This window comes from Aquila chrysaetos, chromosome 11 (assembly GCF_900496995.4).
Source record: "Aquila chrysaetos chrysaetos chromosome 11, bAquChr1.4, whole genome shotgun sequence".
Classification (NCBI taxonomy): Eukaryota; Metazoa; Chordata; class Aves; order Accipitriformes; family Accipitridae; genus Aquila; species Aquila chrysaetos.
This window is the reverse complement of record NC_044014.1, coordinates 28,167,293-28,390,133: the sequence shown is the minus strand read 5'-3', so window position 1 is coordinate 28,390,133 and position 222,841 is coordinate 28,167,293. Positions and strand designations below refer to the sequence as shown.

The 222,841-nt window shown below is 40.9% G+C and overlaps 4 protein-coding genes and 1 long non-coding RNA gene across 7 annotated transcripts; 4 read left to right on the top strand and 1 right to left on the bottom strand.

The window, feature by feature from the left end:
* The first annotated feature begins 817 nt into the window (after nucleotides 1-817).
* Nucleotides 818-1,644, top strand: LOC115347927. Its single transcript, XM_030029651.1, has 2 exons — nucleotides 818-1,051; nucleotides 1,164-1,644. Exons 1-2 carry the CDS (start codon nucleotides 930-932, stop codon nucleotides 1,642-1,644), a joined length of 603 nt encoding a protein of 200 aa, XP_029885511.1. The 5' UTR covers nucleotides 818-929.
* Nucleotides 1,645-7,744: 6,100 nt separating this feature from the next.
* PLAC9 (placenta associated 9) lies at nucleotides 7,745-21,872 on the top strand. The gene is made up of 4 exons (XM_030030298.2): nucleotides 7,745-8,108; nucleotides 19,038-19,138; nucleotides 20,071-20,191; nucleotides 21,687-21,872. The coding sequence occupies exons 1-4, from the start codon at nucleotides 8,051-8,053 to the stop codon at nucleotides 21,695-21,697; spliced, it is 291 nt and encodes a 96-aa protein (XP_029886158.1). The 5' UTR covers nucleotides 7,745-8,050; the 3' UTR covers nucleotides 21,698-21,872.
* A 979-nt stretch (nucleotides 21,873-22,851) lies between these two features.
* Nucleotides 22,852-50,462, bottom strand: ANXA11 (annexin A11). Of its 3 annotated transcripts, none has more exons than XM_041127324.1 (15): nucleotides 50,292-50,462; nucleotides 38,462-38,522; nucleotides 37,164-37,276; nucleotides 35,436-35,813; nucleotides 34,823-34,910; nucleotides 34,347-34,441; nucleotides 33,798-33,911; nucleotides 32,561-32,651; nucleotides 32,359-32,438; nucleotides 32,162-32,218; nucleotides 31,161-31,254; nucleotides 30,288-30,383; nucleotides 27,593-27,651; nucleotides 26,847-26,969; nucleotides 22,852-23,608 (listed from the first exon to the last, which is right to left on the bottom strand). In XM_041127324.1, exons 2-15 carry the CDS (start codon nucleotides 38,511-38,513, stop codon nucleotides 23,549-23,551), a joined length of 1,500 nt encoding a protein of 499 aa, XP_040983258.1. In that variant the 5' UTR covers nucleotides 38,514-38,522; nucleotides 50,292-50,462; the 3' UTR covers nucleotides 22,852-23,548. The 3 variants fall into 3 exon arrangements, with proteins under 3 accessions (XP_040983258.1, XP_040983257.1, XP_040983259.1); XM_041127323.1 differs by lacking the exon at nucleotides 50,292-50,462 and adding an exon at nucleotides 49,469-49,565; XM_041127325.1 differs by lacking the exons at nucleotides 35,436-35,813; nucleotides 50,292-50,462 and adding an exon at nucleotides 49,469-49,568.
* Nucleotides 50,463-90,012: 39,550 nt separating this feature from the next.
* On the top strand, nucleotides 90,013-211,754 carry ZCCHC24 (zinc finger CCHC-type containing 24). Its single transcript, XM_030030119.2, has 4 exons — nucleotides 90,013-90,585; nucleotides 107,862-108,062; nucleotides 194,480-194,644; nucleotides 205,049-211,754. Exons 1-4 carry the CDS (start codon nucleotides 90,346-90,348, stop codon nucleotides 205,160-205,162), a joined length of 720 nt encoding a protein of 239 aa, XP_029885979.1. The 5' UTR covers nucleotides 90,013-90,345; the 3' UTR covers nucleotides 205,163-211,754.
* On the top strand, nucleotides 158,271-163,875 carry LOC115348090. Its single transcript, XR_003925736.2, has 2 exons — nucleotides 158,271-162,682; nucleotides 163,613-163,875. It is a non-coding gene; the product is annotated as an uncharacterized LOC115348090 (long non-coding RNA).
* Nucleotides 211,755-222,841: the final 11,087 nt, after the last annotated feature.

Here is a 222,841-nt window from a genome sequence, read left to right as displayed (position 1 = left end):
CTCAAGACAAAGAGCAAAACTTTACAGGTCCAAAAATTGTCTCCCAAAAATTGTATTTATATCCATCAGAGGTCTAATTCTAAGATGCTGAACCAATACATTTCAACAGCTGAGCAAAAACTGGGAACTCCAGCACAAAGCTTGTGCTTTGCCGTTACAAAAAAATGCACGCTCTCTACTATTGAGACTAAATAACCGATAAGAACCAGCAAAACATTTTGCATTGCTATTTGGGATATTTAGGTCGGTTGGACTAGATGACCTCTAAAGGCCCCTTCCAACCCAAACTATTCTATGATTCTACATCGTACTTTTCTCAAATTGAAGTTGTAGGATAGCACTTTTAATACATGCAGAGGCAGTAAATTAGCATTGCAGATGCATGAAAGTATCCAATAATCTATTCAAATATGCTTAACGAAATGACATTAATTAGCAAAGGCTGTATCTAGATATCTTTGGGTAACAGGAAACACCTTATGTTACCACTGACTCCAGGCTTTTTGTCCTTCTGGGTCTAAAGCATTGGTCACGCGGCTGTGTTCACATTAAAGGAAAGGTGCGCTGGCTGAAGCCCATACAGCGAATCCCCGAAGAGACGTTTAGTTTGTCTGCACAGAGCACAGCGACTGTGATCAACAGCTTCACCTTCCACTGTTTCAGACGGCGTTAGGACATCAGAGCGGCACCATATAATTTCAAAGTATTGCTATAATCATTACCTTTATTTTCACTAACAAAAATCACTAAGCATTCAAACGAGAAGCGGCTGTGAGCCAAAACACAGATAGCTTTTTACAGACTTACTCAAAGCGATTCTGATTTGCCGCAGTCTGTGGATTAACTACATGACGCTTTCAGAGGCTCAAAAAGCCTTTGAAGGTGTTTGCGATGTCACTGCTTAGATATCCAACAGCAGTGAAGAACAGATGATGGTTTCTGCCGAAATAAACAAACGCTTTGCCGGGGTGCCGCACACCAGCCCCTCTCGGCATCAGTACTTACGTGAACTCCTCCGCTTCCCCGCCAGCCTAAGCGAGCTCAAGGTCAAGTACGTAACAGTTCAGGGCCTGTTCCTTTGGCCTAGACTCTCATTGATCCAAATCCTCTTCCCTCCCCCCCCCCCGCTGTGTCTAATTAAAACACTGAACTCTCGGTTGCAGTTCACGCTGTGCCGGAGATCAGCTCACCCGGACTGTACCCAGCCTGGCCCTCAGCTTTACCGAGCGCCATTGTGGGAAGGGCAAAACCAAGGAGCCGCCTGAGCCGAAGAGAGGGTGGGAGACGGAGCGGCTCTGGGGTAACCTGGCGGCCATGCAGACAGAAATCGGGCCACCCGTGAGGCAGCTCCCCGGCTGCCGGGTGAGGTTTACCCGCGCTAGCCGGCCGGCTGCCTGCGCCCCTGCCCCTGCCCCTCCGCTGGGCCGCTCCCGACCACCTCGCCTGCTCTCTGCCCGGGCCTACGCTCTCCTTCCCCCGACTCCATCGAGGCTGCGCAGCCGAGTCCCTGCCGGTGGCTGTTTCCTGGTCTCAGTACCTAACGCCAGCAGAACGCCTTCCGCGCCCTGGACTGGTGCAATTTCTTCTTCTGAGTTCAAACCAGAGGCTCCTGTCCTATCAGCTTCTCCTAATTCACTTTCCTAACGATAGTTTAAAGAAAAGAGATTACCTCAGAATTATTTATAGCAGCCTGATGATTCACGTGACTTCTCTATCCTCGCTTCTGATGCTTCTTATTCCTTGAACACATGCAATGACCCTTCCGTTCCCTTTCCACGGTTTTTTTATCCTCTAATCTTCCATTTCCTCTTTTCTCAATGTTAATTAGAAGAGACCTTAGATAGTCACCGCTGTGAAACAAAATCATCCCTTTGTTATTGTCTAGATGACAAGAAGTAGTATCCAAGAAGGAAAAAACAGCAAGCACTCACAGAAATAAAAATACAAAAATGACATAGATGAATATCTGAATTAAGAAATAATATTTCTGTAATTCTTACAATGAGTTCCAGTGGTGGGTCTGAATCAAAGAACAGTTAGGACAGATAACTTAAAGCGTTTTACTACATCTGGACAGAGTATTGTAACAGATATTTTAATATTCTTAGAGCCAACTGGTGTCTTAAAGCAAGGTAGTATGTCCTAAAATCTGGCATTAGAAACAGTATCCATGCTATCCAGATTTCCTGCAACAACTTTGTTTCGGGTGATAATTCTTGCTCTTAATAGTTTCATCCTTAACACTAACTAGAATATCCATGCAGATGCAGCAAACTAATAGCAGGTGTAACCACCATCAGCCTCCCCCCATAACACATATGGAACTGATCACACTTCAAGGATCTCATTAGAAAAAAATTCAAAATAAGGGGTGGAGGACAAGAATCCAGAGTCCACATCTGTTTTCTAACAATCTGAATTAATGCCCTGCCTCCAGAGCTTGTGGTGCATGCTAATCTTGTTAATCTATTCATTTGTTCATACTCTCAAAAGGTTTTTCATGCCTTGGATCAACTTTTAATAGAAATTTTTTCACGGGCACTTCTCTTCCCATTCATGATTACACAATTTCCCTATGGCAACTACCACAAATTCTCCTATTAAATAGTGGCATTATGAAAGTATTTAAGTTATCTTTTAATGCAGTTTTGCAGCTGGAATTAAGGAGGTGAGAAGCCAGTACCATACAGTAATAGCTAGCTGTACTGTTGGGGAATCTTGTTGGACAGGATCCACCGTGTGATTAACTACGCAGACAGCACGATGAAAAAATTCATACACATGCTTGTTCAGTTTCTGCCTAGAAGCATGTGTTGGAAGCATGCTTGAAGAAAAATTGTAGCTAAAGATGTGAGGGATCTATAATAACAGGAAATACTACCATCCTGCTACAGTATTATATTTCCTCCAGCACACATATTTTAAAAGGAGTCTTAACCTGGGATTTTTACTACACTGGCTGTAAAATAATACACATACTGTAAATTTTCAGAGAAATGGCAGTGCAGTGATTAGCTTGGCTTCCCTCTCTGGCAGGTCATTCTTTCCCTTGCATCTGTTCGTGACCTTGTGGTAATTAAGAGGAAAGGAGAATAGGCTGACTAGTAATCGAAAATGGGATTTATTTCCAGCTGTTTCTCTGTTTCATTAGGTATCTCCACAAGTCCCTCATATGGTAAATATTATCTATATTCAAAGGCTTCATATACATGGCTGATGCATTGCCTAATGGAGAAAGGTACACAGATGTTAAGTAACACAGACCTCTGCTTTACTGCTGTTTGTCATGACTTGTGTTCAGCAAGGTGCTATTCAACAGATGAAGATCTTCTTGGATATTAGCTGCTCCTTCACAGAATGAAAATGTTGGTCCAGTTTCAAGTAATTATCTCATTTAATTGGTGTGGTTTGCAATATTGATCTGCTAAAGACACTAGCTGAGTAATTCTAATTTGGGAATAATCAAGTACTTCCCCATGAGTATTATTTTCTAGACTATTATCTGCCATGGACTCACAGATCTTTTTCACATTTTTATGTGACTCAAATGGGAGGACGTAAAGTTACAACAGCAAAGGGACACAGCCTTCTGTAACAGAAAATATAGCACATATTATCAGATCACCATGTGTGCAATACAAGACTGGGAGTCAAGAGTCTATTCCTGAGTCACTAATTTAGCTGGGAATATAGTTAATCCACCTTTGTTAGGACAACGTTTTTCCTTTCTCTAAAATGGGCAGACACACCACATACCATATTTCATAGGGCTTTCTGAGGCATGGCCAGGCTTCATAAAATGCATGAAATCTGTCAAATGAAAGGATCTAACAACTGGTTAAAAATACAAAACAAACTACATCATTCACTAATATTCCGTGTGACCCACCTTTTCCTTCAGCTTTCTGATTCAGTTTCCTCACAGATGATTGCTCAGGAATCTGAAGCCACAGATGCAAAACAGCCTGAAGCCATCGGACGCTTACCTAATGCTGGCAAACAGAATCCAGCCTAGTGTGTTGGCCCCAAGATGACACAAGAGAGTCAATTCCTGTAGCTGACTCACTGTTGGCTTTAGGCGTAGTACAAAATGTATTGTTTTGAAGAAGGCTGGATCAGAGTTGTCTGCTCCATGACACACACATTTCTTAACTTCTCCAGGGAGGGTACAATTAGAGACAGAGCTGATCTTGACAGTACCTCAATACCATCAACCATGTGATCTATTTTTTTTTAACAGTGTCAAAGATTATGCCTTTATGACAATAGCAGAACTTCACACTTTTTGATGTCCCCTGCAAATCAAGGTAATAAAACACTAGTACAAGTTGATATATAACAGACTGGAGAGGGGATTGCACTGGCACAGAACCTGAAGGTATTCACACATTGAAGGCTGCAGCCCACAAGACCTGTAACACCAACTGAGGCTGCCCCATAAACAACAGAGATGTGGAGGCTCAGTGGAGGCTGTCAGGGATGTGGTGCTAGGAGTCACTAATATCAAAAGCTTTAAATGTCAATGCCTACTTCATTCTGGTGAAATCACCACTGCAAGAGGCCTTTCATCTGTTCACTGAACAGATATGCTGGTTGCAGAGCAAGCTTGTGCTTCCCTTAGAAGCAGTCCACAAGCTGCATATTTGCTCTGTGGAAGTCAACCTCTCCAGGTAACAAAATTCTGCTTCCACATCTACCCAACTACTGTTTCAATCCAGCAGCCAGGAACTGAGTAAATTGAGTGAAAATAATTGACCTCTTCTAAAAGGATCATGAACCAAGCCTCATTTTACATAAGGTGTTCAACAGCCTTCAGGCAGCAAGAACTTCTGCTCATGAGCAGCTATAGCAGCTGTTAAGCTTGTGACGAGAGCCCAAGGAATCTCCACGGTCCCTAATGGACACAAATCCTCTCCCAGGGGCAGGCAGGCATGACACACAAACCTTGCACTGATTTCATCATCCACCAGTGTTAAATCCAGGATAGAGGTTACTCTCTTTCATTACCTTCTCTTCGGTGTAAGGTGCTTTCCTCTCCCTACAAGGATGGGTTTTCTACCATATTTTTGTTCCCTGAAGTAATCTCCACTTAATTTTCTCTCTGTCTCACTTAAAGTCCCAAGGGACTGCAGTACAGTGCACTCCAGTTTCTGCCAAGTGTATGCTCAGCTATATCCTCTGTCAACCCATACTGCAGGATTTCAAGCCCAATAACAATATGATCTTTTTCACATGGCACATAGTCCTAACACACACCCTTTGTTTATTCTGTTCCTTCTCCCTACGCGCCCAGTGGGATCACTGTGCACTTATTTATTACTTTTGCCAAGCATTTGACTAGTCAAAGAAAGAGATACAGAAAGACTGTACAAAAAAACCCCACTCCCCAAATAGACTTAATCCTTATGTTTGCTCTCCCTTTCACCAGACGCCTGCTGGCAAAAATTCACATCCCCATTCACTGGTATGCTTTTTTTGGCTGCTGGTATCTTGGGAACATCTCAACAGCTGGATTTTGTGCAAACCTATATTCATATGATCTCATGATATTCTCATATATGGACATTTCCAAGCTGAATGCACTGAAGAATGCTTTCTCTGATGGTAATCAGTTACTTTTCAGAAGACAAACAGGTTTGTAACATATTCTTTCTCTTGCTCTCAAATGTTCCGTCTTGCACTGAAAAATCTACTTTGCAATTTGATGATTTCTGTCACACACCCTGGATTTTTTTGTACTTCATGTTGCTAGTTAAGTTGTCTTAATCTGTAGTTTCATTCTGAGTATTTGTAAGTAACAAAAGTCATCTTGGTTAATTACCTAAGACCATCAAAACTCTCAGGACAGCTAGTCCTACTGAAAACCAGAATACTACTTGGCAGAAGTATTCTTTCTGGCTGCATTTCCCTGCAGTGGAAAGAGCTTCTCTCTCATTATAGAAACAATCCCTGGAGTATGATACTAGAGAAAACCCTCACTATTTTGTTTAGCTCTCCATCAGACCAGCACCTCACCATGGTCAAACATAACACAAAACGTAAAAATAAGAAGCAAGCGCCTTGGAGGGACTGAACTGTTCCAGGAGCCTAAGAACAATTCAAGAGGAACCTCATGGAAGTGTGCTGTAAAGGGGCTGAGTGACCTCGGCAGAGGTGGTCTGGAATCGAAATTGTGTTATTTTTTACAGTGTGTTGAAGGGAAAACTGATTCAATGAATGGTCATTGTTTTTTAATAGTATGGTACAGAGGTTGGCAGAGAGCATGCAGAAAAGCATCCATGAACAGGCTCCCTTTGCAATACAGAGAATGCATCGGGTGATTTTGCTTAAGAAAGGACAAGGGTAAAGGACAAACACATTCAGAAAACAGCAGCCAACTATTCATAAATATTCTTCTGCCCCTCAGCCTCCTCTCTCCAAACCGCAGACAACACGTAGATAATCTCTCACTTCAAAAATCATAGCCTACCACGTCAGCATCTCATATTCAAACACAGAATAAAACAGAGAGTGGACTCAATGTTACCTGTCGCAGTTCCTCTCTAAAGACCCGTTTATAAAAAAATTAAAATTCATATAATTTTTCACAGCAGGAATGATCAGATTTATCCTCAAAACAAGAATTTGTAAAAATTGCAGTACTGCTACATAGTGATTTAAGCCAAAACACCCAGAAAAACACCACCACTCTAATTCTCATAGCCAATTTAATTTTTATTTCACAAAAATTTTAGCTTACTAGCAACAGCCCTGAAGGCTCAATACACACTGAGGTTGTTCTGTTTTGCTCAGTGCCTCAACGAAGTTACCAGCTAAATTTCAATCACAGAATCTTTATTACTGAGGCTATTTTGCCTTGTAATTGAGCTTACAATCTAACTTGATTTGGAAGTCACTGAGGATGATTATACTTTGAACTCTACAATAGCATCCCTACAGGGTCACCTTCAGATATTGAAATATAATATAGTAATAATATAATAATATAGTTTCAAATAACTTGATTTTCTGACTGCTAGAGAGGTAGTAAAGACTAAGAAAATCTGTTCTAGTTTGCAGGTTTTTATTTTCAATAGTTAGAACACTGTTTATCCTGGACAACTGCCTTTAGGATTAAGTAGGACACCTTAATGGCCTTTCACCTTTTACTTGCAATAGTTTGAAAAAAGGGAACTCAACTTAAATGAATATGAGGAACAATACCAGGAAGGAGATACCTTAAGTCTTTGAACACCAGCCTAGTGGGGTCAAAGACTGACACTTACCCAGTCAGCACCCATGAACCCTCAAGACAAACACTTAATATTTAACTAAGATCCTGCTAAAAATCACACACATTGTCAGAATACCATTAGCAGCACTATTTTTTGCATGTGATGTTACCAAGTCTAACCTATTTCAAAAACCTGCCAAACTGAAAAGAGCTCAGATGGCTCCTCAGGAACTCCTATGGTGCTGTCTAAACAGAAAGCACCACAGACCGTTGCCACCTCCCACAACACTGCCATACTTCATACTGCCCAGAAAAGATGTTTCAGCAGTCTTCAAAATGAACAAATAATGGAAAAAGCCCTGTAAGCTCACAAAATCTAAAGATAGTGTGTTTTCTAGTGTTTCTGCTTTCCCCGCCCTAAATGAAAACCTACAGGGAAAGAAACATCAAGCACCCCTTCCTCCTCTTTTCTCCCTTCCTTTTCTTGCCCCATTTGCTGTATTTATAGGATCGAAAGCTCTTCAGCACATTCCAGTTGTAGTCCATGTAAATAAATACAAGGGTAAAAAAAAAAAAAAAAACAACCTTTGGGGAGCTTGGACCACTGCCAGCCTGCCTGGGTAACTGGACTTTGCGTGGAGCTGGAAGGGTGTTTTTTAAAAGGAGGGAAGCAGAAGAGAACAGCTCAAGAATCTTGGCTCAGCCTGGGCATATTTCCTCCTAACTCTGGCTAAACCTCAGCACGAACGGCTGGACGGAGGAGTCGATGCGAAGCTGGGGAGGGAGGCTGCAGGGCTCTCCACCAGGACTACGGCAGAGCTTGGAGAGGCTGAAACCATGCTTTTCCTTTGGGCACTGGCATTTATTTTAGTCCTGAAGGAGCAAGATCTTTTAGGTAAGTGACTCTGAGGTTGCAAAGCAGAAACTATAGCTTAAACGTAGCATGGTCAAAGCCTTTGCATGGGGCGGGAGGAGGAGGTAAAGTATTGCTGACTCTATGGGTTTTATATGAAGATGACACAGGTATGTGTCAAAATTCTGTGGGAATATTGTTTTTAACAGGAAAAACTTCATTTTTGTGCTATTAAAGTCCATCCTGGAAGCATATGGCTTTGATAGAGATTTTTCACTTCTCACAGGAGATACTATCACTGTATTTTCAGAAATTTAGAACTGCATTCAGGTGCTGCAGCCAGTAACCTGTGTTTTCGTAATTACTCTGCTGGCAGCCTTATTAAAATACACAGTAATCTACTCAGAAATGAGATTGAAGTTCAAGGTGAATAGAGAAAGATTTTCATTTATTCAAACTGTTCTTTTCAGATTTGCTGGTTACAGCACTGCATTTTTTTCTCTTCTGCTTTGGATTACTTATTCCTGAGATTTTGAGGCACATAACACTTCCTTCAAATGCCTTAGGAGTATGAAGTATAAACACAGAACATCTGATAAGCTTGCATCTGAATTTTACTTTCATTAACAACAGATTAGTGCTGGAATAACCTCTAATCACATTGTAGCTGACAGCGTGACTGAAGGCTATTCAGTCTGGCTAGATCAAGGGTTTATAGTTCCCGTGTAACCACAGACCTGGCTTCCCAGCCTGTTTGTATTACATGTTTTCTGCTAGCTGACGCTTAGCTTTATTTTCCCTCTGCACTTACTTCTTGACAACACACAATGTTTGTATTTCATGGCAGGGTAGTAAGTTTCCATTACAATCAAAACATTTCCTGAAAAACTGTTAGTCCCTTCTGCCCCCAAGTCCTAGTTACTCTTCCTTGCCCTGACTCCCTCCCACCCAACTGGCTTTGTAATGTTTGCCAGTGATGAACTGAAATATCAATACCCCAGCAAGGGCACTCTAACTTGTTTTCATTCCACAAGTACTCACTATCGCCTTGTGAGTTTTGCAAGCTTCACAAAAAAACTGTGAAATTAAAGAAGAAAAAAAAAAAAAGGTGGAAAAATGTTTTTGTTTATTCCCCCAAAGTATGGTTTTAAGCTGAAATCATTAGCAAACTCAGATAAAATCCAGCTAAATAGAATACTACTTGAATAATAACTGCAGTGGAGACTAGGACCCAATATCATGCCAGCTGGTAGCTACTCAGTCAGGGAATCATTTTCACGGTCTCAATGGTATACTTCATATAGAATGGGAAATTTTGTGTCTATCATGGCCAGGGGAGTACCCTGGCTGGCTGACAGGCTTAAAAAAGTCATCCTTACTTTCCCTTTGCTACCTTTGAGTCGGGGAATCTAACTTTTGATTTCCTTGCAGATCCTCCCTCCCAATCCGCATGGATTCCTCTTAAAAACAGTCCAGAGTTGGCCACAGTAGAGTTTATGTTTTAATTCAGCCATTAATATGACTAATCTCATATTCATAGAGCTCAGCCTTCAAATAGCTCAAGAGACGAGGCTGGCATGGGAGCCCTTTTGGATGCAACCATGTGCTCCTGCCTAATGGCTGCAGTTTCTAGTTCCTTGCTGTTGTTGCTGGGTTAGTTTGTGGGATGCTGCTCAAATGTAGCATACAATGTAGCCTGGGGCACGGGAGCATTCAATACCTGCCCCATTTAAACATGTTTCCATTCTTACAAAAACCTCCAGGCAAATCGCTCTGAGGGGTGCAGCACCCCAACAGCAAAGTCTTTGCTGCATGTTTATGCATGTCAGAGAGGTGACCTGGAGTCCTCAGGTAAACACGTAGCTGGCAAGCAGGCTGGCTCCACTGACATGCTCCATTTAGCTGAGCAAACCAAATACTGAGCATGCTGCTAGGGAAACAGCAACAGCAGAGCGCCAGTAGAGGCATTGCTGCTCAGTACTCCACACTGTGGCGTGATTTTTTTTTAAACAGCAGAAGTTTCCTTTGGTTTTAACTACAAGTTAAGGTAAACCAAGTGTAAGAATATTTTTCTTCATTCAGCTAACATATTATGACTTCTCAGAATACTTTGGATCCTCTGATATCCACATGCCATATCAAAGCTGAGAAGATCTATAAGCTAGACCATTGCCTAGAAACTGGAGAGAAACAAATCCTTTCAGATCAGCCACTTTTGCCCAAAACTGACCACTTGCATTCTCACAGAACAGCGTTTTGCCTCCAGGAGATTAAAGTACTGCATTGTAGAATTAAATCCACAATAAAAATTTATGAGAGATGTCCTATCTTAAACCAGACTTGGACTCATATTTCTCTATTAATAAACTAGTAGTGGTTTAACCTATTCCCCATGTTATAGGTATTTTCTGTCCTTATAGAAACCTACTGGCATTACCGTCTCCAGTGCAAGGATTACAGTCTTTGCAAACATTCATCTCTGAGCTCCAACAAGGAAGGAGAAAGAAAGTTTGTCACAACAAAGTGTACCCAGATGTAGGTGTGTTTTTAAGAGCATAAGGCATCTGAAGATAGGGGTTCTGTGCAAAAGTTAGCCTTTTTACAGATTCTCTATATCTGTAAAACCGTATGTTTTGTTATATATAGTTAAAAGGAATTTATTAAGTTCTGTGGACTTTGTAACCTCCATGTGTAAAGCAAATGTTAATATCAAACTCCAAAAAAGTCAGGGGTTTAGAAATACTGGACTCCTGCTGTTCATCTGCGGTATGCAACTGTATTTACAAATGCAGCCAGTCTGCTCTGGTTGAAACAGCTGTGAATCTTGGCCATGCATGCCAAGATCTAGTATGTATGTATGTATGTATGTATGTGTATCTCTCTCTCACTATTCTACTTCCTGAGTTGTTGCAGAACACATGAACTGTCTGCCAGAGGAAAATATATCTTCAAGCAAGTTCTTAGACTTGTTCAAGTATTAGAAAAAAACTACAAGGATATTCTTTCATTGTACTATCACATTTCTTTCTACTACCCTAACTTAGTCATATACAAACTACCCAACCACAGAGCTGACTAATAAGTCACAGACTTGCCTCACCCCACTCCCCATGATCGTAGCTCCTATTACTAAAAACAGACCAAAAGCCATGTCCTCATAAAATTGAAGAACTCTTTATCCCCAGATACCAGTGGTCATCCTCAAATTGATGGTGGCATCAAATACTCACGCATCTCACCACCTCCATTGCCAAATCAGCCTTAAGCTCACTCATTCTACACAACTTAAATTCATTACATACACTACAACACGGCTCCTCTTCTTCCTAAAACAGCTCATCCCCTTCTCCACTCACAAGTAGGTCCTATACAGCTACTAGCTATAGTCCTCCTAACACTTTGCCTTAGTTTCCAAAACAAATACATAGTCACACAGAAATAAATACATAATAAAGGGAAACTTTTGTTTGCAGCCCAAAGCTTCAGGGTATCCCATCGTAAGTTACAGCATGAACTAGAGTAACCTACCTGCACATTATGTAGCTCATATCTCTTATCAGTCCAATTCCCTGTAGTCATTTTCCATTGCAGCAACAAGCACAAGAGGATATTCCCTGGCTGCTTGTTCAGAAGACCAGCATGCTGGAAACATATTCCAAGCCAACAGCTCCTTCACAGGAACATTTTATTGTTATCTTCCTTCCTTTGAGTGAAAATATACAAAACTTAAGTGCTTCTTACAATTGCAAATATGGTAGCACAGCAGAAGAAAAGTGTTTTTCAAGTAGTAATTTTGCTTCTGGCAGACAGCCAAGGCAGGGGCCCCGTATTTTGCTGTGCCTGAAAAAGAGTGCCCACTGGCAGCACAAACTGTCCCTGCCCTTGTACATCCCCTCCCTCAGTCTCCACTAGCTGAGTAAGCAAAATCTGAAGCTCCCTTGTGAAATGAGAATGACATGGATCATGATAGCAAAAACTTCCTCCAGACGAAATAGTTTTACACAGAAATACATGGCAGCCATCTCCTAGTCAGGAACAATTTCTATCAAGTCCCATTTCTGATTTTGCATATTTCACAAGCACAAGTGAGGCACGGTAGGACCACAACACATCACAACATGGCATCTCACATGTAGGTTGATGGGACAGGCAAGTTCAAGAAGTAAGAACTGGTAGGCTGATACCCTGACCCACCTTCACTAATGCAATACATCCCACAATGCATGAGATTTCCTTTTTGGTCCTTCTCTTTCAGGGGAAAAAAGAATTAAAATAAGTTCAATCTTAACTGACCTAGGATCTGAAATAATATTCATAGTAGCATATTCTACGTCTTGATAAACAGAGTATGAACCAGGTCTGCAGGTTTGGAACTTGACTTTCTGATATGGTTATTTAGCTTCTAAAATTAGTATTAAAAATAATTAATTTCATGGAAGAAACTTACTTCAGGATGTTTCCATTATTATCAGAGGCTCATGAATCTTGGACAGCAGAGGAATCCCTTGGATTTTCTTCCATGTTTGAAGTCTTTCCAAGACTTGGCATTCAGGCAGCAGTTGAAGCATACAGTGAATGTATAGATTACAGATTAAACTCTAATCAGGCATTAAAAACTTTCAATGTACCTTCTTGAAATGATTTTTTAAAAAAACCCAAACCAAACCAATCCTCCTCTGCCCCCCAAATTCCAGAAGAGCTTTCTACTGTCAATTGTCTGTCTAATATACAATGCTTACCTTTCATCTCCCACTTTGGATATTCCACATTTGGCCTGTATGGAATTTGCAATGTTGTTTTGCCATAAAAGCTAGAGCCTAATAAAGGTGTGTGTACATATATGTTTACGTGTGTGTGTGTGTGTGTGTGTATGTATATTTGCATGTATATATAAGCAAACCCCTGCAGTTTTCTGCAGTGTAAGCATAGTAACCTATGACAGTATATAAGAAGCTAAGAAATTTTACATATTTATTACAATTCCTGCAGTCTTTCTTGCAATCACTGAAGGCAAGAATTCCCTTATCTTTAAGCAACTAGAAACTCTAAAATCTAGAATGAGGTTCAGAGGTGCCTAAATCACAGCTAAGTATTAGGCAGTGTTTTATGGATTACAGCCTGGAAGATGCTCTATGTCCAGTTAAAGATCAGCTCCTGAGCATGTAAGAATTTGAAGACAATCTGCGCATTAAAAAGCATTTCCAATACAACACATTCTATCCAAATCAATTATTTTTGGTGTCCTAATAATAAAATTTGATACAGATTAAGTTATGTACAATACAGCTTAAAATGAATTTGGGCACACTGGTGATAATGAAACTGGTAATGGTACAGAAAATTAACCCAGTACTTCCATATCTAAGGATGCCAATGTAATTAAGGGTTGACATAACCGGAAACTATGTTTGATGCCATTAAGAACAGTCCCCAAAATTGAATATGACTAACACTCTTGGCTTGACATGGTCTTAGGTCTGAAAGCACTAATACTGATAGTATCAGTTCAGGTTCAAAGCAATGGAACCTTTGCTGTATGCAGCTGCAAGTTAACTTCACCAACCACTTTTGTAAACCATGTATTTTCTTGTGCTAACACTTCAAAGTTATATATACATGTTAAAGTGGAGTCCAACACTTATATTTAGACAAGGAATAATGTAAGCAAGGATCAGCAAATCCCTTCAGAGGTCTGTTGCATTCTTCCCAAACTGGTTAGGCGTTCACCATTTGAACTTGATACTCAAGTTCATGACCTTTTTCCTATTGGAACATAAATCCATTACTACCCCCTTCATTTTCTCATTAAAAGCTATCTGGCCACCTTATGCTATACACTCCCAGGAATAAAATGATACTGCTAAACCTAATGCAGTGCAAACAAGAACACACAGCATAGTATGTTTTCTTGAAGAGTTACACATGTTCTCCTTTACTCCCTTTGGTCCATCACATGATTTCAGGCTTCCTTATTTGCCATCTGGTTCCTGTTTCCATCTCACTTGTCTTTCATTTGGCTTGTGGCCTGCTTTGTTCTACCCCTCCCTCCCTACTAAGCACAACATGAACTCTCAGTTAACTTTCAAAACCACACTAATCATAGAATGATACAAGAGGAATTTTATAGACTTTAAGGCCAATAGGGAACATTATGGTCACTCAGCTTGACCTTCTCCATAACACAGACCAAAGAACCTAACCCAGTAATTTCTGTATCAAGCCTATAACTTCAGTTTGACCAGCAATGCATCTTTAGGAAGAATACTTATAAAGACCTACCAGATCTGTGTGATCATGTACTTCAGTTCTGTCAGTCTTAGTACCAGCAGCAAATGACAGTGAAGAGGCACTTACTCAGGTTTATTCCTATGTTTAGTATTAGCAACTACTTAGATAATCAAAATGAACCATTTAACAGCATCTGGATAGACAGAATCCTGATGATCCTAGAAGGGAACTTCTTCAGGGATTGTGTAGAAGCAACACCTTGGGGAGTTGGGGGAATATATCAAATGTACAGGAGGCAGAGGAGCTTTACTGAGAGGTGTTCTAAAACTAAGGCCTTTGCTCCTAACCTGTTTGCTAAGGTTGTTTTAATTCTTACTTCATTGCTCCTTCTACAAAATTAAATTTTGTACAGTCAGGCTGACCATGATACATAGATCTTTACTCTTCATCTACTACTTCTTTCTAACATTGAGCATATTCTTCTATTAAACATATCCTTATTAGCAACCAACTCAGAAATTCTCCATTTTCCTGCTCCATCTGCTGGTGTCTGACTGTATGACAGCACAGGGCAGTTAGAACCACCTAGCCTTTATGGGGCAGCATCAGCGTAGCACAGAGGGCTTAATCAGAGGTAAAAAGGCACGGGTCGTTTTCTTATCTTGAACAAGAGAGTTCTGATTCTTGATGGAAAATAACCACCTGGGTATCAAATAGAATGGACTTCAAGAATTTAAGCATCTCACTTGCAGGAAGCATGAGGTGGGAATTTGCAGATGGGAAGTTAACTGAAAGGTAATGTACTCTCTGCCATATTGAAACATTACAACAAATACCCGCCTGAAGTAATCCATTAAGTTTCAAATGAGATATTTGAGACATTGAAATATGCCTCCTACACACTTGCTTAAGCTGTCAGAAGTTGCAAATACCCACACATTTTAAATATGTAATTTATACAGCATACAAAGAACAGTTTACTTGTAAAAGCTGTTAGCTTTAAAATTTACTATCAAAGTTTTCTGCATTTATGCATCTGCTTTGACACATAGGCAAGTAAAAATTCTAATTTACATTTTAAAAATGTTTCTTCAGCAACAAGAGAGCAAGTACATAGAAGTATCCTAAAAGGCCATTAGTCTTTTGCTTTTATGGCTCGCAGCCTTCCATTCTTCGCTCCCTTTACAAGGTGACTGCTATTATTACATGAGGTAGAGATGCTACTGGAGGTCAGTGCCAAAGGCAGACTGTGTCATTTTCTTTCACCAACTGCAACACAGAGAAGGGCAGCACTCATAAGCAACATGTGATTCCCTTTGAGCACGTGGAAATTACTGCTTCAGCCGAATTGTCTGACCATAGTGACCCAGATACGTGCCATATTTACAAGGGACCGGATGTGTCCTGTGAACAGCCCATCCCGGAGATAAAGGCTGTGGGTTAAGAGCCAAAGCCAGACAACAAAATAACAACCAGGGTTTTCAGCAGCCAAAGCCTCCAGCCAAGGCTCAGAAAACAGAAGAAAACTACGCTGACCAGCACTGGCTGCCCAGCCGGCAGCAGCAACCGCCCACCTCAAGTACCCTGTTCTGGCATGGTGGTGAAGGGGCAATCACAAGCACAAGAGCAAAAGTCGCTAACCAGACACAGACACGCAGGCCCTGGCTGAGGGGGGTTCTGCTGGGTCAGCCCTCAGCCAACTCCATACTGCGAACTCTGGGAACTAGACATGCTTTGGTTTCTACTAACTCTTATCACTTGCTAACAACAGCTCTCAGGTGCTTCCTGAGACACTTAGGCTTCGACCGTTTGTCAAATTTTTTAGGCAGCGCACTAGCCCTGTGGTTCCGAGTAACATCTTACAGTCCTATCAAACTAGGACAAGACACTTCCTCCTCCTTCAGTAAGCCCAATACAGTTTATAAAGCAGCAATGAGCTCTGAGTGCTGGAAAGCTGGCTGTCTCTGTGCCAGAAGAGAGGAAGCAACCACTCCAAGGAACAAAGCACCACCGAGTCCTGCATTTCACAGCAACCCCTTTACCTAGTTCTCTAGACGTGAATGTGCACACAAAGCTGTGCAGTGTTTTGCTAACCTCACGCTGAGATGCAACAACCTTACCTTGGCTATATATACCTATCATAGCACACCCTGCTTTGAACAAATGACAGAGTCATCCGTCATATGTAACCTCCCCATCTACGTACACTGCCTAGAGTAGCAGTCAGCACAATGCTGAGGTTTGTGCTGAACAGAATCCTCTTTCACAAGGAAGGGCTAAGCTATAGGAATGATTCAAGAGGCATTTTGGGTAAGAACTTATATAATTTCTGCTTCAAAAAGTCACTTTGTGGATTTAAGGTCCTGTATCAGGAAAAAGGTGAAAGGAGCCCCTGCACAGTGCCAACGGGCATGCCCACCATGCCGTTAGGCAGTTTGGAAAGGCCAGAGAGTCTCTGGGTCAGAGTCCGATTCGGGCAGGACAGACTTCTGCTTCTGCTTCTCCTACAGGAAGAAGGAGCTTTCTCTGGGCTTTCTTTAATGGACCAGCATGATATAAGATGCATGATCAGAGAAAGAGAAGTGGCCAACACTAACTTGAGCTAGCCAACATTAACCCCCTTGCATTTCCATTCCTAGGGAATGGATAAAACCAAACAAGCCTGGCATGTAACTTATGGCTGGCCAAAAGCTCCTTTAACAACCGCATACAACTGGTGCTGGCCTTCACCCAGACTTTCCATCCAACCTTGTAATCCAGCCATCTACAGCTAGGTTAATACAGTGAAAAAATAACCTCCTGGGGGTTTCTTAAATTGTTCCATTTGCTCTTAGTCCACCTAATGATTTCTGCTGCCTCTTTTCACAGTTCATTTGTAGTTAGATCTGGGAATGTTCCCAGCAGTTAACAACTGATCCACAGTTACATCATCACAATGCCTTCTGCTTGCCCTTGGTCCTCTCTCCAACACGGTGGGTGGCAGTTCAGCGTACAGCTGAATCCGGTCATCAGGGCTGAGAGCTAGAGCTAGGAATATTGCAAAGATGGAAATTTTATTGATCTCTGACAGTAAAATGGAGCTTACCTTGCTATTATCCTATTATTAGGAAAGCCAAGGTTTGTCGACAAAGACTGGTCACTGCTTTGTAACCTCAATTTTTGACACAGAGTTTCAGTATCTCCATATTGTTCCAGCCACGATGGAACAATAATAAGCAAGAATTTTGAGAAATACCATGGTTCACTTGACTACTAAGTTACAAGGTAACAACACTCCCAAAACACCAACAGCAGCAACAAAGGGAAAAAAAGGGCAACTACAAAGCAGCTAGTGTTTAAGTACCTGCCGTATTTCAGCAGTCTTCTGTGAACAGGTAGATGAATTCTTTGGGATTCTGTCCCAACAGCACCACCTCCTGGTGCGTGCACCAAAAAACCCAAATCAAAATCTTGTTACAAATAAACCACCAAAAATTCTCTTAGCTCTGCCAAACCCATTTCTAAATGACATCAGATCACAATTTAATCCTCCTCTCCTCCCCACCCTCCAATTTCAAGGATACCATTCCAACTCAGAGTACATCTCTCATCCCATCAAACTGCAATGGCTACAATCCTTACTGACATGTGTTTGCCATCATCTGATACATACACTCCCAAAATCTTGGCACAGACTTGTGATGAGGCACTGCAGCAGTTCCAAACCACTGCTCTTGCCCAACAGTACTGAAGACAGAACTAGTTGCTCTTCCTGTGTTTCTTACTGTTCATTATAACACAAACTCACAGTTCCCTTTTTGTCTGTGTTACAATCAAATGACGACAGAATGAGTTACTGCTGCTTTCTCATTATTATAGCTTCTTCAGGCCTCAAACAAGAAAAAGACCTAACTTTACATGGAGCAAGATATGTTATCACTTTAGTGACGTTTAAAATACTCCACTACAGTTCTATGCGTACATATTAAAATCTAAACATTACTGAATTGTTGCACAGAAGTTATGAAAAGCAAATTGGCTCCATTAAAGCATGGACACCAGCAGGTACTGACCTTTCATGGAGTAGAGCCAGTAGAATGAGATGTTCGAAGAGCAAGAGCTCATGAGTACTGAGGTAAATACAGATAACTGACAGAGAGGAGTGACTTTGTATATAGCACCATTTACAAGTGACTTGGTCAGCAAATCGCATCAGCTGTACACACTTTTAGTGTTTCCTTTTCCATTGCAAAATCAGACTGTTAGGGACAAGTTTCTGGCTCAGGGCAATCACCAGCTTGTATCCATTTGGGACGTAAGTGGACCAACTTAGCTACTCTTCAACGCTTTACCATACCAGCTGCTTCTGAAGAAAGTCTAAGAGGAGCTGATGTGTAAGGTAGATCTTCCCAATGCTTAAGTTTTATGCTTGTAGAGACAGAGTTACAGTCTATAAACTTACCCTGCACCGGAAAAAACAGACTGTGTAAAACAAATGCACACACAAAACAAAACAAAAAATACCCCTGGCAAGAGAAAACACCTTGTTCCAACCAACCATGACAACAGGTACAGGCAAGGAGACATTCACAGTACTAGGGTATAGCTGTAGTTACTGGGAGAGAGGTTCAATTTCTACTTGGGACTCCTACATTTGGCCTCATAAAAAATGCAGTTTAGCATGCAAAATACCACTTCAGAAGTCAGAAAGGTAAGGGCTGCTATTAAAAAGCTCCTGATAATTAACTGTGGCTGTTTTTACAGCTGCTGCAGACCCTGTCAGTATGTTACCTGGAAGTCTGGGAAGAGGGAGCTGGTGTAATGAACATGATACGATCCACAAACGCTTAGATATTATTGAAGAGGTAAGAGCTATTGCGCTGGTTCCTGGTCCTTACCAGACCTCTGCGCCATCCTGTTGACCACAGAAAAGAAAGAAGAATGATGATTCTAGACATTGTCCCTTCTTGATTTTATTCAAGATGTATTTTTTTCAGATGTCATTATTTGTAACTATCCATAAAGCTATTATGACCAGAAACATATAATCTTGATGAATTCCAAACAACTGATTAACCAATCACTGACTGTTAGATATCAGCCTTTTCTAAAATGTCCATAAATGTGCCTTTAATATAACAATCTCAGAACCAATACTTGCAAAGTTTCACATCTGGTCTTGGCTAGATGTAAACTCTGCAGGTGACAGTGACAGAGGAGTTTCTGCTCGCGCCTGCAGACACTCAAGAGCTAAATGAACTCTGTGACTGCAATTCTAGGAAAGCTGCAAAGCTTTAGGTTTTTTTCCTGATGTCTTAAGCACTCACAAGATACATGGCCAGTGCTAACTATTCCCAGCTGGCTAGCTGCCAAACTGCATGCTGTTGGTTCTCAAATGGCAACGTTACCTCTCTCCTGCTCTAGTCCCAGCCCTCCTCTTTCCACCCCATCAGCTCCTCTCATCTTCCATATAGATTCTTTTCTTGGATATGATGGTGGCTCAGAAATGAGAGAGAATTAAAAACAAATTAATGCAAAGCTCCCTCCAAGAAGTCAAATTATGGGTGATTCTTTATAGAGAGATGCTGTAATTTTGCAAAAGTTTTAATACTTTCTGCCACTAGAGGCCAGAATAACACAAGAAATATTTAAATCTGCAATGCGCAATATAAATTACATTAGCTGTTGGCATTATGGGACATTAGATTTGCACTTTCACTAACACATTCAGTACAATGCATTCCAATTGACCCTTTGACTACACCGTTTCTCCATTTGTCTCCCTTGTTTTCATTAGAAGGTAATAAAAACAGTGGAGCATCTAGAATCAGAAGTCAAATCGCTCCTCAACATCATCAGTGAGACAACATCAAATATCCCCATTGCTCCAGGAACCCCACTTATAGACATTTTTGATGGTAAGTATCTAGTGGGATATAACCTAAACTGAAAACAGCTTTGCATATGTTATTACCAAATACATCCTCTTTTCTCCCCCCGAGATATGAAGTAATTCCTTCATTCAATTCAGTGCAGCTAAAGCCTCAGCTGAAATACTGGGTCCAGTTTTGAACACCAGGTTTCAACAACCACTGGGGGGGGGGAATAAAAGAATAAAAAAATAATTTAAAAAAAAAAAAAACAAAACAAGAAGCCAGCCAAAGCGCTAGATACATGAGCTGCACGGAAAGGTTGTTAAATTGGGGATGTTTAGTCTAAAGAATATCAACGTAGCCCACCAGAACAAGTAAGGCTGCCATGAAGATGAAAGCTGTGTTTTCTTCCCCATTGCAAAAGTGAATAAAACAAGAAATAATGCGGCAAGAAAGACTCAAGCAAAACACAATGCAAAGCTTTCTTACAAGGACAGTGATCCACTGAAATTACATGACTGTAGTTTCCTCAGCACTGGAAATGTTAAACAAGCATCACACCTTAGAACTGCAGGATGGACTAAGCAATCTCAAGGTCTCTTTCAGTTTTAAGATCCTGTGATTCTTTAGTTTCACGTGCGTCAAATGAAACAAAGGAAGGTAACAAAATACCAAAGAAGTTATTGGAAGTATTAGCATTTTGATATCTTAAATCCAATTTTGACACGCAAGCCCCTCACACAAAACATGCTCCTGGATAAACGTTTTTGAAATACATTAAACCACAACAGAAATTATTTGGATGAGACCACCTATTCTACACAGCTTCTTACAATGCTCTGCTCTCTTCATTCTCTGCCCAAATACCAATAGTGAATTTAACAAGGTGAGAGACACTCCTGGTGGAAAATAAACCTCTTGTGGAAAGGTATGAGCATCCAGAGACATGTTTATGAAGTCAGTTTTGTCACTGTTGGGTTTTTTTGTTTGTTGGTTTAAGATAGCTGTACATGGGTACATACACACCTGCATACCATAGTGCACTTACATGACAGAAGGTGGGCTTCAAGTAGACAGCAGTAGAGTTTATGTTGGTTTTTATTTCTTGCAGTTGGCTGTACAGATCTGGTCACCATGACTGATACATCCTCACCAACTTTGTTATTTGTTAAAATTTCCAGTTTTCTGTAAGGGGCAGTTAATAGGTAACAATTCAGTTACTCCCCTGCAATAATAATTTGTTTAAAAAAGAAAAGGATTCCAGTAAAGTATTACAATGAATTTAAAATGGAAATCCTAAGTCAACCTTGGCATATTTGCAGCACATCTATAGTAAGTACTACTCAGATGGAGCTTGCAACAACTGCCAAATGGCTCAAGAATTGCAGATAGGATCTTCCTTCTGTGATTTGGTGAATCAAAGTGACAATTTCCCACTTTAAAGGAGCAGGCAGGATTCATGTTTTAAATTATGTTTATCCACAAAGATTGATCCTGATTGTATAACCAAAAATAATTACATCGACTCTTCTCTATACAGATACCAGCTGAGCACTGTGAAGACAGAAGACAGCTGAATGTTAACAGTATGGTTGTAATAAACAGTAGGCACTTCTGTTCATTTAGCAAGCTTGTGTTTCCAGAATTTGAGCAGGGATGAACGATCCTCAGCTGTAGTTTGCCTTCTGTGTTTCTGTGCTTTATAATAAACAGGTATTTGCTTTCAGACACTATTTCAAAGCTTTTTATTTTAAATCTTTCAGCAGCCCTACTTTATCAAAACTGCATTTCAAATACAGCATTCTCAGTAAGAAAACAAGATCAGGTGGGGTCTGGGACTGAAGCACAGCTAACAAACTTCACTTAATTCAAAAGTTTACTCCTTCCCTTGCAAAGAAATGAACTCTTGCTATTGGTGTAAATCAATGAGGATACACTTTCAGCTGCAATTTCCTCTCAAGATATGCTTAGATTGTCTAACAAAAATGAGTGTATGGAGTGGTCTGGCTTTGGACGTAGTCACATTGCTGCCACTGACTGAAACAGGAGTCTTATCTGCGCGTCCTAGTCAGAATTTGTCATTTGGACACGCAACCACCTTATTCCGTAATCTTTACGCTCTTCTCCACTGCTGTAGTGACATGCAATCCAGATTTAACTCCAGCATCCACGCCCATGACACCCCCAGTTTATTCCATAACAAACAGCCACACAACTTCTTCTAGGAAAAAGGACCTACCTGACCTTTACAGAATGGAGAGAGAGCGTGTGTGTGTGCGTGAAATAAGAGAAGGAGTTTGCACATTCTTGATTAACAAGCAGTCTATTTTCACCGACCTAGCTCCAAACCTCTTCCCAGCTTCTACTTTTTTTTTTTCTTTACATGTTTCTATTTTGAGAATGACAAGCTGAAGAGATGTCATCCATGCTAGCAGAGAATAAAAATTCAGAGTTCCAAGAGTCAGCGAAGAGAAATTACAATATGCAAAATGAAAATACTGAACAATAACTACAGATTACATATATCAGGTACGGACAATTGCTCATCAACAGCACACAAGTCCCAGGCTCTTGTCAACACAACAATTTCTGAATAATTCTGTGGATTCAGCAGAGAACTTCTATGGAAAAACTAAGTTACATAAACTGAGTGATCACTCACACGTAAATCAACATGAACACCAAAAAGCATAGTCTGCAAAGAGTTAGAAGATAGACAGCTTTATTTTCATAATCTCTTCCTACGTACATATATTTAAGGCACAATCCAAAACCTTAAAACATTAACCATAGAATCTTTACTACTGTCAACGTTACTACTACCTTGTGACAGTTGCCCTAGTGAGAATGAAATGTGGAACACATCTTCCTTAAAAACAATCAAGAAAAGAAAACAGAACTTGACAAAACTTCTTCAAAACAGTCTTAACTAGACACAAAAACTCAAGGCTGTTCTCTCCACATATCAGGGAGTAGGCTAGCATGAACCAACTCTGCATACAATATATATAAAACTTGCATTAAAATGGCACATAATGTTTATACAAAATAAAACCTTAAATCACACAACTGTGACTTTTGTTCCATAAAACAAACATATTACTCCAGCATAATATAAGCAGAAAAGAAATAATGACCTGTCATTAATGGATTGCTGAGGGTATTATACAGAATCCTGAGCAGATGGCACGTAAGCTTGATATTTATACTTTTTTGGCATTTATTACCTGCTATTTTTGAATTGAGGATATATGCAATATTATTTTAAAAAGCAAAATTATTTTAAAAAGCAATTGCTTTAGGAGAAACAGGTCATTACATATTTACTTATGGAGAAAAAAAGATGCTTTAAAGTAAAAACATGATCATAGCAGCTTTTTTAAGAAAAGCTCAATGCTCCATTTAGTCATTTCCACCACACAACTTGAGTAGGATTTTCCGGTAGTCTCCTGAAGTATCACCCTGGAAAGAAACCCAGAAAAAGAAAAGTTGAAGACTTGTGCTTTGAAATAGAGGAAAAAGAAGTGTAAGCATCCTAAACGCAACATTAACAAACAAAAGAGATGAAACCAGGGCTGAAAGAAAGCAGGTGTTAAACTCTTAAAAAAGGGGAAAAAAAAAAAATTAAAGAGCCTGCTAATTAGAAATCCCTCTAACACAAGTACACAGTAAAATCTGCTCCTTCCATGACTGGAACCAAAAGTGTCCATAGAGAATAAATTTCTTTAGCAAACTGAATGTGGTATACAGGTTCAACTAGTTACCTGGGAATGGTTCAATAAAAAAAAAAAAAAAAAACCTCACTGAAAAGCTATCTTCCAGCAAAAGGTATGGAAAAATTAATACAGAAGTCCTTTTCCTTGCAGTCAATGCGGATATTTTTCCAGGGGCAGCGAGTGAAAGTTTACTCTTTGTTACGTTCAAACATTAAAACCAATGCCCTGATATCAAAAGATCTAAGGGTTTTTTTCCCACAATTAGAGAACATCTCTTTCATGTTGTGGGCAGTGAAAGTTAGTATGGATGCACACACAAACATGCAATTAATCACAAAAGGCCCCGCTAGCCAAGTTTTGCCTGCTGCTCTTAAGAGTAAAAAGCGTTCCCTGGGAGCTGCTCATAAACTAGTTTTGGTTGATGAGGCTTGCCAATCCTTTTCACAGAACAGTTTCAGTTAGTGCATTTATCTCATCCTTCATCTTCAGGTATGACTGAAAACTGTTTTGTCCAGATAAAAATTATTACAATTGTAAGAAAGAGACACTTCAAAGATCAGGATAAATCCTGTGCATGCATAAAGCACAACCCACAAAATATAAAACTGTATTGGGTTTGCATGGCAAGGTTTTGGTAGCAGGAGGAGTACAGGGGTGGCTTCTGTGAGAAGATGCTAGAAGCTTCCCCAACATCCAATAGAGCCAATGCCAGCCAGCTTCAAGATGGACCCGCCGCTGGCCAAGGCCAAGTCCATCAGCAATGGTGGCAGTGCCTCTGGGATAACAGATTTAAGAAGGGAAAAAAGTTGCTGGGGCACAGAAACTGCAGCCAAAGAGAAAAGTGAGAAGATGCCAGAGAAACAACCCTGCAGACCCCAAGGTCAGTGAAGAAGGAGGGGGAGGAGATGCTCCAGGCGCCAGAGCAGAGATTCCCCTGCAGCCCGTGGTGAAGACCATGGTGAGGCAGGCTGTGCCCCTGCAGCCCAGGGAGGTCCACGGTGGAGCAGATATCCACCTGCAGCCCGGGGAGGACCCCACGCCGGAGCAGCTGGGTGCCCGAAGGAAGCTGTGACCCCATGGGAAGCCCGCGCTGGAGCAGGCTCCTGGCAGGACCTGTGGCCCCATGGATTGAAGAGCCCACGCTGGAGCAGGTTTGCTGGCAGGACTTGTGAACCCACGGGGGACCCACGCTGGAGCAGTCTGTGCCTGAAGGACTGCAGCCTGTGGAAGGGACCCACACTGGAGTAGTTTGTGAAGAACTACAGCCCATGGGAAGGACTCGCATTGGAGAGGTTCGTGGAGGACTGCCTCCCGTGGGAGGGACCCCATACTGCAGCAGAGGAAGAGCGTGAGGAGTCCTACGACTGAAGAGGATGGAGTGGCAGAGACTGTCCAACTGACCGCAACCCCCATTCCCTGTCCCCCTGCACCGCTGGGGGGGGGCGGGGGGTGGTAGACAATTTGGGAGTGAAGCTGTGCCCAAGAAGAAGGGAGGGGTGGGGGAAGGTGTTTCAAGATTTGGTTTTATTTCTCATTACCCTACTCTGGTTTGATTGGCAATAAATTAAGTTAATTTTCCCTGAGTTGAGTCTGTTTTGCCCGTGACAGTAATTGGTTCAGTGATCTCTCCCTGTCTTTATCTCGACTCATGAGCCCTTTGTTACATTTTCTATCCCCTGTCCAGTTGAGGAGGGGGAGTGATAGAGCAGCTTTGGTGGGCATATGACATCCAGCCAGGGTCAACCCACCACAAAAACATTCCTGTTTATGTATGCACAGAAAGGAAAGAACTGCTGTCCACTTGAAAAAAAAAAAAAAAAAAAAGAAAAAAAAAAGAGAGAGAGAAGAATTAAGAACTTTCTTTCCAAGGATATTTCCAGTTCTACTTTTACAGAAATAAGAAGTAGAGTTTGTATACACGTAACTGTGTACATGCATGCCCCATATTTACTGAAACCAAGTGTTGAATAAGTTCAGCCCATTAAATGGGTATGGCCCATTGCTGTTTCTGAACGGTAAGATTATTTTAATGCCAGATCAAAAGAGAAGGGGGGAAGGGGGGGGGAAGAGACACATACAGCTTTTCCACCAATGTCCCACTCTTCACTCACACATTGGTGGTTACAGGGCATGTAACTACTGCAGTAGAAGCACATCTTCACTCCAGAGCTACACACTGGGAAAAAGCTTCTGCTAGGTGAAGCTCTGTGGTGCACAGGCAGAAAGACTATATAGCTGCTGCCAGAAGACTCACATCAAGACTTTTTGGTGCACATTATCCTTCACTATCTTTGCAGGATTCCTTCCAGACACCACCAAGTTGCAGCCCTTCAGCGTCAACAGCAGAAGTAGTAAGTAGGGGCTTAACAGATTTGGCACCTTCATTACAAGGTAAATGAAAGGGGCACCACTTGCTCTCCTCCAGCTCTTATTACCCTCCCCATTGGCCAGGCATCCTCTTGACTGTTGCTACAGCTGTTAATATCAGTAGTAGGGTGGATCAACTGCTACAACTGCTAAAGAATCTGAAGTTTAGTCTATTTCCAAAATCTAAATCCAAACTTTCAAGAGAAAAAGGAGGCAATCTTTTAAAAGTGTATTAGGAGCTTTACACTCTTTCAACACGCACATGACGTAGAGCACCATCGTTACTCAGTTGGAGGACCAAATGGTTTCTACAAGATCACATACAGAGATTGGGACAGAGACCAGATTTAAGACCAGGTCTCTGAAACCCCTCTGGACCAGTTTCCCTTTCTTTCCTTGTCTGTTGGCTTCCTGCCCATCTCTAGCTCATCTAGCCCCCACACAAAAGCAAGTGCTCTCTGTTCTCTGGCACTTCAGCCTCCATTCTCCTGACAAATGCAGCAAGCCAAACACAGCCAGCTACACTCAGTGCAGCTAACAGGTATTCAGCCTAAGGATCCATGTTCTACTAGCAGAAAGGATGTCACAGTAGGGAACATAAAGTCTCCAAGTCTTACAGTGATATCTGCATAGAGCGATCTGCCATACATCCGCTTGTATTCTGCACGTATGTCCAGCAGGTCAACCTCGCTGCGTGATACCATGATTCGAATCAGAGTTCTGTCTTTTGTTCCCGCTCCCTGAAACAAAAAAACCAACAATATAATGTATTAATAATGTGTGGAAATGCTGGATGATACAGCACTAGTAAAAAAAATAAAATAAATCATCACCCCACAAACAGCCGTTTACTAGCATAACGCATTGACTTCAATAAGCTTGAACAGAATTTGGCCTATCATCCTTTAATAAATTAAATTTACTGGTAGGACACTAACAGTCATTTCTCTGCACAAGAACAGTTAGGAGAAAAAAAAGGGGGGGGTGTCAGAGGGACAGGGAGTCAGGAAAGTTTGGTGAGTTTAATTGCCTATTTATTTACTTCAGCTAGACATCCCTACTTAAAAACATACCAATTTCAATGAGTCTTAAGCATATTTGTGTTTTACCAAATGAAGACTTTTGTTGTTTCAGGTATGGCTGTATGCATCTCTTTGTTAAGTGGATCAAATTAACTAGATTTTTCCAGCCTTTCATAATAATGACTGCATTTTGTTAGTCATCTGCCCACTCAAAAACGTAATACCTTCAGCCGAACAATTCATCCCAACGAGCTGTACAAGCATTTTAAAAAAAAAAACCCAAAACCAAAAAAACACTAAACCCACACTATAAGTTTATGTATCTTGTTACAAGCACCTACCTTCATAGCCTTCTGTAATCTCTCTGCAAAAAAAGCCGGTGTGTTCTTGAGGCACTTAACTGCAAAAAGAAACAGTATCACAGAAATCAGGTATTCCTCCTCAATCAGAACTCACAGTCATTTTTTGAGCTTACCCTAGATAGTCACATGCTTAATTTTTAAATAAACATACACTTGATACAATGCAGCTTCCACTCCTTCAGTTAGTCACTGAAATAATTTTTAATCCAAACAGTAGCTGCAATAAAGTTAAAGAACCTACTACACTTCATGGCTCAAAGCAAACTTTTCTGTCACTAGAAACCATCTAGCATGAGGCAGCCATAACAAATCTTTAAAATTTAATGACCAGATTCTTGCTTATGAAGGGAAAAGAAGGCATAGGCAGGAGGCAGAAGGCTTGAAGGAACACATAGCTAGTGGTGTTCCTGGCTTTTTCCTAATTTAAGAACTTTTAGGCCATGCATCTGCAAGGTATGAAAAATTCAAGTGCTACCCTAACACAAGTTGGGAAGCCACCTATGACAGAAACCTCACCCTTATTTTGAAGTTAGTTACACTTTTTTTTTTAGCCACAAAGTTCACCAGAACTCCTGAAAAATTCTTGACATGCTTATGTAGTAATGACTGGATTTTATATTTGATTAGCACAGTTTATTAGAAATCTGAAAGAGCAAAACCTAAACCAAATTACTGTCATGTTAATCAGGATAATGAAAGAATTCTCCATCACTCATCAGAATTAAAATCTATATATTGATCCTATGTTGGTTACAAGTGAACAATCATGCAAACTGTGGCAAACTACACAGAAAACAAACCACACCTGACTTATATTTTATAGCACAAAAAGGTATCAAAAGCAATCATATAAAATCAATACAGAACAAAAGGGGTAAACCTAAACACGTATTTCACAGCAACACACATACTATATAGGAAAAAGTACTTTTCTGAATAGGAAAATGTAGATGAGAGATAGCAGTTCACCACGCACAACTATCAATGATATACAATTCAAAAACAAATGACAAATGAAATGCATGTTTATTCATCACTGTATTTAGCTAAACAACACACTTGCACTTTTAAGAAGTTTGAAGATGTTATTGTAAGTTACCAGCTGTACAATCCAGAAAGCTTTAAAGAAAGCGAAATTAAATATTTGCAATTAGAAAACTGTTTTTTCCTGAAAATAAGTTTTACAGAACAAATGATGCTAACATCGACAGACATAGATATATATGTGTGTATATACACACATATATACACATATAAATAAAAAAAAAAACCCAAACAAAATCTATTGAAGGAGTTATTCAGTGAATATTAATGACAATTCTTGCTCAAAAGGCTATTGACTTGTTTGCAAGCTACAGTCCCAATTCTGAATCTGTATCTACATGGAGACCTGTCAAGTGACTGCAAAGCACCATGAAGTCAAAGGACTTCCAAACTCTGACAGTACAGTTTCTTCACCGAGGCAATCTTTTTCTACAACCACTGGGAAATACTTCTTTTCCCCAAGTTTGGTTTTCTAACAATACTTTTTGAGGTGACAGATTCTGAATCCTGGAAAAGGTCTGCAAATGTATCACATCAACAGAGCTGGACCCAGTTTGGGTCATGAAAAGACCACGATAGTGACAGCTTGGCCAAGCAGAGCAAGAACAATAGTTACATAGTTCATACATGCACAAGACTGGAGTGACAAAAAGAGGCTTTTAAAATTGATTCCCATTTTGCAGGATTTTGTTAGAAACTATCATGAAAAAAATCTGCTGTGATTGAGCCAAATGTCCTCTCCCATCTTGTTTCCACATGATGCAAAGTACATTTTTCCTATTTATTTTGGTAGGATCTTTTTTGGATTTGCCCTTTTTTTTTTTTTTTGTTACATCACTTTTCTAGCTACTACCACATTCATAACCAAAGAACAACACTTTTAAAGCAGCAGCTCTAGGCATCACAGTAAATTCACAGTAATAAACAGAAAAAGAAATGGAGATGTAAAGAAGCAGTCTTGTCTAAGGGACAAGAGACAAAAGACGAGAGAGAGAGAAAGAGGTCCACAATTTTATGTAGAATAAAACATTCCAAATAAAACTACTGCACAACAACTTGAGGCCTTGTCCCAACCTCATGAAAACTAATGACTACCTCCCAAAGGACAATAGTAGACCTGAGGTAAGTCTTTACTCTTCAGAAGTACTTAAAAAAGAAAGATTTAACAAAGCTGTAACCACAGGAAATGTGGAAAAATAACCTCTGCAATCAAATTTAAGTTTTCTTTCTACTAAAAAGAGATAGAGGTAACTAATTGGAGGGTTAATGCCTATATTTTGCTTGATTTCCAAAGCTGTCCCAAATACTCCATTCTCACTGACTCAGCGGTTGGTACAAGTTCTCATCACTTCTTAAAACAATGCCAAGTACAGTTAATAATTCTCTCCCCACTTTAACATGTGACATTTAAATTCTGCAGCTGCCTGAAGCAAAAGCTTCATCTGTCAGTTTAAGGTAAATTAAGTGCCCTGCTTTAGTAACCACAAGTGACTTCAGAGAAAGCTCAATGTAAAAAGCAGAAAACTGGAATTATTACTAAGAACATCATCCTTAGCTGGAGTCACAGACGCCACCATCTCAGGCAGTTGTAGTGGAATACCAGGAATGAACTTGCTAAGATGACACATACCTACTGCCAGCATGCCCTTTTCCAGGTCTCCAGACATTTCACGACATATGCTTTTTTCAATGTCCCGATTACACATCCTCTGGTACTCGCTGAAGACTGTTGATGGAAGAGAAAGATTTCAGGAGTCGGCCTCACAAAAAGAGGTGGTACTGGTGCATGCTGGATGGCTTCATTTCAATCGCACTTCTGAACTTGATACTACAGTATACTTACAGAACTTTTAACATCTCAAAGACTAATACTATGTTATCAACCACATTGTTCCACTGACATGTCATCATGCTCCTTCTAGCTTGTCTAGTTCTATCCATATTTTTAAAGGGCTAGACAAAGAAACCAGTGTAAGGGAAACAGTGAAAATTCTTCTAGGAAAGCTTTGTGTCAATAAAATTAAGACGAAAACATTAAGGTTCTCACATACACCCCCATCTCTTTTCTCTCCATTAAGTGCCTCAATATGTAGCACATTTCAAAAGTTCTATGTAGTTACTAAAACATTTCCACCACTGGTAGAACACCTAATCACCAGCATGTAAAAGGGGAAGGGAAGGATTTCAAGTGTCTTGTGCACACACAAGCATGCAAAATTGAAACAATTCCAGTTTTTTGATTCTTTTATCAGAGAAACATTTGAACAAGTATGTCCACTACCTGCTCTGATATTTAAGATGGTCATAATGTGCAGTTCTTGTGTACCCTTTCCCTCAGCAGAATTCACCCTGCTTTTCATTGAGGTATCATCACATTCATTTTACAGATGGGGGAAATTCAGGTACAGAGCAGTGTTGTTTGTTTTTATCATTACATATATTATCATTTTTATCATTACACACAACAGAATGAAGTTACTGTCTATGTAGAGGACACCATTACCTGCTCTGAGGTGGGCCCTGCTTCTTGCACACAGAATGGCATTGAATTTGGATTCATCAGTTCCTAGACGGTTCTCTCCAGCTGCATATAGCTCCTAAACACAGAAGGGAATTCACACTTCATTACTCAGAAAAGCAGTCAGGCTGAAAAGCTGAGTTACAAAACTGCTTCCTTACAGCCTCCCCTCCTTTTATACTTAGCCTGTGTACTGCTGGGAAACAGAAGCAAGCAATAAATAGCAACTAGTTCTAACCTTCCTACAATATGCTATGCTTGCAGTCTTCCTAGCTTATTGAGGCATAAGTGCTCAAACACAAGAGCTCCAGATTACTAAAGAGGAAAAAACTGTTTAAAAAGTACCTGAAAATTGTTCTTCGTAACAGGGCTTACATCTAGCTTATAGTCTACACCTCTAGGTATGTTCTGTGATGTTCTTGTCTTTTGGCTAAGGCATACTATGTAGAAAGCTACTTACATTACTATTTATATGACAGTAGTGCGCTGAAACGATCCAGGGTTTTCTCTTTGCTACGTGGTGAAGTGGAACGCACAAAAAAAAAGTAACGGGGCAAGAGTTACTAGGTCCAACTACCTTATTTGCTGTAAAAATCCAGAGTTCCTTAAATAACAGGCAAAGGCTAATGCAAGTGTTGAATAGATTAAAATTTAATCCACACACGCATCACCACAAATCTCCTTGGACCATTCCCTCCATAACCAGCACAATGGAGTCACCCAGCACCCGGAAAAGCCAGAGAGCTGACAGAATGAGAAATAAAAAACCCCTATGGACTCTATTCCCAAGAGCTTCATCTCTGTAATGGAGCTACATGGCTCCAGTGCTCTGTCAGGGCTTTTCATATCACTTCCAAACACTGAAACATAAGCACTACATCAGAAGTCACAAGGTGTCCAAAACTAAGAGTAAGCAGAAACCACACAGTCAAATTTCAGTGTATTGAGTTGACTAGACTTAGAAATTATGAAGAATTTTTACTGACCTGCACATCTTTTTGGACAAGAGACATGTCAACACTTGTACTTTCATCTCTGTTTCCCTGAAAGAAGTTGAAGATACAAAAGTGTTACTGGTGGGGCTTTTTTTTTTTTTTTTTTTTTTAAAAAAAAAACCAAAACAAAACAAAACCTACAAACACACACAAAAACCCCAAAATCTAAAACCCTGGCATGCAAGTACCTGAGAAAGTGAAATTAAAAGCCTCTGAAAGTGTCCAGATGTGTCACTTTTTATTGCTTCCTCCAGAGTTTTCTTAAATTCTGGAAGAGACACACAGTCGTGAAACATCACACACCCCTGTTCATTTCCTAAATTCATATTGTCAGTCAGTGATTAAGGAAGAAAAGGAAGAAAATTTTGATGGAACTGTAACAAATCTAACCTGCTTTATAGACTCTGTTGAGTTCCTGAATATGCTCATTACTGCGAGAAGCTAAGATTTCAATGAGACAATTTTCATCTGTGCCAACACCCTAAAACAAAGCATAAGAGAAAACACACTCTTCAGATTCTCATCTTACTTCTACAACCTAGTATAAAGAAATGTAATAAAATTATACAACAAAATACAATTCAGAATATAATCTTATAGAAGTCAAAGCAAGTAGTTTAAATGCTACTTATAACATGTTTCCAAGACACAGATATGTATTAAAGATACAAACTGAACAGATAATTAAAATAATTATGAAAACAAAATTTCATTTTAAAAGTCATAATTCACACCAGATTTTAGGCATTTTAAGAATCAATTTTTTCTACCATTAAAGATGAATTTGTTAATTCTAATGGGTAACTTTCACTAACTTATAGATAGCAGTTGCAATTACAATACAGCTAATATTATTTCATCCTCCTAGGTACTTTAAAATTGTGGCCAAAGAACATGTAAATATACGTACTGATTCAGTAATGGAAATATTTTATTTCACTGTCATTTAAACATTGTCTTGACATACAAATGTTTGACCTGTTTTTATTTTAAAAACCTAAATGTTTATAAAATATTCTGATTGCTTTAAGGAGAAAGTACTTAATACTTCCATAATATTTTAGAAAAGGTTCAGCAAGGGCTAGGAAAATAGGCTTTTGAGGTGGGGGAAAAGATAAATAGAAGGCACACCCTGCTCAAAATCTTTATGAACCTAGTTTTCGGAACTATTCTTGAGCACTCACTGTAAAGTCACTTGAAACTCTAAGTTGAGCTGTATTATCATCAGTTCCATCACAGCTCAAAGCAAAAACCCAGAAACAAAGGCACGCCATGCAGTAGCTGGCTTAGAAGAGAGCCGCTTCAGTGGCTTGCTCCAGGCTATGTAATAAATGAACTGCAGAGACTGTTAGAACGCAGTTTCTGCCTTTTTTTGTGTATTTATTTATAAATACATTTTTGTTACAACACAAACCTATTAAATAGTCTTTATCTTTAACCTATGGGTATAACATTTCACAATTATACTATCATATACCTCCACGAAACAGTACAGATCAGTCAAACAGTGGGTTGAATATCTGGATGGAGAGGAGGCAATGTAAGTTCAAGCTTTTAAATTACTACCAAAGATTTTATCAGCTCAAATACTTCCTCTATCTTATAAATTTGTATCTCCTACACAAACCTTTATAGCTTCCTTGATTTCATAAGCATCAAACATGACAGGTGTCTTCATCATTGCTAAGATTGTCCTCTCAAAGTTACCTGATAGCTCAGACTTGAGATCCTTGATCAAATCCTAAGGAGAAGTAAAAACAAGGAGAAAAATCATAAAGACCTAAACTGACAAATGTAAGCCCCAAAATTGTGGAGTTTAATTAGAATTCTTTATGCATAAGCATCAATAATATATCTTCAAAGTAAAGCTCTGAAGTTCCACTTAACAACACTAAATCCAGCGTAATTGTAACATGTACATCTAGGTAGTTAAGGTCCAATTAAATAGACTGCACAGACCAGTCAAAGTAATCATCTAGCAGAGAAACTGCTTTATATGTTTCATCTGAAACACTGTATGAAAAAGTCAAGAGTGGGTAAAAGCAGAACCTTAAACAGGTTATGACTTGTGAACCATCTTCCCCTTAAGCAACTTCCAATCTTTTTTTCCAAACACTGCCTTCTGACTTCCAGTGAAGTCACTTTCTTCTTCCTTCTGTTCTCATGACGTATTTACCTTTCCATAAGCAGTTTTGAAGGACAGGATGATCTGCTGGCGTTGCTTGTTTGAACGACTTCCAAGACAATCGATAATAGCCTGCTCATCAGTTCCTGTACATGCACACAGACACCACAGAATGAGCATGAGTGTCATGTGAGGACTCAGCTTTCTGTTTCGATTTGATCCTATCTCTCCTAAGCCCAACCGAAGGACACGTATGCCTTTAATTCATCTGCAGTATCTCCTCTTGTGTACAACCACAGAACTTCAAGCTCTACCTCCCAATCATAAAAAACACCAACCCCCAAACCAAATACTAAACTCAGGATGTTGTTTGTGCCTACATGAACTCCAATAATTCTTCTGATAACCAAGGACAACCACATGTGAAGTAGCCCACTCAGTACACATGTAACAATGGAGAAAGATCAGTGCTGAATCAAAGCTGCAATTCTACTTTTAACTGAAATGTAAATCCACAGACTGCTCACCAAGTCCCTTCATGGCCTTCCTTAAGACTTCTGCATCCCTCAGAGGGTCAAATCCTGGTGCATCGGTGACTGTGCCTCGGCTTCCATGCTAAAATCAGACCAAGTTGAGTTGCATATTATGTTAATCACTAAAAGACTCTGTTTTACTACTTAGGAAAGATGACCACCGATGCCAATTTTCTTTTTGTTAGAAAAGTAACAGAGAAAACTCAAAGAAAACTCCACCTTAAACAATTTGTTCATTTCTATACCCAAATTATGAGAAAATGCAAGGTCAAGAAGGTTCACTGATATTAAAACTGCTGTCCAATTAATTACAGTTTGATGAGACTATATATACAACTGGCAGTACTTTGTTAAGTTAAGAAAGGCAAATTTCATTAAATTTGAATTCACGTCAACTCTTGAATAATGTGGTAAAACAGCATTTGTTTCAAGCCATATGAGCCTATATTGCTTGCATTTGGAAAGCATCCATCTATCTCTTCAGCCAAACTTCTTTTCATGACTTTTTTTTCAATTTTAGGGTTGGTTTACACTTACATACACAACAAAAATGTAGAGAAACATATACATGGTCACATCTCAAAACAAAAGCACTGAATGGTCTTACTGTTACAGGAGAGACTGTAGGCCCTGCAGCTCCTGGGTAAGAGGGCATAGAAGGATTCACGGCTGGGCCTGGTGGATAATTTGGCATGGGCTGCTGCCCTGGGTAAGTTGCTGGTGGTTGTCCTGGATAGCCCACAGACTGCTGACCAGGTGGTGGTGTGGGCTGGCCTGGCACAGTGCCACCTGGGTATCCTGGGTAAGGTGGCATTCCTGATGGCGGATTTCCTCCAGGTGGAGGATACCCTCCGTAAGAGGGCTGTTGTCCTGATGGAGGTTGCCCAAAGCCACCTGGAGGGACTGGGGGATAACCCCCAGGTGTTGAAGGATATATGCCTTGTGGTACGTTTGTCCCTCCAAAGGTCCCTGCCAGGTTAGATGCCTGCAATGACAGCCAATAAAGCAAGAGATGGGAAGGTGTACAAACGGTTGAGTTTCATTGATGTGCTTAATACAATGCAACCTTCCTCCCCACCAACACAGATAGGTAGTTCTGCATTCGCAAAAGACCTTTACAATAATCATGTCTTACTAGCGAGCAAGATGGAAGAAAACCTGTATTCAGTTGACTCTTGCTCTACTGTAATCAACTGCCATACATCAAGAAGCAGAACCAACAGACACATACCTGCCACTGCATCCAGCATTACACACCACTCATATGGAAGAGTGCCAATAGCCACACACCTCTTATTCTAAAAACTTATGCCAATTAATCCCAGCAACATAAACAGACTTCTCTGTCCATGGCTGCCTTACATGACCACAGCATTATTTGAGTACAGGGATTTACTATGAGCAACCTCTGGCTGTTCTACAATGCACTAGATGCACTAGTAGTTTACAACTAGCAAGAGTTCCTGGACTACATTTGGAAAGACATCTGCAGAAACTGCCACAAAGATACTCCACTCCACATGCAGTATCATCTTCCCACATGAGACACTTGGACCCTCTTCTACAGAGGAACCAGAAGAGCTGACATTTGATGATTGCAGTGTTCTCAGAAGCTAGTTGCTGTGGATATTGGTACGTGCACCCTAGATAGTTCGTTGCTCATTTTGACTGCTGGCTGCCAAATCACTTCATTTAATCATTGCCTCAGAAAGGCATCTGTAATGCAAATGTCTTCCTACAAACTGTGCATTCGTTATGCAGCATAACAGATTTCTGAAGACTACGTTGTCAGAAGTGTCACTCACTTCTACTCTATGCAAAAAAAAAAAAAAAAAAGTCACACTGGAAACATCTGCCATCTGTTAAACATCAGTTAAACATCAAGAGACAGCTGATCCCATATTCTTTTCAGGAATGAGTCATTGATTCCTCAAATTGCACAGCCTTGTTCCTTATTCAGACTGGCCATAATCCAGGTAATAGGCAAAATCTGGACTGTGTTTGCCAATGTGAATATATTAACAGTGGACACTCGGTGTTAATAGTCTGCTCCCCTATTCCTCCGCACAGCAGAAGCCAAGTTATATTAATTTTATGTCCATGACTTTCGAAGTTAGGCTCTTAAATCAACATTTAACTAGTGGTCTGCTTTCCTAAAGTAAGGAATAGCTTGCAGTAACCATTTTCTTCAATAGATATTGAATGTTCAACACCTAAACAGACTAGACATAAAGGCACAGAACTCAAGCGATGAATTTCTCAGTGGCAATGCCAGAAACACATCTTTGCACTTAAGGAAGTCACAGTAAAACACATTAAATGAAAGCAAACTCACCATTCCAGCCATGTAGTTGGGATTGAACTGATTGGCGTAGCCAGCCACGTTTTCTAGACCAATTGGAGGTGGATTTGAAGGTGGATAGGCAGCACCACCCCAAGGACTGCTACCTGAAATCAAACACAGCTGTGCTGAAACAAGGCACTACACCTTTTTAAACTTACTACTTATGTTTCTAATGTAATGTCTGTTCAACACTAGCAGTTTGGGAGAAGGAAAATCAACGGAAGAGGTGCAGAGTAGCAGTGCAATTATGATATAAAGAGAACCCTCACTGGATATTTCTAATCACGTTTGTTATCATTGAATCTATAAGTTCTCATTTAAAACAACTCTAAACATATTTGAAGGTTAACACTCAAGAGTTAATATTGTAAACACTGTATTTTGCCTACAGAGTAGTTTCTCTTAAACTACAAAGTTGTCTGGGTATTCCAGTAGGAAGATATTATTAATTCCTTTTAGGCTGCTAATTTGAGAGATGTCTACAGAGCATGACACAGTACATTCACAGCTACCCAAGTCACAAAACTTGGCTGCGCACAGCAGTACAGTCTTGTCTGCATAGCAGTCTAAGCAAGCCAGAATATTGTGCTGAGAAATAGGATTTATCCTCCCAGGCTAGTTTGGCTTCTCACTGTACACTGCTTCCACTTCCCGAGTTAGCTTGCCTAACTCCACATTTCACCATACCCCTGTGACTCCAGTTCTTTCTTTCTACCAACAATACTAACAAATGTAAAGTTCATTACTAACAACTATAAAGTTCAGCCTGATACCAAACAGTAGTTACATATTTCATCAGCATTGTATTATTATAATTTATATCCTTTTTAACAGCCGTCTCCCTTCTATATACAACCATCTGCCTAAAAACAGTGAATTAGGGATAATGTCATAATTAAAGCCCTAATTTTTTGTGGGATATGGTTTTAAATTGTGTGACTGATTTCTCCCCGTACTCATTTTTCTCACCAGCTGCGTTCAAGACTCAGTACTGACAGGACACTGTTCCTTGACATTTATTAATTTAGGTCAAATTATGACCATCTCCTAGTGCTGTGTGCTTCATTTGAGGTGAATGAAAACGGACCTTATATGAGCACATGGTAGAGTACCCATATTATATAAATCAGAATCCCCAGCCAAGATAAAATAGGACTTAACAAGAGAGCACAGGAAGCTTCAGTGAGTCACGAAAACGCTGCGCAGTCTTGTTCTTCCCCCATGCCACCGTTCCACTCCAGATAGGACCACCACTGCCATTTAATGTTTACTTCACCTAAACAACTTACCTGGGGCTGTTGGTGGATATCCACCCGCTGGGGGATAGCCAGGGTAGCTCATCGCAAAGATCTGAAAAGTATGTGTGATACAGTCATTTTCTGTAATGCTTCACTAATTACACCACATAAAATTAACAGGCAACATGTTTGCAGTAGTCAGTTACCAAAATTTAGACATAAACTGCACAAGTCACCCAGGCTTTTCCCTGGGAAACTTCTTACCATTTCCTTTTGCTGGACCAATAAACACGTTCAGACTATCTAAACAGTTGTACAGTCACTCCTCAGTCTATTTTTTCTTACTCATTTCAGTTACTACTTACTGCTCACTTTGTCTATTATGTTAAGGATGTATTACTTGAAAATGCTTACTTTATTGTGCTATTAAAGTCTCCAGAAGTTTGCAACCTATACAGAACAGTCTTATTAATCAAGAGTAGAAAATCTTCTGACAAACAAGCTACATCTTCCAAGTGAGTAATTGTATGAGAAGTGTTAGAAGGCATTTAAACGCCAACGTCTGCAAAAGCGTAAGGTCAGAGTAAGAAGCAGAAGGGATACACTTCATCCCTACAGCATCACCATAAAAAATGAGGGGTTTACTGAGAGGATAAGATCACTAGAACAAACTGGATCTCTCAAAGTTGATAGTGCCTCTGTCAGCACAGAAGTGGACAAAGTCATTAGCTGTCCAAAACAGAAGGGGAGGTCAAAAAGGATGGACAGCTAAATGAAGGACAAAACAACAATCATTTTCCAGAATACAGAAAGCCTTATTTTAAACAGAAAAACTACCAGAAATAATGATAAAAGTAACTCAAGGAGCTTGTTGCAGATGAAGAAAACATCCACAATCAGTGTTAACTTTTTCAAGGTTATTTTTAGTGACAATCCCTAGTCTATTTTTAAACTGCTGTGCAAACAGTATCCCTTGCCTTTCTTTCCCCTAAAGCACTGCCTTTTGCATCTGGCTTGTTTTGCTGTGTTTTGGATTTCAGCTGTGGAGTTTTGGTTTGGGTTTGGTTTGGGTTTGGGGGGTGCTGTTTTTGTGGGATTGTTTTTGTTTTGCATAATCATGTTAACTTCCCTTTCTGGTTTGCATGGCTCTTTTGCATAGCAACAGTGGAATGGAAAAACACTTTTTTTTTTTTTTTTTAAAAAGGAAAATACAATTGGGAAATCTTCAATTTATTTAAAAACTGTTTGGACTTCATGCTGCGTGTACTCATCTAAATATAAAAATAAATAAATAAACTAGCAGAAATTACAACAAACAGAGCAGACTAAAAGTTATAACCCTACCTTACGTTTACTCCAGTGTGTAAAGTTTCCAACAGACTCAACAAGTAAGTGAACACAGTTTCTCAGCATTAGAAAAAGCATGTTTACCAGTAAATCTATATGGGATGCCTTTAACTGGAAAAAAACTATTTCTGTGTATGCAAATTTAACTCCTGCCCTTCCATTTGTGCCGTTTGTTCATTCTCCATCCCCCCCTACAAACAGAAGTATGAAGTGGGATCAGCCAGGAGTATAACCATTACCCCAACATTACACCCTTTTCCTCTTCCAATGGGTGTAACAGAGTTAACAATTCACCGAGCTCCACACATGAGGAAACCAACCAGGACACACAGCTAGGAAACTTGCTGGCATTTTACAGAATCAGGCTTTAAATCAGTAAACTGTCAATCACAAATGGCTAGATTTAAACCTCAAGAAAGGTCTGGGGAAGTCAAAGCCACCTACAACCTTCATGGTCCAATTCTGCATATTCAACTGTAAGAATAGACTATAGATTAGCTAACATGACACCGTTCGTAACCAGATTATATCTGAAGGGTAAAGGCTCACCGAAATTTGTACATCATATGAGATGCTCACAAGATGCTCTCGATAGCATGGTAAATGTATTTCCCACATTCCCTTCAGCCCTGGTTTCCAATGAGATCTTTCACTAGAGTGCTATCTAGGACTTTTGGAATAACTTAAATATCAAGGCTGCTGAAAAGACAACAAGCTTTTGATTATACATGCACTCCTCTACATGACTAAGCTCTATGTAATTTTTCATTGCATATGAAAACACAGTGCGTAAGACCTACAGCACCAAATCCAGCATACAATTACTGTGCAATATACACAAGGGGGCACAACCTCCACACACAGCAGTCATCAGGGAGATCAAGTTTATTTTTCCAGTTGTGTCCAATGGCATACCTTACATTTAGATTTGGTTCCTATCTGTGTCCCTTTTTAATGCTAGAAGCTAAATCTTGGAAATAGGTCTCTCATGGTCATCCCTGTAGTTCTGCAAAATAATGGATTTTTACTTTTGAATATTCACTGATGCTAAATAAAGAGCATAAAGATATGGCAGCAGCTGCATGGGGTCTTTTTCAAAGCTCTAGAGAGACAGTGTTCCAGCCTGAACACCTTCAAAATGCCACCACATTTCACTGCAACTTTACGGAACTCAATAAAGCCGAAGACTTTAATAAAGTAGATGCAAATATGGTTATAAAACCCATCCAAAGAACACTTGGAAGATATTGCTGTCCCAAGGGAATCACAACTGCTGGAGGCAATGCCTGCTGTTATGCATACAAGGACTGTTAAACACCCCAAAGCTCATGAGGCCAAAAAGCAAAAATTCAACATTTCTGATTAGAGCTGAAAGCAAAACACATATTCTCCTCCTCTGCTAGAAAAAGAGCAGGCAGCTTCCTCCCTCCTGGTGCTTCGCCGTGCTCCAATCAGCCTGCACACAGACGCGTTTGATTGCTGGAGGGAGCTGCCAGGCCCCAGCGTACGTGGCAGCAGGGGAGCCGCACAGCCTGCTGCCATCGCTGCCCACGCTGCCAGCTCTGCTCCACTGCTGCCTCCGGGCAGGTACGGGTGCATGGAAGTGGAGACAGAACAGGAAAATAAAATTTAAAAAAAAAAAAAAAAAAATCAAGAGAAGGCAGCCTGGCACTTCAGAGCCTCGATACATCAGTAATTTGCTTTACATAATAAAACATAGCCATGGTACTAAAATAAAAAAGAACAATTATTACTCAAGTCACTCAAAAAACAAACAAAAAAACCAACAACTACAGATTCTTAGCACGCATAATGCTTACTATTACAGCATCGAAATAATTTTTTTTCTTCATGTGTAACCATAATTATTTTTATTTATTTATTTATTAGCTTCACGCATAAATACAATAATGACAGGATACTAAAAAAAAAATTATAAGATACCTTTTCAATAAGGCTTTAGGTACAAATTTAAGGCAAAAAGGCTTGGGTTTTTTTTTTTGTTGTAGAGGGTGGGGATCAATGGGATAGGCATTTTTCTTAGCAGGGTTGTTTTCTTGCTTTTAATCCTATGTAAAACGTTCCTTTCAAATTGAAAAAATATTAAAAGAGCCTTTAGCACTTAAAGCTGAGGTTAAGAAATAATGGGTAACTTCATTAGTAATCTGAAAAAAATGTTTATATATATATATATATATATATATATACATATATATACATATATATATATGTTTCACTTGCTTCTTTTGAACACTGCATTTATCCAGGACTTTTCCAAGGGGAACTTCTCCCACTCTGGTTTGATTCCAGGCAAACTAGATCCACAAACACACCGACTCACATTCAAAAACTTCCCTCATCACCACCTTTTCCATACTTCATCAAGTCTCTGCTGGCCACTTCTCTAACTTAGCAAATATTTAGCCCCCTAAGTTAACTTTCCCAACCATTCCCACAACCTTGTCTCCATTTCATCTTCTAAGCCCATCTTCCCAAATTTCTTCTGCTACATCCACGACATCTTACTAAAACTGTTAGTGATGAGTGGCACTTGCCTGCTGACAATAAAGTGGTGACATAGGCCAGGGTACAGAAGTTGCAGAAGTCCACCCTGCTATACAAATACTGTCTGGGACAACACAGCAACGGCAAGGTCTGTGTTTGCTCAGCCATAAAAGAAGTAGTGCCTAAGAGGAGGAAAAAAATCCAAACACCCAAACCACACACGGAAAGAGGGAGTACCTTGAAGAAAATACAGAACAAATACTGATAAGGTCCTCTCCCTGTTCCCAGTGTTCACCCTGGAGGTCCACCTCAAAACTCTAAGTAAAGATGTGCGGTTTTACTCCCGCAGTGGACATCGCTGTCTCACTTCACATTGCAAGCCACGAACAGCTAGGGCTCTTGAGCATTTTCATGCTGCTTTGGCAAAGCTAAGAGGGAACAGACTTGTTCACAAGAGATTAATCTGTGACATACTTTCAATGGGAATCTTGAACATATGCTCCTCTGAGCCACAGCACAGCAGAAAAGGGCTACAACTGGAGCTATTTGTAACAAAACTACAAATTACGCAATAATGGCAGAAGTAAAGAATAAAATTTTAAGGCTGTCAGAAAACTTCCGTTTCAAGGTGCAATAGAAATGAGCTCAGCAAGCACATTCACACCCATTCCTGGAATTTATTTAGTGGCTGCTGTTCAGGGTCCAGCTATGCCAAGGTCCAATAATTTGAGTGCAAAAAAGGATGAAGAGACCATGACCTATATTTGTTGAAAATAATTTGTTTAATTATGCCTGTGTCCCAGGGAACACTGAGTAAAGTTAAACCCTTGGCCTTTACTCCTCCTCCAGGTTAATTACCAGGATGTAGTACAAGAGGCTGCAGTACAAAAGGCTGCCTAAAGCTATAAATTACAAAACCTGCTTTGAGACCGATCCCTGATTATGAAACCAGCAGAACAGAATTTATCACCTTACAGCATGCTGTAGATTTTCATCAGTAGTGAACTGAGGCATCCACCACTGTGCTTCTGCAAGACAAGGACAAGCCACAGTCAGCACCAGACTAGCTAACTGCTATTTTACCAGCCTAAGCAAGATTTATCTTTGACTTACGCACTGCAGCATAGAAGTTGTTCTCTCCTGTATGAGGTGTAACGTTCTTCATCCCAACAGATAAAAAGCCCTGCAATTTGGTTTTCCATTAAGCCTTCTGTGTATGTGACTCCCTGTCTAGTGTTCCTTTCACTAGGAAAAAACTAATTTAGTAGAATGGGTTCCGCTTCCAACAGGGCTTAATGTAGCTGAGTTCACGCCAGCCAAAACTCAGGAAACCTCTCTTACACAGAACTTATCATTCATAGTTTGCCTTTAGGAACCTTCACTGGTCTTCATTCAAAAATGTATATTTGAAGAGTACCAACACATCATCCATTTCCTATAAAAAGATGTTTCTTTAAAAAAGAAAAAAACAACCCACGGCTCTGAATAGATGGTAAAACAGAAATTCAAATAAGGGGTCTTTTTCAAAATATCCATTTGAACTGCTTGCTAGTATTACGAGTGAGGAGCACTGCCAGTTTTGATGATCCTTCTAATTCAATATCATCATCATCATTATCACAGAAATACTTTATTGGAAGATAATCTAGCATTTTTTGACCTGCTGGGGTAAGTGGGGGGCAGGGGGAAGCATCAGAAAGGTAGCACTGACAAGCCTTAGTCCAAGTAAGGTAGAGCAGAAGAGAGATGCTATGTCCAACAAAGAATAGCTGAATGGGAAGATGGACCCATAAGCCACAACCGTAAAAATGTTAAATAAGAACATTCATTTAACTGATAATTTCCACTGACAGAAGCATAAACTGTGATGCTACAGACATACCACTGCAGGAGATGCTAACACGAGGCGATTGTGTCACGGATTCTAGACAAAAGTGGGAATATTCACACTTCAATTCTCAAACCTCTAGCAACAAGAAGTTAAATTTAAAACTACATATAGATTATCCCACTTCAAACATTTTATACTGTTAAAACACTACTTGAAGAGTAATTTGAACAGCGTTAGAAACACTCCACACAACAGAGAAATGCATGAGAATATATGACCAAAATAAGATTCTCCAAGATAGTGAAACAACTTCTTTGATGGTACCTGCACCAGTACAAACTTTGTATTTCACAGAATAACTTCTAACCTAAGTTACTTCTGAGATCATCTATTCCACAAGGAATTTCCCAGATGACTCACTCTGACCTACAACTAGTACCTTTCATTGCCTGCTTTTACTGGCTAGTGAGAAAACAAAACAAAACAAAAATGACACCACATTCACTAAGACCTCAGAAGCCTGGAAAGGATAATTCTGATCTAACAGGCAACTCAGCCACTTCATGACAAAGTTCTTTAAACTCCTAGTAACAATAACCAGCATCTGCCACACCACAGCAGCAAACAGGGACCAAAAGCTCCCATAACCAGCCCCCTTGCCTCCTTCATGAGACAGGCTCATCCCAGCTTGAGCGTACTCTCCTCTCACTGGTACATCTCCTTGATCACTCAAGACCCACACCCTTCACAGAGGGTCAAAATTTGAAAGGACAAGTAGGCCAACCTCATATTCTAGCTGCCAGCAGAACCAGGTCTGCCAGAGATGGCAATGTAACACCATTCACCAGCACTGAACCAGAGATGACAAGAGGCTGAACAGAAAGACACATACTTTTGTGCTTGGTTTTATGGACTTTTGTCTTAAGGGTCCAAACAGCAGAGAACAGGGGAGAGGGGAAAAAGGTAGTATAAAGTTATGACTCAGTGGCAGCATTTCATCATTGTGAAGATCCTGCCCCCAGCATATGGTTTCAGTCAGTATCTGTTACTTTTCTGGGAATATCACAGACCTCTTTGGGTTTACGTATCAGTCCCTACATATATACTCAAGGCAACAAAACCCAAAGAACTTCACTGAGCTGCATGGACTCTCAAGATCCATGTGCAGCAAAGATGTGAGTTAAATTCCTGGAGCTTCACTTTGGCTACCTACTCTGCCCTGATCCAAGTGCTTCCTTTTGTAGCACACTCTTGCAATGTTCTCTTTGGAGTATTTACAATACAGACAGTCAAAACATATATGAAAACACAAAGACACTTTCCTAACAACACAACAAGCAAGAAATAATACCAAAATATGTTTATGAGATGTTTGAAGAAATAATAGAACGAGGTTGTTCTACTTCAAACTCATAACTTGTCGTATAAAATAATTTGTTGCAAAAAACAGTCATGCTATAAATAGTCTGAATTATGTTCTCAACTGACTAATGCCTCAAGGATTTATACTCATCTATTTTAAGTTCTACCATCCAAGAACCCATTTTTACATCATCAGCGCAAGTCAGACTAGGTAAATACCAATTACTCCATTGCACAAAGTACACTCTGTGTGGGAAATCCTACAGAACTAAAGCAATAGTGTAACATTCAGTACCCTAAAACGGTTACTAGAAAAACACCTAATTGTTCATTTTACACCACCGATTTTTAATTAGCTGCTGTGCCCGGGCCTGAAGTGCAGAGCCAGGGAGTGGTCCCGCTGCAAAAGCAGAGGGCTCCAGCCCTCCCCAGCCCTGCGAGGCACCAGAAACAAAAGGACAACGAAAGCTTTCCATTAGGGCCACTGTCAGTACTTCTTACATTTACATTGTTCGGGCTGCAGAAGCAGCCAAATAACACCAAGCTGTTCAAGTGACAACTCCACAAAGGCACACTTACAGGACCTGCATGGGACCTTAGTTAAAAGCTGTATGGACGTACCCTACGCTGCACACAAAACCTCTGTGCTCTGCACCTGGCTGACAGCCTTGGGACTCCCCAGCTAAAAGACAGGTAAATATGAGTGTGCAAATACATGAACTTTTTCTTAAAGGGGACAGCTTTCATGCTTTCTAGACAGTGAAGGGCTTACACACACAGCAATGCTAGGAAGATTATTACTTGTCAGTGAGCAAATGGATGTGCTTCGTTCATTCCTGACTATAAAGAATTACTGATTTTCAGCTGATTGATTAATTCATTCCAGGAATTGACTTATTCAAGAAAAAAACAATTTTGCATAGCAAACTAGAAAGCCAGGTATTTCACAACAACCATAAACAAGGGAAGTTAAAAGAAAGCAAGACTACGGCCTTCAAATCTAGTCTGTGCACGGGATCAGCAAACTTTAACCCTTAAAGCTTATTACTGAAAAAGAAGTGTTTCTCCCCCTGAAGTGTAACATTTGTAAGATACATTTAGTCTCCTAGCTAATGGAAAACTTGAGTATTTTCAAAACACTGTCAAGTGCAGCCAATAACCAGTTATTTGGACTATAGATAGGCACAATGTTTACAGAATGAGTGCAATTTTCCAAACTTAAAGTTGTTCTCTCTAGCAACAATAAAAGGGATATTCACACCATCTGCTTTAGGCAACTTAAGCACCTAATTTAGAGCAACTTGCTAGGCCAAAGTCAGAAATCTAACATGCTTTTTTACCCAAGCGAGAGGTCTTTGGGAAAGTGAATTAGATGTATAAATTAATCACAGCTAGTATCGCTTTGCATGCATATTCACTGAACGGCTATAGTAAAGTTTAGCACAAACAGAGGCCTTGCGAAGATTTAAAACTAATTTGAATCTTTAATATGGGATTAATTTAGTTGACAGTTCTTAAACCTGCCAGAAAGAAGCTGGGATCCAAAAGCCTGGAATCAGAGGCCCACCTCTCCTAATGATGAAATGAATACTAATTAATGGCTCCAAAGAAGGAAGGAAACTGTTAAGTCTAGTGCTTCCTTAAGACAACAGCTGAGCTAAAGCTAGAACAGAGCGACCTACTGGTGACACTTTCCCAGTGCCCTCAGAAAATAACCGCCCATGCTTTGTAGTAAAAAAAAAACCTTTTAACCTTCCCTATTACCAAGTAAGACAGCATCTTCTCTCTCAAACAGACACCACGTAAGGAAAAAAAGGAAGCAATGTCTGAGAAGGACTTCTTTCCATTTCTTTGTATATCTTAGAAAAGAATGTTGCTACCAATCGGACAGCACAGTGACGCTCTGCACTGCACAGGCAACAGCCAGGTAGCAGGACTGTGTGGGGCTGTGTTTGTTTTTTTAAAAAAAACCATGAAGTCTACTCAGTCTAAGTCCTTACAATCTAATGGTTAGTACTGGTCCACACTCAGCATCTGTGACAGCTGAATAGTATGAATACAATTTCACACATACATACAAAAAATGAGCTGCTAAGCATAGGCAGGATTGGCTGCCTGCTCATCACAAGCACGTAGTAAAATTGTCTCTTAGAAGGACACCAGCAAGTCCCACTCTGACCCGTAACTGACTTGAAGCTTGTCCCAGCCAGGATCTAACCTCCTATCAAGATTTTGTAGTGAGCTCTGATAAAATCTGGAACAAACATGAAGCAACAATAGAAGTAATAAACTGTAAATACCTGCTGCTGCCCTTTTGCTTACTTATCTACCACTTGCAGTACTGCACCACATTCTCCCCAGCTTGGGGAACTGCCTGAAGGAAGTTCAGCATTTACATCAAACACACCTGTTTTCAAGTAAACTGGCAACAGCAAAACCAAAGGGACCACCTCAGCCTCGGTGCATGACAACAACTCAGTTTTCAAATGTGTGAAAGTGTTGCTCACAGGAGCATAAACGTGCAGCCTTTTCTTTTTCTTTTTTTTTTAAAAAAGGCTTTTGCTACTTTCTTTGAAAGCAAACCAAAACAAAAGTCACTACATACAGCTGACAAGTCTCCACCCTTATTTCCAATAGTTTCTATAATACAATTTTATAATATATCCAGTAAGGAACATGTTTCAAGGTAGCAGACATAAAAGCATGAAATAAAAGAAATTACGTTGGTGCTGTTACTCAGTTGTATACTTAATTCAAGGGCAGCCTCTAACTGCAATTTGAAGCTGACAGAGAAGTTTCTATGGACGATTACACAGAGCCTTGGCTAAATATAAATTAAACTTTCAAGTTCTTAAAAAGCCCTACTATTTCTGTAGCTGCCATTAAACCATCTGCTCTTTTTAATTACATCTCTGCTTTAACTATAGCTTCCTTTTTTTATCCCTAGATCGCTACCACAGAACTAAGATAGGCTCTATCTTAGCTCTGATTAACGTAACATTATTGAACAGACCCTCTAGACACTCCATCTTCTGAAACTTGCTAGACATCTAGGAAACAGCATCTCCTGTGGCCTTCAAACCAGAAAGACCGCTTGGCTTGACTTTCTGTAGTAGATTGGATTATGTGTTTTAAGTTGTTATCTAACACTACAGTCTTTACAATATTTTTTTTCTTTAATATACTGACTACATAAATACCTCCATAAAATAGCTCCATCACACTATGGTCTTCCTATATCTTTTAGTTACTTTTGACATTTCACAGAATTTCCAGTCTGGCAATTCAAAACTTCTGGGGACTATAGAGAACAAGCTAAAGAAGTGACATAGTGTAGCAATGAGTGTGATGACTACTCCAGAAATTTTAAGTCCAGATTCACAGAGACGTTTTGGCTCTTAACCTCATACTGAGGTCAGGCAACAGAAAGGCACATAAATACTGTTGTTGACATAGACATAAAATCATCGGGCCCTTCAAACTCTTCCTGAATCTGTATTATATATGGTATACCGTATTATATACGATGCTTTGGGGGCGCGGTGGGTGGAAAGAAGTCACAAGAGTAGCTACAGAGGCACTTTCAGGAAGAAGAAATTCAGCAGAAATGCAGCGGGGACTGGGCCACAGGCAAAACTGGAAGCAATGCCCAGTGCAAGTTATCTGCTTCATCAGTGGGAGGAGAGTGGTCCACATGACTCTTACAGCAGCTCTAAAACCAGGAAGTTAGAGAAATAGCCAAGCATTTGGGGAAAGCATTCACGCACTCAAGCTTTATAGCAGCCATACACTAGCACTGGTTTTGTACCGTTTCTGATGTTACTGTGCACCAGTAGAGCACTGACTCACTCAACAGAAAATACCGTGTGCTGGGGCAGGGGGGTGTCAGGGAATGAACCCCCTCACCTCCTACAGCAGCCAGGTTTTTAGATGCAGAAAAACCTACTAATTAGCTCCTTCATCAAAACACATTGCACCACCACTTTTCCCTCTTGTAACTCTTCTCTCCACACCTCCACCTCAGTCCTTCTGCTCCAATGCATCTGTCCCCATTTCTGGCTGAGCTGCTCTCCATGCTTCTGCCGCTCCCTTCAGAAGATCTCTCCCTCAACCCTTCCTCCTTACCAGGAGGAGGCTTCCAGGAACTACCATTAATTTGATAAACGAGCTAAAAACATCCCAAGAAGATACTCCCCGCTGCCCAGCCTCCCTTCTCCAGAAACAGGATGGGAACAGGGAAGAAAACTGCTTTTCTGAATATTGAGATGTTTATGCTGTTTTCTGTCTTACGTATAGTTAGACACGTTTTCTGTCTTACACAAGGTATAGCAAAAGTTTAAGAGTTTCTGTTTTAAGACACTTTTAAGTACGTGCAGCGTAAGAAAAAGTAAAGCACATTACAAGCACTTTGTAGAACGGGATGTTTGGTAAAAAAAAAGCATTGTGTAACGGCTCTGACAAGACTACCATCTTAGGCTTCTTCCTCTTATTAACCATACGCATCAAAATCACAAGCTCAAGATAAGCAAGCAAAACACCGAACTGCAACTGCGAGAGCAAAACACTCATTTTCCTGTGAAACCACCTCATTTGCCTACGGAGCAAGAGCAGCTTTCTACGAACCGCGGAGCTGCCGCGGGCCCCGACCTCCCCGGACGCCAGCCCCCGGGGCCGCTCTCTGTCACCCCGAGTGCGCCACGGCTGCTGCCGCCCCTCCGGGCGGACGCCGGCTCCCCCGTCACCCCGGGGACACCGGCCCGGCCCGCAGCCCCGCGCCACTGGGTGCCACTCGCCCCTCTTCCCCCGGCCCGGCCCCGGCCCGTCGGTCGCTCCTACCGCGGGTCCTCGGCAGCCGCCGGGCCTCCTGACGGCTCGGTAGCGCTGCGAGGCGGTGGCGGCGGGAGCGCAGGAGGAGGAGGGAGGAGGAGGAACCGCTGCGGCCGCGGCTTCTTCCGCCCGCCCCGCCGCCGGCCGCCGTGCGAGGGAGGGCCGGGGGCGGGGAAACGGCGGCCGAGCCCGGGCGGTGGAAAACGTGACAGGGCTGCGGCGGGGCCCGCTCCCGGCCGCCGCGCCCGCTGCGGCAGCTGTGCTGTCCCGGCCCGGGGGGAAGCGCCGCCGCGGCCCAGGCCCGGCGCCGTGGCCGAGAGGGAGGCGGCGTTCCCCGGCGACCCGCCCTGACGGGGCCTGTGGGGCAGCTGTCAGTCAGCGCCCCGCGCCCCGCGGGGGAGGCCCGCGGCAGGGCAGCCTCGGCGGCTGCGGGCGGGGAACAAGGTGGCGAGCTCCGGAGCACAGGTTTGGCAAAAAGGCGATTGCTAGTGACAGGTCCGTTTCGTAAGGCACAAAACGGGGAAAGAAGGAACTCCACCCATCACATGGGCAGCCTGGGCTTTCCCCTGCGATACGTCGTCTCCTGAGGGAGCGGGGGACACGGCTGCCGCCAGACCGAATCGAGGAAGCTACGGCCCAAGTCAAGGTCCTAAGCGTTCAGCGTAACGCCGGATTTAGACCCAGAAACTGACTGCTTTCACCAGGAATTCATAAAACATGCAGAAGGCGTGTTTTCCAGGCAAGGTGGGACAGAACCCCCGTTATCTGCCATATAATACACATTTCCTTCGGTAAAAGTCTACAAAAATTTTAGAGGAAGGCACTTCTCACATTGACCTTTTCTAGTACAAGCAGTACTAGCTAAATGCTTCAATAAACATCTTTTTTCCTACATGCATTCTTTAAAGATGAGTGAAGTTGCTCACATGGAAGCATTTAGAGAGACAAAACAAAATAATAAAAATGAAAAATAAAAAGGCCTAGCATTTTCCAGTTAGATTTCTTTTGCCAAGACACTCATCAAAATAACATAGCGGACTGAATCACAGCATTATACAACTTGGACAGGGAATAAACTCTTCTTTGCAGCTGGGTTTTTTGCGAACAGGGTCTCAGAACCTCCTTTCCAATGCTCACTTCCCTCATACGTATGCTTTGTAACAGGCGATTTCATTTAGAACTAAACTAATTTTGATGGATGTGTTCATGCTTTTTAAAGCATATGTCCTGTTCACCCACCAACTCCCTTCAGTGCAGGGGCTGGTTTTTCTTCTCCTCCGTACCGCTTCAACATACCATCACGGCCAATCATTGAAATACAACAGCTGCGATGGAACTAATCCCTTCTATTTTTTTTTCCTCATCAGAATTTTAACTGCCACCACAGAGGCCAAGGCCACACCCATGGGAGAAAGCTAAACTTAGAGTAGTCCAAAGCAGGTGAACACGTATATTTCAATTTAAGAATGGCTTATCGTGGTTTAGGATAAATTATAAGTTTATTCCCATCTGATCTTAGGCCTCACTGATAAAGACATTTCTAATTAATAGGCAAAGCTAAACATCAACACAGGTTTTGATGCAGAGTCTAGTCTGATGTTCACTGTGCAGGTGGATGGAAGAATTAAGATGTGCCCACAGAGTAGCTCATGGAATCCTAGAATTGTTTAGGTTGGAAAAGACCTTTAAGATCGTCGAGTCCAACCATCAACCCAACACCACTATGCCCACTAAACCATGTCCTGAAAATATGCATATGCAAAGAAGGCCAGGGATCATTGTGCTCTCAGTATGCTGGTAGAGCTCCTCTTGGGAGTTAACTTATCTGACCTCTGCCAGCCGAAAAGGCCACATTAGCTTTAACAGGACAGTTTTGTTAATCAGAGTAATTTTGACTGAAACAGGTTAGGAGCCGTTCAGAAGAGCTGCTACTCCCATCCCATGAGCACGTAGTGATCTCTACAAAGGGTTACTTCTTCCAGCAAGATTTGGAAAATAACATATTTCTGCAACTTGAGTACTGTTATTTTCTCATGTAGAAAAGCCCTTTGAGTATCATGCCTAGGCTGGAAGGGATATATGAGGAAGCTTGTACTGCTGCAACCGGCCCAGTATTTATTCCATACCCAGTTGTGCTCGGTTTGAAGTCAATTGCAATGTTCCATGGATTTAACTAAGGTCCAGGTTTGGCTCACTTCTATGAATCCCTGTATTTATCCAGCCTCAGTGGCTGGAAGTCCCACACCTTTGACACTGCATTCATAAACAGAAAGCTGGGCTAGCTATGTCAGCATATGGAATATTTTTCTGACAAGGAAACCATTGTATGGAAACCTCACTAGCTGCCATTTTCAGACAGTCAGGGAGTGAGGCATTTGCTTAACATACTTCATTTCTGGAAATTTTTCCACAGGAATGATAACCTCCGAGCCCATGCTCTTTGGGAGCTTTGGCTGGAGCAAATCCCTCATCCTGCAAAAGGTGTTATGGGTAGCAAATGTTCTTGTCAGCAAAAGAAAAAGATATCATGTTGCAGTAGCTTTGGCAGCGTGTTTTATCAGTAAAAATTCATCAAAATTATGAGAACCTGTGAAAAGTGATCCAAGTGTAAGCAATATAGTACAGTCTGCTTGGAAACATAGGCAACCCAAAACAATAGCTTTAACTTCCATAGACATCTTGATGGAGACTGAATTCCCAAACTGCCTCTGAGGCAAAAAATAAGCACTGGGGGAAATTTTGTTAGCAATATGAATGTTGTGACTAAGGCTTCACTATTCATTCAACACCACATTCTCTGGCTGTTGGGGTTCTTACCTGCTCTGTTTCTTTCACACCTCCACAGGGCAAAGGGATTCCTGATGCCCTTGGAGAGAGGACACCCATGTGTCATGTCACCCCAAACAGTTACATAAAATATGGAAAGCATTTTCAGAAGGAGGATATGTGAATTTCAGTGTCACAGAGCTAGATGTAACTTGCACATTAGATTATTACATCCCTTCAAGTTTATTAAAATAAAAAGAGATGTTAACAGAAACTCCACGTGCAGCCCACTTCTGTTCACCTTCAGCAGCATTACATCTGGTACTCCCACAGAGACGTTCACAGTGTAGTTGCTGCCAAAAAGGGACAAGGCCACTCTCTCCTTTCAATCCTTCACTTCCAGCCAGGCTTTATTTGATCCTTGTTAGATGAGCTTAGCTGTATCATGGATTCCTACCAGCAGGATAGATCTAAGAGCCTTAAGATTTCCGACTAGGACTTTCCTCTATGTCTTTGTAACACATTTAATCTCAAAAGTACATTAGAACAGTTTACTGGTGAAGTAAATATTATGTCATAATTTGATTTACTACTTCTCTAGAGCAGAATGTAACTGCAGCCATTTTCCTTAAAAGTTTACAAGAGGAAAAGTATGCAGAAACATGTAGTATAGTGTACTATATGACATATATATGTATGTTATATTATATACCTACCTTTTAAGACTGCTTTTCAATCAGCTCAGTTTAGGAAACCTAAGCCCAGCCTGGAAGTGGAACCACTCCAACACGCAGTTCCTAAGGTAACCACAGAAGCCATGCTGTGCAGCTGATAGAGGGGGGAAAACAAGGGTATTTTCTCCAGTTAAAATTACAGGAAGCCTACCAGCAAGTTTTAATATCTAATTTTTTTTCAGTCTTTAGAGTTTTAATATTTAAACTGGTATTTAGCCAGGATAGAACCCCTAAACCTCATGTGTTATGCACTTTGAATAGAGGTTTACTTTTACTCATATTAACAACTGTATTGGGATTTCAAACCAAATGCATATGGACAGTGATGCCACAGCCAGGATAAGACAGCAGCAAATGAGGCCTAGAATCCTTGGTGTCGGGATAGGCGAGAGTTTGCATATCATCTGAAGCATGGTCATACTGCTTTCTGACATTGTGCCGGTATTGACTCAGTACCAATTCAGAGAAATCTTTGTGGGAGAACCCACAAAATCACAGCAGCATTTCCTGCAAGCACTGCATTTTCCTAGTGCATCTTCCAAACTTCAGTTCCAAACTCATAGTTTTCCAAGGGGATTTGAGCCAAAACAGCACACAAACCAGGACCGAGTGACAGAAACTAGTATGCTAATTCAATACAACATCCACACCCCTGATTTGACAGGTACTGTCTTCTTCCTTTTTCCATAATCATTTTTCAGTATTTTATTTCCATCACTAAAATATTCTGTTGCTGAAAACTCAAAATAACTAAGAGTTTACACGCTAAAAGCAAGCAGAAACTACAACAAAAGATTTCTGCAAGTATTATAACGCTATCTCTCAGGCAGCCTAGGAAAGTAGATTATAAGCCAGCCTGTGGTACATATTTGGGAGTGCTAGCCTGGAATCTGAGCAGTCCAGGTTACCCCACAGGCTTCCTGCATGAACTTGATCAGGTTCAGATCTTCTGAAGATACACGTACGTACAGCCTATGTTGATTTGAGTCCTGAAGAGCTAATATGCATCATCTTCCAACTCTCCCTTATGACAAAAGAAGTTCTCTCACAGCCATTCTGGGTTATAGTTCACTTCTTTACAGTCCTGTTAGTTGATGGAGATTTTGGAAGGATAGTCTCCCAAATACTTTCATTCTATTTTAGCCAACAGAAGGCATTCATTTTCCTTCCTCAGTTTTGTTACTACTCCTCAGCATTCCTTAGGTTTTAGACTTACTTTTTTGCAGGTGTTTTCCAAATCATGTGGTTTGCAACTCTTCTATGCACCTGTTTCCTTCTTCATAACCGGGCCATCAGTTAAACCAGAGCTCTGCAAGACAATATCACGTACTTGTATTCCTCTGCCCTGCAGGTTCTTTGTACCCCCTAGCATCTCAGGCTTAATGATATTTAAGAGGCAGCATTACCCTCAATCTGTGTTACACTCCTGAGAAAATTTTACTGCTTAAAATCCATTGCTTGGAGGCAAGTTTACCTGAACTGATTTCTGCAGTCCAGCTTCGTTTTTCCAGTGCATTCATATTGCAATGAGAGACAGCAATGTTTAATGGCTCTGCATTGCCCCTAGTCTGGAATATAGGTGATACAGCCAATGGCTTGACTTGATGTATGCTGAGGAGTGCAACAATACAGCCATTTCATAAACTGAACCAGAATTTGTGATGGACTGTACAGACTGTGTTATCAAAGGGCATCTACCTTAGACCTGTGTAGGTCTTCGGTACACAGGATTTTTGCTGAAAGTTTTCTTGCACATATTTTGCATTTTTCCCAGAACAATCATGCTGTGAGCTTTGATTGTGGAGCTATCTATCTGGACACCCTCCCCTGTTACTGAATTCATTCAAATTAAGATAAGAGCTAATTCTACACTCCAGGCTATACAAGCTACGGAGTGTTGAGTGTGCATTTGTATGTAAACCATTACCCTTCACATGCAGCAGAATATAGTCTTGAAATAAACAGTTTCATCAAGGAGTAACAGATGGAAGTGCTTTAGTTTCCATTTTGTATTAACACAAACTTGTCCTTAAAGTGTTACAATTGGATAGCTCTGTGTTTTACTGCTTGGTGGACATAACCTGGCTTACTTTGGTGGGCTGATACCTTGCAACGCACACTTACAGAAGTCACTAGTTCAGCCTATTGCAGGTCAGATTTTCTACAGTTTGTTTAGATCTTCTGCTTTGAGTTGTATCTTGTACAAAATTGAATTCTGAACTCCAATTAAAATCTAATTCCAAGTAAGAGAGTTAGATAACAGGAAAAGGAGCTCACAGAAACAGACTGAACCGGCCCTGGCATGCACACCCCACCTACGCCTGCAGAGTTTAAGCTCCCAATATGGGAAAATAGATAAATATTTGCTAATATTTTTAAGTACTTCTGAATGCAATTCAATTGGGTGACTGGGAAACCCATCTGAATGGGTTCTAGATCATCCATTTATCCCTATGTGTCAACTGTGGCAGCTTGCAATACCATTTTGAACTCTGCTTCCTCATGGTAGATGACTTTCCAGCCCCACAAAGTTTCTGGGTGGAACTTAATATGACATAAACACAGATACCTACCTTTTTTTTTTTTTTTTTTTCCCCTGTCTCCAGGAAATGGAGAGTGAAGCAACTTGGGCAATCCGACACTCAGCAGTATCACAGAGAGCTTTCAAATCAAGGTCAATAGGTGAGCAGAGACTTCCTCCTCTTGGGCAGAAGAAAAGCAATGTTCTCCGATAAATTCACAGGAAGCTGAAGAGACTTACCCAACCAGTTTCTTTGGGATTTTCCATACTGCAAATGCAGATTAAAACGTTAAAGAAAGCCTTTCATTATAACTTGTATGTAAACTGAGAAAGCATGAGCTGTTAGAAGTACCTACACCTACAGTATCAGAGACTTGACAATCCTTGTGTTTACAGACAACATACTCCATATTTCCAGCTATTTAGAAGAAAAAGGTTATTATCCCACAAATATTAAGAAATTATTTACAAAAGGAAAAGTGCCAATGTTTTGTGAAGTCATGCAAGTAACATTTTGTCCTCTTAACTGACCCCAATTTCCATATGTCGCAGGTGAATTATTAAGAGAAGTCACTGCTGTAGGGTTAACCAAAAGGTTTTATTAAACAATGATGGAATGATGATTAAACAATTATTAAACAATAATTAAACAGCAAACACTCTACTACTTACTACACTTCTAATAATTAAGCTAGCTTGTATACAACATGCTTTAGATCTAATATAAAGTGTCGGTTACCTCGCTGTAGATATCAGTTGCCAGGTAAGGGATCTCTCGACCTCGAGGAGTAGCCCTGAGAGGTGTTCCTGCTCAAGGGGAGATCTCTGCCATGTAGCCCACTGCCATGCAGGAGAGCTCAACAGGCTCCGAGGGCTACAGATATTTGTAGCATAAGTTGATTGGCTCATTGTCAAACTCCCATCTGGTGCATGTACAGGTGTGCAGCCGTAGCAGCTTTAGTTTTGTCTGGTCCCAGCTCAGACTGGTCCTGCTAACTCCTGATAAGACATGACCTAAATTCCCTAGGTTTCTGAGAAGATATGGCTTAGCACAATTTCAAAGCTTGCACAGCAGGGCTGGCTTCAGCTTGGTTCAGGTACCACTGACAAATGGGCCTAAGTACCGTTAACTCAGAGTGGATGCACCCGTCACACTGTACAGTTTGGGAAAAAATTTTGGAAAACAAATATCTCAATTCTTATATCCCTGTGCCTCCTATGTAATTATTCCATACTCTTGTCTTTCAGCAATATTTCTATGATTACCTCCTCCTCACTTTCTCATCACTTTGCACTTCTAATAGAAGAAGAAGATGGGATTTGGAGTCACTCACTCACAAAGGTCTGTTTAGCCTTGATTCTGGCTTTGACACCTTACAGCTCCTCCTGTCAGGCCATGCATCCACAGCTTTTCACCTTTACTGTGCTACTCACTAGACCTAAACCCTCTCCCATATCTTCTGCTCTTCTCTCCTCACCTTTAAATCCTATGTTAGGATACACTATACCGAAATATCCTTCTATTCCCTCATCTACTATATGCCCTTCTTTCTTATTTGTGTGTTAGTTTTGTGGGGAAAGGAGTGCCTATGCTTAGTCATATATTAAGTATGTCAAAACAGTTGTGGAGCTGAAAATATGACTACTCGGCAAACATCAAGATCTGGGTAATTTTAGCTCACTATAGGCCTAGTATGTGACTTTAGCCTGCCCGTGCTTCAGATTTCCTTCCCTAAAATTGGAGATAAATATCATTCCTCTACCCTCAGTGTGAGGATAAAAACCAAGAGGACTACGTAAAGATAAATGTCCTACATATACAATTCTTCTTCATAATTACTTGTCAAAATTAAAAGGCTTAATAAAAAAAATTCCCAAGACTACCAAAACACAGTTCAAACTGTAGTTAAAAGTGTAACTTGTCAGACCTTCTGATCATTGAATCTAATGCCCACAGGGGCCATCTGTTCACGGCAAGCTCTGAGGGGCTCCTTCACCTCAGTAATGACATGGGTCAGCACCTCCTCAAACCGTGCCTCCAGCTGCAGCAGCGTCCTGCTGCGGCAAAACACTTCTTTGGGGCATAACTCTTGGAACATAATAAACTAGGTCTCAAACACAGAAGTAGCATAATCTTCCCATGACTCAGGCCTGACTCACTCGGGAACCTTTCCCACATTCAGGGAAAACCATGTCATTTAAGCCACCTTTAGCACAGATGATCTTTTACCCAAGACTGCTCAAAATATTCTGCAACCATTAAGAAAAGCAAGCGCTGAAAGATTGCCTTTCATAGGTCTCCCAGCCTCCCAGGTAAGCACCCTAACCATGGACTAGGAACAGATCTTGAAAGAACTGGATGACACAGTATTTAACTGAAACTGAATAAAATCCATTTTACGTTCTCAGTATTGACAGCGATGAGACAGCATTCGTATAAAGGGAAGAAGGTAAATTCAGATCTAAATTTAGAGAGTTTTTCCAACAAACATTGCCTACTTAGCTGATACTTTGAATCAGTACACACTTTTTTCCTTGCCTTTAAAACACAGGGAATGAGAGTCTCCTTGTGGCGAGCGAGCAGCACGGCCGTACAGCATTGGATGGCCGTGCCACATCTCACAGGTCCGTTCTGCAGCTTCACCCAGGATCCCAACAGCGTCCTTTCACCGCAGCTCTGCGCCTGGAGCCAGGGGAACATGTGCAGAACACAGGCTCAGGTGTGACGGTAATTCACCTTTGCCAAGGAATTTGTCGTGGTTTCAGCCCAGCCGGTAATAAATGACCGGGCAGCCTCCAGTGGGATGGGGAGGAGAATCAGAAAGGAGAAGAGAAAAAAAACAAAAAAACAACAAAACGGAACCTCCAGGGTTGAGATAAGGACAATTTACTGGGACAACACAAGAAGAGAAGTTACAACAACAACGACGGTACTAATACAAGAATATACAAAGCGAGTGACGCACAGAGCAACTGCTCACCACCCGGAACGCGGCGCTCCGCCACTTCCCCCACGGAAAGCCGAGAGGGCCCCCCCCCGCCCGCCCCCCACTTATATACTGAACGTGATGTCACAGGGTATGGCATAGCTCCTTGGCGAGCCCAGGTCAGCTGTGCCCCCCCGCCCAGGTTCCTGTGAAAATTAACTCTATCCCAGCTGAACCCAGGACGGAATTCTTCTCTCTTTCCTTCTTTCTCCAACTCAGCCAGTCCTAGATGGCTACAGTTGGCCTCAAACACTTTTTTGTTTGGTTGGTTTGTATTGCACCCCTCACCCTTACTTTAAGCCCTGCAAACCTCCTTTGACTGAAGTTGTAAGGGAGGGAGCATCGTTATATCCTGCACTAGACTTGTGGTTTCATATTTAGGAGCAAATATGAAAAAAACATACTTTGTTGATTTTTACAGAGCAGCTGCCATCAGCAAAACCTATTATCTGAGGTGGCTCAGAGCACAAAGGAATTACAGCTCAATGCTAACGTGTAAGATTCACACCTTAAGTCTGTTAAAATACATTACATGGTGAGTCAGAGCCCTCTCCTGGAAACAGGGAAAGGCTTTTTGTCTTGTCTTTAAATAGTTGTGCTATTTCACCTCCACAAATATCTAACACCCACAAATATGAGCCACTGACATTCCTGCTTCCTTCAGTTTTAATTTAATCCTACAGGAATTGAAGGAATGAAAAATGTGTTAAGAAAAAAATATTTTATGTGATGCTCAGATGTAAATAGGCCAGAATTACAGAGGTGTCAAAGTTTACAGTTCAGTTGCAGATTGTGGCTGGTTGGGTTTGTTTGTTTCTTTGTTTAACCTCAACTGCGTTAATCGAATTGCTGAGATTTCACAAAATTCAAGTATCCCAGGAAGATGTACGCACACCATAATTCTTGTTTTATCTTACAGTTACACATAGATTTGCCAATAGAGGGAGTCCTTTTACTGTCTACCAAAACTTTATGGAGGTGAATATTCACAAAGGTTTCAAATAACGACTGTGTCCCTGCTGTGCAACCGTCATTGCACTAATAGCAAGAATGAAAAAGGTTTGCAAAATAAAGTCACCTCAGGGTATTTAGCAGATCAAAACATGGGGCAGTATCAGCCATGCAATCACTAGAAGTGCACTGGAGAATTCAAGCGGCCGTTTGTGTCATTACGGCAATTATATCTATGGGCACAGCTATGAAACATCGATGGGAGTAATTACTTTTAAACACATTGAGAAGAATTATGTCAGATAACTATATAGTTCCCCTCTGTTGGCAAATCAACGTTTAACTGTAAAACTCGTTTGAGTTCTTTCCTGATGTTGTAGTCAGAGTTTGTCAAACAGCAGCTATTCAGTTAACCCCTGCTGCAGTTTGGGAAAAAAAAAATTTAAAAAAAAATCATCCATCTTCTACATTGTAATTTCATTAAATTATCGTGCAATTTTAATCACAACTTAACTAACTTGTATACAGTAAGACCTTTCCAACTTCACTTGCTGTTCTGTCACAACATGAACCAAACTTTCTTTTGAACTATGAAAATGTTAATTTAATATTTTGGAGACATTGTTTGGATTGTCGCTGTTTCTGCTGCTTACCCTCTATGTGAAATGGCCAGTTCCCTTCTGACCTGATGGGAGGATTTCAACAGTTGATCCGATAATGATATGAATCATGTTCCAGATTAGCTTGGATTCAGCATCTTAGTGCATTGAAGGAAGACAAAGAATAAGCAGAAATAACATTTGTACTTACTACACCAAAGTAAACTCTTTACAAGTACAATATATTGCCAGGGCTACCAGAGTTCTGTGGAAATACTAAGTAAGCAAAACAAGAACTGAGGAGCAACCACATTTACTTGCTTAGAGGTATGATGATGACTTACTAGCAGTATCATAAGGACAAAAATACAAGGTTATGGTCACATCTGTGCGACAGTAGCTCCTCCCTTCTCACAGAAATTGCCATATTTATGGCAGTTAAGACGTAAGTGCTCATGAAGCAACTCCTGAATCTCTGGAATTTTTTCAGCTTGACTTACCACAGCGAGCCCTACAAAAATATAAAAATAAAAATAAAAATAGAAAAGCAGTATTACCGCAGCAGTCCCATCCCCTCCGTGGGACCTGGGTTTACACTGAGATTCCAGCAGCAGTCCTAATCCCAACCAATTCTCTTCTGAAATCAGTTCATGAAGGGCAAACCAGTGCCAGGGAAACTCAGAACTGAAAGAAAACTGAACCTAATTGTTGATGGGAACTAAATATGAGATTTTTTTCTTCTTCGCTTTCAAACGAGCAAAACTGTCCATTTTCTACTCCTTGTTAACATTGCAAACAGATCAGCTTTGCAAGTTTTGGATGTCTGGCTATTTTGGATAAACATTTCAACCTTTTAAGTGTTTACAGACTAAACTTCAGAGCTAAAGGTTTATGTTGCACTGAATAACTTCAGCATTGTATTTAACAGAAAGGCTGCTAAAGTAATATTGTTTCAATCAGTAGGTGAAAACACACACTACTGAAACAACTAAAATTTTAAAGGAAGATATTAATACTAGTCTGTCCATAAATATTTAGCACATCTCTATATAGTAGGCTTTATAGTTGGAATATACAAAACTTCCAAAATTTACATGGTTTCTAACTTTAAATCTATTCCCAGACCTTTTGAAAAGAATTAACTATAACTATTAGCTTATATGGAAAGTAGAATGTAGCTTTTTGGGTTTCAAATAGTGTATTCCTCCCCTAATTCTAGTTTAATATGAAATAAAACCTTGGCCTTGTATTTTAAGAAATGTGGCCTGAGATATCGCTAGGAACAGGATTTGGATCTTATTGTTATACATGTGCAGGTCAAGAAACGTCCCTTGGTTTTAAGAATGCCTTGTGTTCATTCTGACAGGTGCAAAATTACATAGAGCGGAGAACTGGTCTGGTCTGGTCCAGAAGAGATCATTTCTGGAGCAAAATATCTGTTCTCAATCAAATGTCTACTCAGTTTTAACTAACTACCTAGCTTTTGCCTGCTCAGGATAATTTGAATCATGTCTCTCCCTCCTTGGTATTTACATTTTGCTTACTCTTTGGGGACAGCAACAATATCTAATAGTGTGTAAATTTGAAAGTATGTCATTCACTCCAAAATACCACTTTGCTTGCAAAATGAAAACAAACGGGGTATGATATTGCTTCTAAGAAGAAGAAAAACAACATGAAGAGAGTTGCATGGTGGCATCAGCTTGCAGGCTGTGTTAGTCGTCACTCAGCTTCTCATGTAAAAAACTTTCCACATTAAAGCAATATAATGCAGACAAGGATATTTCTTAACTTCTGTGGTTAACATGTATGTTTCCATTTCACTGCGAGGTTGGGATGGATGTGTTTTCCACAAGGTCAGGAGAGTTTGCCCTGGACCAGCTCCTCTGGGGTTCATACCATTACACGTTTCCTGTTTTGCACATGACAACACAGTAAGCTTTTTCAAAGACACAAGCTGTATGTATAAGCCTTCTGAGCTGATTTACTACTGTACTATTGCAACACAGTCAGACAGTACAAAGTCGAAGGAAAGCACTCTTGCCTGAAACCTTTGTCATCTTTCTATTGAGTCCTTCAGAACCTGAACTCAGGCCCACAGCTGAAACAAGTTGAATTCAAAGAGCGACCACCTCAGGATTTAAACTGGGTTTTCAAATCCCTAAATGTAAAGTGATCAGACATAGCATTTTATTTTTGTCTTTTGTCTATTGCTTAGTCAAGGCGATTTTCACAGTATCAGAGTAGCTTCTCTAGCACTTGTTGAGTCTGGTAATATGAAGTTACCAGAGACTCAGCACAGACATGTCCTTTCTAACAAACCCAGAGGTATTCAGGCAGCAGTTCCTGAACCAGCCATTAAAAACTGGCATCACTATTCCTTTTCCACAAACTGCTTCACCTATGCTCAAAATGGCAGGTGGCTCCTCACCCCATACAATTTTCTGAAAGTTCTGAGTTATTTAGAGGTCAAACATTCCAGTGATTTACCATAACTCTGTTTCTCTGCTATACTGCAGATAAAGTAGTGTTTTCAAAGGTACTAACATCTTCAAGAGTCTTCTGTTAATATGTTGTATTTTAAAAGGATCTTTTTAAAGCAAGGGCAACACCAAAAGCATGGAAATTACAAAGAGAAGTGTAAAGGAAACAACTAGTGAGAAACACAGTTTTGGGGTTTTTTTTAATCAGCTCAAGTGGAGATGCAATTTAGACATCCATCTGAAAGGCCTGGTGATGATCTATGGAATTGGTGCCGAGGAGATGCCTATAATTTTAAGATGGTTTATATCAGCCAAGTATCACTGAAATTAGACCTGAAGACTTGGCATAGGTCTCACTTTTTCCAAGACTGCTGGAATCACAGTTCAAACCAGGATGATCCATCCCTCATGCACATTTCTATTGCTGTCTGGCCAGAGAGCATCTTTGAAGCATCTTAACTGTAACAAAGAAATTGTCTGAAATTGTCGGGTTGGTCCCGGTGTGGGACATGATCTTGAAATACAGCTGTTCTCTGGATGTGAAACTGAATTATAAAGGAGGACTTTTGACTAATTGATAGAATATGACAGTCCCCCAAACTGGGATCGTTGTGCATAATCAACAAAACTCTTTCCAGTGAGAAAACTCTTGCAGTACGTAGGGTAGAACAGCAGGAGGGGATGAAGGCAGCCTTCATTTGTGGGAGCTGCAGCCCCCGTAGCCAGCGGGGAGTCCCAGCCGCACAGGGGCTGGGGCAAAGGCCTCTCCCTCTCCTCTCCTCTCCTCTCCCTCTCCCTCTCCCTCTCCCTCTCCCTCTCCCTCTCCCTCTCCTTCCTCCCGGTGCTTTTCTGCGTTATCATGGCTCCAGAGGAAGCTCTGCATTGGAGACGCCTGGCTCGCCTGCTCCTGCAGCCGGGAAAAGACGACATCGACAAAGCTGAGCCAGAAACAGTGCATCGTCCTGCACGACGTTGCTCTCTAAACTTAACACTTGGGAAACGGACTCAAAGCAAGAAATTTAAAAAAAACCTTTAATTTAAAAAATGTTTAGAAACATCATCATTTCTTTCTGGCATTTCCAAGGATCCTGGCAACAGAATATTCCATCAGTTAGCCACCAGCCTGTATCCAGCTCCAGAGATGGACCATCTCACTTCACACGCAATGAAAAACAGCTACAGGGAACAACCTGATGCCTGCTTGAATCAATCCCTCAGCGAGCTCTGTGCAGGCAGATCCATAAACAGGGTGCAGGGGCTGCTTGCATGAAATTCAGTACAGGACTGGAGCTGAATTCTCTGTTCTGACAGCTGTTTGGTAGCGTGCAAGACCCTAGCTGGTGAGCTCAGATCAATCCTCAACAGGCGTATGCTCACCTCTTAAAATAGTACATTCTGGCAATAGGTTGTAAAAAGACCACAGATACACATGCTATAAAACCTAATTACCATCGCAGCCTGCATCATGGTCTGCCATTGCCTATGATGCATAGTAAAGGAAGGTTTTACTCTCCAGGACTCTGACACCTCAACATGGTGACTTTCCATCCCTGCAGTACACTGAAGAAATATATCAGAGGAGAGATTTTTATCTATTTTTCTGTAGTGAAGTATTTTTACAGGAGTGACATCATAGATGCTAGAAATGGGGAAGAAATACCATTGATTCATCTAGTTGTATTCCATGCCAGAATGAGACTGATCCCAACTGTATATTTACTCATGCCCCAGCCAAACTACTGTTGTATCTGAAAAAGTGGTTCCACTGCCTCTATCTTCGCAGTCTGAGTTCACCATCAGCAGAGTAGAAAAGTTTCCCTTTCCTGACTACAACCTGTTAGTCTCTATTATACCACCATTCAATTACTCACTTCAGTCACCAATGTTTGTGTACATCAAGTATTTGCTGGCATTTACCTTGAATTCTCTGCAGGGACACTTCTACCCTTTGAGGGTTTGAAAAAAAAATAAATTCCCTATTCATGGCTCTACTGATGTACTTACTGTATGAAGTGCTAACTGGGTGCTTAATTTTTCTTCTGCATATATTTTCTAGTCTGTCCATATTATCCAAATATAGTAACTGGGTACTGAATATCAATTCAATGACCAGTTTTAATCACTACCTTCTACACTTACAACCCCAAGCTTGCGTCATATGTATTTCATTGCCAGAACATTGAATAAACATATCAAAGCTATGACATTATTGCCACCTTCCTGTATTTTTTAGTTTCTAACTATCCTTCCATAAAAGAATCATGGCATATAAGCTGCAACGATCCATGGCAAATCAGATTTGTTAATTTCTTACTCAACCATCTTATTTCCATAGTTATTTCTCAGTCCATTCTAACATTTACAGTTTCCTCTCAATCTGGTATTATCTCAATATTTTACTAATATTCTGCTCCTGTTTTCTTCTACAGTAGGCTCATGACGTACTTTCAGTTCATGTTTTTAAAAAACAGTGGTTCATCTACGTACACAAGTTTAAAAATAGAATAAACATTTGTTCAGTGTTATCTCCCACTATACCTTGCATTTGCAATCTATGGCTTCTAACCCTGAGTTCAACTCTGAATTTATTATACTCCAGGCTTTTAAAATTTGTTTGAAGCTTATCAATTGAAACTCTACAGTCTTAGTAGTGGAAGCTTAAGAAACAGTTTCCTTACCATCTGTGTCAGATTAGACTCTCACTTCTACCTATATGACCAGAAATAGAAGAGTTGAGCAACTTCTTTTCAAAAATGTTTTTTCCAGGGTCTGGTGGTGACAGGGGGAGGCTTTAGTAGTGCAGCCAGGTTATTAGATACAAGTTATTAACAGGAATTACTTACCTTCTTTATTGATATATAAGGAGTAAGACACTATTTATTCTTAAAGCAATCTAGTATTCATATTAGATACTAATGTCTAATAGGTAATAATAGATTAACATGACCAAATCACACAAAACCCAAGCTGAGTTATGTGAGTAAAGGACTTGCTTCAGAATATTCCGCAAAACAATTCCTGATGTTTTTGAAGAAAGTTTACATTCAAAATCCACTTGGATTTCTAGTCAGGAAAGGCCCAGTGAAGCAGGGGAGATCTCTCCACAAGATAACCCTTTAACAGCTCTCCCTTGGAAACTGGATATGCAGAGGGGTAGGAATAGAGTGGCAGAGAATACACGCTTAGAACAAGAGAAAATAGCAGCTGCTACTATAACTGCGATGCATTTCTGCTTTTAAGACAGCTTGAAAGTTTCAAGGGAGTAGTAAGCACTACTAACTTAAAAAAAAAAAAAAAACAAAAAAAAACCACACCACCAAAACCAAACCAAAACAAAAAACACAGCCAAACCCCCCCCCCCCCCCCGCAATACAGTGCCTAATTCCGTATGTGTAATTTTAACATCTGCTAAATGACCAGCTGAACACAACGAAACTAGGACAAGCTAAAGAGAAGTCACAGGAGATTTAGGTGGGATTTTGACCAACGTTCTAACTCCACTCCCAAAGTCAAGTGAGCTCTTACTAATCCTATCCTTAATAAATTATCATTTAAATTGATATGGCTACTGATCCCATTACTGGTTAGGTACAAAAGGCACTTTATATGTGTAATAATTCCACAAGCACTGAGGTTTCCATTCAACAGGCCTTCTAATGTCTGCAGTTCAAGACTGGGGCACAGCACTTTTGGCAGGAGAAAAAAAAACCCAAACCACCCCCCCCCCCCCAAACCAACCCCCAAAAACCACAAACAAAAAACCCCAAACCTCAGTCCTCAGTGTAATTGCAATAAATTGATAATTAACTGCTTAATATGGTGTGTAATGAAAGGTTGAGGGTAAGGTTAAAGAGAAGACTTTCACCTCTGCTTCAGTTTGATAGAAGGAAGACTCCTTTGGATCCTACAGATTTACATAGGCTGTTGGTTGAAAAGAAAACATTGTGTGGATTTCTATGAGGCTTCTGTGAGAGGCAACAAAAGTTGTCCTTTCTGAGAAATGTACCCAGAATGAGAATATCTCCTGCTGGACAGCTTAGACAAAGAAATGGAACAGCCAAGAGCTGAGGAAAACTGCCAAAGGAGAAGGAAGAAAATTAAGCAACAGAAAAGCGCTAACATTTTATCAACAAAATCTTCAGGGTAGGGAAAGGCAAACTCACAAATACGGACAGTCACCATACACAGAACACTCTGAAACAGGAAAGAGCCAGAAACTCCAGCTGGGGAGCATGGTAAAAAACTTAGAACAGGAAATGGGGAGATCACATTACCATCATTCAAAGTGTTGATTTTCAGAGAGGGCCCAGATAGACGATAAAACAAACAGTTACAATCCTATAACCCTTTTTAATACTATGAGTAGTAAAAAATGTAATGTATGAACTGGAGTTAAGATGCTCCACAGTCTAACCTGCAAGCACCCTTATGGATTACCACCTGTAAACTGCAGGAAATAGAGCCTCAGACTTCACTCGGTAAAGTGTGATGCACACGCATCAGACTACAGGCACTTTCAGGTAACATTTTGCTGCCAGTCACCAATATCTGGGCTTTGTTCAATTGTTTCCTAGATTAAAATAAAATTTGTATCTATTGTTGCATGAAAACAACAAGACTGAGCTATTAAAACTCTTACGCAGAACTACAATTATGCAGCCACTCAATAGTTATGACTATGACTTCAAAAGTAAACCAATTTTTTTCCCACCATACCTAAGATGGGTCAAAAAACCTCAGAAAACCAACACCAGCATATTCCAGAAAGTTTCCAGAAAATACAACCCATGACATGGTACTGGTGAAGCAAAAGAATATTTAAGTTCTGTCCTCAAATAAACTGGCATTTTTTCTTCATTCCAAGTAAGCATTCTCCCATATGCTTTTATATGAGTTTGGGAATGAATTTCAAAGAAATATCTTTAGGTTTTTTCTACTCTCATGTAATCAGGCCTGACTTGAACAAGAGGTTACACCTGACTGTGGAAACTGAGCTGCTGCATTACTGCCACAGAGAGATTAGATACTACTAAAATTAAGAACATGGAGCCACATGCCATGCTTTGCAACATAGTTAGTTACTTCTCTCATTACAATCCTCAGCATATGCTTCTTCAGTAGTATGCAATTCGGTGTAGTTACACAGAGTATGTGTCTATGCATTTGTATATGCATATGCATTCTATATTCCAAATAAATGTGGCAGTTATCATACATACGCGCTATTGGAGATTTTATTTTAGCCTTAGCTGCACATGACTAATAGTATCCTGTTTTATTGGTTGTAATATGCATGTAAGAGAATAAGAAAAAAACGGCATCCATTTATATGCATGATTAGTGAAAGCAGTCCTGTTTAAGGATCTCTTGATTACCATTGGCAGTATAAATTATTATAAAAAACATACAGTAGCTGGCACTGAACTCTACGTGGCAGTCATGTACCATCTCAGTCTGTACAGACAAGGCTTAAAATAGGTAGGGGATTACATGATGCAGGTGTAAATTAGGAAGGTATTAGGACTGGATCCCATGAACTTTGAGGAAAAGAAACAAACCCTGAAACAAATGTAAAGAATTTATGATTTACCACAATTTGGGGAAAGCATCCCCCCTCTCTCCTGTGCGACTAGCAAAAACTGCCCTTCATCTTTCTGAGAACATATTCGTGCTTGGTACAGTCTTAAAAATCTACTTATATTTTTGAGGTCATCCTGTCTGGCTTCGCAGGATCTTTTGGAACCGAGCTCTGCAATTTTCCATCCTAAGACATCTGATAGCTACACTAAAAATAGCCCCATGGCAGTTCCTCTGTTGAAGATACACCTACTGGTATGTGTCATGCTGATCATAGTTTACAATCCTCTTGGACCCTCAAACTACTGCTGATGCCCTAGGGGCTGTAATAGAATGAGTCTCAGTGTGCTCTTTAAATGATCATTAATAAGTTATGCCCATAATAATCCACATTAGAAGAGTATCTATTTTCTGCACATCAAGTATATACAACTTACTACATTTTCTGACCGCATGAGGCAGGGGTTGATGCAAATCAATGTGGAAAGAGTATGAAGAACATCTTAGCATTGTTTGCACAGCTGTGGTGTCATTTTTTCCCCTTGCATTACATTTTCCAGTATTCCTGTCCCAACCAGTTAAATACTCAACAAAATTGCCTCTGGTAATTTATTAAGAGCCACTAGTTAGAAGAGCTAGACAAAATCCTGCTTCTGTGAATATCCACTCAGAGAGCTTGGAGAAATTTGAACTAGTCGTCCCCTGGGGTTTTCCCCCCAAACCACCTCACCAGTAGGGCTGCTAGGACATACATGAGTAACTCACACACTAGTACCTTGGGACACACTTCCATAGTTACCCTACAGCACTTAGCAGCAGTGAGTACTGTTGCAGCGGGAATGTTTCCAGGCAGGCTTTGCTTTACATTTTTCTTCATATACATCAAATAGTTGCATTCTGTGTGTAAGTAGAACCAAAGATTATATAAAAAAAGAATAAAAATGGTTGAAAAAGCTTAAGTGCGGCTCGATAACTTACCTTAATTTCTCATTACAGGAAGCTTTATGGTATCTAGTTTGCTGCTCTGACTAAAACATCTCTCTTTTACCAAGATCAAGAGAGTACAATGAAAAAGGCCTAAATTTCAGCACTGCAATATAAGCCAGCAATTTCCATTTTGTTAACTGTTCAGGAAGATTTTTCCTGCTTTTTCAGCTGATAAAATGGAATTTCTGGAGCAAGTAAACTGATTTAAAAAAAAAAAAAATCAGTCTTCATTATTCTGTCACCTTCCATTTATGGTTTTTAGCAGTGTAATTATTGCCTAGATGAACCTTCCAAATGGGAACCTACAGACAACAACACAGTGAGGCTTGGAAAAGTCTAACCTATTTCCTCATTTCAAACGTAAGTTTGCAAGAACTGTCTTATTGGAGAAGCATGGAAGCTGAAGCCACCTCAAAATATGAGCAAGAACCAAGATAATGATATTGATCATAAGCTAAATTGTCATGAAACATAGTATGTACTGAATGTGAAGAGAGGAATGGAGTAGGTAGGGTGAGGAGGAGGCATCTTGGAAAGTGAGAGCATGTTTGATAGCATTTTCCCATAAGGTGTAAAGTATCACTCCTCTACCCTGTGAGCCTTTCATTATCACTTTCCAAATGTAGGCTTCAACCAGGAGTGGAGGAAGGTTACCCATGTATGTGCTAATTTGGTCAATTTATTCTTTAAGAGTTACCTTGATTTAACATAAACATAACAAAGTCAAAGTTAACAACTGCATGTACTAAAGTACATCATTCATCTTCCTATCTTTCCATGCACTTCTTGCAAGTGTGGTATGCAACACATCATATTATTACCTGACTTTAAACTGGTAACATGGAGAAGGTCTGTCCTCAGCTTTGAGACTAAGGGTACAGAGAGACAGGGAAGAGAAGAATATGGAAGTTGTTAAAGGATTTAGACTCTACAGACTTAACTTCAAGTTTTACTTTAAGGTGTTTGTTGAGAAGGCAGATGATAAAAATCCCTGTCTTCCCCAATCCACTTAATTACCTGTAGGAAGAAGAAAAAAAAAAAAAAAGAAAAAATCATTCCTGCAAGTCCCAGAAGGTATACAAAGCTTTGATAACGAAAAGCAAGGAATGCAGTTGGGCTGACAAAAGGACACTATCCTGGAAATCAGTGCCTGTTAAAAGGCATTTGGAACCAGCACGATCCTTCCACGTGCTCCAGGCAATCCAATTTCTTGGCTATACAAACAAGAGTAGACGTGCTGATTTTTAGTGGGAAAGTGGTGTATATCTCTATATATGGTATTGGCAAGGTGAACTGCAATACTGTGTGCAGCTGACATACACGTTTTAATGAGACCAGCTGAAGTTCAGAGGCAGGGTAGCAGAAAGGAAACACTTAAAAATTAAAATAAAAAAGTTTCTGAATTATTTTTTTACTTAGTAATAAAGGTCTCAAACTATTTAATCAAGCAAAATGAAAAGGCAATGTGATTACAGGACAAAAGAACTCACATAGAAAGAAAGTACTGTGTAATTAAAAAAAACTCTTTACCTCAGAGGAGGGAAAGGAAAAAAAAAAGAGGAAAAAAAAAATCAAACTTGTAACTAGTGGCTGAGGCCACTTTTAATGCAGAGGGTGATTAATCACTGGAGTTGATGCCCTACCTGTTGCAGGGCAGATATTTTTAGCCAAAGATATTAGAAAGATTTTACAATTCTTGGAAAAATTCAATAGCTTGCATATTACAGTTGGTCAGAATAAACATTTCTATAGTCTCTGCCAGCTTTAAATTCTGCGAAGAGTTAGACCTTCTTCACAGCATTTTGAGGTGAAGTTTTTGATTCACTTTTCTACATAAAATCCCATTATCCACTAAGGTATCTAGTAACATCAAGTGTATTTTTAATAAGGTTGCTACTTCACAGCAGTAGAAGGGAAGAAATATGAGCACACACAATGAAACAGTTAAACCCAGTGCTAAAATGCAAGCCCGAGGGAACTGAACCATATTCCAGCCATGTCTGCAGGGCTGAGTGGTCAACTAATTAGGTAAGTCTTTTTGTAGACAACTGGCAGAGTCCTATAACAGAGTTGTTGGGTTTTTTTTTTTTCCCTACTCCCTCCCGAGAAAAATACGGAGTACATTGAAAAGGAATAAACCACACATCAATAAAATACACCAGAGAACACTCATGAGAAAACACACTATCAAATCCTTGATCAACAGGTCTTCCGTGCCTGCACAAAGCTACGTACTACTGCTGACACGGGGGCAGGAAGTATTTGAGCTTGGAAATACCCCGGATCCTGTCGTGAAACCTCTTTACATGTTTAAAAATTCTTCTCTAAGCAATTTAAGAGCCAAACGAGTGGCAAGAAAGAGGTATATGGGTAAAGGCAACCTCCTGAACACCTACATTTGACTACCAAGAGGCAAACAGTGTGTATTTTCTGGATACAATACATAGCATTCCCTTTTTCTTTTGATCACCATATTTTTCCAGTTGGTTATTTCTGACCTTGATTCTTCTGTTTGTTTCACAAACCCTGGCGCATTCCAGGTCAGCTGCAAATTTATACTCCATGCTCTTGATAATTTGAAATGGGATGAAGAACTGATCAGTTTAGGGCTTTTCATTTGGTTTTTGTTTTGTTTGGATTTGGTTTTGGGTTTTGTTTGGGTTTTTTTCTTTTTTTTTTCCCAAGGAGCACTTTCTACTTTTTGTGCTCTTCACCATAGACTGTGTTTTTCAAACACCCTGAAAATACTTCAGCAACATTTGTCAAGCCAAGGAGTTAACCTGAAAACATTTAAAAGAGCAATTCATTTTTCCCTCCTATTCCTCTGCACTACAACCAACATAACAGTGAAGGAAAGCTATTACCCTCCTTTTCATGTCACCTTTTTTCCTTATCATGATCCTGCTAGGAAATATCTGCTGTGTTTACTGCAGAGGAGAAGACACCCCCCCCCCCCCCCGCCCCAGCTAAGTCCGCTCTTTTTTAAAAGAAGTATTTGCAATCCACATGGCATAGCTAGAGCTCACTGACAACAACTCTGACCTGAAGGGGAGTACTACAAAGCCGCCCTATTTCACCCCAAACCTGTCCAGTGGGACTGTTACCAGTGTACCCGATAATTCACAGCAGCATTTTGCATATGACTTTTAGGCACAGTAGATATGAAGTTGATTTAAGACTGGAATGTTCTCAGTGGCAGGTTTTATGCTTAGTCTTCCCAAATATCTAATCTTATTTGAACTCCCTCCGTCCAGCCTCAAGGTAGGGTGGAAAATTTAAACTATAAAGGCACTTAACTAATTTACTCTTCATCGTAAAACAAAGTGCAAGAGAATGAAATAGCTACAGGTCGAGGTAAGAAAGAGAATGGTGAAACTTATATATCCTATCAACACCAAACTACATGATATGATAATTTCTGATCTTAGAAACTGACCTATAGGACTACAGTAATAGACACAGTAGGTGGATCTACGTAGATGTGACTGGACTATCCAGCCAAGCCTTGTGCCAAGCTTTGCAAAACAGAGAACAAGGCATGGTCCCTTGGTAAAAAGGCCAGACAATATAACTAAAAAAATGGACAAAGGAACTGAAAAGAAAGAAGCTAAGGGATTGTCCTAAGGCCATAGAGTAGTTCAGTGGCTGAACAAGTAATAGGAATACAGCTCTTCCCAAGACCCATCTATTGCTCTAACCACAAGATGTGCTGCTGCATACCAGCAATTATTCTTCAAGATCAAGATTTTACTGTGTATTGATTCACTATTTAGAAGCTGAAAACAGACAAACAGTTCAGAAGTGTAGCAAGGAATCAATGGATCACTGTTAATTTCCTTCCCAGTATCCATTGTTCGTTATGAGATGCTTCAACACAGCATTTGTGGGAGCTCTTTAAGCAACAATGCAGCCCTTCTTAATCCAAGCAGTAACATACTTTTCAAAGTTTAATTTCCAAGAAGATACTTCAGCAGCTAAAAGGTTTAAAATGTCTTAGTTTATCAAGCTCTTTGGGGGGTAGGGGGTAGAAGAGGGGAGGGGAGGGGGGGAGCAGAGAAAAGATTGGCAGGCGCAGCAGTGGAAACAAATTCCCCAAAGAAGGGGAGAAGTTTGGGCACTGAATAGAAAGTGGAAAAATAGCCAAAACATGAGTTGTGAAAACTCAGACTTCTAGAGAGTGTTCCTACAAGATCTCACATTTGTTTACACAGGGTAACACATCTTGAGTTAAAACAATCTTCTGAGATAGGTAAAGATAGCCCTTCCTCTGCAGATTAGTTATCCAAGATGCAAAGAAGATAACATTCCCAAACCTGATTTTTACTTCAAAACTAACAAAGTCAGGTCAAATATTTTCTGGTGTTGATATGAAACTTATTCAAAATAGCAGGTTTTACTAACACACGCTTTAAACATCCTGCAGAGCAGCAAAGGGATTTTTTTTTTTTAATGCAGCAGTATAGGAACACTGTCAATCATTTACGAGAGGCCCATCGTACATAGTTCTGACACCAAAATTCAGTTCTCCACCTTATATAACTACTGATCTATACTTACCTTGGTTTTGCTTACTAACTTAAGTAATTTGTATTTCTACAGCAAAGTCAAAAGTAAGAAAGAAATTGTAATAGGTAATTACAAGAAGTTTACACTGCAGTAGCAAATATTTTACAGAGTGTGTTTAATAGTTGTATAGACATAGATGCACTATTTTTGCCAAACTATTTAAATGTAGATATTCATTGACTATTTGCTACTGCAGCTAAGGTTAAGAATTGATATTTTAAGAAAAGCAAGTGGTCAAAACTCCAAAACACAAGTACCCATGCATTCATTTGGTACAGTCATATGGTTGTACAGATGCTGTGTACCAAACACTGTTAGAATTACATGGTTTTCTCTTCACACTGGAGAATTGTGGTCCTACAAGAGTAAGACTAAGGTCTGTGGTTTACTGATTGGAAAAAAAACTGCTGTGTTGCTGTCTATATAAGCTGCATTGTGGCCAATGCTAGGCCAAAGGATAAATATATATGGTTTATTATTCTACCAATACATAGCCTCCATTGACACGTACACTCAAGAGGCTAAACTAAACTAACCCCTTTCATCTCAATAGCTATGCAATTTAGCAATGTTTCAAATCTATAGCTAAAATTTCAGGCTTCTGTAGCACTGAGGAGATTTAATGACAGTGGAGCAAGACACTGAAAAAAAAAAATTAGGTCATGCACAGAGTCATCTGAATAATGAATTCCCTTACATATCCCTAGAGATCTCCAAGTTAACAGTAAATGCAAGGGGTTTTGGACAAATTCTGCAAGACAATCTAGCTTGAGCTAAATCTCAAAAAATCTAATATGATGTGTCAGATATTGGACAAGACAGTCAAAGAAGAATAATATGAAAGAGATTTTTCCATAGTAAAATATTTTTTTTTGTTAAAAATTAGAAATTGATTTTTCTTCTGGGCATATTTGTACATCATTTTTCTAATTAATCTGACCTAACCATAAGTTACTGAAAAGATGAAAAAAAACACAGCCCATTACACTTATACCGTATTTTGTGTTGGGTGAAAACTGGGAAGGAATAGCTGAGTTAACTGCTGACAGATCATCAAAAGCCTTCCAGGAAACTAACTTACTGTCCACACAGAGCAAGCAACAGAATCACTGGGTCTTAAGTAACCAGTCATTAAAACAAACAACTGGGAGGGACCATTCCAATAGCCACTTTTTAAGCCTGAAAACAAAGAAATTGGCAATTGCTAAGTATAATAATTGCTGCTGGATAAAGTCTGAGTGATTCTCACTTTATCCTTAAGCCAGATATAGCCTGAAGTAGGAGGCAGCAAATTCAGGTATTTCAAAATACACTGCTTCAAAGCAGAGGAAAATACTTTCTAAGTTTTTAGAGAAAGGAAATAACAATTAAAAAAAAAAAATCTATCCTAACAATGCACATTAAAATTTAGCAGCTGTTTTAAATTTTTCAATTGTAAATTGTTTCATGAAGCATCATGAAATAAATGCTGGCATGCTATACTTCTGGTTTGTTATTTTTAGAATAACCGAGACCAGTTTTTATCTAACAGCAGTTAAAACATTTCTTCACCCCTCCTCCCCGAGTCTTTTTTCTCAGTGTTCCTTCTAAGGCTTTCTTGATTTGTGTTGTTTAAAAAAAAAAAAAAAAAGTCAGATAGATGTAGGAAGATGTATACTTGGAGAAAGCTGTCAGAGTATATAGCTTCAGTCAATTCAAAGATTTATAGTATACAATACTTGAAAAATTCTAGCTAACTGTAGTCTATACTAAATCATTCCTTTATAATAACCATAAACATTTTAGTTGGAAACTAGTGAAAAGTTAAGGACAGCATAGACCAACATTGAGATAAAAAGCATCAACTGCTCAGTTAAAGCAGTGCAGTTTCTTTAAAAAAAAATAATCTGTTCCCTCCCTCAGAAATTTCACTACGCTGATAAGTTAACAGAATAGGCCACAAGAGAGTTTATGTGCTTTTTCACAAGGCATTGTGAAGAGTTGTCTCACAGGTATTAACAAGGAAAATAAATAGCTGTGAGCACACATGCATGTAACCAGAAACATACATGCATATTCCTGCTAGAGGAGAAATAATATAAACCCAAAATCTGTTCTTCCATACATGATGGAAAATTAATACCGGAATAACCAAATCTCTATTTATGAATTATATTATTGATACATTTATTAAAGATTGGAAAGCAGCACAACAGAGTCATGAAATGAAGGTGTTCTGAAGGAAAGGATTTTCAAAGTAAAACTTGTAATTTACTCCAATCTTAATTTTTTTTTTGTTAAGTTTTGTCATAGTTTTTTACAGATGTATTAATTTCTCAAAAATTATTTGCCAAGACCTTCCTACAAATAATTTTTACACTGTAGATCATATGGAAGCAGTATATTAGAAGGATTGGCTCCTCATTATATACAGATGGCTTTGCTGGCAATGTAAATCGCAGGGTGTTTTTCTGAGTACATAGATGTACAGGAGTTCATACAAATATGCAGAGCATTGACAAGAAGTGCATTTCAGTTCCATTCTCTCCCTCCCAAGACTTCTCAGCAGAAACTACATACAAACCATGACTTACATCCAGCTGACAGAAAAATACAGGCATCCTGCATGGCCCACGCAGGCAGACTGCTTCTCGCTGCACGAGTGCCCTCCATGATCAGGCCTCCATCAGCTATTGTGTACGCTACGCAGCCAAAACTCTCCTACAGCAATGAAGATGCCGATAACAACAGAGCAGGCAGCAGTTAAATGAAAAAGAGCAAATATGAAAATTAAACAAAATCAGCGCTTTAGTGAAACAACATATAAGCAATGACTTACTAAATTTTGTGTTTTGTTTTGGTTTGTACCTTTTAAAAAAAACAAAGCAAAACACATCAACATTTAATGGGACCAATGCCTCTGAACTTGTGAGCCTGATTATTGGGTCACATCCAGCCTGCAACTGGTGGTAATGGTATATGATGTTCTCAGAGTTACCTGTTATCTTTCAGAGAAGGAAATTTTGAGACAAAGTGCCTAAAACTATTTCCCACGCTTGGATGTACAGCATTATCAGAAGTCCAATGAGTTTACCAAAAGTAAGGAGGATAAGCAAGATGAGATGGAGAAGAAAGCAGCCTGGTCAGCAGAGACCCTTCAGGACTGCAGCCAGACACTGCTGTAAGTTCTTCAGCCCCACAGAAGTATGCTGGTTGTGGAGGCAATAAATCTAATACCTTTTGTAATTTATACATTCCCATTTTTCAAACTCCTGGTTTGAGACAAAGACTGGCAGTTTTTCTCCGTTATAAAATTATAACAAGCTTTTCAACTACACAGCGCTTTTTGCCTGGGATTTCAAAGTTGTTACTCTTAAAGAAAACCAAACCAACAAAAATTACAAGTACAAATCCGGAAATACTTATACCAAATCTGTCAGGGTAAATAAACACACAAAGCAACTCTCATCTAAAGAGAAGAACAAGGGGATCAAGAGGAAAAGTACATTCTATGTTGTCTTGTATCAAAATACACTATAAATACTTAAAATGCTATTGTATAAAAAGACAGAGCTTAGGGGTATTAAAGAAATTATTGTAAAATATAATTTCTTAATCAAAATGTTAATGGGCATCAAGCATAAAGTCAAAACCAAAGAACTCTGCTTTATATGCCAGTAGGAAATGTTAAGTCTTGAACTCCTATACAGGTATATTTGAGAAAGTAAATCTTTAGTATTTTTAACAACCAAAGCTATGCATTGTGGTTTGCAGAGCAGACACTGGACTTCTTCCAGGAGATGAAAGCACTCCAGGTAGAGCCAGGATGCTAGGAGCAATTATGGCAGACCCAGAGCCTTCCTCTTGTTAGAAGAGAGGGTGGATTATTAGTTCTAGGAATCTGTCACAATAAGCCAGTGGAAAAGAGGGAGCTGCAGATATTCCAGGTAAGATGTACCAAAAATGGTTTGCAAACAAAGCACTCACCGCAAGCTAGGTTTTTTTTGTTGGTTTTTGTTTTGGTTTAATTCTAAACAATATCCTCCAGAAATACCAATATCCCAGTTTAGCCTGTACCTACATTGCTGCATGAGCAGAAGTTGGACAGTAACAGTAGAACTTTAAGTGAAAAAAATGTTTAAAGTGCAAAGCTTGTAATAAATTAGTAGCTTACACTTGAAACTTGAGGGCCTGGGCAGACACTTAAAAGCCACAAACACAGAGGTGGCCAAACAAACCCAGATTGCTGCAGAGATCCAAAGCCACTACTGAAAGTTCGGGTTTTCATTGCCTTTGCTTGGTGATCAGTTTAGCTTGAAGGGATATCAGCATTAGATGACATTGTGCAGTGAGGTGACTGTAACAGACATAGCTGGTCCTGGGAAGAATAGGAAAAGCATTATTTCTGTTTTCCACAAGTATTCCACAGGCAGCAGAGCGGGCTTAAAGTTTTAAGCCTATCCTAGCCCGAATGCCTAGGTGCCAAAAGGCAGCCGGGTTCTTTAAAGTCACTACTTTGCAGTGGGGTTGTTTCTCACTCTTAACAGTGGTACAACTTTACAACGCTGTCTGAGCAGTGTGAGAAGAAAGGAATAAGTGAAATGAAGGCTTTTACAGTTCCCCAGTAGTGTCTGTCACTCAAAACAGAGCCACTCTTAATCCTAGTTCCAATAAATAGTGGAAACCATTCCCCTGAAATTCATGTTGCAAAGCAGGGTAAAGGGAAGAGTTCAGATGACCGCCTTGCTCCTGGGCCCCAGGGGATGCCAGCAGCTTTAGCAGCCAAGTCAGCTCATTAGAAAAAGGCAGAAACTAGCTTAAAGGTAAACAACCCTATGAAATAAAGGAGAAATACTCCTCACATGTCTAGATTTTAGTCAGCCCTTTAAAAAGGATGAAATTCAGTGGGACAAGTAAATTTCAGAAGCAGGCTAGCTGACTAGAATATTTTTTTTTTTAACTGAAAATTGTTCTCATTTCAGAGGAAAAGGCAGGATAGGACTTTGCATCCCAAATGCAGAACATTTTTTCAAGAGAGGGAATGTATTTCCAGAGTACCCACTGTTAAAGCACAGGCATCGAATCCCTGCTATGTGGGTTAGTGGTTGGAGTAAGAAATTGGAGGTCACAGCTTTGGCTGGCTCTGCCTGCCAGGGGTTCACTTTTATCCACAATTGTTTAGTTGGTCCAAGTTTATATACCTAGAGAGTTGGTTTTAATAACACCTATCAAATGGATGCACTCACCCTTATTTAATATTGATAAAATACTTAGTAATTCTAGAGTACCATTCAGCTGAGGGCCATTAGAGAAAAACATTATTTTTAGAGCCTGAAGAGAATGATATAGGGAACATTTTCTTCTTCCCTTGCTGGTTGAAACTTGGCCCACACCACTAATAAAATCCTGATTTGATGGCTGTTTAGTGTCCTGTGTCAAATAATACATAGTTTTGATTCCATTCCAAGCAAAGAAGTGATCATCAGAACTACATTGGGCCACTATTCATGGCATCGATCCTTCTGGAAGCCTCACAAAAAGGATGACTAGACTACATAATGGAAGAAACATAAAAGTATAAGTGAAGACAAACTATTCAGGGTATCACAGCATGAAACCATTTTGTGATTACTGAAATGCCAATATGGCAAGCATTCATATAATATTCTGTGCCCTTCAGAAACACAGGAGGGACATCTTACCATTTTGAAACTCTTGCTAACAGCAATGCTCCATTGAGAGCCTTCTTTCATACCTCCACAGAGGAGAAAGCATAAAAAGCTATGTAACTGGGACACACACACATACACACACAAAAAAACCAACCCCAAACCAAAACACACACAAGAGGGACAACTGCTATAATCCATTCTAAATGGATGGGAGGGGGAAAGACAGGAATTTGCTTTCAGTCCCAGGACCAACACAGAAGAAATAGAAGCATACTTCATCTTCTCTCAAGAGCAAGGAGGAAAGCCAGAGGAACAGTCTAGTTCATGCTCTGCTTTCAGGTAGGCTCACCTAGAGAACATCTATGTTGAAGTTTTAGTCCAGACCAGGAATATGCTCCTGTTATAAATCTTGTGGCTGTTCTCCCTCACCCTGTTTTTATTTACATCTCAGAGCACACACAGCATGCTCTAAACACAAATCTGTCCTAAAATGTGCTCTGACTGGTGAAGGGCACTTGGTCTAGATGGCAAGAGTAGATCTCGCCCTAAGAAGAAAAAACCTGAGATGAGTATAGTGTGGATGCCAGGTCCATTGATCCTTCTTTAAAAAAATTAAAAAAAAAAAAAAAAAAGAGAAAGAAAAAAGAAAAAAATCACTGCTGTCAGGCCACAGTACTCACTAAAGCAGATATAACCCTATATGCTATCCACTACTTGGGTTGGACTGTTACTTCCCCAAACAGACCTTCAAAACAATAAGCACCCAAACTGTTACAGGCCAAGAAAGGGAACAAAGAGTTTACTGATAAGGAAGAATTCAGTAAGGGAAAGTGGATGATTAGAGAAGCAGGTTGAAAAGAACGAGGCCTTTTCCTTAATCTCTGGGAATTACTACAAGCCAAAAATATAAGTTTAAGAAACCCAGGCAGGATATATGACTCTTCCAATTTCTACTGAGTTATAACTGAATAGTTTTCAAGCTTTCAATGGAATACGCAGGTACCACTGAGCCATAATAGTCTGATTAAAAATGCATTATAGATTCCAAGGAGACTAAGCTATATCTCTGGGTAACTCAGTGGAATTTATTAGTCCTTGCAGACTGGCTGCTATTATGATCAAAAGCAATTATTCATGTTAAAAGTGTGACTGTCAGTTTAAAAATGTCCCAATGTAACCCAAGCCTCCTGCTAACATACAGTCTTCAAGCTATCCAGAAAACAGATCTTTAGGGGGTATAGCATGAATTAATTATTTATTGTCCTTCTAGAGCCATTCTTTATGGAAGAATTATAATCACACAGCTACGATGGTGGAGAGAACAAGAGAATCTTTGAAGTGCAGAAACAGTACAAGATAAAGGTATTTTAAAATAGAGAATCAAATCAAATTGGAACCCAGTTCAAACTGCCCAACTACAGCTGAAAAAGAATTATTATTTTGAAAGTACTCCCGCAAATTGCACCTCCAGCTGACGCCACAGTTAACCACAAATCAAAACCGAACCACAATGTTTTACTGGGGATATTAGCTGTCACTGCCAGTTCTTCTCAAAAGATTTTTAAGAGAATCATAATTTTGGCAATATTTGCAGCACAGTCATAATTTCAGTTCAAGGGGAAAAGTTTAAAGGAAGTTAAACAAAGGATATTATTTCTAATATATTGTTATAGTCTTTACTAAATATAGGTAAGTTTAAGCCAAGTGAAACTTTTTGGTAGCACTCAGTTTGCCAAGGGATGGCTGATATTTTTCTGCTGACACACAAAAAACACAATACAGATAAGTGGGTTTTTTTTCTAGCTGCACAAATCCTCTTATCTCATCTCAAGACATTTGGCAAGATAGGAAAACAGATGCAGGATACTGACATCTTCATTCAAGTCACTCATGACCTCGAAAGAATCTGACTGAAAAGCATGATCCCTTCTTGTGCTGCGCCTTAGTGTGGATGTTACCATTTGTCATCCCCACTTTGCTGTATTTTGATATAGATATAGTCAAAATACACGTGCTTACACCAGAGGCAAAATGACGAGCGTATATAACATTACACCAGTGATGAAGCAGAACACGAATTTTTTTCTGCAGAACCTATGGTTGCTCCAGACCCCTCTGGTTCTCACTAACAAGGAAAAACACCCCGCACCCCTACTTTCAGACCAGAAAAAACAGAGTTTGCATCTGTTTCTTTGGAAGTAATCTGTGCTTGACAGTGTCCTAATTCTTAAAACAGTAGATAATAACCCATTTCTAACATTTTAAGCTTTTTTTTTTTTGATTAATTCTCCTCTTCTCTGAACCCAAGAAAGGGGAGATGAACACAGACCATTTAACAGCAGATGAACTCCCACTCACCACCATGTCCTTCACGCAAAATACATTAGTGACTAAGTAAAAACAAGCTGCAGATACAGAGAGAAGGTTCAATAAATTCTTATGTACTAGAAGTGGTAGTAAACAAATTGCATATTCCACACATGTAAAATAAACAAATAAATACTAACTAAAACGTCAACTTTTTTGCTTTTTGGAAAATCTAGCTGGTTTTGGGGACCAAGAGACTCAACATGTTTGATTTTAATTTAGGTTTTTCTGGGCAAATATGGTCAATGAAGACAGATTATTTTGTATGAGAATTTTCACCAGTTCAAAATTAATTTAACAAAAATAGTAAGTTTGCTCAAGCACTGTTGTATTTCTCCCCAGAACTGGATAAATTTTTGCTGAATAAAATTTTGCTGTGGCATTCATTTATTAAAATCTTTGCTCAGGGATGGGAAAAATATTTTTGGTGAACGCAATACATAACTGTGTCATTAGCGAAGCTGGAATTTGGCAATGGCAGGAACATGCAGTGTTTTTGACATCACCAGTATGGCATTTGTGCTGGTGAGCTGAAGCCAATTTCCTGAAACATGTTCCACCTGGAGGCATAAAAGGCAACCAGTGTAGAGGGAAACCATCACAAAAAGATTTAAACTGTGATTTTCTATAATTATCCTTTGCATTTTTCCAGTGCAAAAACATGCAAGACTGTTTGCTATGGTTTGTAAAGTGAGCATTAGGATTATACTGGGCCATACACCCAATTCTCGATGCCCTTATTTACCTAGCAATTCAGTTCTGACATTTAAGGAGTGACTCTGACAGTGTTGATAGTGATGAGTGTTTTTCACTCAGAGGTTTACAGTGACAGGGATATTGTGGCAGAAACAGCAAGGTGGACACATATCAGCTGGAGAACGTGTTTCTGTAGCTACACAGTCACATACACACTGTAGCTGGCCCTGGCCTACAGCTTGGTCTGAGACAAGTGAAAGAAAACAAGGTGCAATCAATATTAAAAGCGGGGAAATAAACTCCACACTTTTTTCACTAGTTCATCAAAAAATATATCATCTCTTCATTGGTTTTTCACATTTCCTAGCAAATATGACATTCCATAAGGCAGAAACACTGGAAAGTTAATTTTGGAGCAATTACACCCTTGCCGGCTTCCTCACCTTCCATTTTTACTTTTCATTCAACAAGTTATTATTGTTAATGATACCCTTGGCTAATCCCATCCTCACAGGACTAGGTACGTGTTAACACCTTCAAATTAACAGCTGTGTTTAAGATAGAGACACTAGTAGGCTTGTTTGGCCCTTTATATGAGAAGAAGCTACTTGCCTCACAAGATGTGAAAGGGTCAGGTCAGTACTTGCAGGCTGGTACCAGTCCTAACTTAGGAGTTTCACTATAAGGGTCTGCAGTAGTGTCTAGACCAACACGGAGAGTAAAAATAAAGTTTCAGGTTAGCAGGCAAGAAAAATTTCCAGAAGAATGGTATGGCTCAAAATATTCCAGTTTTACACCAAAGAGTAGGGTGTATTTTTCCCTAAAGCATGAGTACCTATACCATTCTGGTTCATCTACTTACTGTAATCTCCACTATAACTTCATCTTTCTTATTTAGGATTGTATTGAAAAAACAAAGAAAACATGTCTTGCTAGAAGTTCATGTTTTGTCTTTGCTTGAATTAAACAGGGCTAATGTGAATGTGAATTTGACCAGGGACAAGCAACTCCATACGGAGAACTCTGTTTTTACACAGGCTTTGGAATAGCACTTTTTTTCCCTGTGAATCTTTTCTTTTTCTTAGTGAGTGATTGAACTATAGAGATGGGACTACAGTGCTTTTACTAACAAGACATATATGTGAGAAAGAATGATGTTTGTCAATTGTATTCATTGACAGCCTGGCTTAAAAAGGAAGAGGACAGATTTTAACGTTTTATGTTGGGGTTTTAGTGTTCCATCACCAGTGCTAATTTATGTAATATCACCATGATTTTTACCTATAATTGATAAATGCACATATATGGAAAGGGTTTTTTTTTTTTACTAGAGTAGCTTAGTCCATATTTATGCCTGTACCAATATCATTGTTCTCAAACCATACACCAGAACTGATGTAGTAAAACTGATTCAAAACCTGTACAACCATGTATCTGTTAAAAAAGCTGATGACTTTTAGGCCCTTGATGGGATGGTACTAGGTGACAGCTTCTTCCTGTCCAGAGCTGTAAATGGATCAGTACTTACTGTCACCACACTGCCTGCATCAGACAACTCAAACCCAGGTGATACGCAAGACAAGTTCTAGATGACCCTGGAGAATTTTGTAGGTATGTGAGGTGTGCTGACCAAGGCAAGAATTAAGCCCTCATGTGAGACAGAGGTCCAAGTTTCGGGACATGAAAATAAAAATCTCTTGTCTTCAGACATCTGCAGTTCATTCCTTTCATGTAAAGAACTGCCTAAAACCTCCTTGGAGAGTTTCCAATTCTGATATAAATAATGTGTCAGCTCAAAGTAACTAGGAAACAAACTTTCCTGCAACAGGGTTAGTGCTTAATTAAGAGAAATGCCCACTCTAGAATCAACATGGCCACTCAGAATGGATAAGATGCATATACTCGTGAACAAAGGAAATACTCATGCTGTTATCCAGCCTAATGGAAAGCGGGGGTAAAACAGAAAAAGCAAACCCACAGATAATCCTGGGTATGTAAAGAAGGCATTAAGAAGAAATCAGTGAGTGCAATGTTGAAGCAGGTGGTAGCGTTATGCTCTGTGACAACCATGGTGCAAGCAGATTGCCATATCATGAATAAAATACTGCTTCCATACCTGCGCTCACTTAAGGACAATTGATACTTCCACAAAAAGTAGTCAAATCCCGCATTAATCAAAAGCTAATTTTAGATACAATCCCAGCTTCCAATCCCACTGCAGCCACTCTGTTCACAGGTCCCACCAGTCCCCTCTCATCTTCTTCATCTCCTATTAACCACTATGACCTGTGCCATCCACTAATCATCATTTCATTTATCTTTATCTCCATCATTCTCTTCTGTCTCCTGCAGTTGCTCTAACCATATTTTCTCAAAGCCTTGTTCTACCTCAGTAAGCAAACTCAGAGAGTTTAGAATTATTGGAAGAAAGAATCTGGTGGAGCTCCCAGGGAAGCACAGAGAAGTGGCATCTTTCATGCAGTTACTCAGCAATGCACTGACATCTTAACACAGAGCACATAGGGAGGCCCCAAGACTCAAAGCCATAAACTGGCCAGGTGCAAAACCCGTGTGCTCCAAGATCTGTTACACCAGTTACCCACTTGGTGGTTTGAGAGAGTCCTGCAGGAATTGTGCTTCACACAGTACCCACAGCAAATCATTACTATGTATGGTATATATTTACCAAATGAATGAGCTATAAATTCATATTCCTCTTTTTCCAGAACTTTCTATGTCAAAGCTATAGGAGGAATTGTAGCTTAGAGGAAGAAAACAGGAATTTTGACTGTTGTACTTGAGCACTAGGTTTCAGGTGAGCCTTTAGACAGGTGCAAAAATATGTGGTGTAACATACCCAAGCACACGCATTTTGTAGACTTGCTTTCACAAACTTTGGTTTATGCTATGTTTCATTGCTGGCAGCAGAACTGTTGTACCTACATAGCAAGCACAAGTGGCTGTAACATCCATAAGTCAGAAATGGCACATGCAGATGTACTTTTACCGTTTACAACTCTGCTGAAATGCCTTCTCGTAATTCGAAGAGCGCTTACACTCTGTTTCCACTGCATAGCTAAATTATTTCATAATAAGATAAGAATCTCTGCTGCAGCATATGAAAAACATTCACTTGGAACGTTCCAGCTACACTGCAGCTGAATGGCCTGTTGCATTACGTATATCCTGATTACAGGAACCGGAGAACCCAGCGGTGGGCTCAATTTACCTGGTTTCTCTAGTCTTATTAGCAGGTTGGGGTATTCATTCAGTTTTCCTTTTGGAGCCTCATCTAATCTAGAAGCAGACTGAGGTGACAGCAATTCAGACCATGATCTGTAAAAGCATGAGCATCCAGGATATTGGCTATTAGGCCACATTCATTTTTAAAATACGGAGTACCATTAAAAATAAAATTAAAAAAAAATCACATATGGAGAACAGCGCAGTTTAAAGGCTGACATCATCTAAAGGTACGAACGCTGAAAGCAGGAACATGACTACAATAGGCTAACAAAACCACAAGTCCTGGCCAGAAATGGAAAGTGATGTTCCCTGCTCTTGCAAAGATGTCTTGGGAAGAAAGCAGCCACAAGAAGTCTAGCTCACTAAAGGGAACAGGCTGAGTAAGCAGTTCTAAGGTCATTTTGAATAAATTACACGGTCACCCACTACTTAGGGAATAGGACTGAATGAGCTGGATCCTATCTCTGTGTTTGCCTTTGACCTGTATCAAGACTTCCTTTTTACAAGTCACTTAGGCCATTCAGATCATTTAAAGTTTCATGCTACAGTTCCAGTTGTTTTTTTACTTCATTAGCACCACTCATGGGTAAAATCAGTTTTAACACATGGGTAAAAGTCATGGGTAAATGTTTCACCAGTGTAACATCCATATAGTTGATGTCACTTGTACGTCACCCCAACATAATCAATAGGAACTGTGTGCATGTCCTGAAGACATCTTGCAGCCATTGCACTGTCTCATTGGATAGTTTTGTCTCAAATATTTCAGAGGACTACAGACACAATTGACCTTGACAACTTTTTTTTCCTCTACTGTGATGCATCTGCTAAACGGATCATTAGCACCAATCTACTCCTCACTAATCTATGACTTCTAGAGGTGAAGAAAGAGGGGAGTTACAATGAAAAAAATCACTACCTTGAACATAACTGGACTGTAGCAAATGTGGTAGCAGCATTTTGCTAAACGAAGAGCAGTATTAAGTCCAGAAAGAGAGGAGAACTGCCTAGAAACTGTTTTCCAGAAGAAACTCCAGTAGAAGACCAGGATGACAACTGAATCTTTAAGTGTGAGTGCTCTTTGGTTAAGCTTTTAATAGTGGAGGCATTTGCAGCCTTTCCCTTTCTTGATACGCTAAATAAAGCTTCTATTCAATTCACTTATTCCTGTACATGTTTACTAGAAGCCACCAGGGCTACTATCAAGGGAAAATTACAGCCAAAAAACTTTCAACATTCAAATGCATCTGATAGAACACATGGTGTCCCTAACGTCAGAGGGGGTTGCTGTACCTCTGAATGCAGCTGCTGTAATAAATGCACTCCAACTCTGCCTTCCCTTGCCCCATTGCTGCCTAACTAAAAGCAATCAAACCAACCAACCAACTACATACAATGAGGACTACATTCAGTTTCCAAACAAAGTATCAAAATATACCAAAACCTCTTAATCCAAAACATTGCATCACCTCAGCCACTCTCTATTTTGACCGCTATTACTACAAGGACCCTGTTACGTTATCTTTCCTGCTTGTTCAGAACTCCCATTTGCTTCACACCATGTTACTAAACAGAGTCAACAGTGGAGCTGTCAAATAAAAATACATGTATTTTATTTTAATTTATCAAGTAAAAGAGGGAAGTGATAAGAATAGAAATTGTGTTTAAGGAAGGAATTAGCATGCCTACAAAAAACTCCACAACAACAGAACAAAGAGCTTCAGCCTAGTTCCCCCTCCTAGACTTTCTACCATATACTGACTTTACTATCACCATCTGCCGGAAAGGCAAGCTCCTCAGATGTGATCTGTATTTCTTGTTCTTTTTCCATTTACCAGCAAATCCTGGAAAATCCTCCTCTACTATTTATTAAGTCACTAAACCTCATTGACCCTTTTTGCTTCTTTAAAACACTATGTAATTGTTTGAGTTTGGGATGCAATTTGATTTAATTCTTCTGTTATTATGATCTATGCTATGGACAGTTACAGAGTTACAGAGACCCTTTACAGTGGCATAGTTTGGTCCTCCTCGTGCTGATATGCACGCACATCTTTAGATGTGCTCCAAAGAGCTTGTAAACCAAGATAGCGTATAAATGAGCAAACTGCAATAATGTTGCCAGGACTTTGTAATTAAAAAAAACCCCAAAACCCAACAAAACAAAACACACCAAAAACTATTAGCACCACTAGAGGAGTTTAGTTTGACTCAGCTGTTCCAAACTTCACCTGGCCTTGCAGTTCTGGAAAGTTACAATCTTCACCTTCACTTAAATTCCTGCAGGCAGATAGCTGTGCTGCCTTAACTGCCTGCTCTCAAAAGTAAAACGCATCCATCTTTGGTGTTCGCAGCTGACAATTTAATAGCATTTTCTACTGCGCGTATGCTGACCTGCATGCTGACCATTACCATGGCTTGTAACCATGCCTTTTCAGAACAGCGATTTTTCTTCAGTCTTAGCAGAGACATATGGCTCATTACGGCAAACATAGATGCTAACTTTGATGTTTCAAAGTTCAGATTTTTTTTCCTGTTTTCTAGGTAAGGAAGGCTTTTTTTTTTCCAAGACCATACTGGGAAGACACATTAATTTTTAGCCTCCTGTCACTCAGGAAGGAGCACAAGGAGCTTTGCTCGAGTTTTTAAGTTACCTCCTGGGAGTTCCTTTGGTTTTAAAAAGAAAACTCCTAGTTTGATTGCTACAGTGTTTGTACCAAAGCAAGAAATAGCTGCCCTGCTCCACTCCACTCATCGCACAGAAGGCAGCAGGGAACAGTTTACGAACTGTAATGACCAGCTTACCCACTCAGGCTGCGTCCTAAAAGGAGAATCATTCATCATCCTCTTTTGTGCTACCGACTCCTTAAAAGGCCTACTCAGCTTTAACTCCAGTGTATCCCACCGCAGCCAGGCTCCCCAAGAGCCTGTGCCAGGGCTACCTAGATGGATTTCAAAGGGAACATCGCGCCGCTTGCCTGCCTTATTTGGGAAACCCTAACTCTGCAAGCCTTGGCACAACCTCAGTGACCGAGCAAGCCTTCGTGAACCTGGAGCTCTGACAGAGATTTAATGAGAAGGAACCTCAGATTACGATGAGCTCCTAGCACCAGCAAGAAACAGAAAGGACAGTGGAAAGGGAGGCCGGGCGGCAGAGATACCGAGCGAAACTTGCAAAGTTAAAAACAACCCCGAAACGGCCCGGCGAGGAGCCCTCGGAAGGGCTCTGCGCGTGTTTGGCGTAAAAATCTTCAGGAAGGAGGAAAAGGAAGGCCGGGGAGCGAGCGAGCGAGCGAGCCAGCCGGCCGGCGCAAACCAGGCGGGCAAGTCGCCAGCGGCCGAGGGACACCCCCGGCCAGCGGCCTGGGGACCTCCGCCGGTACACACGTACACACACACACACTTATATATACTCACTCGCACACACACACGCGCGGGCGGGCGGGCGGGGGGCGGAGCGGCGCCGGGACGCCCGAGCATCCAGCAAGCGCCGCCGCCGCCCGCCCCTCGCACCCCCGCGGCGGGCGGGAGGCCTATGGGGGCGCGGCGCCGCTGCCGGAGCGCCGGCAGCCCCTCCCCGCCGCTGCCTGCGGGAGTGGGAATAAAGACAGATAGCGGGGCAGGCAGCGGCCGGGCGGGCGGGGAGGGAGAGCGCAGAAAGTTTCCTGCGGAGCCCGCGGGCGGCGGCACAGCAGCAGCGATGCCCGTGCTGCGCGGAGCGCTGGGGCTGGGCGGGCGCCGCCGGCCTTAGGGGGAGCGAGAGCGGCGCGGGGCCCGGCAGCGAGCCCCCGGCCCGGCCCGTCCTCTCCTCTCCTCCGGGCGGCGAGGAGGAAGCACCCCGGGCGGGGACGGGAAAGCGGCGCCGGCCGGAGCGCGGGGAGAGGGAGCGGCACCGCGGGGACAGCCGCCGCCGGCAGAGCCCGGGGGGAAAGATGAGCTTGTTGTCAGCCATCGACACCAGCGCCGCGTCCGTCTACCAGCCCGCCCAGCTCCTCAACTGGGTCTATCTCTCGCTGCAAGACACGCACCAGGCCAGCGCCTTCGATGCCTTCAGACCCGAGCCCTCCTCGTCCCAGCACCCCGACCTCGGCTACACCAAGAGCACCCCGGAGCTGGGCTCCTCGCTCAGCTCCAGCTATCTCAACAGCTTCTTCCAGCTCCAGCGCAGCGAGGTGAGTCCGCGCTGCCCCCGGCCCGCTGCCCCCGGCCCCCCCCCCCCCCCGCCGGGCCACAGACCGCCATGATGCCTCGGCAGCCTCCCCCCTCCCCGAGCCCGCCGGCGGGACGGGGCAGCCCCGCTACCCGCCCCGCACGGCTGGGGAGGCTCGGCCGGCCGCGCAGGCTCCGACCCCGGCCCCTTCCCGCCCCGAGCCTTCCGCCCCGCCGGAGCGTGCTCCCTGGCTCCCGGCCCCTCGGCGCTGGCGGCGGCGCCCGTCCCGCGAACGGGCCGGCGGCCGGGCCGGGGCGAGGCGCCGCCGCCGGAGCGGCATTGGCGAAGCCGCCCGCCGCCGCCTCCCGCCGCCGCCCGCGAGCGGCGAGGGGCGACCGTGTTGACAGTCTGGTAAATGGTTACACCGATTTCCTTTGCGCAGCCGGGACGGTGCCAGAAGTACGGGGCGGGGGGCGGGGGACGGACACAAAAAGTGTGCTACGTCCCTAATAACATGCAAAAATCCCCCCCCCCCCTTTTTTTTCCTTTTCTTTAAAGTGATAGTTACAAAGCTTGATACAAAAAATATGTATAGCTTAAGAGAGATCAGAGGCCGGCATTATTTGAAAGGCAGAGGTATCAAGAGGAATGTGACAAAAACAGAGTGAAAAAACTTTTGCGCACGTTTCATAACGCAAGAACAAGACTAAATGAAACCCGAGGGAAGGAAGCTAAAAAACTAGGCTATGCAAAGACAATTCACTGTGGAACTCTCTGTCACAGGAAGTTGTTGAGGTCAAGCACTTCTGCATTGGAGGGACTTCACATGCATGGAGATAGTGCAAAGTGGCACCTCGTACACCACAGCTCACCCCCTCTCCGGAAAAGACCCAACAACGGTTTCGCTCCCTACCGTGGGGCTCTTGCCGGAGGTATTGAACGGTGGCTCTGTGTAACGAGGGTTAGATGGACTATGCATCTGACCCGCTCCAGTGCTTCTCACAGAATGACATTTCAGAGTCCTTCCAGCACCATTTACATTAAAGCATAGGTTTAAAAAGTATTCTCTGTCAAAACACACATTTCTCTTCTGTCAGCAAAGGTATGGGGTTGTTAATTAAAACCAAATCAAATTCCCCAACTACTCTGCTGTTATAGCTGTTAGCAGTTAAGAGCTGGAGTTATAGATACACACTCTTTTTTTCCTTAATTAGAAATTCTTTCTTCCTTAAGAATTTCACAAAGCACATCCAGTCTCAAAACAGATGCTATTTTTGAAAGTATATAGTTCAAAATCCATTCAGTCTGATGCACCTAGCCTTATCAAGCAGAACATAACATACCCAGTTTAAAAATACGCAGACTTAACAAGCACACTGATTTTGCTAAAGGACCAACAGGCAGTGGAATTTAAACTTCCAGCTACCTACCTGTTGATTACAGATTGTAGATTTTGCCCCTCTCTGCTTGGCTTACAAGCTTCGTGGTGCCCAAGCAGCGATAAGACTCCAGGGGTTTGGCCTACATGGACTCTCTCCAGACTGGGACTCCATTCAGGTCTGGGTTTGTTCAAGTCAGGATACATTCTGCTCACAGCGGGTCCTTTTTCTTCTTGGGAGAAAAAGGAAAAAACAAGTAAATGGAGGCTGCATCCAGGAAGCCTTTGAAACAGTCTCTGGGAAACCGTTTTCTTTTCCTTAAAGTTTCCCCCGAGTTCATTTTCTGCTTCTACTATACTGTTTGCAAGTAGGGGATAATCCTTTTGTCACACTCTTTCCCTTTCCACTTGGCTCACATTTCTTTCCATGTTTTTTTTTTTTTCCCCCCTAAACTGTTTTCTCCTTTCTTCTGGAGAATCATTTCCCCTGTATGCCAGGCATTCCCCAGGCCCCTGCTGCAGCCCCAGCTCCAAGCAGTCAGCACCTTCAAAGCCTCCCCCTGGCCGCGCTGCTTTTGGTCACCTTAGCTGTGTTTCTGCATGGATTCCTATCATCCATGAGCTGTATTCTGCTCCTTTTAACCTCATTACAGTTTCCTGGGGCACATGAATGACAACAACTGAGAATGCCTGTAGAAAGCTTAGAGCATTCACCGTTCAGGAAATAAGGAGCCATTTCATTCTATACAGATATTGTAATATTTTTAGAAGATCAAGCACGTTAGTTTGTTCCAGTTCATTTTCCAGGCTGTGACAACAATAGCATTCACTGTGTGGCTGATAGAGACTCTTCTATGTTTCCAATTTTTACCTGAACTACATGTCAGTCCAGGGTAACCTGAAAAGAGGGAAGGGGTCACAGCCATCTCATACGGCATGGGAATGCATCTGCCCTGCTGGATATACCTGGAAGAAAGTAGGGAATCCTTTAGTTCCCCAGGCTAATGCTGCCTGCTTATACAGCAGCTTTCATTGAAAGGTTTAGAAGGTGCTAGGGATACTGTTGCTCAAAAAGAGTTCTGTCAATATGTTAGATGGTCCGTTCTTTCCAGAAACTGGAAACTAGGCTGCTTTTTTGGCAGGAGTTACCCGAGAGTTTCCTACAATGTCATGCTCTTAATTCTTGAGATTCTAACATCTGTTTATTTGCAGATGCCATTGGGTATACAGTATGTATTTCAACTGCGTAAAATTATTTTGGGGAGCATTAGTGCTGTATGCAGCTTTCACATCAAGTGGGCTTACGCTATCTTTGGAACAACACATAGCTTTCCACAGTTAAACTGTTGACTGTTTTCTACACAGTGCTTGCTTTGGTTGGCATTTTTTTTTCCTCCCAGTTTTGTCCTGGCTTGGCTTAGCCTGGAGCAGAGCTGTGACAATGATTGACACATAGCTGTACACAATATTTGGAAAGTGACCTAATGAGGGGCCAAAATAGCAACAGATTGAGAAACGATAGGATCATAGGGTGTAAAATAGTCACGCGTCCTGTATGTTGCCTTGCAATTGAAAATTTCTGGAGGAGAATGCTTGGAGTAAGAGACAGCACTTGTGAAAAGTTGCTATTATACAGGGTTTGCAAGTCTGCATGGCAGTGCCTGTGTATGTGACTTGCATGCTGACCAAAGGAACAGGACAGAAAAAAAATAAAAGTGCAAGCACCCACAGAGTAGTCTTGCACTTCACCAAGATTTTTGTCCTCCAGACTTTTTCCACTACAATGGACGCCTTCTAAATAAACATGATGAACACAGCTGTTTGGTGCATAAAAGCCCATTGTACCAGGAAAAAAAAAGCAATAATAAAGGTTTAAACAGTAAAGCGACAATGAATGTTTTGTTCCATATGCAAGACTCATTTTGCAAAACAGACCTGCTTTAAATAAAACTTTACTGCAGCGTTTATTGTCCTAGATATGAAACGAAAGCATGTTAGAACATTAAGATGCATTAAATTGGCTATTGAACTGAGCTCCACCCTCATTATAACACCATCCATCAGAGCCAAGTATTTGAGGTTTTGTTGTGGGGCTGGTTACATGGGATTTAATGTGTTTGAGACACAGCCAGGTAACTGTGGCTTTGTGTCACTGAGTGGTATAATTGAGAAACGTAGAATAAGGGTGTAAAAGAGTCACATGGTATTTTTCTATACTCACAGTAGGCATCCTACCAGATCAATGCTGACTTCGGTCAAGAAGAGTCAGCAACCAGTAACTAGAAATTACCATATTACAATCATCAAACTTGTTTCTTTGAACGTAGAGTGCTAATTCCAGTGCAAGCCAGTATTTACACATGAGAAGGAGCCTGTGTCCTAATGAATTCTTTGCCCATGTGCAAATACTCCGCGTGTCTTTCCAAGAGGGGAATTCCTTCCAGAAACCTCTATGGCAGCCACTTTCCGGACCTAAACCGGATCTTATTTAAGCACAAATAACTGCATGTACTAGCTTAGAAAATAATCACTCTTTCCAAAAAGTAGTTCATGTTTCTGACTCAGGGACTTCCAGATCCAATCCTTATAGGCAAGAGAGGGCCTAATGGGGAATGAGAGAACGTGAGCTAGTTCATTTTGTTACAGTAAGGTGCAGATCACTTACTCGGAAAGGAAAATTTGTGGAATTAAAGAGCAGTTGAGAGAGTGTACTGTGGAAAATAACATTCAAACCCCTTTGAAACAGAAGCAGGTCTGCGGCACTGGGATAGATACTGCTTATCAGGCAGCTTCCCAAAGAAGAAAAGTTAGCATGACGGTGACATTCATATATTAACAACAGCAACAAAATCCCATGAAACACTGTCAAGAACAAAAATGTTTGGAAGGAAGTTGGCATTTCTACAGAAAATACTTTTTATATCAGACAAACTTGTTTTCCATCTGTCTTTCATAGAATTAGAGGAATACTCACTAGCCTGACACTTGATAAGAAAGATCTGTTATTTAGCCTAGATGAATTAATTTGGAGGATGATTATAAGGTTAAAAAATTCACCATTCTCATAGTATCAGAAGAAAACAGGGATTGCCATACAAGATCAGACCATTGACCCACTAAATTAAGTGTCATATCTCTGTGAACAGCCATGATTAAAAGAGAGAACATAACACCTTGTAAGGGGCTGCTCACAACCAGTACAGTCTGAGGGCAAGTACAACAGAGATGCAGATTAGCAGAACTTGCCACGTGCTCCAAAACATTTTCATTTCCCTTAATTTTGTGGAATATTAGTAGTTATTCTAACACAGAGCGTATTTCTGATCCACAGAGTGCTTAATGTGCGCAGCACTGCAGTCAGGACTTCTTGCTTGCAGAATAAACCACCATAGTATTATCTCCTCTTATTTAAGCATAGTTATTGACAGTCAGAGTAGTACAGTGTACAGGTTGCCTGCAGTACATGAAAGTATCCTTTAATAATAGAGATTATTATTTATTTCCTCATCTTCATTTTTCTCACTGTTCTTCATATAAGTACTAACATTTCAGTGCCCTTATCCTTCTACAAATTTTATTGAAAAGGCAATAGCTCAACAATTCTTGTGTTGGAGGAACTTGTGCTCTCTTCCTCAGGATGACTGTATGTTACAGATATTTTGTGGCTACTTAAAGTCCCAGTCAGCTCCTTTCAGACTGCTTTTCAAGAAGTTAAATGTCAATTCTCGCATTGGTCCTCATAAGAGGTTCCAGGGAGCTGAATCTCTGTTACGCAGAAGACAATATGCATTTAGGGATCTTAGCGGCATCAGCCTCCTGGGTCCTCCCACACAGCCAGCTCTAGAGCCCTTTTGATGATATTGCCTCGGCACACGAAGTGCAGCTTTCACAGCCCACTCTCTATCCTGGAGTCAAAGTTTCAGATCCTATTACAGATATTTGAGCTAACCACTCCTCCATTTCCAATTCCAGTTGGATATGTGCTTTAAAATGCAAAAAACCAAGTTTTTAAGTCTAGAAGCATTCTTTTTTGCTCCCTGTTCTTATTTCTGCAGCTGTGACCTCCTGCTTTGCTACTTCTGTCTTTGGAAACACCCTCTTTTGCCAGGGAAATAAAAAAATACCACCTACATGAATGTGCTATAGGAAGTGGAGTGGAGTCTGAAAATAAGATCTATATTTTGTATAAGAAATGGGAAAGTCAAGTTGTCATACAAATTACACTCTTCCATTTGTATCCCCTAGGTATGGCTTTAGACTTCTCTACTCTCCAGGATTTTTTTTTTTTTTTTTTTCCAAATGCACTGTACTGCATATGGTAGATACTCTTCCTATTCTTTACACTGAGGCTGAATTACCCAATAGCAATTTGATTGCAGAAAGGAATACACAAGAGCCAAATTTGGTTCCCTTAAGTAATCTAAATACAACAATTATGTTGCTTTTACTTGAGCTTCCTTACCCAAGTAAGAACAGCAGAAAGGTCCCAGAAGTAAGAAGTGAAGATGCGTTGAAGTTACTCCAACAGCAAGAGCCTCTTGTGTTGCTTCCTTACTCTCCCCACACCTGAAGCAAATGCTGCTGTAGCTCTGCAGCGCACCTGTGCTACCTCTAGCTTTGACTAGTTCAAACATGATTTACAGATGGCCTTTAGAGCATGGCAACAAAAGTATTATCCACCATAGTCTTCTGCAGCTACTTAGTATCACATCAAAGGCTGAAGCACATTTGGAAAGCTGGCAAGAGCTAAAATACTAATTGCTAACCTAAATCAAGTCTTCCAGAAGAGAAATACAGGCTTTCTACTTTACTAATGATTTCTTTTTGATAGGTTAAAAAAAAAAAAAAGCTAGCAATAGAAGATAGACCAATTATATTCTTCCTGATTAGTTGAAAATTATTGCCAACTCTTTTAAAACACTTGGGACTTTGTATTTATGCGAACTTTTTATTGAGAGGAGCACTGACATTCACTTTCTGTCTCTATATCCATGTCTTGAAAAACTTGCCAGGCTGTACATAGAAAAAAACCCAAACAATCCATAATTGGAGGCAAAAGCATGTAGAATTCTTGCTACAATTCTATTTTATACACACAGCTTTCAGTTACAGTTATTTTATGCATTTACAGTGTCTTCCATCTCAAGGCACCCAAACAAAGGGGTGATGTAGCTTGTGTTGGGTAATGATTTTTCATCCCTTCCTCTTTTGCTCTGCAGACACAGACTCAGTTATTCAGAACAGAAAAGGACGATCCTTCTCCAATGAACTGCACAAATGATCAGACGGACAATCAAGTCTGACTTGAACCAATATATTCATTTATGAAGTGTATGGAATGAATGGATAACCAAAAGGTGTACAAAACTACTTTTATCCAAAAGCCAGTCCCCCTCTCTCCCCCCCCCCCCCCCCCCCCCCCCCCCCCCCCCCCCTCTTCCCCTTTTTATTGTTGGTTGTTTGGGAGATTTTGTGGAGTTGTAAAAGAGAGATAGCAAACAACTTTTATCAATGGTCCTGTTACTTTGGTAACAAAAAATTAGAAGAAAAGACCACATTATTGGCAGTCACTAGGTGAGGATTAATGCAAAGAAAAGTTTTCTAGTTCAGAGTTCAAGTGGGCCATAAAAGGACTCTGACACCTGATTTAAGCGATATTTAAATCTAAGACCAGAGGATCTTTTCCATGCTACTTTAAGAAGCATGAAAAACAATGACACAGCGCAGCTGCAGAATGGTGCAGGCACAGATATTGCAAAGCTAAATCATACAATACTGATAATATGTATTCACATAGAAATAAAAGCAAATGTATTCTGTTATCTAAACTAGATGCATACATATAAATGCTGCCTAAAAAGTGATACTGGGTATCACCTTAAAGCTTCTCAATGGTTTCATGAAATATAACAGTTAATATTTATACCTCTCCTCAGTTTCTTTTCCCCAGGAAAATTGCCAGCAGCCTGGTGCCCATTTTGCCACTCTCCTGAATTGCCCTTCTTCCTCTTTCAGAAAGCCACAATGAAATGATTAAATTAAATGGGAAGAATATAAGTCTTTGCTTCATGGCAGTTTACTTAGGTTCTGTCTGGGTTCCAGAGAAGTTATAATGGATCAAAGGAACCAATTAAGTTTTATAAAGAAAGCTGTTCAAATCTTACGGTAATGCTGACATAATTCAGACAGACAGTATTTCATAAGTGTCACAACTTGGATCACTTCTTTTTTCCTGCAGGTTAGTTTTTATTCTCAGAAACGTTACAAACAATGTGTGATCTACTAAAAGTAGAACCTAAAATTATAGACAGATTTACTTGAGGAAAGCAGAATAAATGCAGGGTTATGAGGCTTGGGCTTTGTCCGTGTCCCTCATTGTCTAGCCAGGCCAGCACAGCTGTTGGGAGTTTTGGTGGATTTTAAGTTTTAACATATCACAAGCCTAGCCCATTACCTTGTCATGTGTTTTGGTGTAAGCAAATACTAACAAGTCCAATACTTTGACTAAGAGGAATTTTAAGGAACCTCTTGTAGGCCCTTTTTCTTAGCTCTTTCAACTGCTGCTGGTAGGAGAACTGCTGTGTGATCTTCGAAACCTGTATCTTAGCAAATATATTTTGTGTTTCTACAGATTTAGTTTGAAGATGAGCAAATTCCCTCATGGTCCAGGACTCTTGCTGTCATATCCAAAGCAGAAATATGTTCCTGCTCTATTAAATGACCACCCACACCTACTCCCTGCACATGGCGCGATTTGGTGTTTCTTGAATGAACACAAGTGCAATACCCTAGAAGGATCGCAGGAATCTGGAAATCTATATTTACATCTCATCCAGCTAACTACCAACCAAGCAAACATTTTAAAGGGATCAGCTTGCTCCCGTAGGTTTCTCTTGCCAGCCTAGGTGTTCCAGGTTTCTAAACCTGGTTCTGATTGTAGCAGGGGAGTCAGAGCCTATATTTCCTCACACTAAGCCAGCCTGCTAGGCAACTATTTGTATGTAATCATTAGGGCTGTGGATACCTGCGGTTGCACAGAAAGTAAAGGAACTATTGTACAGTCATTGCATCCTGAAAATGGGGGATTAGTAAGAGCTCTTAAGAGGGTTTGAGCATCAGTGGTCCTTGAAGTACAGAGGTGTTCTTATAACCATCTTTCTCCAACATACATTGCAACTGAAATTAATAGAGTAATAGATTAATTCCTCTAACAGACCCAACCTGGGAAAAAAAAAATCCTTAAGTCTACATGGAAACCAGATTACTGAATTGTTATTTTATAATTTATCTCAAGCAGATTGTGAGGTTTTAGGTTTACTTGCTCAGATCACACTTCAAGCTGTGCTGTATCACAACTGATTAAGAGGGTGGCTTTAAATGTAGATAAAACTATCCAAAAGCTGGAGTCACAAAATGAAATTCCAGCCTGTCATTTAGTATATGGAAATAATTTATTTTCCTCACTATATTGAGCTTAATAAAAGTTTCTGTCTTCCCATAAGTGCAGGAACCGAGGCCCTAAGTGCATTGCAAGGGGCCCGTTCTGGGCAGATGATGTATTGTTTCTACCTCTGACAGCGACCTTAGCTTTGCCTCTTTTAAACTTTGGCAGCCATCGCAGAGGCTTCTGTGCCAAGAAGGCATTACTGAATGTAAATGATATAAACAAAACTGTCTCAGACTTAAAGTTCTATTTAACCCAAAATGGACATTTCTTAGCAAACCTTTCATCACGCAAGAGCTGCACAGGAGGTAAATGCTTTCTTAAGTGCGTCTTGAACAGGCACATATCTATTTCCGGGTGTTATTTTTCTTATGTTTGGAGTGTCAAAAGACCCACCAAATGAGAGGAAACCCGACTCTTGTTTTTCAAACTGCAGGTCAGATTGAGACAAGATTTCCTGCAGGAAACAGAGATGTTAACAGAAGGTGCAGGGGTCAAAACATGTCCATCCGTTTCTCCCCTCGCTTTATGCTATACAACCTTCATAACCTCCTCCTCCTCGTCCGAGAACCTTGTCTCGACAAAATAGGCTTGTTTTTTGACAATGTGAGGAGGCCGTGGGTTTGAAGTCGCTGGCAGAGGCCCTCCCTGTGGCCTTCCCTCAGAAAGGTCAGGGAGGCTGGCAGCCTGCAGCCTGGGGCAGAGTCAGCTGCAGGCAGTCCAGGGACAGGCCGAGGAATGAAAGCTCCTGTGGGGATGTGTTAAAGTAATTTGCAATGTGAATGGTCTCCGTTGTCCCTAATATAGTGCTCATGTGTTAGAGCTTCTCTTTAACATAAGTGGGCAGTTGTTTAGCGTTCAGCAGGCGAAAAGGATCCCTGCAGAGTTTGGTGCGAGATTCAGAAAGTTCCTCCAAGACTGTGCACCTCTGACCAGAGGAAATCTTTATCCTCTCCTTTCCCACCTTTCCACCTCTGCCATTAAAGGCTTTTTGTGAGGTCCCTGCACGTTGTGTAAAACAAGCGTCCTCGCTGACGTCCACAGTAAACCTTTCCCTGAGGCTGAAGCAAGGAGGATCACACCACTGGCAGAGAGCTAAGAGGCCTACCTGAGCTTCAGCAAGCCTGAAGATGGTGACCGAGCAACTTCTTAACTGTCAGTGTTTTGTTACTTCTATACCACTGTTTAGTAGATGGGGAGCAGCATATTTTTAAGATCTAAAGATCTGCGAAACTCATTGAAAGCTTTGGATCAAAATATTAAAGATCAGCAGATTTAAAGCAAGGCAAGATGGTGGCATGCATTGCTCTTCAACCTTGGTGTGAATTGAAGGTATGCCAGTCATACACAGAGGAGCGTGTTGAGGAATTACAAGCTGAGAAGCCACAACCAGCCGAGCTGTCAGATCTGAAATAACTAGATTAGATAGATCTATCCACTGGATTAAAGATTGATCACCCTACCATTGACTCGCTTCACAACTACTGGCACGTCATGCCACATTTGTAGTTTTCTCCTCAAGATACTGTTTCTGCAAAAGGAAAGTCCTAGTGCCATCTATCTGAAAATATTTAAAAGTAGACATTAGTGTTAGCAGTTTAATAAAAGCATGTATGTATCTAAATCCCCCTACAGAAGAAGGATGAATTAAGGTATACTTGGCTAATCTAACTAGCCAGGAATATATTAATTAAGGTTTACTTAATCTACATTTATCTGTGTTTTTAGATGAGGAACCTGAGTACTTCATATTTAAGTAAAGTCAGCCCAAAGACCAGATTTTTTGACAGCTAACTTAAACATTGACTTCAGAAGGAAACAGAAGCCCAAGTCTTCTTTTCTTACTCCAGGCAAACATTTTCTTCACTGAGTGATGAGCTTTGCTTGCAATTGTCCAATGATAAAATGTTACCGAGTAAACTCATAAACTGTTTTTCTGTAAAAGTATCTGTAATTTATCAGAGGAGTTAAAGTAGATATAAGCCATACAGGAGCAGTTTTAGAGGTTTTCCAGTTCAGCCTTGGTAATTAAACTTCTCTATTTCTTCTGGCTCAAATTAATACAACAAAATTTATGACAGTATTTTCATTTAATCCCTCTGTTTCCAGAAGGCTTTGGGGTTGGCCATAAACATTGATTCTGCACTGGATGTTTTCTTTGGGGACAAAACCAGGAAACTGTTTTGACCACTTACAAAGAGCTGAAACACAGAAAAGTGACAGATTTGAAGTGCTCTTTTCCACATGTGATCGTCTTCAGGTGCAACTCTTGTGCTTTCACACATGTTGCATGGCCCCTCAGATAAATCCCATGTCAGAAGCAAGCCTTGGGGCACTAGCAGAGAAGACAAATATAGGTCCCCAACTTAAGTTTTGTATATTAGCACATACAGGCCACTGAATTACTGTTTGGGTAGCTTGAGATTTCCCTCTCCTCCAACATGAAAATAGCAATTGAGTGAAGCAATGATTTGTCTGTCCTGCTGTTTTATCCGTGACACAGCACGAGGATGTACTCGGTTCTTATCTTCACGAAAATCCAAGCTGATAACTTAAGCACCTTCCGACATTTCAGTGCAGGGCTATTAATTAGCATGGCTAGTCTGGTTACCATCATACACGCTTCACAGACTGGAGAATGTTTATAATTTACAGTATATGAAAAACTTACTTTTTCCCCACTGATGATAGGGCAACCCAACTCCTTTTTCCAACAAACTTCAAACAGCTATGGTGCCTGCTGACTTAAACTTAACTCTGGAACCTAAGACTGCTTTATTTTTGTTTGATTTATTAGATTGGCAACATACTAAAGCAAAAACAAGTCATCAAAAATTCTTTGCTCATCGCTTTTCAGTTACAGACTATTTCATGTAGTGGAAGAACTGACGACTAGACTACATTATAGGAATATTGAAATGCTACAGTACCTCACTTCAGTATGTGCAAGTAAAACAAACGTGGAGAGGACCACTAGCACAAGTCATACTAACTTATAGCTTGAGCAGGTTCTTTCACAAGTCCTTTAGAGATACTTTTAAACAACTGTAAATAGGGAAGAATTTTTCAGTATTGGACTGTTGTGAGGTTTTTTCATTTGTTTGGTTTGTGTTTGGTTTTTTGTTTTTTTGTTTTGTTTTGGTTTTTTTTTTTACTTTTTTTTAATGTTAACCCACTGGATTTCAGGTGGAATAGTCACAATAATGTTGCCACATCCAAAGGAAATTATCCTGCTAAGGTGGAGTAGTCGCCTCTACCAACTTCAGTGTTAGATCACTTAACTAGCAGGAGCAAAGAAGGATATCTGTGACAAGGGATACTATGCACAGAATCCAACAGTTTGGGAACATTACATGGCTTCTCCTATCCAGTTTTAGCTATTGCACTAACAGCAGATGACTTCAAAGGGGGCAAGAAGGTGCATTTTCTTCATGCTCATTTGGCTGGTTTAAATATTTCTTTCTCTCTACGATATTGTGTAGGGGTACCAGTGTAGTTTGGTTTTTATTTGGTGTGGGTTTTTGGTTTTTTTTTTTTGGGGGGGGGGGGGGAGCAGTGGTTTTTCAAAGTATAGTTTTTAAATTAAAAAAAAAAAACCAAACAAACAACCCCAAGAGCACAAAACAAATGTACTAGCCAGATGCAGCCTGTCAACCACTTCAACCAGTGCAGGTCATTCTAGCTTCAGGTAACTGGTGGATCTGTACCCCTTTATCATTGCCTTAAGGGTCCAGCAGCCACAAGCCAAACTTAGGGCAGAAACTGAATTTTCCAGATATGCCTCTACATTTCCCATCCCATGCCTAAAAGCTTTGCTTCTTAGCTCCTGTAAGTCCTAATAACAAGATGCCGTTCCCACATAAACAGGTTGCCATCACTTACTCATATCAGCTGTTCTGGAAGATAGGTAATCCTATCACCTTTGGGCAGAATTAAGCGTTGTCATAATCGAGATGCTTTCATGCTATCTGTGCTTTCTGCTCCCTGTTAAAAAATACCTTTACAGTTAAAGCAGTAGCCATACTAGTAGGAAGTTTGGAAAGTAAGACTTGCCACTTATTTGTTCCAATCTTTCATTGCATATTCATAACAGTACCATTGTCTTTATTTTCAACATTATACCACTGCTAAAAAAGAAGCTGAAGAGATAAATTCTGTTTCAGTGTTTCCTTATCCACGTCTTGGCACATCAGTCCCAAAAGTTGTCTCTGAAAGGCAAGGACCAGCCAAGGGAATCAAGAGCATTTGCCAGATCATTCACTTAACTAGGAATTTCTTAGAGGTGAGTTAGATGCTGGAACTCTTGAGTCACTCACATATGTTACCCAACTGGAAATCAGAGTAATGAAGCTATAGAAGACAATAGCTTCCTCTTTCACACAGGACCACACTGCAACCTTACAGATTACGCGTCCTTTAACTAGAAACACTCAGCAAACAAATAACAAAGGAAGCCTTACTTCCCAACACCACCAACAGATACAGTTTAAAGATCTACTGAGCAGAGAGGTTACCTTTGGAAAGTACACCACCAGATTTTTCAGTTTGGTTCACATTCAACTAAGTCAACAAGATTCATAGGAAGAAAAAACAAACAAACTTACATTATCAGCTCAAACTTTCCACCAAGCCAGTTCTTAAGTTTTACCACCAGATTCCCCATCCTCCCAGTACAGCAAGATAAGGACATCCTGAACTCATTGCAGCTGGCCTGATGAGCCTTGTAATTAGGACTCGCAGTGTGGTCTTTTGGCTTCTTGAGAGCACTAACCCTTTCACTGCCAAATCCTTTCTATCCTGTTATAGCTCAAAATGAGACTCTATTTGAAAGGTATTATTTGTTGTCTACTTTTTAAAGAAATAGACTGGCTTTGCTAATGGCACACTCTGAATGCAAAGCAGTCATTGCTTTTGGTGGAATTCATCAGAGGAGCAGGCTCCCTGCCACCTCCCAGATGTGTACCAATACACTCAAGACCAGAATGAGTCAGAATGCATTTCCTTCTTCCTATTTTCCATCCTACTGTCATCTGTGTGAGACCATCAACATTCTCCCTGTCACTCTGATCATCCCCTGGACATTCTCTTTGAGTATGAAGCTAATTCAAAGTTTTTGTTCAAAACCCTTCTTAAAAATCCCTTTTGCGGCAGTGCAAACAGTTGGTAAGGGCTGAATTGCTGATTTGCTCAATTAAGTGCCCCAGACAAAAAAAAACGCAAACCCACCCTGTTTTATGTATCTCAGCAATATTGATTCACCCCTTGTCTTCTACAAAGACAAAATGGACTAAATCACCATTTGCTTTCATCACATTCATTACATGTTCCTGAGCTTTCGCTACTTGATCCAGGGGCCAGGATGAACTTTCCCACCACCCTTATTATATAACGGCTTTTTGGAAAGGCTTTTTTCCTCATCTCCTTCTGAAGAACTGGAGATTTCCACAGCTAGCAACAGGATGTAGCACCGTTTGTGCTGGTGCTCTTTATAGCATCTTTCAAGTGCCAGATTGATGTGTTTTTCACATTGGCTCAGAGTTAAACTGATTTAAGACCATTTTCCAGGTCAGATTGGCAGGAACTGCTGAAGTGTTTTGCCTTACTCTACACCAGAAGGGATGGGCTGCATCTTGGGATCTTCTAGGAATTTTCCTTAACGAATTCATTATTCTTTGAAGCACCAGTGATGTTGGCAATGTCCATCTCCTTTACTGTCATCTTCTGGGATGTTATATTTGTGTCTTTTCCTTTTTTAACACTGGGCCTCAAGATAATTATAGGGAAGTTTGTTTCACGGTGGCGTGCGTAGACTGGATGTTTTGGCATGTCCAACTTTGGCACGTATCACACAAATGCCCTGCCAGCTGAACCAGGTGGCCACTTTCAGAGCCATGTGTCATGCTTCGGCCACAGAGCCGTTGGTGGCTGCTAAGATTATGATTTAGTGTCAGTACAGCCTATAGTGTGATGGGATCCTGGCCTTTAACAAGGCTTCTGGCTGCCGTGGTTGAAACAAACAAAAGTTTGTAAAGGTTTGCTGACCGAGTGGGCAAAACTGTTGTCATTGCAACCCTTATGTTTCTGTATTGACCTACAGTGTGCCAAGAAGGGTTGATGGAGGAGTGAATTACGTAATATCCAGTCGTGGTGCCAGATTGCTCCCTTATAATGGGAGTAATAGCCCAGCGTAAAGGATGCGTAATCGCCATTGTGAGCCATATGTCCAATTCAAAGCCCACTGAAGGCAGCAGATAGATATGTTTTGTTTTGTTTTGTCACTGGGTTGGCCCTGGGGGCAGAAATAGCAGCCTCCTGATGGGCAGGAGTTATACATTCTACATCACCAGGAGACATTCCAGATTTCTGCAATGGGTAAAGAATTTGGGATTTCACACGTTTTGTGTGTCCATACACCCACCCTTCTATAAAAGTCAGATAATAGGGAATTTGCAAAGTTACTGATGGGTGTAATGCATGTGAAGTGCTTTAAGAATCTCTTGGCAAGAGGGGCTCTTAAAAAGAAAGATTTTGTGTTATTCCAAGTGTATGTAAGAGAAAGTGGCTCCTAGGGAGACAAGAACTTCTTGAAGACCCTTAATTAATACTATTTTGGCATCCGTAGCACTTCCCCTTCCTTTTAACAATTTGTTGCCAAGAATTTCTCATTCCAATAGTGTCCAATAAATCCTAGAAGATAAATTCCAGTGACCGTTGGAGGTATCTTTGGTTGCTTGATGGCTAAAGCAGCTAAAACCTTTTCATTAGCTTTTTAAATAGCTTTTTCTTTCAAAATGTATGGATTTAAGCTCTGAAACAAAGTGGCTGATTCTCCACTCAGCAGCCAGAACATCTTGCACCAGCATAGAACTATGCCGTGCTGCAGGTGAAATGATGGGCATTTCAGTGCCAGGACAGGTGTGAAGTCCCCCATGAGATCAGACTCTACTCTGTGGCCCTTTGCATTGATCCTGCTGCCGTGCACCAGCTTCAGCTTTGTAAGAGGGGTCAGCGGAGCTCAGCACGTTGTGTTTGACTGTAGTGAGGGTGGGTGAAGCGGATTATCTGTATGGCAGTGGTCTGCCACTTAGGCTGAATTTTTATTTACAGTATACACCATCTGCTGTGGGATGGGATTCAGTGGTAGTTGGGACTCATCCAGGTAATTGTGCCTAAAGCTTCAATATGATTCTTTCGGTATGTGACTGTCAGCCAGAAAATGAACTTAACTGTGCAGACATCCTGAATGTTTGAGATCTCCGAGATAAGTGTAATTCCATTTCATATTTATTTCACAAACTCTCTAAATCAATTTCAATGCAAGTCTTCACTATGTATATAACATATATAAACATATGGAAACATATATGACATACATAAAGACTCCATTGAAATACTTGGATTTAATAGCAACTGAAAAACAAGGTCTCCACAGAGGCACAGATTGGACCTCTTCTTCGTCACTTTCCCATAAGCCAGCAGTAATTCTTTGATGCCAGGAGAATTACAAGAGCATAGCATTACTGTGAGGTGTATCAGACCTAACATAGAAACACCCTATGAAATGTCCCCCATCAATTCAGGGTGGAGAGGACTGTCAATAGTTGGTCCTGTTTCTACAGTGATTCATTATTATGTTACTTTTTTTTTTCTTAAGTTGTTATTTACTTTTTAAACTCCTACGATGCAGTTTCTTTTGAGCCTTAACACATTAAAGTGAATGAATCCTTGTTATCTCCATTACAGAGATTAACTATTTAGGTGATTATGAGTTTCCTGCTGTTCTAAACTACTGAATGGCAAATTAGGACCTCCTGATTTTGATTTGCGGATTGAGAGAGTGAAGATTGTGTTGAGGTGAAGTACAGAAACTAGGTATTTACTGTTTATCAGGAAATGTTTAAATCACAGCAAGTTTCCCCTTAGAAAATCCAAGACAGATGTAGATCTGAATGTTTCTTGTTATTGTTTGAACACGTGACTCTATGTTGACTGTCTCATTAACTAGATTGGAAATTAAAAATTACTTTACTTTTTTTTTTTTGTGTGTTCTTTTCCTTTCCCTGACTTCAGTATTGTTTATGTAGGTAGTTCTGGACACAAAACCATTCCCTTTTGTGGGTTGTTCTTTCAGCTTTTTGCCTGCATATTCTAACCATGCCATGAATGTGGTATGATCAAACACAAGAAAGCAATCATTGCTTAGTGGAAAGGTTGGAACTAAGTGAACCATGGCAAGCTCAATAGTTTCCTCAGCAGTGGGGTGGCCAGCTCCATTGCACAGCCTTCATGAAACCTCTTTATTAATGGCCTGTACATTACTCTCCTCAAATATGCAGCCATGTTCTCAATGAAATAAAAAAAAAAATTAAAATAACATTTTTTCTGCTATTTTTATGCTTCCCCTACTCAGATCAGTCTCAGAACAATACTTAATAGAGTACTATGTTTCATGTGACTTTTTTCTTTTCTTTTGCAGGCTCTGAACAGCAGTCTATACAAGAGTGCATCGCCTTATGGCTCTCTTAATAACATTGTGGATGGGTTAAGCTCCCTCACTGAGCATTTCTCTGACCTATCCCTTTCTTCAGAAGCCAGAAAACCCAGCAAGAGGCCACCTCCTAACTACCTGTGCCACCTCTGCTTTAACAAGGGACACTACATCAAAGACTGCCCACAGGTAAGGAATATACAATATTCTGGAAAAATCTTCATGCAAATTCTAACCATTCCTTGACTTAGTAACACCAAATTTGACTGAAATAATTCTTTAGACTGAGTAGCACTGAAGAAATATCTTGAGAAAGTGCCAAGCCAGCCATGTGTTCTTTTAATCTATTCTTTATCACAATGTTGATGGAAAAAATATGCTATTTCATTTGCCTAATAAGCATTACAAAAGATATTAATCTAGGCACATGAAGAAGTAGATTTTGGAAACTTTAAAAATGGCTACTATGTAATTTTCTGTCACAGAGAGTGTGTAAAATACGTTTTCAACCAGCATGCTGTATAGTCAGTTTAGTAATGGCACTTAATAAAAATATAACAAGTTACATATGCTAAAGGAGAAGAAATTGTTACACTGGATGAGAACTTTGAATCAGTGTTGCAGTAACACAAGCTCCAAGTATTTCTGGTGCAAAATGTCTTTCATCTCATAGAAGAGGTTTGCTGTACTTGGCAAGATGTGATGGTCTTGGACTCCTAGAACTTTTTTGTAGTGGCAAAGCTAGCAATATTTATTTCCTTAGAAAAGAGGTATAAACCAGTGTGCACTAAAACCACTCACCAATCTGCAAATTTTTTTTCTGAGGCTCCAAGCCACAGTGTGCAAGGTTTCTCCATCCTCTCAAGTTTCAGCTGGATGCAGTCGTGTTGCTGGCTTAAACTTTCACAACTCTAACAATATTCTGTGTAGAGTCCCAAAGAAATTGAAGTGCTGCCAATACTCTGGAAATACAGATGTGGACATTACCAGCACCCACTTCACTACAACTTTAACCTCCTACCCTCTTAATGTGTGACTTTCAGCAGAATTAATCTGCATAAAATTAACTGCAGTTAATTTGCATTTGAGGATGTCAGACATATTTAAGCCAAAACACAGGTGAAAAAGCATCTGCCAGCTGAGCAAGGTCAGCATGAAATCCAGTCTAATGTCAGATGAGCTTTAATTGAGTGTATTCCTCCTGCTGTTATGTGTAGACTAAACTGTTTTCTTCATGGACTTTCGATGTATATCTTTCTTTAATTCTAATGAAAGCTGTGGAATTAAAGTACATCTGCAGTCTTAGGTGTGGCACTTGAAAATATTTTTACTTCATATTATTTCAATATACATTGAGTGACAGTTTTCTTTAGGAAAAAACCTGAAATTTTCTTTGCTAGGAGATCAAAAATACTCTGGTTTGTATACTTCTGTGTTTAATGTACTCAGTTTAGCATGTTACAGCAAAACGTAGAGATAGGACCGTGTAATACCATACATTATTTAACAAGGGAATTAAAACTACAACTACTAAATATACAGCAGAGTAAAAGAGTGCTGCCCTGGGGTAGGTTGATGTCTGTGCCACACTGTGTAAGAAACCAAATGAATGCAACAGGTGTCTCGATGATCAATACGTGCAATCTGCAGCTCACACAGATGGTCCCAAGTGAATGTGTCAGTACTGGAGCAGTAATGCATTGTTTATTTCATAGGTATTTTTACAGTTTGAGGCACTAGGGATTAATAAACAGTTAATGAAAATTGAAGACGTACCCATATAAATCCAGGAGATGCAAACAAATTAAGAGTCCTTTAGGAAGATTAATTCACTTGAAGTGCACATCCTGTGTAATTTTTTTTTAAGATTTCACTGGTAATGTCTTCAGTTTCTCTGTGAACCAGGAAATGAAAAGACTTCCTACAGCACATACTCTGTGGCTGGCCTATGAGCTAGTGAGTGAAGGAACACAGGATCAGGAGGCGTCTGCTTGTTCACTCATGCAGTCTTCTACAGTTACAGGCAGCCATATCATACAGCCCCTTTTGTAAACTGATCAAGTTTTAGTTGGGAAGTATTTCAGTATTTTGCCCTCGCTACTGCTGATGTGGGAAGCTGCTCTGGAACCTTAGTCCTCTCCTAATTAGAAATCTTCCAATTTCCAGACTAAGTGTAACTCATGGCCACTTTATAGTCATTTGTTCTCCTGCCAGCATTGTCCTCCACTGAAATAGCTCTTCTCCCTCCCTGGTGTTTATCTCGGGATGTATTAATAGACTGCAATCATATCCTCTCTCAGCATTCATTCTGTAGGACTAACCGAGCCAGGTTTTCTCAGTCTCCTCACAAAAAGTAGATGGACTCTCTATTCCCCAATCCTTCTCATGGCTATCCTCTTGTGCTTTTCATTCCCCTTGCACATGTGTGACTACATGTATGTATGGCATCCCTGAACAGATCTCATCAGTGCCTTCTGCTGTGTATGCATGTATCTTTTTCTATAGATGAAAGTTTATGTTTCTTAAGGAACAGATGATACGAAATTAGTTCTGCTTTATTGGAGATTTCTAACACAAGCAAGTGTTTTATGGTCTAGTCAGTATGTAAGTGCTTTCTTGAAAAAGAGCAGACTTAAGTGTTCACAGAAACTTAAGCACTTCCCTTATGTTATCTAAATTTGAGGACAGATCTACGGGGGAATGACCCTGTGTGCTCAAGTTATGTTCAAAACGTTGAAAACATTATGCACGAAAAGGGACCACCAATGGCAGGATCAGGCATTGTCTGAAAGACCCCATTTGTTACCACTGCTTTTGACAATAACTGATTTCTTAATTTGAACATTATATGCATTACTTAATAGCTTAGATTTTGATGCTTAGTTTTGCTAGTGCTGTCAAAAATGAAAGTTGTTTTGCAAATCCTACCAAAAAAAGGGTTGTAGCTATGCATTTTTAAAGTACTTAAATTTGGATAGAGAAAAGAGATAAACTAATCTGATTTGGACAAAATGCATATCAGTAAATCATACGGTATTTTTATTTTCTTTTTATGTGACTGCCTAAATAAGAAACAGATTTTGAAATCGTTTTTTTTAATGGAGTTTTTCCTGCATAACAAAGAAACCGTGTAACAACTTTGAGGCTTTATATCCTCCCTTAATTCTGCTTGTTATAATCACTGTAAAGCCATGTGTTCTTTTTCTGTTGCTGTAAAAGTTGATAGTATACCATACTGATGAAAATATGTGTATCAGTTCAGATTTATATCTTAAGTGATGATAATATTCTAGGAAGTTAAATAATTATAAACAAAAAAGGCTAGCTTTAGTATTTGAGTACCTCAGGTATCTGCAGTTTTTCCAATATCCTGTCCAAAATTATCTGTTTGGGAATTGAAATGGGATTTAGCAAACTTCTATTATTTTAGCACGTAGTTTGTGTGATCTGTAGTGATAGAAAGTGTGTTTTCTGTTTTAGAAACTACCAGAAATGAGAGCAATGTTATGGCTGCAATTCATCATTTCCAATTTGCCTACATTTGCAAAAACGGTTTGTTGCAATTATTATGTCTATAAAAAACACAGCACTTTTAATCTTTAGTGTCGTCTTTATAGCATATCTACATTTTCTCTGAACTAATTTTTGAGTTTCAGTGGCTTAGGTGATAACATCTTACTCATACCTCTCTGACGTTCTTTCACATACAGAACTCCCATTGACTTGAATGAACTGAAAAATGTCTAGAGAATAAAGGTTAAAAGCAGTGCTCTTAATGTAGTGATGCTCTTAAATTGTCATTGACAGTGCCATCAAATATACAAAATATTTCTCTTTAAATAGCAAGGAAGGTGAGGAATGAGAGTACTTCTCCTCTGGTTTACTAGTGGTTAGTTTTGTGATATATAAATATATATGTATATAGACTTATCAAAACTTTGTTTACTTATTTGTATACTCAAAGGTACTGTGCCAACGTACATCTTGCATATGCATCATAACCATAGGTTTTCTTCCCCTTGCCAGGACAAATAATGATGAGTTCTGGGCCAGTAATAGTTAAGATATATGATTCTTTATGACATTTATTTATCTAGCAGATATAGAAACTCATAGAACACCTTTTTCAAAAAGTTACATTGTCTCTTTTCACCCATTATGGCTGTAGTTTATATTTTTAAATCCTACAAAATATAAAAAGTGGGTTCGTTTGTACTATGCATGTCCTATACAAAATGAATCTTGTTCCTTTACAGTATAGGGATGTTACTGACATTACCACCCTTCCATGATGTCGTCACCCTAAACTCAGACCTATCATACAGGTTTAATATGTGGAAAGAACAGGGTAATGGGGTATGGTGTTAGATACAGTATATATGGACATTTGTGAATAAAACACCTAGTTCGGGTTCTAAGAAGTTGCTGAGTGATTGAACCTTTGCCATGGTTCAAAATCTTCTTTGGAAAGGAAACATGTGGACACAGATCCTAGATCTCATTTATTGCATATGTCATTCCTCTTGTTAATTTGGGCAGTAACGGATTAACAGCAAAGGCAGCAACGAAGTTTGTACTTGTAGAGGTCCAAGCTCAGAGCTCCGGCAAAGCATCTCTGTATTCAGAGTTTCCAAACTGACCTACCTTGTGTTTCTGCCAAGCACCAGTTCCATCCACTAGTCTCTCTGTCCTAACTTTATTCAAGTATTGTCAAATCCTTTTGTGAAAATATGTGCAGGCCTAGTCACTTGAAAAATACATGGCTCCAGCCATGTTTTTCTGAATGCTGAACAAGGAGACTGCTCTGATCGCTGTGCCAGTACCAGGCTCTCTGCAAAAATCTTCCTGACAATTCCTGTAAATTTCTACACAGGCAAGGAAGTCTCACATCATGGAGACTTGGTGGGAAAAAAAAAAAAAAAACCCACAAACGGGCAAATATCTCCATTCTGCAGTCAAATCCCTGGTGCACTGCAACTATTTAGTCCAGTCCCTGGGAGATACAGAACTGTTACACAGTGTGTTTTCCAATTTTACACTATACTCATAGAGGAAAATGCATGTGCGTGCTCACAGAAGTACAGACATATTATCACAGACGTAAATGTAATGGTAAACAATATTAGCCTCATTTTGCACTGCATTTTTAAATCTGTGAATGAAATGTATGGCATGATCCATATTAATGAGGCCAACAGTGGGAGTCTTTCCATTGCCAACAGTGATCTTTGAAGCAGATCCTGTAAAACTAAAGTACCTTGAGAACACATATTCAAGGCAGTGGGAGTAGTAGGTAATTACTGTGGCTGCTTGAGTTTGCATAGATTTGCTTTTGTGGTTTCATGCAGGATGTGGAAGAAATCAGTGTCAAGCTGAGTTTAGTCCTTTCTTCTTAGTCCATAGCTTGGTCTGCCAGATCATGCTGCCCTGAAGCTGTCCCTCCCTGTGGTCAGATACAGTGGATCTTTGGCAGCAGAGTTGGCTCAGCAGGCAGCTATTTGGCTGCAAGATTGCAGCAACTTTCATGCCTGAAACATTAATCTGATTTGTCTTGTGCCTTATGGTTGTGCAAGGATCTCAAATGTCTCCAATATTCAAGGAGTCCACAGCTGTGCTTTCTCCAGGTACCAAAGGCTGGCTAACATGGCAGTGAGGAACAAGCTGCCATCTTTACAAAGACAGATTTTACCTTTCTGGTTTTTAGCTTAGAGATCTTAATATTTGAAAAAAGCAAAACAAACAGAGAACAAACATAAACCTCTTGAAGTTTATTTTTCGTTTTAAGTGGAAGATGATGTTTCAGAGAGCTCTGGAATTAAAGGAGATCATACACTTTGAAAAATTTTAGGATTTGCTTTGAAAATAATAATTTTTGACTGTTGCTACATTTTAGAGTAGTCTTTTGGGTATCGGGTGATGGCTTCCAAATAAACACATCTTTTCTCCATTGAACTGAGTGAAATATCAGTATTGCTATTCAGTTATAGGATGAGGGGTCTCTCAGGAATCTGAAACCCTGTATGGCTCAACTTTGCAGGTTCCACCATAGTTTTTGATTGGAGTGTACTTGCTGGCATTTGGTCTGGTGCTGTACAGGTCTCTCTTGTTCATGCTTTAACTGTGTTGGCTTAAAGCGTTATTACTGACCTGACAGTGGAATCCCTGATATGAGTAAAGCAGTATTTGAATCACCAAAATTAGTATTCCTCTTACACAGTTAAAGATGAAAATATGGGAGACATAATAAAAGAAAACAACAGCTAAACTCATCTCTGGTGCAGTAGCACTGATTTTAGTAAGACCAATACTGAGAGAGAAGCTGTATGCCTGTATTACAAAGACGAAAAAGCTGTTAAACTCTGCTATATGTTTTCAAACTGCATGTGGCACTCTAGGAAACAAATCTGTATATATCCAGTCCCTTGGTTCTCTAGCTTTGAAATACATTTTGATACATTAACCCATTTTGTATAGTGCATTCTTCACCTAAATATATCTCTATAAGAAATTGTAATTCTTAGGTGTTCATTCTGTAAATACCTATGCACATACTAAACTTCCACATTATGACATACTGGAACAATTTGAGGATCTCAAAAGTCTTATTTGTACACAACATACTACTTTCATTTATTCATATTTTTCCACTCAGAACCTGCATAAAATTATTTTAGATGATTTGGACTTTGATATCAAATATACTACAGAATTTATTGCAGGTTTTTGATTTTCTTTTTTTTTTCTCACATGCTTGAACTTAGCCCTGCCAAGTTTTCTCAGAGTTTCTGAGATTAGCTGGATATATTTTCTCACATAATTTCTACTTCTATTATGAACACTTGCAGAAATCTTGTAACGAAGGTATGGTGGGCTGTAATTTTGTCTTATCCATTTTACCTCTGGAAATGTAAGCTGTTTAAGAGTCTGAAACATCAGAAAATATCCATTGTGCTCTGTTTTGGAAATTCTGAATAAGCTGTGCATATCATGGATTTAAACTATTTATCAGAGAGGCAGCTCTATATAAGTAGAGGGAATCCAAACAGCCCTGCTTTGAGAGCATGCTCCGAAAGTGCTAGTTTTAAAACTGTGGCTATAATACATGGCATTTATCTCCAGTTGTTTGATAAACTGGTTGCTTGGTAAGAAGATACTGAATCCTAACATACCAGAATAAGAGCAGTTAGATAGTGAAAAAGAAAACAGAAATATCTAGTGAACTGTGTCTGTGCCCCTTTCCTGTCTAGCACACCACTCAATATTACATTCCCAAAAGTCTGGAAGACCAGCCAAAACCAAACTCCTCCTTCAGCACCATCACTAAGTCATTATTACTGTGGTTCAGTCTTTATTACTGATACAAGTTCAAACTTTCTTTTTCCGTGGGAAATGCAATGTAAACAGATGTGATAAAGGCAAATACTCTCAGAGGGCATGCTTGCTTGGTCTTTGCAGTGACCCTGGAGTGGAATCTCATGTCCTGCGTGATGGTTACCAATGGACTGTGTGACAGAATTTGATTTCATTTCATTGAGGTTTTCCAACTTCTTTTTATTTACTTTTGAATCTGATTTGCATATTTACTATTTAGATAATTTCAAGCTGGTTGCTCACTGGCAACAAGGTGGATATCAGGAAAAGAGTACTGTTTAAATGTAAACCCTTATGGATAACCTGGCATTTAAACTGAATAAGGTTTCAGCACGGGTAAAGCCTCATCTGGGTCCAGGTTGAGCACAGTAATTCAGGGAAAACTGGAGAGGAGAAAAATTGATTTAGTGTCTCTGAAATATGACTTCTGTTGAAAGACTGAAGAACCAGTGTTGTTTGCTCCCACAAAAAGACTCCTTAATAATTTGCAAATATGTACAAAACCTTGCATGAAGGGCACAGTTTGTTTTCCAGATCCACAGCTAAAGAGTCCAGAGTACCAGACTTCAACTAGGCTGCTCTTTGTAACTGTGAGACATTGAAATAGGGTGCCTGGGAAGGCTCCTGATCATTGGAAGACTTTCAGAACAGTATAGATAAACATATATCAGGATTTTTGTGGGTGGTCCTGTCCAGGGACAAGTGAGAGAACATCCCAAAGCATCTCCCAGCCTTATGTTTCTACTATTGTATGTCTGCGTACTAATAATACAACTCATTATCTTAAATGTACATAATTTCTATTTAAAAACCATGCACAACAGACCAGATCCAAATCGTGTGCAAGCCACTGAGAGACTTTTATAAACTCCTTTGAAGTAGACTGAACATAGCTATTGCGTTGGTCTAAATCTGAACTCTGTTTACTAACAATTTGGTATTTGCTTAGTTTGCAGTAAAACTCCTGATAAACTGTAATTAAGTGCTTAGCTTGGAAATGAATACTGCAAGCATTCCTCCTGAGAGGGAAAGTAAGGTCTGGTTTCCAGCCCTCCACAAGCTGATTTATAGATAAGGTAGAGAGAACTACCAGGTCAAAACCGCACTAGTTTATCAATTCCTCATTTGCACTGATAAGAAAGGAGTAATGGAAGATTAAGTGAGTCATGTTTTCTCACTTTGTAAAAGTATTTTGGTTTAGTGTGAAATATAGGTTGTGGAATTGCCATCCATGCTTGGAAGCGTTCAAGATTTGACTGGACGAAGCCCTAGGAAACCTGACCTGAACTCAAGAGTTGGTCCTGCTTTGAGGAGGAGGTTGGACTTGGTGACCTCCCAACCTCCCTTCCAAATTTAATGATACTGTGATTCTATGATAATTAACTATATTTTCATGCTCTGCAATAAGAGATCACTGATTGTTTTTCAAGATGTCTGTATCTCACAGCTCTAATGTCTACCACAACCCTTCCTCACTGTGCTTTTAAATAAAACACTCTTGCAAAATACAATACTGCTGAAACAGAAAAGTTGAAGCAAACAGGCATTTATTACAACAATAATTCTCTATTATTAAACAAATAGAGAAAACAGAAGACCCTAAACCTCGGAAGTAACACCTGTCAAAATGTCCATGCACAAACACTTCCTGTAAAATTGTAGCTTCGTTTAATCTATATTTAGAAAGTCAATCAAATAACTTCTTTTCAAAAGGAGTTTTTCTCTACGAAAATGTCTGTTTCAACAAGGTGTTCAGCTGAAAAAGCAAAAGAGGTTGAAGTGGACATCTAAAGTGGAAGAAACCACTTTGCAATGGTTTTAATTTGTTTTGCAAGAGTTTGCTTTGCGATGTTTCATAAGCTTCATTTACACAAATGAACGTTTATATCTTGGTATTTCTGGTTTGAAATTCTGAAAATTTTCACATCTGCCAAATGTATCAATATTTCAACTCTCCTTCCCAGTTTTAAGAGAACCTCGTTTCCCTATTTCTCAAAAATGAAAATGCATTTTCTGATAATCCCCATGCTCAATTAAAGAAGGCCTGCAAGGTCTGAGCAGAGGCTGGGATGGTGTCAGATAAACAGGGCACGCTCTGGCTATTGAAGAGAAAGTGACTGTCAGAGAAGTGAACTGCCTTGTCTCTCCCTCCCTTTTCCTTTTAACTTACTGTACAGAGGAAGAAGCTGGCAAACACATAGCAAAAGCAGCAAAGAATGAGAGCAAATTGCTAAAGGCGGAGCAGCAGTTTCTGCTGGCAACAGCTAGCAGTGGCAGCTCAGCTTCTTGCTTTTCTGATTGTCCCAGGACAGTCTGTAAATTGTGAGGACACAAATGCAACCCAGGGGGCCCCTCTCATTTTCCTGCTGTCAAGATGTACCTCTCAGTCCTGCCTTTCCCTCCTGTTGTGTCACTTCCCTCAAGAAATTAAGATACTAAGTGGAAATTGATTCCTCTTCCATTTCCCTGGAATAGCAGAAGTATTGGTGTTATTCTTCTGTATCTGGCTTATGTCAATAAATGTAAAAGAAGCCTTATATATTTCAACATGGCCCCTTTTATAGCTATAAAAAGGTCTACTATGAGATGTGAACAGAGTTTCTCAGGTAACTGATGCCCATCTATGCCTTGTGGGATTTTATATACCCTTCAGACTGGCTGAGCGAGTTAGATCTGAAGCAGGAGAGAAGGCAGCACTGCATGGATCAGGAACACAAGTCTTTGTGCTATACTGATGCATGGATGTCAGCCTCATGGACATCGAGCTTGGTGTAAGCCTACTGTAAACTTCGTTCCTTAACATTTTGTATTTTACACTAGAAATGACCTGTCGCGTTACTGATAGAAGACTTATTCAAGGAGACATTTCCAAGGTTTGTAGGAGCTTGTTTTTTAAGAGAAAAATTCTTCTGCATTTCCTTCATGGGGCAGAAAGGCTAAAACGTTGGTGTAGTAATTAGAGAAAACAAAGAATAAGAATTTCATTTCAGAGCCTGGTTGTGTCAAATTATTAGCTAAGGCAATAAAACCCATAGACAGGCACTTAAGTTGAAACATTTGGGGATTTTACAAGCAACAGCAGACATTTTTGAAATGACAGAATCTTGATGCCTAGTTCATCCTCAGATTTGTGTCTGTTTGTCCACAAGATACTTGCTACTCTCTGTTTCCAACTCATTCCCTGACTGTGCAGAAACATGCATAGGAGTACAGCAGCACCTCTTTGAGATCTTTTGTATTACTAAGCCCGGTAAACAATTCCTTTTTCATTCTGCAAAGAGCGAGCACATTTCAACTCGACTTAGACATAGTCTCAAGCTGTAATTTTGGACATGCGTTCAGAGTAACACTGAACATTTCTCATGTTCAAGGGTTTCATATACAAAATACTGGTTTCAAGTCCATTTCTAATTTTAACCCACATTGCAGGTGTGCAACTATAGATAAAACTGTGCAACAGCCCAGACAAATCAATACTTTCACCTGAGCCAGCCTACCCACACCACCTGGCAGCCAAGAACACCCAGGCCAAGTGCACACTTAGCTCTCCCAAACACTGCCCCGTGGGTCTTACATGGGTGAGGAAAGGAGACCCTCAGAAGGCTTCACAAGAGCAGAGATAACATCTGAGATGGTTTTATATAGCAGTCACTCCTAAACACCTGATTACACAGTTGAGGAAATTAGAAGAGCAAAAAGCGGGGGAGAGAAAGGCTCCTTTCAAAGAAATGGCAAACAAAAAGAGCTTTACTAGAAGATCAAAGGAGAGTCATCATTAAAGTAGAAAGATGGCTTCAGTTTAAATAGTTTTAAAAACCAAAACTTAATATTAGTCATTCCAGACCTGCATTTTTTATTTCTTAATGCAACTTGGAGCTCTGGTACTTAAAGCATATTTCTGTAAATTCTGGTTAAGAAGGTTTAATAGATTAGAGCTAAATGATAGAACTGCACTGCTGTCTTCATCATTTTTAGCAAGAATCATGAAAAATTCCTCCTGTAATGTCAGGTGTCCCCAGGCCAGATTCTCTGTACACTTTACATGAGGGCAAACCACCACCAAAATGGTTGCGCTGGCTTTTGTGCTGTGCTTGCCACTTCTCAAAGTATTTATGCAAAACATGAGAAAGTGGAGAATCAAGCCCAGGAATTTTCAGCTTTCCTTGAAAATGGTTACTTATATAAATTTAGGGGTTCATTCCTATCCTAAGATGGTTACATGGCTGTGACAGGTGAAATACATATCCACCTGCATTTCACCTGTCACGGGCATATAACTTTCTCAGGATAGGTGATATCCATATCTCCTGAAATAGCAGAATGCTGTTACATGTACAAAACTAACCATACTCCAATTTTAGAGTGTGCTAGTCATTTTTGCATTAGTGACCGAAAGCTTCTATCAGTTTTCTGCTAATCTAAGTATATTACACAGTTGTATCTTACATGATGTAATGTGGACATCAAATGTGTAGGCTGAAGCTCTGAAGAGGGGACAGAGGCCTGTTTCAATGATGTATGAAGCTCTTGAGGTGACTTGCAGGGGAGTGTGAAGGCCTGACTTCCACGTTCAGCTTTTCTCTAGTATCTGTAATCACTCTGCCCTCTCAGCTTTTCACCGTTTTGTAATTTTGTTTGATTCCTTATCCTAGACCCATCTGATCTAAAACATGACCAAAAGCTTCTTGTTAATCCCTCTTCCTCTGTGTGACTCAGTCACAAATGATACTTTGAGTCTGTTCATCTCTGCTTAGTGCCCTTAGAAGACAAGGATCTTTGACTAGATAGCATGGCACTCGTGGTCTGAGAGCCAGAGGTCCTTGTGCACTGTCAAGAGAGAGGAAGGATAAGGTGGGTTGTAAAGATGGGTGTTGTATGTATGCCTGCAACCATCAGCCTTAGCAAAGAAGATGAGATCTAACAGTCATCCAGAGGTTGTTAGCATAACACCACGTACAGGACTGACAGACAGTTACTGCTTGTATTACTATTTCTGTTGTTCAGTAATTAAAGCTATGGTAATTAATAACAGTCTGACTTTTAGGCTACTGCTAACACTCTTGTTAAACTTTAAAAAATTGTCTCTCTTGCTGGTATCATTTACAGCAGTCTCCTGAGCAGCAAGTCTTAACTGTAATTTTTTGGTTGGTTTGTGGTAAATTATTTCATTGCATACTATACTGAATCTGTATAAATGGACGACAGGTGACACTTACTATAAACCTGAAAAGTGGTGGTATTAAAGTGAAACTATTGGAAAGGCTTTTTTTTAAAAAAATAATGTTGACATATATAAATAATACAATGCTGTCCTCAATAGCTGCTTGAGGCACAATATATCCAATATTAGTGTAAGTGGGTACAGCTAATAAGGGTTGTACTGTTTATGCCGAGCTCACAACGTGACTCACATTTTGTGTTTGTTTGCAAAGTTGGAGAGGAGAATGGGACTTTTTTTTTTAGCATTAACATAATTTTAACTCTCATCTGCTTTCTTCTGAGCTCCCATTCTTGATTCAGCACGCATGAGTCTGCTAATGAAATCCAGATGTCAGACAAAAAAAACAATAAGCTCTCCCACTCATCTGGTGGATCAGGTTTCTCAGAGATTGGAAAAAAAAAGAATCAGGAAAGATTCCTAGAATGTCTGAAACTTTAGATTTCAGTGTGTTTTCAGAGAGCAGAGGGCAGCCAGGGGATGGTTTAGAGGTAAAATTGATAGCAAGTCAAGATTCTTGGTGAAAAAGCAAGAAGAAATTGAGTGTTTATGTTATCAGTTACTCTGAGCCCTAGACAGACCTAGTATATCTGAAATTCAGTGCTGCTACTGAAAAATTACACTAAGCATCACAAATAGCAGTTCTGAGTCAGAAATTTAAAAAAAGTAATGTGATGTAAACTATTAAATTGTTTTATTCCTTGGCTTTGCTGTTTCAGCATCCCCGTCCCTCCAGAGACTCAGTAAACCTGGGAGGACATTAGCCCTCAGTTTACTTTGGAGGATTATTTGCAGAATCTCACAGCTGTGACTCCGGGCTTCCTCTCTTTCAACCCTCACCTTAAGCCTAACCCTAGTCCTAGGTTAAGCTGTACACAAGGTGCCCAAGCCCCTTCCAAGACCAAGACTTATTGTCAGGGAACAAGTTTTTCACAGCCCTCAGCTGCTTTGGCAGCCTCTTTCCAGCCCAAATCCAACTGTAGCTTTAGGCTTTCTCCTTCTCTTGACCCAAACCCTGACCATAAACCTAAGCTTTAGACAGAGCAGTCCAGTCCTTCCTACAACTGAAGCTTTGCGTTTTTTCTTTCTCTCTACTATTTTTTGTTTCTGGAATGTATCATAATCCTTGAAAGTTATTACACCTTAGGCCTGAGAAGAAGGGGTCAGAAATTTCTATACCAAAAGACTTGGGCCAAGTAGCCAACTGGAAAAAGAAATTTGTTTCATTTCTAAAGGAAATACTTAACAAAAATCAATTTTACTCAAGCTTTTTATGTGACTAATTCAAAGGAATGTTCCCAGTAATTTTCAGACAAGTGAATAATTGAAATAAAAGTGGTGTCTTCTGTACTTCCAGTAACATTAGGATGTATCAGGGTTTGCTTTGACTCCAAGAGGCGTGTTTCCATAGGCACAGATTGTGAGGCATTGCGAGCTTCCCTCATTTCAACTGTATTTGACTTAAAACAAGCCACAGAGTTGCTTTTATGCCACTTTTGCATCTACGTTTCCACAGCCACGCTCCTCTAGATTGGCAAGATAGAAAAGTTTCATAGGTTGCTCTGCCAACTCTGTTGTGACAGCAGACTTCTCTTCTGTGCAGGCACTTCCCTGGATCTGTGGATGGTGGGTCAATGGCCTCACCATGAAGGAAAGCTCCCTCTCAGTCACTCTGGTCTGTTCTGTTCACTTCTGTTCCCCTTTCATATAATTCAGCATCTGAGCGTTCTCAAGACGTACACTTGTGGTTTGCTCTCACAGTCTCTTCCCAGGGTCAGTCTTCTGCATGTAACATAGTATTTCTGTTTAGTACCTGTGTCGTGGTTTAACCCCAGCCAGCAACTAAGCACCACGCAGCCGCTCACTCACTCCCCCACCACCACCCAGTGGGATGGGGGAAAAAAATCGGGAAAAGAAGCAAAACCCATAGGTTGAGATAAGAACGGTTTAATAGAACAGAAAAGAAGAAACTAATAATGATAATGATAACACTAATAAGATGACAACAGCAATAATGAAAGGATTGGAATGTACAAATGATGCGCAGTGCAATTGCTCACCACCCGCTGACCGGGGCCACTTTTCTCTTTCAGCAATGTCTAACGCTAGCTGGATGGCTTTCACCTCTGCAAACTGACTCGATTCACCTTCTCCTTCAGCAGTTTCTGCGACTTGTCGTGTAGGACTCCATACAGCAGCCTTCCACCTCCGATGCTTTCCCACAATGCGACAGGATCCATCAGTGAACAGGGCATATTGCCTCTCATTTTCTGACAATTTATTATACAGCAGGGCCTCTTCAGCATGTGCCACCTCCTCCTCTGGCAACATTCCAAAATCTTTGCCTTCTGGCCAGTCTGTGATCACTTCTAAAATTCTTGGGGAACTGGGGTTTCCTATGTGAGTCTGTTGTGTGATCAGTGCAATCCACTTACTCCACGTGGCATCAATCGCATGATGTGTAGAGGAGACCCTCCCTTTGAACATCCAGCCCAGCACTGGCTGTCGGGGTGCTAAGAGGAGCTGTGTTTCAGTACCAACGACTTCTGAGGCACCTCTAACTCCTTCATATGCTGCCAATATCTCTTTTTCAGTTGGAGTATAGCAATCCTCGATATCCTCGACTCCAAAACCCCAGGGGTTGGCCTCGGGTCTCTCCATGTGCTTTCTGCCAGAGGCTCCAGGTAGGGCCATTCTCTCCAGCTGCCGTATAGAGCACATTTTTAACATCTTGTCCTGCCCGGACTGGTCCAAGGGCTACTGCATGAACAATCTCCCGTTTAATTTGTTCAAAGGCTTGTTGTTGCTCAGGGCCCCATTTAAAATCATTCTTCTTCCACGTCACTTGATAGAGAGGGCTTACAATCAGACTGTAATTTGGAATATGCATTCTCCAAAAACCCACAACACCTAAGAAAGCCTGTGTTTCCTTTTTATTAGTCGGTGGAGACATAGCTGCTATTTTGTTGATCACATCCATTGGGATCTGACGACATCCATCTTGCCATTTTATTCCTAAAAACTGGATCTCCTGTGCAGGTCCCTTGACCTTACTTTCTTTCATGGCAAAACCAGCTTTCAGAAGGATTTGGATTATTTTCTTCCCTTTCTCAAATACTTCTTCTGCCGTGTTGCCCCATACGATGATGTCGTCAATGTATTGCAGGTGTTCCAGAGCTTCACCTTTTTCCAGTGCAGTCTGGATTAGTCCATGGCAAATGGTGAGGCTGTGTTTCCACCCCTGGGGCAATCGATTCCAAGTGTACTGGACGCCCCTCCAAGTAAAGGCAAATTGTGGACGACACTCTGCTGCCAGAGGGATTGAAAAAAATGCATTAGCAATGTCAATTGTGGCATACCACTTGGCTGCCTTTGACTCTAGTTTGTATTGAAGTTCTAGCATATCTGGAACGGCAGCACTCAGCGGTGGCGTAACTTCATTCAGGCCACGATAGTCAACTGTTAGTCTCTACTCCCCATTAGACTTTCGCACTGGCCATATGGGACTATTAAAGGGTGAGCGAGTTTTGCTGATCACTCCTTGGCTCTCCAGTTGGCGAATCAACTTGTGCATGGGAATCAGAGAGTCTCGGTTGGTGTGATATTGCTGCCAGTGCACTGTCGTGGTACCAATTGGCACTTATTGTTCTTCCACCTTCAACAACCCCACAATCAAAGGGTCTTGAGAGAGACCAGGCAGGGTAGACAGCTGTTCAGTGCCCTCCGTCTCCCAGGCAGCTATACCAAAAGCCCATCGATACCCCTTCGGGTCCTTAAAATACCCTCTCCTGAGATAGTCTATGCCAAGGATACACGGAGCCTCTGGACCAGTCACAATGGGGTGTTTCTGCCATTCATTCCCAGTTAGGCTTACTTCAGCTTCCAATACAGTTAACGCTTGGGATCCCCCTGTCACACCAGAAATACAAATGGGTTCTGCCCCTTTATAACTTGATGGCATTAGAGTACGCTGTGCACCGGTGTCTACTAGAGCCTTATACTCCTGTGGGTCTAACGTGCCAAGCCATTGAATCCACACAGTCCAATAGACCCGGTTATCCCTTTCCTCCACCTGGCTGGAGGCAGGGCCCCTCTAATTCTGGTCAGAGTATCCAGTATTCACTTCTCGTCAAATTGGCTCAGGAGTCCCTTCAAGAGGATCAGAAATAAGATCAGCTCTTCTACTCTGTTTGGAAACTGGAGTGGCATTTTCCCTGGTAGAATCCCCTTTTGTAGTGTTTTTTCCTCGCAGCTCACGTACCCGCGCATTTAGGACTGAGGTAGGTTTTCCATCCCATTTCCTCATGTCCTCTCCATGATCACGTAGGTAAAACCACAGGGCACCTCACGATGCGTACCTTCTATATTCTCTCTCTTGGGCAGAGGAGCGCTCACCCCTAATAGCTGAGACATTGGTCCTTACAGGTGGGGAATAGGACATACCCTCTTTGAATTGCTGGAGATCCTCGGACAGCTTCTCCACAGCCGAAATGCAGGCTTGTAGGGAGGAGGAGAGATTTTCTTCGTATTGACGGAGTTGGCGAGCCACTTCATCCACTGTCGGTGCCTCTTCGTCTTTCCAGGTCATTATTGCCCGTGAGTTGGCATAGGATGATGGCGCGCTCTGTACAAACTTCCGCCACAAGGGTCATGTCCATTGGACTTTGTCTGGATCTTTGGGTAGTTGTGGGTTGTCCGGGTCATGAATCGTCTCTAGCACAGCTAATTCCCTCGGATATTGGATACCTCTTTCCATGGTTGTCCACTTGCTTGATTGACATATAACATCTTCCTTAAAGGGGTACCTTTCCTTCACACTTGACAGGAGTCGCCTCCAGAGGCTGATAGCTTGTGTCCCTTTTCCAATTGCCTTGTCAATGGCACCTTCCCTGGCAAGCGATCCCAGCTGCTTGGCTTCCCTACCTTCTAATTCCAAGCTATTAGCCCCATTGTCCCGGCATTGGAGGAGCCAGGTGATAATATGCTCACCTATACGGCGGCCAAAATCTTTTCGCATATCCCGCAGCTCACTCAAGGATAGGGACCGGGTTATTACCTCTGGTTCTGCCTCTTCCTCCTGTTCCCGTGATGACCCTGATTCACCTTCATCCTTCGCTAAGTGAACTGATTTTTTTGTATATTTCTTTTTCTGTACGGTGGCAACTGATACTGGTGCAAGTTGGTCTGCTGGTTCAGTTGCAGTATCGCTCGCTGGGTTTTGGATAACCACAGCGTCTGTCACCAAGGTTTGGGTAGCAGCAGTGCTCATCGCAGGGGCTGGAGGGACCGCAGTGCCCGTTGCCAAGGTTTGGGTAGCTGCTGTGCTCGTTGCCGCGGCTGGAGGGGCTGCAGTGCGTGTTGCTGAGGTTTGGGTAGCCACAGTTCTCGTCGCCGGGGCTGGAGGGGTCACGGTGCCTGCCGCCAAGGTCTGGGTGGCCGCAATGCTCGTCACCGGGGCTGGAGGGGCCACAGCACCCATTGCCGAGGTTTGGGTGACCACAGTGCTCATCGTTTTGTTGTTAGGTCCAGAGACCTTCTCTTCCCCTTGAGGGTACTGAGTGGTGTTGAACAGGGCTCGATAGGCATGGGCCAGGCCCCAGCACGTTGTAGTGATTTGTATCTCTCTGGAGCTGCCAGGGTGACAGCATACCTTTTCCAAATATTTTACTAGTTCTTCTGGATTCTGCACTTGTTCAGGGGTGAATTTCCAAAACATTGGAGGTGCCCGCTTTTCTAGGTACTTGCCCATACTACCCCACACACCCTGCCAGTCATAATTATCCAGCCTCGGGGCAGATCTCTGGGTGATCTTCTTAAATAGTTGTTTAACCTTAAACAAGAGCTGAATGACATTTAGGAGCATGCTAATTCCTAGCAGTAGGGCTAGGACCGTGCTGGTCTCAACATCCCAAGAGTATTCACATTTTTCAAAATTCTCAAACACCATTGTAACTGGACTGAAGGAGAAAGGAGAGGGGAAGAAAGGTACTCCACCCATAGACTGGTTTTCCAGGGAGGAAAGGTAAATGGTGTAATTATTAATAGTTTCGCACAGATGGCTCCCGCAGTATAAAGGTGACAATGCTGAGTGCAGATACCGGATTAATCCCACAACCGATGACTTTATCATACCATAAACCAGTGTTATACAATACATCAAAGCAAAAACCTTAATCCACCTCCCACGGATGATAAGCAGCAGAAGAGGGACTACATGCAGCAAGCGAGGTGATACATAACAGAACTTTAAAAACCAGAGCAACAACTCTTAAGAACACATAAATAAACATAATGACCAGTGACTATTAGACCAATATAATGCTTATAACAAATTTGTTTTAACAAGCTCTGGTCAGGTTTGTCGTTATCTCAACCCTTCGGGCCCCACGTTGGGCGCCAAAATGGACTGTTGTGGTTTAACCCCAGCCAGCAACTAAGCACCACGCAGCCGCCCACTCACTCCCCCACCACCACCCAGTGGGATGGGGGAGAAAATCGAGAAAAGCAGCAAAACCTGTGGGTTGAGATAAGAACGGTTTAATAGAACAGAAAAGAAGAAACTAATAATGATAATGATAACACTAATAAGATGACAACAGCAATAATGAAAGGATTGGAATGTACAAATGATGCGCAGTGCAATTGCTCACCACCCGCCGACCGACACCCAGCTAGTCCCGGAGTGGCGATTCCCGCCCCCCCCCTTCCCAGTTCCTAAACTAGATGGGACGTCCTATGGTATGGAATACCCTGTTGGCCAGTTTCGGTCAGCTGCCCTCGCTCTGTCCTGTGCCAACTTCTTGTGCCCCTCCAGCTTTCTCGCTGGCTGGGCATGAGAAGCTGAAAAATCCTTGACTTTAGTCTAAACACTACTGAGCAACAACTGAAAACATCAGCGTTATCAACATCCTTTGCACACTGAACTCAAAACACAGCACCGTACCAGCTACTAGGAAGACAATTAACTCTATCCCAGATGAAACCAGGACAACCTGTTTTCCTTAAACATCAGAAAAATTAGTTCAGATATATTTACCTTGCACTTGGAATGGGAGAAGGTTCCTGGTGAGCTTTAGTTTCTGTGAGAGCATGTAACATTGTCTCAGCTCAGCTTGTAACCCAGGAAGGCTCCCCTTTGCCTACTAACGAGTGCTGCTCTGCTGGAAGAAGTTTCCATTGTGCTAGAAAGCAGAGTGGTCTACAGAAGTGGCCTTCTCTCAGCGGCTGCACCTCTCCCAGGCATGTCTGACCGTGGTGCTTGCAGACCTGGGTGAGGTCTGCCGCTGCTCCAGGCCAGCTGGCCCAGGCTACTTCTGATGCAAAAGCCCCATAACCATACTTGTTGAGATGTAATACAGCATGCTGTAGATTTGGGGTTTTCAAATGCCACAGCTTCACATCTGTGAATGTTGTACTGTTTTCCATGGAGGACTGTGGTTATACCTATTATGGTGGAGATAAATCTTCCGACCATCAGGAAATGGCAGAATTACTCATGGATGCTGCTTAGTGGTAGTTTAGCATCTGCACAGACTCCAGAGCTCTCTACTGTCAGACTGAACAGAGCTATTGAACGTTTGTGCCTCCTACGAAGGGAACCGCTCTGTAGCTACAGGCACTTCAAAGTACTTGTTCACTACTGTGTATTTGGCCCAGGTTATCGAGCTGTTCATTATTCATGAGCTGGTTTTATCTGAACCCTGGTTCACATTGGTGATTACTTGTGATGATGGATGGTTAGAGCTGGGTGCAGTCTGCAGACTTTGCATTAGAGCCTGTGTTGTTCTAACCGGTTCATCTAGTAGTTGTATACAGAGATTCAACAGGATCAGTATGCACAGAAACTGCAGCAGGGACCAGTGGCAGAGCTGTAATCAGTCACTGCTCTTGGGGAGGGCAGACTGAGTGATCCTTTCTATAAAGGATGCAAACCACCTCAGTGGAATTGCTTGGACCTTGCCCATCTTTCTCAGAAGGAAGACCAGTACCTTATGAAAGCATCGCTCTTCATAAACATTTCTTATAATGTCTTTTCTCTCTACCCCATAGTCTTCTCTTTTACAAGCCCCTAATACATTTGATGGCTGATAAGGGCCAAAAGCAGAAGCTAGTAGAGATAAGAGCCAGGGAAGTGTGAGAAGTGAGAAGACAGCTGTTGCCTGAAGACTACCAGCTGTTGAAAAATAATCAGAGAGGGCATTGTACAGCATCACCCTAAGGTTAGTTAAATAAGGACTTAGTCTAACTCCCATCTATGTCTGTGGAAAAGACCTACTTGTTTTGGTAGGAGCTGGAGACAGACCTAAGCAACTTTGGATGGTCAGCCTTCAGAGACAGGCTGTTGTCTTGCTCCAGCAGAATTATTGGAGCATGTACAAAGGGTCTGACCTTGCTGACCCCATGTTCTGCATCCTGTCATACCTTCTCTTTATCTCACCTCCATTCTTGAGATTCTTTCCCAATCAATTCCCCTCCTTATCCAGCTGCTACAGTTAAATCCCTCACTCCTTTTCCAGATTATCTAAGATCAATATTTTGACCCATTCAGTCTTCTTTCCAAGGTGCCTTCCATTGATGTAGGAGAATTAAGGCTGAAGAATGGATATTTGGCACACTGAAACAGATGTAATGGGCAATGGAAAGCACAGCTCTTGTATTCCCTGTATACAGTTCCCAGAGACACAAGCCTTATCTAGCTTTTCCAAACTCAACCTTTTTTCCGATATTTTTCTCTTTTAATCTCCAGCGGCTGTCATTTCATTCATCACTGTCATTTTGTTAATCACTCTAGAAAACATGTTGTTTATCTGCTTAGCACATCTTGCAAGTTAAGACACAGTGGTTTAATCTCTGGATATTTTTAGCATACATTGGGTGGTTATGTTACAGCAAAGCACATAGCCACAGTGGAGTGAGCCCCAAGAGTTAAATCTATAGATTTAGATCTATGGAAAAGTAACCTGAAGTTCTTGAAAAAGCCCATAGCAGGTTTTAGTAGGACTCCGTAAGTCAGACTGTCAGTCAGCAGTTGAATATCCAGCAGTAAATACTCACTGTCTCCTTGTAAAATTGATGTATTCCATAGTGCTTCTTAAAAAAACCCTGATTCCTGATTCCTTCTCACTTAAGGCAGTTCTAGCTGGGATGAATAACTGAATTTGGACACTGTAAGAAGTACCATACTGTACATCTCTGGAAGACAAATCTTCTTGGAGCTGATTTTTCTTTTAAGTCCTCCCTGACATTTCTGTTGGAGTAAATTATATGGACTGATCAGATAAATGTACCTGAGAATACAGAAGTGGTGTTCCACCACATATAGCTGAGCCTTTTCTGCTAATGTGACCTCGTTTCATACAGGTAGAACTAGACAACTATCCTACAGAACACAATATAAGACATCAGTCTATTTTCATTTAATTTATGATCAATTTGCAGGAAAGCAATTTGGTTTTATTTGAATTTGAACAGCCTAACATATTTTTAACATGCAGCTAGATTACTAGTATTCTAACATTCAGGCTTGTGCTTAACTATGGCTGGTTACTAAACTCACATGATATTGTTCCTTACAACAAAAATAGCAATATTGGTTTTTCAGAAATATAGTACCAGGAAGTGTGTTTGCTCAAATTTTTTTAAGTGAAGATGGTTGAAGACAATTCAGTAATGATCAGTAGATATTTAAAGAATAATTTGTCATGCACTCAGTCCTCTTCAAAATCTAGTCTTGTGTACTTTTGCAGTCATAAATAAATCCCCATAAAGAAATGGGGTCTTCAGCACATCCATATGAAACTTTTAAAGTTGAAAAAACCCTGGTGTCTGCAAACTTCCCCACTGTTCATACTAAATACCACTTTTATGCTCCCCGTGACTCTTCAGAACGCAGGTACTTTACAGGAAACCTTCCATGTGACTCTGGAATATTAAATCACTGAATCAACAAAACTGCTGAGGCTGGCAGGGATCTGGGGAGGTCGTCTAGTCCAACCCCCTGCTCAACACCACTCGGGTGTTGAATATCTCCAAAGATGGAGACACCACAACCTCTCTGGGCAACCTGTGCTAGTGCTCAGTCACCCTAACAGTAAAACAGCTATTCTTATATTTAAAGGGAACGTCTGATATTTCAGTTTGTGCCCATTGCCTTTTGGATTGCATCTCCTCTGCCACTGGATACCAGTGAGAAGAGTCTCACTCTGTCTTCTTTAATCTCTCCCATGCTACATACCAGCTACACAAAGCAGAATCTGGGGAGCCTTTTGAATTAAGTATTAGTCATGCTGAACAGGTTTTCAGTGTGGGGGAAGCCAGAATGGCCATGAGGCACCTTTTTGCCACCTGTCATCCAAAGTCTAACAGAGTTGATGCTAAAGTGTCTGATTCATAGGATGTTAGAAGTCACTTGAACCTAAACCCTGGCTGGGCTCAAAACAGTTATAACCTTACACAACACGGTGCATTGCCATGTAGAGAATTAGGGTTGCATACGTCTCAGCATGCGATTTCCAGTTCTGGAAGCAGCTTCTTCAGAGCTGCCATGATACAAATATACCCTACAAGTCCTGTAAGACAGAAAATAAGAGGTATAGTCATGACAGATTACCAGGTGGAAGACAGCTTTTTCTCTCAAATACCAAGTACACTCTCTGGGAAAGAGCCCACCAGTCAAGTCAATGAATTGATAGAATTTTGCCTGTATAAATAGTCGATATGGAAACTTCTCTTGAGGCAGGCAGTACATTTCAGATACTGGGGGCGATGAAGCTCTGAATACATTGGATTGAAACACGCGGAAGTAATGACCTAGAGTGAAATAATGACTCAAGCAACATTTTGACTACCTCAAATTGACTACCTCCTCATTACAACCAATTCAATTATGGGGATAATTCAGGGAATGATGAATTTATGAGACTGAATTACTAGTCATCACTATGAGTAAGAGTCAAAGCTGTTCTAGTATTTTTCCAAAATATGAACACCTTTCTAATTTCAAATGTTTGGCTTTGAACCATATCTATATAATTGTTTGGATTAGTGTAGTTAAAATTCTGCTTATGCTCCCCTGTCTTATAGGAATATTGTATAATGACAAGCAGGTAATACGATGTCTTAAACCTTTAACTATTAAGACTAATAAATAAAAATCCTAAAAAACCTCTGCAAAAAAGGTTTTAGATGAAAAGCACTTCAAAGTTGCATTTGATGAAAAATCGTGGGATTTTTATGCTTTGATGAAAATAGCAAAACTAGAAAAAATAACTTAGAGTTGAAACAACATAGTTTCTGTTTTATCAAACTAATGGAATACTTAGAAATAAACGCAAATATTATTTTCTGAACAGTTTTTTTATTCAAATAATGTTAGAGAAAAGTTATTTCACTGGCTTTTATGATCACCCCGTGATGTTTGAATTTGCGATGCTAGTCATTTTGCTACTCTGGTACAGAAATTTCTCTGAAATCTTTTTTCTCCCTCCCCATTTGCTTCTTACACTTTCAATCACACTTTGTGGGCTTACCCTAAGGCCAAGATCTCATTTTTAAGTCCTACAAATCAATCCTGAACACTTTTTACACCCAATAAGTATATATCATCACTCAAACTAATGGTTTCTAAATGCCAACAAAAGTTGTTGTCACTCTTCTAATTTCTGTCTCACTATTAAATCAACCCAACTATGATTTCCCTTTCAACTTTGTATTTTCAAGAGCTGTGGCTTAAGCTAGTCAAGACATACAGGAACTAAGGACCAGCAAGAAATAAGAAGCAGTTACACTAAACATCTATATTTTTGGCGATCATTTTGGCGAGAGAGTTGTATTATGATGGTGATTTCTCCTAGAGCCATTTATGAGAGTATTTTTGTCTTTATCTTATCTTCACCTTTAACTAAGACTGTTTCACTCTGGAAAAGCCTACCTCAGAAGGAGAAGAAGTTAAACATGTAGCAAATACACCAATGTTCTGCCAAAGTTTGAGGGAAAGCAAATAACTTGATGGACTGCAGAGGACTGGAACAAACCTGCTACAGGTGGAGGTGGATTTGAACAGCAATCTGAATAAATGCCGCTTTCTTGTGCCCTTTTGGTTTTGGAACTTTTACTTATTTCTCATTCAAGTCAACATCACAACCTTGCTTTAGTCCACGGGAACAATGTTGTCTTGGAGTTTTCACGTATTTTACCACGAGTCCGATTCTCACAATCTTTCCTCTTTAGAAGACACTCTCAATCACCATAATTATCAACAGTGAGAGAATACTTTCAGAAGAAAAATTCAGCATGCACTTGTGGATTATTATTTTCTGGAGTGTCACTAAAGATACCAGTCTCAAGATGGAAGTCCACTTATGAAAAATTCCAGCCTAGAGATGCTAGTCAGTGTCAAAGTATATTTCCCCCATCCACCTCTTGCAGATAGTCATTCACCTTTTCGATATCATATTACAAGTTCATATCCTTTCTATGTGTCAATAAAAGAACAGGCATCAATGTGCTTCTGCCCAGGAGTCTGGGCGAGTTCCTGCCATCTTTCTGGAAAGTGAGTAGGGTATGTTAACATTTGATGAAGCATATGGTAATCCATTTTTTTGTACTGCATCTTAGTTATGCATGACAATCTTAGCAACACCATGCAGAGGATGCTGGCTGAAGAACGAACAAAGAGGACATTGTTACAAAGCAGCAGTGTTCTCATTTGCTTTAAAATTCTGTTTCTCATCAAAACCTCGACCTCCTGCATTTTACCACACTGCAATAGCATTTGCCAGATACGTCATGCAAAGTTGTGTACAATAGACATCTTCCTCTTGTATAATTTTCTGTTCCTACTCAGTTCTTCCTGTCCACAGGGACACGTCATGAAAGTAGTATTTTTTCCTTAGATTTTTTTCCTGAGACCAAATCGATCAGGGCATGCATGCTCTGGTTGTGCGGAACACTGACTGCAGTGTGACCTCATGCAAACATGAGCAATTGACAGATCTTGTGCTTCCTGGAAGGAGGAGCCAAGGTAATGCTTCTCAGTGAACAAGAAGATGGAGGAGGGAAGACAACAGCAAGAAAAATCAAAAGTAAGTACCTTGCCTGCATGGAGATAATAGCCATATATCTCTAGTGAAATGTGGTCTGAAATACCTCAACAGCTTGCTATAAAGGAGGAGGTGGAAACAAGTTCTGTTGTACTCTCCTACTAGGGACGCTTTGAAAAGCTGCACTGACAACTTTCACTTTTGGTGCTAAATGGCTTTATCAGCCATCTTTCTAAAGCACCGTCTCTCTGTATTCCTTCTGGTGAACAATCCTCTGTGTACGATATGCCTCACTTCTTATTTTGATTTGCTGTTAGTAGAAGTAGAGCTCTAAGTCGTTTAGAGTTGTCAGTAAATCAGTGGAGTTTAAAAATAGCCACTGGTCCTCTTACATTGTTGAAGAGATCCCTGCATGCCCTGTTCTCAGACTTTGTCCTCATGAATTCCCCCATAACTATGATAAATGAAACAAGGAACTACAGCTCTTGGAGGCAAGAATCTCAGTATGAGTTTCGCCAACTGCATTAGTGATGTTTTTCTCCTTTTAATCTTTGGTACTCTGCATAACATAGCAGTTCACAGCATTTGGCAAATCTGGAGTGCAAATCCAGCTATAATTTCTATGTAATCAGTGTTATGCTTATATTGTCACAAGAAAACAAAACAAAAAGGAAGATCATACCCTGATTACCTGCCTCAAATTATATGTTACATGTTTTATTACTTGGAAACAGCAAAAAGTGTGCTCTTCCCTTAAGGTACATAACCCCCAGGAATATATAATTGTCTCTTTAGCACAAATTGCCACAAATCTTGTATGATTCTGACTGGCAGGGTCAGGATCTGTCATGGTTCAAGTAAACACAAACTTCAGTGGCTGCGTGACATCCAACTTTAACCTCCAAATGCACTGCCTTACAGCACAGCTCTGTTCATACTTCTATTGACAGGCCAAAGTGGTTAAAATCTAAATTAAAAAAAACAGACAACACCCAAAGAAAGACTGTGTGTGTGCACAAGTGTATGCATGCATATGTGTGTGGCTGACTGTGAGGGGACGGGGGTGCTGAGGGAAGGTGGGCTTGGAGAAAGAGCACTCTCACTCAGCTTCCCCAAGAAGGAAATCAAATGTAAAGAGCAGGAGAGGAGCTTCCTGCCAGCTGCGCAGAGCTGTGCAGAAGGATGCAGTCTTCCTTCTCGTTTGCCGATCTAACAGGGAACTTCCCTTTGCTGTCACTCAGCAGCCAAAAATGAACTCCTATGAATGCCTATCTTACCAGAAAATACTAAAGCACAACATTGAAAATCTTAGTGGACGTGAAACAGCTATAAAGTTATTGTTTGGGTTTGAAAGAGCATCACTAGCATTCAAGCACTTTCTCTGATGGCCTTTGATATATATATATGGATGCTATCAGTCCATTTATTTGTGGAAAGGCATCCATAACAAAGGCTGTTGTAATGGCTATGGCACCATTATTCACACATGCAGTAGAAGGGCCAAGAATGGAAACAACACCAGCCCCCACCAGCTCTTCTAAAGATGCCCTGTGCACAAAATGGGGTGTGATATGCCTACTGGTATAGTCTCTCAAAATAACTCTAGCTCAACCAAGATGTGGCTTTCAGACTTGTTGCCTTTCCTTGTGCTGTGGCAAGAGTGATGCAGAAAACCTTGCCTGTAGCAAACTGTACCATTCATGTCATTAAAGACAGGGGTTTGAAACCTAAAAGCTGTGTATTGCAAAACCTATCTGCAAGCTACAGTCTACTATATGTGTTTCTGTGCGTATGCAAACAGAAGAGTTTTGCAAGATGCCTGATAATTTTTGTGATTTAATCAATCTCAGCCAACTAAATCCAGCTAAGTACTTTTACATCACTCCCATATGTGCCTGTCCCTTTGATAGCACGATTGGCTTTTATATGGCATAGTTGCAGGCTAAAATGTGAGATGAATGCTGTCCCATCCTTCTAAGAGGTCTGGTCTGAAGCTCCCCATTGCACGTTGAAATGCAGTGACATTCAAACTAGTGGCAGTCCTGCCCATTAAGGAATTAATTACATTCTTTGGGATGATAGTAAGTGTTTGATAACAACTTGTTTTGGTACTGATCATGTAGTGTTAGTTAATGGTGTATTTCTGGAAGGAAAACCAAAACAGCTGGCAGATAACTATGATGGCTCTCCAGAAAATATTCTTCAATCAAAACCCCTATAGTTCAGAGGATATGTGCTTAAAGCACTCAGGGATGGTTAACCAACAGAGAAGAGAGATTCTGGAAGGCAATGGTTTGCTATTTTGCCATCGAAGTTAGATTTTAATTTGTTACTTCTTTGGAAGAAAGTTGTAATTCTCTGCAACTAGATGAAATGAAGAATGTAGTGGTACTCTGAGGAATGCATTGGTCAGCTCATGAAAGCTAATATCACACTTTTTTAGCAAGTCACAGCCACTGTCCTCTTATCTAGAGGTGGAGCAAGACTTAGTAATTTAAAATATGGTCACTTGTCTTAGATTCACTCTGCTAGGCATTGTTCTTCTACATAGTCACAAAGGTCCCTAGTCCCACAGGGAGGGGAAATGTCTCTGCCACTGTTGACAACTACTTTATACAAAAGAAATAAGGAAAATAAAAGTTAGAAAGCTTCCTAAAATATCTCAGGTTTTCTGTGACAGACTCTGGTCTTTCTCATGGCATCCTGCATACAAGATCCACTAGTAATGCTTTGCCTTTGTACTGCATCAGTGTGGAGTGCTGCATCACAGCATCCTTAGGCCAAATTGTGGACTACTTTTAAATACTTTTGGTCCAGAAGCTGTTCTTTGATACTGCCTCACGTATTAGAGCCTAGACAGTTCAAATTCTGCTAAGTTATGAAAATATTGTAAGCCTAAAGAAAGATAATCCCATTCACTGTTCAGTGAGGACTATCCCATCTGCTATTGTCTTTTGCAGTACCACATATTCACCACAGAAATACAAGAGAGAGATTGTGTGTGGACCTCCCCAGTTTAGCTGCAGTGTGCAGTATGCTCAGGAATTTTGCTCACAAAGAAGATCCTTTTTTACAAGAAGGCGGTAATGTGCCCTTAGAATCCATTCGCATCATGTAAAACAGAGCTGTGTTTGTTCTGCCTAATGGACTTTGCATGGGGCATCTTTCTAGCACAGTCAGAAATATATTCCTTGGCTCTACCAGTTTGCCCTGAGGCACTGCAGTACCCCACACGTTCTCCCCAGGGAATTCATGCTTTTCAAAATCATAGCCAGGTCCTCCTCGGTAAATGCGTGTGTCCCTGTAACTTCAGGCTAGCATGTTGCTATTGGCTGCATGTCGTAACTGTGAAATATAGGTTGGAAACAGCATGGGGGGTTTGTGTTATTTCTTTAATATGAAGAGTGACTGGACTATGCGTCTGTAGTTCATCGAAGTCAATCATTATTGCTTATTGCATTGAGGAAGGGGGTTGTTTAATGGGAATCACATTACTACTTCAATCATGTTATAGCAACCAAAATAGCGAGCTCTAAAGTGAGCAAAATGACATGGCTTTCAGTAACCGACACTGAAGTCATGGAGAAATTCCTGGAGAACTTGATTTCCATGGAGACTCACTGAGTCAGCAACCTTCTTCCCTTTCTTTGGTACTTCCAGCACTCGACTTCAGAATCATGTATTCTCAAAAATATACCTTTTTATTCTGCAGGTCATCATTAGTTTTACTAGTTGCAAAACCTGTGAGTTAGATTTTTTTTTTTTTTTTTGTCTTTTAATAAGCACAGGCATTGTGCATATTGACTTTAAGATCAGTTCTGCTTACTGTCTACCACAGGTACAACAATAAAACATACAAATTTACGTGGTCGGAGTGAGTTAGGCTGACTGTGAGCTCACTGAGGCGACAGACTGAATCCCAGCCAGTTTCCTGCACAACAGGCTTTTCAGATATTTTTGTTTGCATTTAGACTTCTTGTAATGTGTAGCACATTCATCTGGATGTGAGAGAATGGTCTTGTGGTTTAAGCTCTGGACTGGGATTCAGAAAATCTAGGTTGAATGCTGACTAGTAGTACGCGCTTGGGTTAGTGATACTGTCTATTCATGTTTTATAGGTTAGGAACTGCGGCAAAATCCCTTCTTACCTATGAGAGTCTAAGCTTTTGTAGCCAAAGTATTTTTCTGTCATTTTGTACAGCTCCTACTGCAATAGACTCAGGATCTCTGCTTAGTAGTAAATGATAAATAATTTTTAGACAAGGGCTGAAAAACACTTCATCACTGCTGGTCTGCACGGTTCTGGGGATAAGTGTATCAAGTTAGCACAGCTGACATACCACAGGTTTACAGAGTACTATTCACAAAAGGCATGAGAAACCAAAGAAGAATTCAAATACAGTTCAAAACTTCCAAGTGGAACCTGGTTTAGCCTCCTGGATGTGCCAAGCAGGGCTGGAAAGCAGACGAGAACAGTCTTTCATGAGATTTTCCTACTTCTGGTCAGGCCAGAAATTTTGCAAGAGCAGCTTTTCTCATGGTATTTTGGCAGTTTTGCTTCTGGTCTTGCCTGAAGCCTGGAGGCAGAGCCATGTGAAAACTCTAATGGAAAAAGCAACTTCTCTCAATGTGTTTGATCTTCAGCTACAGCCTGAAAGATTCATGTTCTTTCTCATACTTCATCTATGCCCAGCTGTTATTTGCAGGTCTAAATGTTTTTTAACTCATGCCTCCTTCCTTTGCTGCTCTAAACTTGCAGCCTCACATATAGCTTAATCCTTCTTCACAGGAAGAAACTGAAAGCATAAAATGAAGTCTCAATCTTAAAAGAGATGAATTTGAATTAAGGAGAAAAACATGCTGTCCATAAAGCCAACCCTGAAACTACCTTAACACGGCTGTCTACTTTACCCCAGAACTTCCGAACTTGATGCCAGAACAGCATGGCTGACTTGAGTGTGGACTTGATGTAGCCACTTTAGTCAGTAACAAGACTACAAGAGCTGATACCACGTACTCCACAGACCCTCAAACCAAAAGTAATCCTACATGGTTTTCCCGTCCCAGGTCTGTGTCATCGTCTAGACAATAAATTCATTGGGGCAGGGACTGCCTCTATCTATGAGTTTCTACCAGGTCTAGCATGACAGGCAGCTTCTCACAAATAGTGAACAGTAATGTTAATACCAGACCTTTCTCCTTTGGAGCTTTTAACCTCCATGTAATATAGCAAGTCACGGAGCACACAAGGGTTAATAGGAAAGGATCTCTGGCCCTCTTACCGGGAAGCTTTGCTTCTGCCCAGATGAACACAGAGTCTCTGCATTTTCCTTTTGACAAAGGACATGATCTTGGTTCTGGCTAGCAATCAGAAAAAAAAGTTAAGATCACACTTGCCCTCCCCCCAATTTTTCTGATGACACTGTTCCCATGAACTTCTTATCTAACCTGCTTGTGGCTATTTGCAGCATTACTCTAAATACAGTGACATTTGTGCCAGCATGCCTGCCTGATTTCTCTCTCACCCTATTTATCTGCAGAGACTTTTTCAGTGCAATCATCTGCCAAAACCAAAAGTTGAAGTTTGGGGGATTTATAGTAAGAAACCTTGTGTTTTTTTCTGGAGTGGGGAGTAGGAGGGAGTAGGAGATGAATGGACCGAGCCTTTCAGTCTTTCTTCAGAGTAGCACAGAGTATTGTCCTCACCTAATCATTCTCACCCCAGAACACATGTATGAATATTAGGACCTATCGCATATGTTCTCAGACCGCATTCTGGAGACAGGTGATAACCATACTCTGGACCATTGAAATTTCATTTAGTCTGCAATTTATTTCTTGCTCTAACTACAGCTGTTTCTCAGATGATAAAAATAGGCTCCTGTGCTGGTGCTATCTCTGCCTATTTTGATTAAAACAAGATGCATGACAAAGTCCTGTTCTGATCCATATGATCCAGAATAAGGGAAGGGTGAAATGAAGTTTTCCTTCTGGCAGAATTATGGGGAAATGGAGGGGGAAACAAACAAGCAAGAAACAGGTAATTCCCAAACCTTGAAGACTTTTTAGAGCCTTTCCTAGAGTTTGCAAATTGCAGTGGGTAGAACACTACACTGCAGTTGTCTCAGTACCTCAATTTGTTAAGTACATATTAATAGAAGAAAGGTATGTGCTATGACAAAACCATTAGCCCAAGGGGAAGTCAATGGTTGATCTTTGCTTGTCCCTGTGACAAGCACAAAATAGCATTGCATAGTTCTGCATCACTGTCAGTATGCCAAAGGAGGAGGTAAGGACTGGAATCAGGTCTGGCATCAGCCTGGGCAGCAGTTACCATAAAACATCGATCACTGTGTCAGGCTTTAGATGGACTCACCAAAGCAGTCACTTTCACTGCACTATTCTGTTCCAAGTGGTGGTATTCTCAAGGTCTGTGCTTCTCGAATTGTTGTACCAAGTGAGAGCAAAAGAACTTCCACACATTCAGAGCCAGGTTCTTAATGGACAGAAATGGAAAGGAGCAGGATGGAGAGAAGTTCCATAGTTCGGTACTGGCAAACTTACACTGTAACAAGAGTGGTAAGCCTGGGCAGAGGGTGATGAACCCAGTCTGAAGAATGCATACATCATCTAACCTGGGAGCAGTCAGAGGCAAATACTCTGCACAGTGCCCTGTTAGTTCCAATACTGATGAATTTCCTTTCTACAGAACTCATCCTTGTAAGACTTTCCGTACTGTTTTAGAAACCCTGCAGTAATACCTTCAAAAGAAGATGTTGAAACTAAGATTTCAGGTGACTTATTTTCAGTGGCAATACTGTACTTGGTCTTAAATATCTCTAGTTAGCATAGGTGTTACTCTCTTTAGAGGTCATTGGAGTGCCGCAGGACAGCAGCAGCAATCAGAATTTAAGAAAGAACATGAGGCCAGCTAGGGAGGCTCGAGTAATCTTGCAATTACATGCCTCAAACTTGACTAGTGACCTAATTAACAGCTTGTGCTGTTTTCATGCATCGTTAGGTGCTGACTGTGGAAGCAGCACAAGAGGTTACTGTTTGCAGTGACAGGAGTGAGAACACTCATCAAGAATTAGAAACAGTTGATTTAATTGAATCAGAGAAAATATTACTATTTGCAAAAGTCTGTACTGAACCAGATCGCAGCTAACCTTTTGTGGAGCTCTGAAAGAGTATGGATATTTGGCTTTGCCTCATCCTGTTGCAGGTGAGTAGACCTTTGCTTAGCTGAATTGCAGAGGGATGGGAAACAGGCATGCTGAGTAGTACAGGAAAAGTTATTATCGATTTATTCCATACAACCAGGGTACAGGTGATACTAAAAGTGTTTCATCTAGATACATCCAATTCACTTTAGCAGGCCTAGAAATTTTTTGGTAGTAATCTAAACCTGGGAATGCTTATCTGAACCTCCGTGAATTCTGCCATTATCAAATAGGATTAGAAAAGAGAAATAATGTAGCCCAGATCAAAACGAAGAATATCAGGTTAACTACTAACCCTGGATGGGCTTAAACAAAAGTTTCTTGAATCCTTACTCTAGAAAAGCAAATTATTTGGATTGTGTGGAAAGGAGTTGTACTAAATGCCCAGAGCCTCTTGATAGGATGCACAAGAAAAAAGGGAAACACTCCCCCCATAACCCCCACCCCCCTGAGTGTTGCTTCTATATCCTACACGTCTTTGTAACTGGAGATCTTTGATCATGAAGCACCTGTTGTCCTTTAGTATTGAATGTGCAATATTGAAGAGAATGGAACACTTTATTAAATTATTTACTTATGGTCTTTGTGAAAGCATTTCTTAGTTTGGCTGCCTGGATTGCTTTCTGCCTTAATCTGGCACAGCTTTATCTCACAGCAAAAGGTGCTAAATTATCAGGTGTGTTCAGGCACACCTGTGATGTCATACCATATGCAGTAATGATATATTTATTATGTGGTATGTATCTGTCCTTCTGTCCTAGTAGGTCACTCCTGTCATTGTCTTGATCAGTGACACACTTTTTTTTTCTTCTTCTTCTTTACATGTGCAATGTTTTGTTTTACTTTGAGAGCATAGACAGCTTTGGCAAGGACTCAGCTTTAAAAGTTAGCAGTTGCGTGGACCTAACTGGACAAGTGAGCTGATCAAAACCAGGAGATAACAGTGTATATTTATAGGGACATAAGTTTATAGAAACCTATGGAAAAGGCCAGCTTCTTTTTCAGAGAAGACAAAGGTTGTGCATGCTCATTACAGCTTTGGAAAGTTTTCCTGTTACCATTTTTCTTTATATTCTGAGTGAAAGTTAATTGCAAATAAATTCCTGTTACTCCTGTTCAGCTCTAGTGCTGTTGGGCTTCATTTAATACTTCGTTGTTGTTCCAAAGTCTTCAGGACAAATTCTCTCCTGGCTTAACTCCACCGACTGTGATAAAGCTACATTAGAATGGATTTGGCCCTACAGTTTATCTTTTTTTTTTTTTTTCAGTGCTGCTTTTGCTTGGCTCCATATGTGACCAGAATATAAAGACAGCAAGCTTACATGAGAAACAAGTCACTAGAGAAACCGAGAAAACTTTCTAAGCTATCAAATGTCTTTTCATGGGGTGTAAATGACAGCACAGTTCATCTCCTTTCTTTTCAATATCTTCTGGCAGAAGGATAGTGCTAACTGTCATATAAACATCAAGTTTTACAAAAGATTTCTCAAAAGTAAGTAAAATACTACTTCGTGTTGCTTAGCTCACTTTTCCCATTGTTTATACACAAACCTGAAATTCCCATTACAGAATTGCAAACAAAGAATTACAAACCCCAAAAAGGCTCTTTGCAGGGGTCAATCTGTTTCAACATATTCATGGTCGGCATTAATGCTTCAGCTGGTACAACAGCCTCCTGGGTTTATTGCTGATCTGCTGTGCAGCAGACCTCTAGAAATCCTGCCAGAGAACGCCTGCTCAGTCATCTAGGTTAGCACAGTCTTCCCCTAACACAGGATTTTCCCCCTCTTGCTTTCCCATTTTAAATGACTTGGTGATGAAGCTTCCATGCTTCACACTGAAGTCAATTCCACATTCTAATTAATGGTTTGCTTTTTTATTATTATTTCTTTTCAGGGTTGAAAGAGAACTGCTTTTGTAGCCTGAAGGCACATGGCAGGAAGAGATGGAAACATTTCTTTCATAACCTCTTTCTGATTATAGAGCCCTTTGATCCTAGAAGATTTACATTCAAGTGATAAACAAAAGCTGAAACAAAACAACCATGTGTAATCACTGGTCATTAGTACAACTTGGAGTATCTTATCAGGCAGGCTAGTAACAAATCTTCATAACCTAACAGAGACACATACAGGAATATCTGTCTACCAAATTATTTAAAAAACACAGTGGAGGAAAAGATATGTTTCCAAGGTTTTGTCTGCATTGTGTATTTGAAAGAGAATGTTATCCTCTTAGTGGAGAAGAATCTGAAGATGACGGAGATTGGAGCACCAGGAGAGCAGTGCTCTTCCTTATGTGGTACGCCATGCCAGCAAGCTCTTTGCTTAAGATGACACAGTGACAAAGTGGTGACTTAAAGTTAGACATTTGCTGAATTGAGAGCTTTTGGAGATCTGTATATGCACCTAAGACTACATGAGTATAGGTATCTTAAATGCTATTGGTAGCATTAAAGTAGTGGTTCCTTTTACATTGTCACATAGACCTAAATGTCACCTAACCTGCACATATATGTCTGTGCCAAGATGGCTTGCTCCTCTCTGATGCTGAACCTACTGACTTGGAAACTGAAGCATAACTGTTTGTACATCCTGTCCAGCTAAGGGCATGAGAAGGATTGTCATCTCATCTCTGGCAAGTCTTTGTCTCTTCTGACTAGAAAGTGAGGAAATCAGAAAGTAGACAAACACATGAAATTTCGCACTATTTAACTGTAGTAGATATTTACACAGTTCTATCTGCAAATGAAAGTCTGAGCAGGATGGAGAGGAGGGATACTGTTGGAGGCTTGGAGGAAGCGACAATCACAACCCAAAATGGAACAGCCCGTTGAGTTAGCCTTGCCATTTCCTCGACTGATGCTGCTGCATTTCAGGCAGTATATTCTGAAGGGCTCTATGCAGTCTGACTTCAGATAGCTGAAAGAGTGGCACATCTGCCATTTCCTACCCTGACAGCTATACCTTACTGTTACGAATTTTCTTCTTAGCCATTTAAACTGAAGTCTCACATATAATAATAGAAGAAGAACACCACCACCCACCACCACTTACTTTATAGTAGCCTGACACTCTTCACTTACAACTGCCCACAATAATTCTTTACTTCCTTGGAATTTGTGTTTGATATATCTATAGAAGTATCATTCTACTTCTGCAATGTACAGAATATTTACTTATTTATTAGTAAAACATCATCTAGACCGGGATTTTGCCACCAAATCCTACTGCAGTTCCATGAAGTCAAGTACTTGATACATTAAGGCTCCCTTAGAAAACATGACGACTGTTTTTTCCTTATGGATCATTTTTCCAAGTTTTATTTGTCACTTTGTAAAAATCCCTTTTTGCTTGTATTTTAATCTATGCTAACACAGAAAGAAAAGAAATTCTGAGCAACAACAGATTTTGCCGTAAGTCACCTCACCAAACTAGGATTCCCATGGTCTGAAATCCTAATCACCAGCATTTTGGAAACTCAGTGCAGCACTCTAAAGCCACCTCATCCAGTCAGGCATTCTGCTTTGATGGCCTTGAGGAGCTACTGCTTGTTTTAAATGTCAGCTACCAGATTCCCAAATCAGCCACCAATAATTTATATTCCTAGCTGCAAAACCACCTTTTTCCCACAACACTTAATTGCCAAAGCGCTTTTCATCATTTGCTAGATTCTTAGCTTGAAAGAAGAAAACAAAACCTAGTATTTTACCAACACTTGTGGAGTTTTCTCACCCTGCTGGGGAAGCCTAAATACAAGCAGATTGGAGCAGAACAGGAACAAAGCAGCCGTGCTGGAGGAACTTGCTCTAAAAACACAGCTGAGCATGCCGAGTTCCCAATGCACCAGAGACACAAACAATAATATAAAGTGAGGATGGAAGCTCTTGCTGTGAAACCTCTTGTCCCCATGCATCTCTAAGAATATATCCAGCCCAAAAGTATTTACACAAAGGCCAGTGCAAGGCTGCACGGCTCAGAGATACAGCCAGAGCATGCAACTCTGCATAAAGCCTTTTGTGTTTACGAGGGGCCAGTCTTTTGCTCAGGGAGCCATGTCTTATTGTTTACCCACTGGGGTACTGCCTGCTGCTCCTTATTAGGGCCCCTGCCTCTACAGGCATTTCTTGGTACAGTCAGTGCAAGCATTTTTTAACTATTACTTACAAAATGGCAGTGGCTTCCCCAAGGCCATATCTTTGTTTCTCTGTACAATGCTGTGATTGTGTAAATTGTCTTGCGTAAGCACATCAGCCCACTCTGGAATTCACCCCCCACCCCCCACCCCCCTTACAGCCTTTCATTGTTGTTCTTTTATGGTGGGATTTGTTCTTTTGCCATCTTGTCACAAATCCATTCCTGTGGCTATGTCACTTTTAAGGAACAGCATGGCTAAGTCTGGCCTTTCAATTTGCCAGAGGTCTGGGGAGTGGCTACTTCTGCCGTCAGTCCTGTTGCCAGCAAACTGGACAGGCTCCCTTGCACTGTCACACAAAACTGCAGAGCTTCCAAAACCACGAAGCCCAAAGCAGCCACTTGTAGTTCTTATATCATAGTCCTTTCCTGCATATAGCTCAACAAATTATTCTCTAAATCTACTGATATGACTTGTGACATCAAAGCTGGGAAGTAAGATAGAGCTTCCTCTTCTAGCACAATCAGGCAAAGCAAGTCCCTGAATCATGAATGCAGACACTGCAAACCTCAGCATCACATTCAGATATTTCTTCTTTCATTTGTATACAAAATGAACCACAAGAGAAAACCAGAGTCTGTGAGAAACTTGCAATTTCAAGTTTTGATGACTAGACAGTAGCACAGTTCTTTGGAGCGTCTTTGTTTCCACCCCATCTCCACCTTAGCTGTAATTCCACTTTAAGGACAGTGTTAGTAGTGTACGAGATCTGTCTCTGGATCATGGATCTGACCCGTATTTCCTCATTGCTGATACTGATCTGGCAAGTTATAAAAGGGTGACCTGAAAGCACATGTAGAGGCTTCCCCATTTTATTTTGCTACAGACAGAAGGGGGTTGGCTGACCACTGGGCTTTGCTGGCTCAGCATGTGTGAGAGCCCATCAGGAAACATCCATACTGGGGGAGGCTGCTACAAGACAGACCCCCTCAGGGTTTGTTACAGGTCATGTCTGCAGAAACCCAGAAACCATCCTGGTCAGCACTGACAGCATTGCACAGGCTGCCAGGTATGCCTGCAGTAGCCCCAGTTGGGCCTCAGGAATACCATAGTATACAACCAAGGTTGGGCAGGAAAGAGTTAGCTATCAGGCTTTCTTGGAAGAAAGGAAAATTGCACTTAATTACCACATGCCACCTAGAAGGATTGAGACTATTTATGTTTTTGTCCAAAGACTCGCTCCAAGGGAACATACGAATCAGGATCAGTATTGTTGATTTGCCAGCAAGAATGGAATTAAAATCCCTGTATCCTAAATGCGTTGGTTCATCATTAAAAAACAAGACCCATGGAGGTTACTTCTTACCACTCACACAAAGGTAGCCACATACTCCACTGAATGACCAGTAAGGAATAATCTAAAGCCTGACTGAGGGCAATGGAAAGTCCATTGGCTTCCACCAGCTTTGAAATGAGCCTGGATGGATCAGACATACTGAATAGGTGTAATTTTTACATATGTGCTCGTTATAATACAATCATACTTTAATGAACAGTGTTGCAAGAATTAAAATATTATGTTCAAATACTCTAAGCTACATACATAAAATAAATTTCTTCTATTAATCATGTTTGCACTGGCAAACCTACTATTTTAGCCAGATTAAAAAATAATAAATATCCTTAAGGCTTGAATGCTATAAATGTTCAGATCAGATATCACAGACAAACCATAAAGCTTATTAAAAGGTGGGAGAAATTATGCACTTTATTTATAGGAAGGTCATCTTCAACACTTAATAATTTAGAAAGAGTTTACCTCTTAAGTTACGTAATATTATTTAACAACTATACTATCTGAATGATACTAGATTAATATAGGGTTATGCTGCCGTTATCAAGAGGAATTAAGGAGCTTGATGTGGGTTAGAAGTATTTTCCTTTTCTTTGAATGGCATGACCTTGATATCATCCCTGAGTCTAACATTAGTTTTTATTCAAATAAAATCAATTAGCATAAAGCATACATGCTGCAGCTAAAGTGGAAGCTGCCTTTGTAACAGCAATTCTCCAGGTCTGCCTCGCTCCCTGTTTCTCCCCTAAATGTACACAAAATTGCTTGCGTGCATTTCTGGTGGGCTGAAAGAGCCACAACCCACATTTCCTAAAAACACTTAGGGAAGGCTGTGAGTGTCAGTGATCCAGAATGAAATACTCTCTTGCCAGCATAGTGAAGAACAACTGTACCAGCTCTTTCTCTTGACATCTGTCAGCCTCATTGCTCATGTATAAATATCAGAGCTAAATGTTTTCAATTCAGAATTGGATCTGAAGCCTCAGCTCAGTGAAGATATGTTATACAGCTTAAGACATTATTACTGAACCTTGGCTTATGCTTCTGAGGCTATGTTTGGCATGTGAGACTTGAGTTCGGTCCTCAGCTGAAATGCTTCATGTTTACTGCTATTAGTATTATTCGTGTTCATACTGTTTGTGTGTCCCAACACACCCTATCACTGAATTTCAAAGGAAACTTAAAGGAGAACTATGGTGTTGGTTGCTAGCTAAAGCTGATGAGCACCTGCCTTTCTACTCTGCTGTTGTGGTTCCCCAGCTAGCACCAGGGCACAGTCTCTTCATCATGGCTGGACTTTTCTGCTAATAGTAACAAGAGGGGAACGTTGGGTTAAAAACATTTAGGTTAATTTTTATCTCTGCATTTGTTTGAAGCTTGGCCTAGCAAATGAGCAAGATTTCTGTCATGTTAGGAAAGGAAAGTACTGAAAAGGAATAAAAATGGGAAATAGCCCATTTGGAAATGGCCTGATTGGTCATATTGTTTATCTCATAATCTTAAGCAGCTTGGAAATACTCATTCTGCCTATACTTTGGCTTCAGCTACAGCAAAAAGTATTGGCTGTGCTGTTCACCTTGGTCTAAGCAAGTAATGGTGGGAATAAGTTTAGTTGCAGAACTAAAATACATAGAGGAAGCAGGAGATAGTTCCTGCTTTTTTCTTTGAGAAAATCCTGAAATATACGTAGTTAGCATGAAGAGGTCTCAAGAGAAGATGTGCAGATGATCTGACTGCAGAGATCAAGTGTATGTCGAGAGACAGAGAGCAAAGATCACCAGAAAGGTACAAGTTCACTGCTGTATGCAGATCATAGCAAAAGGGAGAATTAAGCCCTTATTAATTCTAACTTTCAATATAGTAAAAAACAATGAAAAAAAAAAAAAAAAAAAGACTTACAGCTTTATCCTCCAGTAGTAGTTTCCTCTCAGCCTGCCCAGGTCGGTGCCATGCCAAGCTGACACAGCCAGTGACCAATGGTGCTCTGCACCATTTGATGTGCAGAGCAGGCAGGGAGCCAGCAGGCTAGCCAGCGGATAGATGCAAAAGGAAAAGTATGCATTAATCCAGGGGATGATGCTTTTGGGATGAATCTAGCACATATTTTATATTACTGATCAGAGGGGTTCAAATGGCTTATGTTACATGGAAGGAGATGAGTAGTAAGGAATTCTCTAGAAAGATGAGGAACTAGACTTTTGTTTTCTTCCTGGCAAACAGGCAAAACAGATTTGCGTGTTTCTTGCCAGGAAAACTAAAAAGTAATTAAGCTATAGAGCAAGTCCTCATTTTCCAGGGTGCTCAGTGAGGTTATTATGCTTGAAATTCCCATGAAGTAAAATTTTTAAATTTTCAAATGGTGTTTCTGACAGTGCATTTTTAGAAACGGGAATCAAACATGGCATGAAAAAGGCCCAAGTATGTAAAGCCTTTAGATATTTGCAACTCTTTTCTATTTCCTTTCATTTCTGCTTTTGATGAGGCTGTCCTATAAACAGACATTTCTATCCACTTCAAACTGGATGCTAAGGACTCCAAAGTTAGGAGGAAAAGGTATCACCATACAGACCAGTATAACAAAAACTGCTGTCGAGGGTCACTGAACTAGACAAAGAACAATTTCAGCAGCCAGGCTTATGGGCTGCTGAGCCTGTTTAGAAATAGCACCTCAAAACTGTTTACTTGTAGACTCTGTAGCTTAAATTTTCAATAGTTAGGTGCTTAGCTCATTGAAATAACTATCAAGTAACTATTAGTATATATCCCCTTCCCAAAATACACGACCTGGAAATGAGTGTGTTCTACTAGGAAATCCAGATACATCCAAAGAACTGATTCAAAAGCCATCAACCCAATTGCCTATCACACAGAAGATGCCTGCAAAGAATTTCTGCTTTCTGTTTATTGTGGAATTGCCTGACTTTGGAAGGATGGTGAAGGGCAAGAAGTCATGATATGGATGTGTGCAAACACAGACCTAAGTTTCCAAAAGGAGTTTCTTTCTTTGGACAGCAAAGCCTGGACACATCCCTCCAAGTCTTTTAGGCAGGTCTTTCAGGTATCACCCAGAAGAGACAGGAGTTCAGTACACTTGTACAGAAAGGAACCGTGCTGCCAACCAACTTGGGGCTCTGCACAGCTTTGCAGGCTGTGCTACAAACATCCTATCCCTTTTGCTGGAGAGCAGTGAAGAGGGCAAGGTGTCAGCAGGGAGTGATAAAACGGAGTAACATGTACACATGGTAAATTCTTTTCAAAACTCTGTTACAGTTCTTAAACACCAATAGGGACCAGGTATGCATCACCCATAAGAAAAAAGTAATTTCAGTTCTTTGAAGTGGTTGAGAGCGAGGTTGAGCGCTATGTGCCTGTGCATATAGGTGAGAAAAATGAATACATAAAGCTGACAGTTTTGTCTATGTTCTCGGCATAAGTGCAAGCAAAGGAGCTACAACTTCTGTTCATGCACAGACGAAGATTGCTCAGTGTCAGCCATTCCTTTCAGAAGTTTCATTCAGCAACCTTCACGCCAGCTTTCCTCCAGCATCTGCATCAGCAAAACTAACAGAACAAAGAGGAGCTCAGAGCTGGACTAAAGGAGACTCCAGTTGTCCTGAGAACTTTTCCCAAACACAAATCATGGCTTGGCCAGAGTGCAAAGAAGTCTATGGGAAAAATATATACAGCACACAGGAGGCCAGGAAGGCCTAACATGTAGTAGTGTCCTACAGTCTATCACTGCCATGACTTGGAGAGCTGCTCACTTAGAGGGGCTAATGAGGTCACTTTGAAATTGTGGTCTAAAAGCTTTTTTTCCCCTCTTTCTCCTTCTGAGCCCAGACTTCCTTTTAATAACATTTCACCTTCCAAAAGAAATAGTCAAAACCTCCAGGTTTAAAGGAATATATCATACATATAGCCCAATTAGAAAATGAATAATGACATATTTTTTTAAAAGAGATTAACTAGATACCAACCAATCTGTAATTATAAGCCTAGGGTCACAAAGCCCGAAACGTGTGCGAGGGTCCCACTAACTCCAACAAAACTGAGGTACAGGGCTTTCCATCTGCATTAACCTTCACTGCAGCCCCTGCCTGAGGTGGGCAGTGCATTGTCCCTGCCACAGACTATCAAGTGGCATGCAGAGGAGTAAGGTGTGAACTGAGAAGCCAAGTTCAGTCCCAGGCATCTCCCAGGAAAGCAGCCCTTCCCAGCCCCATCCTCAAGCACGAAACTACTGCCTCAGAATGATCTCCCCTATGCACACACTTCAGTGTAAAAACAGCATTTGAAATGAATATCACAGAAGCTTCTGTTCTTTGAAAAATTACATCTGATATCAGCCTACTGGCAAAACGCATCAAGTGCAGGCAGGGGCGAGGGGGAATACAAAACGGAGGATGTGAACTTCCACAGAGCTCAATAGGAGAACCATTGTTATCGTTGGCCTGGGTATTGTGGCTTTAAATTACAAATTACTTTAAATTGTAAAAACATCGATAGCAAGCCCTGGGGAAGAATCCCCAGAATGGCAGTAAATAAAGAGCATCCTCTCCCTCTTTATGCCACAGTTAATGTGGGAGGTGATATAAAATCCTAGCTTGGCAAGTGGTGCATGTCAGAGCTGATGAGTTGAAAGGATGTACATATACACAGACCCAAACAAAGAACTTCTCGCACACAGAAGAATTATCGCAGTAATGACCTTAGATGTTTAGCAGTGCAACAACATTTGCTCTTATACTTTGGACTAGTTCTCCTGCATTTTTACACAGGCTCCTATTACCTTGGAAGTGGCAGGTGGCTTTGCAGGGATCCTTGGGGCTGGCGTCATGGGGGAAAGTTAAGCTCACAAAGTACTTTCTTGTCAGACCCCTCACCACCCTGGGAAGAGGACAAATTTCTCTTTTTGTCCCAGGTCTGGAGTCCTTGCCTGGGAGTCCCACCTGCTCCCGCAGCTCACATCCCCTGAAACCAGACCCCATCCAGCAGCTGCATAAATCATTACGAACAGGGCTGCAGCGGGGTGTCGAGCAGTTGGCAGCACATGGTGGAGTGACTCCCTTCTCCCTTGCACGCCTCCATCTTCCCCTAAAGTAAACAACAGCAGTCCCTAGTGTGAACCCAGTTGCGAAACCACACGGCACTGAACTTTATCTCTGCGCCGAATGGGGCTCGCAGGGGCTGTGCGGCCGAGAGCAGCTCTGGTCTGTGTTTTCCTGCCGCCTTCCAGGCTGCTGCCAGCCAGGGAATTCTTTCCATAGCTCGTGCGGCTGCCCTGGGAAAGGAAGCCTGCTTGCAAACATGCAGATGAACGTGGTAGCATAGGCAGCTTAATGCCTCCTTTTTCTGGGGCCGAGTCAGGTCTGAAAATGCATTTAAATAAATTGCTAATACCATTTACATGCAGTTAGTCCATCAACATTTATTCCATGCCAGGTAGCTTTTATTTTCCCCTAGAAGCCCTTAGCATAGAAAAGCAATGCAAAAAAGCAGGCCAGTTAAGTTGCAAAGTTCAGCTGCAGATCAGAGTAGGAACTTCCCTGTGACTAGATAATGCAAATGACTTCTGGTTCAGACATAATTATAACAACATGTTGTAGACGCTGATGTGGTTTTTTTTTCAAGCTGGAATTTCCAAAACTGGCAAAAGCTACCACATCACAAATGAGGAAACCACTCCCTTGGTGAAGAGAGGATGGTACAACATTAAATCAGGGGAAAAGAAAACCCTCAAAAAAGCCAATATATTCATCAAATCTATCCATACGCAGAAGTGGTAGTCCAGGGATCTGAGCAGTAATGCTCTGCAGATGCCTCGCGATCCAAGTCATGTTTAAAGGAATTCTTAAAGTCTCACCCACACAAGAGATTCTGGTATAAAGCCAGCTCCAGGAAACTGGACTCGGCAATGTTTCTTTCATATAATGAGGACTTTTTGGGGTTCTCTTTTTCATTATAATGATTCTAGCAGCCAGATAAAGATTCAGGATGCAGCTCTGAGAGCAAGTTTATCCCTCTCCCTCTAAAGACTGCTCTCCTACCAATATTTTGATTAGACTCATTTATCTTTTGTGCCATGACCTGAAGGAAGGATACTGTCTTGAAATTTTTTACAACTATCTGCAAGCATGGAACCTCCACTCAAATTATTTATATGAGTTCTTACAAAATAGGAACAACAGCTTTCATCTTGTTTTACATTTTCTAACTTAAGGGTCTCATTATAAAAGGCTAAACCACTGCTTTTGTTGAAATTGAGCTTTCAAGCTGGATTTGGGCTTTATTACTTGGGCCTTTTCTTTCCCATCTGTTGAGAGATAGAGATATGCCTGTGTATTCTCAGGCTTTAAGAAATAAAACTAATCTGTGTCAAGGGCAAGAACTTGACAGGAAGAAAAAGAGGCCTCTAATTGTGATTAGAACTGAAAATGTATTAAAACCAGGAGAGAAAGAATCAGCTTCAGGAGAGCAGGTCGTTCTACCGGAGCTAAGCCGTGTTCAACGCACAGGCTCTAAATCTTGCTGTAGCTTACCAAGTCTCAGGTTTCAGAGCCCTGGAAGATTAGCAGACTAAGTGGTGGTGAGCTGTACTGTTCGCAGCGTGTTCGTTGGGCCCTTGGGAGAGAAATCTCAGTTTAGTTCTGTTTTTGTAGTAGACTTTTACCCTTTTTCCATCACTTTGGATATGAAAGTTTGTAAATTTATTACTAAGGTAAATTGAACTGGGCTCTGGTTTTGTAGCAGAGGGGGAAACGGGAGACGGCAAACCAACCTGCCATGGGTGCACATAGACATGTAAAATGTCTGAGTGAAATTTGAGGTGACTCACCATTTTAGTGTATTTTGTAGGCCATGTTCCAAAATGCCAGCTGTTATAATGTGCATAACCCTCCTGTAACTGCAATCAAGCCAGTTGCTGCTCACTAACTATTTGAAATTACTATCACTGCCATCATGCTAGTGTTGTTCTACCAGTATGCGGCTTTGCTCAGTCACTTATGTCCTCTTCTATTGGCCATTTCACTGGTAGGGATGAGGAGGCATTAGATGCCCTGGGCCTTTCCACTTCCATAAAATCCAGGAACTTCCCAGGAACATCTGCTCCTGCCTGTGCTTTCCTACCAGTTCCAGAGAAAAATGTTTCATCCCACACATATCATCTAGAGAGAGAAGAAAACGGGAAAAGGTATTTCCTCTCTTTGTTCCTTTCTTTCCACAGTATGAAAAAACCACTAACTGGGATAGATAACTTTTCAGGTCTCCCTTGTGCAAAGATACCCAAGCAAACCATCCTTAGCAGCTGCATAGCTCTGACTTAGGTCAGCGGGGTGGCTGGCGTCTTTAACTAAAATACATCTTCACAGGAGTATTTTTTTTTTTAATGCCTCCATTATGTATCTTCTTCCAGTTAGATATTCTCCAAATGAGTACAGATATGTTAGATATATTCCAACAGAAGAACTCTCTCCTCCTGCAGTTGAGCTGAAAACCTGGTTAGCACAGGACTATGTACTTTCAATGCATGGCTTTCCCCAGCTTCTAATGGATCATTTAAAAAAAAAAAAAAAAAAAAGGAGAAAAAAAGAAAAAATCAGCTCTTTCTGGCACGCAGTCTGGTGCCAGAGGTTATAGCAAATTCTAGCAAGTGGGCAGAAATTTTCCTCCCTAATTTTGTTTTCCTCAGGGAGCTGTGGTTTCCACGTAAACACTTCTATGAGCAGGCCCTTTGAGACATGCCTGGAAGAATATGTATTCTGCCTAACACATAGCCACCATATCTTAGCAGCTAAGAAAAATAATTCTGTGGTCTCACTACACTTCACCACTATCACCTCAGCCTGGCTGAGCTAAAAATTAGAATAAAGAACAAAGTGTAGGTATGTTGAGAGAAAGCTATGGCTGATAACTTCACTGTTGTTTCTGGATTTTGTCCCATCTTTTATGCTAGATTTCTAGCTTCAGGAAATAGTGTTTGAAACCCATGAAATATGGTAAATAAGGATAGGGATAACATAACCCAATATTCATTCACTTCTCATTGCAGTGTGGAACAGCAAGCAACACCAGCCTGTGACATCCAGCGAATTCACTCTAAAATTTAGATCATCATTTCAAAACATACAAAGGACTTCTTTCTTCTCTGTTTTTCTGTAGGGTCTGATACATTGTCTTACTATAGAAGATCCCCTTTGGTGTCCATGCACGTTCCATAAGCCAAGAGCAATGTAGTTAGGCTCTTGGAGGACAAGGGGAAAAAAAAAAAAAAAGTAAGTGTAAGTTATTCTTGGAAATAATTTGGATCCTCAGCTCCAGATCAGAGAATCTCTGAACCTTCCTGAGCAAACTGTTCAGTGCCTGAGCCCAGCCCAACTCTGGATTTGCAGTTATAAAAAGGACAGAATCCAAATCATGGACCTGGATGGTCATAAGCTCCTGGGCATTCAGTATTTCTGGATTCAATTTTTTTTTATCCTGAGCCCACTCCTAATTATTTATAGAAGACATCTCTGAATCTTTTGGGTTGGGTTTTTCCTCATGTGTGCTCACTTATAATGTTGGGATGCTATTAAATATTTGTAATGCTTAGTAAGCAAAGCCCTGAGTAGTGAGTCTGGATTGGAGCACCCAGAGATTTCTTCCACAGATTCCAAGCACAGGCTCAAGAAAAAAAGGCAGTTCTGGGATTTACAATTACAGGATGTTTATCTTTAAGGTGTGCACCTCCAGTAAGCAGGTTCTGAATTCATCTTGCACATAATCATTGACATTCTTCCCTCTCAGCAAAATAATTCTTTATCCCAGTGGAACAAAGAGGGAGGCAAACAGAGCAGAAGGGTATGTAAGTATGTGTGGAAGAGCTTACAGTCTGGTCACTTGGTGACTCAAGGACTGCAAAACAGAAACTGAAGCTTAGCATGACAGGACGGAAACAGAAGAGCTTCATGTCCAAGGGTTGAGATTCTGAATGAGTTGGGGTTTTTTTTGTTGGGTTTTTTTTTGTTTTGTTTTTCCCTTCAAACAAAGCATTTCTCTGGGAAAGTCCACTTCCCTAGTGGAAACCCAAGCCCTAAAATAGCTAAAATAGCCTTTTCTCTCTCCAGTTGGTCTCTCCTTTGTGGCTTCTTGGAAAGAAGGGTTTTTGAGCAGGAAGTCATGTTGGTTAATGTCACAGGGCAGAGCTTCCAGAGGAAAATTCACCTACAGCCATTTTTAAGGTTGATAATGAGGTCATTTGTGGGCCTTTCTTTTTTCCCTAGAGAGCAAGACCAAAAACCAGATCCTGATCCAAATCCTGTAGCTCTTAGTTTTTAGACAGCCTAGCACTCCTTATTCCCCACAAAGCCTCCAAGAGATGCTGGGTCCCAGAATGATGCTACATGCAATAAACTTCCCATACTTCACTAAAATTTCCGAAGCAACCTTAGGGAGCTGGACACTTGAGTCCCACTGTTTCCCACAACTGTTGTCTTGCTTTCAGCTTGCAATTCTTTTCGTTTATAGGCACGCCACATCTGTGTCTTATTCTTTCTGTTCAAGCAATATATCTCCATTTTCTTGTACTGCCCTAATACGTATTAGTAAGCAAAACGGTACGTGTGTTTTTGCAGTTGCTGCCGATTTTATAACTGAACCTTGTAGCTCCAGAAAGTATTACAACAATCTGCAGAGCTTTAAAGAAGTAGGGTAGATTGGGATGTTAACACACCAATTGGCCCCTTATCTATAATCTAAGTCTTTTCTCTAGATGCCTATCAGTAAAGACCCAGCTCAACAGCCATAAACTTCTACTTTCAAGCAGTGCATGTATCCTGCTGTGTAACAACCCTTTTGATACTGAAGATATCTCCAGTTATGTTTTCTCCACTGCCAAGCATTGATTGTTGACATAAGTGTTTCATTTAATAAATATTACCAGTGTGTATGAGTGTGAGGGGATGACTCAGCAGTGTCAGGGGCCACGTGGCAGCAGTCCTAACAGGAAGACAAAAGTGATTGCTTCATAGCAAATAAATCAGGCCGCAAATCTAGGTAACTTAGAGAACCATCGTTTTTTGCACTAACTGTCCTCCCTCGGGGTTGCATTAATAATGACAACATACGCATAAGAAGCAATTTGTCAGGACTGGCATTTGCATATCCATCTGTTAAAAGGAAGCATACAATGCCTGAAATCAGGAACTGAGCCCAGAGCCAGGACACCTGGGTTCTTCTCCCAGCCCTGCTCCTGCCCTGCACATCTTTTCCATCCATCCATGCCTCAGTTTCTCTGTCTGTGAAATGGGCATCATGACATTCACCTCTGTAAAGCAGCCTCTGGGTCTGTGTAAGTGCACTATCCTATCAGCCATACCTTTTTAAAGCCTTCATTCAGAATCAAAATTATTGAAACCCACCAACTGTGCCACCTACAGCTGACTTTCCTTGGCAACCAGTTAAACACATTAAACATGTGACCAAAAACTCATAGCCAGTCTTGGGGAACTCATTATGATCCTATTACTTCCTTTTTTTTTTATGTAGAAAATTGATAACAGACTTCCACAGCTAAATTCATGAAATCTGCTCATCCTTGAACTGCTATGCCAGAAAAGATCAGCCTTTTATAGCAAAAATGCTGCATGTATAAATACCAAATTACACAAATAGAAGTGTGTGCTACTGTTCCTTACTTTGGTACCCAAGGACTTTAATTCAGCTGTTAGGCTGTCATAACATCTTATCTAACACACAGAGTTTCTGTGAGGTATAAAAAAAAAAAAAATAATGGAGACACCACAGCTTTATAGGTACCCACAGATGAAGATGAACGATGAGACATTTATTCATTCAGGAGGAACACATGCTCAAAAAATAATTGCATTTGCATCCCTAAAAAACTTCCCTAAAGAAATTCAAATGTTTAAAAATTTGTTTGTCAGCAACAGATTGATTTGTGGTAAGTCTCTTTCAGATTCATGAAAGGTAAGTTTGCCACATTACTACTGGATGAATTCCAGGGAATCTTAATTTGAGGCTGGTTGAAGAATTAAATGGTATTTTAATTATTAAGCATCTGTGTAAATCCAGTATAAATCATAAATTCTGTCTGTTCCATGTAATTTTTCTAATAGGCTTGGGTTATAGTTGCTATTAGTTTCCATAATGTGTGTTGAATAGGTGGTGTACTGTTAAGTACTGTGAAAAGTGCCCTTTCTGTTACCTGACACAGACAGGACTGACCCCACTGCAGACCCCAAGTCTTTGAACATTAAAATCTGCCCTGGCCGGGAATGCAGTGTGAGCAAAGAGCAGAGCCAAGTTAGACCTGCAGGATTACTGTGTGCTCTTGCTGGATGAAAATTATGTTTTTAAATTGACTCTGAAATAAATATTTAGCTATAGGCCTTTGAGAGTCCTGGTTTGTTTGGGTTTATGTTCTACACCAGCACGTCACAGTATTTGGTAATTCACATCCCTTGGGGTGGCTTCCTACTTAGAGCATTACACAAAGAATGCATTTTCAGGCTAGATTTCCAGTAAATAACCCTGCAGTTCCAGGAGATAGACTAAAATAGCAGCATGCCTGCAGCTCAATGCCACTTTATTTAAGTTCAGATCTCTCTCTATTATTCTGATTACATCCTCTTCTGTTGCTCCCCCAACACTAGGCATCTTTGTCAGTGTCCTCTTCCTACTAGCATCTTGGTTTTCACTAAGTTCTCCACAACTCCATCTTTGCTTGCAACCATACTCTCATAGCATCCTGCACTCTGTGTTCCTTGATTCATGCTTCCAACCCTTTCCATAGTCATCATCTTCCACCACTAGATTTGCAACTGCTGTGTAAGTTCTGTCAACGCTGCCAAAGGTCTGGAGATACCCAGCACCTTTTCTCAGACTACTGGACAGGAACAGCCTCAAAAAAGAGATCACTGTTAGTAAAGAACAGGACTGAACAGATAACTTCAAGAAGTTTTAATAAATCCTCTAGTGGATGTAAAATCTTAAAACAATGTGACAAAGACACACTTTATGAGTTGTAGTTGCCACATGTCCTGCAGAATAATGGCTTTTATTAATTGCAGAAGAGTTTCTACCATGACTAACTCATTGTTCTCGCTCTTTGTAAATCCCTGATTCTGGTTTTGAATCCAATTCAGTTTTCTCAGTCTCAGTGAGTGCCAAAGATTGGAACTATGCATTCTATAATGCATATTTCCTTTAAACCTTTTCAGTGTGTTATTTTCTAATTCAGTTTAACATCTTCCTCTGCAAAAGAGCTAGGAGAACTTCCTTTTTACCCACTCTGCACTTCTGTCATGTACCTGTTCACTTACTATGTCTAAACAGTCCCAGTGTTTATTTGACCTTCATAAGAGTCTTCTGAATCTCTACACTTTATTGCTACCTGTATACAGATTGCTTCAAGTCAAGTTATTGACACCCACTGCTCTCCCTTCATCCACAAATCCAGTTATTTTCTCATAGAAGGCAATCAGGTATGATTTACCCTCAGTAAATCCATGCTGACTGTTCCCGGTGACCTCGTTCATGTACCCAGAAGTGGCTTCCAAGAGGATGTGCCACATGGTTTTGCCAGGGGCCAAAGGGAGGCTGACCGGCCTTTATTTTCCCAGATCATCCTTTTGGCATCATCACAGCCCAAATCAAGAGATAGCAGGGTCTCTACAGACCTAATCTACAACAAGCAGAATAACCAATGCAGATTTTAGCCCTCTCAGGAGGAACTGGCCAGAAATATATTGCCAAATTAGAGGGAAATCTGTGCTGGACAACTCAAACAGTCATAAATCTGAAAAAATATTAGTTACATTTGTTTAACTTGTAGACTAAATGAGCTCTTTAGAGGTGGCCTTATAGTTCTGCATGCAGATACCATACTCAGTTCAGCCATTCTTAAAATGCATCGTTCTCCTTTTTGTCAGCTAGCTTACCCCAGGACAGGGTGCTAACTGCCTGGCTGACATATCAGGGCAAGTTAGCAATGAGTTGTAAGTGAGAAATGTAAGAAAAAAACCTGAATGCTGAAGAAACATTATTTTTGGTCTTGTTTTCTTAGTGTTTTCTGCAGTCCCTCACTTGCCACTTTATTTTCTTCTCTCTCCTTACTTTCCTTTCATCCCTGAGTGTTTCTTCTCCTCTCTTCCACTGGCCTACACTGGCAGGGAGGTATCACTGAGCAGAAGAGAAGCCTCTCTCTCATGTCTGTATAGCTTTACTACTACTCATGTTTCCAGAGCAGTATTTTCACTTACCCCATATTTCACTCTGCAGAGACAGCTTGGCCAGAACATAGCACATTTTCCAGTCACAGATGTCCCTATCGGATTCATGCCTGGTTCTTAGAGACGTGGTAGAAGGGAGGTTTTTTTTATTGTACTTCAACTAATACAAATGATCCCAAGCCAATATAAAGCAAATTTCTTTATCCTCTTTGCCTCATACTGGAAGATCAGGTCTTTCTGACCACATGTGTTTCCCTCAGTACTTACATGAGGAAAGGCTGATGTTTAATTCCAAATAAACAATTACTAGATATTCCATTAAAGGAAAATGACAGAATTTTTAATACATTCCCTTTCAAATATCAAGACATGGCTACAGCTCTGGTCTTACAGTAAGTGACAAAACATATGTTGTCAAGGTCATAATTTACAGTCAGATCCTTGTGTCTATGAAGATTTTCCCTAAACTTCAGGGGAATTTCCAACTGTACCACAGGTCATCCTGCATGAATCCAATTGCAAGACTGGAACCTAAGATTATTATTTTTTTCCCACAAAAACTCTAGCTGACTGGTTTTAACTTCTGAAAGAGAGGGTGCAGTTCCATTGTAGAATCTAAGTACTCTTTAACAAAAATATGTATGTTTTCAGAAATCAGAACACTGCAGATCTATTGCCAAGAAAAGAAAAGAAAAAAAAAACCAAAACAAAACACTATGAAGACAAGCACAAGGTATTAATAAGGTGACATTTAAAATACTGTTTTCTCTGATCAGAACTGGTTGCTGAACTGGTTCCCTGCTAGTGATGGAGTATTCTCATGCAGAAATACCAGCAGCAGGTCACAACAGAGTAGCTCCATTTACATCAATGCAGCCAGCAAGTATGTTTGCAGACCTACACGTTCAAAATTTTTTAATGCATGGATTTTAAATACAATGGGAAAAAGCAGTCACTTTAGTCTGATCATATCAACTTCCTTGATCTTTTATTTTTACTGTGTTCTTTCACTTTCCTTCTTTCCACCGTTGCCATACAATGGAAAAAGCTGCAGGGGGAGGAGGGAGAGAAAGGAGCAATGGATTTCCTTGACTAATCCAATTCAAGCACATTCAAAGAGTTCTTCTGGTCAAGCTTGCATATCAAGTCTTATCTCTAGTCAGTATCCAGAAAGCAATGTCCTAGTGCTCCACAGTATAAGGGGAATTTGAAACAGGCTTTCTGTACTTGCTATTATTTTTTGACAGCTTAAGAGCTAAAATAAAGTAGAAAAGTAAATTGGTCAGTTTGTGCACGGGTACTGTTTCTAGAGAACAACGCTCCCAAGGAGAAGCAGTGGCTGCAGCAGAGGACAACCCGCAGTTGACATCAGGGTGCTGTGCAGGCAAAAAATGGGATGCCTGCCAGTTCTCAAACCAAATGACAGCAAAGCCATAGGTATACAGTCTCTAACTTCCACAGCTGCCGGGAAAGTCTGTGTTACGTCAGTATCATTATAGGTCTCCATACCAGTCAGTATCACAGCTCTGATTTTAATTGCATCTGAAGTGAACTCAGCAGTAAAACATCTTTGTCCTGAGTGATGGACAACTGTTTACTTCCAGTTTTAAGTAACTCTATATGTACATCACAAGAAGAAAAAGACAACACCCACCCTCACCAATCAGTCTTTTCTGGTACATGTGAGCAAGCATTATAAAGCACTACATCAAAAACTGTCACAAAATCTCAGTCTCAGTGAAACAGTTGTAGAGCCTAGGAATTAGCCATTTTCATGTTTGTTTACCCTAGTATCCATTTGACTTTAATGGATAACCTAACAGGGATTTTTTTTTTAAATATATTTTTATGTATAAATAAAAGGCAGGATTATCTACTCCTAGCACAGTTTGTCTCAGAAACAATTACAGACTCTGTGGCATCTTGCAATCTTGGCAGCTGTACTGTCGTCTTATATGGGAATATAGATGCATGTTTGTCTTAAGAGCTCCCAAATCCCTGCATTCTCCCTAAGAAAGAATGGGACAGGAAATTTCTGGGTTACTGGGCTCTTTGGCGCAGCTGTCTCTTTTGCTTTCACATGTATTTCTACAGCAAGATGAGAGCCATCTTAAGCAATGGAAACAGAGTCTCATTCAGCAATGGTTCTTTTCTCTTTTGTCTGCTCTAAAAGAGTCTGAGTGTTAGGAAGAGTAACAAGCACTGAACTTTTCCCCACATACACAACTCACACAAAGGAATGAAACTGGGTTGAGATAAGAATATATTTTTTTCTCTTTAAGAAAAAAAACAGTTCAAGTTCAGGTTCCTTCAAATTAAGTTTACTATTGGAGTCTTAAGACCACGATCCAGCAAAATTTACCTGATCTCAGTATAGTTTTTCGTGTGCTTTTGAAGTTAAATATCTATTTAAGAACTTGCTTGCTTGGGTGATTAGGCTTGTGACAGAAGATACACTCAAACACCTAGATCTCAGCTCTCATGCCTACAGCTTTAGGGATCAAGTGCCGAAGACACAGCCTTTATGTTCTCAAATATTTTGCCATGTTCTGCAGTCCTTAATCCTTAAGTTCAAAGAGAGCTTTCCTTGTTCAGTAACAGAACTTAATCCATTTTTCCTCTTACTTGTGTTCTTACACTCTCTTTTTATTCTGTTTGACCCATATTGCTATAATAAGAGTCTAGAATTATTAACTTTGTCTCACCACATTCCTACTGAGCCAAAAGTAGCTAATAATCCATGGGGAAGCGTGAGGAATAAGAAAGGCAATGATGTGTCCTGAGTGGTATAGTGGAATTAAACCCTCTTCCCTTCAGGTCCTGTTCTAGCTCTGGAATGGTTTTTTCCCCTTAATGCAGGTTCTCATTCAGCCATATTTTGTGCCTTATATCCAAAAAATATAGGTAGGCAGAGGCCTACCATGAGAAGCAGAAAATTACGTCAACTCACTATTTCGCATAAATATTTTGTGAGTAGAAGTTTTGGCTTTTGTTTTGTGATATAACCTGAGAAACAGTAGTGGCTTGCTAGAAAAGATAAAGAATACATACAAAAGAAAGAGAAGAGGCAACCAAAGTGCTAAAGATGTAACAAGACCACAGGCATGACTTTCCTGGAAGGGCTACAAGGCTTGAACCCCTCCTCACACTGGTACCACCGAAGCAGCTGCAACGCAACTCCACACGATGAAGAAACTGCGTCCTCTCCCTCCTGGCAGCAGCCGCTATCTTAAAAAGGTACAGGGACCAAGATTTCCCAGTGATTATTGCTTCTCTCTGAAGTGACCTGTTTTATACATATTTAAGATGGCCTAGGGGAAGATGCTCAGTAACTTCCAAAAATATCAGGCTTTTTGGGGGGGCTGACAGCATGGTGCCTAGGAGGTAAGGCGCTGCCATGCAGGCTTATTCCAGCGTGCACAGGAGAATTGGAAATTCAAAGTGATATTTGCACAGTAGTTCAAGGAACGCACAGTAACAACAAATGTAAAATATTACTGGTAGTCATAAGTTCTGCATCAGTTAGGAGGCTCTCACTAGGAGAAATTTTAAAACTCCTAATCTCTTAGCACTTTATGTTCAGATCTCCTCAAACCAGATACCAATTGCAAGTGAGAAAATGTTACTGCCCCTCTATTTATGTTCATCCCAATGGGACCTGTATCTTATTCCCATTGGCTTCTACAGCACAACTGCTGCTGCTGTTGGTGAAGCCCCATTTGAAACCACACACGTTGTTCAGTGCTCTGCTATCTGATTTCCACGTGGATTATGAGCAGCATGGTTTGCCTGTACCGTAATCAGTTCACGCATTGTCAAGAAAACACACAGCTCAACAGGCATATAACATAAACCACTATTTTAGGCCTGAACCTCAAAAGAAAAAAAAAACATTAAACATTTGCAGCAGAAATAGCCAATGTCCATATTTTGTATGGGAACAAGATAGTATCTTAATGTAGAATATTTTAGAGCAACCAGCTTAAAACTGCTCACATGTTAACTGATGACATTTTGACCACAGCATACAATCTCCAGACATGCAATTTACTGAGTATAAATAAGCCAAAAGAAGAGGGGAGAAAACTCCTCAGAGTCCGCTACACGTGATAGACACAAGCACTGCAGAAATCTGCTGATAATCCCCTTTTCGGTTTGTGTTCGCAGCTAAATCTACTTCACTTCCTATGATACTGAACATCATGTAGTCCTTTGAGGTCCACCACTAGCCATAAATCCCAGGCAGGAAACAGTTTTCAAGCCTAGGAGGAAAGACGGCATTTCATTTTCTAAAGCCAGCCCTGTGTAACCAGGTCAAACAAAGTTTGGAATTGAAGCGCTTGAAATCCAGGATATAATTGTGTATGTTTTTCTGTTTGTTTTGTTACCGGTCAACCGGATGCAACAAATAAAACCATTTTTCTTTCTTATTTTCTCTCTCTGACTGTCTCTTTGGGAGCTCCTCTTTGAGAGCCAACCTCTCCATAAGCCAGTGCTTGAGGTCATAGCTCCCTAACTTTAGGACATCTGCTAGGTCAGATGTACTTGAGGAGAATCAGCTGCTTGCAGCAAGTACATTATTAGCACACTAGAGTCACAGACAAATGTTGAAGGTATCCCCTCTTTTTCTGTCTCTCTAACAAATACATATATCCATATATCCCATTTAAAATTTCTTGTCTTGATCAGAGCTCTATCTCCAATGCTGATGCAGAGCATTAGATTAAGAGTTCAAACTCTTAAATATTTGAATTGTAAGCTATAGTAATTACAGAAAAAAAATCACAAAACGAAATACTACCTTCACTTTAGGCACTAGGTACTGAATTTGCTCTGTACTGTATTCCTTCTAATTTTCTGAAAAATCATAGAAGTAAAGGTACAAAAGAATAAAATAGTAATTTAGTGTGTTGAACACCTGAAAAAACAGATTGAGGAGCTGTACTTTGTGAAAACAAAACCCCTTCTTGATGTCAAACCGAACATCCAAATCCAGAGATTCTCCAAAGCACTAGCTGCTTACGAAGCACTTGGTGCCCCTTCTTATATTCATTATTTAAAACATTTCTGTTGTTTCAGTAGCACATGTAACAAAAAGGCAAATAAATACCCAGGATTCGTGCTCATCTCTCCAATAATGAATATGTGTATACAAATGAAGAGGAAAAACTTATTTTATAAGAAATTCTTTCTTTTTAAGCCACCAAAGGCTTGTTCTAGAGCTCCTTCAAGCCACCTTTTGCATACCATAAATGAAATGTTATTCTAAAATAGAGCAGTCAGTTTTTACAGTAAGGAAAGAATCTGCCTGGAAAAAAATACAGCAGGCTTGATTCAAAACTTGCACGCTGGAGTGCCAGGTTGGCAGCGGTTGAAAGTGCAATGGAATTGAAAGGTTTCCATCTTGCCACTAAGCTTTAACACAGTGTGTTAGATATTCATACTGCTTTGGCAAAGACCTGCAGCCCCAAGTGTACTAATTTCTGTCAAGCTTTTGAAACTCTCACTCAGGAAAAAGCAGAAGGTACAGGGGAATTGGTAACATACCCCTCAAGGAGTTCCTAAAAGCCAGTCAAAATTGCAATACCTGTATTTAGGGGGTGGCAGTAAATATCCTTCCATAGAGTTCATGTCTATAATAGAGTTTAAGAGGAAAATGCTAGGAACTAGATTCACAGCCACTATAAAGCCATCAAGCCACATTTACCCATACATATCTGTTTAGGCTAAGGATCAGACCTCAACCATCTTCACCAAATCTTGTGTTATGAAAATAAATAGGAAAAATCATCATATATTAAATGCCCTTTTAAGCTCTGTCCACTTTGTCCTCTGTCATCCAATACACTTTATTCTTTCCATGTATACCAAGAACTAATTTCAGTTATGCACCTATTTGTTTCAAGTCTGCTAAGACAGAAAACATTAAGGAGGCAAGGTACACTCAGAAACTGATGCAGTCTCTCTACAGGAGTGTAAGTCTGTCTCTATGCTTTTGCAGTAAACAAGATCTTAAATGAAAAGAATAAGGGAGTAAAACAAATTTAGTGCATTAATTTAAGCAAGAGTTATGTTTTCTATTTCAAAGCATTTTCCCCGTGTTATATCATAGTAACAAGATTAAAAATTGGATGAGGTTTAAGTTTTAAACTTTCATTTGACAGCCCCTGGGGAAAGCTCTTCTGCTTGTCTGCAGAGACTGTACAATCTCTGTGGCAGTAACCACGGTTGTAGTTCTTCCCCATGGCTGAGCCCCGATCGGGGGGGAGCCAGTGCAAGCTGCCCAGCCTTGCCTGCAGTCCCCTCCCTACCCTTGTAAGGTCAGCGCACAGGAAGAAAGTGAGCTCTGGCAATGGCTTTTGTCTGCAGGAATTTGTCTTTCAGGAACTAGATTGAAAAGCAGGTCTTGATAAGTCACCAACACAAGCAGCATGTTTAAACCAAGACACTTCAACAGAGAAAATGGAGCCTTTTATAAAAACATTCTTGCTAATCTACTTGATACCATTTGACCCTCCAAAAAGTGCAAGTCTGAAAACAAAAATATCTTTTCTAAGCTGACTGTAAGTCATTTTGATTCTATCTGCATTTTTCAAGTTAGAAGGCAAAGCATGGGGAGCGTTGTTCATTATCTCCACCCAAAATAAGAAATGTGGAGCGTTTAGTCACTTGTGATTTTTTTCAGTGGAAGTGAATTCTGACCTAACGCTGCCACTTGGTTAGCACATTCACAACAGTTATTAATTCAGTCTTTTGTCAGCTGTGCTCTTTCAGACACAGTACTCTCAGATTATATTTCTGAGAAGCAAGGTCAGAATGGAGTTTGGAAAAAGATACCACCTCTGGCTCAGGGCATCCCTCAATTATAAATCACTGGAGGTTGGGAGGGCATACTGGGGTAAATACTGGTTTATGTTTAGCTTGGTTTTGTACTATTCTCTGACATCCACTGCTGACCCTACCAGGGAGTGGAGTAGCACTTTTGTCTGGCCCAGTACAGCGATTCTGACATGTACATGCCTGCGTGAAATGAAGCTATTTAAGGAATGAAATAACTGCCTTTAGTTACAATAAAAATAAAAAAGGTCCAACTCCAGAGAAGGTGATACAGTTACCACAGCTACCATTAGATCTACATTAACAAAAAATTAAGGTATTAGGCATGCTATACTGTAAAACAAAATCTTGACACAGAACCACCTGACAAGTTGCAGATAACAGGCACCATACAAGATGTGATTCAAAGCCTAGGTAATAACAACTTTACATTCTTTACAGTTTGTGGAGAGGGAAGTAGGCTTGCAGCTCATTTATTACATATTATTTGGAAACAAGGATAGAGGTTAATTAGAAAATCACAGTGAACCTTTTATTTTCACATACAGTTTAGATTTTACTGTTTTTTAAAAAGGGGGGAAATGAAGGTTTAAGACTGTTCTTCATCACATTGGGGGCAATAAAAAGGCTGCATTATTTTAGCATTCAGCATGGTCTGATCTGGTTTTAGAGTTAGAAAGTAGCACAATTCTTTGACACAATAAGACAGTTAATGTTTTTAACATGTCAAATAGATACGTAAACTTCTTCATCATGTGCCTCTCAATTCATTTCTGAATGGATTTACCAAGTGTGTGCATTGAGATGTGTGTCAGCACAGCTCTTTACTTGTCTGACACACAGAACGACTGGGCATGTACAGATCAATGTACAAACATACCCCGCTCTTGGTTTCTGAAGTATTGGCTCACATTGAAAGTCCTGTCTACAACATCTGCTGAGAAGTCACTTTCTTAAACCCTTTTTGATTTCCAGTGCTGTTAGGATTCAGCTCCTCTGTGCAATGTTAACACATACAGTAAGAAAAAGAAAGGGGTACATTTAACATTAAAAATCTGCGAAATGTACACTAGAAACAAACCAATACTCTTCCCTGAATGATGCATTTTTATCAGCCCTTCAAGCAAGGACTACCAAATCACAAAGGGAAGAGCTGTAAGGGCTTTTTCAGCCTGTCCAGGAGGCAGGAAGGAGAAAAATGAAAGGCGCTTGTGCCCTTTTATCGTACCTTAGGCCCAGAACATCAGGTTTCAGCATCTTTGGGTTTTGTAAGAGGTTCTTTGGAGGAGACTGAATAAGCAGAGGATGGTAGTATCAAGGGGTCTGAAATCTGGCTAGAAGTTTGCCTAAGGTTTTGAGCATAGAAGGGGTTTGAACAATTATATGAGTGGATTTTTACACTTACTAGTAAATCTAGAATCAAACTTGTAGATTGTTTCAAAACTTTATTTCTTTTTGAATGGCATTTTTTGCTCAAGTTTTACTTTAGCAAATTAAACTCTCTACAAAGACTACTTTAAAGGAGTTTTTTTTCTGCAAAACACCCATTGCCATGCACTTACCACCTCTCTCAGGAGATGTGAAGACTGCAGAAAAGACATGACTATAGCAGATACCCTTCATTAAAACAAAAGGAAAGGCACAACCTGATGTTTCTAATGTGTGAACAGGACAGCTATCTCATCCACCACCTTTTGAAGGCAACAACGGGAACTCTTTTGTGGGTTTCCACAGTCTCTGCCCAATGCCAAGTACATACATACACATAGGTGCAATGTAGAAACTTGCTCTGAAGAGTGTTGGCAGTCAAACTTGACTAGAATACAGGTCTCCAAACGCTGAAGTCCTGCTCTTAGACCTCATCCTTCTGGAAGCCGAGAAGTAATTACCAGGAGGGGTTTGGTCTTTTTTCATTATTTTACACTCCCTTGCTCTTCACTGCTTTCTGACTTTGCCAGTGAAAGTGCCTACTGCTGTCCCATTCTTGCTCCCCTTCCCTGATTTCCATGGTTCAAATGTTTGGAAACGCTTTGTAGAATTCTGCAAACTTCTTCCAGCCGTGCCAAAGCAAACTTGAACTCACAGCCTTCTGAGGCTTTCCCATCACTGCTGACACTCTATTGGTGATCTGCCTGCTATGAAGTTTTTGCTGGGGTTTTCTGACCATTTTTGCACATCCACTGTGTTACAGCTAAATGAGCTATGGGTGCCAAGGGGAAAAAAAACCCTACATTGCTTTCCCTTGGTTGGTTGCATTACAGAGCTGTTTAAATACAAAAAGGCAGAGAAACAGAGAGGAGGGGAAAGGGCAGAGATAGAAGCAGTGTGCGCATGTGTATTTGAGAGAGCAGGAGAACTGTAAATGAAGGGGTGGTCTTAGTGAAAAGAAGTAATGTCTCTTTAAAAATAAAATGAAAAAAAAAAACAAACCACCTTCAGTGTTTTCTTTAGTCTTTTTCATTCTTTGGCAGCATCCCAAAGATTTCACTGTCCTTGTCTCCAGCATCTGGAAACCATCAGGGTAAACAATAGAGTGCTAGGAACTGGAACCCCTGCCTCAGCTCCCGTGGGACCTCGCTCTGGAGAACATGAGAACACAAACCATTGGACACCATGTGGTCAATTACTTCAAACTAACAAATCTGTGTGCCTTCCTATTTTCTGTTTTCCTTGGCACCACATGACCCTTTCACAATGGAACCCAGCTGTTGAAAAAGCCAGACATTTTCTTTTTTAACCTCTTGCTTACTTTTGTGCTTGCTCTCCACAGCAAGCTTAGGGTTGGCATGTGCCCTAGGTAAAAGTGTCCTGCTTATTAAAATCCTGGCTGGCTGTAATGTTTGCCTGTTTTAGTCAGCAGAGAGGCTCGAGAGTATTAACTTAACAGGATCATACCGCAATGAGGACTCCACAGGTGGTCCTGTGTTTTCTGGGTTTCCTGACATTGCGTGCCAGCACTTAAAGCAGATACACCAGGACACTTTTACAGCCTGCCTGTTTTGTGCAATCAATAATTGCATGTGCAGTTGTGACCTACTTTTTAAAATTTGTTCCTAGTGCAGGTGCTTTATTGGCAATTGCAAAGAGCTAAAGTTGTCTCAAAAGCAAAGACTGTTGAGGGGGCCTGCCCCTTTCAGTGCTGTGAAATAAACTTTGCTCTGGATTAACCATGCTAGCTCCAGGACTGAAGCTCGAGGTCATGCATGGGGTGGGGAGAGGGCTGACAGGTCCTTGTTCTTTCCGGGCATCTGTTTCGAAAGCCAATCTTTGAACTATGTGAAACCATCCAGTGTTACTAACCACACACAAGCCAAGACTTCTATACTACATTTAGATGCATCATCTTATTCTGTGTTTTACTTTCATTAACTTCCTCCAAAGAGTGGGGATGCTGAACGGAATGGAATTGTGCTCCTAGCACACGCTGAAGAAACGCAACTGACATTTCATGTATAAATAATCATACATGCTCCCAGATTCACAATTTTATTTCTGGGAGAAAGATAGGTACGTATGTAATGCTGCAGCTGGAAGACAGGAATAAAACAAGGACATGCCATGCAGTTGGATCCTTGCAGCTAGCAGTGCATCCAGAGATGTGGTGTTGTATGCATTTTGGCACTCACCTTCATCAGCTTTGACCTCAAACAGGTGATTGCTTATCTGCTGAGCAAAGACAGTTATATCAGTGTGTAAAGGTTAGGGAGTTGGCACTGGTATGGTCAGAAGACTTGTTCAGGGCAACTAGATTCACTGTGCTAGCTAATTTGATCAAATCTGTATTGCAATGTGAAAGGGCTATCGCACTGAATTGGCCCAACCCATCTCCACCGGTTGATTGGCAAGGCTGGCCTTGCCTCTGACTACAGGAGGGCCTTCCTAGGGGTTAGCTGTTCAAGCCCTGACATCTTCACTAAGCATTGAGCACACTTTATTCATTTCCAGGTTGCTATATTGAACTATACCACCTAATTTCTATTAAGATCACAGCAATCTGTAGAAACTTAGCACCCTGCCAATTTATTTCCATTTCCAGCAAGTAGTGGAGATTGTTTTTCTTTTTTTCCACCCTCTTTGGATTTATGCATAAAACTTTTTCACTGTAATGACCTTACATTAAAACACAACCCAACTAGTACAAACAAAATGAAACAAAGTAATAATATACACATATCTGCTGTGAGCTGCAGACACCAGCCATAATCACAAAAGTTGACAAGTTTTAAACTTAAAAGGCAAACAACCCAGGAGACCGGGTAGGCTGAATGAGCAGGGAATGCTTTAAAATGTTACCTGCAACCTTGTTAAAGGTATGCTGCTGAGCCTAAGATTAATGAGATGGATGCCTGAAATTGGCAGAATCTTGTTCCTCCCCTTTCAGTGAAGTACAATGTGTATTTTGTGTATAATTTTATAGTTCTATTTCTTTTAAGAGAGATGAAGATGAATCATTAAATGGGTTTGCTGGAGGAACTCCTACTGCAGGATGTAGGCATTAAGCCATTTTGTGGCCAGTAGTATAAATATATTTAAAAAAAAAAAAAATCCCAGATCCAGCCTATAGCTCAGCAGTTATACTAGGGAAGCTTTTTCCCCTTTTCTGCCAGTGTTTTTTGATCCCAAATGTCTGCAGAATTGATTAGCGTGATACTGAAAGGGTAGAAGCAGGTAGGGGGAAGGGGAGGGTTAAGACAATGCAGTAGCAACTTAAACAGCACAGTGCATACTTAATCTTTTACTATTTATGAAAGGACTGGTTAATTGTATGGCATAAGTTCAAATCAATCTACTACTTCCCTACACGAACATCTTGGACAACTTCCTGTCTGGCTGATAGATATTCACAAAAGTATAGATAAAATAAAGTTCTGTGAAGGAATGCTCTGCCTGTGGCAAGAAAAATATCTTACAGGAGTTAAGGGAGTCTGCCTTAGCTAACTGAAGCAGTCCCAGCACAGCTTGGATGCAAGCCAGGGCACAAATGAAACCACTATAATGGCACTGATGGATGACCTCATTCTGGCAATGAAGAGAGAACACATCTATTCTCTTCATCCTGCACCTCTTCAGCGTTTGACACTACTGGCCATAAGATACAGCTGTTGCACCAAGAGGAGGTGGCAGACAACCAGAGTGATGTGTTAAGATGGCTTCAGTCTTTTTCAACAGAACAGCACTTCCAATAGTTGTCCCCCTTCCTTGGCTCAGTCTTGTGGCATCCCACAAGAATCAGTTTTCCCCCGGTCTCTTACAGTATCTGCATGGTTGCATTTACTAGGTAGAATGGTTGCATTTAAATGCCAACAATATGTATACATGTGACACACATAGCACTAGCTAGTTTTCACTGCCTACAACCATATCACTTCTACATAGTGAGCCCATGTTCAGTGGGGTGAATTGAATTCATAGATGAAAAACAGCTGCTTGAAGCTGAACAAGAACAAGAGCTGACACCGGCAGCCAGAGGAGAGAGCTTTTGGAAATGTTTTAGGACTAGCACAATATCAAGATCAGTCAAAATGTAGTCACTCTTTTAGAACTGTTATGGTATTACTCCCCAAGACTAACTTGTTATAATTATCAAGCAACGTTTTTCTTCCCCTCTCCAAATACTGAAGTTTAGCCCCTCTTTGCAGGAAATGATCTAGTCTGCTTTACTCGCATCTTCCTCACCTCTCTGCTCAAGTGCAATACTGCATACCTGAATATGATGCCTACACCTCTTAGGAAGCTAAGGGCATTCAAGAATAGTGCAACATGTGTCCCTAGCAATTCAAGACTCAGCTTGACTTCTACAACTTTCCACAAAAGAGAAGTACAGACTGGATTACATGCTGAGATCCTACAGACACTTTCACTGAGTTCATGGAATATTCTAAACATCTTTGATTATGTGGTCCATAAAATCCTTATCTTTGAGTTGTTTCATAAACTGGGCCATATTACCTAAGGGTACCTACAGTTGCCTTATTAGTATCACCAACAGTTTCACTAGCACTTGTCCCCGAGGGCAGCAGCCTTTTTAATGCGGGAGTCTTCACTTCAGGAATAAGGGCACTCAGGAATTAAGGATTACCACAAGCCTCCCTGAGTACAAGGTGTGCACAGTTTGAGCTTGTCTTCAGGTAAATATGTATTGAATTACATATGTTTACGGTATATTTAAAAATGAAAAGTCCTGTCTAGAACAAGATTTCCACTGCACTAAAGAAGGGTGGGAGAGACTGCCAAATGATGTTATGACATAATGTACTGTGTGGAAGTGCTTTGGTCTTACTGCTGATTAGCCCAGGATAATGAACTGTCTAGGATATTTTCTTCCATCTTTCTATGCATCTAAAGGATGCATATCTTCTTGCTGGTTTTGAATCAGCACAACATGCAGAACACTTCAGCTCCTGTGTTCTCTTTACATGTATTAGTACTATGTTTAATATGAATTAATGTTTGTCTGTGCTCCCTGTTTGAGAGAACTTCTTTTTCCATCAGTCAGGAACATTTTTTTTTTTCCCAGTCAAGTCTAGGAAAGTGATTGTAATTCTGATGTTGTAAGAGAGGTAAAAAGGCAAATTTTCAAGTTCCCAGCAAGTATTATAAACAAAACCATCATCTACACTCATTTTTGGTTTGAAATTCAGAAGAACCCAAAGCCAATATGCAATATTTTCCCATCTACAGTTTCTACACTCAGCTGGGATCTCCTGCTCAATTTTGTATGGAACTGGTATATCATTAATTGAAAACAGTTTACTGGTGCGATTTCATGTTTAAAAATAATTGGCAAGTTGTATACAGTCAGATTTCTGTGACTTTTTTCATTAATTGCCACAGCTTGTGTGTCTGTTTCTACAATAGATTTTAATAAATCGGTCTATAAGCTGCATTTCCTGCAACTACTTACAGTACAGTCTTACATATCACCACTTCTGACAGATCACATAGACTATAAAGTTATATTTCTGCCTCATGGGGCTGAGTTATTACTAACCACCGAGCCCTACAGAGAGAAGTCTGTTTATCATAATGTGACTAAAAGAAGCAAGTAGTCAGGGTGGAGGACAGTGCTGAGGCGCGAGACGTGTAACTGGAAAGAAAGCTTCATTTGTAGATGACAGAACACTACCTTTCTGCATAGAAGAATGACTTAGAGGAGATTTTACACATACTTTTTTTTTTCCATCCACTGTTGAACTTTTTAAACATTAAGAACACTGATCCTGAAAAGAGAAGGAAAGAAGAAAAGAATGAGGAACAGCATGAAAGTCATAGCAGGAAAGAAAGAAACATAAGAGAGTAGACAACTCTGTTAACTAACTACTAATAAGCACAGACTGATAGTCATTTCACCTCATTTACTCTTCTGTTTTCTGGAAAAGAACTGATTTCAGGCAGCTGATCATCAAGTAGAATGCACGTGTAGGCGAGGCTGAAAGAACCGATTGTATTGCTCACACTCTTTCTCCTGAGGGGAGACAGGGACACCGAAGTCATACCTGTCTTTAACGCTAGTCAGCATTTTGGACAGCTCTGTTTCTCCCTCAGATGTAATACACAAGCTTTTTTATTTCCATTTAACTAACTAAACTTCCCACCATCTACAACAAATGTATATTTTGTGTCTACTTTGTGACATTTGGTCTGCAACACAAGGTTTCAGAATATTCCCTTCAAAATCTGATACTGCACACTGCAATTTCTACTAAGAAAGAACCAAAGAAACAAAGGGGGAATAACACTTTACATATAATATGGGAGAAAACAGTGTTCAGTTTTCTGCTTCTGTAGTCAAGTACCGGAACGTACTGGGATGTAGGACCTTGGGTTGGACAGTGCCACCTGAATGACCTTTGTTTAAGTCCAGTTCAGCTAGCATCTGCACTTGCTTGTTTTTGGAAACATGTTTACATGACTAAGCAGAATGTGCAAACAGTGCAGATGCTGCAAAGGGAAGTTCATCTTCACACTGGCCAAAATGGTCGCAGGCCCTTTCCTCCTATTATATACCTTGCCATAGTAGTACATCATAAGTCCAGGAATTTCAAGGCAGCCGCAGGAAGTCAGTGTGCCTTGGGTGCTTAATTACTTTTGCAAACTCTGTCTTGTCTTCAGCGTAAGGGGCTGTTCAGCTCTCTCCATTTAAGAGAATGAATATATCGTTTGCTTGTGGGGATATTAATCTCTATCTGAATGGCCTAAAGATAATTACCATATTCAAATGAGTGCAAAACTCTGTGCTCTAAGGCTTTTATTCATTTATTGTAGTAAACAGGTTTGTGAATAGTTAGTCTCTGTTTCCTGGACAGAAGAAAAATTCTCCATCCTTTATTTATATGCCCTTTTACTGGCAAGGTCCAACTCTTTCGTTTTGTCCTTCCTTTTCACCAGTGTGACCTACTCCCAGCTGCTGGAAGCCCTGCACTGTCCCCATCCCCCTGCCAGTCCTGTTCCCAGCCAGGAACCGGCAGCTGTTACTGTGCACAACACAGGCACTGCAGGCTCAAATCCAGGCAATCTAGATCACCGCTTTTCTAGGGAGAAGTTCTGAACTGTAGTCTGAAAAGCTCTCACTGCCAGGCAGGAGCTTCATGTGCAGTTTGACTTCTGTTCTTCATTAATCCATAACGCTGGTTAGTGGAAGAAATGTTACTTTTTTTCTCTTGGTTAAACGCTTGTAGTATAACCCACTTTTAGCTGGGCTAATTGTTTGAGAGAGAGGGGAATGCAAATCCTAAATTGGCCCCACACGCTTCAACAGACTATTGCTATGTTGTGGTTGAAAGCAATTTCTTCTGCAAGTTTACAAAACTGACTTTGCTGTAACAGAGCTGCCTTAAATTTTCGGCACAGTTGTCCTTATACAGTGTTGAATGTATCCTTCAATAAAGTCCCAAAACAGTTTCCAGTGCATACAGACAGAGTGTTTTCCAGAGAAGCATCCTATGCAAAAAGCTGCAAAGTTGCGTACATACTAGCTGGAACAGACCACCCAGCTTTTATGACGGCACTTGAGGGCTGCCATGACCCACCCCAGCCACCTGAGCAGAAGCTGCAGACATCTGCATCACAAGAAGCGTGGCTCCCGCTGTGTGCACGCCTGGCCTGGTTGCAGGACAACAGCACCAAAGCAGGGGTGTCTGTCTGCTCCCCGATGTGTCATTGGTGCTTGTCCAGTGATGTGACAGGACCTGCAGTCTAGGCAGATATCTGCAAGTTACCCCAGCGACAGATGTGTATGGGCACCAAACAGCAGCACTCCTAATCTTGTGTCCTTCACACTACCTATGCACCAAGCAGAATGACACCCAGCCCTGGTGAGCCCTTCTGCACCCTCCCTGCAGAACAGTGCTGCCCACCAAGAGTGGCTGTGCAGCCTGCAGAGGTCACAACTGTAAAATCCGAACTAATAATTTTAAATACCTCTCCTCCTTGGTTAATAAAGTCCTGTTAAATGCAGATCCATCTACATACTGAGATGGCTGCAAGTAGCTCCAACTTTTCTACAAACAGGTATGAATGGTGGCATTAGAAGTGCTCCAGTTGTTTGCAGGCACTGTGAAACAAAGCAGTTCAGTTTCAAATCAGAGATCAAACAAAGGCAGAAAAGATTTTTGCAGCTGTTCTCCTGCCCTGGAGTTTGTTGTGCATATCTCCTCTTTTTGGAACACTTCCTTGTTTCACGGTGCCTTCAAAAATATATTGTCATCACAACCTTCTTGCCAAGTACCACTCCAAGCTGGTTATTCACCACTGCCCCTTTCCCAAGTCAAACTGTGCATTTCTACAACACTTCTCACAGTCATTGACTGGGAGCAACATGCTCACTCAGGCCAACCTGTGAGGTAATCAGCTGATCTCTGTTTCCTCTGTATGAAGCAATGAAACATCTGTTTCATAAGAGAGCTGAAAGATAGTCCTTGTGTGGTTACAGTCTTCTGGTATTAAAAGCTTTTTTTTGTTGTTGTTGGTTTTTTTTTTTTTTTAAAACACCTCTGGTTTGACAAACTACATACATAGACATCACAACTACTATTTTCACTTTAAAGCACTGGACAGTTGTTGTCCCACCTCACCCACCCCCTGCCCCCTTCTAGAGCAGAGAACTATTTTAATATGTAATATTTTAAGAATAGAGCCCACTGAAAAAAAAAACAGTGAAAGAGCAGGAAACACTGCTCACTGTTGGAGAAGCTGCTGAGAGAGCACAGGTATGCACTTCTGACCAATGGGCACATCTCTCTCTGTGCAAGTTTGTTTGGTATTAACACTCCACTTCCTTGCTATGCTGCAAATTACAGTGAATATGTGATTCCACACTTTTTTCTTACATCTCTCTTTCATAACACATTGTTATGTTTCTATTTTAATCCACTCTTTCTATTGACTTCATTACAGATTATGTTTATAGTCCTTAAATTCCCTGTCCATGTACTCTGAAGAGTTCTCCTTACTTCATATATTTCTAAGCAGAAGAAGAAAATATCTACTCCACTGTTGTATAGCCAGTGGGGAAAACAGGACAGGCAAGAGAAGGGATTTTCAGGTGCTTCTTTGCCTGATGTTGAGGATGTGACTTCAGTTCACAGTGTTTAAATCCAAGTCCTAAGTGATGGTTTAGGAATAATGTGGATGCTTTAGAGAAATGAAGACACTCTGGATTCCCCCTCTACTGCATATGCAGATAACAAGATGAAGGTGGAGGCTTTTCCTGTTTATATCCTGATTTCATGTGCAGAACCATGTCCTTAAAAAGAAGTGGGTAATGGGCAGTCTCTAAAATGATTTCTTGCACGTTTCCCTGAACGCATCCTGGCAACACAGAGTGTGCTGCCCACGGGCCAGTCTGACAGCTGTAGCATCTTGTTGTAAAACCAAAGCACTCCTCACAACCATCAGAATAGATTAACAGTGACATACTTGACACATATTTCTTCCTTTTATCTTGAGGAAGGAACTAAAATGGGTTAGAACACTATTCCTCCTCCCGAGCTGGCTTGGCTACACCAGCATTTAGGAAGGGGTCACCTGAGGCACCATCCCACTGTCCCAGAGTCTTCTCTGTCAATTCCCATCAGCTCTCAAAATTTACTATGGAGCTATTTAACTACAGCTTCACTGATGATCCATCTAGCAATAACATTGTATCAAATTGAACTGTAACATTCACCATTTTAAGGAAAATTCCCTGCATTTGCTGAGTGAATTGTATACCTCAATAAATGTACATAACACATACTCTTCTTTTGTTTCCATTTATACATGGAAGTGAAATGCCTAATGAATACATTATCTTTCTAGATCCTTTTCTTATTGCTGCTGTTATTAATCTTACATTTAGAGTAATTATGTATTATGATAAAATTGTTTCAGCTTCTCAAAACTGATTCAAATCCCAATATCATTAACAAAGTCTTGCATTTGATAGCTATTAGAAAGAGCTTCTCTTCCTGAAGACCATACATACTGAGCATACCCCAGTACTTTTAGACAAAAGATTTATTACTGTGAAGAGTTAGCAAAATACAAAGCACAGACTGGTACCGCTCTCCACTGGATCTGTTTCAATAGAGTGGAATATTCTTGGTTACGTGATGCTATCCTGAGCCATCTACTTTAATTCAACAACAAGGGCAAGAGGAGCCAATGCTGTTTGTGAGGAGTCTGCTGACTCATTGAGCAAACTGTCAAAAGGGCTCGATCACTTCCACAGGTTGTTGTTGACCTATTTATCTCCAGTGGAAATGTCTACTGTCCCTCAGCATCCTGCAGGGCTTACTAGGATGTCCAAGGAAGAGCAGGCTTCCCCTGCTTCATCTTGCTGCCTCTCACCAGTACCTTTGACAGAGCTCAAGCTGTCCCTCGCTGCTGGCAGGGGTCTTGTATTGCTAAGCGTTGGACAGGAGATACAAGTCTCTGATATTAGAATAACTGCATCTGTGTATAAAGTAAGCATGAAGGTAAATCCATTTCTTACAGGTTTAATTTTGCCAAGCAAGAGCAAACCCAGCTGAGCAGTAGAGCTCTACAATTAGTATAGATGGGGCTGGCTCAGAAGAAAGGCCATTTGTTGCTAGTCAGCCGTCCTGAAAAACAAACCTGAATTGGCCCTGCGACCCCAGCTGAAGACGTGGTCAACGCAAGGCAGCCCTCTGTCTCCAGTCTGGTCAGACCTGAAGACAAATGGCAGCTCTGGTGGAGTTCAAAGTTTGACAGAAGAAAGTTTTTTGTCCCCTCAAAGGGCTTTTCCTGAGGCCCTCTGCCTGTCTCCTGCTCAATGAATGCTCTCTTTGTTCCCCCCAAGTTGACAAATGCCAGCGTTACAGAATAAGGATGACATTTCTGCTGTGGTATTAGGGCTGAGAAAGGGGATTATTCTGGCCAGCGCCGGCCAGGAGGCAGCACACAAGGGAGGCTGCGCGACACCATTGTTTGTGCTGCGACAAGGAGGCCCTTGAAGGCCGCGGCCAAGACCGAACACAAGACCTGTGTGTGGGGAGACGTGCGCGCGCACTCGAGGCAGTGTCCCCGGCCAAGTCCCCGGCCCCGTGGCACACCTGTGTCAGCTTCCTCCCGAGCTCTCCTCATTATGCCCGAGCACACAAAGAGGCAGCTGCACCGGGGCCGGGGACGAGGACCCTGCCGCGCTGGCTCGGCCGGGGAGACCGGAAACTGGGACCGGCCACCCCTTTTGTCGTCCTTTAAAAATCGAGGGTTTGTGTTGAGCCTGCAGAGGATAATGAGCCTCTCACCAGGCACACACTGAACTGCACATCCCCCTGAAATGCAGAGCGGATAAAGTTAACTGGTCCTTGGAAAGACTGAAAAAAAATAAATCAAGGGGCTAGGAGACGTTTGCTGCTGTGCCAACCTCCGCACAAGAGTCAACTCGTGCCTTACTAGAACAGCACAGCCTTGACGGTACTCCTTGATTTGGGAAGGTAACACCCTTAGACTCAGAGACCTTATAGTAAATCAGGTGGGATACACTTTTTTCTGTTCATCTTCTATTTTATCATTCCATATTGATTTTTTCTTTTTTTTTTTTTTCTTAAATCAGTAACACTGCTGAAATACTCCCATGCAACAGAGAGAAGTAGCTTAATATCAAAAACACAATCAAGGACTCCTGATAAGGTTTTCTCAATGGTTTGGAAGTTTTTCTTCCCCTCCAAGATCAAGGCAAATTCACTCCCACTGCATCTCTGCAAGCAGAGCAGGCATGAATCTATCCATTGAGAATGCTAGTCTAAGGAAAGAGTAGCAGGGTGAAAAAGCAAAAGGGATAAAGAACTGCACACCTCCCCCAAATCTTCATCCCACCTCTCCAGTCATCTTCTGCAGCAAACACCATGGCAAGCATTTTGTACCAGATGCTTCTTGCACAATACTCTTTCAAAAATGAATAGTTTCTTAGCCTTGAGCAAACAACAGAGAGACAGCATCTAGTAAAGATACTTTGCAGTGGCCTGTTCACTGTCTTGTGTCAGGAAGACTGCCTTAGACTTCAGAAGAGTTGAAGATGGCCTTGATCACAAACACGTTCCCATGAAAAGTACTGAACATAGCACAAAGCCTTGTCATGCCTTCTGTGCCCTAGAGCCCCTTGGTGGATCCTCTGCTCTCATGAGGTTTCTATTAGAACATGTATTCATCCTTTCTGTTGTTTGATAGTGAGCTTTTCACTTTACTTGCCTGTGAGTATTGAAACTGTCTGCTAGGACAAAGGTGGAATCAGATACTTGGAACAGGGTGATGGGTATAATCTCTGAAACAGAAATAGCACCTTAGGAAAAAAATGCTCCTGGAACATGTACAGTAGCCGAACACTGCAGCTGTCCTTCACATGTGCTTTCTGGTGCAGTATCTTCTTCACTAGTAAAAGAGATACCTAACTTGGTGGTGGGTTTTGCTGTTGGCTTGGGTTTTTTCTTGAAAAAAATTTCTCCCTTTGGGGGGAAAGATTATTTACTCTGTAAGGCCTGTTCATCTTCCAGTCCGTCTCCTGATGTTGCTTAGGGTCAGTATATGTCAAAGAATATGGAACTACTACCAGTTGGCCTCAGCCTACACCCTCATTTTGGGTTAGCTGCTAGCAACAGATCTGGGCTACTGCCAACATCACATGCTCAGAGCAGTCCAGTGTGAGACTCCTATGCTGACACCTACTCTCTGTACATAGGCAGGGAAGTGGTGACTTTCAGGAAGTGAGATTTTAGGTATCCATGATAAGAAAGTGCTGTGCGTGAGTGTCTTTGGCAATAAAATGCTTAAATATAGGAAATGCTGTCTGGGGCCACTGTACAAACATATTGTGAAGGTTGCAAACAGTTGAATAGTTTTGCTTTTAAAAGAAGGAATAGGCAAAGAGGAAATAAAAAAAACTGGAACAGAAATGTCATCTACTTGCATTAAAGGAAATGGTGATTACAACTCACTTTAGACAGTTACCATTTTGTTTCACTTTGACTATATTCTGGTCAAAACAGAGTTTCCATTCAAAATTTTTAACAGCAATGATTATCTTATCCTGCTACACAGCTGTACAGAACAAACCTAAACCATAGGTGTCCAAAAGACGTAATTTCTCACAGAACAGCCAGACAGCCTGATGAGTCAGACATGAGTTTCCTATTTCAACACATAAGAGATTTTATTTCTCTCAAAAGCCACAGTTATGGACCAAGACATACAACATCCATGGCCTGATTCAACCTATGACCTTTCTGTTTCTCCAAAATTTTCAGATAACAGTCCTTCTCTTGGCTTGTTTTGTGACAGATTAGAAGAAGAAAATAATTAGTAGTGAAGAGATAGAGTCAGTTAGCTAACTTTTTGGCAGAATCTGAATCACTGAAAAGGCTATAAATTTTACTCTTTATCTTTTCTGTGCATCAGTCATCTCCTAGATGCACTTGTTTCAGTCTAGCCAGAGCTCTGATGTGAGCAGTCTTCACCCAACGCTTTCACTATGTTGCGCTCTCACCCTTCAAATACCTATTAACATTCTCACTCTGTACGTATTGATTGTGGTCCATCCTTCCTCACCTTCAAGACACTGCATATTTATGCATGTGATCAAGAAAGATAATACAGAGGTAACCAGATCGCCTCAGTTCCTTTCCATAAGAGTTTCAGTAAAATGCTCAAAGTTCTTGTAACACTACAAACATCGACCATGAATGTCACAGAATGGTTAACAAATTTTGGCAGCTGCTGATGCTGTTTTGGTAGCATGACACAAGTAATTCTGTAGATGATTCAAGCTAGCTTTGCCCATAGTGGAAAAAAAACAGTGAAGGAGCACGATGGAAAATGCAAATACAACTGCAGGAACAGGATGGACTGAGAAGGGAGGGAAGGATGGAAAAGATTAGAGGTGTGGATTCATACTGTATTATCACAAAATTCACACCAAAGGATGGTTGTCTTCAGGTCATCTAAAGTACAGGCGTATATGCCTGTAAGTTTTCACTGTAAACCAATGGTTATGTTTAAAACAGACTTTTCTGATGCACTTCAATTAAGATGTTAAAAACCTGCTCTTTCATAAGAGAGAGACTGAGCCTATAGTAGAAGAAAATTCTAGCAAGGACTTCTTACCAGGCACCTGCGCCTGCACAGGTGTCCAAAGCAAGTGAGCAAGCGAGGAGCTCAAGTGATGTTATGCACATGAACTGAGTCGGGTAGCTGGGATTTGAGGGCTCTTGAGGTAGTCTTACACATGGCTGCTCTGGGCAGAAGGGGTGGGTTTCTAAGACTTTCTTCTACGCTTTATGCTCATGTGTAACCTGGCAGAATATTTCTAGAGGAAAGAATACTGGGAACAGAAAAAAAAGTCCCTTTCACATTATTGAATATAATAAACATTTATGCAGTTAAGATATCAGCAGCTGAAGTCATGTTTCATTTTTGGGCTAGGCATAGCATGTCTTTTTCCAGGCTCAAAAAGAATGCTGTAATTTAAAGCAGGCTGACTGACTCAATACGTGTTTTTGTATGTCATCTTGGAGACAGCATGCTGGTGGGGGAAGGTGGAGGGAAGGAGACTGAGGTGGAGAAAGGGAGGGTGGTTGCTCATCTGGTCTTTATTTCCTTTCCCTGTTTCTTAATAGTTCAAGCAAAGGGCCCATTCCAGCTAGAAGCAATGACACTCTTGCTGTGGTATTTCATCTTGGAGGAAGACAGGCCACAGCCTGCTCTGTGTGCTAGCATCCTGGGAGCCTCGTAGAGGGGTGGGGAGGTTAGAGGGGGTGCAGGCCGTCCTTGCATTGTTTTTGTTACAGTGGAAGGATTTCTAAAGAGGGCCCATGCTTTATCTTTTGCATAAAGAATTTCCTAGCTAGAAATCCTTGTAACAACTGTATATATACTTGCCTTAGCCTCTGCCATGTGGTTTGTGTTTACTTTTTTTAATGATGTATCAGTGGAGATGTCACAAGCAGTTAATGGAAAATGACATTTCTGACTACTTTAACCAAGCAGGTTGTAGGGAAAACATAAAATATATGAAAGAAAACATCTGTTAAGCAGAGCCTTTAAAAAAATTGGCTCAAAAGGTGAGGTCAGGGTCACCAGTGACAGGCCTATAGCAGTCCTTGTTCAAAACCCTCATCTGAGAATTGCATAACTCAAGATTCATGCATACTGCTCACTTTTGTAGTAACAAACATTAATTGTAGTCTCAGAATATGAGGTACACTAGTACTGCCCGTACTCCAGATGAAAAATTGAAGCACAGAGAGATCAAGTAACTTGTCCACAAACCCACAGAAAGAGGCTGTAGTCAAGCCAGAAATGAAGCCCAGGCTTGCGGAGGCCCAGTCCAGTGCTTTAACCACAAACCCACATTCTTCTTCTCATGACATGCACTCTCCTGTTGGATTTTTCTTACTGTAGTTATACCTATTCTTATGCAGCGTGCAGGATGTGCCATGAACCAGGTCTTGAATCCTTAAGGATTTAGTGAGTAGTTGAAAGAGATCCTGTCCCTTTCAGAGCAGAAGGAAGGAAGAAGGCTGAGTTCTTCTAGAAACATCCTTTCCCCTGAAACTCATCCTTATCACCTTAAAAATATTTCCTTTGCTTTCCAAGAGTTGTTTTGAAGAGATAAAACCTTTACAAGAGCAAAAGCATTTCTAATTCAGGCTAAAAGAAATCCATTGTTGTTATGATTCATACACATATGAAGGGAACAAGAAAAGAGTGTGTCAGTCCAGAGGGTGCAACAAGCAGTGTAAAGTCAAGTCAAAGAAAAACAAACCATTTCCTGAGTGGTAACGCTGCTAAAGTTTTATTTCATATTGCACTGAATTAAAATATTCTCTGCTTTGCTGCCACCTCCTCCTCCCCACCCCATGTATTCTCAACCTGCCAGTGCAATACCATCCCCCGCATACCCCCTTCCCCAGCCTGCAGAGAGCAAAGCGCTCATCCTTTGGTCACTGTCAGAGCCCAGGACAGAGACTATTCAGGAAACTGGATAAAAAACTTGATATGTTTCTCAAAAATGTCTGTCTTCGTTAAGGATATTTCAGTATCTGTTGTATCAGGTTGACCTTGCTGTGGGCTACAAATTTTTAGGATAGAAGAAAAACAGAAAATGCTTTGGGGTGATGCAGTTTCATTTGGAAACTAGAAAAAGAAATGGATGGGTTTTTTAGATACATGAATGATGTCAAAGCTTCTAATAGAAATAAAATCATTATTTATTGTAATTGCCTCATTAATGTCATTTGAGTCCTACAAACCACTCTGCCTCAGAGGAAAAAGTACCTTAGCATAAAGCAGTGATCTCACTGACATCCCTGGACATCAACAGACTGTGTTTCTAATGAACGAGCAAAAGTAGCAGATTCCCAAGTTGAGGTTTCTTCTTAAGATCACTGAAGTATTAAAGTCCCTCCCAAAGTACTTTCAGCAAGTATAGCCAAACAGATATATGGCATGGAGGAAAGCCACAACAGGTCCAGATTTACAAAAGGATAAAGGCACCAAAAGATACGGATAGTCATACAGCAGGATTTTACAAAGCCACTTGAGCAGCAGAGGAAGCTATCTCCCATCAGTGCCTACAGTCCTCTTTATATTTAATACAGGCCCTTTCTCTACTCCCCTCTGTAAATTCACATTAAAGTTATATCAAGCTGCACCCAGTAGAAGATTAAGCTACCGTAGTTCATGAAGAGCAAGTACTAAATGTTTTGCAAATGGTCATGTCTGCAATTAAAGTTCCTACACAGCTTTCACAAACAGTTCAAATAGTAGGGGCAACACTTACTCTGCGTGTAGTCTGATGTGAAAAAGTCTCAGATTCTCAGCTGAAACATAAACCAAAAATCAACACAAGCTCTGTGGTCACCACATAAATTGGAAAATTCCCTGATCCAAATCCTCTTCTGAAATTTTGCTTTGACCAAATATTGGCACACCCAATCTAGTCTGGACAGAGTTTTCTCATGCAATTTCTTTACCTGGACACTTAATAAGGAAAGAAGTACCATCACAGGATCTATTGGAGATCTACAGCTGCATCTCAGCCTCATAATTCAGTCCAAATCTCTTCAGGTGGAGATTTTGCATAAGCACGTCTCAGAACAGCAATGAAACAGAGCACAACATCCCACATTTTGAATGGGGCTTCAAAAGCACCTGCACTCAGTTCAGTGACATCTGTCTGCCTTCCTATCTGTTTTGCCTCTGGAAGGGTCCCATGACCTATGGAGAGACAAGGGGCTACCAGAGCTATTCCACTGCTTTTTAAAGGACAGATGATCATCATCTTTAGACCTGTCAGCTCATTGCTAGAACAGTGCCCCAGCTGTGCCACATTAGCCCTAGGAAAGATCTGAAACCCACATGAAGCCATCTGAGGTGGACCAATTAAACAGGTCCAAAAATAGGAGTCTTGACCCCAGCTTGGAAGAGGTAATGCCTGATTATAGCAAGGGTGTGACCCTCACTGCTCCCAAACTCTGATTCCAACTACTGAAAAAAATGCCAACAAATTTAATATAGTGTGCTACCAGAGGAGAAGGGGGAGGGAGAGAGTAGGAGGGTATTGCCATTGTATGTTTTCAAGCAACGGATGAAGAGAGACAAAAGAGTCCACACATCAGGAAACTATTAAAATGAATACATTCCTAGTTTCTTCATAATTAATTCAGCATGGCCAATTTTGTATCAGAGAAGGGGAAAGAAAGATTTCAACCACTTCCTTTTATCTCAAGCTGTTTGGAAGAATATGATCTTATAACACTGAAAAGAAGTGCCTTACTGCATCCCAGCAGGCGAGTGTAATTTTAACTCTTCCACATGCCTAATTTGATATGCAAATCCCTATTTTCTGAATGACATACAATATTTAAACCATACAGCAGGGACCCAGGTTCATTTGGCACTACACATTCCTGCTTTCTAGCCCCAGCCCCTTTTTTACTTCATATTGCATCAAACAATACATTGAAAACAGTTTTCACTACACAATTCCCTAAGAATTTTTTTCAGTATGCTTTCTTCATTGTGTGAGTTAACATTTGGTTCAAATTTTGATGGTTATCTTCACATGCATAAAGACTAAAGACCTATTCTTTCCCTGTTCTTGAAATTTTAGGTTCTGGGTTATGCAATACTTTCAAAAGAAGATTCATTAGGCAGCTATTTATATGCTCAAGTAATTCCATTGTTTTCAAGATCCTACGGGAGCAAACGTATTATAGCTGTGATTGGCCCCAAGTATAGATAGTCGGTTTGGGAGCTCTTTCACAGTCATTCAACAAGCAAAGAGTAGCATGCCCAGGTAAAATAAGTCCTTGAAGTGCAGTTAACAAAGATAATTATTTGCAGCTTTCCTTAGTAGAAGATTTGGGTAGGGTTAGTTGAGCTCTGTGGTTCTGAGAGTCTACCAAACACATTAAACACTTGATCATTGCCTGCTGCCCTGTATATAACATGATATAACTGAATATATAAACATAGCATTTGAAATTCTGAAACCTGGAAAATTCATGTGAACATTCAGAAAAAAAAACCCACCAACAAAAAACTGAAGTTAGAATTGTGAATGCAAGGGGAGTTTCACCTTATATTAAGACTCCACTAACAAGCTTCATCTACAGAGAACATGTTTCTCCACCCAAATTTTCTTGTGTGAAAAGGATTGACTGAAAATTTTGAGAGTGTTATTTGCTTGGTATGTTACAATAGCGCTTAGATGGCCCAGATGAAGTTCAAGGTTCTATTATGCTACACAATCACCATACGTAGCCCAAAGTGATTATACAATGCCACAGAACCGCAGAAATGGCAGGGAACAGCAGAAGGACCTCTCCCTACTACAAATGAAGAGCTGAGGTACAGTCTGATTACATGACTTGATCAAGATCAGACAGAAAAATCTGTTAGGGCTACATACTCGATCCAGGTGTTGGAAGTCCACCACTAGTCCTGTCACCACATTACCATTCTTCCCAAATACTTTTCTGTTGCACTGCTTGCTTGTGTCAATACCTCCAAGTCTTTCTTTATGAAGACAGAGACCTATGAAAACAGCGTACTATTATTTAATTAATACAGTTTTTTTCTCAGACTGTATGGTACTGAGCTTTTGCATGTTTTCTATCTCTTTACTAGCTGTGGAGTGATGACTAGGATTCACAAAGAAGGAAACCCACACTATCAGCTTCTGAGATCATTCATTGTTTAGTAATTGACACATCAGAAAACAACTAACATTTGGCAATTCTGCAAATATAATGCTTCAAACTGACTTAGCACAGAAATGAGTATTATATGTCTTTGGCCCAAGGATGGTTCTAATGATCAGCTCAACTAGGCATTTTGTAGCAGAAGAAAAGCCTTTGTTCCAAAAAGCATGGCTAGGATTCTGAAAAAATCTGCAAAAACAGATTTTGATTTAAATGTTAGAATGTTTGCCAAGCCGGCTTCTTGGATTTCTAGACTTTGATCAGCATGTCCGTGACAACCATGCCTACTGCTTTAATCATCATCAGAAAGCATGTGCATGTTATTGGTAACAAATACTGCCAAACCTTACTCTTGGTTTACCATTGTGGAAACAAGATCAAAATTGCAGTTAACATACAGTATGTTGAAAACACTGATTTTTCAAAGCAACCAAGAGATACATACTCATATATTAAAATGACAAACATAAAATTGGTCTTCTGCCATTTCAAAATTTACTTATAAAAGTTCATTGACAGCTTAATCAATATACTTTTAAATATTTCCCAAAGAGTAAGACTTAGGGAATGAAAATGTTTGTAACAGCAGAAATAGGGTATTTGCTCAAGCAAAATAAAAAGACTAATGTTATTCTGGATTGCACACTACACAAACTTGCATGTTTTGTTTAATGCTCTGCTGCTGGAGAATTGTGTTCCATTCTGAACACCACCCTGCAGGGCCAATAAAGTAGAGGACTATATTTATGCTCAATAGAGGTATATGTGTGAAGATGAAATAAAGAAAGGAGAAATGTGTGTAGGAGCAAACTTATGTATACACTTGACTGTGAAATTATCGTCCACATAAGGTGACAGAATATATTACTAGCAAGAGCACAGTATATGGTGACCCCTGGAGCAGCAAGCAGACACACACAGAGCCTAAGCAGTCTTACACGCTTCTAATTTTAAGTTTCTTTGGGATGCCAGACATCAGCTCCAGCAACTCATTGTCTCCTTTTCCCCAGCCCAACGCACTGATGGCAAGCAGGAAGGCTACAATATGCATACTGCCCTAGAGAAGAGCTGCTGAGAAATCCTACCAGCTTTATCAGATGCCTGACTGTAATAGTTTCATTATTTGGAACCTCAGTACAAAGCTACTTCCTACCTTGATCAGGTTTTAAGAGCAGAAGTAGTACGAATGTGACAGAAGGTTTCAGATCAGCAATGACAACTGATGAGCTTTAACTGCCACGAAGAACAAGCCTGTTTCTGTCAATGCAGTGGTGTAAATTCCTGATGCTTCAAGTGACGATAAAAGCCATACAGTAGACTGCCCAGTCAGAGGCTGAAGTAGCCCTAAGCCTTGTGACAGACAAGACCCCCTAAGAAAATCCCAGTCAAATAAAACACGTACTGGCCTCCTCTTAAGCTACACAAACAAGTTTTCAAGTTTTATTTTTCAGCCATGTCTTGCTCAGATATAGTTTTATTTGTCACAAATTCTTGGTCTGAAACATGTAATACAGCTAGAAATTCCATAATATCTATTGTTCAGTAAATCAGATAGAAGTTTTTATTTAAATAGTAATGCTGTAACGAAGAGTCTGCTTTCTGACAGTTATCCCCCTTTTCCTTTAACTACCCACATCAAGTAAAAGTTCTCATCATATCACTAATACACAAATTATACTAGAGACAAGAAGGCTGAAACAAAGCATTAATTTGGTTTCTGTATCCCCTAGATACTCTTCCTATATTGCATGTACTAATTAAAGCTGTAGCGACAGTTCATTTAAATACCTCAGAATTCCCCAGTGTGACACATCAGCAATGTCATATACCAGCAACATGGACTACAGACAGCAAAGAAAAATAGACCAGCTATGTTAGAATTCATTTCCTAAACATACAACCTTGCTACCTGTCAATGTATTCTGTTGATACTCAGATTTAAATGAATACAAAAGTCAGAAAGGACAAAGAAAAAAAAGGTTGACCGATCTAAGGATTCCCTTTTATGTGCCATTTTGGCATAAGCATGCAAGTGTGTCCTCATTCTCTACACAGCCTACACAGAGCTGAGAAAGATCAGAGGACTTCCATGAATTTCCCAACACTCTACAACTTGCTGCAGAGTCAGGACTAGAATGCCAGGACACCCACTATGCCAAAGCAGTCCTAATACTTTTTTTCCTTTACTAATTGAACATTTGGGGTATGCTTTATCACCATCATTTCATCTTTCTCAAAACTATGCATGTACAGTCGCACAAAATGAGTGCTACGTTTTTTTAACGCCATCTCCTAGTTGTGCTGACTTACAATTGAGAGTGTTGGAGGGCTCACATTTCAAAATACAATACCAGCCCTCCCACTCCCACAAACTGCTTGGGAGCCAATCAGTGCATCAAGCTGTCATTTGCTATTATTGGTTTTCTGCTTTATTTGATGAAGCATCCTTATAAGCAGACCCTTACAGAGTTCTTCTAGGAAGGGCATCCACCTACCGGTGTCATGCTGACCTGTGCTGTATGCCTTTCAACTACGTAACACAAACTTGGGGGAAGATGAGGGGAAGAAGAGTGTTAAACAAATTGTTCCTCTGCATTTCACTTTTGAGGGAACTCTCTACCCCTTGTTGCTTATAATTAATCTAGTTTTAAGGAGGGCATGGGGGTACGGGGTGTGTGTGGGGGTGTTTTGCTTTTGCTGACTCTGCAAACTGATACTTTGAGAGAATTGTCTAGGGAAAGCAAAGAGTCCTTTAGTATGTCTGTCACTGCCAAGTGATTTGGCAGGTTCCTCCATGAGATACACAGTCCAATAGGTTGAGAGAGAGCTTGGCTGGCTGGTTACCAGCAGAAAAGCTCAACTTAAACACTTCTAGAATCTTATAATGGCCAATTTGTGGTTTTGGCTGAAGAAAGGAAGAGGATGAAAAATAGAGGCAGCTGGGTGTCAGTGAAGGATGGAATATCGATGTCATTTTCATTGCTGTGCCACACAAAAAAAAATACTGGCTTTACATGCATGTTGGATCTAGCCAAGGCAAACGTGCACTGGCTAGGCACTAGGTAAACCTGCAGTGATGATCTCCTTTGCCTTAGCATTTGTCTGGAAGACCAAGGTGATGTATCGCTGTCTCATGAATCAGAGGGCAAGGCCCTTTCATTTGGCTAACTGCTAGTGAACAGAGGGCCCAGTGAGGGCTTTCGCAGAATCTGTGCTGCTTCCCAAATTCAAGGCAGAGGGAGTCCCCTTCAGCCTCAGCACTAAGACCGCCAGTCCAAGACTGGCTTCAGTTTGTGCCTGAGGGCCACGAGGAGGGAAGGGGCTCTGGGACGCCACAGCTCCCACCCCAGGGGTACCTCAGGGAAGGAAGGCTCTTCCTTCTACAAATCCCCTGCTGATTCCCAAAGTCAAAGCAGCACAAAGAATCTGTTCCGTAGGCCTAGATCTGGGCGTTGAGACATATTTCAAGTAATGGCTATTTTCCGGTCCTTCTAGAAAAATCTGATTAGTTTTGATGATCCCCAAAGGCCTACCTGTCCTAGCTGCATTAAATCATCTTTGAAATGTCTGAATGAAGATGCATATAGCTGTTGGAAAGCCATACAGTCGCATAGCAGGAGAAATGCTGGGAGCTTTGGTTTTACGGAGTAAGCCTGTCAAATCAGAATTTAAAGCATAAAATTGTCAACTCCCCAGACAAAAAGAATGCTGAAAACATAAAAACCTTGTTCACATTACAGTTTGTAACGTAGTTTGAATATTATTTCAATGGTAAGACAGAGTTCCACCAAGCTTTAACAACCAAGGGTAGAAACCTGGCCAAAGACTACCTGGGCCTAAAGGCAATGTTACCAACACACGTTAACATGGCAACAAAAAAATATTTTGCCGTTATGAATAAGGGCCAAGTTTGCCAGGTTAACTTGGAGCATAAGTAAATCCCTATCTGCAGAAAGAGTAAGAAAAGATAATGCTCAGTGAGGGAATTGTAGGACCTGAACACCAACCAAGGTTTATTATTAAACACCATTCAAATCAAGCCAGGGTGGGGAGGGAATAGGAGGTTAATGGTTAAACAAGGTAAATCCCACATTTTGTAAAGTAAGAGTCTTAAGGTTAATACCAAAAGACAAAAATGTATCTTCTTGCTCTTTTTTGGCACTTAGTTAAGAAAAACCTTTGGTGAAAACAGTTCTTGCCCTCCAGCTGGATGAGGACTGAGACACCTCTGTCACAGAGTGACCGGGTGCTCGAGCACCCTGCCGGGCAGGGCTGGCTGCTTCTGCGCCAAGGAGCAGGCTGTTTCTTGGAAATGTTTATGCAATTCAGCTGTGCTGCTGCTAAAGCCACACACACACACACACACACACAAACCAAAAGCCACACACACACACACAAAAAAACCCCACACCAAAAACACCCAGACTCAGACCTCTCAGGCCATTAGTGTATCTCACTCAGGTTTTGCCCTCCACCAAATACTGTCAAATTTCTGTTTTGTTTGGACCTGAAGGGTGGAGGGAGTTGGAGAGTTGCCTTCACTGCTGTCAGTGCTTCCTAATGATGTTTCTCACTAGAGAAAATGAGCTTGTTTGTTTGAGAATCCAGATTCCCTGTGGGGCATGGTTTGGGAAACTGAAGATATGTGAAGGAAAGTAATATCTGTTAGGGCAAAGTATAAACATCCATAAAGCAGAATAGCGAAACACCTACAGAGAGTGTTGTAGCTTTGCCAGCAAACTAATTAAAGTCACTGACTGAGGAGGGAGCCGTGACAGCCGAAAAGTTAAAATAAAAATAAATCAGAAGTTTAGTCTAGCAATTATAACAGGAAATTACCGCTGGAGTCAGGGCTCCTACGTTCTTTTCCTGGTTCTGCTTCCGATTTACTGAGCAAGTTGTAGAAGCCAGCTTTTAAAAGTAGCTTCTAATTTGGAGAGCCTCCATTTCTGATGCCCAGCTGTACACACAGAGGACTTCACCGACTAGCATCTTCAGTGCCCTCGTGTGCCTTTGTGAGGGCAAAGCATTTCAGGGCATTGGCATCTCTGAAGTCAGCTGACCTGGAGAAACCTACGGTTATCAGCCCCCTCAAAGTGGCCATCTCAGAAAGTTTCCTCTGTCTGTGAATTGTGGCTAGCGCAACATATTGCTGTGGGAGTCTGATGTTTAAATGCTCTTCATGGCTGGCATAACACACTGCAGTGGGAGTGTTATGTTTAAATACTGTTTGTAAACATTTACAAGACTTCTCAGACACACTCTGTCTCCAAAGTCAGTGCTATTACTTTTGGAAATAATGCACTCTGTGACCTGCATGTTTTCTGAAAGGACTGCTTTTTTGTAGGGGCAATGAAGCTGCATTTCCAGGTCTGACTGCAGGAGGAGTTTAAGTAGAATGCAACTGAAACTGAGAATCAGAAAGAACTCATCTTCTGTTCAATAGCATAGCCCCAATTGAAACTACAAATAAAGCAATCTGTGATGCCTCATGAAGAGGGGGAACGTCTCTCAATCATGGGAGCTCTCTGTACACAGGGTTCCTATTCAATTCCATGAGAATTTCTAAATGAAGAGAGCATGTGGCTCCTTCTTACACTGACTTAAGTTGTGCTACAAATTCCTCAGAGGCAGAGCCAAATTAAGTGTCCAGAATAAGGATGTCTCCCTAAGTTGACTTTTTCCTGCCCTACATTCAATTACAATCTCCCATCCTTATCAAGGGACACCATGGATCAGAGGATTAGACTCTGGGTGCCTGCCAGCACTCATTTAGTTATGGAAGTCCAAATGTTTCTCATTATACCAACGAACTTTTTTTTCTTCTGTGCAATACTTCTGTAAATATATGTGTCCTAGTGTCAGCTTCATCTTTGCTATGAGCAAGAGAATATTTACAGTGCCTTGTCAGATTGAGTGTCATGAAGCAAATTATTATAGACGTTTGCCTATTTGTAACGGAGGTTGCTACTGTATCTGATCTTTTAAAGAAGAATATTGTTATGCTGAGGAATAGGCATGAAAAATAAAGAATGTTGTTTACTGACACTACGGCGGGGGGGGCAGGGGGGAAGAGAGGCCAGAGTAGGTTTGGGGTCCTGTTGCTCCTCTTCCGCCTGCCAGTTTGCAGTGGGGAGTGCACTCAATGTTCCTTTCCCTCTTGCTCCCATGTGCGACCCTGGAGGTAACACAGCATACACCATCTCCATCAGCCATGGGAGCTTGAGTCTCAGAGCTCCTGCCAAGCTCAGGTCTTCTGCCAACCACCTGCTTTTTCAACCCGTGTTTTCACATAGAAAACAATTTGGACCTACACACTGAGAAATCGTACAAGCTCCCGAAACAAAAACAAACCCTTTCCCAGCATGATGGGTCATTTAACTTTTGTAAACTTCATCTGGGAACCTTTTAAAAAAAAAAAACAACCTGCAGAGGCATGACATATAAATAAATGACAAAGAATCCTTTGATAGGTGATCGTACCATTCTGCCACTATAGAGGCAAAGTATCTCCCTCTAGGCAACAATAAACAAAATACAGTGAACACATGGGCAGTATTTCAACACCTGCTAGAGACTCTGGGAAAATGGCTTCATCTTTACAGCTACCTTCAGGACAGCTGTATGCAATAGTCTCATCTTCACCTTACCATATTAGCATATTACATAGCTTACTATATTTTTGTTGAGTACAACACACAGTTTTAGTGAGTGTATTTAGAAAAAATAAAAACAATATTTGCATAAGGTCATTGTCTACTCTACTAGCTTCCCTAGCTAAAAAGGCTTTCTTTGAGGGACATTTAACATTTAGATGTCACAATAGGCTATTTGAAAATCCCTTCCTATTTCCTTCGAAATGTAGAAATCGGTGAAACCCATTACCAAGAGCAAGAAACCAAATGAAATTCATTAAATGAATGATTTCCACTAGTCAAAACCATGTCTCTCCTTCATACTCAATCCCAGTTTGTGCGCACTCATAAAATAATGCGTATCCACATACTAATGAATTGCCAGTATTTCATTGTTTAGAGGCTGTGCAAAGCTGAATTTTAAAAAGTTTTCTTAATGATAGGTTCTACTCAGGAATAGACAAGAATCTAGTTGGGAAATATAGTCCTTTACTGCTGAGCTACTTCTCCAGATGCTATATATAATAGCAATATATACTCAATAGAGATGATCTTATCATAATGAAATGGATATTAAAACTGTTCATTGCAAAAAGCTCACAGGCCTGTTTCTAAATACAATGTTCAGTGTCAGAAGTGTTACAAGTTTTCTTGAACTTTTGAATACTCCTTACAAAAGTAACTCTCAGAACTGTTAAACTGTGGCTTCAACACATGCACTCTTCACTAAGGGGATATGACCTTCATGTCTGCCTCCACTATCTTTTGCCCAAAGTTTCCTAATTAAAAAACCATTACTTTTCTACTACTCCCCCACACCCCTTTTTGGTCATTCATTGCTCCTTCCCTTTGTTTCGTAGGCTCGTCCAAAAGGAGAAGGCCTGACTCCATACCAGGGCAAGAAACGCTGCTTCGGTGAATATAAGTGCCCCAAGTGCAAGAGAAAATGGATGAGTGGAAACTCCTGGGCTAACATGGGACAAGAATGTATCAAGTGCCACATTAATGTTTATCCTCACAAACAGGTAGGAGAAGTGAAGACCTGCTGGCATACAGACTTGGAACTAGGAATGCTCTTAGCTTTGTAAAGCATGGGTAGTATTTAAACAGGACTCGATGTGGACTACAACATGCCACAAAAAGTTGTTTCTCAGATGAGCCCCTGTTCTCAGTCCTGGAAGTCTGGACTGATGTCATCAGAGTTGCAAAATTTGAATGTCCCATCTTTCAGTAAAAATACCTCCAAAACAAAGTCTTTACCTGCCTTTATTATAGAAACAGACTGTGTGGCCTTATAATCTGAGATGTAGTAAAACAAGTTCAGCAGCAGCAATGGGCCTCCTAGTTCTTCTGATTCTTTTCCTATTTACACCAATTTAACGTTTCATTCCTCTGGTGTCAGTGGAGTTATTTCCCATGTGTACTACTTTTTTCACCTGTTGAAATAAGATTGGATCTGGTCAAGGGGCTATGTCTATTTATGAAGATTAGTGATAAAAGAGAACAATACTAAGATGACTCCTGCCTACAGAATTCTTTGGTTAATAACAGTAAAGCAAGACAGCCTTGTTAAAGAGAGGTTTCTCAGTTTTCATAATACCAAGCCAAGCCCAAGCAAAGAACTTCAAGAGAAAGCCTTTTATTAAGCTGAAAGGGTCAAATCCAAGAAGTAGCTCTGCTAGGAAAGCTGTATCTGCCATCCTGTCAGCCACAGGGCACATGGTACACACAACCTTCTTTCCTGCTCCCTGCAGGTTGCAGTTGCATCTATCCCTTAAGGTAATTTCCGGCATTTCCAGCTCATGATGGGAAAACTGACTGTCAGTTCCTGCTTGTATCCCACAAGAATATGTCACAAGCAGTCAACCAGCTCAGCGGTCTTTAGTGGGAGACAGACAGACCAACTGCATGAGCTTATACCCCTTGTTTCCCTGACAAACCAGGCTACAGACTGGCTGTCAAAGCTGAATTTTCATGCAGAAAGTCACTTTTGACAACTCCATGAAAAATAAATTTGTCCATCATGGAAAAATTTGAGGGGGATTTCACAATATCACAGAAAATTATTGTGGGTGGAAAAGGTGAGAATTATTTTAAAAGAGTTTGGAAAGTGTGATTTGCCTCAGGTGCAATTCATCCTAGATGAATCTCAGTAATAAATAGAGCTTTGCATGGGTCAAGTTACCTGCTGCCCACTCAGAGAGACTGCTCAAACCATAGACAGATCATTTGGATGTACTTGCAATGGGTGCAAAGGAAATTCCATCAGGAGCCTTAGGTGTCTCATTAGTTACTTAAGTGCTTGCAAAATTCCTATAAAAAGCTCTTTCCATGGGCTCATAAGGAACACTTCATACTATCTCATGATATTTTGGAGGGGACGGTGTCAGGAAAAAAAATCCTGAAGAAGGATACTGTGACTTTATTATGATGAATAGACAGAGGAATACTGAAGTTCATCTCAATGAGCAGGAAGAGGAGATACAAATAAGTTTATTAAGCTTTATCCCACAAAGGAATATCAAATCAGCTCTATTTCCTCCTCTTGTACACATGTGCATGTTCATCTAATACTAAGGGCAAGATTTGGCTCAGTGTCTACAGCAACGTTGCATTCTAATATGAAGCCAAAATATTGATTTAGGATTGCTAGTACCTTGAAGCAATATGAATTGCAGTTAAAATGTAGTATTTGAAGCCTGCCACACGTGTGGCAGAAGCCTTGGTTTAAACTTGACATACTTCACTGAGAGACAATCATCCTTTCTTTCTACCATGGGAATTTTTCTACTTTATGATGAACTTGTACAATTCCCTGGCTGAGCCCGTGCATATCTTTGTTTCTGTTGGCCAGTTGAAATGATGTGATCCATTCCCCTTTCTCTGGGCTAAGCCACTCTGATTCCAAACCTGAAAACAAGAGGTCGTCTTTAGAAACTGCAGTCTAATTTCCCTGACAAAACTGTGACTGGAAACTATATTGCAAGTGAGAAAAAGCAAGGATCTCTTTTTTTGTGGAAGCATATATATGAAAGGAAAGCTAAGCAATTTACTTTCACTAACTTACCTGAGACAATCTCAAAGTTTCCAAGGTCTCTAGTTCCTTGCCTCTGGTTACACAGCTTGTATAGACAACTGCACCAAAATCCAGGCTGAGCAATGAAGTCATTTATGACACGCATGGAAGTATAGTCTTGAAGGTGAGAGAAATTACAAGACTGTTGATTTATAACACAAGTTTATAAATATTTACCTTGTTGTTGTAAATTCTTTCCATCATTTATGTTACTGTTCAAAGGATCACAAGAAATCACTCAAGAGGTATCCCATCCACACTATACAAGAGGCATTGTAGACTTGGGAATATGTACATTTTGTAGTAAAGAAGGTTTACAGGTAGTTCCTTGGGCAGAGCTGCCCCTTGTGGCAGGGCTAGAGGAGTCTAATCTGCATAGTAGTACTAAAGTCAAAGACACACTGTGGAAGGGTTGCAGTCTACAGTGCTTCCGTAAGCTTTGCTTGCCTTGGAACCATATACATGGTGTTTTCCAGGGAATAATCACAGCATGTGCAGTGCAGGTTTCCACAGCTGACCCCCATCACTACGTTTCCATGCCATTCCCTAAGGACACCATAACTCAGGATGCAGAAGAGCTTTGGTCTTCTTATCTATCCATGTGTTCATGTCACACCACAGTAGGTATTGCAGCTATTTGAGATCTTCAAGACAAGAGTGCATTTCAGCTAGGCTTCCAGATATAAATAACTTGCAGCCAGTCACTAGTGCTCTTTCCCAAAATTTGAACTTACAACCTCGAGTTGAAAGACTTTACATGCTGTTATTACTGCCTCACCTCCGTCTGCTTCTATTTCTGTGTTACTATAATTATTCTTTTTAGTCTTTTTCATTCTTCCAGAGGTGCCCTGTGCTGCTTCTGACAATAGCCAGACAGTAAAGAAAACAGCCTCAGTTCATGCACAGAACCAGCAACAAAGGAGAGCTAACAGGCTGCATGAGGTCAGCACTGCTTCTTGACAGAGCCTAGCGTTTGCTAACCCATACATGTTTTTGTCCAAGCATCCAGCTCCACACCAGACTCTCTCTAAACATTTATCAACTTTTATCTGTGTGGTGTTATTCTGCACCATTTTGGAAAATATGCTCTACCCAGCCACAAGTAGTCTTAAACTAATGACTTATCTTTTGTAAAAGCACAGCGAAAGATATTTAATTAAAAGTCCAATATTTCTAATTTGAGAGTTAAAGCACCAAAAAAAAAATCTTGTGCACATCAGATTTAGTAGGTTTTTTTTAATTAGCAGTGCTACACCACCTTAACATTTTCTGTATATGTTTCCTATTTACTCTTTAGATTTTGATTACTTTGTTGGCACCTACCATAGGAAGAGTCCTCATTCATGTTTGAGTTCCTATGCACTTCTAGAAGTTTTTAGCAATCACTCCCCCCCCCCGCCGCCCCCAGTGCATTAGTGGATGTCCTCAGCTAATTATGTGTTCCTGCTGCCTTTATTATATGGGATCAGAGTATTTTCATTCTCATCTGAATCTTCCATTAGACAGTTTTTCCCACTTAAACAACTCATCTAAGAAAAGATGCTGCCTCTCTCTAGAAGCCATGTTTCTCTTGTGCCATTTTAGCTCCATTCAAGAAAAAGAAATCAATGTTACTGTTTTGTAGTGCCTGTTCTTTCACTGCAAAGTCACCACACTATGTGATGTGATCATATTACAAGTAATCCATAATTGGACTTTTTTTTTTTTTTTTCAATTTAAAAACACCCAGATGAACTGGCCAGACAGGAGAAGTTTGACCTCCATTCAAGCTCAGACAGTATTTACCTCTAGTGAAATAAATGATTGCTACTTCCAAACAATCTTGTCAATATTTCTTCTCCACAATGTGTTGGAATTCATCATCTCCTTTTCTTACTCCTTGCCACCTAACAGATAAAAAGGTATCTTGAACTTTATAAAAAAATTAATGGTCTTTTTATCAGCAGATGAAAATCACTGTTGGTTCCTCATGGTATCCTTATGTCAAGTTACAAGACCCTCCAAAACTACAAAAATTACTTAACTGCAAACAACTCAGACCATGTCTAAACAGAGTCAGGCGCCATATTTCCCTGGTGAGGGCATTTTATAAAAAGTCTCCATTCACAATAGTATATACAGCATGAAAACTCATAGCAGGTCAAATCAACCTCCGCTGTTCCACATCTGATCCTGGGCAGTAGAGGACACTTACAGGAAGGTGTGGATATAGACAAGACACAGCAACCACCTCTGAGCTTACTTTGCCATCCTCTGGCATGGCCAAGTATCTCTGCATTCCTCCAGTTTCTCACCAAATAGATCAACCTCTGTAGAGTCTATTCAATAGCTGAAATACAACCACATGGGCCACCAAGCCTCGCTACATCACCCTGAATATTGGAGATCAGGATGCTTTTGTCCAATTTAGGAGAAAAAAATGAAATCCTTATTTCAGGATTGCTTTATATTCATTGCAGTGAATTAGGAGTTTACTCAATTGCCAGGCTTGCCCTTTTCTCCAGTCCTCATCTCCATCTCTGTATTTCATCTTCCCTAGTTGCTTTCCTCAAGCTATGGACTTTTCAGTCCTGTAGGGCTTGTTCACATTGTCTCACAAGGGATGGTTTGTGCCCGAGTACTCCCATGTAACTGGCTCAGGCAATAATATTAGAGTACTGAAGATGATAATGCGTACTCTGGATAGCTCAGGGGTAGCCATTCAAGCACATATGCTGGGTCTGTGAATGGCTTGTGCAGCTATGCTCAAATCTTGATTTCCTATGCATACCTTTTGTTAGTGGGTCCCTGGAGAGGAGAGCAGCCACACTTCCCTGCCACCTGCTCTTTGTTCCTGGAGGCTCGTTTCACTCCAGGAAACGATCCTGTGCCAATTCCCCACAAGGAATGTCTCAATTTAGCCCTGTGCTCTTACTCCACATACACTATCTGTGAGAATGAGCTTTTAATCTCTCTGGGGCAGGAAAAGTCTTCTCAGCAATTTTACAGCTGTGTATATACTTCAGAGTGCTCTATAAATACAGCTCTAAATCTCTGTGTTTAAGAGAGATGGTGGAGCATGTATTACAAGAAGTAATATAAGAGCCTGATAACAAGGCTGCTGCCATTCATTCCCCAACTCATCCATAGAGCAAGGAATCTGGCAGCTCTTGCACCTGAACTGCAAAACTGCTCCTCATCCCAAGGAAGCTCTGCATGCATTTTTGTTTTCATGACTGAACTGTGCCACTCTTTTTGCCATTGTGCTGTTCCTCCTTTTGCGTTTCCACCATGTCTCTCAAGTGGTAAATCTCCCCATGAGAGTGCTTACAGGAATTCACAGGACATGGGGCAAAAATTGGAGGCCTGTTGAGCTCAAGGCTTATTGAGGCATAGAAGACCAAAGAACTACCCTGACAAAGCTCCTCTATGGCTATTCCAAAAGTAGTTTCCTGGGTAGTTATTTTAGCTACTCTAAACATAAAGAGACATCTCAGATGGGACTTAACCTACCTCTTATTCTTCCAAGGAATTTGGATTTTGTAGTTCTTTATGCTCCTTCTTACCCTGCTCCAGCAATGGAGCCAGTCCTTATAGCCATTCGCTGGCATTCTTGGCACTATAACAGCCCGGATGCCAAGCTTTGAATTCTCGTTTTCTTCCCCTGCCCGCTATAGCGGCAACATCTGCGCCTGTGGTTGCTTCCTGGCTGGCCTCTTATCAAGGCTTCTTCTCTGACTTTGTGGCTAACTCCAGTGCTGTTTGTGATGACAGCTGTTGCACTGGTGCAGAACCAGCCATCTGGTGACCGACTTGTCCTCTTGGACACTATTTTCTTCCAGCTGTCAGGAATTTACTGTTGGACTGGAAATAATTTGGTATGTAAATACATTCTTCATGATATCCAAGCTATTATTTCCATGGGCAATGCAGTGGTCCCATAATTCCCATACCTGGGTGCATCCACAGCCACCTTTCTTCTCTCAGTATGGGGAGGGATGGATCTGATCACTCAAGCCCAATAAACTTTTCAACAGTTTCAGGTCTACAGGTATGATCTTTTGACTCTTTAGATTTAATAAACCCTCCCCAGCATGCCCATACTTGTGTGCTCCAGCAGTGGGAATACAGATCACCCCAGACTGCTGCTTCTCTGAACTCTAAAAAGAGATTTTCACCATTTAGCTCACATGGTTATCATTCATTCCTAGCTGGCCTGTCCCAGAGGCATGCTGCTGACAGAGGCTGCTTGCTCTCTCTGAGCATCATGCCTCTAATCTGCAGCCTTCTTATCACTGTCTCTCAGATCTACAGTGACAATTGAGGGCCTCATTAATGTCCCTGTTGCCCCCAGGCAGAGAAAAAAGCAGAGGGTCTGTTGCTCAAGAATGCACATTGCATTTCATCCTTTTTCCCCAGTGCATAATTTTTTATTGGACTAAAAATTTACAAATTCATGATAGTATGTGTGTCTTGAGGGAAGCATAGCTAGCTATGGCTCCTTAAGACTGTTAACCTGACAATTATCCTGCCAGCTATAGTTACAGAATCTGTTCCTATTCACATATCTAATCTGCCATTTAATCATCTCATTTGCTCCATTAAGACTTGAAGTAATAAGTCCAGAAAATTATAAGTGTTTTACATTTGAATTTTGATGCAATCCTTTGTCCATCAGTGGTGCGATCAAGTTGTTCCATTCTACAGCAAAAAAAAAAAATTCAGTCTTCTAAATACAAACATAAGCAGCCACACTATTCCATTCTGCTTCTTAGTGGAAGCAATTTTCCTCAAGGATGTCTTAGTGATGCTTTCTCTGATATCTAACGCTTCATAAGGGTGAGCTTTTTGTTTTGAGGGTTTGGGGTTTTCAACTGACTTGTGGGGAATGCAGAGTTCATGCAGTACATGTAGACTGGGACAGCAATAGTTCACAATCAAAAGTTAATTTTCAGGACAGGAATTGCTATATAAATTTAAATTTATTTCAGCTTCGTTCCCCTGAGGCAACAGCTTTAGCCACTGCTAAATGCTTTCCTGGTGGAGCTGCAAAAGATTATTTCCACCCAGCAACTACCAGGAGAAAATTAAAGAAAGACGCACAAAAATTAAGAACGTAAGAGTGCCCACCCCTGCAGTTTTTACTGAAAGTATGGACTGCCAAATCCTGGATGCTTGCATTTGAAAAAAGACAATGAAAATTGAAGTATTATATTTAAACTCTCCATTTAATAGAAAAAAGCATACCTTTCCCAGAGAAACATAGCAGGATTTGCTGTTGTTTTACAAGCTCCATTTCACCTCTTTCTAAGGAAAGGAATTATTTTTTCAGCCAAATAGCCTGTCCCCTTCTCCACACTCTCTCCAAATGCATGGCTGAATTTTCATGCTACCAGCCTCTCAGCAGCAGCACAGGACTCTTGCAGCCTCCTCAGCTATTTGGGTCTTCTGCATAATTCAGGCAATCCCCAAAACTAATACACAGCGTGCAGCAGCCCGACCCTGCCGCACCCCCCTTGAGCCAGCATCTTCTCCTTCCCCTCTGCTTCCACCATGCCAAAGCTGGTGAGAATTGTCCAAGGTAAGCCTGTGCCAAGGAAATCCAACCTTGACGGACACACAGCTCTTTGGCTGTCTAACATCCCACCCTTTCAGCATGGTGTAAGGAAGGTCGCAAGGATGTAAGGTTATTACTTTAAAGTCCTCCGCAATTAGTAACAGTCAAATAGCAGCAGGACAAGAACTGTTGCTTCTCAGGGTGTTGGAAGGGGGTTTTTTGCCTTACAAGAAACCCATGAAGAGAAAACAGCAAATGGAGATAAGCTGGGACTTCATTTTATGCAAAAGTTGGACTGAAGTGGTTTTGGGACACAAACCACGCAAGCACACTACCAGTTTTGAAGCCTCAGCCCTCTGCCTCACCAGAAACGTAGTCCAGGCTCTGCTCTGCGCCGCTCCTTCCAGCTGGCCCTTGGCAACCTGCTTTGCTGCGTTCGTAACCCCTCTCTCCCCAGCCTCTGTGTCGTAACATGCTGGTAACAATAACATTTCTGAAATCAAAATGCTTTGCAGGCCAAAAAGCTGAGCTCCATCAACACAGGGGGAAAGCAAACCACGGAGAGCTATTGTTTCTGAAAACTGTCCAAAAACTCTTGGCGCTTCAAGGCATTCCCAATGTCCTTTGCACTATTTCCAGGAAAAATTATTCCCAAGGCCTTGCGTATTAAAAAAAAAATCTGGCTTATATCAATAAACATGATAACTGCTGTATTTTTTCTCTTAATCAGAGCACAGCTAGCATGTAGAAGCAATCAGAGCTGAGTCGAATAGCCTGTTTTAAGTGTAGCATTTCAAAACTCTCAAATTTGCTGTTGAGGAGCATAAATTAACTCTTGGGACTCCTGAACCTGAGCATCATGTTTGACTACATTTATGTAACGCAGATTCTTGAAGAAAATTTGTGGGCAGGTGTTGGTGGAATAAGTGATAGAAAAGACAGAAGGGCAGTTTTTCTGACCAAATAAACTTATTCAACTTGTCTGTGTTGTGGCAGAAGCACTGCCTGCACCCGTAGTTTGGTTGCAAGCCTAGAAACAGGATTGCTGGTTGTGATCTCAAATCCTAACATACTGACTTCCAACAAGTCATTCAAAGCTCAGTGAGGTTGCAGGGGGAGGTTAAAGGATGTAGAGGAGTTGAGGTGTCCATCTACCTTTCTTATCCTCTATCTGATACAGGGAATCCAATTTGCAATTAAATTGTAAATGAAGTTAGACTCAAAGACATATAATATGTGGGCCAGGACAGACAAAACTTCAGGCAATATCTGGGTAAGAACATTGAATCAGTAACAAACCATTGGCAATCACTGCTGAATTACTCCCATATATTGTTTTTACTAGCCATGCAATATAATAAGTGTTGCACTTATAATCCAATACAACCAAGCAAGAATTTGCAGACATCCCTTGTTCAGGATAATAGAATATATTTTGTCTCATTTTAGCTATTCAGAGAGCTGAGAAACCCTTCTATTCTCTGGATTATGAGCTGTTCTTGCAGTGTTACATAGCCAAAAAAAAAAGCTTTGAATGTCTCTGTTCTTCCTATCCACAGGGTCTCAAGTGGGTGGCTTTGGAATGAAGAACTTATAAATGAAAACTTAGATGATCAGGTGTACTTTAAGATTTTACAGATAAAGGAAAGTCTTTAGGATTTAGGAAAGGCATGAAGAGGTAAATGGCCATAACTTTGTAATTTATATTTATATTTATCCACTCCCTGCTCCAAGAATCACATTTTGAAGAGATAAGCAAGAATCTAGTATCCCTGTGAGAAGAGTGAGAAGCTTATGGCTTGTTTTCAGGTTTCACACCACATGCTGTCTCTACCACAGTCCCATAGAACAACCAACCGCTGTCTTCATGAGAAGGCACTGTGCGATGAAATAGTCTTTCGGGTAGATTTCACAAAAACAGAAATTATGGGTTAGGAAATTTTGTTTGTTTTTTCAAACAAACGGTGCACTTTATGATGTTCTACCTCACGTCTCTGGCACCTCTCTACCTAGTAGACTTTCCAAACACTTAACCTTACTGCAATATTTAACGTGGGTATTTTATTTTCAGAATGATTGTGAAACCCTTTACATGTCATGGAAAATTAAAGAACAAAGATTTACTAAAAGCAAAGCGGTTTCATTCCCTTGTTTAGCCAAATATACTTCCAATCCTATGGTTTCACAAATATTATTAAAAATACATAGTCAATTTATTACTCAGGTTCAGGTCAAAGGGTTGCGTTGTGAGGTAGGGTGGTTTGGTTTGGTTGGTTTGGTGGGTTTTTTTAATTAATAGCTTTGCAGCTGCTCTACTTCAAAAATTTCAGCCTCAGAAATATGGGACTGGGTATTGGGAAAACCTCATTTAGCTATGTAATATCTCTGCATGATTAAGACAGTTTTCTTGTAACAGCTAATCCTAACATTGGTAACCCCTGCTGGCGTTGCCGGGTAATGGGACTCCCATGCTTGAGGTGTTAATGCCTTTGGGACATCTCAGTTACTGGAGCCAAGAGAACAAACTCTTCTGTGTTACTGCTTTTATAAATATAGTCCCCAATTAAGTCTTTTAGTAGTTTGTCTACAGCAAAGTTAGCACCACCATTATGAAGAAGAATGACATTAAGTATTGAGGCCGCTCTGAACCAATGCAGAGCTCAAAAAAAAGTTTCATCCTTTCAGGACAGAAATACAGTACCTTTATAATTACTAGGAGAAAGCTCAGTTAAGCGTAAAAGTAGGCTTCACATGCATAATAAAGAGTAACAGTGACAAAACCTTGGATCTAATCTGATTTCCTTCCCTTCACTGCAGAGACCCCTGGAAAAGCCGGATGGCCTGGATGTTTCAGATCAGAGCAAAGAACATCCCCAGCATCTGTGTGAGAAGTGCAAAGTTTTGGGCTACTACTGCCGCCGTGTGCAATAAACCTTCAAAGTGGCCTCTTCCCGTCCCCATCATCCTTAAAGATCCTCTGGCAGCATGCGATCAACAGCAACACAACAAATCAAGATAAAAGCTAAAATAATTGCCAATATTGCCTATCTAATAATATGCCTTACCATTAATAGAATGTAACATTTCTCCTGTGCATGTGCACGCATGCAGCAGGTATTTACAGGACTATGATTTGTATACATACATATATATGTAAATTTATATATATATGTACACACACATATATAAAGCGTTACTGATAGTGTTCACAACAGAACCACAGTTGCAGGTTCTACCGATTGTTTACACAGACCCTATATCATGGCCAGGTGAAATGAAGTACTATTCAATAGGCAAGGTTTAATATTCACAAGGAATATATGTTATATGTATGGCTTTTGCAGTGGTTGAGTAACTGTGAGGCCACTAATTGCAAGCACTTGCCCACAACACGAACGTTATTCCTATTATATGACAAGACAAAGGAAGATGAAACAAGCCACAGCATAAAAGAAGGAAAATTATTGTTTTCCCAGTTTTAGAAAGTCTGAGAGTTTTGTGCTGCTGATTTCTTGGACTTTTCCTATATGTTACCATCGCTTGGGCAGGGCTTAGACAAAATCATTTTTGCAAGATGTGGCAAAAAAAGTGAAAAATTGTTTGAGGGTGTGGGTTGGGTAGAAAGGGAATGCCATAATGGGACCCAGAGCATCAGGAAGGATTCCAACAGTTTTTTGGAGGAGACAAAATTGGCTTGCTTGTGTGGCTAACAGATCCTTCTCTTGTCATATAATCCCACTGAAATGGTCCCTGTATGTCTATGGGTTGTTCATTAGGCCACAAGCACACTAAATTTACTGTGAATAAGGGGGGATAAGAATACTTAAAACTGTCCCCAAAACCCTTAATTGAAAGATTAGCCAAACTTGCTATTTATAATAGTTTTAAAGCCACTTTCTGGAAATATTTTTATGTCCTGTTTTCTACTGTACAAATTTGTTATAATATAAAACTTGTTAGCCATAAGGGTGTTTTGAGGCATGGGGAACACTCTATATAACCTTCCCTCTTTATGTCTTCCTGAAGTACCTACATACCTGAGGAGAAATGTAGGAGTTAATATTTCATTACCCCATTTCAGGTAGAACTTTGTGCAGGGGCATCCTGCTGCAAAGAAGTATCTCATCAGGGATTGGGAAATGTCATGAACTGAAAGTACCTCAAGACAGTATCCTGTTTGTATGTCTACGTAAGAGTACATTGGCAAAAGGACACAACAAGCAATTCACTTGCAGCATTCACTAAAAGTTACAGGGATAATGTTTGTTTGGGGTTTTTTTAATCAACAATTTTGATTTTTATGAAGCTTCCTTTAGAGAGATTGATTTGTATGAATGATACTTAGTGGAAATACTTTAAATCCTAAATAACTTGATGTGAATTAAATTTGTTTTGAGGATTCCATAATGTTAAGACAGAGGGGATTTTATGCGAAGTGATAGCAGGATGTTACCAGTATGTACAGTCAAGCTCTTGTAAAGCAAATTGAAAACTTACAGTAAGCATTTGTATAGGAAATGTGAAGCTCTGCAAATTTACTCTAGGGTGAAACTTTTGCCATTTCCCTGCTTTACTATAAGCACAGCAAAATTGTTTCTGCTTATTCTGGTGGTAGTGTCATGTACGTATCTTGCAAACTTCATTATTTATGGGTGGCCCAAGTGACCCAGCCTACTGGTCAGAGCAGCGGATAAACATTGGGACTCCTGGCTTCTGACCACAGCTCTTCCATTAGCTCCCTGATTTGCAGCAAGTTACAAGATCCTTTTGGACCTCAGTTTCCTCCACTGCAAAATGGGGATAATAATACTTTAGTATTCCTACCTCACAGGAGAGTTGTGAGGCTTGCTTAATATCTATAAGTGTTTTGACATCACTGGATGAAAAGTGCTATGTAATGCTAAAATAGTATTAACTAAATTAACCACTTCGAAACTAGTTTTGCCCAGTTGGCAATTCCATTGACTAAAAGAGCTGAAAATAATGTTACTGAAAGTTAACACTAATAACAGTTCAGTTGCCTCAGCGAAGATATGCAGTTTTAGCATTTTCAAACAGAAACACACTTTGCACAGACTCAGAAATTAGCTTAGAGACAAATTCTCTAAACAAAGATACTAAACTGCCCATACAAATAAGAATAAGAAAATACACAGGCAGATCTAGGGGTGGATTTTCAAAGCTTGACCTCTAGTATTAATCTCCATAGTTTGTTTCAAGCACAAGTAATTTTAAAAGAGCTGCATACTAAACCAGATCTATTTTTTTCCTCTTGAGCACTTAATAGTACCTGAACAAAAAAAAAAAAAAAAAAAAAGAAAAAAGTCACCTTGATGCTTCACATCCAGCTAAAGGACATGTAGAAAAACCCCCTTAGATGAAGAGAAGGGGAAATGTTGTTTTATTTTTTCCCTGAAACTAAGATGTTGCTATCAACCATTTTTTTTCTGCGTTGAAATAATATTCCATCTTATGATAACCACTAGATCAGTAAAATAGCACATCCTTTGATATAGCTACATCAATATACAGCACACCACCAGGTTCTGAACAAAGGCCAGCTAAAAGATAACATTATGTGCAATTGTTGCTATTTTCATGGCAGTGCCCTGTTAAAAATTGTTTATCCAGATTCAGTGCTGCATGGCAATGCCTTTAGCTTATGGGTTTTTAGGTTGTACTGAAAATACACGTGATCAACTTTAACACAGTTGATGTCTATAGGTGTAGAATAATAATTCTTAAGAGCATACTTATGAGAGTTCAATATTTATATCATTGATATTTTCCCAAGCAGCAGACATATAAGGTATTCAAGTAATATTTAGCATATTTGAAAAAGAGGAGAACATATTCTCCCCTGCAGTCATGTTGGGGAAAAGCAGATGGCGAACAAAATGCGCGGAAAAGCAAGAAGCAACACTGCCGTAATTTGTGCTGCCTAACTCAAGAGACCGCAAATCCATCCCAGTGCAGGATGCGGATGCGATCGGGCCCTGGGCACCCCAGGGCTGGAAGCAGCCTGCTTGCCTTGCCATTCCTGCCAGAAGTGGGGTGAGGAGGGAGAACGACCCGCAGCCCCTGGGGAGCGGCCACAACCCTCTCTCCCCTGCAGCCGTGGGGCTGAACTCCTGCTTCTCCCAAGCTGTGTGGCGGCATCCCCTTCTTTCCTGCCCTCGCTGCGCAGGGCTGAAACCTCGTTTCCCTAACGAGGTGGTGCCTGGGGAAGATGACAGCGCCAAGCTCACACAAGGGGAGTGTTCCTCTGTCCCTCCCTGTATGAGGTTTGCTCATAGGATTGTAGCAGTCAACCATGGGCATCTACTCCATGCTCATCTGTATATATTTTGTGGGTTGCTGGAAAAATACATCCACATAAGTAATGTACAACAGCTTGTGACCATTGGCTTTTAGTTAATGGCACAGGAGGGAAATTTCTGAATTTTTATTTCAAAAAAAGAAAAAAAAAAGATTGATTACAAAATGTAGATTTCTTCTCTTTTTTCCCCACCAAAGGTAATTCACCCATAGACCTAACTAACTCTTTCCAAATCGGAAAAACCTTAAAAACTCAGATTTTTGACTGGAAAGAGGATGAGTTGATTTACCTCTTAGATTTTTCTGATTTCTTTCTGATGTTCTCTTTAACCAGCTCTGCGTTTAGAACATCAGCTAGTAATCCTTGAATGCATTTTTAGACAGTCTTCCCAGAAGCAAGGCAAGCATCAGTAAGAAGAGTTTTAAATCAATACAGGCCTCCCTAAATCGAGTATTCTTTAGGGGTATACCTGAGACAAATTTGGCTCTGTGCATTTATTTGGCAAACTGGATATTTAACTTCAGATGCTTGCTGTTGCCTGTCTACTAATCCAGCCAGTGCACACTTTTTTTTTCTTTACCCCCCCCTTTGGGATTTTTAAACTTTCATTTATTTCTTTAAAAAAAAAAAACTAAACACATTTTGTTTCCTCAGTTGGTCGGAACATTTCACATGGAATTTGTCCTTAGCATTGGAACTGCTCTGGAGAAAAGTATCAGTGATTTGAAATGTGTGGTGTACGTTTTTAGCTGCTTTAACTTGATGCGGCTCCAGTGAGGCTGTTACAAATACTTCATTTAATGGTGATGAAGCAAAATCCCTGTAGTTTAAATGGCCCCATTTTAGCCAGTTTCTACTGCTGCTAACACAGACGTAAAATGATGCCACACAAGCAAACTTTGAGGCCTTATTGTCTCAAAGTTGCTTTTTAATTTCAGATAAATACACAAGAGTATATATTATTTCTGAAAACAGGTGTATTTTGAAGTTCCCCATTATATGGGACTTAGTTTGTAAACTAAAAATGTGAAGTTACCTATGTCCGAGAGAAGCCTTATATCAAGAAGTATTCTCTACATTTTACCTTTCTGTATAACATGATATTTAGATTATACATGGGTTGCGTACCTGTGATGCTCTAGCAGCTATTCCAAAAATAAAACTACTTAAAAGTTAAGAGCTTTTGGAAATGTCAGACTTCATAGATTAGTTCTCTTTGTCCTGCAGTCATGCAGAGTATTTTTTTTTTTTCCTGGTATGGATCCTAAGAGTTACCCACTGAACAGTATGCAATAAATCATCAACATGTGTTTTTCAAGTTAAGTGAATTGACATACATTTTCCACTTGCCTTTGCCAACATATTTTTAAATGTGATGAACTATCCCCATACAAAAATCATTCTTTAAGATATCACTCCATTCGTGATTGGGCTTCAACCTGTATCTCTTTTCTATCTGCAAAACCACTGCTGTCCATTCAGTTTGCTGAAGTGCTCAGAGGGCTGTTCGAGATCTTAGATATAGGGATGATGGTTTGTGTTTCTAGGATGAATTTCAAAGGGACAATCGTGTGCAGTTACTAGCTATAGATGATTGATATAAATGTTTACCCCTGTATGAAGTATTTTACAGTTTTACTTGCAGATGTGTATTTATCTTGAGTTATACTTGACATAGAGTTTCTTTCAATTTTTTTTTTAATACTATGTGTGTATTTTGGAAACCTTTTTAGATGTTAAAATTTTTGAATGGTTACAAATATTTCTTGTAATACTGAATTGTTATCTGGAAACTCTTTGCAGTAACTTTTTTGTATATATTTGAGGGCCTTTTTAAAAAAGTATTGTTTGTTTTTGGGGGAAAGTTTTTACAATTTGGAAGCTTTCAGAAGGGCCTTCCTCTCAACTAGGATACTAACGGAGGTAAGAGTTTTCTTAAGTATTTTGCAGAACTAAGGATGTATCCTCAAGAAAATATTTATGGAAGTAATTTACTTTTTTTTTTTTTTTTTTTACAATGCTTTTGTCTGTATAAAGTATGCAACAGAACTACATTAAGAAGGAAATATTGTCTACATAAAATATTATATGAAAGTTGGTACATAATTCTGACAAAAAACCTTGCAATTCTTTAAGCCATATTGTTTTTTGTTATCCTTGGATGAAAATATCAGTATTAAGTAACCAATATATTATTCAAGTGCTTAGACTTATATGAAAATGCTTATACAGTTTATTTATGTGTATTTGGGGAAGGATTGCTAGAAAAAGCTATCACTAGACATATAGCAAGTGAGGAGCAAATAACAGTATACTGTCACTTTATGGCCTTGTGAGAGACACAGAAGATGCTGAAAGCACCCTAGAGACTCAGCTTTCAGAAACTCTGAAGCACAAGCGTTGGGTTTCAAATGGTGGTTCTTTTCCTTTCCCGTAACCAGAGGGGAAGAGAGTTGGTTGGGACACTGTTTGACAACTTGACTTTCACAACTCTTTGCAGACTGTGAGCTCAGCTATGCAGTATCGGCTACAGCAATAATATCAATCAAAGGATGTAAGAGAAAAGGATTGAAGTAGATTATTGTAGAGGTTTATGTTTATTTTAATTAGAACTCATAGCAATATAGAATATGCATGTGCACGTATTTGAAGCATTTTTACACTTTACATTTCATGTAGTTTGATTATATTATGAAGGATTGGGTTTTTAGTTTGATATTTTACCATGCTAAAATGGGAGGTCTGCCCAACCCTGTACTGGATTCTTGTTTCCTTTAAAAGGTTATTTAGTACAGCACTCACTGCCTTGTGTACTAGTGCTAAAACTAACACTGTATCTTATGAATTTCTTCAGCTTTAAAAAAATTAACCTAATTATTATTACATTTGTTTAGCTGTACCCACTGACCTTGTCAGATTCAGCTGGCTATTTGTATAATTTCTTTTTCTGTAACTGTTAATAAAATTGTACAGCTAAAACAAACAAAACCTATGGACAAAGGCCTCAGAGGTACCAGTTCTGCTTCAGCAATCAAGATGACAGCTTGCTCATCTGGTGACTGTGTTGCTAAAGAGACTGTAAAACCTCTGTTGTGGATTGTCCATAAAATGGCATTCCGACATGTGCCTTATTTGCTGGATAGTATACAGCTTTCCTCTAGTATTCTAGCATTTTAATGCTGTATTAAAGTACTGCAAAAAACAGCAAGAGAGTGGTATGGTTTTCTTGAACGTTCCTTCTTTTGAAGTTTTACTACCAGCTGCATTGGGTTCCCAGTTAGGGACTGGCCAGCCGCAGCCTGGTGTCTGCAGTGCAAACCTGCCCCAGCATAACCATGACCCAGACCATGTGAAGAAGAGTTTCTGCACTGCAGCCAAGTTCCTAAACTGCAACAAGCCTGGTCACATCCTCTGCGAGAGCGCTTCACCCAAAGTCTCCTCTGCTGGTGGAACAACTTGGGTCGATGGTGTCAGCTCTTAGTTTTTAACAGCCTGGTATTGTCTAGCATTCTTCTGAAGGAAAAACCTCCTATAATCAGACAAAGTACACTTCTATCCGTAATAGTTGGATAGGAAAGCTTAGGTGCCAGAAAGTTGCTATAATGAAAAATTACATTCATCATTTTTAGAAGTCATTAAGCTATATTGCTTAGAATTTAGGGGATTGGATCTAATTCATTCTTTGTGAACAGTAGAAGCTGGCAAGAACTAGACCTACTAAATGCTTGTTGCTTATTAGCTATGCTCTTCTCACATCCCCAGTCAAAATTCAATGGCAAGCAATTTTTCTATTGAGAATGCCAATACTGTTGTGATTGGAAGTTAAAATAAAGATGTCATGAAAGTAACTTTGGACTTTAGGTATCCTGCCTCTAAAATGAGAGATCCTCTTCATTTAAAACAAACAGAAAATTTTTAATAGACACACCAGCACACAGTTGTTCTATGCCTGATCACCCCTACAAACATGGTGCGTATTTGACACATGGAGTTCTTCACCACCATGACACCATTTATATCGCATAGCAAGCCTGACTTTGGGGAAGATTTGAGCGCTCTTCTCATTCAGTCTGTGTGAGGGAGAGCAAGAACACGTGCACGTGTGTGTGCATGGGTACGTGCTGGGGGAGGGAGGGTGGCCAAGGAATCGTGCAATTCTGAAGCCTTTAAAAAAGTGACTATTTCATCAAATGGTGAAAGACATCCTCCCAGCTGAGCCCCATGGAAAGGAAAAGCACATATTCAGAGCTAGCTGGTAAATTATTGTTTGAGAAACAAAACATACTGCTCTTCAATATAAAGCTTGCCAACAGCACTGTTCCCACAGCAAACACGAGCCACAAAGCCAGACTCATAACTGAAATACGTCTTTCCACCAGAAGAACCAGGGGGCTCCCCAAACGCCAACACCTCAGATTTAGCACTCCACTGAGACCAGAAAAAACGCTGAGTAGACCAACTGCAAAGTCTTAGCTCCCCATTACATTTTCTACGATTCCTCAAAGAAATGACTTTTACATATTTAAAACAAAAGTAAATTAACACAAACAATATGGCATCAACAAAAATGATCAAACTACTTTCCCCTCATTTTTCACTGCCAAGCGCTTCGCCTTCCTGCTCTACATAAATGAGGTTGACAGACAATGCAACACCCTGCTCGTTACAGAAGGGCCAACTAAATCCCGCTTCAAGAAAAATAATAGGGATTACATATAACATTGGTGCTTTGAAATAAAAAGCTGTTTCATTATCCTTCATGGAAAAACAATTTAAGCAGTACACCAAGGTTACTATTTTTAAAGTTAGTCACATCACATCAAAACCCCCATCTCAGATCTTCCCAGTATATTAGCAGGCATACAACCTAGACCTTAAATCCCAACTAAGTAAAACAGTCTGCTTGTTACACTTGTGCAGTCTTGCTTAGGGCCCCCATACACAGATCATTCACTGCCATATAACACAAGTCAAATAAGTTTAAAAGGCTCCTCCTTTCTCCAATATCCCTCTGAAGAAGGATGTACACAAAATACGTGGGCAAGAGAGGAACCTGAAACACCAAGGGCTGAATGCTGACAGTCAGGTCTTTCCACTAAGAACTAAGAAATCAAGAACTAAAGAAACCTCCTAACTGGAAGAACTTATAAAATCCTTACTCCTGAGAAGCACATAGTAATCCTGAAAAAATAGGATACAACATTCAGCTTTGCTTTTCTCTAGTATTCACCTCCTGAACTTAGAGAAATGGAACAGTTGCAAACTCCTGTCTCAGTAACACCAGCTATTGGGCCCACCCCTAGTCACCAAGCACTTTTGTTTTAATTAAGCAACGCAATTGCTCATCTTCATCATCCGTATCTCAAAAACACTTCAGACAATAACAAAGCCCAGAAAACCTATCAAAACTGCAAAATGTCCTTCAGACAACATAGAGAAATACCTCTCTCAATCCTTTTACAAACTTCAGGAGACATTCTTAGTAACTGAACGTGCTGAGAAACACCTACCTCAGTCAGCATTTATTGGGTCTTTTTCCGCAGGGCCAAAACTGAAGTTGAGGCAATCGCATTCATGAGGACTTAGAGCATCCCTGATTTGCAGTCCGGGTGAGCAGAGACCGCCAGCACTGCTCTGCAAGAGAGCAGAGCACCATCAGCCTTCCCTGTTTAAAAGCACTGCCCAGGCATGCAGCTCTGTGGCCGATGAGAAGACCACAGAGGCAGCAGCAACCCTTGGCATTCTTTGGAGACTTTGCTCCTGTGCCATGAACTTAGCTAAATAGAAAGGCAGTGATCATTGACTTTTTTCCTTTTTTTCAATAAAAGGTAAAAATGGAGCTTGCATGCCCAGCTAACCCAAACAAAACCCACACCTACAGGGAAAGCAAATCATAGCCAAAAACTTTATGGAAGTTTTAAGTGGAGTTAGGGTGAAAGCCAAAGATTTTCTTTCATTTTGTACGCTAGCCTTCTTTTCACCAGCTAAGAACAAAAACTGGAATGCCAGAACACCATAAGAAAGCTTTCTCTTACACAATTTCTGAATGCTTCTAAGTACGATATGGGAAACCTAACTCCAGTCAGCTTTTCCGAAGATTTGCTTACAGTTTTGCAACATAACAACGAGACACAACTCAGTGGACTTTCAAGGAGTCAGACATACTTATGCTCCATTTGATTTCAGCCAGCAAAACTCAGAGAAATAGTAATAATGCAGGGAAACACTGCAGAAGTAGTAGGAAGTAAGAGCTTAAAACTCACTGTTTGCAAATAAAGCAGTGATAAAGAGACAAATACCACTGGCATAGGAAAAAAATACCTTTGTTGAGTACCTTCGGGTAGAAGTTCAGGGAGCCGGCACCCGCAGTCCCTGGAAAGGGGCTCATTGCCCTCTGCCTCTCTTACATTGGCTGCCCGCCCTGACTGCTGGGGGCTCCAGCTGGGGGCTCCAGCTGGGGGGGCACCAGCTCCTCCCCAGGTGCAGGTGCTTCCCGTCTGGCTGTGCCTGCCGCAGCGCAAAACCAAACAGCCCCCTCCACCAGCGTTACAAGAAGAAAGGGCAAAGGCATCAGTGCCACCAACAGGAATCCTCACGGGCAGCTGGGAGGCAAAGGACAGCTCAATTCACGACTAGGAGAGACAAATAACTCTCATTTTAATGTTCATAGTAGTTGAAATCTCAACACGGTTAAGTTTTAGGCAGCTGTAGAAATTTCATCGAGGAACTATACAAAAGTGAGCTTTGCTGGACAGCAACTTGAATAACGCATGTTGTAATGAACCAATTCAAACTGCTTTCCAACGCACCCTGCTAAAGTTTCTGAATTTCCTGGACAATTTTTGGATACACAGTGGTTGCACATATCAAGTAATACCTTGTTAGCCCAGCTACTTGGTCTAAGGTGTGGTTACTTCTTTGGCCATTTGGCTACCCCATGTGTTTCCATTACTTTAATTAAACTGAGGTAAAAGTGACTGAGTTAAATAAAGATAACCAGAACCCACTCACCCCAACATCTTTCAAGATCTGAAGGAACTGAACCAACTTCATTAAGCTAGTCTTCCGCAGGGAAGTGAACGGCAGTTCGCTGATTCAGAGTAGCAAAAGCAAAACTAAACATGAGCAGTGGCTGACAGAGTCCCAGACACTCAGTGAAAGACACCCCAAATGGTGCGTATTCAACAATAGATTGTAAATTAGCTAGTAACAGTCAGAAATAAGCGCATAGTGTTATGTTGGATAATTCAACTCAATGATCATAGTAGTGGTGGGGTTTTTTTAAAAAGAGGCAAATAGAGGATTTGGAAGTAGGGACAGGAAAACAAAGAGAAACCGTCATTATATGATCTTTATCAGTCTAAAAGGGTAAAACAGAAGTAAAAAAAAAAATCAGGAATGATGAAAGGAAAGAAATAGTTTCCTTGTGAAAAGAGATCTTGTGCACTGGGCCTCTGTCTCCTGGAAAAGAGATCACTGAGGGCGGATGTGATAGTGGCCTATAACATAATAAAGGACACGAATAAGGGAGGAAATATTCATTGCTTCTACAATGCTTTCCATCTAGAAGCAGGGAATTTTGGATAGAATTATCTGAGGCAACGTAATTAAAACAAAAATTTCACACAGCAGACTGAAATTCATAGTTATGGAATAGTCTAGCTGTCAAAAGAATAAATGAGATCAAAACCAATTACAAAACCACATTAAAAAAAAAAAAAAAGCCTGTAAGGATTATTAACCACGAAGCTGCAGCCCTAGCTCAGGAAGTCCCAAAGCACAGAAGTAGCCAGCAGCCAGAGACGACGCCAACAGAAGGCCGATTGCCTGTGTTTAATATCTTTTCCCTCAGTAAGCTGTTGTAGGAAAGAAGATACCAGAGTAGGTGCTGGTCTGATTGTTGGGTTGGTCTGAGAGGAGTATTTTTTTGTGCGACAGTAGGAGCCGTGATACATGAATGTAAACATACTTTTAGCCCTGTCTGTAAGGAAGCTCTTGCATGGCACCCATCAGGCACCTGATGGTTGTCAGGGCAGGCTCGGACAGACGTGCCCAGGGAAACACCCGTTAGTTCCCCAGCATTCATGCTTTGGAAAAAAACCTTGCAACTCACCTAAGCTCATGCTCAGTTGGGCTAATTGGCAGGAAACTAATTGAAACACCGGTATAATTTGTAGTCTACAACTGAATATTGCACTACTGTAGCTAGTTTGCTATCTTTTTTTTTTTAATTCATTGCAGATACTTTTGTTTGAAAAGCTGGTCCTAATTAGCTGTGTTTAAAGTTATTTTAAACGCATCCACGCACTGCATTCCTGCTCGCTGGGCCACGCCACCCGCTCTTGCTCTCCAAGTGGCAGGACAGGGTTTAGCCCTTGATTAGCCTCACCATGTGGTTTTCTGGGGTCACAAAGGAATTTACTGAGTCAAGTAAAATTTCTAAGAGGTATTTAAGCACCTCCTAGCATCCTAAAAGTCCAGTAAATGGAGCTCATAAGGATGAGGTCGTAGGCTCTGGCTGAGCCACGCGCTGTGCCGCAACAAGAGGCAGGCAAGCCATGTGGGGCTTCCATGACGGGTTTCGGCCGTGCTACGCTCTGCCCTTCTGCCCAGCACCGAGCCACAGCCAAGGACATCCCGAATTAACGTGGAGGTTGGTTAGCCTGCACTCATGTTTCCCCATCTACTGATCTGAAATGATGTCTTTAACTCCAGGGGTACAGCTTCACACCCAGACAGCCCCTCATGCTGTTCAGAGTCCTGAGGTGCTCTTGTATGAGTAAAAACACACGGGAGCCGTGGGGAAAGCACGAGATGTGCAGAGCTGGATTGAGAAACGCTTTACAATTTATCTTTTCTGCCATAAATATCTCTGCCCATCTCTCTACAAGGGAAGGAAATGTCAGTCTGAGGCAGACAGAAATATTCAGACCAAAGGAGTTACATCTGGAGGCTTTTGTGAAATGAATGTAGCCAAGAGAAGAAAGCAGATTTTTTTCTTCCCCGATTTCCTTCCTACGTTGAGCCCTGTGCACCTCCTCGCAAGAATTTAGCACAACGGGAGAAGAAATAGAGGCTCAAATAAGGCTTTACAGTCCCAGGAAAGGTGAAGTTCAGCCTAAGGTATGTGTGATTTCTCCCTCAAGGACTGTACATGTGAAATATAGCTCAGATTTTTTTTTTTTAAATGAGAATTTAATATACTTTATAAACCTGATCTTCTCTTCAACACCTTACCAGCAAACCTGGCAGATTTCAAACAGCTTTCTAAATATGAAAAGTAGGGGAAATTTGTCACCTGAGTTCTTTTTGTAAAGGCGGACACTACAGCTGGTAGTGTTTAACTTTACAGTAATGGGCATATAAACCTCATTTTTACTACTGGCAGGTATTCTTGTTTTCTTAAGAGTTAAAAACTGCTTTTCTTTTAACCCAGGTACCGCCTGGTCTCTAGCATGTCACCAATCCCTTTCAAGGATATCTAAGGAAAAAAAAAAAAGAAAAAGAAATCTGCTATTAATTCACTCCGAAGCTGTGCCCTGTTCCCCATGTCGAACAAACAAACAAACAAAAAAATCCCAATAACTAATCTAAAAAACCCAGCTGGTTAAAATCTTTTCTGAGACAGGAGTGAGACACGTATGTTTAGATCATAAAGTTGATCAACTTCAGCGGAGGTTCCTTCACGTACAGATTTAGTTTGTAAGTCATTGTGCACGAAATAACTGGAACTGTAAAATTCAAGTCCCTAGATGCCTCCTACCTCCTCTGTTTCTCTTGCCTCTCTCAACTCCCCCACTATTGCCCGTATTTCACAGTTGTTGGGCTTTTGTGGCCTCTTTATTTCAAGCCTGCTTTGCACCCCTCCTGGTTTTTCAAAAGCAATATTTTGTATTACAATAACATGCTGTCCCTTCCCCACGTTTTTAATAGCAGTCTCACCCACACACCAACCAGCCCCTGCCCACGCCGCCTGTGGCAGAGGCAAATGCCCTGGTGCTCTCCACTGCCAGTCGTACTTTTAAGAAACTCATTTGTTCTACAGTGTTGAGTAATTTACTTAATTTTTTTTTTTTTTTTTTAATGAGAAGCATTTATTTAGGAAGCACTGAAAGGACCTTAAGTTTGTTAGAAGGACATGGAGAAATTAGCTAGGCCAGCCACTCAGGCTTCAACCAGTGCTGAACTCTGGCCACCTCTAGATCAGAAGGAAGCCATGGCATGACCATGGCTATTTCACTGCCCTTGCGGGAAGCAAAGCGAGGCCTCTGTAATCAAGTCATGATTGTGGTTTCTGGTCTTTCCCACACAGTCCCAGTCACTGGCTCAGCAGAGAACCAAAAATGCCATGTATGAGGCAGACAGCACTACTTTGCAAGGGGCGGGAGCTGAGTTCCTGGTTGCCCTGTTAGTCCCCAAGTGTGGCCACCTGCAGCTGGATTACAGCCAAATAATCCCGACCTTTTCTTCTTCCCAGGGCTCCTTCTGTCACTCCTCAAATAGCTCTAGGAAGCCTTCCCGTCAGGGATGAATCTGATTTTTCTACACCGTGAATGGTCTGTTTGAAGCCCTGTTCATTTGTTTGGCCAGATGGAGCCACTGAATAGCTCTTCGGGGTAGAAAGCACGTCTCTTAGAGGAGCACTTTACTCCCCTGAACGTTAGAGGAGACAAGTGACACGGTGCAATCGTTTTGCAGTGCAGCAAAAAAAAATATCCCAAACACAGTAAGCTGGGTGTGAAAATTATCTTCTTGATTTCTCCTTTTAGCACATTTGGTTGCCTAGTGAGAAGGAGCCCGAGACGAAGTTAGCAGACGGGTCTGCAAGATCAGTGCTGGCAAATGTGGAAACTTTTGCAGCCTCTGGCTCTGGCCCCAGCTCGTCCCCACTTTCCATGAATGCCTAATTGAGACTGCCTGGCTTTTTCCACAGAGGTGGGAGCCAGTTTCCAGGCAGGGCATATGGGTGTATTCTGTAAGCCCTTGCCTTGTAAAGTTTTAGCACCCAAAAAAGCCTCCCATCTCCAGTATGATTCAGTTGGCTGGCAAGGGAGTGGCTGATGGGCAGGGGTAATGGTTGTTGCTATTGGCAGGAGAAACCAGAGGGGAGGAATGGGGACGGAGCAGCTCTCTTTTAAAGAAATGATGCCGACAGCAATCATCTCATTCTGTGTGGCGCATGAAACCCCCTCAGGGTACTACACTAAACTACCTGCAAGACAGAAAACTCACGTACAGACACGGCACAGGTATGACAGGCGGCAGCGTGAGGGCGAGGGTGTAGCCATTGCGGCTGGTCGTCCCTTGATGATGCTTGCAGCATTTGTCCTGGTGCGATCCGTGAGCAGGGCACCATCAACTACCCCGTTCCCCAGCTTAGCGTGTGCAGGAGAGCACCTGCAGCAGCCATGGGACTTTTACCGGGCACTCACACCTTCACCTGCAGCACCTCAGCCTCTGGAGCACAGCAGCGCTTGCAGCAGCCTCCGGCCACCACTGCTCCCGCTGCTGCGGCCGCAGTGCCGCGCTGCAAGTTTAGAGGGGCAGGTCCCAAAAGGAGAGGCATGCCTACGTACTACTATGCGCAGCAGTGGCTCCCACGGCAGAACTAGCCTGACGCGCTGTTTCCATATGCGGAGCCACAAAGAGCCACGCAAAGCCACGGCTCAGCATCCAGAGCAGGACAGGGCTGCCCACACCATGAGCTTTGCCCCCCACTGATTTCCCGTAGGTGACTGAGTCAATATTAACTTACGGCCAGCCTAGATGGGCAGCAATCAGACAGCAGACAGCTAGGAAGCTGTCTAAGCTTCCCAACATGCCATGTTCACACTATTCCTTTCTCAGCGGGCCAGACCCTGCACCTGCCAAACATAACGTGGAGGATGGAGCAGCCTGGACTATCATGGGTGTTGGGGTTTTATATTAATCACATGGAAATCATTTTGGACAATTAATCATACAGATGAAAGGCCAACTGGCTGCACATGTTGTGAGGGGCATGACCTAAAAGCAATCTCAGTGACTGAGATGATGTAGTGTGAAAGCTGGATTAAACAGGTCAAGTAAATTTGGAGCAGCTAAAATAAACCAAACTCTCTTCCAAAGCATATGTTATGCTTGCCACATAATATTGCTGTACTGTGGTAGCATGTCCCAAACATGCCAAAACTGTGATACACTTCTTCCAGGGTCACGGTGCCAGAGCGAGAGACTGAGGAAGGTTACTTTGGAAAAAAGATGGTCAGAAAGTAGTTCTGAGAAAGTCACAAGCGCTCATGAATGAGCTCCCTGATAAGACTTTGCGCGTCTTCCCTGCAGCCAACCTGCCCGAGTACCCCAAGCCCTAGGAAGGGATCCAGGCTCACACTGAGCAATCGAACGTGAATGAATGTTCTGGGCTTTTGCTCTCCTCTATAAATGTTCTCCAGCTAGTGGTAAGCTGTTTTGAAAGCCCCCAGCAGCTTGGCTGGGAGCTGGAGACATTTTTTAACATCTGGGAATGATTCCCGAATCACTTCCCCCATACACCTGTATTGAACTCCATTTGCAGCTAGTCTGCTGTGGGAAGCCAGCCTGTGCTGCCCATCCAGGGCCGGGACAGGGAGGGCATCACCACCGGCCAGGCTGGCCAATTCCAGCCCAAGCGTGTTTGCGGGGGTCTGCGGTGTGGAAAGCAGGGCTGGTTAATGGTGTGAAATGCTCGCCATTCCTCTGTGCTGACCTCACTTTGCGCCATCACCAGTAACACACACAGTGCAAAATGCTGTATTGGAGTGATATGGCCATGTAGGAAAATAAAACAGCCCTCAACCACTCATGGGCTGATTACCCGGGCTGTGCATTAATCATCCTGGGAACACAGGGAGTCCAAAGTGGGTTGCAAAAGGACTTGCATGGACTGCAGTCCTTTCCCATCACACTGTCCTCCGTGGCCACCCCTGCCTAGGTCGGTGCTGCTCGGTCTTCCACAGTGCTCCTATTTTATTTTCTTACCATTTAATTGCCATGTGCTTTGTATTATCTTTGTTTTTACTTCTTTTTGGTCATCCCAATCCTTCTGCTACACCAGATAATCAAGAGTTGTCAGCAGTAAGCCATTAGATAGTAAAACACAGCACTTGGAAGATAGGAAATGTTAAGGGTCACTGCTTCAAATTCTTCCTTGTATGGAGCCCTGAAACATGTAAAGGGTTTTATCCATCTTGAACTCATCAGTGGAAAAGCATTTTTAGCTTGTATGTGTGGCTTCAGTGCTGCTCTTTTGAATGGCTGTATTTCAGTATTATTATTAATTGCCAAAGCCCTGACTCATTTGCAGGGGCCGTGATAGAGCGTGCACGTGGCATGAAGTTCCCAGAGCGAGAGAAGGCGGTAAGGGCACGCTGCCCCAGAGACAGCTGGACAACACACTCTTTTTTTTTTTTTTTCAATTCCTCTATGAGAATTTGCAAATGTACCAAAGTTCATGAGTTTGCAATTAATATTCTATATACGAAGCATATAAATCCATGGAAAGCTTTGTGAATGAAGGGCAAACTAAGTGGAGTAGGTAGAAAAGCTGACCTAGAAACTTGGCGATTCCCACCTAACCACATGTGAGCTGAGGGAAGGCGAGTGCGCTGTACAGGACCGGTTGGCTGTGTCTGACACTCCCGGCTACCCAAGCTACCTGCTCAGAGGCAGAGGGGAGGGAAAAGGGAAGATCAACAGATGGAGAAGCTCTGAACCCCAGATTAGTGTGATTGCTGCTGGAGTTCACAAATAGCCCCTGGAAATAGGGAAGAGAAGGTGTGAGCCTTTGAACTATGGAACCCTGGGATGCCAAGCTGGAGAAACTGTACTTGGGTAAGAGGGGAAAGAAATCTACTGCTGATAAAGTTTTGGGTTCTGTGCTTTATTTTCTGTAGCTGTCATCTTCTATACCTATTTTCTAGAAAACCTTGACCTGAAGGCTTACTAAATAATCATTTGCTTTGTTTTAGTGCCAGCCCCATTTACCTGGCAGCATAGTATAGAGAAAAGCAAGAGCTTCAGGCAGCCTGGTGACCGCGGGGGGATTTGGGCAGCACCTGGGAACGTGCCCTGACCATCTGCGGAGGATCAGAAGATAGTTTTTACTAGCCTTTGGAGGAGTGCTCCTTGGCTGACACAGGCATCCCGGCCCTAAAGAGTGGTGAAAGTAAAGCACAACAGATAAAACCCGAAGCCTTGCAGGGTTTGCCATACATTTATTAATGATTTATAAAGCACGTGTGAGGCTGACTGCAGCATAACAACCCACTGCCCTT

Excerpts from the sequence above, each read along its gene's own strand:
- LOC115347927 (XM_030029651.1), top strand. The coding sequence starts at position 930 with ATGATGGTTTCTGCCGAAATAAACAAACGCTTTGCCGGGGTGCCGCAC. Across the intron at positions 1,052-1,163 it reads CTAAGCGAGCTCAAGGTCAA|TTCACGCTGTGCCGGAGATC; the intron begins GTACGTAACAGT and ends TCTCGGTTGCAG.
- PLAC9 (XM_030030298.2), top strand. The coding sequence starts at position 8,051 with ATGCTTTTCCTTTGGGCACTGGCATTTATTTTAGTCCTGAAGGAGCAA. Across the intron at positions 8,109-19,037 it reads GAAGGAGCAAGATCTTTTAG|CTGCTGCAGACCCTGTCAGT; the intron begins GTAAGTGACTCT and ends CTGTTTTTACAG. Across the intron at positions 19,139-20,070 it reads GCTTAGATATTATTGAAGAG|AAGGTAATAAAAACAGTGGA; the intron begins GTAAGAGCTATT and ends TGTTTTCATTAG.
- ANXA11 (XM_041127323.1), bottom strand. The coding sequence starts at position 49,498 with ATGCATTGGAGCAGAAGGACTGAGGTGGAG. Across the intron at positions 34,911-35,435 it reads CTACAGTCTCTCCTGTAACA|CATGGAAGCCGAGGCACAGT; the intron begins GTAAGACCATTC and ends GTCTGATTTTAG. Across the intron at positions 26,970-27,592 it reads GATTACAGAAGGCTATGAAG|GGAGCGGGAACAAAAGACAG; the intron begins GTAGGTGCTTGT and ends TTTTTGTTTCAG.
- ZCCHC24 (XM_030030119.2), top strand. The coding sequence starts at position 90,346 with ATGAGCTTGTTGTCAGCCATCGACACCAGCGCCGCGTCCGTCTACCAG. Across the intron at positions 90,586-107,861 it reads TCCAGCTCCAGCGCAGCGAG|GCTCTGAACAGCAGTCTATA; the intron begins GTGAGTCCGCGC and ends TTTCTTTTGCAG. Across the intron at positions 108,063-194,479 it reads ACATCAAAGACTGCCCACAG|GCTCGTCCAAAAGGAGAAGG; the intron begins GTAAGGAATATA and ends TTTGTTTCGTAG.